This window comes from Camarhynchus parvulus, chromosome 5 (genome assembly GCF_901933205.1).
Source record: "Camarhynchus parvulus chromosome 5, STF_HiC, whole genome shotgun sequence".
NCBI lineage: Eukaryota > Metazoa > Chordata > Aves > Passeriformes > Thraupidae > Camarhynchus > Camarhynchus parvulus.
The window spans coordinates 1181612-1469969 of record NC_044575.1 but is presented as its reverse complement, the minus strand read 5'-3'; the positions used below and the strand labels follow the sequence as shown (position 1 = coordinate 1469969).

Genomic DNA, 288358 nt, shown 5'->3' with positions numbered 1-288358 from the left:
CTGAAACACAAGGGGACAGGGGCCGGACAGGGCTGAGGGACGGGGCAGGGCTGAGGGGCATCGCTACCCAACGGTGGGAAGTGGGCACTGGAGGCTTTTCTGACGGAGTTCGTTTCCAGTTTATGTCCAGGCCCACTCGCTTTACTTTTTCCAAACTCCTACAAGTTTTGATGGGTCGTGGTAAAGATGAACCAGGGCATGGGGATTAGCTGCGTTTATCTGAGGACAGGCTTTGCCTTTAGGTGCTGGCGAACATCTCCACGATCTTGTCCTTAATATGTTGTAGTCTCGAGTTCATATATTTCAGTGGCCTCTTCCTGGCTTGTTTGTTGTGTTTTGAAGGCCTCCGCCAGACTTTGCCGAGTTGTTCCCAAGTGCACAAATACAGCTTGTCTCCTAGGTGGGCACGTGTTTAAAATTACCTATATTCTGTGGTCGGAGCCAGCCCCGGTGAGCTGTTTCATTCCCTCGGGAGCTGAAGGAGCGCTTCCCAGGGCTGTGGAAGTGCAGGGGGCGCCATGGACACGGGCAGGCGCGCAGCAGCTCTGCTGGCCGAGCAGTAAAGGTTTTATGGTTTAATGTCTCCTGCGTTGAAGTCTTCTTGGACAGAGAACAATATACTCGTGTCTTAATATATGGCTGCACTAAAGCTTCAATGACTCTGGTTTATTTCAAATGTGAGTTCATTTGCCCCTTTGTATACAGTGACATAGACAGCAACTGCGTTCATTTCTCAGGTGTTGTTTTTTGGGGGTAGCAAGGCTGCAGGGCACAGATGGGCTGAGACACTGGTTGTGGGTTGGAATATTTGTGCATCAAGTATTACTGAAATACTACTTTTCAGAGGAAGTGGACTCCTTTGAAGTGACTGTGCCTTTTTGTGTGTGTGATTTTTTTTTTCATTTTTGTTTTTTCCTCAGCCTCCCCCCCCCCCCACCCCTACAACTGATGTGAGCCTTTTCTTAAAATGATGCATTTAGGGTAGGGTATGGCTCTGTCACAGTCAGCAAACACAGCACAAGTTTATGCCTTTAGGGCTTAAAGACTGATTGCAAGACAGGTTGCTCAGGCAGACATTCTCTATTTACAAGATACTCAAGGACTCCATTTTCTTAATGTGTTTTCTCTTTTCTCAACCTGCTACAGGAAGCAGTCTGCAATTTGTGTCCTATGAGTGCTCTCCATCGAGTCAGGCGTGATCTGGGCTTTGACATAGAGTTTCTAGTGAACTGAACATATGTAAATATATGTATGGCTATATTGTTTTGCCTTGCTGAAGGTGACAGTAGGTATTCTCAAGTTGCTCTGTATTCAGTGTAATGAGACCTTTCTTCTCTCTCTTTGCCTCTCAGGCACACCAGAGCTATTAACCAGGGGGAAATTATATCACTACCATGTGATTTCTTTAAAAATCATCCAGCCAAGGAAGTCACTCTTCTTATGGTAACAAGAAATGAGTACGTCATCTGATGTTCTTTTCCTAAGCCTAATTTAACTGCTTGAGGGGAGATAGGCTGCTTTAAAAACAACTACTTTAATTAGCATTAAATGGTTGGAATTGAAGTGTTTTGGGGGGAGAACTTTGTTGGTAATGAGATAAATTTTAGATTGACCATATAAACACACCTTGCATGTGCTTAAGCTTTCTGTTTCTCATGTGTTTAGTCCGTTTTCACATACACAAACTCTGGATCAGATGAGCTACTGAAACAGAGCACAGCTGTGCTGTCAAGAAAAGAGCTGTGCCCACGTGTGCCAGCTGAATGTGTGTCCCCTCTGTGGTCACACTTACTTGTGATTTATTTTTAAGTAGAGAATGGGATGGCGTCTCAGTCAGATACAGGATTTATAGTCAGAAATGAAAGTTTTTATTTCTGCCCTGGTCTTGGCTTCTTGAGCAACCTGGAGCAAACACATAATTCCCTTACTCTTTGTCTATAAATTGAGTATTATTAAGTTTAAATCAGTGATGCATAGAAATGGGATAAATACCTAGATTAGTTGGCCTGCAGTGTCAGTCAGAGTGTGAAAATAAATACCTTTTAAAGCTGTGAGCCAGCTCCTCAGCCAGGTTAAGTTGAAGTGGTTTCCCTAACCCCTGGAGGTATCAGGGTAGGTTCATATGATCTGAAGGCCTGATCCATGTGCCTCTTGGGAGGTCTTCTGAAGTCCAGCCTTTGCAAAAATACCAGGTTTTGCATATTGGAGATGCTGTAAAGGCTGGAAGGAATCTGTAAATGTTACTTATTAATGGTCTCTATTATTAGAAGGAAAAAGGCTCGTGTTAAATTTTTCAAATTGGCAGTGCGTTTAAAGCTGAAGCAAATTTGATTCTGCTGGCTGCACAGAAGTGAAATAGGTCACCATCACTACTATGGTGGGCTTTTTTCCTTCTTTGCTTTGACAACACTTTACAAAGCTTGAGGAGAAAAATTATACACAGCTGTAGTATACTTACTTTAATTAAAGAAAAATCTATGTCTGTATAATCTAAGGGAAGGAAATAATAAAGCTGAGGAAACACAAAAATATCTGCAGGCTACTTGGCTTTGGTAAAATGACTTTGTATTGAAAATATATACTGTACTTGCTCAATAGAATGTAAAATATTATTTATTTACTCTGTGATGAGGGCTGACCCTCTTATTTCTGTCCCATATTAAAGGGTGAGGGGCATGAACACTATCTCCAGGTTAATACTTCACTGTTCTCCAAGTCTTTTTGTCCTTGTCAAATATTCCACAGCTTCTGTGTATGGCTGAGCTTTTCTTGCTAGATGTGGTTAGGAGAGAAAATTAGTTTTGGTCCACGCCATGTAGACCTCCAAAAGAAAAAGCCTGAGGGGGAGATTTTATTTAGTAACCCTTTGCACCCCTGCACAGCAATCAAGTGCCTCAGCAGAGCCCCAAATGCCTTTGTGTAGCTGTGGAAGGCACTGGTTGGTGTGCAGAGGGCAGCTCAGCTCCACGGTGCCCACAGCAGCACATCCCTCTAGCCCTGGGCTGGCAGGGTCACTGCAGAGTCTGTGCAGCACTTCTGTGTGGGGTTTGTGAGGGTCCCCAGGAGATGAGAATCTGACTCCCATGTTCTCAGAAGGCTGATTTATTATTTTATGATATTATATTATATTATATTATATTAAACAATGCTATACTAAAACTATACTAAAGAAAGAGAAAGGATACATCAGAAGGCTTGGCAAGAATGAGAATGAAAGTTCATGACTGACTCCTCAGAGTCCGACACAGCTGATGGTGATTGGTCATTAATTAAAAACAATTCACGTGGAACCGATCAAAAATTCACCTGTTGGTAAACAATGTCCAGACCACATTCCAAAGCAGCAAACACAGGAGCAGCAATCAGATAATGATTGTTTTTCTCTGAGGCTTCTCAGCTTCCCAGGAGAAAATGCTGGGCAAAGAGGATTTTTCAGAAAATATCATGATAACACCTGCTCTGGGGCTGTGCTCTAATCACACCCTGCAGTGTCTGCATGCCACTCTGGGCTCTGGGTGTCACACACGTACCCAGCTCAGGGTAACCAGCTGCTGGTTTATAATCCATAAAGAAATTGATGGGGGTAGAGTATGGATGCCAAGCAGCAGAGCACTCCATATCCAGCTTCAAGCTCTGGATGTGCACAGAACATCTGTCTTCTACTTCCTAGGCTACTTACATCCTCTGCTAATTCTTTATATGGCATGGGTCCATTTCTTTTCAGTCCCTCTGACCAGCAAAGGGTGTCTGGGTGACAGAGTAATGGAGTGCAGTTGTTTCACAGAAATGTGTTGCCTCTTACCAGCACAGGTCCTGATGCTGGGAACATCAGGATGTTAAGGGTGAATAATAAAAGAGAATGGATGCACTCCATTTTCGTGCAGACTGGTAGGTAGGCAGTCCTTAGCTTTAGGACATCAGTGTTGGGATACACGTAGGAAGATGTTGCTCCCAGACATCTTGTCTCTAGGCAGATATCCACATTAAATAAGGAAAGACCAGGAGGGAGAGTAAGGTGGGAACTGCAAGTCTATGCCAGGCAATAAAAGCATGTAAACTATGCTATTTGATACTTGGAGAGAATCCGATTTGGTTTTCCCCCTTTGTACTGAAGGTGATGAGAAGTGGTGAGCCTGGTTCTGTTCCCCCACTGCAAAGTTTAAGATAAATATCTCCACACAGCTTGGCTCCAGGGGCAGGTTTTCTGTCCCTACTTTGTTCTCTATGTTTAGGCTATTTGCGACTCTCTGACATTTTGCTAGAACTTCTATGGCTTTTCTTTCATCAGTATATATTTTTAAATTACAGTGTTCTCCTTTTCCTCTTCTACATCCACCAGAGACATAAGCATTTGTGTTTTGCTAGACCTTTTGCTATATGGTGGTTCCCTTCTGTCACAGGAGAACATTGGTTGAAAAGAATACTACTGCTTTGTCCCTGTGCTTTCTCCTCTGTTGTGTCATTTTGTTCTGCTAGACAAACTGTCTTTGATTTAGTGGGGTTGAAGTATGAGTGCATAATAGATTATCTGTCACTGGACCAAATCCATCATGGTTAACAGTGTATTGACAGGGCATATAGCAACTATCCTTGACCTGAGGTTTAAAGTACCTGTTGTCAACATCATGAGGCTCTTGCTCCTGCTTGGCATGAACTTTGATGCAGAATATTCTTTATCAGCTCTTTTATTATTATATATGTACTACTTTTGTCTCTAACCTTTTTTTTTTCTTTTTAATTAATATAGGCCTCCCTTTTCATTTGTGTAGCAGAGAAGAACCTGGCCAGACAGCGCTCAGAGTTTTAAAAATAAAGAGAGAGAACCTCTTTTGATTTAAATAGAAGCCAGCCTTTGAACACTGAGATAACTCTGAGATGTTCCTTGTAGTTAGGCTGCCATTTAATTACCCAGGCCAGGATGTTTTACATATTTATTTGTGGTACCTGTTTTTGGAGGGCAAGTATGGAATTATTTCCATCCATTGTGGCAGTTCCTTTGCTCCATTACTTACTTTAGGCATTTATGCTTCAGCATTTCTTTCCCACAGCCCTATGCACTTGTAACAGCATCATTGAATGTTATAGCCAAATGTTCCTGCTGTTTGCTGTGTAGCAGCAGAGCTGCAGTAGTTTCTGTGGGAGAAGGAGTCCTTTTCCTCCCCAGAGAGGGTAGGAGGGTGTTTTGGTGTTTGCCCCATGCTCCTGGTGACGGGGCCTGACAGAATGGCTCTTCTGGGCTGTGATGGACAGGTGAGGTAGTGCTCTTGTTCCCAGTGCTAATGGTGCTTGTCTGAATTCAGAGATCCCACGGCTGATTTGAGCATTTGAACATCCCTGCTGGACTCACTGGTACTTCAGTTTGTGCTTAAGTGCTGTGCTGAAGTAGGAGCTTATTTTGGGTCTCCATGCATCTTTACAAAGATGAAATAGTGATGTGGAGTAAGTAAAGTAATTACTGCCAAGTGAAAAGTAAAAGACTTGGAGGAATGTTATTGATGTACTTTCAGGAGAAATGTATTTGGTCAGCTTCCAGGCAAGCAGTGTCTTTGCTGTAGTTTGGCTTGTGGTTTATGGACAAATGAAAATAAATTTTGCCTACAAACAGTGGTACTAAACCTTCATCATACTGATTGGAACATCCATATATTCACTCAAGAATGACCCAGCTTCTACCAGAATGGATTTTTCCTCATTGTTCCTTGTTTTATGGAAATGGGAGGTGCTTAGCCTGGGGAAAAGGAGGCTGAGAGGACACCTTATCATTCCGTTGTAGAACTGCCTGAAAGGAGGTTGTGAGGATGTGGGTGTTGGTCTCTTCTCACAGGTAACAAGTGATATGATGAGAGGAGATGGCCTCAAGTTGTACCTGGGGAGGTTTAGATTGGGTGTAGGAAAAATTTCTTCACAGAAAGGGATGTAGAATATTGGAATAGACTTCCCAGGGAAGTGGAGGAGTCACTATCATTGGAGGTGTTAAAAAATCATGTAGATATGTCAGCTGAGGGCATGGTTTCATGGTGGAGAGGATGGTGGTACTGGGTTGATGGTTTTCTCTTAAAGGTCTTTTCCAACATGAGGGATTCTACAATTCTATCCAAATGCTTTCTTGCATTGTCTCCTAGTCCAGACACCTAAATGCCTTCTGTTTGCATAATTAATGATATGTTAATATCTTTTCTGCTCCTTATCTCCCAAACAGGAGGTTTCTCGAAGAGGAAGGAGAAATGTTTTCCTCTGTGGGCCAGCCTGGAAATACATGCTGTTGGCAAGGACGAGGTGGCAGTTTGCTTCCTGTTTGGGTCAGAAGTGAGGAGGTTTATGGTGAATCTTAGCTCCTGCTCTTCTGTACATGTTCCTGTCATGGTTTGACACTGGCACAGTGCCAGTGCCCCATGAAAATATACTTCCCTGGTGTTTGCTGTGAGATGTGACCAGGAAATAAGCAAAGCAGGCCTCTACCTTAGAAAAAAAAGTTTATTAACTAAACTACAAAAGGAAAAAAAACCACACACATACACACGCACACACACACCTGGAAAATGAAAACTCCACAAAAAGCATTCCTCCTCCCCCCACCACATTTCCAATACATCTTCCAAATTTCAAGTCTCCATCCATCACCCTGTAAATACTCAATTCCAGTCCATCAAGAGGAGAGGAGTCCTTCTTGGGACCATGGTGACCTCTTCCTTGCATGCCCAGCGCTCTCACCACTGGACATGGAACAGAGCTGCTTCAAGGGTTATCCTTTTAAGGGTGCTTTGACCAGTTCCAAAAAAAGCACAGTTTTCTCTCATCTCGGGACCTCTTGTCCCCCCCATACTTGTCTACCCCCTGGGGCCGGGGGGTCTCCAAAACTGAACCCTCTCAGTTCTGAGCCATCGCCTCCCCCCTGCATGCAGCCTCTGTGTCACGAGGAAGCACGGTTCTGTCCATGGCTGTACCAAAAAGAGTCCAGCAACCAGCTACTCCATCATCCCTTTCCGGCCTCTTCTTTACTCTCCCAGCCTCACTCACTGCTCCAACTGTCATTCTCTTGCCCATTTCCTCTTTATCATCCACTCCATCTCCCCTCCGGGAAAGGTCCAAATGCTCTGTGAGGTCTTCATTGTCCAGGAAGGGGTTAACAAACTTCTGCACGCGGCCAGGCTCCTTCCCTGCTGCACTCCCCCCTTCCCCCTCCTTCTTCACAGGCCGATATCACTTCAAGGCCACAGGCCCGTACCAGCTTTCTCTCTCTCATCTTCTAGCTGGGGAGGGGGGGTGCTGCCCAAATCTTCTCGGGGCCTCTCTCTCTCCCTCTGTCTCTCCTTTTGGGGGGGGGGTGCCCAACACCTCCTGGTGCCCCCCACCACCCTTCCATCTTGAGGGGTCAGGCCTACCTCTGCCGGGCCGCCGGTTTTCTCCTCCCCCGCCCAGCTCTAAGCCAGGCAGGGGAGGCCTTGCCTCTTTGCTGGCCGGAAATCAAAGAGTGCCCAAGGGAGTGCTCTGCTTCTAACCCCTGTGTTCTCAGAGGCGCATCCACCCTCAGTGGCCAAGCCTGGTGTCAGTTTAGAATCTGAACACCTATTGGCCTCTGGCCACTCCATTCCCAGAAAACCTGCTTCCTGTAAACCCACGACAGTTCCTTTTTCCTGTTTGATCCATGTAAGAAGCTCAAAGTGGGATCATGGTTCTCACTGCAAGCTGCCTGTGAGAAAATAAAATTGTGATCCCTAGTGGCTAATCAGTTTAATCCTCACAGCAGAGGCACAGGAGGGTTGATCTCTACCATTTCTGGTGCTCCTGTTGGCAGTCACACCGTGCCACTGTGCCCTGGGGGACACTGCCCTGGGGGTGGGGGAGTGCCTGGCTGCTGAGTGACCACATCATGGTGTGCATCTGGAGCCCCACAGGATGTTTCAGATGGCCAGGGCCCAGCCTCCTACTGCTGTGAAAACAGGTGGAAACTGAGCCTTTCTCACAGCTTGAAAACGTGGAGATGTGAAATACACTTTGTACCCACAGGTATTGCTGATTTGCTGGTTTTTGTGAGGCTTCTTGCAGGCATGCAAAAGGGTAATTATGTGAGTCATATTCCTAGAAAAGCTTCAGACATAATTCTTAGGGGAAACAATATCAGGCGCTATCAGTTGATTTGTGTGTAGACATCTAAACAATAGATCATGTTTTAAGAGGATCATGTATTGCAAAACTGCAGGGTTCCAGCAGATTTATTTCTTGGGACAAAGCTGTGGAATTAAGTAATTCTGTGTCCTCCTCTGTTTTTCATTATATAAGTGCTTAGCTTCCGCAGACAAAACTTTAAGGAACTTTGAGCATCATCATACAAAGACTTCAGACTATCCTTTTGCCAAAAACTCCTAGTGAATGAACAAATTTAAAAGAAAATATCATTCATCATGATAACCTGTAGTCAAGCACAGAGGAGTTGAACTGAAAACACAGGCAGACAAACTGCATCTTACACACTTTATATTCTTCTCATGGTGAGAATTTGAAGATACCCATCTGTTTGATTCTTTTTTTCCCTTAGCTAGATTGTGATACCCATATATTCCTCATGTCCAGTCCAGCAGAACTGAAATATAGACCTGGCTCTGTGTGAGAGCTGTGATGGATTTTATAACTATGTTCCAAAGTTTCGCATTTCTGCGTGCCAGACCAGGGAACTGCATCTCCATTTCAGAAAAAAAATGAGCTCACAGTGTGCCTGCTGTGTGATTTGTGTGCCACTCACACCTCTCGTCACCGTGTTCAGCACACAGGCAATGCACTCCTGTGGTTTGCTTGGCTCAAGTCTGTGGAAAGCCAGGTTACAAGAAAGCGTTTAAAGTTTTTATTAATGCATTTATTGTGGTGCAGCATTGGATTGTCACCTGCAGAAGACCAAATATGAAAACAGTTTTGTGACATCCGCGTAGTACAGCAACAGCATAGTGATGGAGCTCAAGAGGAGATCCTTGTTTATAGTAAATATGAAACAAATAAACAGCTATTGGAGGAAAAACAGGTGATATTGTCAGGAATAGTACTGACCTTTGTTTTGTTTTGGACAAAATAATGAAGTCCTTATTTCCTTACATCTGTATGAAACAAAGACAGAATAGATATAAAATATGCAGGTCTGACCTCACTACTTCTTTACAGTGACATAACCTGGTACTTTTTATCCTCTATTCCTTTAGCTAAGGTGGTTATGGTATTGATACAAGTAAACTACTGTAAAACCAGAGACTGATGCAGATGAAAACCTATTTTAAATGATTCCTCTTCTGTGCCCAAAGAACTGTTCACAATAATCATTATTCTTCTTTGCATGATACCTGACTGAGCGAGGCATTACTGTTGTTAGATGTTTATTACTGGTTTTATTATTATTGATATTATTAGATGTTTATCTATTATTAGACATTTACTGATAGATATTTACTGTTATCAGACATTTATCCAGTATTAGATGTTTATTTACTATTAGATATTTATCTGTTATTAGATGTTTATTATTAGATGTTTATATTGATAGTTGTTTGCTATTGTTAGATACTTATCTGTAATTAAATACGTATTATTAGTAAATATTTAGAATAACCACTCAGCAAGGTAAAGGCCTTGTTGAGCCTCTAAAGGGAGGAAATGATGCCTCAGGTTTAGCTTTTCTATTTTTCACATTCTGTGCTTCTTTAGTGTCTGGGTCTCAACTTCACATGAGGGAATGGTGAGCTCTGTGCACAGAGCAGGGAGACAAAACAATTCCTGCTCCAGCTGGGCACCAAGGACAAATGATCCAAATCTCAGCCCCAGAGCACAAACCCCGTGGGCTGCAGAGAGAAAAACAAGCAGGGTGGGACTGCAGGGGCTAAAGCTGGAATGGGACAATGAAGTGCAAGATGCAAATGGAGCAGAACTGATCCCAGGGAGAGACCCCGGGAGCGCTCGTGCATTTTGGGGCCATTTTGGTTCATCCTGGGTGCAGCCCTGGCTGGGCTCTTGTGCTGCCCAAGGTGGATCCATGGAGGAGATGCTTGGAATCAATCCCTGCTTTATTCATTAGCTCTGTCCAGCCTCTGCTCTAGGGCAGCCTGCACAAGGCATCAAGGTAGATGCAGGATGTTTTAAATTTTCAGAGAAAATGTTTTTAATGTTACTTTTTAATGTAACAGTCAAACGGCTGCTTCTTCTCATTGCTATGAAGGGAAATGAGAGCCTGGTGGAGGTTTCAGGAGAGAGAAAGAAGTGGATGCTTTGTATAAGTAATGCCATTGGCTGGGGGGAGGACAAAAATGGTGGAAGTACACACAGAGAGAGTTACAGAAAGGCATGAGCAAAAGACAAAAAGCAAGTGTTTCCAGAAATCACAATTTTTTGTTACAGGATTTTTTTAGATGCTGTCAGAAGTTTTGGCACCAGTTACTGTTATAAAGAGGGGATGGTGTGTTAGGTCTCAGATTTAACACAGAATTCATCTATTTCTTTTAATACTGGAGATATATAAGAACTGAAGTATAGGCTGTTTTTAAATTTATTTGCATTTCAGGATTTCCTTGTCATGTGTCACTGGTGACCTGTTCTACTGTTGGTTCCCTTGTTGTCCATTCACCAATAATCTTAGAAGAGACCTCAACCTCGTTTTCTAAGTGAATTCCTTGATTGCTGAACTTCATCTATGAGTGAAATACGAATGCATCTCCTTCCCTTACTCCAACTCCTTGGACATTTCCTTGTTCCTTCAATGACATTCATTGTCACACCGCCTCTTCCAGCCACCAGCACAAAAATTCTCAGCACAAGAGCACTCTCACCAGCTCCTGTCTCAGGACTTGGGTGTGACCATGTGCTCCTTTCCCAAGAGCTTTCCTGCAGGCTTGTGTTTCCATACAGTCCCTTTTGGTCATTCCAGATCTTTGAGAATGGTACCATTGCTGAAATGGAACGTTCAGCAGCATCAAAGTTAGTTAAACTTTGCTCAGTTGAAATGCTTGTTGAGCACAAAAGAAGTGACATGGTCAAAGACGCAAACAAATACTTATCCTTCTCAGATTTAGGGAACTACTGAAATGCTGCTCCTTTATCATCCTTGGGGTTTGGGGGAAGATGTTTGGATTGTTGGGGGATTTTGGGCTTTGGGGGTATTATTGTATTTGCAGGGTGCCCCGTGGCAGGAAGGAATGATGAATGTGACTCCATGTTCTCAGAAGGCTAATTTATTATTTTATGATACTATATTATATTAAAGAATACTAAACTGAGAAATATGCACGAGAAGAATACACACAAGAAGAATACTATACTACTAAAAATACTATACTAAAGCATACAGAAAGGAAACTTACAGAATGCTAAAAAGATAATAATGAAAACTCGTGAATCTTTCCAGAACCCCGACACAGCTTAGCACTGATTGGCCAAAGAGTCAAAACAATTCACATGAAACCAATCAAACAATCACCTGTTGGATAAACAATCTCCAAACATATTCCAAAGGAGCAAAACACAGGAGAAGTGGATCAGATAATTATTGTTTTCCTTTTTTTTCCTGAGGCTTCTCAGCTTTCCAGGAGACAAATCCTGGGCAAAGGGATTTTTCAGAAAATGTGAATGTGACAGGGGTATGGTGATACTCTGCTAGTCCTGAAGGAGCAACCAGCTGATGTTCCCAGGTTTTCTTTCTGGTTTCTGACCCAGAAAGGCAATTCCTGTATTGAGCAGATGTGCATGGGACAGGGAGAACTGCAATGAACGTGGAGAGCAGAAGGAACTGAAGCACTGTAAGTGAAGAGTCAGGGGAGCTGATCTGGGGGGACCTCGCTGTACATCTGTGAGTGCATGGCCTTGCTGCCTGCTAAGGAACTGCCTCGGAGGCCAGGGAAGCTCATGGGAGACCCTCATTGCTCAGTTGTCCCATTGTTTCAAGGACCTGTGATGGGCTTGAGGGTTTTGGTTTGTGTTACTCAATGCTGCTGTTCTTTGTGATTAATATTCTTTGTGATTAACACCTGCTCAAGTTTCCCGAGCATGGTGGTTTTCCAAGCTGGTTACATAGAAGCAATCTGGCCTGCTGCACTTCCTGGCATAAGATCTACTAGTGGAGAGATGTCAGAAGATGAGAGAAGGCTTTGGGGTCTTTCCTTTTCCTGTGGTGGTTAAATGCCAAGGCTTTCAATAACTTCAGTTCCAGCTGGGTCGTTGGGATTCTGAGCTATGTACTTCAGCATAGCTTATGGATTTTAAACCTGTCACATTGTACTTTTATTATAGATATGGTCTTGCACTTGCAAGCTGTTTTCTTGATCTTTTGCCAGCAAGGCTTTTGTAGCAGTCCTTGGAAGATGCACTGTAGCAGCTCCCTTTTATAATATCTATCATTAACAGCTCTTTGGCATCTTGAAGCATTTCTTCTTTGCTGGAGATTGGAGCAGTTGATTAAGCAGCCTTTTGCTGTCCTCAGGCAATTTCTCAGCTTTCCACCTTGTTTCAAATCTACTTTTCTAGCAAAGGTCCTGAAAAAAGGTTGTGGCAGGGCAACTGCAGCCCTTACCTTCATGGTAATAATAAACTGTTTGAAAAATTTCAATCAGGCCAAAGCAGAGAGACAGCTTTAATGAGGATTTGTAGTGACCTTCTGTTTCATAGTAGGTGGATTCTGGCACATTGTCAATTTTAATTCGTACTGATCTTCCTGTGGCTTTTGATAGCAGAGATCATAAGTTTCTCTTAAAATACCTGTAGAAGCTCCTGAGCCCTGTGGGCTCTGTTCTGACATTGCTTCATTAGTATTTGCCTCAGTGGTGCCAGTTTGTCACTGTAAATATCTCATCTTCTGATATTGCCCCTGTGAACTGCCAGGTTCCCCAGGGCTATGAATTGGGCGGGTCCCTGGGATTCCTCTATGTATATGTGAACTACAGCTTGCATTCTCAAAACTTGTACACATTCTAATGACCTGCAGAGAGGGCTTGGACATGTTTATTTCTTACAACTATTTCTGTGTATATGACAACAGATCTTGCCTGCCAAAGTGCAGACTGTAAAATGTTGCGAAAGTAAATGCAAACAAAAATAAGCTTCTGGTTGTCTGTTATTTTTGATTGAATCACATTGTTTTGGTTTTGATTGGTTTTCTAAAATTACAGTAGTAGTCTAGGTATGGGGGTGAGATTTAGTTTCTGGTTAGTCATGTAGTGCTGGGGAGGTGTTTCTGGGTGCCAATAGGCAGCAGGGGCTGGCTGCTGTTACTGGTTTGGGTGATGATAAGACTTGCTGATGGAAAATCAGCAGCTTACTACTAAATCATCAGTTTTTCTTGTCTAGCAGAACTTTACTTAAGGACCATGTGGTAGAGAAATCTGCCGAATCCTTTAGAAAAATTAAAAATTGAAGATGTGACACCTTTATTTCATGTATAGAGGGAACTTTTTTAATAGTTAATCTGATATTTATTCTTTTTTTTTTCTTGACTCCTAGTTATTTTTCTAGTGACTTGAGGTAGAGTTAATCTCATATTGAATGTATGTCTAGATAAACAGCTACCACTGGGCTAGATATCATGACTGGGGATTTTTATTGGTGGAGAGACAGAATATACCTGTGCCATGATTAATTTACCCTAAGAAGGCTTCTACAGATTTAACTATAGTTTGGAGGCTGTGAGTCCATACAAGGTTATGGTCTAAAGAGACATAGTCTTGGGAAGGAAAAGCACAAAAAAGCAAAATGTCAAGAAAGCCACAGCCTGTGTGGGCAATGCTTGGTGTCACAGACCTTTGAGCAGCACTGCTGGTGGTCATCTTGCCCAGCCAGAGAATTGGGCACAGAGTTTGTGGTGATTGGGGCCCAGCCTCATCCCTAATTGGCTCCAGCTGTGCAGGACAGGTGAATGCTGTTGAAGGTGAGGAGCCATGGAGAGCCCAGGGGTGCTGGGCAATCACACAGGGAGCAGAGGGCACACAGGGGCAGGGCATCGACAGGAGGGCATAAAAGGCTGGGCTGAGGGACAAACAAAGCAGCCACTTGGCAGCTTTCTCGTGGGATGTGCTGTTATTCTGTATGGGCAGATGCCTGAAGCCTTCTGATGAGGTAAGGTGTTACTGTGTTTGAGTGAATGCTTAAAGCCTTCTGAAATTGTGTGGTGACACTTTGTGTACTGTGGCCATCTTGGCTGCCATGGATGCTGTGACATATGCTGCAACAAGAGAGTGCAGCACATCTGTGGGAGGCTCCTTTTGAAGTCTGGGTTGATAAAGTGGTTGGACTCGCTTCCTTTGGGGAGATACTTTTGAGGGTGAGGGAAGAGATATAGGGGAATCGGTTCCCTGAAGGGCTGCAGTGTTGCGCTGCAGAATGTCCAGAATGTGAGAGGAGCTCTGCTGTGATTTCTTTTTGCCCATGCCACACCAGCAGTGCTTTCATAACAGGGTATGTCTGAGCTCCTGGTTCATGGTATCCATTCAACTAAAGCAGCCCTCTTAGGAGCAGAGCTTGTTAGTAATTTACCTTCTGACTCAGTGTCTATATCCTCAAACTGTACTCGCCTGTTTGCATCACATCTCACTTTGAAATGATTTCTAAGTTCTTTTATACACAACCGCTGTGGATTTAGCTGTGGGAGCTAAATCTGACAGGGATTATGAATTGGAGTCCACCATCACAACAGTTCACAGTCCAGGGTATTAAAGTGACCTGAAATCAATAGTGGTTTACATTATAACGTGCCTGCCTCTGAACTGGAAACTGAAGAATGGACACATCACCTGCATGTGCCCCTGCAGCTTTCAGCAGAGGGTGAGGTGGCAAAAAACAAGAAAGTTGAACTTTACTTAATAGGATTTGGAACATCTCACAGGGAAATGCTCTTTTTTGAGAGCTTGCATGATTGTTTTCTATTCTATGTGCTTTGATTTATATTTGATGCACGTTAAGTTTGTATGTATTTCTAACTTGTGTAGTTCCTTCAAATTTTGTAATTTCATGTGGTTTTGCCACTTATCTCAAATTGCTATCAGCTGTAATTATCACACTGTTTTCTGAAGTACAAATGAAAATGCAAACTAAAACCAAGACAACAACCCTGCTATTCCACATGAGACAATTTCTGTGTTTAATACCTTGCTTCTAGTCAGTTATTATACAGCTCTTACCTGTGTAATTCACTGTTCTGTCTCCACCACTGGTCAGAAAAGACAAGGCAGCGGCTTACTTAAATGCACATCTAGAAATTGTTTCTAATTACTTTGTTTCTCGTTTTATCTAGCTGGCTGTTAATTCCTAATTGCCTAATTAAACCCAAAGAAATGGTAGTATCTGATGCTTTTGTTTAAAAAAAAAAAGTTATATTTGCTAGTAGAACATTATCAGAGTCAAAGAATGGTTTAGTAATTTCATTAGATTTGCAATGGACTCTGTAAACCAGTGCTGCTTCTTCTGAGTTCTCCTAAAGGGTGAATGTTGTAAATGTTCATAACATAAATTATTAGAAACGTGCTAGTGTTTCTGCTTCTGCCAAACAACGTTGTGCATGTTTGGTTTGGGATTTTTTTTTTTAGTTTCTCAGCCCTCCCCCAGCTGACTGAGTTTCCAAAACCCTGTGAGTGCTGTGACAGGTGGCAGGGAATTCCCTCTCAGCCCTGCGGTGTGGCTGCCTGAACCAACAGGTATGCTTTGTTTTCAAGGGCTGCCTTCCTGCTCCTTTCTGTCGTTGTTTTTTGATGAATCTGAGGCGCTGTGACCATCAGATAGCATTGCTGAGCTGTAATGTTTAGGTCCTGTTTGTTTCCCCGAAGCAGAAAGACAGCATCAAACCTTATCGCCTAACTTACATATTCCCAGCACCGCTGCCCTCCCCCCGGCGCTGCGCTGCCTTTGTGTTAAATAGCATATTGATTACAAGATTACAGCATTTTGTACCTAGAAAGTGAACGGTCATGGGCTTTTACATTTCAATTGCCTGTTTATCTCTGTGGAAAATTGTACACGTTCGCAGAGGAGCTGCTTGGGGTGGTTCAGCACAGCGTGGGGGGAATGACTGGGACAAAGAAGCAGATCCTTGCTCTTTGGGATCCTTGTACCTCTGTGTATGAACATCAGTGGCTGCAGAAAAGGTGTCAAGGCTTTGCCTGTGTTGTCACCCTTGCAAATCTTATTTCATGTTTAACTATTAGTTAACGCAGCAAGATCTGATATTTATTTTGGTGTTTTAAATCCCTGTCTTATGCATTTCAAACACGTGGGGTTAGATTTGTAATGATACCTTAATTATTTGGTGTTGTGTTTATTAAATACATTGTTTTGTGGCATTGTACAACATTTTGTTCTCCTTTTTATCTGTTATTGGGCTTTTTTGCCATCTGATCATATTGTTTTAGACTTATTCTGAATATACACCCAAGCAGTGCACAGCATTGTTGAATCTGTTCTGTTCTCCTGATTCTGGATTGATTTTTCTCTGATTCTGGATTTGTTTTTTGTGTTTTTTTTTTTTTTTTCCCTGAGGATTCCCTCTCCTCCTCTGTCCTTTGATGTGGGAAACACGCAGGGTTTCTCAGTCCAGGATGCTGTAAGTGCAGTTGTGAAGCATTGCTGCTGTCCTGTGCAGGGCAAGTGGCACTGTCTCTCCAGGGGCTGCAGCCATTTCCTAGGACGAAAAACCATGCCAGGGGTTCAGGTCAGCTCTAGCACAGCATGTTCTATCATGAACTGCATGGAGGAATTTCCCACAGGCTGATTGCCAGGTGGATCACTCACTCCTGGGGGTGTCTGCTCAGGATCACTGCAGAGCCTTTTGGAGCACCACTCCAAACTGCAGTATCAGAATAGGAAAGGGAAATTACTGCTCAGATGATATCCACTGGGTTAGTTCCTTCAAATGAAATTTAGGAGCCCAACTATGTGTGTAATTAGTCTGCAGAATTGATTTCCAGTATTTGATATCCTGGTATCAACACGGGGGATTGTTAAAAAACAATTGCTGGTCTTTGATGCAGCTCTAGAGTTTTATTTGCATTATAGCAGCAGTGCCTCTCTAGAGAAAGACAGCAAAGTCACTAGCTATTGACATACTAGAAAGAAAAGCTTCATTGAGGTATTTTGTGAGTGAGAGAAATTCAAAGAATGTCCCAATATCATCCATCTCACCATTACTGCTTTGCCACAGCTAGAAATCTGGAGAATGTAGAATTAATTGAGTCTGAGCTAGGACTTTGGGCAAAGTCAAAAAGAGAATTGGGCACATTAGAATCCTGATGCTGACCTTACTTAGGAAGTCAACCTGCTCAGTCCACACTACCTCAGCACTGAAAAGCTGAGCTTCTTCATTATGCAAAATTTCTTTTAATTCTCCTCAAATTTTACATACACAGCGATTATATAAAATAAAACAATAAGTGCATCTCCTAGGTAATGCTCAAAATAAAAATATCTATTTATAATGTTTTGAAATATCTGAAATTCATAACAATGCATCTCTCCAGACATCATCTGCTGATTTACAGAGCAATATTAGTAACAGAATATTTTTAAATATCTCAGATTACCAGTTCAAGTCAGACCAAATGAGAAGCAGGTACTTGACAATATTATATCAAGAGTCAGATGTGAAGTTATCAAAGTAAGGGAACTTGAATTTCCTTGACAGATGCTGTACTAAAATCTTGATTAGTTTTCATGCACATAATGCCAAAAAAAAAGGCTGATTAAAAAACAAAATAGCTGAAAGTTGTACCATTATTGTGGGTTTACATGCATAATCCATGTCGTCAGGTAACTTGGGCAGAAATCAAGGCAGAGGCAAAGGAAGTTTTACAGAACCATTAAGGGAAACAGCTGCGTTCTGATTGCACTGAATTACCTGGATGGCAGCATGTGAAGATTTGGGGTGTTTTTAAATACAGTGTGTTAAACCAGATGGAATCCTTTTGCTGCTGCAAGGTGGCTAAGGGTATTTTATTTTGGAAGGACTCCTCAGAGTAATTATTACCCGGTTCTGTAGCTGTTCTAGAATGTAGGAAACTCTGAGAAAATAATAATTAAAATTTTAAATTTGTGGGTTTTGGGAGGGTTATTTTTCTTCCCTCTGAGAAAATGCAGTTGTTCAAATGCCTGCTAATTAGACTAGGGATGGTCTATATTAGATTACCTTATCCCCCTTTCTGATGTATTTGGAGAGTATGTTTCAAATTATTTACAGTCTTGAATTGGTGAGATATTCCCAAATGTTTCTCTGACTTTTTTTTTCCTGCTGTTGCTTCAGATTTAATATAATTAGTTCTCCCGTTTTCATTAGGTCACTCAGGCTGATGCATATACCCTGAATGAAATCTTATTTCATATTTAACTATTAGTTAACCCAGCAAGATCTGATATTTATTTTGGTGTTTTAAGTCCCCATCTTATGCATTTCAAACACGTGGGGTTAGATTTGTAATGATACCTTAATTATTTGGTGTTGTGTTTATTAAATACATTGTTTTGTGGCATTGTACAACATTTTGTTCTCCTTTTTAGCAGTTGTTGGCCTTTTTTTGCCATCTGATCATGTTGTTTTAGGTTTATTCTGAATATACACCCAAGCAGTGCACAGCACGGTTGAATCTGTTCTGTTCTCCTGATTCTGCATTTGTGGTTTTTTTTCCTGAGGATTCCCTCTCCTCCTCTGTCCTTTGTCAGTCTGGTCCCTCTCACACCTTATGGGGAGTAGGAAATAATCCTACCATTAAGATCAGGATATACAATCTATTATTTTTCCTCCCATGATCACAGCAGTCTCCCTTAGTAACTAAATGTTTTGTCCTGTCAAGTCTTTTGCAGATCAGGTTATTAAGGAGTAGAATATTGATTATTTAGGATGAGATTTTTAAAGCTTGCCTAGAGGGTTGCGGTGTCCAATTAGAAATTAATGACTTAGAGGCAGCTTTGAAAATCCCACCTGTAGAGTTGAAGCTTTCAAATGAGTCTGAAGTTAAGGGCCATAATGAGTGCACAAATTGTGTGATATTTTCCTGTGACTGGAAGAAGTGTTAAATAGCAGCTCTCTATCTTCGTGTCAAACAATTAAGGAAGTTAACAGAAGTAGACTTCTGATGAGTAAACTGCTCCTATTTTCCTTGGAGCAGGCTAACAGGCTGTTATTTAAAAATACCAAGGCACAGTGCAGCCCTGGTAATGACAAGTTTTGTCTAGAAAGTCATGTTATATTTGTTTGCTAAAATAGCTAATCACAAACTTTGACATAAGCCTAGAGCAAGAATAAAACCAGGGAACGTAGATGTAGATGGAGAAAGTGAAAAAATAATTTTAAGTTATTTTTAGGATGTAAAATAATAGTACATCAGCCATAAGAATAAAACTAAAGTACGGTTCTGTGTGCCAAAGACTTTTTTTTCTTTTTTTAATGATTCCAAGGGTATGGCAGGTGAATCCATTTAGCAGGTCTAATGACTGGAAAGTGGAATGTTTTTCAAATAGCATGGATGAAACGATCTGTAGCCCATCAGCCTGCAGCTGGAATGATGTCATACATGGTTATGCTTTAATTCTTCCTGCATTGCTGAAGGGGGAATGGGGTCTGTAATATCCCCTGACTGCCTTGTTGAATGCAAATCCTTGAGCTGGAAATGGAGAGTGTTCTCTTTCTCCACATGACTAATGTTAATTTCTTTAGCAGAAAAAAATTTAATAAGTCTCTCTAATGGTAAATTACCATTTATTGTAAGTGTGCCACATAAAGGAAGTAATAAGTCATTACTATTGACCTATTACTGGTCTTTCTGTTTTACCTCTAATTAAATAAAAATGTGCACTTTGAATTATATGCTTTTTGTTTGAATATCCTTTTTTCAGTCCAGAAGTGGAAATGATACTCCAGCACACTGTAGTAATCACAACTTCCTCTTAGATTTTGCTTAAGTTTTCTCTTTAGCTGCTCTTTAATTGGATCCCCTCCACCACATTTCTCTCTTTTGGAGACTTCTACTCCCAATATTTTATTGGACTCTTCCAAGCACTTGTTTGCTCCTGAAGCACAAATGTGGGAGCTCTTCCTGTGGGAAGATAATGCCCTACAGAGATTCCAGCTTCAAACTGATAACTTCAAATGTGTTAGTGCTGGAAAGAATGGGTTAGAATATACCAAACTAAGAGGAATTCTGAAGGAAAACCAGAAATGCGCAGGGTGTGAGTGAATGTTCTGGTGTGACTGGTGGAACAGCTGAATGACTGAGGTGGTGGAGCAGTGTGTGTCATGCAGTGTGAGAAAGGAGCCTCAGTTCTCTGGGTTTGGCACGCCTGTGCATGTACAGAGAACTGCCAGGAGGGTAGGAGCTACCCCAGAATAGGCTCAGGGGCTGACATCAACATCTGGGAACCCAGAGGCAAATTATTCTCAAAAAGTCAATAAAACCAGCTATGATTCTTTCTTGTGTTTGGGTTGGTTTGGCTTTTTTCCCCTCTGAGGTCAGAATTTCTTTCTGCATGACAGGACAGGGCTAGCAGGAAGAATCACAGGAAGTGCTGTGTCATTTGATACACAGCCTGGGGGAAAGGAGCTGGAAAAATTGGACTTGAGCCTTGTTAGGTAAGGCTAGCATTGAACGTGACCTCTTACACCCTCAGCAAAGGTGTGAGAGCCGTGGTTGAAGGTGAGCAGTGTAATCACCACATCAGTCATCTTTAGCAAACCCTGTGTCAGACCACATTAGCCTGCCTGAAGAAGGAGGTGCAGAACTCTGTGTGCCAGAACTTGTCTGCCGCTCTGAGTAAATGTTTTCAGTCCAGCATTTAAGGTGCTCTCTCGGTGTGCTTAGGTTTTTACTTCAAGTACATTACTTGTTTTGAATCCTGCTGTGAAATGTCCGGTTCCTCCATGCATTTCAGGCACCAGAAATCTGAATTCCCTCCTTGGGATCAGAAGCCTAGGAGTTAAATGTCATTGCCTGTTCTTTGTAGAGCCCTGTGTCTTTTATTGGCCATCCCTAATCCCAAGTGAGTAGTCAGAGTGCAAAGGCAATGTGTTGCTTGTGTCTCTTCAATGATCCTGGTGCAGTAATTGTCACTAGGGATACTCCAGGGTCACCCTTGTTCAACCAAACAACACTGTAATGAAAGTGGGGGCAAATCTTTGCCTTGTAGCTCTGCTAACTCCAATTTAAATATGCTGGTGTGAAATAACTGCACCAAATTTATTGTAGTGTGATGGAAAGGTACCCACTGAAAATTGATCTTCAGCTAATTATAATGAATATGTTAATAGGTGTTGATACTTTTTAAGTAAAAATTTAAAAGTGAGGCCAGTCTTTGTTCTTCAATGGACATGACTAACTCCACTAAACTTGACTCAGTAGTAGCTCTCTAGTTCATTGGGCTTTTTTTTGAAAATAGATATTATGTTGAGGAAGTCAGAAAACACTGCTGTTCTTCAAAGAGCATTGCTAAAGGGCATTGCAGCCCAAGGCCTGAAAATCCTCCCAGGCTGCTGAGATCCAGGCAGGGATGGCAGGCTGGGGATGTTGCTGAAGGAGTAACCAAACCTGTTGAACCACCTGTCATTAGGGATTTCTCCTGGCATGTAGATATTCTTCTGAGCTAACAAGCGTCATGAAGTGCAGAACTTGTTTAAATGTTGTTTCCAAACACCTCTGACCTTGACCTCCTTTCCCTGAGTTCAGCCTCTTCCTTCCACCAGTCCTCTGGTGCCCTTTATTCTGTGCTTCTCTTCTTACCTCCTTTTACTCTACCTGGACTTCATGTGAGGAACACAGCTAGCTGAGGCCAGATGGTCATGGAATAATGCAATTTAGCTAATTGCCTCTATCCAAGAGGAAAAAAACCAAAAAACCCTATCCATTCTGGCAGGAGTGGCATTGCCTCATAGCAGGAATTCTTAGAAGATAAGGAAAATTTCCTAGAATTCCTAAATGGCTGATCTATTTAGCTCAAACTTGTGATGACTTTTGCTCAAATCCCTGGTGACCCTATTGCTAGTCTTCAACAATGATCCGTAATAAGATGGAGAAAAAATAGGAAGTCTAATTTCTCTTTTAATGCTCTTTGTAGAAGAGTTCTGATGTAGAAAATCAATACTACTATTCAAAGGAAATCTATTGAAACAAATAATATTACTGGTTGGCAGGCTCAGCAGGCTTTTTGCTTTGATTACATTCTTGCTGACAGTACTGCACTGGTGTTTAGAAAATCCAAAAAAACCCCAACTTTTAAATGCTTTTGCTATGAAACAATTTAAGCAGTTTAGTGTTTGAGATATAATTGAAATAAACTTCAAAAGCAAAGGAAAATACGTTATTTGTGCTAAAAAATATTTGTATTAATGAACAAATAAATTCTGTATGTCAACTCAAGGACAGCTGCAGTCCCACATTTTGGGACCCCTTGTTTTAGTTGTTCATGTTTGGAATTCTTTTGAAGTTTGTACTTCACTGAATTCTTAAGATAAAAATGTAATACTTAGAATTTTCTAAAGTTACCTTTTAGCCCATATTCAATCAGAGGCACTTTCCTTGTTATATCTGGAACACAGATTACTCAACGGTCTTTCTTTGTCTGTGCCAGCTCATATAATTCACATTTTTATTACCCTGATCAATTGAAACATTTTATTAAAGGTCAAAAGAAAAGAAAAATTGTAAAATTAGATATGGAAATGGATTTGATTAATGATTGAAAGGAAATATGGGAGCAAATGATCCAATTTATTACCTTTTTTCTATTTGATAAGCATCTTTGATTCTAGCTCTGTGTTTTACTCCGGCTGCTTTGACTATACAACTATCTGTTCCTTTTCTCCCCAGCCATGTACAAACATGGGAGGAACTCAAGCTGTAAGTGGGTAAAATGGGGGGGTAACAGGGGCATATGTCACAGTATTAAACTTGGGCATGTAAACTCTGCCTGCTGGAGGCTTTTCCCTGAGACGCAGATTAGGGCCAGGAATTGGCCTTGATGATCCTGATGGGTCCCTTGTAACTCAGCATATCCTATGATTCTGTCTGAGGGCAAAAAAGTTATTCAGGTGATTTTTAGGATGGCATGGAGCATCCATGGCAGCTGAGGAGGTTGTGCAGCTTCTAGATCAGCTTACCTACCAACATGTGTGTGCTCCTGGTCTCTTGCAAACAAAACTTTTTTTTTCCCCCAGCAGCCAGAGTGGGTGTTCCTTTAGCTACAGCTCATTTCCCACACCCCCAAAGGACTCCACCACATACAGTGAATGGGTGAGGCAAGAGACTTGTTTGTCACCATCATATTTTCTGAAAAATCCTCTTTGCCCAGGATTTCTCTCCTGGGAAGCTGATAAAAAGGAAAACAATATTATCTCATTTGCTTCTCTTGTGTTTTGTGGCTTTGGAATGTGGTTGGAGATTGTTTAACCAGCATGTGAATTGCTTTTACTTAATGACCAATCAGTGCCAAGCTGTGTCAGACTCTGAGGAGAGAGTCACGGGTTTTTCATTAGTATCTTGTTAAGCCTTCTGTAAGTATCCTTTCAGTATTCTTTAGTCTAGTATTCTTTAATATAATATCATAAAATAATAAATCAGCCTTCTAAGAACATGGAGTCAGAGTCATCATTTCCTTCCTGCCACGGGGGACCCCAAAAATACCACACTTGTTAAAACATCACTGCAGCCTGTTTTGTACGTGTTGCATCGTTCCATGCAGGGGAGCGAATGGAATTGCATGGTCAGCCCTGGTTTGAGAAATCTCAGGTGTGGAATTCTGGATGTTTGCTAGCTCCATTGTAACAGATTGGAACACAAGGAGGGGTTTTTTGTGTGCAGTTATACAATACTCCAAATATGTTAACATGCAGTGCTTGAGAAGATGGATGGATTCTAAATATATCAGCAGGGAATTATTGAGGGTGTCTCAAGGGGTTATTTTAGAGACAAACAAGACAGCTATTTTGAGCAACAGTCATGCAACTCCTTTACATGGACAACTCTTCAAGACAGGTCTGATTCACTGATAATTAAAATTATAAATGAGTCTTGTTTGGCCTGAGTGATTAAGTTCATGCTCCAGTGACCATGGCCTCTAAGTACTAAGGCATATAATTAGACCCTTCTTTGACCTTTCAATATCATGTTGACCATATCTAGGCTCTAACAGATCCACAGCCCAGAGAGTTGTTCAGGGCCAGATGGTGTTTTCATGCAAAATTAGTGCAGGAGTTTGCTTCCAGGCTCCTTGCTCCATGCACAGCAGCAGAATAGATGATTGAAGCAGGGGCTCTGGTGGGGTATGATAAACTGTAACTGAGCTTCCTGAGGGTGGGCTCCTCCTGTGCATCATCCTCCTCCCTGTCCAGCATGCTCCATGCCATTCTAGGTGCTTTCACTTGGAATTTTTGTAACATTTCCCTCTCAGCTCAGCAGCAAGATGAAGGTTTTAATCTGGCACTAGGAATAATGAATATATTTTACCAGTAACAAATTTTAATGTATTTAGCTAAGTAAGACAATACTGCTTATGACAATTTGCATGAAACATCTATGTACTTCATACACAGAAGGCATTACCTTCCCAAACAGCAAGAAGGACAGAAGCTTTTCATTCACAATTAATTGGATAGTGTGGGAGACTTTCATATATAAAATCCAATTAGTAATTCCTTTTCCTGAAATTTCAGTTTGGCTGTTTCCACTTTAGGTGTTTTAGATGTTGGTGATTTTTGTAGTATAAAGGGTCACACTAAGGGAGATGACAAAAGACAGATGACAAGAAGTCTGTCAGAAACTGATGAGAATTTCACCAAAATTGAAGAAGTCAGTCAGGATAAACATTCCCTTGAAATATCCTGATGAGCCTGAACTTTCAAAAAGTCATGAATGTTCAGTGTATGAGCACAGCATTTCTTTCAGGTACCCATGAATACAAATACTCATTATGAGAATTATAATAATTATGTAAATTATATAATCATTATGGAAATAAGATTAATAAATAGGATCTAGGGAAAGGTTCCTATCAGCTCCACATTTTGACTGCAGCTGTTACTTAACCTTGCCTACTTAGTAATTCATCAAGAAATAATTAAAGAATCTCTTAATATTCCATGCAGTCCTTAAATCTGTGCATAGGAAGGGATGAGACACAAAAGTTCTATACATTCATTGATTCCATGCTAGCAAGTTGACAAGACACTGGACTAAACTGTACCCTAGTGTACCTTTAGCACTGCTTTACAGAGAATTGCTATTGCCTGGGGTTTTTTCCCAAAGTCAGCTGTGAGGATTTCTCTGCATTTTCCCTTTAATGCACTCAGGCAGACTTTGGGAATGAAGTCCAGCAGTAACATTTTCTGGCAGTGCCTCCATTTTCCACAGGTTCGTTTAAATGATTTACATCATCTCCTGCCCTGAGCCCAGACAAAGTCTGCGTTCTGTACCTAGTGCTGCAGGCGAGAGGCCCAAGATGTATCAAGATGTATTTGGAAGCCCAGAGGAGGAATTATTGAATTTACATGCTTTGTATATGAGGAATGCAAAAGTCATATAAAATAATTATCTGATGTCAACAATGTAAAGGAGTTTAATACTTTCCTACTATTGATTTGGAACTAGTCTTTTGGTAAACATGTTTCCTTCTGAAGTTCCTGGCTTTTAACGGTGAAAGGAATTGATGTGGATTTTAGTTTGGGCTTTTTGTCTTTCTAGTTGGGTTAAATTGGGCTGCTGCATATGATGTTACACAGTGGCAAATGAAAAGGTTTTATCTCTTCTTTTTTGTTGGCTTTACATATAAGTGGGAGAAAGCCACTAACGTAATAGATTTGTAATAGCTTTGTGTGGTTATAAAACAGATGAAGGTTTGTGCTCTCTGTTAAGTGTCATTCAGTTTTGTGGGGTGTAATTACATAAATACTTATTATGAGGTCTGACTTATTCAGAATGATGTGACTCTTCATGGCATGGAATTGTTTCATCAGTCCTGTTCCTCTTGTGCTGTGATGATTGCTCTGCCAGAAAAGTACTTGCAGGCTAAGGAAGCACTAAAAAGGGCTGAATATACTGTAAATCTTCATTTCTGGGGCTTCAGGCACTGGAAAGTATGATCTGATTTAGGATCCTATTTTAATTACTATGAAAGATTGCTCCCTGTTGTTGCTTAATGACACCTTTCATTCCAGGCCAATGACAGGTTGTGTCACCCACTGCTGAAATGAATTTAATGCTTGTGTTTAAGCTGTGCTAGCAGCAAGAAAAGGAAGTTGGTAGGAGACTGTTAAGTTATTTATTGACCCAGAGATGGGGCAACTGAGAGGTGTTTTAAAAATTTTATTCCATTTTTAGTCTCATGTGAAGGGTGAGACAATACAGATGTTACAAGTCACACCATCACAATCAAAAGGCAACTATTTCCTAATTACAATACACTATAAATGTTTCTTGGCCTATCAGCGTTTGCCATACCATGCTGTAGATGCCTTAAAGCCAATTATCTAAAATTACCCCTCATGGGTCCCAGTACAATGCATCTTTCATAGCTCTGTTTCTCCAAAGGATCCAGTCTTATTTGTAAGGCCATCCTTTGGAACTTGTTTCGTGTTCAGTTTCTCTCTCAGCAATGTCTGTCCTATTCCATGGCATTTCTAAATCACCATCTCTTATCTCGAAGTTTACATACAGATACACACTGTGTGGACCTTCTGTCAAGCTTTGAGATTTCTCTACAAATGCATTTCCTACAGCAGAGCAGCAGATAGTTGACCCTTTATGTACCTGGGTCTTCTTCTTTTGGGGATCAGCCTTCCTAGGAAAGATGTGATGGGCAAAGGATGGATGGAGTTTCAAAAGCAAATGTGTTATCTGTGTGTTCCTGAGGAGCTGTGGCATTCTGGGGAGCTTCTGGAGCTGAAGGTTCAGGGAGCAGGGTGTTAAAGATTTGGGCTAGAGTGGCTCAGAGAACGCTGAACCTGGCAGTGAGCACCCGGGGAGCTGTTCAGGGTTTGGGGTCTGACCCCATTCCTAAAGGATGGGTTTAATCCTCATGTGTTTCTGGTTCCCTTTCTGTCACCTCTCATGACTCCAGTCAGCTTGCCTGGCTTTTACTTGGAAAGGGACAATTCCCATTTATTCTGCTGTTGCTCAGGGAAGAGATGTGGCTCAACATGCTAGCCCAGGAAATTTTCAAGCCACTCTGAGAAACAGAAGATCCAGTACAGGAGTCTTTAAGAAACCTGAGTAGGACAACTTCAAATATCTTAAGATTTTTTTTTTAACCAATGAAGAACCTGCTTTAACTACCATGTAGTTTCTGTTATACTATTTCATCCAGTTGTACAGTTGTACTGTCATTCAGTTTTTCCAAGTATGAATATTCCCTTTCTGTTGCAAAAAGAGGATTATAAAAAGATGCTGCACAAGTAGAGAGTGCACACTTGCTGTGTTAAGGTCTTGCTGTCTTTGTAGTTACTTGGGAGAAACAACCCCTCTTTCAAGGCAAGCATATCATGAGCATGTCCTTTCAATTGGTTGTATTTTAACTATTAACTATGAAATCCTGATTTAAATATGAATAGATTTTTTTTTTGCTGAAGTTAATTTTTTTTTTTTTTTTTTTTATTTGGTCTTTGCTTATGTATTCTCATTTTCTAAGGCAACTGCTTAGGCTTATGAAACACCAGATAACGCTGACTGAAGCTCCCATATTTGTTTGCATTATGCTTTTGTTTCACTCTGCAGCTCCAAACCATAGGTTGCAGTAAGTGTTCAATTTCCTGATGAGGCCTAAAAGAACTTTGGCTCTCCAATGCCTCAGCACACGACTCCTGTTTTACCATGATAAGAAAGTATTTGCCTTTAGGGAAAAGGAAAATGATTGAATGCATGTGTTTTACATTACTTGAACCATGATCATTTTACTGAAACAGGCCAAGACATTAACAAGGGTTTGGCCACGAGGGAATTAAGAGTCAGCTGTGTATCTTACATCCTAGTCAGATGCACTTTATTTTAGCAAAATGAATTCACAGAAGAAAATACCACTTTAGCATTTACATTGTGGTCAGAAGTAATGAAGAATGAGATGCGATCATACCAAATTCAGTGCTATTATTCATACAGATTTGAATTTAAATCAAAGGCGTGTAAAATGCATATGTGAAACTCTGTTCTTTGTCATGTATTTATTGTGTCATAATTCCTGGGTGATTATTTTAGCCTCCATTTAGATCTGAGATTTTTCAGACCTTAGATCACATCCCTTCAGTAGCTGTCAAAATTCTAAAATTTTGGGCTTTATCTCTGAGGTGTGCCCTGGCCTGTGTCTGTTGCTTATCAGCCTTCGAGAATCCATGTGTCACTCTGTTCCCTGAAAGGTTGCGAAGCCCTTTGGTTGGCAGTTCAGATGTTAATCTTGATGTTGCAGCATGATCCTCTGTGCTGGATCAGATGGTCATCCATCCACTCGCCTTCAAACAGCGCCTGAAATGATGCCCTCTCTTGCAGCACAATGCAAGGGGCAGGGTCTGCACCCTTTGCTGATATTTTGTGAAAGGATGAGAATTGTTTGCAGCACTACTTCATAACCAAGCTGCTTCCATAGGCTAAACCATGCCCGTGGAAAATCCTGAAGTCTTCCTACCAGAAAAAGAATGGCACAATTCACAGTTGTGAATTGTATATTGTTTATAACAATACAAAATAAAAACGAGATGATAAATTACAAAAATGAGTCTTCAGGAGATGCAATTCAGTCTTTCTCCTGAAGCTGGTAGGGCACTAATGGTTTATCATAGAATCATTTAGGTTGAAAAAGACCCTTAAGATGGAGTCCAACGATTAAGCCAGCGCTGCCAAGTCTGCTGTAAATTGGGAATTGTTGCCTCATTGTTTAGAGAATGGTCCTGCAGCCTCCGTGCAGAGTCCTGTGTTCCTGGACATCTCTTGGCTTAAGCCCTGGGCCAAGCCCTGTTTCAGCATGGATACTGCTGAGACACAGGGAGAAAATGGGTTTTTTAAGAGCTGAAACGCTTGCAGCCTGTGTGTTTACATTCATTACCTGCATGGAGCAGAGCTTTTGGCTATTTATATCAGTCTGTGCTGACCTTGCATTTCTGTATGGGTCTGTTGGAGGATTTCATGTTCATTTTGAATGAAAATTTTGTCTCTCTAATGAGAGACCCTATGGGACCACAGCTCTTGGGATGTTCCCTCGTACATGCCCACAGTTCCACACGTACCTAAAAGAGAAACTGTTTAAAACTCCAGCCAGGCTTTGGAGAAACTGTTTAAAACTCCAGCCAGGCTTTCTGGTGGTGGATTTTGGAAATTTCCAAGGCCTGTCATTTTCCCTGTGGTGTCAGGGTTTCCTGGCAGGGACACAGGAACTTTGGGCCTCACAGAACATGCAGCATTAACCTGTGAAATCGAGATTTTCACTGCAACGTAAGCTGTCACCCAGGAAAACAGTGTACAATGCATTTGTGAAATGTATGAAAAGAAGTTCAGGAATTCAGTTAATTAACCACATCAGTTTCTTAACGTGATCAATTTTAATTAAACTGAATTTTAATAGAGATCTGTGTAGTCTGTAGAGAGCAATTGCTAATTCTACAAAGCATGTGCTGCTTTTCACTTCAGATTTGCTCCCATCTAATTAATATGGATAGGGCATTAAGCCTTTTTGGACTCTGGTGGTTTTCATTTCATGACTATTAATGATTTTAATGAACTAGACTAATTCAGTAGTTTTCATCCTAGTGTTTCAGAGCTTTGTTCATCACAAATTTCAGGTTTATAATTGGTTTCCAGGTCTTAACAGTGGTCATTGATCAGCTTCAGCAGTTTCTTTTACAACCCTCTAGGAACATAAGAAAAGGTTTTAACCCTTTGCTAGCACAAGGGCACTTCAAGACTGCCTCAGTATCAGAGAAAGAAGATGGGATCTGGGAGTTCACTGAACATTTTGTGTCTGAGTGCAAGTTGTGCAGGAATGTTGCCATTTGAGGTGTGAAATGAATCTGAACACATCATTATGTCACACAGTTTACAAGCTAGAGGACCTGATTCTGGCCTTGTGGCAGATTTTGTACCAACACAGAACCATCTCAGGGCACATCTGTTCTAACCCATGTGATACATGTGTGGCTGGGAAAAGTGTGGAGACTGCCTGTTCATTCAAAACTTCATCAAAAGACCTTTTTAACTTGTTAGGTACCTTGTTGTGTAGCTCAGAAACCCGTCAGATGTTCACCTCTCTGACTGGCCCAAAGTGTCCTGCTCTCAGTAAATGCCTTTGGTGTGCTATGTGCTATTGCTAATAACAAAACCTTCTTTCTGTAGGATATAACTCTGCTGTTGACAGACGTAAAAATGCATATGTGTTACTTTTGCCTTGAAAAAGAAAATTTTCGGTAGGGTTTGAGCAAAATACCTTGTACTTGTCACACAGGTTTTAATGATTCCTACATAAAGCGTTTCTGCTGGCAGTTCTCATTCAACAAGCAAAGCCCCTGGTTTTATTCATTCTTTTGGCTACCTGCACTGCCTTTGTGGCCCCTGAGAACTTTAGGACAACCAGTTCTGAGGAAGAAAATGATATCAGGGCTCAGTTTTGAGGCAGCTGGTGGTCTTAGGCTTGGGAAAGTGTTTTTTTAAAAAGTGCAGTTTTGTTTCAGATGAAACACTTTACCAGCTGCGTGGAATGCTTTACTCCTGGCTGCAGACACTGTGCTGAGCCATGGAAATAAGCAGCAGCCACAGTGTGCTGGTGTCATGGTGATGGTATTGATGTTTTGTTTTTTGAACATGCTGCTCACTGCCCAAGACTGAGTGTACAAGGCAGGAGAATGTGGTGAGGCTGCTGCAGAGCGTGCTCAGCCATCCCCTGGCCATGTGTGGACTTTCCCTCAAATGAGCCAGGTAGAAATTGTGCTCTGTGAGTCTCTTGTGCATTTGAATGGCAACATTTTAATTTCTCTTTCTCGTGGGCCACGCACATTTGGAGTCCGTGAAGATGAAACATTTCACACCAGCAGTTTCCTAAGGTTTATATACAATTCTAGTCTTCAGTGATGTGATTTCTGAGTGTTAATGACAGCTTGGAATAACTGGCAGTGATAAATACTGGCAGTGTGAAGAAAAAAAAAAAAGGTGTACATCTTTTCTAGAAGTAGATCAGACACCCCAAACATGAATCTGCAGTAAAGCCTCCACCCAGCAGGCCGTGAATTAAGGCTGATAAATAAAGTGTGCTGGGGGTTTTGGCATCCTCATTTGAATTCACCAGAAGAAATGATAGCAATGTTGATGTAATACTAGAGATATGTTTTGTGTGCTCAGTGCAGAATGGAGCTGGATTTGTGCTGCTTCATCACTCTGGGGTGGTACCATTTGCCCATCACCTACAAGTGCACACTGGATAATTGTGTTCAAGTTCTGAATGGATAAGAGCAAGTTACAGGAGAGACAGGCTTATTATATTCAGAAGATTAAACAATGATCATAACTATTCCTACTGGCCCTATAATCTCTGCAGGCATTAGCATAGGGTTCCCATCCCTTCAGAAAGTCACTTTGCTCTCTGGCAGAAGGATCTCCTTCCTGTTGCTGCCAGCTGTAATCTCTGTGCTTGTACCTCAGATGAGAAGATTCTTATCCAACTGCACAGTGGTGTGGAAATGTCTGTTCCAGCACTGATGTGTGAGACTCTATCAGCTGCACTAAAGATCAATGGTGCTCTCCAGCTGCTAACCCTGCTTCAGTCTTTGACAGCATTTGGTTCTTAGCTGCCCTCAGACTGTGTCACTTTTTAAAAATATGACAAGAATATAATGTATGGATGTATAAGACCAAATTGTCGGATTGTTAGGCAATAATGGTGAAAAAAATGCTAATAACTTCCATTATTCTCTGAAACAATGCTCTTTTTTACTTGTTTTATTCATTCACCCAGCACTTTTAGCATTTTTAACATGTCTAAAACAGTGCTGTCACAATTAGAGCCAAGAAACTTGCAAGTACCAGGCTCTAGTGAGTAAGGTAGTGAAAGATGGTGAATGGCATTTGGCATTTAATAGCTCAGTATTTTCACTGAAAAGTGAACAGAAACTCTCACTTTATTTACTTGCTCTTGGTGAGGTTTGAGCTTATCTGTAGCCCAGCAATCTTCTGTTTCAAAATGCTCAGATGATTCCTTGAAGGTGAGGGGGAGTTTTACCCACAGGCTTATTAAATTTCAAGGAAGTGGAGTTATCCTCGGGTTTCCACTGAATAGATTTGAAGACCACTGTAAAAAATGCATAAGAAAACGCTTGTGGACAGAATTAACCAAGCAGATTCCAGCTCTCGGTGCCTTTGCCTATTTCTCTCTGTCTGTCTGTCTGTCTGTCTGTCTGTCTGCCCTCCAGGACAGGCTCCTGGGAGGTGAGGAGCATTCTGACTTTGTGGTGACCTGCATCGAGGTTTGCATGACACTATCTCTGTGTGTGTGTGTGTGTGCCTCAGGCAGGATTTATTCATTCCATGTGCTGCAGTGGCTCTGTAAAGTCAGGAATCCTTCTAAACTGGGAGGATTAACAGCTGGAAGAAATACAGACATGTAACCATGGTTTATAATCTATTAATTCCCTTTCAGTGATGAGTGTATATGTTAATGTGCTGACATAAAACACATTCACACTGAGGCACCACTAAAGATATATATATGGGCAGTGTATATATATATATATATAATGTAATATATATTATATATAATAAATATGTAGTATATATATTATAATATAGCTAAATTTTCAATCTTATGAATTGACAGAAAGGTGAAAGAAGAGTGTAAATAAGGATATGAAATATTTTTATTAGAAAGAGTTTTAACCATCATCATTGGTTGGCTGTTGCCAAGTCAGCAGAGCAAAATTATGTTTAAAGAAACAGATTCCAATTTCTTTCAATTAAGTCAAAAGCACCTCTTTCAGCTTGCAGGCTCTCCCTTTGATATAATGGGAGTGCTGCTTAACACAGTAGAACAAAAGGGACAGCATGATGGGGACGTATAGAAAATATTTTATACTCTTTTATAATATTTTAAAATATTTTTTTATTTTATTATTTCTATTTTTTTTAATTCAACAAACTGCAGTCTGCTATATTTAGGGACTTGGCATTGGGATCAGAGGGGAGGAAAAATGTTAAAAATGGTATCAGAAATGGACAGAACTATGTTAGAACTATGTTATATATAGATATAAAATATATAGTAAAAAATAAAAAATATATTTATAAATATATTCATAGTACTATAAAATATGTAGTAATATAGCTTTATGTGCATAATATATATATTAGCTATACATATATAGCTAATACAGTTCTGAACACAGTGTTGCTGCAACAGAAAAAGCAGCTGTGATTTAGAAAATGGTCACGTTTGAAATGTCTAGATCCCAGTTTTCTTTTTTCTTTTATCATTGCAGTCAACATAGTCACAAAAAATAGCTCTCATGATGTCATAAACTTAACCGAAGAAAGCAGTGTCTTTCTTGAATTATTTATTTTGCATAAAACATTTATAAAGTGCTACTAGACAACATGGGAGAGCAGTACAGTAAAATCAATAAGCATTAAAATCAGAATGAATTTGGGCACCTCATACATTCTGTGGGATCATTCTTCAACTGTGCCTTATATGTGATTACAAAACACCTTTGTTGCAACCCTTGATCCCGTGGCCGCTCTGGGGAGGCTCCCAGCCCCTGAACGATGCTGCTGGGCTGTCCTCAGCCAGCTCCCAGCTATGGCCAAGGGGCTGCTTCCCACCTGGGAGCTGCAGGCTGTGGTTTGTGCTGCCTTTGCTGAGCTCCCCTCTGGCCCCCAGTGCCTTTCCCGTGCTGCTGAGCACTGGGATTCCTGCAGAAGCTGGGAGTGTGGCACAGGGTGGGCTGGCGCTGTCCCCATGGCTGGGCATCCCCCAGCTGCTGCTGCAGCAGAGCTTTAGGTCCCTAAACTCCCTTGGAACAGCAGAGGAAGGATCCTGGAAATGACCCATTGCAATGAGCAGTGGTTGCTGATGTCAGGTTTGGAAAGATGATAAAATTCTCAGTGTAAGAAATAAACAGCAGCTAAGGAGTTGAAATGATGTGGAAACGAGGTTATGTCGTTTTAGTTCTGGCAGGGTAAATCAAATTCCTCTGCAGTTATCTGAAGTAATGACATCACACAAATAAGGGATTTCTATCAAATAACAAGTGCTCACAGATGACATCACTGTTGAAAAGCTGAGGATCTGTGTGTACAGGACAGAGGCACTGGATGTGAAACCCACAGTTTGGCAAGTGAAATGAGAGATGGTGTTACACACAGAAAAACCCTGCGGTGTCACTCTGGTGTCACTGATGCCTTGTGCAGGCTGCCCTGGAGCAGAGGCTGGACAGAGCTACAGAATAAAGCAGGGATTGATTCCAAGCATCTCCTCCATGGATCCACCTTGGGCAGCACCAGAGCCCAGCCAGGGCTGCACCCAAGAGGAACCAAAATGGCCCCAAAATGCACGAGCGCTCCGGGTCTCTCCTGGGATCAGTTCTGCTCCATTTGCATCTTGCACTTCATTGTCCCATTCCAGCTTTAGCCCCTGCAGTCCCACCCTGCTTGTTTTTCTCTCTGCAGCCCACGGGGTTTGTGCTCTGGGGCTGAGATTTGGATCATTTGTCCTTGGTGCCCAGCTGGAGCAGGAATTGTTTTGTCTCCCTGCTCTGTGCACAGAGCTCACCATCCCTGAATGTGGAGCCCATGCACTAAAGCAATACAGAATCTGAAACATAGAAAAGCTAAACCTGAGGCATCATCTCCCCTCTGAGGCATCATCACAGTTCTGTCATTTTTTAAATTGCTGAGTGGTTGTTTTGCTACAAGGTGCTGCCAAATTCCTCTTGGAGAGTGCTCCTTGTCCCTTCACAGCTCTCAGGTGCTTCTCTTCACTTCCCACCTCTGCTGAGCTGTGTGCCCTGGTGAGGTTTTTGTTCCACCAGCTCTTGCTGTGTGCAGCATTTCCTCTGCCCTGCTTTGTTTCAGGCTGATGTCGCTGGGGTTCCTCACTCAGCCCAGTTCCCCAGAGGCACTACTGGGAATGCTGTCAAGAGGCTTCCCAATCATCACCTGGCCCAAATCCTCACCTCTCCCACTAATGCCCCGACAGATGGGATGTTCTCATGGGTGGCATTTATTGGCATGTGATTTGTTGGTGGGGTACAACTCTTCCCTCCTAGTGTCTGGACTATCAGCCCTCTTCTTCTTGGTAAATCCTGTTGGCTCCAGATTGCAATCACAATTAAGCATCTGAAAATAACTTCTTTATTAGGCTCTTCAGGTCAGCTGCCAAGGGGAAAAAAATGCTAGTAAATACCTTACTTTCATTTGGAGCAGATCTTAACTATTTATTGTCTTGTCTCATCTCAATGGAAAAGGAAATTTGAACAAATCATACGAGCACAAAAAGGAGACTGCTTGCTGCTTCACTACTTTTCCCATATAAATTTGAGCTTGGATCTCTGAGAAAATTGACTCTAAGACTAGGCAATAGACTCATTTTCTTTCTGACAATGGAGGTTTTCTTTTGGCTTGGTTTGGTCTCACTAAATATTTCTATATTTTGTTCTAACTGAAGGAGCATCGACAGCAGAAACTGAGAGCACACAGGCAGCGAGTTGGGTTTGTGGAGTGAGAAATGAAGGTTCAGGTTTCCCTAAGCAGAGAAATGTATTGAAATGTATTGGCCTTGCACTGCAGTTACTGGAAAATTCTGCTGGTAACTGACAAGTAAGAATTTTCGCCTTCAAAAATGGTTTTTCCCTCCCTAAGACTGTTTTGATGGGTTTCTCACAAATTCCCTATTAGATTTGTCCATGAAGTCTTGGATGACCCAGATTAAACCTCCTGGTAATTTTGGTAATTATTTCAATTTTGCATGTGTGTCCTTGCTTTGTTGGTATGATGTTTGTTTTCAGAGAGCATTCTCTGTAGGACAGTCCTCTCCAGCAACAGGCGAAAATGTGGAATTCAAGTGATGTCTTGCCTGATTTTGCAGTTTGTGAGTGTATTGAAGTCTCAACAGATAAAAATTTTTAATTGTGGAGGAGGTGTTTGCTTTTAGAATTGCAAGGGTTTTTCCCCCTTCTTGGAGAGTCATGGGTTTGTGTCAAGCATTCTGGGACCCAAAACTGGTACCTGAGTTTGTGAAGAAAAAAAGAAAAAGAAGAAAAAGAAACCCAGAAATTTCATCATTTTTTTTTAAAAATAACTCTTTTCTTTTAGAGTTTGTCTTGTATTCTGATTGCTGTGCTGTTTCTGGACACATTAGCCTGTTGTGTGAGAGTGAAAAGGTGAAGAGTGGTATTAACTTGTAGAGCAAATGGAACAGTTTGTTGTTATTTTAGGGTATTTGCTCTAAATAACATCGTGTTATTTTTAGAATTTGTTCTTTCCCAGGTTCTCTGGTTTAGTTATAGCCTGCTGACTGGTTGCAAGACAAATACTTGGAAATTTACTGAAATAATAACTAGAACAAGGAAACCAATTTGTGGACTCTGCAGAGTTTATTGTCTGAGTTTGGTTTGAGTTTTGTTGATTTTTTTTATTGTTATTTTTAAACTAAGCATGTCTGTCCTCTGAAATGAATACACAGTATAGCTTTATTATCTAATTAAAGGAATAATCTGGCTAAATGTTATATATATATGTATATAAAAGCAAATATATAGATATAAGCAAATATTTATGTAAGATTTGCTTTTGGGAGCAGAATAAAGGTGATGGTTTGTGCCTGAAAATACACAGAAACTGTGGATTCTGCCTTCTCAAGGTGGCAAAATCTGTTTTTGCATGTGCTGTGTGGAGCCAACCACATGATGATAGTTCAGATTTAAATTTAGTGACTCAGGGGGAATGTGGAGGTGATAACTTGGAAAGAAGTGATCACGAGTGATTCAGTTTAAACGATGTGGAAGAGGGTGCATGAAGATCAAAGTGATGTCAGAAGGGAAGAATTCAGAAATGTATCAGTTAAGGGTGGATCAATGAGATGAACTGCTCTGAAGAGTTTAGGGAATTGTGTCCATGGAATTGAGAAGTGCTCTGGAACTTCAGTTTAAGGAAATTCCAATGAAACGTGCAGTCAAGTACCCAATCACAGAGCATTGGCCAGAGTTACAACAGAGATCATTTAGGGCCAAAATTAAGGGATGCAACCCATAAACAATCATATTCACTGCCTACCCCAAAACAATAATTAAGCTAATGGAGGTCTGATGGGAGAACAAATGGGCATAGTTTTGCATTGAATAAATTCAGGTTGAAAACTAGTTATTGAGCATCTGGCACAGCTCTCAAGAAGAAGCACCAGGAGACAGAACACTTGAGTGGAGTCCAAGGTTCTTTTCAAAAGTCTCACCTAAAAAGAGGGGGCAAGCTGAGGCTGTACACCAGATATGGACTGTATGCTGCCTCTGGTATTTTTCTGCACAGTTCTGTATCATGCAGTGTATCTAAAATATGAAGTATGAAGGTGTGCTGGAGCTTTTCAAGGTGTGCCCTCAAAAAGTGTTTGCTTCAAACCTGCTGTGCTTTTCCAGTTGACCACAGCCAGACTTTGAATTCTGTACCAAAGCAGCAAGTGGGGTTTATTTTGACCTCAGCTGAAGGTGCTCCTTATTTTCCATTTCTTGCATGGTAAAGCCAAGGAGGAAGCCAAGTCTGATTACCAATATTTTACAATAAATAAACCAAATATTTTTACAAAAAATCTTTATTTCAGCTGAAGCTGGGACCACAATGTGAAAACCAGTCCCAAAGTGGACAGCTCAGCCCTAGCTGGGGCTGTGTGTGCAGGGGAGACAGGGAAAGGAATTTAGATGAAATGAATAATAATTTTAAAATGTGCCCATTATTTTATGTGAAAATAAGCCAAGTCTAGAAGTGCATAGTCCTATATTGGGGCATTTTTATTTTAAAAGCTGCTTCATCCTAAAAAAGAAATCCAATGCAATAAGCAGCAAGAGTCGTTGATTTAAGTTAAATAATTTGTTTAGTTGATGTATAGAAATGCCCAGTACTTAGAAAATCAACGTAATAGATCCAGCATGCCTTCATGTTTTATATTTTGGGAAGCCAAGGGTTGTATATTTTTTTAAACATATTTGAAATCAATAGTAACAAAGCTACTATAGAGCATATAACACATAAAAGAGAAAATACTGTCTCCTGTAGTACCCAAAATATTTTTGCTAGGTACATGAGAACTTTGAAATTCACTCTAAGGGCTGTGTGGTTAAACACTGTTTAAATGTGCTGCTTAATTTTTCCTCACATTGTAATTCATTGTTGGCCTTTTCTGCAGTGAATTGTTGGGATTAACCAATAAATCAGCAGAAAAGACATGCCAATTTCCTCAACAGTTGACAAATTACAGTGTGGGCAAAGTACTGTATGTATTATTTATTTTTTTTAAATTTATTTCATGAGGAAGGCTAGCATTCAGATGCCCCAAACCCATGCTTGTTTTATTTGTTAATATTGCATTTAATTTAATTATGTTCCACTTTTTCTCAGGTAGCATTTGTAAATGTTTTGCTAATAGTCATTATCAATATTAAAGTAATACAGGTAATACGTTTGTGGATATTTACTTAAAAATAGTGTTATTTGGGAATAGAAGATTTGTAATTACAAGATTTTTCTTCCTAGAACTTAATTTTAATAGAAGACCTTTGAATTGGGTGTATTTTTTCGGAACACATAAAGCCAAATTTTCGGTTTGAATACTGTAGTTCTGAATTATTTAAATACTTGCATTCTGGTTTCCACACATTTATTATTTCCTAGTGCTCTGGGATTGTAGCCCTGCAGCCAAACTGAGCAGGGTATCTGCTGTGCACAAATCCTGTATCTGTATTTACAAATAGGTATTTAGCAGGCCATTCGTAAGTAGCACTTGATATGTGTGAGAGATAGTGACAAATAATCATGCAAATTAGCCCCTTAATTGTGCATTACCTTGGATTTCTCGATTCTTAACTCTCGTTGCCTGCAAAGGTTAAAACAATAAACACAATCCCTCAGGATTGTGGGCTGTTTGGTCTTTATCATAACAAATCTATTGTTTAAAGCAAGCTTTTGTGAAGTGCTCAGAAAGTGTGAGTGCAGAGAAAATGTCCCTGACCTTGGCCATGTAGTACAGCTCCTGGAATTGTGTTAGCTTTTATACTCATGATGTATGAGCAGCCTTCCGAGGAGGCTGGAGGCTGAAAAATAACCATTCCTGCCACCCCTTCCATGGCTGAAAAATAACCATTCCTGCCACCCCTTCCATGGCTGAAAAATAACCATTCCTGCCACCCCTTCCATGGCTGAGCTCAGGTGATGTCCTGGGAATTCTGCCCTAGAGCAGGGGCTGGACAGAGCTACAGAATAAAGCAGGGATTGATTCCAAGCATCTCCTCCATGGATCCACCTTGGGCAGCACCAGAGCCCAGCCAGGGCTGCACCCAAGAGGAACCAAAATGGCCCCAAAATGCACGAGCGCTCCCGGGGTCTCTCCCTGGGATCAGTTCTGCTCCATTTGCATCTTGCACTTCATTGTCCCATTCCAGCTTTAGCCCATCCAGTCCCACCCTGCTTGTTTATCTCTCTGCAGCCCACGGGGTTTGTGCTCTGGGGCTGAGTTTTGGGTCATTTGTCCTTGGTGCCCAGCTGGAGCAGGAATTGTTTTGTCTCCCTGCTCTGTGCACAGAGCTCACCATCCCTGAATGTGGACCCCAGACTCACACACTAAAGCAGCACAGAATGTGAAAATATAAAAGCTGAACCTGAAGCATCACAGGGAACTCCCAGAACTTTGGGTTTGTAAGCCAAAGCTTAGAATTAAACACAGGATTTGATCTGAGATCTTAGAAAAGGCTTCCAAACCCAGGTGCTAGGAGCGAGAATGTGAATTCATATTTTAAAGCAGAAAATATAAACCTGAAAATATAAAAGCTGAAACCTGAGGCATCACAGGCACATCGAAAAGGTGGCAATGCTGGAGCCTATTGCAACATTGGAGACTTCTCACAGCTCCAAAGCTGCAGGCTCTGCCTGGGGAGCTCCTCTGGGGCCGCGAAGTTCCTGCACAGCTGCTGCCTTGTAGGTGCTATTATAGATTTATATTATAATATTGGCTTTCTGCAAACGTTTAAGGGGATGCTATATGTATAATGTTAAAGTAACTTTGCTGTAGCTTTTTGCTGGATTAAGCCCTTTTCTGACCCAGAGATACGGTAACTGAGAGGTGTTTTAAAAACTTTTATTCCATTTTCAGTCTCACAACACAGATGATATAAGTCACACCATCACAATCAGAAGCCAACTATTTCCTCATTACAATACACTATAAGTGTTTCTTGGCCTATCAGCTTTTGCAACACCATGCTGTAGATGCCTGAAAGTTAATAATCTAAAATTACCCCTCATGGGTCCCACTACAATGCATCTTTCATAGTTCTATTTCTCCAAAGTATCCAGTCTTATTTGCAAAACCATCCTTTGAAACTTGTTTGTATTTCCACTTCTCTCTCAGCAATGTCTGTCCTATTCCATGGCATTTCTAAATCACCATTTCTTATCTCTGAGTTTGCATACACATGCACACTATGGGAGCCTTCTGTCAGGCTTTGAGCATTCTCTACAAATCCATTTCCCACATTTCCCCCTCCCTCTTGAATGGAAAATACTTTTTTGATGGTTTTGTTTATTGTTTGTGGTGTACAGTGAAGTACATAAGGTATTATTACTAACATTGTTACCATAACAGTCAGTGCATATAAACTGATTTTGTAAAGTTTATTCTGCTAACTAAACTCAGACATAGTAGTGAAACAGCTGATGTTAAGTATACTTGTGTTAAACTCCCTGCTTGGTTGGGATAACATTCCATGAACACAGGATGAGGTCCATGATATTGATGTGCCAATCATCAGAACTCACTGTTGGTAGAAAGTATGGACCAAAGCCCAAAATCTGGAGGTGATGAGGATGGACTAAAACCACAGCCAAGAAATAGGCATGCTCTGAAAAGGTGGAATCGAGGAGGAGCCATGCTGAACAGTTCTTGGAACATGTCAGCTAGTTTGGGGGAAAAGTTTAAAAATGCATCATTGTTTATGAATATGCAACAGGCTGATGCCATAGAAATGATATCTCAAGGAAATTATCTTTCCAAAATGGAAATATTGGAAAAGATATTTCCAAAATAGCAGGTGTGCTCTTGGTGGAATGCCAAGAAGCCCCTTGGCTGTAAATCTTTGTTTTATTGGCTTTGTTGTCCTGTTGTCCTTTACCAAACTTTTAAATTTTCCCAGGAGCGTGAACCTTGTTTTTCACAATGCCATGGAGATTCTCCTTCCCTGAGATGGAGATCACAATGCCATGGAGATTCTCCTTCCCAAAATACCCTAATTTCTCTGTGGTGGTGTGTTAAAGTCTCAGCCTTCTTCTGGACAGGGGAAGTTCTGGGAAGGGCAGAGGCCCTGTGGGAGCCAAAATGGAGATGGAGCCATGGGGAAGTACTTAGAGCAGCCTAAAACATTTTTTTCCCTCTTTTTCTGTTTTCTGTTTACTCATTTAAAGTCCTTTAGAGAATGTGGTTAGGTAGGTATTACTTTGAAACTCTCTGTTTATTTAGCTGTGACAGATATGCTCTGGATTTAAAACCAAACTGCACTTCCTCCTACATGGAGGGGTATTTTTACTTGGTGCCTAAAAAAGCTGGCTCCAAGTAAAAATACCCCCCCTAGGTGGGAGGAAGAGGAGCTAATGAGAGCTTTGTTGACTGTGGGAAGGTGGCTGGTTTGCTTCTGAAGCTGGAAAATCTTTGTGGACACACTCATGTGGATAGCAAACAAATCCTTGGGGGATGGATTCATCTGCCGCGCTGGCATTAATTATAGCTGTGGGTAGGACAGTGTGAATTACCAGCCCTTGGGCTTTACATCCCAACTGCAAGTGATCAGCTCACCTCTGCTGTGAGGAGCTGGAGCTGCGTTTCTGTGACAATATCAGGGTGTTTGGAACTTGGCTGGATGTGTCTGTGACACCTTTTAAAAGTTGGGTTGCGCCAGTCAGACTTTACATTATAACCTCTGCAACCTGTAAGGCTTTAGTTCCTCTGCCACTCCTGCCCTGACTCATGTGTTTGCCATTGAATTAAATTTCTAAAAATTGAGATAATAAATGATTTTAAAATTTACATGTTATTTTAAAATGTAGATATTCAATTATTTTAAAATGTAGATATTCAATTATTTTAAAATTTATATGTTCAATTTATAAAAGCCTTTTCTTTGTTCAATACGACAGTATTTGAACAGCTAACTGTTCCTTTCTGGTTTTCCCCAAAGTTTCAAAAACAAGCTTCAGAAAACTGTTAGGGAAAAGGAAGTTTGCTTTTTCTGTGTCTGTTTCTGTGGGCACTCTATCTCCTTCATAACAGAAGTATTATTTACCTGCCTTAAGGAGATTTTAAGGGAGAGCCTGACAAATTAGTATTTAAATATATATTGCAAAAAAATACTTCTTTAACTTTAGTTTTGGTGGCAATTTACAGAAATTGCCAATATTCAAATATTTCTGAATACAGATATTGTATACAATTGCAAATATTGTATACAATTGCAAATACAAATATACAATAAAAACATTTCTGAAATCACAATTTTGGCAACACTTCTTTCTTCTGTAAACCAAAAAAAAAAGCATCACCCCAAGAAAATATAGGAATATGCAATAGGCATTTTGTCTTTTGCACCACTAGTAATACATTATGAAGAATGCAGTTTGTATAAACAGTCACAGATGGAGCTTCAGTTTTGCTATTAGGATCTCTCATAAAGCACTAATTACTTGGCTTAAAGGAAAGCACTAGGGGGAAAAAAAATGGGCTTTGTGGATCAGAAAGCTGGAATCTGATTTGAAGTTTCTGTTTCATAATTAACCTGCACCTTTATTTTGGTTTGGGTCATGCCATGACCCAAAAGCCTCTGAAAATAAAGGGTTCCATTTACAGACTTCAAAAGCTGCATCTGACTTTATCTGACTTAATCTAAACTTACAGGAGGCAATAATTTAAATAACCTGCCAATTTCAACGCAGCATTTGAATGTTTTTCTTACTGTGAATATTACTGCCAGAAAAGAGATGGGAAACAAGGGGCAAGAAAACCATCAGGCACGTGTCAGAAATGAGCTCCTGACCAAAATAAAACAGAGGGCTGTGTCCCCAAAAGTGTGCATGTTAGGGTAGGGCCCAGGTTTGTGCCCATGATGGGTGAACTCAAAGATGCAGCTGCATTTTCTGTGCTTTTGGAAGTCAGCAGCCTTTTAAGAATTTAGAACTAGGGTGATAAAACTTAAGTCTCCGATTGTGGAAGTTTTTTTCTCTAATAAATTTGTCCACTGATGGTACCAGCAGTCTTTTCAGTGTCTGAAAAAGGACACACAAAGCCTGCAAGTCATTGCTGTGATTAAATCACATTACAGAGTGGGCCACCCTAAAAAACCTCAAGCATTTTGCATTTCAGTTTTCAAGTTGGGCATCCTTAGTTGCAGGTGGCAGGAGAAAGTTTCAGACGTTTTTCAAGGCTCGGTTGTGTTTTCTCTGCCTGCTGAAGTTTGGATACCAAGCCTTAGAGTTCCAAAAGTTCAACCTGCTTCTGGGCTTTGTCCTTTTGTGCTTTCAATTGCCAATTGTGTGACTCTCTCCATTAGAATGATTTCATACATCTGTGTGCTAATAATTTATTATTAGGGATTAATAATTGCTATGGAGGTTCATCTAGGAATAATGATGATTGGAAAAAAACATTAATTAAAGTCAGGTTGAGAGCGCTGGCTTAGCAGCATTTGATTTCCAGGCCTTTGATTTCATGTGCTTTGCTTCTGTGGGTCTACATTTTTCTGCATCTGTCTCTAATCAGATTTTCCCTAATTTTTAACCCTCTGGTTTTAAAATTCCATGGTCTTGTTCAGTGTATTAAATAAAGGTTGCCTTCCATTTACAAATGGATACCGAAGAAAATTTAATATAGTGCTTAGAATTAAGTGAATGTTGCAATTTTAGGGTATTAAATTAATACCTGAGCACTTGAAACAATATTCTGAATTGAATGGGGTTTGCTGATGAGTTTATTTTTTTTTTTTATTATGTCCTTCTTCTCCTAAGTGGAAAAAGGCTTTTTGTTCTTAGACCAACATTTGTCTGAAGAGTAAGAGTAATGAGCATCTGAGAGTAGAATGTGGGTGAAATAATGTGACATACCAATGACATTTTCATTTAAAAATATTTTAATGAGAACAGGAAACAAAAGAGGGAGGAAAAAGCCTGTGGGCTCTGATGCATTGTTCGTTACCAGAAAGTACAAATATTTGATATGGCTCTATCTAACCTATCTAATATATCTATCTATCTCTCTATCTGTCTGTTTTCCCAAAGCAATCTTTAAAGAGGTGGATAATTTTATTTTTTTTAATGGGATATAAGCAGCACAGAACATAAAGTAAGCCTTTGACTTAAGTGATATGAGCTGCTCCTGTTCTTTGTTCTGCTGGAGACTCAATAGTAGCAGTTTTTAGGCCATTTTGACAGTTTGTTGACATACTGTGCCATTGAAAGGCGCTGGGAAATGAAATGTGCTGCATTTCAATATGCATTTGTATCACCTTTTTGTTTACAGCAGCAAAAGCTGTGTCATTAGAATGACAATAAAAAGACAAAAAAATAAGTCAGCAAGGAGCAGGCATTGGTTGATCTATACTGAGGGGAGTTTCTGCACTCTGCATGTTGGTTTGACATCAGTCAAAATGTTCTGTAAGCTTCTGCAAAGTCATCTTAGCTAACAAGAGCCTGAGAGGGTCATTCAAACCAGGGCATATTTGTTGTACATCTCAGAGCACTCACACAATTAATCATTCCCTGAAAAATGTTTTGAATTTTTGCCAGTGCTTATATTGGTGCAGAGCCAGTGTAGAAATAATCTAAGGGTCCTGATGTGTAAAAATTGGAGTGTGTAATAGAATGTGGGAGTCAGGGAAAGGTCTGGGTTTACATTCAAGTGATATCATCCCAGAGCCAGATAAGAAGGGGGGGGACAGGCTGGAACAAGGCTGGAAACAATCTCTCCTCCCTCTTTCTCTTTTCAGCTGCCACCACGACGGCTCCAACCCTTCTCTTCCTTCACACTGTAACTGAAATCTGAAACCATTCATGTTCCAGTCTGTAAAAGCAGCAAAGAATGAGATGTGGAAGTGCCTTGTGTGGGGATGTGTTTAACCAAAAAGCACTTGATCTTTGGCTCGCACTCTGATAGTCCAGTTGGGTAAGGACTGAGTGAAACTCAGGGCTCCTGAGGTTCTAGCAAATATCAAAAACCCCACTGGAATCTGTCCCTGACAGCAACAAACAATTTAAAATAAGCGAGACCTTCATGAATCACCTGAAGCAGCACCCACCGAGGCAAGTTTCAGACTCCTCTCTGTGTGCTGCCTCAGCTTCCTCTGCCAGCTCAGTGCCTTGGTGTGCTCCTGACTTTTGCTGTAGAGTCCCCTAAAACGGAGCCCAACAGCATCACACCAAAATGTGTTAGGCAAAAGAAAAAATAAAAAATAAAAAAACCCAAAAAACTAGGGCATGGAGAATTTCAGCCCAGAATAATTTTGATTTCTGGTTTTTGGTGACTATATAAGAATAAAATTATTTTAGAAGAATTACAGAAGAATATACAGAGTTATTACAGAAGGATAACCTCATAAAATCCTGACTGAGCAATATATTGCTTGCTTATTTTGAAAGAAAGCCCAAATTACATTTTATCTACAGAGAAAGACAGACGAGAATAGAAAGGGTTTTAATGTCCTTAGTCCAGAATTTAGAGTTCTGTTGGTTTTAATACTTTTTTAACTCAGAAGTATATTTAAATAAAAATCCATTAGCTAGACCAATATTCCTTAATTACATGTTTTCTTCTGTGTCTGACCACACAAGTTGTGCCACAGGGAGAATTTACCTTTTTAAATTCACCAAGTATTTCTGTGCAGTGAACTAGCTGTTCATAAGGGCTGAAGTTCCTAAAACATAATTGTAGTGGAAGAGTTAAAGGCAACTTATTTTATCTTCTTGGCAAGTAAGCCCCAGACTTTATTAAGCATACGTGGTGCAGGGACAATGCTCCGCATATGGAGGAAATGACATTTATCCTGCAGATGCAGGAGATGCATCCTGCACCCTCCTCAAGCACTGAAGTTCACTGCTTAGCAATTAAAACTGTAAAACCAGGAACTGTAGGACAAGGTGCCATGGCATTACTCAAAAGAGAGGGGAAAAGACAAAAAAAGAGTAAAAATAGAAGAGTTTCTCTCTGTGTGTAGAGGGTTTAAAAAAAACCACCAAAAGCAAACTAAATTTACTATATAGGGTTTTATATATCATGTGGTGTTAGGGAAAGGTTCACAGTACTAAAGAATTGGAGTTTCTTGATCCTTAAGTCTTGGACATGTCAGGAGAGTCTTGGCTTATGTCAGGACAATCACTTTGTTACCACCTCGACATTTAGGTTGGCTGAAATCTTCAGTATCCAAAGGCCAAATTTCAGGCTTATGTTGCTTCAGTTCAAAGCAGCAACATGCCGTTGAGCTTGGGGTGAATTTCTGCTCTGTGGTTGAGCTTGGGGTGAATTTCTGCTTTGCTGTTGCTTCTTTTGCACGGAGTCAATGTTTTCTCCAGAGGTCGCTCCAAAAAGTTCTTACAGTTGAGGGAGGAGAGCTTTGTTTGTTAGTTTGTTACGGTTGAAAGCAGTTTCTGCATCATGAGTGATTAAATTAGGGTATTTTAGAACGAATTCTTCTAGAATCCGAATATTTTACTGACATTTCCCAGTTACACATATCAGCTGAGTTTTGATTTGCAATATAGATTTGATATTGCAGTATTGACAGTGCTGCAGTGATGATCTTCTAGCAGACAAGCAAATCACTCCAGTGGAAATCAAATAACCTTGGAGCTTGCAGGCCTGGGCACCAAAAGTGTCCCTGGGCTGTCCAGGAGATGAGATTGCAGCTATGCCAGGCAATTGATGCTTTCCAGCAGAAGGCTTTAATGGTTTTATCAAAGGCTTCAAAGGGGAAAGATGAAAAAACCGAGAAGATGAGATGGAAAAAAAATGCTTTGGTGCTGCAGTCTTGCTGTCATGTGGGAACTGCAGCAGTGTGCTGCTCTGGATTGAGATCAGAGAGTGGCTGGAGACTGTCTGATTACAGCCTGGATACCTGGTTTAACTACCTGGGTCTAGAAACCCGTTCAGATCTATAAACCACATCAGGCTAAATTGATTTAAGTTTCTCTTAAACTGATTTAAGATAGACTGCACCACGGACTGGCACAGATTTAACTAAATCTGTTTCTAAACCACCTGAGTTAACTCAGTGCTCAGACTGATATAAATCAACCTTTGAATGCAGAAGTTAAAAGGTCCATATTTTATGGTTGTTTGACTCACCTAGGCACAAATGTCCACTGTACACAACTATTTCATTAACAGTGAGCAGAATGAAACAGGAGTCATCATTTTCTTTTCTTTAAATTGAACTAACATTTGAACAAGGAGATATTGGAGATGCATATGACAGTGCTTTCTGCTGAAAGCCTGAGAAGGCTGAAAAGACACTGGATGATAATGAAATTGTATTTGGAGCTTTTTTCCATAAAATGAAGTAGTCATTCTAGTGTGCGAAGTGCTATAATTATAAAGCAATTTGCCACCCTTAATGGGAGGACTTTTATTTCATAAAATATTAACAAAATATAATATCAGTGCAATAGGTTAGGAACAGTCTTATTTTCCTCCATAAAAAGTCAATTTGTAACCACTGCAGACTGTCTTTCTCTGAATGACTATATTAGGGTAACTGATCCTTTTATAGAAGTATCGAAAGATAAGCATTAAAATAATCACAACAGCTATCTCATTTACCTTTCTACTTTGTAATCAAATCTTTTTCACTGTCTGCCTCCCTAATTTACAGGCTGCTGTTGTTTCTGCAGATGATCAGCCAAGGGAAGCAGCATTTAAACGGTGCCTAAGAAAGGTAAAAACATTTGAGGCAAAACTACATTTTAGGAAGGGTTATCAGCCAGACAACATGGCCCCATTTCCTGGCTTGCTTAAAAAAGCATTTGTATTCAGCAATCAAGTAAGGAAAAATTAACCTTCTTTTTCCACAGTAAAGGGAGAGGGAAGAAAGTCAGGGAGCTTCTGTAATTATGGAATAATCAGGATTTCAGCTCTGATCTAGGCAGCTGCAAAGCATATCTATCATGTGAAGAAGAAAGGACTGGAGATGGCAGAATTCACCAAGCCTTAATGGATTCACTTTCATTTCCTCTCTTTGTTACTATTTTTAATTAAGCAGAAGATTTCATTTTTTTCTTTCTTTTTCCTTTTTTATTTTTTCCTTTGCTGCTGTTACTTGCACCATTCCAGTGTCTACTCAAGCAGCACATGATCAACTCTTAGGGAAGTTGTTAATTGTGTTAATTTTGATGGTGCTTCAAGAAATGGAGCTCTTTAAATAGTTGAGACAAATCTCACTTGAGGAGGAAATGACTTGAGCTGAATAAGCAACAAAATTTTCTCCCAAAATAAAAGTCTCTTTAATGTGTTTTCATGTGTTAGGTAGGGAAATGTCCCAGGAGAAACAGAACAGGTTGGCAAAGGAGGGTCAGAAATTAAATGTGAGCCACATCTGCAGTATTTTATTCTGGAAATAATGGCTATAAATTAGCTGTTCTCTGAGGTCAGTGACTATATATTAATAGTTTCCCTCTGTATTTAACAACCAGTCAGAAAAAACCATAGGCTATCATTGGTAGGAGCTGTAGAGCTGTGTCCATGAGAGAACTTTCACCAAACTCTGTTTTCAAAGTGCAGCCCCAAATCTGTTTGACAGAATATGTTTGTAAACTTTACTAAATGGAGTACATCTCTGTTTTGGTGATGATTGTTGTGTGTTTGCATTTTAAAACTAAAGCCAAAGCAAAAAAAGGGACAGCATCACAACAACCATGTGTTCTTTCTAACTGAAAATGTTTTCTTTCTAACTGAATTTGGAGAGTTTGTTTTCTGAATAGCACAAAAACACCTTAAGGAAATTGCACTTTTCTGATTGAGGATCCAATATAGATAAATAAAATACTGAAATACCAATGAAGATCATTGGTATTTCAGTCATGCCAAGGCTGTCAGGTCCTGTTTTAGTGTCCTTTATGCAGCAGAGCTTCCACTGATGCCACGTGGGCTCACCTGGGACATCAGCTGGGGTTCAAACCAGAGGATGGGATCCCAGCAGGGCACTCAGCAAACATGTTTGGCCCCTCAGAATTCAGTGTACAGCGTGATTATTAGCTAACAAATCACTGTGAGCTGGGTGTGGAGTCAGTCTGACGGAGCTGCTAGCTGGAAAATCTGCATCCAGAGAAGCTGCTCACACTGGAAACCTGTGGTGTATCTGTTGTGGGCAGGAAGGGTGGAAGCAATCTTGCAGTGTATGTTCACAGCTGTCTGCCAGCCAGGGGTGGTGCAAACACACAAGAAGCATTGCCTAAACTACTTGCTTGTGGGTTGCAAATGCAGGGTGTTGCTATTTATCCCTGTCAGCAGCAGGCCCTATTAACTATTTTTAATGAATCACCACTGCTTTTACTTTTGCCATCAGCCATGACCTTCACCATTTAGAAACACATGGTCTCTCATAAATGATAGTCCGTGGCATATAAACTTGAGAAGGATTCTATCAGGGCTCAAACTACAATATCTATCATTAAAACAAACTGCTCATTCCAGCTGAAGAGACATTCATATATATCATGGAACCAGCATTCCATATTTTGAAATTTACTGCCCTGCATTGGTGCTTCTTTTTCTTGGCTTTTTTTTTTTCTCTCTCCTTTTTTTTTTTTTTTAAGGAGGCCATGCAACCTTGCTCACTTAATACTTTTGATAAACTTCTGCTGACAAGGAACTTGATTAATGATGGTTAAAGGAATTGAATCAAGAGTAGGAAAGACAGGGCCAAAAAAGCAGACTGCTGGCCTGATGGAAAGGAACGTCTCTACAGAAATATATGATGGACCCTCCTTTTTGCCATGCCAAGTAATTACTTGCACAGGCCTGTTGTAATAATTCCTATTACAGCCAAAACGGAAAAGTCAGTAACTCACAGCCCTGGGACAAGGTGAAGGCAAGGCCAGAGTAGTGTGGATCAATATTTCATTTACTCACTTAGGTTAGCTTCTATCCCTGTATCAAATTCTTTTACAGAAAGCCATGAAAGAAATGAGGTTTGCTGAAAAACACCAACACGGGGCCCTCATTTCCTTGGGGGTGCTCGTAGAGAACACGGAGCAACAAAACCTCTCAGCAAAACAATATGCACTCAAGGTCACTCATTACTTGCTACTGTTGGAAAATAAAGTGCCATTAGCCTGATATGAGTAATGTACATCAATCAACTGCAGACCAGCAGAAGTATGTTTTCAGCATGGTATTGCAGCTGAAAATGAATGAACCGTGTTAACGCTTTCCGAGCGCTTGACAACAGTGAGGAATTTTTCCTTTGGCATTATCATTTATTTCAGAGTTTCACTGCAGCTCATCCTCGTGAAATCCAGCCAGGGCACCTCAGTTAGTTGCTGCACTTTGCTACAATTGAGTTAATTCTCGCAAAGTAAACATCCCAGCTTTGAGGGGGGACAGGTGGGTGCTGTCCAGAAAGGTCCTGTGAGTACCTGACAGGACCCTCAGCCTAAGGGTGGAAACCCAGATGTAACAAGAAATAATCTGTTGGGTTAGTAAAATGATTTAAACAATACTTGTGAGCCACCTCTGCAGCATTTTATTCTGGAAGTAATGACTATAAATTAGTTGTTCTCTAAAGTCAGTGACTATATATTACTAGTTTCCCTCTGTATTTAACAACCAGTCAGAAAAAAAACATAGGCTATCATTGGTAGGAACTGTGGAGTTGTGTCCATGAGTTATTTGCTACACTTTACTACAATTGAATTAATTCTCAAGAAGTAAACATCCCAGTTTTGAGGGGGGACAGTTGGATGCTGTCCAAAAATGTTCTGAGAGTGCCTGACAGGACCCTCAGCCTAAGGGTGGAAACCCACATGTAACAAATAGTCTTACTAAATCATTTTAATAACAATAATCTTACTTAATCATTTTACTAAATTGGGTAAGTAAAATGATTTAAATACTTGCTTAGAATACAAGATGACATCAAAGTACACATACTTCTACTTGGCTGCATCCTCAACTATTTCCTTCCATACGGAAGTTTTGAGGAAAGGTTTTGAGGAATGATTCATTCATGGCTTGCACAGTGCTGATCTGAATGGCAAATGTACCATGTGCTTCTGCAATGGCTGATGTACACTGTGGTGTGTTTTTCTTTCTGTTTCCTCTCACAGGGCTCTGGAAAAAAAGTGTTTGGTGGGTTGTTTGTGAATGCTCATACAGTTGATGAAGTTTTAGACCTTTCCAAAGCTTCTTGATTGCCATCTTGGCAGAAAGATATTTTCTGCTAGCAGAATTCAGAATTCTCTGGTCTTACCTGCACCATTGAAATATTTATATAATGGTCATGAAGCAGTACCTTCCCAAAAACTTCCATGTTATCCTGTTCAAAAATAAAAGCATTATGTCGGCATAAAATAAACTGTCACAGAGTAGGGAGAACTACTGTGGGAAAAGCACACTTCTTTTTCCTACTAGAAAGTCAATTTTCTCTGCCTCTTTTTTTCTTTAGCAGTATTCTCTTTGTTTTTCTTGAGCATTTTGAAATCACTCTACTAAAGAGTAATGTTAAGTCTTTGTTCCAGAATAATACCCCGAAGACTGACTGAGGCATGCAAAAACAGTTGAAGTGTTTAGGATTTTTCACTCTTACTGTGTTTGGTAGTGGTGAAAACGAGTTATTTTCTCTTCTAGCCCCATCTCCTGAGATCAGGCTTCCAACCATGGTGAGTGTTGAGCTCCTTGTAGCACTGGGCTCATTTAACCAATATTACTTCCATGCAACTGTGAAGTGTAAGTTAACACAGCCCAGAAATTCTGGGCCAGGAGGAAAATGGGCCAGGCTCTTCAGTTTTCTGCATCTGTGATATTTTTTATTTTCATTTACAAATCTGAAGTATTGGCAGGTGAGCAGCTCTAGTCTTAATTCCATGCAGGCCATGCTGGTTCCATTCCAGAAAATCAGCTGAAACTCTGCTAAATAGGAGCTTGATGATATTTTGGATTGTTTGGGTTGATTTTTTTCCTATGGATTTCCTTATTTAAAGCTGAATTTTATAGTAACTGTAGCACTGCAGAATACTTCCTGTTGCTCTTCCTGTGTGCTGCTGCTTTCTAATGATTTAATGGAAAATGATGTCCAGAGTATGAGTCCTGAGAGTGCTGCTTCCCTCATGTCTGCAAGCAGGGAAGAGGGATGAGCATTTGGAGCTGCCCATCCAACCAAACAGACCAGTTTGAGGAGAGTCTGTCTTGCTGGTCACGTTGAGAGGCTCTCCTGGATTACAAGGGTCCACTCCATTTGATTTGTTCTGTGCTTTAGATGTGCATTCAACTTTTAGGGTGCAGTTCAGTCATATAAAGTCTAATAATTCCTTAAAGAGATTCTTTGAAAGGCACTGAGCTGAATTAGAGAACCTGTCTCCTCTATTCCTTAGAATCACAATTTCCTTTTTTTTTTTTAATTCCCAAATCCTGTTCTTGTGATTAAATTACTTTTCAAAATCTCATTCACTGCAGGTAGTCAGGCTGCTCCATGCCTGTGATTGAAGATTGAGTCCCAAGTCCTAAAAATTGTTTAGGTGACCATGTATAATTTGAAGTGACTCAGTGATGTTAGTAGTTTATTCTCATTAACCATCTTTGAAGCAGGGAGACTGTATTACCATCAAGTACTGGGAGGAGGAGGGGTGCTAAGGCAGAATTCAGTGTAAAGGCATTTTGGTGTCCAGTTAAACCAGCAGAAAATGAGCACTTAAATACCTGTGGGAGGTCTAGGTATCACTGACTACAGGGAGAATCAGCACACAGGTATTGTAAATCTCTGGAGGTTTCCTGTGCTTCTGGTTGCAGTGAAAAAATCTTTCAAGTGTGCCTCCAGCAGGGCAGGAGGGTCTTGTGATGGGATGGTGAACAGCTCTGTGTCTTCTAAGACAAGATGAAATCACTCCTTTTCCCTTAATTTTCTCTGGTATAAAGGAATCAAAGGTTATTTTTTTTTTCTGTTTGCAGACTGCAACTCTGATTTTTGGGTTTGCTTTTTTTCCTGGTTTGCATTTTGAAAATACCCTGGTGGTTCTTGGTGTCTCTGAGAACTTGGAGTCATTACCTTGTGTGGGTGAGTGTTGTGGTGTAGCTTTCATCCCCAAAAAAGCTGCATGCAGCAGGATTACTCTTTGAACCAGAGTGTTAACGGAGAGATTTGGGTCACATCCCTCACCCAAACGTGAGGCAGTCTGCTTGCACTTAGAATCAAGAACAAATGTTTGGTCTGGAGGTCAGTATTTTTGGATTCATAGTGCACTTAGTTGGATCAAGGTCTCATCTGGGGTTAAAATCAATATTGCAAATTGCAGCTTAAATGGCAAAGAATATGTTTCCATCCATGTAATATTTTAGGTACAGTAGTCTTAACGTATAACTAGGTCAGCTCCATTAAGATGTAATTTCATTAAGGGACCATAACTGCAACTGGAATTTGGCCACTAGATGATTTTTTTTTGTCTAAAACAACTGTTCAGACATGCATCACTCCAGGATGCTGCTCACTTGTGCTTGAGCACAGCAGCCCAGTGATCAGGCAGTGCACTCTGCCAGCAGGTCTGAAGGAAATCAGGAAAAAATATTTGTCTGGAGGGAATGCTTCTGGTTTTCAGCTGTCACAAGAATGAATACCTGTCAAAGCAGTGCAGCAAAGCACTTGAACATTTAACTTGGAGACCTTCAGTTTAATGCACTTGTACAGGTACATATGCAAGTGGCATGTTCAGCAGCAGAGCCTTCAGGCTCTCTTTCAAACAGGATGTGAGACAAAGCATCTGACTTTGAGGAGCTTTGCTTCACTTTTAACGTGGCAAATCTAAGCAGAGTTGACCATAAAAGACTTTTAAAAATCTTGGAATAAGGAGATGAAAGCATTGTTCAGGAGAAGGCACTTTTTCTGCATTCCTGCTGCCTAAGGAACACGTCAGTCCCCAAGCATGGTGCACATAGTAATCTCAAAGTCTTGAAAAAGGAGGAAGACTGTGGGATGGCTTTCATGTAATCCTCTGTGAGGATTAATTTCTCGTGCACAACAGCCACACTGAGCTTTGTAGCTGAGCGTGGTGCTGTTCACAAAGTGTCTCTCTGTCTGCTGGGCCTGCGCTGTGGCTTCAGTCCTCTGCCTCTCCTCACTGCTGAGCCACAAGGGGCTGTGCACAAACTGGGAGAGTTTATTTTGTCTTTCACCCCCGAGGGCATCACCCAGCACTTCCATGCTGCACAGAGCACAATCTGCTTCTCTCCACTCGCAGCACAGAGCTGGGGAGGACAAACAGCCAGAGCTGGAGGCAAGGAAAGAGCTCCAGCCCTCTCTTGGCTGTGGGGGCCTTAAAAAGCCCCAGCTGGCCAACAAGGATCTGCTCTATGTTTGTGGAGGAAGTCTGGGGAGAGAGGAGATCATAACTGGGCAGCAGCTGCTCTGGATGACTTGCTTCCCTGGAAACCTGGCGGCTCTCCAAGTCCAAATGTGAACAGGAGTTAAACTGCTGGGAGCATTCATTCCCCTCGCAGCCACCAGCCTGCTCTTCCCTCCCTGCTCCCAGCAGAAGGGAAGGATTCCCTGCCCAGGCAGCTCTGGAGGGTTCCTATTGCTGGCCGGGGTCTGGGTACGAATCACAAACAGGGTGGGACTGCTAGGAACACATCTCTGTTTGTTTTCCAGCATCAGTCTCATTCCATGGTGATGGCAATGGGAAGATGCCACCAGCTCACATCCCAGGCAGCAGACCAAGAACTTAATGCTACCACTCACTTTAAAAGTTTTTTGACCAATCAGACAAAGCAAAAGCACACTTGACAGTAGTTCCATCCAACCACTGTAAGCACACGTACCTTTGGTTAAAACAATGCTTGCTTATTTTAAATACAATATCTGCTTGTAAACCTTAAATCAGATACTGTATTTGACTTGTACTTGCACAGAGCTCCATTATTAAGCTTACAACTTCCTAATATCTCACTAGATAAACTTTTCTGTAGCTTAGGGAGTTATTCCAGCCAAGCTTTCATGCACAGACCATTGTTTTAGCTGTTCTTACTTTCTACATCTTACATTATTTTCCTGCTGACCAATCTCATGGCTGATGCTTAGCTCCAATCTCAGTTCTGCTGTCTCTGAGCCCTGCCTTTTGCAGCTTTCCCAAACCCCTCTGATTTTAAGGATTCCCACAGAGGTTCCTGCTGGCAGCAGAGGCAGGGCACACACCCAGGACCTGCTGCTGGTGGCAGCAAACGGGGACCAGGATTTTGGGAACAGCTCTCCCGTCTCCCGCGTGCCCTGCCACTGCACACAGCCTGACCCAGTCAGGAGCTTAGCGCTGCTTTTAGAGCTTTTTTTTTGGCGGCTGTATTGATATTTGGGGATTCCTGTTTACATGGGAGGCTTTCCTGTGAATTTCCAGCCATGTGTAAGCATGCTAGGGCAGCCTTCTGCTGCCTCTGGGTGGCTTGGATAGCCTCCCCTCCCTCTGCCCCTGGTTTTCCACACGATCACAATGTTCTTGGCAGCTTTTCAGGACTCCCCAGGTCATTATTGGGTCCTCTTGAAGCTGGAAAAATCAGTTTTATGTCCCTTGAATATTTATACACAGAATGTTTTAAATCTTCCTCTTTTAATAATGATTTAATCTGGGAAGTTTTTTTAAGTACCTTTTTAAATTGTCCTGTTTACGTCTTGCTGCTTTTTGTAACATTTGTGTTTTCACTTAATGTACAACATATATATTCCATACTACTGCAAAGAGGAAAAAATAAAATTTCTACCTGTTGGCAAGTGAAGAGGGTTAACCTGGATATGCATCAATATCTGCTGAAGAGATGCTGATGTTTATTTTGTCAAGATGCATAAAAAGGCAGCCTAAAATGAAACGAGAGTGAATCACAGAGCTGCTCTGTGCTTACAGGTTTTCTGCCTATGGGGGCAGCCACCACAGCAGCCCAGCCAGGTTTTTGAGGGTTTTCCTGCTCATCTGGGCCCTCTCTCTATTTTTGATTATCTACCAAAGCTTGTGGATAGTGCCAAATCAAACAGTGCAGCATCTCCATAAGTGTGCTCTTGGAAGCTAAGGAATTCAGCAGTGCAATGCCAGATATGAAAGAAGCAATTACAGTGGCCTTCCAGGAGTTTGGGTTTCATAACTTTAATCTTTGTGTAATGTATATTTTGAGGCTTCTTTTAGAGCTGTGCTTCTGCTTTATGTATGCCTTATCCACAAAATTTTAATCTATATGATCTTGCAAAAAACATGGGGTTTTTACTTGTTCTCTCCCTTTTTTTTGTTATTTTTCTTTTTTGGTGTTTGTTTGTTTGGGGCTTGTATGTTTGCTTTTAGTGTATTTTTGTTTGTTTGTTTGGGGTTTTTTTGTATTTTTTTTTTGGTTCTCAAGTGCCATACAAAGTTGGAATCCTGTTTCTGTGCACACAGGCTCTGGTAACTGAAGCTCAGTGTTGGGTGGTGAGGGGGAACCTCTGCAGAAGGAACCATAGCAGTGATTTTGAGTACAGAACACCAACTTTGCAAATATTGCTCACCCTGCTCAAGTGTTCAGTCCTTCTCAGCCAGTAACAACTAAAAAAATATCTGATGTGAAACCCTACAGGTTTTCATGCTTTAGACAATGAAATAAATTGATGGGGCAATGGCATTGCTTAGAATGAAAGTAAAAAAACCTTGGATTTCTCTCATTAATTGCACAATTGTGGGCACAATTTGAAATACAATTCATCTCACAGTGATCAGCCGTGGGGAACCTGCTCTCCATTTAATGTTCAGGGGCACAAAAAGGAGCTTTGCCCCAAATGAAGCTATTTTTAGATACACATTAGTGAACAGCCACACTCTCTCGGGGTCTAGAAAGCCAGAGTCCATTTGCAGTGATTTTACATGCTGCCTGCTTAAATTCCAGGTGAGGGGGGCAGGGAAAATCTAACTTGAAACTCAATTACAGCATGACAAGATTAGGGAAATAAATGAGCAAAATTGATTTTGCATTTACTGATCTTCCTTGTAAAGTTTACCCTTTTAACTTTTGTTATTTTCTCATTATTCTTAATTTTATTATTGTTCATTCTTCATTTTATTAGTTTTTTTAATTACTATTTCTTTTTTATTTACTGTTTCTTTATTCACTATTTACTATTTATTTTTATTTACTATTTCTTTTTATTTGCTATTTTTGTTTACTATTTATTTTTATTTATTATTTATTTTTATTTACTATTTATTTTTATTTACTATTTCATTTTTATTTATTATTTATTTTTATTTACTATTTATTTTTATTAACTATTTATTTTTAATTTACTGTCTCTTTTTATTTAGTACTTATTTTTTATTTATTATTTCTTTTTTAAATTTACTATTGCTTTTTATTACTATTTCTTTCTGTTACTATTTATTTTTTATTATTTTGTTTTTATTCTAAATTATTCTTGTTATTTTTAATTTTTAAGTCTAATTTTTAAAAAAAAATTCTAATTATTTTCTAATATTTTCTTATTTCTTATTATTTTTTCTTGATAAAGAAGCTATGGTTTATTGATGCCCAGATGCCCTAGACCTTCCCCACTGTGCCTGTTTGTTACATTTGTCACACCACTGCGTGCAGGAGGGGAAATCTTTTCTTTGAGTAGCTTTAATAAGATAAAACTTCTGTCTGTCTTCTGTGTTGCTTCTTGGAAAGAAACAACATTTTATACCTTGTGCCTTGGAATTTTGTACATTTGTACGCCGCAGTACTTGACTATCATGATAAATGCAAAAATGGTTGAAGATTTCCAGTTTTATGTGAAATTTACTGAAGTAGCTTTTGATGGCAGCGAGTGGTAAGAGCCACTAATTCAACCCCAAAAAATCCTTTTTTTAAATGGTACAGGGATTTTTTTCCCCTTGTTATTTCACTGTGCAGGCTCAAGTCTTCACTAGAGTAGATCAATAAAGAACTTGTTTGCATTAACAGGGCTGACATCACACTTGATGTAGGTGCCTGCCTCTATACAGAGGTCACTTGCACTGGAAATTCATGAAAGAAATCAAATATTTCACTGGCTTTGGTTGAATCTAGGGACAGCTTCAATGTGTAAAAAATTCCTCCTTTTCCCTCCAGGGACTTAGTTCTTAATTGTAGCTACAGCTCTGTTTTTTATAGTCCCTGTGAGGTTTGTAGGAATAACAACAACAACAATAATAATTATTATGATGATGATGTAATAATAAATAGTAAAATAATAATGTTTTTTAAATCCTACATTTCAGTTTATTTTTAGGCTTACTGCAAAAAGTCAGTCTATTTGTCTTGGCAGTTTTGCTTCACATCAGGACAGCCACATTTATTTCCCAGCTGTCCATTCAGAAGTGTAGGAGAGGAGGGGAAGGAACTGTTCAGCTCCTGAGATGCTGTCAGATGAAAGCTCAAGAGCACAGATCATATTTGGGGTAGCATTATTTTTTAACATCTCATTTTGCAATGAATTGTTAGGGTAGAATGAATTTTTAACATTTCATTTTGCAAGGATCACTTAAACATTTAAAAACCAGTATTCTGAGGAATCTTTATAGTTCTGTAGAAACCCAGTATATTTTTTACTCAGGTACTTCTAACAGGTGGGAGAGGTTTCTTTCATTTAATAAATTTATGTTTTAACTTGCAGTTTTGCTGAAAAATAAAATCTACCCACATGCACACATGGGCTGTGAACCAGGTGATATTTTCTAGTCTTTTCCAGACATTTTCTCTCTGTCCTGGAGAACTGGGATATAAAAGAGAAGTAAAAGTAAAATAATTCTACTTTGCTTTGGAAAGCAACCTTTTGTAATGTGCAATGCTATGTTACCACTTCCTTGGGAAAAAAAAAGCAAGCTATCTTTTACCTAAAATAAACTTTCTGAAATAACTCTCACCATTTGGGAAGCTTTCAACACATTGTGGGACAGAGTTTTTCTTTTTCTCTTCCAATAGTGCTTTGCACCATGCTGTGACTTGAACTTTATTTTCACATGTTGTGGGAGCATCTGAAATCCCTTGCCAATCCACCTTTCTCTCCAAATCCTTGGAACAAAATTGGCAGAAAAGCAGAATGTCCATAAAAGTGTCTGTCCTGGTGCCCAGCTCGGCTTAGACCCATGGCAGTGGGTTAAAATACATTTATACAGTAATTTTATATTTATGCAATGATTTTATATTTATATAAAATATATTTATACAGTAATTAGGGTACAATAATGGTAGGTGGCAAGAGAGGACAGGCTGCAAATGGAGTTTTTTGATATCATTTCCATGACAGAAATGCTGATTTTTTTACATCAGGTTTACAAGAAAATGGTGGAACTTCTGGTGGTGGAGGGACAGATCAATTACATTTTATGCTATAAAATATTTTGTCGGGTTTGGGTTTTTTTTAATTGCAAACTGGGTAGGAACTATGTAGGGGAAAATGCTTAGGAATGGAAGGAGAATGTAGAATCCAGGCATAACCATAAGCTGTGTGTGGTGAGGATGTTTGATCCCCAGTCTAGGAGTGGAAAAAATCTGTTGGGTTTAATCTGATTTGTGATAAATGCTAATGGTTCTCAACATTGTGCAGTTGTTTCTGCTGAAGCAGTTTAGGTCTAAGTGTGCAAAATCCTGAGCCCAGTGTTTGTGAATTCAGCAGTTCATGTGAGTAATCCAAAATAAGCTTACTCAATGGAGATGTTGTTATGGATTTTTTTCCCCTGAAATGTGAGTTCCTATTAACCCTAATTATGTTCAAAGATGGAAAAATAAATAAAAAATAAAAGCCTGGTCCTACAGTTCCAATTTCTTTGAATCAAGAACTTCATGGTTTGGTCTTGATATAGCAACAGTTAATGTTATAGGTTCTTGCATTCACCTTGAGCAATTATATGGTTTAATGTTTATGCAGCAAATTATTAGGTTTGGCAGTGACTCAGTCGTCAAGATTAGTTTTACACCAAATTGCTTGCAGATACCAAATGACAGGTTTTGTAATGAAAGGTTGCAATTATTTCTAATTTCCTCAATAGTAGTCACAAATCACTGATGCTGATGCTGCTGTTTGTACGTGGCTTTCTAGAATAAGATCCTGGTGTGTCTGCCTTACCAGTCTTCTGTTCTTTTTACAAAATTGAATAAATCAGGTGGAGTTATGAGTGTGCAGGAGAAAACTTCAGAGAAATTATTGCTGCATGATCAGGGTGGGCGTTTTGGGGTTGGTTCTTTGCAGCTTATTTAGTTCTTATTATCTGTTTTCCCTTGCTTGTTGATGATGTTTGTTGTTCTACATGCACCCCCTGTTCTGAATGATTGAAGTGAGCTGCAGAAATGAGTAATTAGCCATGGGACAGTGCTGCCCTGGTGTGAGCACTCTGCCCCTGGTTCTCAGGGCTCTGTGCATTCTGTGCTGCTCAGTGCAGCAAAAGCCAGTCTTCCCAAGCTGCTGAAATTATTCAATCCACAGAGGCTTATCACTTTGCCAAGCTCAAATAATCTCCTTATCGCAGTCAGTCTCACACAAGTAACACCATGACTTATCCTTACACTGTCCTGGCCAATATTAATGCATTCTTTCCAAAGAAAACAGCTTCTAATTGCCTAAGCTGAGTGTGAGCTATTGAGCACTAGGTACCACTGCCATTGCAAGTATTTAATGCCTTTCTAATACCCATGAGCATGGAAAAGGAAAAAAACCAAAACCACATAAAAGCCCCTTTGGTTTATTTTGGGTTTGAACAATTTACTGCACCAGCAGTGTCTGCAGTAATGCTAACTGGGATTGCAATGCAACTTTCTGATCATTGCTTTTGTTTAAGGTGCACGTCCAACTGCTTTTTCCCAGGGACAAAACTGCTGCCAGAGAAAGCACCTAAAAATCACACAAACTGCTCTTTTCACTAAATACTTGTTTCATCTTATCTAAAGGTTCTGGTCAAAGCTGTGTTAGCTGCTTACACCTGCGCAGGTGGATGGTGAGGCTCTTCTGGATTGTAGGAGCTTGTGATAAATCTTCAGTATGATCTGCCCGGAGCAGGGCACAAAGATGCTGAGAGGGCTGGAGCACCTCCAGAATTGGGGTTATTCAGTCTGGAGAGGAGAAGGCTCTGGGAGGAACCTTCCAGCAGCTTTGCAGTGCCTGAAGGGCTTACAGGGGAGCTGGAGAGGGACTGGGACAAGGGCATGGAGTGACAGGACAAGGGGGAGAGGCTGCACACTGACAGAGGGCAGGGTTAGGTTAGATTTTGGGAAGAAATTCCTCCCTGTGAGGGTGGGGATGCCCTGGCACAGGCTGCCCCTGGATCCCTGGAAATGTTCCAGGCCAGGCTGGATGGGGCTCTGAGGAACGTGGTGCTGTGCAAGGTGGCCCTGGCCATGGCAGGGGAATTGGAACTGGATGATCTTTAGGAAGGAAAAGTAGAAATTAAGACTGCTGCAAAAGTCTTCTAAGTCCTGCTCTATCATTCTTGCAATACGTATCAACATATTAAGAAAAATTTCTATTTTCCTCAAAAATTTGTCAGTGAAAAATGACAAGAGTATTATCCTTGTATAGATCATAGCAATTCTCTTGGGGTCAAGCTTCTTTAACTTTCAAACAATTCTCAGATGAAGAATAATAGAAAACAAGGTGACAACAGTAAATGTTCAATAAAAAAGCTGACTGTCCTCAATCAGTTTGGGTTTCTTTGTGCTCAGCTTTTATATTTGCAAATATGGCCAATGTTGATATTATTTGGTTGAAATAATTTGAAAATACTTTTATTTTAAGCAGTGCTTTTTAGTTTATTTTTACATGTGCACCAAGCATTTCCTCAGAAATTCACAGTTTTTTCTGTTGAGAGGAAAATTGTTTATATCCTTAAGTAAAGGGCTCGTCGAGTAGAGAAGCTGAAGATAGGTGTGACATTTCCCTGGGATGCAGTTTTTCTCTCAGATTTGGGATCCTCAGAGGGGAAGGTGAGACAGCCAATTCCTTCCCATCTGTGACCATCACTTATAAGCAAGAATAAACTTATCAACTTTGGTGTCTGCAGTGCAGTGCTGCTACACTGGAGTAGCATGGTCAGAAAATCTGTCAGTACCCTGGAAGTGACAGTGGTAGGCACTGATGACCAGACTACAGCAATTAGTTATTATCCTCTATTATTCTCTATTGTCTGATATTATTGTAATTATTATTGTTATCAGATTATTATTTATAACAATTATTATAATAATAATTATCTATTCTGAGCTATAACAAAGCCAGCAGTATGTATGTGCTAAACATGGTAGTGTAAGCAGTCTGGCTCTTTAGCACAACAGGATGAATTTTAGGAATGCATTAGAGAACCTGCCTCTTCCTGATGGAACAATAATCCCTTATTTCTCCCTGGGAAGGGAGAGAACAGCAAAGCATTTAACAGAATATTTTGGGGAGGAAGCAACTTTATTTCTTCAGCATATTTTATTTGCCCCAGGCTTGCAGTGGCAGCTCCACTCCAAGGCACCTTGGTGCTGTGCAGCTGATGTGAGACAAGACATTAAACATAAAATAGGTATAAATATATACATAAAATAAATCTAAAATAGGCAGGAAGGCTTGCAGCTGCTTGCAGGTGGGCTACATCTCCATGTAGGACCACTCTGAGTCAGTATTACCAGGTTTTTACAAGCATTTCAGGCCCTTTGGTGTTTTAATTTTTTTTTTTCCACTGTTGCCAGCTGGTTTCTGCTCCTACCTGCATTTACATGTGCAGTGCTCTAGCAGGCAGCCTCTGCTGAGGGTCAGGATTGAGTGTATTTGTCATTGTACTGCAAAGGGGGCAGTTTTACTCTCAGGTTTTTGCAATGTGGATTAGGTATAAAGCTGTCCAGAGCTATATTCTTTCTGTATTACTGTAATTTCATTTTTGGGCGAGTACTTTCCCCACTTCTCTCTGCAGTTTCAGTCAGCTGTTTATAAAACAATTTCACTTATAAGTCAATATCACCAGTGGGTGAGATGACATCTGTATGATTTTGAAAGTGTATATAGTAATCAACAGATATTTAATTATCCTGAATTTAATTCTCATTTTAATTACTTCTCAAATGCTATCTCAATTTTTGCCAGCTTCTCTTTGATATCTGCTTGGGCCAGGCAGAAATAGGGAGGTATCAGAAGGGAACAAAGCAGGATGCTGACTTTGGCCTTCCCATCACTTTGCTGTGTGCAGGTTTTGTTGCTGAGGATGAACACCTGTCACACAGCAGAGCTGCAAATACTGCAGAATTTTCTCTCTTAAAGCTGCATGGTTTCAATTATATTATTTTGTTTGAGATACTCAGTGACAAGAGGACTATGTCCTTCTAATGAGACTTCCTTTTAACAACTTTGCTCATCTCCAGAAGCACTAATTCCAAAGTATCAGACTTGTCTTAATCCAGAGATAAAAAGCTTTCTGAAAGGCAGCCTGCAGTTAAATTTTTTCTTTACTTTTATATTTTTGTAGTAGAATCAAACTTTCTAACATACTTTTGACAGCCTGAGTCATTTGATGGGGTCCTTCAAGGTAAAAGGGGCATGAAACATCACAGAAAAAGACTTCTTCAAAAACCCTAAACCTTAACCTTTGCTGGAACTATACTTCTTTTACTTCCCAAGAAGAAACATGTGCTTCAAAATGAAATATTTCTATCATGTTGTAATAAACTATTGTCAAATAGGGAAGAGGTGTAAATTGCTCAACAAGTCTGTTGTTTTTTAAAGTCTGCATTGGGGAAGGTCCATAACACAAATGTTAGTTGTTTTTGGTTTTGTTTTTTTTTTCTGTACTCTATTCTTTGATCCAGTTTGTTCCCAAATCTCTCCTCTATAAGAAATACTACTCAGGGCTTGTGTTTAAGTCATAAATTATGAAGAGAATTCGTAAAGGTGGCTTGAATTATGCAATTATCGGGGTCCACCATCTGACAATTAAACTCACACTAATGTGTTTGATTTCAAACACCAAACCTGGCAGCAGATCCCAAAGCTTCACTGCAGCTCTGGCAGGAATTAAATCTTGATCCCATTGCTGTGAGTGGGGATTGGCTGCATTGATGTCACTGCTCAGACTCTGAGCTAATCATTATCAGCCATAGCATCTGCTGCCTTTTCAAGCAGAAGAGCGACAATTACAGAAGTTCTTTTAATAAAAGGGAAATTATGTGAAGAAAATCTCTACGACAACTGTGGCAGCTCACCTGAGTGTGCTAATATGCATATCAAGAACTATTGATGACTGTGTGAAATAACATTGCCCTTAAATGGAAACTAAGGAGATGAGAAGTGTACTAATCTATCATTAAAGGAAAATGAAACTTCAGAAGAATTTATGACAGCTCCCCTAGCTCAGTGTAGCCTTGTGGCACTTGTTAGGAGAATTAATCAGGAGAGGCGTAGGGGAGGTGACAACAATTATCAGGTGTGGGGCAAGGTCGTTGAGAAAAATGTCTAATTCAATTAGAGAGCTGGCAGGTGACACGAGGAACTTGAGAAGGGTTTAGGGACACAGCTGGCATGGACTGGGCACCAGGCACTGCAGCCTGCTGGGCAGCAGGGTGGGCAGGCAGCAGTGGGCTCTGGAACCCTCTAGAAGGGTGTGAGCTGTAGGAAATGCTGAAAACAAGTGTGAGAGGGGACTCTCTGTGCTCACCAGCCTGTGAGGTGACACAAAATGACAGAGTGGCTAAAACAAGGGGTTTGGGACTCAAATGCCTCACTGTTAGCTCAACAATGATGGAGGAGCGTGTTTGGAGGCTTTTTGTCAGGAGCAGGATGGGACTGCTGGGGTGCATTCCTTGAAATTCATTGCAGCATCAGCCTCATCACATGGCTGAGACAACAGAAAGATGGCAAAACTCACAGACAGCCAGCAGCAGCCAAAGATTTCTGTGTTACAGAGCATTTTAAAAACATTCTAGCCAGTGGCACATTGCTAAAGCTTACAGACAGTTGTTCTAGCCAGTCCCCAAAAGCACAGGTGCACCTGCTGCACACAGTGCTGGCTTGTCTGCCTTCTATTAACAGTAAAATATACCATTCTTATTACCATTACCATTATTCTACTATTATTACCATTACCATTATTCTACTATTATTACCATTACCATTGTTCTATTATTGTTACCATTACCATTGTTCTATTATTGTTACCATTACCATTATTCTATTATTGTTACCATTACCATTGTTATATCATTATTACCATTACCATTATTATATTATTATTATGCACAATACTCCATTATTAAGCTTAAAACCTTCTACTATCTTGCTAAGCACATTTTCCTGCAGTCTTAAGGTCTGTCTAAGCCAAGCCTAAAACTCAAGCTGTTGTTCCATGTCCTTGCTTGCTGTGCCATTGTAACGTTTTCTGCTTTCAGACTTTGCAGCTAGCACTCTGCTCTTTCTGTCTCTAGGGCCTGCTTTCCCAGCTTTCTAAAAATCTTCTTATTTTTACCATTTCCCCCAGAAGAGTATCAGCAGCGAGCTGTGTGCCACCAGGCTGAGAGTTGGTTGGGCAGGAAATAAACCTGTTACATGGTCTGACAGAGCACTGTGAGAATTGGGTGGTGGTGCAGAGATTTAATGTTCCACAAAAAAATGGGTGAAAAATGGAGAAATTGGTGGTAGGGCCCAATTTTAATTCAGTGTGAGAGTGCTGGTTTTCTTTAGCAAGTTGCTACAGAAGGAATAAAAGGCAAACTTCTGCTCTGGTAAGCTGTGAGTACATAATAAGGAGCTGCTCACAGAGGAAACTGCTCCTTGGTTCATCCTTTGATTAATTTCAAATTAAAGAGAAATATATCTCAGACTGGTTTTGAAGAAATGATTTAAAGACATCAAAGTAAAGAGCTATTCATTGGAGTCACTTGGCCTGTAAAACTCAGAAACCTCTCTACTTTTGGTCTAAAAAATGTTTGAAATTTGCATCTTGAGCCAGAGGGTACAAACTTGTAAGGGAGGTTTTGAGGCCCACTTTTGTGGTGTTAATCTGGGCAGTGATCTGAAGGATTTTGAAGGATAAAAAGCCACTAGAATTTAGGAAAGAAGCCAATGAACAGAGGAAGAGGTCTGGTGTGGGTAGGAAAATTGTCTGGTAGGTGTGATGTGACAAGTGCCAAAGTCAAGAGAGAAAAAAACCCAGTGTCAATCAATGGTAAATAGTGCCTTTTCTATTTTTTTAAAGAAAAGGAGTTGCTTGAGAGAAATGGGACTTGTGTTTAATTTAAATGACATAGAAATCAAGGTTAATCTAGTTTTGGCCAAACCCAGTTGGAGTTGGGTGATTGGTGGTGGGGGTGTCAAGGAAGCAACACATTTCTCAATGAGAATAGAAAGTATGAAAATATAATCTGAGGAAAGCCAAAATGAAATGAAAACTTGGAAAGTACAATATGAAAAGTTGGCAGGGAGAAAGAAGGGAAAAGAAAAACCTGAATAAGTCTTTAAAAAGGGGGCATGTGAAACTGTGGTTCCTGTAGTTCCCTTTTATTTTTATAGACTGGTAAAATTGCATATGGTGCCAAAAGCCAAAAAGTTAAAGTTTTGTGTAAGAAGTGCACAAAACTTTATGGAGGTGAAGATTTGCCTAGGGAACTGTTTCTTTTTCAAGATTTAGCAATCAGGAGGTAAGGAAGATATTTAGAAGAAACAAAAACTTCTGGAAATTTAAAATTTGATAGCACACACTGAATTTACCAAAAATAAATGATGCCACATCTCTCTGATGAATTAGATTATTCATGTAAATTATTTTTATTTATACCTAGCTTCAGTAAAGGAAGGAATAGAGGTAAATAGGAGAAATCATGTAAAGTAGCTGAAGAATTCTATAATGTTCTAAAAGTAGAAACTTTGATTGGAAATTTCTTTAAAGGCCACCCATGAATCACTGTTATAATAACACTGGGGAACAAAAAAAGCAGGTACAGCACAATTAAATTATGAAGTCATTGTTATTAAGAGATTGGCTTCATAAAGAACAAACTTGATTGAGGATAATGGGAATGGGAAGTCATTTGATGCCACAAAGCATGATGCTATGCTTTTAAAAGTAGTCATAAGGATTTCTTTTGCAAGGTCTGAGCTGATCAGTTGAACAAAACAAAAAGAAAAGGATCCCAGGGCAAGGGGGAGCTGAAGGGAAGCAGGAGTTGGGTGTAGCTGCAGAATTGTTTCTAAAAGAAGCTGTAGGAGAGCAGGTGAGCTCTTTACCAGTTAAAGAAGTGAACACCTGGCAAAACAAAACCCTTTTCCTGCTTAAGAGAAGGGGAAATATTGCCACAAAGGCAAGTTGTGTATCACCTGGCCTTAGATGCAGGTATTTGGGCTGGAAATCCCTGAGGAGATCTCTATCCTTGGAGGAGGGAGATGCCAGAAATGCTGTTTGATGAGAGAAAAGGGAGAAAGATGCCAAGGTGCTATTAAAATGAAAATTATTAATTTATAAACCAGATTGGATGATGATGTGACTCAAGCTGAGACTCAAGCCTGGCTTAAAACTGGTCTCAGGATGTGCTCCTGATTCATTTCTGCAGCTTTCTGCTGGGAAGCCTTCAGTTTTTCTGCAGTCACTGGGCAAGCATTAATTCACCCTGCTGCTGTGCATTAGCAAGCAGTGGCTGCATCCCTGTGCTGAAATGTTTTAGTGCTTTTCTGTGATTATGAATGAGGGTACATTTATACATAAACTGAAAAAAAAAATAGAAGTGAATATATATTACAAAACCGACAACTAATATTTTTTTACTGCATTTAGTAAATTAAAAGTGTGTATGCTGGTGGTAGGGAATTAACACACATGCTTCATCCTCAAGGGGGAAAAAAAATGCAAAAATGAGCTATGAAGAATAACCTGGGGTGTTTTGGGGGTATGTTTTAGGAGGCTGAATATTTATCATGAGAATTGGATCTCCAGTGGGATTTATGAGTGGGGTAAGAGTTAGGAATTGCCTGTGAAACCCCATGCAGCTGGACTGTTTGTCAGTGTATCTTTGTAAGAAATCTTTAAAACAAGGAGCCCATCTACCAGAAAGTCTTTTCACGTTTCTTTGCACGGAATTGTCACGAAGCTTTGACTCTAGATAAGGGAATTATAATGAAATAAAGGAAACATTGTTTAGATGTCAAAACGGATTTGAAGTGTGACACGTGTGGGAAGAAAGAAACCACAGAAAACTGGGTGTTGGCTCCTTGAAATTTACCTATGTAATGTGATGACTGTGGATTGTCTAGGAGAATCCATCCCTTTATGGCTGCTGCAATCAACTGTTTTATTGACCTTTCTAACTTTCTGTTTTAAAGAGTATTAATATTAATGGCACATAAACAAATAGTGCAAAAAGAAAAAGAAAAAGCTTAGGAGGTATTTATTTGTAATTAAGTTGATATTCACTCTTTCTGCTTTTTATTACCATTCTTGCTCAAATTTCCTATTAAGTGTAAGAGTAGATATGGAAATATTTTAGAGCACCCATGAAATAAAACACTTTTTACATTATTAACACAATATCTAGTTTACTTAGGTGATTAAGATTTGCTTTGATACAAATAAGAACTTGTCCCACACTGTGTCTGTGACTCAATACTGAAATATTTTGGTGTGACAACATTTAATGATATTTCTCCTAGTTACTGGCCCATAAACAGAAATACATCCTCTGTCTCTTACACACAGATTTGTGTATGAAAAGAGTTAAATGATGAATAAGCATGTTGTAAAATACAGGTACAAATTTAAGGCATTGTGCTTATCTTCTAATATAGCCAAGCATTTGCATAATCAGGATCATATCAGCTTCACAAGCAATTAATCAGAATGGTATCAACTTCAGAGGGAATGTATGGAATCCTGATGTCAGCTCTGACAGCTGCAGAACTGGCTCAATCTTTTGGGTTTGATGTGCCTTTGTGGAGAATTCCAGAGTGTGATAATGACAGTGAAAATCAGCTCCTGTAACTCCACTTGTTCTCTCAATAATCTTGTTCAGTTCTGTATAAGCTATCAGTAATTTTTTAAGTTTTTTTTTTCTAACTCTCCAAAGCCTTTATAAAATGGTTTAGGAGTAGCAGATGTATAAAGTGGTTTAGGAGTGTGCACACATGTTTGTGCTGACAAGGCTGAGAATCTGAAGTGGGGCAGATGAGGGTCTGTGTTACCACAGCCATGGCACTGCAAAGCCAAGCCTTTATTTGGTCCTTTTGGTTTTTTTGCCATTTTATGCTCAAAAATTATTCCTCAAAATCAGGATCAGCATTATCTTCTTTCACAGACATTACCCAGAAGCAAAATTTTCTTTTTCCAAGAGGATTCCCAGGGACAATGTGCCAATACTGAGTGATCACAGCGTGGGCATGGCCTGCCTGCTTGGTGACAGCAATGTGTCACCACTTAGAGCCTCTGCAAGCTGGCACTGACTGAGGGAGCCATTCTCTGACAGCTGACAGTTGTATAAACCAAGTTCATGCTTTGCTCAGCCCCTGACAAGCGCCTGGAATTCCAGAAGCCACTGTGGTGGTTATCACCGACTGAAATGCTTCTGTGGGTAATCTTGCACTGAAACTCAAGAATGAGCGAACTATAAGGGCTTAGCTATCCCTTTGCTGCTACAGTTGTAATTGCCCTGCTCTCTGCAGCTGAAGGCACCCCAAATGGATTGATAAAGACTCGTGGAATTCCAGCTTTAGCTCTGTTAGACTCATGGGAGTGTCTCTCCCTTTATGATTCTTTGTCTTGAGTTTTTTTAGTGTGAGCTCGCTGGCCAGAGGGAGACCCTCATGAGGCTCCATGGTGATGCAGGAGCAGACCCTGAGTGAGCTGTGGGTCAGGATGGGAGAAGGATTTGCCTCCAGGCATAGTCTGAGGGAGAAAAATCTTTCCCTCTGCTGTGCTCGCTTGTGAGAGGAAATAATCCTCCTTAGCAGAGGACCCACCATTATAGGACCCACACACACACACACTCTTCCGACACTATGAGGTGACTGAAATGTTAAAGGAAAGCTTAAATTCATTTCTTTCACTCAGCCCTGGGCCTTATCTTTGTGAGGAAATGTGAAAGGGCAGCTCTAATCCCCTCTCTCCAGGTGTGCATTGCCATGGAATGAAATGATGCCACGCAAGAGCATGGCCTCTGTGGGGACACCCAGGGAGCCCACCCCACAAAAACCCCAGGGCTCTTGCAGGAATGGCACAGAGCTCACACCAGCAGCGTGGGAAACCTCCCAGCAGCAGCAAGAGTTGTGCTTAAACAGCAATATTTGTTCTTAAACAGCAGTATTTGCATTTAAACAGCAGTTTACAAAGTCAGCTCCTGCAAGTCAGAACTCCGAAAGGAAGGGCTCAGTAAAGACGTGGGTTTTGATCAAAGGAATAATAATTTGAGATGGTTGTAAATAATTTGGAGCAGAATGTGCTGTCAGTGAGCCAAGCCTGCTCAGGAAGAGCTATGGTTGCACTTCGAGGGTGATTCCCCACAAGCCCTGTGTCCTGGTTCAGAGCAAATTTGGGAGAAATCCTGTCAGCCCCAGGACCCGCTGTCACACAGCCCAGGTCTTTTTGCCTTCCCTGTGCCTGGCTGCGGCAGGGATTCAGCCCAGGCTGTGGGGCCCTGCCTCTGCCCTCCCTAAGAGCTAAAGTAGCTCCGTGTACTTTAATGGTGTCAATCCTGATTTACTGTGTCACAGCTGAGCTTGTAATCTGCCTCTGAAATAATAACTTGATGCAGACTTGAGTGAAAAAAAGGTCTTGTGTAAAATCAGGGACATGCTTTTGGTAAAGAAGAACTGTGAGAAAATTTTTTTTTTTGTTAGTTTTTATTTTGTTTTTTTTTAAGTCTCTGGTTAAAAAAAACCAGGGGTTTCATTTGTCAGATGGGTTTGTCACATCAGAGTAAAGTGGAAAGAAAAAGCCAGTAAATAATACTTTGGGCATTGTGGAACTAAATGTAAACAGTGTATTGTTTGTACCAGTGAAATGCGTGGCTTTTTCAGCATCAGGCCACTTCTGATACACTTGTGTTGGTATCATTATCCTGGGGTAGGAAGTAGTCATTTTTTTATTCCCTTTTGGCATCCATGGGATTTAGAGATGAGCCATTGCCCTTCTGGATACCTAATCCAATTCTGCAGCTTTTGGTTTTTCCAGTAAAACATCAATAATTTTATATGTTTCTATTGTCTAAAGCGGTTTTGTCTTGATGAAAGACATTTTAAGTGGGCAGTGTTTCAGAACGAGACCTCTCATATGTAGCTTGTCATTACGTGTACAATACGTAAGTAAATCTTATCTATTAAATTAATGAGAATGTGGGGAGAAGGAAATATTTTTGATCAGTGGTAACCAAACTCTGAGAATGGGGACGAAAAAAAAAGATGTGCAAAGAGCTTCAAAATACAGCACGGCATTGTTTGCAAAAAGCCTGCTGTTTCCTTTATGTCTGACTGATCCGTGCCAGAAGCCCTCTTGAATTTCTACAAGAATAGAGCTTCAGATCATCTGCATTCAGTGCCAGAGTCATGGCCCTGGAACCGATAATTGCCTCTGACAGGATTTAATTACCTTCTGCAGGACCTTTTCTCTGTTTGATTGGAGACCACCCCCCGCTCCGATCAAACCAGACAGTAATAACACGCCGTGGCGCCGGAGCCAATCCCGCCAGCGGCCGCCGCCGTGACCTTGGCGAGCCCGCGGCGAGGGGCGGCCACCGCGGCCAGCGGAACGGGGCTGGGGCTGTCACCGTCACCGCAACGGGGCTGGGGATGGGGATGTCACCGGAACGGGGCTGGGGCTGTGACCGTCACCGAAACGGGGCTGGGGCTGTGACCGTCACCGCAACGGGGCTGGGGATGGGGATGTCACCGAAACGGGGCTGGGGCTGTGACCGTCACCGAAACGGGGCTGGGGATGGGGATGTCACCGCAACGGGGCTGGGGCTGTGACCGTCACCGCAACGGGGCTGGGGCTGTGACCGTCACCGCAACGGGGCTGGGGATGGGGCTGTCACCGAAACGGGGCTGGGGCTGTCACCGTCACCGCAACGGGGCTGGGGCTGTCACCGAAACGGGGCTGGGGCTGTCACCGTCACCGCAACGGGGCTGGGAATGGGGATGTCACCGCAACGGGGCTGGGGCTGTCACCGTCACCGAAACGGGGCTGGGGCTGTGACCGTCACCGAAACGGGGCTGGGGCTGTCACCGTCACCGAAACGGGGCTGGGGCTGGGGCTGGGGCTGTCACCGAAACGGGGCTGGGGCTGTCACCGTCACCGCAACGGGGCTGGGGCTGTGACCGTCACCGAAACGGGGCTGGGGCTGGGGCTGTCACCGCAACGGGGCTGGGGCTGGGGCTGTCACCGTCACCGCAACGGGGCTGGGGCTGTGACCGTCACCGAAACGGGGCCGGGGCTGGGGCTGTCACCGTCACCGCAACGGGGCTGTCACCGTCACCGTCACCGCAACGGGGCTGGGGCTGGGGATGTCACCGTCACTGAAACGGGGCTGTCACCGAAACGGTGCTGCCACCACCAAAACGGGGCTAGGGCTGTGACCGTCACCGAAACGGGCTAGGGCTGGGGCTGTCGCCGTCACCGAACGGGCCTGGGGCTGTCACCGAAACGGGGCAGTCACCGAACGGGGCTGGGGCTGTCACAGAAACGGGGCTGTCACCACCAAAACGGGGCTGCCACCGGAACGGGCCTGGGGCTATCGCCACCACCAAAACGGGGCTGTCACCGAAACGGTGTGGCCACCGAAACGGGGCTGGGGCTGCTACCGAGGCCGGTGGGATTGTCACCGAAATGGGGCTGCCACCGAGCCGGGGCTGGGACTGCCACCAAGCCGGGGCTGCCATCGCAGATCAGGGGTTGTCACCGAGCCGGGACTGCCACCACGGAGCCAGGGCTGTCTCCGCGGGGCTGGGGCCGTCACTGCTCCGGGGCTGTCAGCACCGAGCCCAGGGCATCCAGCCCTGTGTCCCTTGGTGTCCCTCCAGGGTGGCACGGCAGGCTCAGGGGACCCTCCCGGGCTGCCCCTCTGGAACCCACCCGGGTTGTGCGAGCTTGTGGGACAGCCTGGCTGCTTGGTCTGCATCGAGCTGGCCCTGTTTGGGGTATTAACTTAATGCCTGCAGTCTCTAGATTATTTAGATTTAATACAGGGTCTAAATGTACGTTTCTATATTATTTAGATTTAATATAGAGCCAAAAAAGTGTACTCTATTCTTCAGGAAAGAAAACCCAGCAGTGGGCTCTTGGAGACCTTTGGAGTTGAAATAGCTGCAGGACTTAAGAGAGTGGTAGTTTTTAGCAAGTGTTTTCTCCTTCTCAGAAATGAAGCAGTTTTGCCTGTCTCTCATTCAGCAGCTGAATGTCTTGAGAGCGTGAGTGCTTGGAGAGTTTAAGCTGGCCCATCAGGTGTGCAGAGCAGCCACAGCCCTTGGCCTTGGTGCAGGTAAAGGCTGGGCCCTGCTCCGGGGATAGGTCCGGCCTAACTTAGCGCTGTATCTGCTGCTTTCTCCATCTTCAACGCCAGGCAGCAGGATGGAAGGCGGGGGTGCTTCGGTGTCATGGCAACTTGCCCAGCTCTGGCGGGGCTGTGCACGAAAGGCAGGGCCGGAGGAACTGCATCTCGCACACATCATCGCCCCCGGCAGCAGCGGGGGTGCTGCTGCGGGCCCGCGCCCCCAGCATGCGCTGGGAAGAGCAGCATCGCTCTGCCCGGCATCCCAGCATCGCCCCTCGCAGTCTGAAAAGGAGAAACAGGGAAAGGGAAGGCTGACAGAGCTGCAGGAGCGGCGTTAGTTGAACAAACAAAAGCACAGCGGTGGGGGGAGCTTGTACAGTTCTTGTACAGTTCTGCACCCCTTTGTGCAAATGCCTTGTCTTCATTTTGCTGCTTACCCCGTTTTACCCTTTTCCTAGGCTGCCATATAACTGATGTTCCTAGATGTTTCCATATGCTCTCAACAGGAATTATGGTGTTGTGAGGCTTTCCTTATCTCCAGACTCATAAACTTCCATAGGAAGGCACTGTTTGGTGAAAATAAGTAAATAAGTGTTTTTACAAGGCAGCATGTGTGTGGGACTGGTCTAACCAAAGGCCAGTTTAACTGAGAGTGGTTTCAGCTTTCTGTGGATGGTCTGGCAACAGAGCAGCCTCTGAGGCGAAGAGACATTAGAAAGAGAAATGTGAATGTGTGACTTTTAAAAATTTTCTTCCAAACCCCTGCTAGCATCTAGCAAAGCCTGCAGGCTGCTTGCTTAGCCGGAGATGGCAGAAATGCTCCCAGCTGCAGTGCCAAAGCTCTTCCCCGTTCCCAAAGCAAAGCTCTGAGAGGATCAAACAGACAGTGATCTGAGCACAGGTCCCCACAGAAACACGAGGGAATATCCACTAACCCCAACTCTGGAAAATTTTTAATTTCCAGAATGGACAAAAATAGTAAGAGAATAAACCAGAGCGAGAGTGTGGGTGTTGGAGGAGGGTGGATGGAATCTGAGGCAAGTTGCATTTTTTTTTTTTTTTCATTTGCCCAGAGAGATTCCACTGTGAGCATGTAATGGTTTTCACTGAGGCACTGTATTATTTTAAGGTAAATCTGCTGACTTCAGAATGCATAATCAGTTTCATGATCGTAATAAATTATATCACGGTCATCTCTGGTGGGAAAATGGAAGGAAACACACAAACCAAGGGTGCCAGGACAGCTAGCTGGTTAGGATGCTAGCTTGGAAACCATGTCTTTCTTGCTTTTTAAGGAAATAATTTCAAAAGCATCTGGGTCAATTAAAAGCTCATTCTGAAAGCTTTGTAGGCATCCACAATTTAAATCTGTCTGAAAGATACTTCTGAAATTGTTGTTGCAGTTCAGATCTACAGCTGGAAAATTGGGCACTGCAGTACTTCTTGCGAAGGTGATGTGTGAATAAAATACATTTGAAAGCAACTGAAGCCAAATAGAAGCTCTCTGAGGAACTGGGATAGACAGCCAGCCAGCCAGCCTACACAGGCTGTGGCACTGGGAACATTTATTCACCAGCAGCCACAGCTTAGGCGGTTCAGGCATCTACCCCCTTCCTGGCAGGTTGTTCCCAGCTCTCGCATGTGCTGCCACAACTGTTTGCACAGCAGTGCAGAGAGCTTGATCAAGGAACAGATCCAGCTGGTAAAAGATAAAATACATGCTGACTGCATGGCAACACAAACGACTGTGCCAGCCAAAACACTGCTTGGCACGTGGAGCCCAAGGAGGGAGGATGGGAGCTGCTTCAGCAACCTGCTGCCAAATGCAAAATCTCAGTCCCTTTTTATTTTTCAGGCACCTTAAATGTTGATCTAGAACGGTAAAAGTCGTGTTCTAATGTGCAAAAAGAGCATGGTCTGATGAGACACCTGGAAGATTTTTGTTAGTGATTTCTATATGAGGAAAGCTGGCTCTGTGATTTATGCATTAAAAAACAGAAACAAAATGAAACTAAAGTTTTTTTAACAAGGGAAATAGCTCACAAAAAATATTACTTAGAAGTCATACTGTTATATTTTGATTGGGGACTGTCGCCTTTAAAAAAGGCAGCTATAATTTTTTTATAGCTTTCCTTAGAAACTTGTGTTATGTGTCTTTTCCAGCATTACTTTTTAATTACCCCTGCCCAATTGTGAGATAAATCATGGTTGCATTACCCTTTTCTATTTGAGATAGAGATCCTCATACTGTAGGTTTGTCTTTCCAGGCTTCAGTGGCGGTACGCTAAAAATGAATTTCATCTACTCCATGTGGCACAGGTTGTTTAACAGGAAAATGTTTTTATTAGAAGAACTGGGTTAAGGGTCCATCTGGAACCAATTGAATCCTCTAATGGCCTAACCCTCTATTTCTAGAGGGAGAGAGGAGAAAAAGCAGAGAGCAAATCCAGGCTAACAGTGTAGTTCTGCAGTGTGAATTTAAGAACTTTCCCCTTTGCTCCCCCCAGCCTCTCATTCCAGCTCTCTAGCTGTAATTTGCCACGTCTTCAGCTTTGTGCATACAGCTATTTTCATGACTTGCTGTAAATTACACTCTTCAAATAACTGCTGTTAAAAGTCATCATCAAAAAAAGGATGGGGGGGGGGGCACTTAAATGGGGCAAGTGAGGGAAGAGTGAATTGTGCTGGGAGAAAGGAAATGGGTCTGAGGGAAGCCCAGGGCTGCCTCAAGCCCCTGTCACTTGAAGCAGCCAGCCCATGTGCCATTTAATTACAGGCTCAGCCACGGGCTTGGGTGCTCAGCAGCCCTCTTCACATAATCCAAGTAGCCCTGCACCTCCCAGGCCAGCATGCATTGGATATCTATGGATATATTCATCCATATTTGAAGCACTGGAAAAATGGAAGGCCTCGTGTTGCAGCTGGGTTCAATGTCCAGTGAGGATCCCAGATGTATTTCTGTTATTCCAAGTGGCTTTGACTGAGCTAAAAAAGAAAAAAAAAAAAAACTAAAAGGAAAACATTTGCAATAACATTTCTTTAAAAGGAGTTCATATTAAAAAAAGGCATTGAGGCAGCAATTGTCCTGATGTTACGTTGTTTATAAACCCAGAATTTAGGCTTATTTATTTTCATCTTCTGGCACAATGTTAAGCAATTTCTTTCTCAAGTGCAGAATGGCCTTTTAGACATCAAATGCTTGCTACTTGTCCAGGACAAAAAGGGCTGCAGCACATACATTAATGTATGTCCTGGGATTCTCCATGCTTCTGATCATATTACTTCTTGAGTTTCCTAGCAGAAAGCAAGAGTCATTCTGGATATATATCACCCTACTTGTCTTGGCCAAAAACACCTTAAATGTTTGTTAGTGATAGAGAAAAAGTGATATAGAAAAAAAATTCTCCCAAAGGAAAATAATTTTCCTTTCTGAAGCTGGCCATTGAAAACATTTTATTTCCAAGGTTGCGTTATTAACTCGTATCAGTTTGGACTGATAGCAAAATGTAGAAAAATAATATTATGTTTCTAATAGCAAAAAAAACCAGCTAGGAAGTCTGAAGCTGTGAATTTCGTGTGGCTCAGGTTCCTTAGCACCACATCTCTGGCAGAAACAATATAGGGTAGAGCACAGTGAGAGGAAATGAACACAAAAAGTGTTGATTGTGTAATATTAGTGGATGCATTCATGTGTGTGTTTGGGGAGGAGATAACTGTGCAGTTCACTGCTAACCTCCTCTGCCTAAATTCACCGTGCGGTTATTTGAAATACCTTATGGAAAAGATAAAATCCTAAGTGCAAAGAGCCTAAAAAGGCATCCACAGTGAGAAACTGTACCCAGTTGATTATTCAGCTGGCAAAATGGGAATTTCAAGTTGCATAGACAGCTAATTGTGGCCTGCCTGTGGAATGACAGGTCTATAATTTTTAGTTTTGTGCACATTCAAAGCCAGTCACCTTGACACTTAACAGTCCATTATCTGCTGGCCACCAACCATATGATGATATTCAAAGAGTGACAGGTCTTTTCCATTACAGAATGATAAAATGCACTTTGCTTTATTTGGATAAAGCTGTCTTCAGAGACAGCACAAACTAAGTGCTTATCTGATCCTTGCATGCAACAATGACACTGAGACACCTTTTACTCCACAGGGCTAACCTGGTTTTTGTTGGATTTTATTTTGTTGTTGTTGTTGTTGTTTTTCTTTTGGGATAAAGATGAGTGAAATTGGTATTCCCAGTATTGTTTTCTAGGAGAACAGACAAGCTGGCATTCATATCTATGATTTCGTTCAGTATTAAATGAGACAGATTGCAGGAAGCATTGGGACACAGGTCATGCAACTACATGATTCATAATCTAAAGAGAAACGTTTGGGGTTTTATAAAGAGTCTGTTTTCAGCACGAATACAGAGAGAGGTCAAAAAACACGTCCCAGGATACTTTGCTATCAAATAACAAAAAAACCCCAACAAATCAGGCTGAGACTTGGCATTTGATTGCAGCTCAGCCAAGGGGCTGGATCCCATAGCCAGGGGCTCTGGGGGAGGTGAAGGTGTCTGTGCCTCTGTCCCTTGAGGCTGGGGGCTGCAGGAAAAGCACAGCTGGGAGGGCAGGCAGGGCTTGGAGCGTGTTCCTCAGCTCAGGGGTGATGCAGGGAGGGCAGGGAAGTGTTGCAATTCAGGACATCCCTCTGGCTGTCCTGGATTGCCAGGACCCCTGCCAGGGGGCTCAGAGACCCTGGCACAGAGCCCAAGATGCCCCTGTGGGTTTGATTATGACTCATGGAAAAAATTACCAACCTTACATGAGGATCTGCAAGCCACAAAAGTATAAGTAGAATAATAGTTAGTTTGTCACAGGGTGAGAAATAGATTTTTGGGGGTTTTTAGAATGGGGGTTCAGGGGGCAAGATGGAGGAATCTGGGTGTGTCCAGCCTTTCTCCTTCTTCTTCTTGGCCTCCATCTTCTGCTGTGATGTTGGCACTTTTAGATTAGTTTAAGGTAGAAGCTCACTGTCTAACATAGGTGGTGGTATTTGTGAACCCAGGGTTCCTCTGGTGCCCTGGAGGGTCCCCGGCTCAGGTTGGCAAAACCCTTTTTTTTTTCCTTCTTGTTTCCTTTTCTCCTTCTTTCATCTTCTGCTGTATGGTGGACTTTCGTTGTTTGGTCTCACTTCTAACATAGGTGATAGGTATTGGGAAGTTATTGTAAATAATGCACACGTAGTTTTTAGTACAAAAAGAAACTGCCCTGGGGGGGGGCAAAGGCCTCTGACTGTCCTGCTGAATGGACCTCGGCTGGACAGGAGAAAGAATTTTATAGATAAGGTACAATAAACAACCTTGAGAATGAGAATTGAAGAGCTCTGACTCCTTCTTCAACTGCCTGCCTGGGACAAGAGACTTTCTGACACATCTCAGGGTCACTCTGAGCAGCTACAGCCCCGAGAGGGAAGCTGTGCAAAAGCCACAGTGGGCAGGGGAAGCCTCTTCCTGCTGTCCCACTGGACAGGAAAAGCCATTCCTTCAATTGGAGCATATATGTTGACAATTTGAGCATATTTATACGAGTGTATCACAGACAGTTTGAGCACAGGAGCTTGCAGCTCTCCAGAAGCTCACGGGAGATGGGCCCACAGCAGCCACGAGCTTGGTTTTGGCCTCAGCACCAGTTTCTGCGCCAAACCCTTCTCCCCGAGTTTCACTGATTTATTGCTGAATGTCAGTTCTTAGCTGTGAATTCTGAATGTGCCTTTTGAATAGCTGTTCTTAAACTGTTCTTGGAGTTTCAGCAGAGAGTCAGGATTGTTTTTCTTAGCCAGCAGGGCCTGCCCCAGCTCCCAGGGACATTAGTGGAGAGATGCTGACTGATTCATTATGTGCTGCAGCAGGGTCCGTAGGAGGAACCGCGCAGAGATGGGCTTTTCCAAGACATAACTTTTATCAGCACTTCATTTTGTAGTGACCTTAAAAATGATAAAGATCCTGCAAATTACGAATTTACAGAGCACTTTTCTTGAGCATTTGGAGTGAGCAACAGTGACTTTTGCCGCTGGAAAAAATGATTTGTGGGTTTTCCAAATGACACACGACTGTCATTTCAGTGTTAAACACTACATATTTATATAAACCCTTACAAATATTATATATATATTTTATATTTATAAACTATATAAATAAATAAATTATGAATCTTATTTATTTTTATATTATATATTTTATATTTACTATATATAGTAAATATATATTTCTATACTATAGTATATATAATAAATATATACATATATATCATAGATACATAAAATATATTTATATATACTATAATATATAATTTTAATATATTAAATATATTTTATATAAATATTGTAATATTTTAAAATTATATATTATTTATAGTATTATATATAGTATTTATAGATACTATACTTATTACAATATATAAAATATATAATATATAATGTATTTATATATACTGTATTATAAATATATATAAAATGTATAATGTATGTATACTATACTATAGTATAAATATATATGTTTATAATATAGTTTATATTATATATATAAAATATGCATTACGTATATTATAATATATATTATATTTATAATAAAATACATATAATAAATATATTTCTATATTCTATATAAATACTAATTTTTTAGGTCCTTGCTTACTCAGAAGCGAGCGATGATAAAACTACAATTTTTTTATGATTTTTTTCCCACAAAAATATACTTTGCATGCAAACTTTGAGTCTCCTGTGTTCTCAAATAGGCGTAAGATATACTATAATATATATTATATTTATAATATCTGTAATAAATATATTTTATATACCATCTAAATACCACTTTTTTAGGTCCTTGCTTACTCAGAAGCGAGCGATGATAAAACTACAATATTTTTATTTTTTTCCCCCACAAAAATATATTTTGCATGCCAGCTTTGAGTCTCCTGTGTTCTCATATGTCCAGTGCACTGCAAATATCTCTGCACAGCTGTGGAGGGAAGGCTGATGAGCACAGCACAGCCTGAGGAGAGCAGTCAGGAGCCTTCATTTGTTCCCTACATGCTGCAATAATACTAATTCACCTTTTATTCTGCAGAATGCCTTGGACTTGGGGAATTGTGCTTTCATCCAATTTTCTTGCAAATAATGAACGAGTTTCTCCAGGTTTATTGGCGCTACCCTGTGCACAATTTTTTTTTTTTGGTGTAAATTATTTATTCTGTTAATTTAACAGCAAACAGTGCTGGCTAGTGAGCTTAGTGAGGCAATTTCATACATATTGGTTGTAGGTTAATTATTTAGGGATTGAGATATCTCTGGTAATGCCAAATAAGTACAGGCTTCATCAGAGAGAGCAATTGAATGTGTCCAGCTTTTCCAAATCTCAGATCATGCAACTATTATTTGATGGTCATTAAGTTTGGTGTTTTATTGCAAAAGAACACGAATGTGGTTTTTTGAGGTTGCACACAACTTAACCCTTGTAGCTCCTTTCCCAAGTGCTTTTTTTTCCCCTCCCCAGGAGCTCCAAATCAACTTTCTGATCCCTTTGAGCCAGCTGAGCAGAATGTTCCAATCCACACATTCTGTTGTGGAAATGGAGGCTGTTAAGGATATTTTTGGATATGTGTCTTGTGGGATAGCTTGATGCTTTGGAGGCTTTAGAGACATGAATGCTGAGGAGGCCGCAGATAAATCACATTTAGGGCCACAATAAACACCCTCTGCTGCTTTTTCTCTAAGGTGGTGTGCAGACACACAGTGGGGCTGGCCTCACTGTGTGTCTGCAATTGTCACTGTTTTTAGGGAGAGATTTTGATGCCAATGATTTGCAAAGCATGAAATATCTCATGTCCTGTAGCATCACTATCCAGTTTAATGGGTGTTGTGTAATTTCTTTAATTCAATGAGGAAAACATTATTCTCATGAGGACTTTTCAGCTGACATGCCGTAACTGGGTGATTCATTTGAGGGAGTAGAGCCTGGGAAGACAATGTCAGAAAAGCAGAGTGAGGGAGAAGGCTGTGAGCAGGGCTTGGTGTGGATGACATGTTGAGGCATGGTTGTTTCTATTCTGCCATCTTTATTTCTGCAGCAAAATTACTGCTGTGTGCTGTGCTGTGCTTGGCTCCTTAAAAAGCACTCAAGAAAGCCCTGCAGAAGGGCAAGAAACTCTCGTGTTCAGGTTCTAACATCTCTTCAGTAGCAGCTGGAGGTGTTTTATTTTTTAAGATGGGGTAATCTGCTCTGTAGGCTGGTTTCTGGCGGGCAGTGGGTGTTTGGGGTTTGTTTTTCCTTCTCTTAATGCTTTATTTGGGGTTTTGTTTGTGTTCAATGAAGGTGTGGATTCGTTTATCATTTTAAATTTAAAGCAAGTTGCAGGTGGTGGGGAAGATTTGAGACGCTCCTTTTCTTTTCCTAAGGCAGTTCCTCCTGCAGTTGTAGGTCAGCCTTCACAGAAGTGCTGGCTCCCTTGGAGATGAGCTGAGAGATGCCCTCGAGAATGGGTTTGTTGAGCTCTGCCCAGGGTTCCAGGTGGCTGTGGGGTGGAATGAAGAGGTGCTTTGTGCAGGAACTGCTGTTGTGTTTGGGATGCCGCTCTCCAGCAGAGTGCAGAGCAGGTGGGGCACAATTCCCAAGCTGCATTACCAACTCCCACTTTACTCCCCGTTGTACCTGGTGGCATGGGGACAAAGCTCACAGCCCATCTGCCTGGAAAGGAGGGCACAGGGCCGGTTTGGATGCACTCAAACTGATCAGGGAAGCTTGAAATAAGGACACCTGACAGATTCAGGGGTTTCTGGGTGGGAATGTAATCCTTTAAAAGCCCCAAGAGAATAGCACATGGTCTTTCAGTGACATGTCTTTCAATGAGTTCCCTCATTTTCACATTGTTCTTTGGTATGAAAAGTTTAACAGAGATTCCACCTGCCTGTTCCACAAGTAGGTCAGCATTTGATAACTGCATTAAAATTGTAGTTTCCTAAATCCTCTCTCTCGCTGTAATCCTGGCCTGTCCCTCTCAATTTTCCTGTGTTCTAACACGCCGTTATGGAGAAAATGTGGAGTCTTTTTTTGAATTATTTCTGAGCTGTCACCCACAATGAAGCTGTTTTGTTTTAGGTTTGGGTCACATCTCTTCCCCAAAAGCCTCTCAAGACAGACATCACAGATATGATGCCACATAGGAAAGGTTTTGTCATGTAAAAGGCCATGGCTTTTTGTATTGTTCTGGGAAAAAACCCACCAAGTGTTTGGGCCGGAGAAAATGTCTTAAAGAATATATTTGGAACATTTAAATAGATTTGGTAATTTAACTCTTCAGCCTGACATTCAGCTCATTTTCAATGTAGCCCATCACTTCTGGTGTGACATTACTGAAAACCTCCTGATTAAAGCCAGCTCTCTTATGCATACTTTACCTCTGTGACCTATGAGTAGCTTGAAACCATTTGAACTCTGTCTAAATTGGATCCCCCTGGTTGTAAGTGTTACTGCATGTCAGTTCTGTGTCAGTTGGATGGAAATCTTGCTGCAGAGGATGAAAGTTCACAGCTCAGTATTAATCTACTGGGCAAACTACATCTAATGCCTTCAGTTTTCTTGAAATATAGCTCCTGATGACCTCTGACAGGTAAAATACAATGCAGGATATTCTAATATTCATTTTCAGTGTAGCTATTTAAAATAAGGCATGTATCATCCTTCTGTACCAAATAAATGCTGTGAGAGACAAAATTAAGAACAGTGACAAGTGGATTATTGGACGTGGAGACTTTGGTTAATAAAATATGTTAGGTCCATTACTCCACAATTGTCTTGGAATAGGAAATGCAAATCCTGGCTGTGCTAGAGGAGGGTGTGTAGGGATAAGCTGCTGGCTGGGATTCCCTTGGTATCTCTTGGATGAGACTTGCAAGCTGCTGTGTGAGCTTGAAAGAAAAAATAAATAAATTCCTGAAGCTGCATGGCTTCTGGAGCAGGCAGCATAAATCACTGAGTGCTGGTGGAGTCTGCCTCCAGCTCACAGCCAGGAACTTTGGATTTAGCACCAGCTACTGTTTTAAAAGAGAATCTGTGCAGGTTTGTGCAGCTTGGATGACACCATCATCAACACCCTGTGCTGCTATAGAGTGACAACAGTGACACCTCTGCTCTTGTCATTGTTAGGGAGAATTCCAAGTACATTACATTTGGGTTTGCTTCTGAAGGGGCTTTCTTGGGCTCAAAATCCAAGCCTAAAAAAGGAAAGATGTCTGATAGGTGCAGGTTTGTAAGTCTGCAACTTCCTCTCACTTCTGTTTAGACTCACAGCAGAACTCATATCTCTTTCATGGCAGCAAGTTTGACTTCTAAATATTTATTTAGAGTCTGAAAGGAAATTCTGCATTCCTTGAAAATCCCAAACTGTCTCTAAAAAGAGTGGGATTTGGTGGGAAGAAAGAAATCCAGCCCTGAGCTCTGCTTTGCAGGGCGATGCTGCTGGTGCTGGGAGGGAGGGATGCTCTTCAGGCACCAGGCAGGAATCCAATCAATTTTTCTCAAAGCCCTGCTGCAGCCCCACTGAGAACTGACCAAGTGTGCTGTGCTGGGCCTGGAAGGAGCCTTGGGCTCTGCAAGAAGCCTGGGTTTAAGCCTTGTGTTTAAAGAGAAATTTCAGTTTATTGAGAGTGTACCTACTCAACAGCAGCTTTGGAGCCCTCCCAGCTCCTCTGGTTCTGGAGCCACAGTTTGTCTTTCCAAACGGATAAGTCAGATAAAATATCCCATCTGATGACTCTCATCCTATCACTCCTCTCAGGGAAGCACAAAACAATGGCAATAAACCAGCACTGCTATGGCCAGAGGTACTTTAAGACAGTGGCAGTCAGATCAGTTCTTGGACAGTTCAGGAGCATATTTTCCTCTTGTTTCTATTTTTAAACCCAGGCTTCTAAAATCCTGACAGCCTGGCTCTTTTTCCTGTGACTCACACAAAGAAATAAATTTTTGATTACAACACGTGCAAGGGCCCAGAGCCCCAAAACTTTCAAGTTATCTTCTGTCAGGGGCTCTGAGGCCTGGAATTGAAGGATGGATATCAGGTGTTGGAGGAGCTCCCTGTGGGTGCAGAGCTGGGGTCACACTCGTGTCTGGGAGACCAGAGCTCACCCAGAGGCAATGCCACAGGATTTTTCTCTGAGTTCCTGCACACTTTCTGCCATAAATATAGAATTGGAGCACAGGGACTCTTACAACAGTGTAACCAGAACAAAGTATTTGAAGAAATGGAAATGAAGCAGCTTGCAGACTATGGCAATCTGGTGGCTGGTGGGCTTTAATCATTGATTTTTTGCTGTGTTAATTTGGCAGTATTGAACGTTCAGACCCGACAAATAGGTGGAAAAGAGCGCTCTAATGAAAATCCATCAGAAAATAAGGGAATGCTTCAAAGTACCAGGAGGGTGTGCAGGTGGATTCTGGGCTGGAGGAATCAAAGCAGGGGCTGACAGCAGTGATCTCTTCCCTTGCTGTTCATTGGCTCACACTCTCCGTTTTCATAGAGACCCCCAGATATGGAGGAGTAATTTTCCCTTTGTAGAACTCCCATATGGGGGAAATTTTCTTCCTAAGCTTACACAGAGGGCTTTATGACAGGCCAAACTTGAAAGAGTAGAAGGAAGCCAACAACAGTGAATAAAATACTATGGTTTCATGGGTTTTGCATATGAAACAGCTGGCTAAAAAAATCACATATACTTAAAGTTTTTTACATCCACAGCTAATGTCTAATCTCAAAAATAGGAGCTTGATCTCAAGGCAGGGCAGAATGTGTGCTCTTTTCAATTTTATCAATTTAACTAGAAGTGAAGCCAGGGATTTCAGTGGCATGAATATGATCCTGTATTGTCTGCTCAACATCAAGTACAGCCACTCAGCCTGAAGCTTGGACAGAAGCTTAAGTATACATTTTATTCTAGATTTGTCCTTCTTAGGCTAGCAGTTTGTTCTAAATGGGAAAAAGTCACTGTCAGGTGATTAGCTTGTCCTGCTGGTGGGTAGAGCCACAAGCTGATCTGGAGAAGTTTTGTGGCTGGATTTGTTTTAAGAGCTGGAGTGTTTTGTAGGTTTGGCCCTGCACTGGATATGGGCTTGTGGAAAGCTGGAACTGAACCCCCCTACTTTTTCCTTTGTCTTTTGCATTGCCATATTTGTGGTTTTAATGTTTTCCTTTTGCCTTCTCCCAGCCCGAGGTGGGACATGCCAGTGGGTGGGTCGCTGTGACAAGGGGGGTGGCACAGACAGAGCCCCTGCCCAAGGCTGTGCAGGTCTGAATGCACAGCAGGAATCCACAGGAACCCTCCCTGGGGGCACACCAGGGTACCCTGGTTAAATTCTAACTGAGACTTGGAGCTGATTCTGTGAACTGGTTTTCTCCGAGAAGGCAATTTTCTGAGCGTGGTCCCAGTTTGGGATGGATCACACAAGTCACAAAAGATGGAATTCTGTTCAGTGGGTCTGAGGGGGCAAAGAAACACTGAAAAATTCCTCACCTGCATGGTCTGGGTTAGCTGGCAGAGAAAATGACTTTTTAACACAAAGGTTTTGAGGTCACCTCATGGGGAAAGAGATCAGGACCCGCACCTAGATTAGCTTAGAAACCTGAATGTATTTCCAGAAAGTCCTCTCAGGATTCCACTTAGCATTTTCCTGCTATCTGTATATTCCCCAGTAGAAAGGAATCTTCTAGATAATATCTTCTAGATATTAGATATTATTAGATATCAGCCTTCTAATTAGGCTTATTGGTAATTAATAGGCATAAATCCATATGCAGAAACGTCTCAATACAATTCTTTCAAAACATGGCACAGGACATGCAAGAGATGTTTGTGTCTGCTCATTTCCCATTTCATGGTTTCTGCCATCCCTGTGTCATGGTGGGGTTGAAGGTACAGTTTAGTTAAATTTTCAAATTTTAGAAGTTCCTGCTTGGTTTCCACTGCTTGATGCTGATATTGTCTTTTGCACATGAAAATGTTGATGACTGTAATGAGGGATACATATTTTAATTGAGTAGTAACACTGTTTCTATAATTTCTGTGTTTTGTTGTTTATTTGTGTGGGGTTTTGAGGATTTTTGTGTTTGGTTGTTGGGGTTTTTTTTTTGTTACTTGCCAGTCTTTGCTCAGCTCTGCAAGCACACTGAGATGTGTCAGGAGGAATAACATATAGCTTGCAGTCCATCATCTGCGTTCCCTTTGCATTAGGTGTAACACTGGCATAAAAATCAGAGCCCCTGCTCCAATTTTTCCAGCTGTCTCTGTCTCCCTGTGATCTTTTTGTACAAATTTTCTGGCAAGTCTACAAATGTGCACGCTTATATCCCTTTCTTGGGCATACATACACATTTTTCTGTCTCAAAACATGGGTAGAACTAAATAGAATAATTCATTTTTTTTCCCCAGTAATATAAGTGTGTGTTTACTGATGTAGGTAAACATCAGTAAACAAAACATACATCTAATATACAAAATTTACAATATCTTCTTTCTTTGTCCTCTTGCTCTCAGATCTCTATGTAAGTTTGTTTTGTTTTCATTCAAAATGTATGAATAAAGCAATATCAGGATCTTTTCACTGCCATCATCAGGTCTTATTTATACTTTTACAGCTTCAGGAATTGTTAACTTTTAGGCAATAAATGTCATCTTACTTCTGAGGTCATATTTATTTTATTCCCCTCAGTAATATTATTGCTTTAAAACTGTAACATGTTTTCTATTTTGGTGTTTTCCTGTTGCCCCCAGGGACTTGAGCTCTAACTAGGGTTGGCCACGGTGCTGTTCTTATTCTGCACATGGCTCTGGGTAGGCAGGAGAGAGTGCCAGGGCTGAACATGATATTCCATTGGAGCAGCTCCTGACGAGGTTTTGGGCTTGAACAATTTGGAGGAGACGTGATGTCACTGTCTCCATCGAAGTTGTACTGTATATTTGTTTCAAAAATAACAATTAACATAATTTCTTGTGGGTTTCCCTAATTTTTTTGTATCTGCTCTCTGGTTTCACAGCCTTTGCACGGCGTTGCTTGTGTCCTGGTGGTATTTCTGGTTCATTATTTTTCAAGCAGAGTTTGATGACACTGATTTAGCAGTTTCTCACAGTTCACTGCTCCAGTTTCCATCAAATTATACTTGTAGTCATACTAGACACTTTCACCATCAATTTCCATATGCCTCAAAGACATGCAGGGCCCGGTTTGCCAACACTGAACTCAAATTCCAGACAATAACTGGAATACAGGATTTCTGTTCCGAGGGTGCCTGAAACAAAGAGTGTAACATCCCTCAGTTCTTAGCAAGTGTTTTCAGCCTGGATGCCTTCAAAATCCAGACAATAACTGGTAAGGAATATTGATTTTTTTTTTTAATGCCAAATCAAGGGATAAAAATGAGCACTGACCAGAGCTGATACCGTAGGGCCTTCACCATTCCTTCCCAAAAAGCTGGCTTACATTAGAGCACTGCCTGTGGATTTAAGGTTTGCTCTTTCCCCACAGAATGGGAGGATTCCTAAGCAACATGAGCTGTATTTTCTGTACAGCAGAGTCTGATAATGATGATAAGTAGCACACGGTAAAGATTTTGGCTTCAGGCTCTTAGGTTTATGTGTACCTTCAGATCAGCAGTGTCACCAGGACATTTAAAGTGAAAAGGCTCCTGAGAAAGTCTTTTCCTTCATTTAGGGAGCTCAGATTGGAAAAGATGTCCATGTAGGAACACGTGAAACCTTTAAAGGCTTTCTGTTATGGTCATCCTACAATTTTTTGTCAGGGCACCACAGTTCTGATCCAGAGGGAATCTGGATGAACCAGAACTAGCTGTAGATTTGCTGGTTCTTCATGTCTGTCAAAAACATAAAGTTAATTATGCAAGGCATGAAGTGAAGCTCTATTTGTTTAGATGTAAAGAGGTTAACTCTGAGTAGCCGTTGACAATAGTCATCATCATCATCAGATTAATTTGCCAGCAAATCTGTAGCCTTCAAAAAAAATATGTCTTGAAGATGGCACAGGAGTAATACTCTCTCCTCTGCAATACCATGTAAAATGCTTTTCTTGCACTGAGAAATAAGATCAATTTCAGGTCTGCAATTTGCCTTCCATGTGGCATTTTGACTGATTTGGAGAATTTCATACATAACTTTCCATGCAATAGGAGAGAATAGCAATATTCTCTCAGGAATAGTGAGAAGATTTTTTTTTTCTATCTGCAGGAATTTTGGTTTGTGGAACCTGGCATTTGAAACATGCAAAGGAAAACCCCTTGACAGAATTTTCTGTCTACAGTCAGAGGGACAGGGGTAGAGTTAGAGTGTGGACAGGAGGGCATCTGCCATCAGTGTGACTCCTCAGAGCCATGGGGACACAGTTCATGTTAGCCCAGGAGCAGAAGCAGTGTGTGAGCAGGGTTTGCCACAGCTGAGATAATCTCTGTGATGAACAGGTCAGGGAGTTAAATAAGTTAAAGGTCAAGGAGAGGAGAGGTGTGTAAGACACTCTTCTGTAGTAGCAATGCCTGTTTTCTGACACACCATCAGATTTTGGTACAAAATTGGCTTTGAGTGCCTGAGCTGCACAGGTGAGTTAAACTGAAGGTTTTCCCACGCCATGGCTTTGACTCAGTGAATAATTGAGTCAAATAATAAGCTAATTAAATGATAAAACCATCGCTTGGGGATAAAAGGCATCCACCTTCTAAACAGGCAAATTGCAATGCAATAAATAGGATGTTAAAACACCCACTGGTGTGTATTCCCTGCCACAGCTCCCTGACCAGAGTGTGACCCCCAAAACCTTTCCCTGAAGTGTGCCCTGAGCCTCCAGCACCTGGGAGTTCCTGCAGTGATGCCTGTGCAGGAACTGCTCTCCATCAAACAACACTTGCATCGTTCTGTACATACACAACTGGAGTCACTGCCTTCTCTGTTGTGAAGAAATAAATCACCCATGGATCCTTCTTAATTCTGAAAAAAAGAATGTTCAGGGGGAAAAAATTATTAATATTTATAATATATAATATTATTATATTATAAATATAATATATATTATATATTATATATTATATATAAAATATATTATATATTATATATGAATATATAGAAAATATATATTATATTATATTATATTATATTATATTATATTATATTATATTATATTATATTATATTATATTATATTATATTATATTATATTATATTATATTATATTATATTATATGTATTATGCATATAATAAATATATAATATATGAAATATATTCTATATTATATTATATAAAATATATTATGTACATAATAAATATATGTAATATATAAAATATATTATACTTTATATTATTAATATTATATAATATATACTAATATATAACATTAATAATATTGGTATTATATAATATATAATATTAATAATATGAATATTTTTATTTCTTTTCCAGGTACCACGACTATCAGTTACACTGGGAGTTCTTAGAAGGACAGACACGTCTCCTCCAGCTGGGTTTTTTTGCATCACTTTATTTTTACAGAGGGTAAGTAGGAAAATACCAATCAAATATTTAATTTTATTGCATTTATAGGGGCAAGGCAGCAGAGAAGCATTATCCTGTGACAAAGTTCTGGCCCATCAAATGGAAAAAGACTGTCCAGAGGGCAGCTGGTGATATTTCCTTCAGTAATCTTCCCTGATGCTCTATCAGCAGAATAATGACATGCTCTTCTGTATCTGCAGGTTCTGACAGAAGGCTCCAATTTCAGTTCCTTTTGGCAATTGTCATTTTCCTCCCAAAGCTGGCGTGTTTCTATGGAAAGGCTGTGGGTTCTTCCTGAGGTGTTTGCTGGAGTATTGAACAGTTTATAGGCCTGTTTGTGCGGGGGAAAAGTCAGATAAAATTTATAATGGAACAGGCTGTGAAAGTCCAAAGCCATGAGGTTCGGGGGGGTTTCTCAGCTCTTAGGATTCAATTAGCTGCTAGTTCCAGCCTGCAGTTTTGTTAAGAAGCCCTAAGAGCTAAAAAACTCAACTTGCAAAATTGGAATCCTGTTATTTTGGAATTTTTTTTTTCCTGTTTGTTTGTTGTTTGTAAGTAATGCTCTGTTTTTCTGTTGTTCTCACATTGTTGGCCAGCCTGCACACCCAATGCCCTGTGACTTATGGCCTGCAAGTGAAAGAACAGAGCAAGGGAGAATCTGCCCAAACGTATTCGGCAAATTTGGAACCTTATGGGGCTCAGCGGGGCATGAAGCCCAAACTAATGCAGTTTTCTTCTGTTGTCTTCTGTTCCACAGTTAGGGAAGAATTTCTGCTTGAATGGGGGGAATGAGCCTGTTAAGATACAGTTTTTGGTAGAATTGCACTGGTCTGTGCTGACATATGGTAAATCCAGTGATTTTGGTGAAGATTGCTACCAGTGGCCATCCACTGGACCAAAATGTACTTTCTTAAAATGTCAGGGAAATGAAAATATCTTAGGAAATTAAAATATGCATTGTCTGGTACTGAACCAGTGTCCCAGTCTCTGCAGGCTGAAACTGAATTGTCTGTGAGTGCAAATGAGCACCCTTGGTGCTCTGGTCTTAAAATGGCTAAAAAAAGTCCAGGAAATTGAAACGAACAACCCAAACCCCTCTGGTACTGTGCCTAAAGGAAAAATAGTGTGAAACCCTGGCCTGGCTCTTTCAGGAGGTGCAGCACACGCTGTGCCAGCCTTGGTCCTGCGCTGCTTTGTGCCAGCACAAGAATTCATGACACTGCTGTGGTTCTGCCTCAAAACCCCTTCTGCCCTTTTGGTAGGAGCCTTTTCAAAATCTGAATTTTTTTTCTTCATTTTTTTCTGTGGTTTGCATGTGTTTGAAAAGGTTTTTTTTTTTGGTTTGGTTTGGTTTGAATTTCTCTCTTTGCAAAAGATCTCTCAAAAAATCTGATTATTTAAGGAATGAGTGCTTAGAGCTGGGCTTGAAGTTATACTTTCTTGTAGTGTTTCACAGATACTTGGGAAATTTTTTTCCTGAAGTAAAGAGCAAAAATAGGTAGGTGTCTGTGGTTGAGGGTGTCTGAAGTACCCTGTGTGTGTCTCATAAGCTGTTAGCTCTGAACTGTGCTTGGCAGAGACTGGAGGCAGTGATACCTGTGAAATGTATTAAAGATGACATAATAGGTTGTGAAGAATGGGTGTGCTTTTCTGGATTCTATAGTGTTTTATAATTTTGAACATGCATCTCCTCAATCTGTGCATTTGATGATAATCGCTTTGGATTTGTACGCGTGAAAAAAAACAACATCCAGTGCCAGCTCTGAACAGAACTAAAGTTCCATGTATAACATGCCTTTCACTATCATTAATAGGCAGCATTAAGGTAAAGAAAAGCTGTTTGTTCACTGTTTTGAATTTCACCCAGCTAGAAAAATCACTCCTGTGACACTCAAACACCACATTTACTTTTTAGGTTTCTGAATTTACCTCTGAAATCCTCTTGTCATGTGTTTGTTAACAAATACATGTTCCAGCCACAATATAGATACTTTATTTTTGTGTGCTTGCATTTTGATGCTGCTCTTGTGAATTAGTGAAGAAAGGCAGCAGGGTTCTACTGCTTCCCTCAGAAAACCTCTTCACCCAGAAAAACACTACTCCTTCCCTTTACTTAGCGTAAGTAAAACATTTTTTCCTTCCTATAGCAACTCTGGGGCCAGCATGCTTCTCAGGTGAGTACCTCTTTGGAAAGCATGCTGAAAACAAGCAGTTTGTAAAAGGGAAAAGTTCTGCTGGGTGCCCTTAGCAGAAAATGTTTCAGAGTTTGTTAAGTCGTGTATGAACAAAAACGCTCCTGATGACTGTGTTACATCTTGCTGCTGCTGCTGAGCAGGTATTATTGTGAAAAAGGTGTGAGCTTAGAAGCAGGTCTCAGTCTGGATTCACACAAGCAAAACCCAAATACCAGGAACTTTTAGGCCACAGGGCTTGCTGTGTGTAAGGACTAGTGAGGCAGGGAAGTGCTCACCTCAGTGCCAGGGCAGTCTCTGTGCTAGAGGAGAATCCCACAAGGTCTGTGAGCTTCCTAATTCCAATCCCCTACCCAGTTTATTCCCTATTTCTCTGTCCTAGGAGCTCTTTTTGTAGTGCCAGGGGCTCCAGATGTGTAAAGACAGAACAGGAGAAGCCCTGGTGCTGTGAGTGTGGAGAAGGGATGCAGCAGGTTCAGGGTCAAACCTGCTCCCTGTCACCTCCCCCTTGGTGTTCCTGGGACCAGGGGAGCTCTCCTGGTCTCTTTCTGCCCTCAGCTGCTCACCTCTCTCCCTGTGCAGCCCCAGCAGGAGAATTTGTGAAGTGGCCTGGGCGAGGAGGCTGACCCACACCAGAGCAGAAGGTTTTTCCTGGTGCTGAGTGGATCAGTTTCCCTGTTCCCACCAGAGTGCAGGGACACGGGTGGGATGCTGGATCGCTGGTTTTACAGCTGGGTCACAGGAAGCCAGCTAAAAATACTTGTGCAGACTCCATCCCAGGAAAAGTTTCCCTGGAAGTGTTGCTCTGATTTGGTCAGGAGGACAACTCGTCTGTGGGCCTTTTTGTCTGAAACAGGAATTTTCCTGTGGTGGTTCTCAGAGCTCACTTCTTTCAAAAGTTATAATGACAGCTGTAAAAAAAAAAAAAAAGAATGAAAGGGTAAATTTGGGGAAAAGGTCTTATGCCATTTAGTCTTTTTCAGGCTGATTTTTCTTAGTTTGCCATGTTTCTAAACAGGACAGTCCATCCCAGTGGATTTCTGCCTGGCAATACAGAAGACCCTTCTCATGGCTTTCAGCAACAAAGGAAAACCTGCCTGCTTGCCACGCATATCTGAAGGTTGGCTAGAGTCAAAATTACTTATTTAAAATATATAGGTCACTTATACTCACTATTAGAGGCCTGCTATTTATTTTCTGTCTGCTCAACTATTCAAAAATATTTGGGCTTGCTCTTTCTTACCTTCTGTCTTTCTTTCCTTCTGTCTTTCTTTCCTTCTGTCTTTCTCCTCATTGTAATATATTTTTGGAAGTCTCCCCTTTCCATTTGCTGTCTTGAAGGTGAAAGAACAAACACGTCAAATCTTTGTTACTGTTGTGGCTGTTGACACAATTGCTGTGATTTTGGCGGGGGTGGGAGAGGGGAGGAAAAAAGGAAAAAAAAAAAAAAAAAAGACAACAGCCACATCCCTGATTTTATTTTTCCATAGGAAAACCCCAGTTACCCTAAGACAATGCTCGGCCTGACAGGCGAACCCTGGTGTTTCTGGTCGTTGAGGTGAGCTTACCTACAAAGGAGCAGGGCACCGCATCAACAACCGCTGACGAAAGGTGCGGCGGAAGATGCGAAAACCCGTTCGGAGGATTTGGGGGTTTTTAATTGTTATTATTTATTTATTTTGCCATCTGGGTGGGCAGCGCACGGAGCCGCTCGGCGATGCGTGCTGCGGGGCCGGCCGTGTCCGGGCGGGTCGGGGGTCCCGGGGGGCTCCGGCTCTGTGACCCCGGCAGGGAGGCGCAGCGCGGGGAGCCTTGTGCGGCACTTGGGAAATGCAGCAGCGCTCGCTCGCTCGCTCCCTCCCTGCCCGGGGGGGCGAAGTGCGAGGCAGCGGGAGGAGCCGTGCGTGTCTCTCTGTGTGTCTGTGTGTGTGTGTGTGTGTGTGTGTGTGAGCGAGCAGCGCCGTGGCCGCCGTGTTTCCTGGTGCCTGCTCCCTGACCCCAGTGGCAGCCCCGCTCACTGCACCGCGCCCGCCCTCGCCGCCGCCCCGCTGCCGCTCCCGCAGCCGGAGCCCGGCCGGACCCGGAGCCGGAGCCGAGCCAGGGCCGCCGCCGCTGCCGCCGCCGGGCGCCGCCGCGGGGTCGGGCGCAGGCTCTGCCCCGGCCGCGCCCCCGCAGCCCCATGGAGCGGCCCCGCTGCCCGCGCTGAAGGCGTCCCCGACCCGCCCGCAGCGGCAGCCGGCGGAGCGAAGGAAGGTGAGCGGCCCCGGGCCGGTGTCGGGAGCAGCGGGGCACGGCGGGGGCAGCGGCGCACAAAGCGGCGGGTTAGAGGTGCCGTGTCATGGGCGGCAGCGGGGGGGGCGGGCGGCAGCTCCGGCGGCGGCGCCGGTCCAGCCTCCCGCGAACAATGCTGGGGATGATCGCGGCCGCCCGCGCCCCCGCCGTGACCGCCCGAGCCCGCCGGGTCGGGTCGGGTCGGGTCGGTGCGGCGGCAGCGGCGCTTCCCCGCAGCCCAGGCGGCGATGTCGGCGGCGCTGAGCGAGGCTGCCCTGCCCTGCTCCGCTACCCAGGCCGTGCCCCCGCTGCCCTCCGCCGCTGCCCGGCCGGGCGCGGGGGCGGCGGCTCGGGGGCGGCCCGGGGGCGGCGGCGGCGTGCGGGGCCGGCGTGCGGGGTCGGGGCGGGGGTTGCGGCGGCGGGGGCCGGGAGGGTAGGCCGGGGAGCTTTGTGCTGGCTGGGGCCAGCGGGCGGGCGGCAGCCGGCGGGCGCGGGGACGGGGCTGCGGGCGCGGAGGGAGCCGGGGATGGGGGCGAGGGAGGCGGGGGGGACACGCCGCAAAAGTAAGGAGGGAAAGGCGGGTTGGCTCGGCGTTCCCCAGCGGAGTTACCCCTCGCCCTTTCGCCGGCAGAGAAGCCGCTCTGAAACCCTGATCCCGGAGGCCTCAGACACTTGGAGCCTTCGGAGGGGTTGGGGCCGCGGTGCGGAGCTCGGCACGGCCGCAGTAAAAAGCGGCGGGCATCACCCCCCGGCCGGCCCCGGCGCGCTCGCCCGCGGCTGCTGAGGAGTTCATGGCATCCCTCCCCCGAGCCGAGCCGAGCCGAGCATCCTCCCCCCGCAGCCCTGTGGCTGCGTGGCACCGCGGGGACGGGGGCCACGCGAACTTTGTGCGGCGCGGCACGTAGGGCGCAGCCGGGGCAGCGATGCCCCCCGGTGCCGCGGGGCGGGGGCGGGGCGCGGGGCGCGGGGCGGGGGCTGCGGCGGCACACGCCGGGACGGGGCCGCGCCGGAGCCATTGGCCACCCGGAGCCATCAATCACCGGGGGGCGAGCCCGGCGCCCCGCGGGGCCGCGGCCGGGGCGGCCCGGCAGCCGGAGGTGGGGAGCGGCCGGGGGCCCAGGTACCGGCGGGACGGAGCGGGGGAAAGCCGGGGTCCGGCCCCGCGGTGCCTCCGCAGGGCTCGGTGGGCAGCGGGAGCGCGGAGTTGTGGGCAAACTGCAGCGCAGCATCTCGGGGAGCCGGGAGCGCTCCGGGGGCTCCGGGGGCCGAGGGTGCAGCGTGCCGTGTCGGTGGAACAGCGCCGGGATAGCGCACGGAGCACCAGAAGGTGTTGACACGGGGTTAACCCTTCCCGGCTCCTGCCTTTCAGCGTTTTCTGCTACAGCCCGAGCCCAGCTAGAGGCGAATTTTTGAAATTCAGATGAGGAAGGCGTAAATATTTTATCTGGGGAAATGGTTTTTTTCGCGTGCCTTCGTGTGCACAGGCAGGGCTCGTGTGAGTGGCTCTCTGTGCGATGTAAGGCTGCATTGAAATTGACTTAGCTGGGCAGATTTCGTGGCAGTTTTTTGACAGGGTTTACGATGAACTGAGCCCACGTTTGGGCCAGCCCTGTTCCGAAAAAGCGCCGGTTTATACCTGTAAGGCTGGGCAGAGTGTACAATGGCACATCTCCTGTCTTGCTACAAATACACGCTGCGAAAGGATAACAGCCTGTAGCTGAGAAAAGGCAACATGCTGAAAAGGCATCATTTGGGTTTTTAATGTAGGCATTCTTACTTAAAACTGCCTCGAAAGGCGCAGAAGATATTACGCGTTGCTTTTTCCTTGATAGATGGGAAGATAATCCAACTTTTATTTTTTCTTACTCATCTCCCGTGTGTAACCTCCAAGTAGTGCTCATAGTTGGAGAAAGAAGAATGGTAGTGATTCGAAGAAGTCTCTTTTAATTCCTTTTTTTTAAAAATTTGGGCCTAAGATACGTTTGTTTTAAAGTTTTGAAGTGTTCAGCTTCTTTCTTCTATTTTCTTCAGAGACGTTCACAGTAAAGAAGGTAATAATTAGATACTTGTGATAGTTGAGCTGTAGTACTCTATGGAGTATTAAATGGAAATTAAGAGAATTGACACAGAAGCCAGCTTCAAATTATAATTTTTTTTACCCTCAGTCTGGCATTTGTTGTTGAATTTCATTTTAAAAGGATGCTTTGTTCAGCTTTGTCTCAATTTAAGTACAGATTTATTTTTAAGATTAAAGATTAGAACAATGGGAAGCAATTGCAGCTTATACACTTATAATCTGAGAGTCAACTTAAAAGTATTTAATGCAGCTTTTTAAGTGTCCTCTTGTCATTTGTTTTATGCCAGTTAGTTGTAATGTCTTTCTGTAACATGGACTGTTACAAACATTGTAAAAAATGCCTATTATCTTTATGTATAATTCATTCTCATGAACAAATTAGATTTTTCTTCCATGAGTGAACTATAATATGAAATTTAATGTTCTGACCTTTCTTATGCTGGGTTGTTGAAAACAGTGTCATTTAGCTTTTTTGAAAGCCCAAGCATATTTTTGTTGTTGGTTTAATGCATTGTTTTATATTGTTGCTTTTAATTGCAGAAAAAAATAACATTATGCATGTAATTTTCACACTACTTCTTAACATATGAAAGCTCCAAAGTTCTTGCAGTGTAAAAGAAAAACTCTGTATTTTTTTTTTTCTGGGAGCTGTGATGGCCTGTCTTGTTAATGACAGTCATTTCTCTGGCAGGAAGATGTTTTCATTTGTATTTACTTCTCAGTGCAGGGCAATTATACTGCTCTGCTGTTGCTCACTCTTCCTAGTTTCTATCTCAAAAGAACTGCAGCGCTTGGAACAGGACCGCAGTTTGAAGCAGGTGTTGTGTTTTACTGTTATGCAAAACAACACTGAAATATAATTGTAGAGGAAATTCAGGAAACAGCTGCAAACTTGGTAACCACTACGTTGTGTGAGCAGTTCTTGCAGCATCTTCCATCGCATCTAGCACGGCAAAGATGTGTTCCAGCAAAGCTCACCCTTGCTGGCTTTTGCTGCTGAAACCTTGTTCTCATGAGAGAGGTCCACTAGGTCTCACGGGGAGGACCAGGCTGTGACCACAGTTACAGTGCTCTACCATCTCTACTGACAGTTTTGAAATCACTGCTTTTCCTTTTCATCTTCATCATATTTTTTTTTTCCTTTTAATTTTTTCCTTTTGCTTTTTTTTTATCCTTCCAATGCTAAAGAAGATGAAGGTTAGAATCCGGTTACTAGAATGAAGGTTGCAGAATGTCTCAACCCAACCAACATATGGAAGCCTACGTAGGCCTGAGGTGGTAAAATAGTAAAATAAATGGCCTATGGCAGGCCATCTGCCATTTGCAGAGCGTTTTCATCGTGCCTCTTGCCAAACTGGAAATTAGTCTTTGTATTAAAAATATATTTTGAATACAAATCAAAGATTTCAAATGCTCAGCGTTACACATGGCAAGCACATTTCTATCTGGGAGCTAGAGGAGCCCAGGGAAATTGCACTGGAAAAATATTGCTTGGTTGGATGCTCGGGGCTCTTCTCTTTCCCCTCTCTTTGTCTTCCCAGTAAGCAAGGATTTACTTTTGTGAAATGCTCTCCAGACAGGGGAAGTCCACTCTTGCACGGGGCAGCTGAAGGGAGGAATTTCAGAGAGTGGTGATTTCACCAAAGTCCTTGCAGCTGGCACAGCGTCTCCCAGCTGAGGACCTGCCTCTAAACGGGGCTTTTACAGAGCTGCTCATCTTGAAAGTATCCTTCGACCATGGGCTGATCCATTTCCACAGATGCCCTCAGAAAAAAAGGCAGCTTTTTTATATAATAACCTGAGGTGTCCTCAGTTATCGACCGCAGAAATCCAGGCTCGGATTTTGCGCAGGAAGCTCAGCGGAGCGTGTTTGGGAGGTTCTGGCTCTTGGGTTGTGCTGATACCACAGCACACATCCAGGCCTAGCTCAAAGTGTGTTTAAGAGCACTCTGAAGAAGCCAAAGACAGGGATGCAGAGAGAGGGAAGAGCCTGTTTCTTTCATTTTAGGCAGAAATGTTTATGCGTGAAATCGCGCTAAAGTCAGATAAATCATTGCTGTCTGCTAACAGTGAGTCCAAACCAGTTTCAATGCTATAATACAAATATTTTGTTAACATTGCCTCGATGCTCACCTTTCTCTGGGCACTCAGACACCTCCGTTCAAAGGTATTTGGGTGTGCCTTTGGCTGTGCAATTGTAACATGTTCTTTACATCAGTTTCTTGTAAGTTTCTCAGCTGTTAGTGTTCCAAAGCCACAGCAGCGGCTGGAAAACAAGTGTGCATATTTGTGGAAAGTCTTTTGTCCTTCAGGAAGCCGGGTCCACTTGCGAGTTTTTCGTGGTTGCAATTAGCACGAGATGTTATTTAAAATCAAGGGTAAGAAATGGGGAGTATTTAACTGGAGCTTTCAACACAGATATTTTATTCCCCCTTCCCCCACCCCCTGAAGATAAACCCTTACTTTAAAGCATTCATCCTTTGGATGTGTCTAATGATGATGGAGTTGGATGATGAGGTAATTAAAAAAAAAAAACCAAAGTGAATAGTAATGCGTGGAGAGGGGTGATGGGTGCATCAGGAATACAGAAGAAATCTCAAATCTGCATGGAAGTCGGGCGAGCATGGAGCAGTAGGTCAGTGTGTGTTTACATCTCGTGGCTCACAGCAGCGTGCGCTGTCTGTCTCTCCTGGCAGAGGTCACGGAGTTGATGCGGAGCTGCTGGGAGTCGGGATCTGCCCGGAGCACAATGCCCTGCCCTGCCCCTGGCCTTGGGAAGCTGTGAGCTGCTCATGTCCATAAGGAGGAAGGATGGCTCATGGAATTCCTTCACAAGGCAAAGTTACCATAACGGTGGATGAGTACAGCTCCAACCCAACGCAGGCGTTCACGCACTACAACATCAACCAGAGCCGCTTCCAGCCTCCCCACGTGCACATGTGAGTATCCCTGCCTGGCACCGGCACTGCTGCTCCACCAGGGGCTGCAAAACTGGGAAATTGCCTTGGGAGCTCAGAGGCAGAATGGTTAGCGGGTTTTGGACCCGCTGTGTGCGAGGGCTGAGGAGCCGCGCTCCATCCTCTCCTGGATGGAGGTGCCACCACCTCGGTGGGACTCGAGCTTGTCCCTTCGCTGATGTGGCTTTCACTCGCCTGAGGGACCCGTTGCTGTAAGATTTAAGCTCCCTTCCCCCAGCGCTTACACTCAGCTGCGAAATAGGCCTAATTGGGACTAATTGTCCCCCTTCGATCAGTGAATCCTTTGTCCTGGCGGTTGCGAGCGCGGAACGTGTGCCGCATTCCACATTCCACCCGCAACCTGCCGCACAAAGGAGCCGGGGCTGCCCCGCGGCTCCTCCGGGGAGCTGCAAACCCTTCCAGCACCTCCCTGCAAAGTCCGGCCCTGGCCCGAGCCCCGGGAACACGGTGGAGAGCGGGGAGATGGAGGTTCCTCCTTCCCTCACCTCCTTACTGCTGGCTGCTGTGGCACCCAGGGTCGGCACCTGGGCACAAAGGGCGGCTCGCTCGGCAGAGCACCGCTTCCAACCCTGAATTTCCTTCCCATTGTTTAGTGGGGTTTTGATCTTTATCGGTTATTTATGCGAAGGTTCTTTTTCTCTTAGCATTAATAGACTGAAAAGCACGTGAAGCTAAAACAAAGCCGACATCCCTGGACATCCTGCGAGCCATTGTTAGGCAGGATTTTGAACCATGTCACACTATTGAATTTGATAAGGATTTTGCATAATAAGGGGGGAAAGTTGTATGGTACTTCATTGCATTTTTGTTATGTAGAAGCCTGCCGGAAGAGTCACAATGTAGGAGTTCAGCACCTTCTAATAGGATTTTGTGTGGTTACAATGTTCCTAAAGGCAACTTTAGGAAGGATGCTGACGAGTGTCTGCCGTGCATTCACTTTTCAAGGTGGAAAACTTCCCATTAATTACATTTGATTTGTTACTACCACGATGATGGTGTAACTTTGATTTTTAGAAACATTTCCGCGTCTCGATTCACTTTTCAGACCTTTTGCCAGCAAATTTCTGTTGCGTGTTTTGCACCCCAGGCTGGGCTTCTGACTGACGTTAAGTACAAATCTTATTTAGAGAACGAATTCAAAGCCAACAAAATCAGAAAGCAGTTTTAAAGAACCCCTTCTTATGGCTATTGACTTCAGCGGGAGCTGAATTTAGGGCTAAGTGTGGTGTTCAACACTGTAAAAATGGCTCATGCTTTGTTTAAAAACCTCACAAACATCCAGGCACTCCTCTAAGGGATAGTGTAAAATGATATTAACTTGATGTATGTCGTAAAAGGTACTTGTTTGGAAAAACCCTGTAGTTGAAATGTACATTGAAACTTCAAAGTACCGACAGAATTTTAAATAATTTTAAACTTAAATATTACAACTTCCTTAAAATCAGGAATTCTGCTTCAGCAGAGGGTGTGGCGCATGAAAGGGAGATCAAAATTTTGAAAAATTGGCAATGAATTAGTCTCAGATTGCCAGTGGAAGCAGAGACAGGAAATGTCCCAGTGCAGGGGCTGAGTTAGGTGCAGGTCTGGATAGCAAATGACAGATTTTAGACAACTTGTTGAGAAAGGAGAGAGGGGATCCTGCACCAGGTGGGCAGAGGGCAGCAAGGAAGGGAAGATCTGGGTGTGCTGAGGGTTTGTGGGATGTGAGCAACAGAATTATTGCTGGGGGGGGAGACTGGATTATGTGGTAGCCTCAGATGGAGCCTTTATTTGGCTTCTTAATGTATTGTAAAGGAAGTTTTGTGTGTTCATCTGGACGAGGTTGTCATCAAGTGAGAGATCTTAACAGAAAATTGGTAAAAGCAGTATTAACAAAGAAACCATGATCTTTTTACCCTGTTCTGGCTCTGTTAGTGCTACATTGCTGCAGCTGCCAGGATTGATTTGATTTGGTTTTACAGTCTGCTTTTCTTTGTTGCTGTCTTTTAAAGTAATGCATCTGTGTGGTTTGCTGGTTTCTTTTTCTTGGGTTTTTTTTTTTTTTTCCTGTCAGAGGGAGTTTGAAGAGGCTTTATTCTCTAGTGAAAAATTTATTTTAAAAATCATGGGATGAAGAGAAATGAGTGGAGCAACATGGGGGCTGAGTTTTGTGCCATGTATGTGAACAGCAGGGCAATCTATTGCTGCAGGACATAAATCAGGAGCTGGGTGCAGCTTAAGGACAGTGTTCTTTGCTAAAGGAAATATTGCTTTTAGAAATAATTTCTTTGTGGATATGCATTGCAAAGGTGAGAACTGGTTTCTTGGCCTACCCTGAGCCATTTACAAGGTCCTGTATCCTCTGGGCCTAAATCTGATTTTACAGAGAGTAGAGGAGAACCCACGGAATATCACCAGCATCAATCTGGTGAGTAAGGCACTACTTTGCCACTTCACATGTCCTGGGCTCCTTCTCCCACTTTTATTTTGTGCCTTTTATGTAGTTCAGTCAGCTGGGATAGAGTTCTCTTATCTTTATATGTATTTTTTATACTCCTTAGTCAATTTGTTTAAGCACAGTGTCAGTTAAAACCAGAGTATTTATTACAGCTCCCTTTGCTTGGGCTGGCAGCAACAGCAGTTTTGTCTGTGTAACTTTTGAATCACTTTGTCCAACCATTTGATTTCATTAAATTTCCTTTCATTTCTCTACTAATTAATGTTTGAACAGGTATTCTAAAGGCAATTTTTGCTGCACAATTGTTTTGCGGAGAGGGATGTAACCTTAAATATTATTCTGCCATCTTGAAGCGATGCTCCCGCGCACAGGTTTCCGTTCCTCAGTTACAGTTAGACTGTAACTTACATTTTAGACTGTAACTCTTAGTTACTTACACTGTTACAAAGTGCTTGCATTTGATTGCTTTGTCCATTTAGCGTTTACTTTCAGTTAGGTTTAATTAACAGCATCACTTCAGCTCCCTGCTTTCAAGGGCATCTGCAAAATAATAAATAACTACAATGCAGTTATTAATATTGTAACACCTATAAGATGCTTCTCTGTGCTTCGTGTTGGTTATTATTCTTTTGAAAGTTTTCATACTTTTAAATTTTTTGGCAAGCCTTGTGATTTAAAGAGGGAAGTGCTTCTTGCTCCTTAGGTGTATAATAGTACGTTTGAGGGGGTTTTTGGGTGTTTGTTTCTTTATTTTTTAAACTAAACCAGCTTTTAAGCCCATTTAGACTTTTTAAATATTCTGTATGAGGCTGCTAGCAGTGGTACCTACAATACCAGGATGCAGCCTGAGGGCAAATCCAAGTGAAAAACTCCTTCCTTAATTTTTAACCAGACAGGAAAATCTTCCTGTTTAGGTACAACACCCCGTTTACTTTCAGGGAAAAAAAAAAAAAAAAAAAAAGAAGAGTGAAATAAACCTGGTGTTTCTATTATGGAAAATGCACCTTTGGACAGGCCTGTCTGCTGAGGATGAGGGAGTTTTGTGAAGATAAAATAATAAAATAATAAAATAGCTGTAGGCTGAGCCTTTTGGAGTAGTGGTGGCTTCTTTTTTTAGTGTACTTTGACTGCATGTTCACATTTGTAATGGTTTAAATTCAATAATAGGAGAGTGAGAAAAATAGGGGTTTCTGTGCCAGAGCAAAAGTCCTCTAAATAAGTTTATTCATACCTGGAGATACATTTTTCAGTCTGTAACTATATAATTTTACTGCCTTTTCTGCACTAGAGCAATCCCCCATGTGAATATTCTTATTTTAAAGAGTATAAGCATAGTTTTATATTGGTAGAAATATATGTCTGGTTGAATAAAGCACGTAAATGTCTGTGTGTAAATATATAGATATAAAAAAATTATAAATATCTATATATAAATAAGAGATAAATAAATAGAGATAAATATGTATACATATATATATGTATATATCTATACATATAGATGTATATATATTTATACTTACATATATATATATATATATATATATATATATATATATATATATATATATACATACATATATATATAGATATATATATACATATTTATGTATATATAAAACTGAAACTTCCAAGTGGGGTACAGTGACAGAATTTTAAATAATTTTAAACTTAAATACTGCAACTTCTTTAAAATCAGAAATTAGGTTAAAAATTTTGCTTTAAAACCAGAATATAATAATGAAAATAAATAAAACCACAGCTGTTTGATCATAGAAGGAAAAACTTTCAGCTGTGCTGAAACCTTACATTGTTAGACTCTTTTTAGACTACTAACCTTGACAAGAGAGGATCTTGGTTTGTTGGTTTTTTTTTTAAATTTTTTCTTTTCTTGAGGAAACCATCCTGCATTTAATGGGCTTTATAAACTCCCCCTGAGATGAGTGGGAAATCATGGACTTGATTTGCAGCAGCCTGGTTTTTTTGTTTCATGTAAGGTGTGTGATATTTGGCATTAGCAAAATATGAGCTCATTTGACATTTACAGAGAAGTGGAGCTGGTACATGTAATGTTATTGGATGAGAGAAAAAGAGATTCAGTCTTTCCTCTGTGTCTGACTGGGCAGGGCTGTTTCAGCTGCTACTGATGGGTGTAGTTTTGCTGGAAATTGTTGGTCTGGCCATTAATAACACTATATGTATATTTTATATATATGAAATATATGTAAGATATAGACTATATATTTTATAGATTTAAAATATATATAAGATATATATAATATATTTAGTATATTATATATATGTATTTTATATGTGTATAATATATGTGTTTATATATATTTATATATAATATATATTTTTATATATCTATATATATGTAAAATATATATATATGATATATATTTTACATATATATATATAAAAATATATATTTTTTTTTTTTACAAATACATACACAGCTTATAACCATTCAGGTTTCTTTTCACTACTGATTTTCCCAAATAAATAAATATTGATTTATTCTTAAGTAAATAAATATGGAATTACGTCTTTATTATAAAAAGGTCTCATATAAAAATTTGTCATTATAAAATTTAATATTTAATATTGTTTATTAGAAATATATTTAGTTATATTATTATATAGGATACGTATATAATATATATTATAGCAAGTATATATTTATTATAAGTATATAAAAAAAAGTCTCTGAAACAATCAAGTGACATTTAAGTTGTGGAAACAGGAGTGCTTTGAATGAGTGCATTAAACCAGGGATTTTTTCCTGGGGTCCTGGCTCATGCTCAGCTTACCTTGGTGCAGGTTTAATCATTAAGAAAACTCTCTTACTGGTGCCTGTGCACATCTGTGTGGGTGAAGATCTCTGCCATCTCACTGATTTTTACACTGCTCAGAGTTACTTGTGCAAAAATCTGAGCGGTTCTAAACTTAAATACTAGGTGTACAATGAAAAGAAATTTTAAAGGTACTGCACTTATTTGGGATGCTGGAGTGTGGAGCATGCTGCAAGTGTTCATACAGTGGTGGTGTAAGGCTCAGTTTTGTAATTAAAATTCAAATTTAAGCTCCTTGTATTGAGTATATACAGTGCAGTCGTCATGTGCTAAGCGCTCTTGAAAAATTGATTAAATTTCTGACCTTTCTTTTTGTCATTGTAAAAAAGAGTAATACCAACCTACCTTTAAAAAAATGCCCTGACGTCCCTGGAAGGCTAATGCTGTAAAAGTGCCAATATTATTATTATTATTATAATATACGTAGGACAAGTTTAAAATAATTAATTTTTGTCACCATTGCCCTGTTATTACTGTCTTGGCACATCACCCTGGCCTAAGACAGAAGGCAGGAGTGGTTTCAGGTGGGGATTAACCCCTCTTGTGCTGGGGGACCAGGCTGTCAGAGCAGTTTGTGCCCATCCAAACCAATCCATCAGTCCCTGGAGGTACTCAGGGGGGAGATCCCTGCCACAAGGAGAGGCTTCAGGGCTGGACCTGCTGCTCCTGCCTGCCCCTGGAGAGCTGGCAGAGCCTTTTGGGGGCTGCAGGATGGACGCTGAGACAGTCTGTCAGAACCCAGGAGATTCCTCTGGCTGCCCTGGAAGGCTCCAGCCCCTGCCCAGGGGGCTCAGAGACCCTGGCACAGAGCCCAAGACCCCTGTGCCTCTGATTTTGACCCATTTTAAAAATTACCAACCTTATATGAGGATTTACAAGCCACAAAAGTTTAAGTAGAATGATAGTTAGTTTGTCACAGAGTGAAGAGTAGAATTTTGGGGTTTTTAGACTGGGGGCTCGTAGTCCCAAGATGGAAGAATTTGGGTGTGCCTTGTCCTTCTCTCTCCTTCTTCCTAACTTCCATCTTCTGAGTGATGGTGGCACTTTTAGATTAGTTTAAAGTAGAGAGAAACTGTCTAACATAAGTGATAAGTATTGGAAAATAATTGTAAATAAAGTACACATAGTTTTTAGTATAAAAAGACAACACCACCCAGAAAGCAAGCAGTGTGCCACTGACTGACCTGCTGGACAAAACAGAGAACGAATGTTCTAGATAACAAAAAATAAGCAACCTTGAGAACCAGAACAGACGAATCCTGACTCCTGCTTCAGTTGCAGAGCTGAAAAAAGAGACTCTGACACATCTCGGGGTCATCCTGACCACAGAGACCCCTGAGAACAGTCCAGGGTTCAAATGTCCTTCTAGAGGGGTGGGGTTTTTGGTTGAGTTGGATTTTTGTTTTGTTTTTGTTTTTTTTTTTCCAATGAGCTACTTCCAGTGATCGCTGTCCTGCTGTAGCCAAACCAGTGGAGGGTCACAGGGGCAGCCAGCACAAGGAGCTGGCTTAGTGTCATCTTAACTTGCTGGATTTTTTTTTTTTTAATATCTTTAGCATTTAACATAATGGTTTATATTGTGGTGGGCCTGGCAGTGCTAGGTTAATGGCTGGAGTTGAACATCCAGCCTCAACAAATGCATAATTCAGTCACAGCTTCTTCCTAATTAAGAACAACCACACAAAACTTCAGCTGCAGCACACCACCTGAAAACTGCAACCTTCATGGCCCACATCAAAACTGAAAATAAATGGGTAGGGCTTGAATTTCCAAACCCCAGCAAACAAGCTGTTTGTATCTGCTGAAATACCTGCCATGAAGAATGTGCCTATGGATCCACCAGTGGGCAGGGAGAGAAGGAAGCGGGTATTTGTTCACCTTTGGTGCAGAAATAAGACTGAGGAAGATTTTCCTTGATGAAAATGTGCTGTTAAAACACCTTGTGGAGTCACAGAATCACAGAATTTCCAGGTTGGAAGAGACCTTCAAGATCATCGAGTCCAACCCGTGTTCCAACGCCTCAACTAGATCATGGCACCAAGTGCCAGATCCAGTCTTTTTTTAAACACATCAAGGGATGGTGACTCCACCACCTCCCTGGGTAGATGATTCCAGTATTTGATCACTCTTTCTGTGAAAAATTTCCTCCTTAATTCTAGCCTGTATCTCCCTTGGCACAGCTTGAGGCTGTGTCCTCTTGTTCTGTATGTTGTTGCCTGGAGAAAGAGACTGACCCCAGCTCAGCACAGCCGCCCTTCAGGAAGCTGAAGAGAGTGATAAGGTCACCTCTGAGTCTCCTTTTCTCCAGGCTGAACAGCCCCAGCTCCCTCAGTCGTTCTTCTTGTGTTCCAAACCCCTCACAGCCTCGTTGCTCTTCTTTGGACGCGCTCAAGCATCTCAACGTCCCTCCTAAACTGAGGGGCCCAGAATTGAACACAATACTCAAGGTGTGGCCTCACCAGTCAGCCTGGCTGCTGTTTCTAAACCCTGAGAAGGAGGGAAGAGAATTTTTTTGTGTTCATGTGTGTGTTGGTGTCCTTTCGTGCTGCATTAATCCTGCAGAGAAGCCTTCGGGTCGCAAACACTTTATCTGCGAGGCCCCACTCAGTAGCTGAGCACTAAAAAAGGAGATTTTCATTACGTGATCTGACTCTGTGGTGTTGACTGTAGGGCTCATTTGGTGGTCAGTCACACTGAGACACAGCTGAGTTGCACTTCCAGGTTTATGTACAGCACACAAATGTGTGTGTGTCTGTGACCGTGCTCACAGGGGTTTCGGATTGGGGAAGAGATGAGGATCTGACTCCGTGTTTCGGAAGGCTTGATTTATTATTTTATGATATATATTACATTAAAACTATACTAAAAGAATAAAAGAAAGGATTTCATCAGAAGGCTAGGCTAAGCTAAGAATAGAATAGCCAAGAATGGTAACAAAGGTTTGTGGCTCGGCTCTCTGTCCGAGCCAGCTGGGCTGTGATTGGCCATTAATTACAAACATCTAACATGGGCCAATCACAGATGCACCTGTTGCATTCCACAGCAGCAGATAATCAATGTTTGCATTTTGTTCCTGAGGCCTCTCAGCTTCTCAGGAGGAAAAATCCTAAGGAAAGGATTTTTTCATAAAAGATGTCTGGGACATGTGTCTCCCAAAAACCTTTTGGGAGAAGTGTGATGGGATGTGGGCAGGAATGCTTTGTGCAGCAGGGGCTCCTGCCACAGTACCTTGTGCTCACCCAGGAAACTCTGCTGTGAAGCAGTTTGACAAAAAAGATGGAAATATGTTGCAATCAGGATGTTGTGCTGTCCCTGGAAACTTGTGAATTTCTTTTTTTTTCAAAATACCGGGGCAGTAGGGATATTGTTGTGGAATTATTCTTGCAGAATTGGAGCAGATCCTTGCTTTTATTTAGTGCTTGATGGGTGAGGCACAATCTGTCCTGTGAAACAACTTCTAGGGAGTGGATTTCCAAACAGAGAGTTAACAACTAAGTCTGCAGGCCCCGCACTGCAAATCCCACTGGAGAAATTTTGGCTCCTGGTTTTCTCCCAGTGGCAGGATGAGGCTGCTCTTGCCTGGCAGCAGAGCTGAGGGAGCCTGCTCCCTTTGCTGTATTCCAAACAAAGTGCTGCAGCTGCCTACCTGTCACACATCTGACTCTTTTCTTTTGCAAACCCTTGCTGGAATCCTTTCCTTGGGCAAATAAGCAGAAGGAAAGCCCTGGAAACAACGTGAGTTTAGATGTCTGTGTTATATGTTACATTTTTATATGCAGCTTGCTTATGTTTGATGCAAGAAGTTTAGTGGTGCAAGGAGTTTGTTTCAGAAGTGATCAGGTGTTGGTTGTGGATGTTGATTTTTTTGGTACTCAGTGTTGACATGGTAATTTTTCGAGTTTACATTTCTGATCTTGAGCTCCCAGAGGTGGCTTAATTTTGGAGTCAGTTGCCTAACATCATGGAAAAATTCAGAAATGGAGGGCTAGCCTGTCTCCCTGTCAAAGGAACACTTGAACATCTTGCTCTTGAGTTCGGTAACATGCCACGATGCAACTTGAGAAAATAAATGCTTTTAGGCCCAGCAGAAGTACAGTGGGGCAGGGACATGCCTTTAAAACATCTCTGAATGTCTGCAGAGCATCTCTGGGCAGTGAGCTTGTGAAGCTGCTGCTGGGAAGGCAGAGCCCAGCCTGGTGTTGGGTGGGCAGTCCCCCTGTCCTGCATGGGGAAATCAATCCCTGCATAATTCACAATTTCCTGAGCCCGTAGCAGTGGATTTTCCAGCAAGCTGTGAGTTCTGCTCCTTGGAGCAATGACTCCTTGTTTCCAGTGGTTTGACTCATACTTGGCACGTGCAGCCGCAGTTTTATGGCCTTGAGGAGGTTGCTGCTGCTTGCAGAGGGCCTGAGAGTGGCTCTGAGCTCTTCCCTGTGGTGTGGGAGAGCATCAAAGCAGTGCACGAGGGGCTGCATGCACATGTGCATGCACATCCTTCATGGCCGCTCCTTCAGAACATACAGCTGGTTTGCTGGGCTTTGGAAATTCAAGTCTGACCCATTTCCTTTCAGTTTTGGTGTGGGCCATGAAGGTTGCACTTTTTAGGCGGTGTGCTGCAGCTGAAGTTTTGGTTTTGTTCTGGTTTTTTTCCAATGAGCTGCTTCCAGTGATCTCTCTCCTGGTGTAGCCTCACCAGTGGAGGGTCACTTGTGTGGTTGTGTGGTTGTTTTTAATTAGGATTAATTAGGAGGAAGCTGTGACTGAATTATTAATTTGTTTATGCTGGATTATCAACTTCAGCCATTAATCTAGCACTGCCAGGTCCACTACAATATAAAGCAACGTGTTAACTAAAAAGAGAAAAAATATAAAAAAAATAAATTTAAATGTTAAATTTTTTTTAACCAATATGTTAAAAAAATCCAGCAAGTTAAGATGACATAAAATAAAACAGCAAACGTGTGCATTTAAAATACTGAAGTCAAACCAATTCTGTCCTGTGGTAAATGAGACTAGACCCCATTTAATGCTTTTATTTTGCTGCCCTTTTCAGACAAAAAGTTCGGTAGGATAATCTTGCACCAAGTAATGTTCCTGGAGCAGTACCAAGTGGTTGGAGCAGAAAACAGCAAGTTTGAGTTCCAAACAATAAAGTTGAGGTACCTGGCATTGCAGTCATTTTATTTATCTCCTGAAGAGTTGGCCATAAAGCCTGGTCAGAACCTCGATAAAGCTGGAGGTTCCCCCAGCCCTGGGAGCTTGTGTTGATCTGTTGGAAGGAAGGAGGGCTCTGCAAGAAACTTAGATAAGTTGGATGGATGGGTAGAGTCCAACGGGATGAAGTTTAATCAGTCCAAGTGCCCAGTTCTACATTTTGGCCACAAAAATCCCCTACAACATTCCAAGCTGGGGACAGTGTGTCTGGACAGTGCCCAGGCACAAAGGGACCTGGGGGTGCTGGTGACAGCCGGTTGAACATGAGCCAGCAGTGTGTCCTGGTGGCCAAGAAGGCCAATGGCTCCTGGCCTGGGTCAGGAATGGTGTGGCCAGCAGGAGCAGGGAGGTCATTCTGCCCCTGTGCTCAGTGCTGGTGAGGGCACCCCTGGAGTGCTGTGTCCAGCTCTGGGCCCTCAGCTTGGGAGGGACCTTGGGCACATCCAGAGGGGGCAACGAGGCTGGAGAGGGGCTGGGAACACAAACCCTGAGAGGAACGTTTGAAGGAGCTGGGGCTGTTTAGCCTGGAGAAGAGGAGGCTTGGAGGTGCCCTTATTGCTCTCTGCACCTTCCTGCAGGGAGGCTGCAGACAGGTGGGGTCGGTCTCTGACAGAGCCAGAGGACACAGTCTCCAGCTAAGGCAGGGAAGGTACAGGTTGGATATTAGGAAGAAATTCTTCACCAAAAGAATAATAAAGCACTGGAATGCTCTTCCCAGGGAGGTGGGAGAATCACCATCTCTGGATGCGTTTAAAAAAAGCCTGGACATGGCGCTGGGTGCTACAGTCTAGGTGAGGTATCAGGGCACAGGTTGGACTTAGTGATCTTAGAGGTCTCTTCCAACCTCATCATTCTGTGATTCTGTGTATGCTGCAGGATCTGCTGCTGCTGCTGGCACCCAGGGCTGGACCATGACAGTGCTGCAGCTTTCTGAGTGGGGCAGAGGATGGCTACAGAGCAGCTCATCATCCAGAATTCATCATCCCCAACTACAGTTGTCCTCTTCATAGCAGATAGATCAGGCCCTTTTTATTTCTGCTGCCAGCCAAGTTCACCTGTGTTCTCCACTGACAGAGAGATTCTTGCCCTTATTTTTATATGCCCTATTTTATAGTGGGCTTATTTTCTAAATTTAAATCATTATGTGGAGGGGAGTGACAAAATCCCAACTGTCTCCTGTTTTCCCTAAAACATTATTTGAATTACTGTGCAGTGTAGTATCTTTCGAGGTTTGCTTTTGTCACAGGTTGTGAATTTCATATTCCCAGACCCTCTCTCCCTTGCACCCTGGCTGACATTAGGGCTACAGAGGATTCTGCTGGATGTTGACAGGGAAAAATCCAGCACCAGAGGCTTCCTTGCAGCAGAGTCTCCACTTACAGCAGTGGGCACTAACTTATATCCAGCACATTAGACTTAAAAGCACACAGCCATTAAGGGGAGCTCTGCCTTCCCAGGGGGGCAGCAGATGGAGAGAGGCTGGGGGAGGGCAGGGGGGAGGAAGGAGGGTGTGAGATGGAGGGGCTGGCTCTGATGGAGCTGTAAGCCAGCAAACTTGCTGTTTGCCACGTTTACAATTTCCCTGGGATAAGGGATTGGGTGTAGTGGCTGTGGGCAGGAAGGTCAGCACATCATTCCTCAGTGTTTGGCTACTGCATCATTTGATGGGAAGGAAAAGGTGCCAGTCCAGTCCATCTTCCCTCCTGCTCCTCTCATACAGGGAGCACAAAGAGAAAAAAAAAGTCATTACTTTTTAATTATTCCAGGCTTCCTCCTTTCTTAAAGCCACTTCTGGCCAGCAGTGAGCATTAGCAATGGGTTATTTGCTTTCCTGTGATTGGTGAGGTAGTAGTTTTGGGGAAAATAATGTTCAGAATTAAAATTTCATGTCAGCCAGCATATTTAATAAATAGGAGCCTTGTCCTATACTTGTGAAATGCAGTGATTAGTGACATTATTGCTTCCAATGGGACAGGACCTGCCACTTAAACATACCAGATTAAGCAGCTCCCTCACTTTTAAGCAATGATTCTTTCAAGGACTTATTTTCTCTGGCTGTTAGCAGTGTGCATATAAGATTATGGTAATTGACAGATATTAAGGAAGAGGGAAATTTTGTCTTTGTGGTGTGTTTATTTTGTAAATTTAAAGTCATCCAGGCATTCACTTTTCCACTTTGTGCAAAGCAGTGAATAAATTCAAACTAAATAAATACACAATCATATATGAAGAAAAAATTATATATAACCTGGGTGTTATCTTTGAATTACTTGAAAATTTATATATATATATATATAAAAATATAAAATTATTTATATATATAAATATATATTTGTAATAATATTTATATATATTTACATATATATTTATATATATTTACATATATATTTATATATATTTACATTATATTTTGATATATTATCAAAATAATTATTATATATAAAAATAATATATATAAATAATATATATAAAAATTATATATATAATAATTATTTTGATAATATCTCTCTTGACATTAGTTTGATTTTTTTTATCACTTTGTTTGTTAAATGGGGATGTTTACAAGCATTAATTTTGTTCTGCTCTCGATACTATTCTGTACCTCGAAAGTTTCCCCCTATGGGAACTCTTTGCGTTTTTAAGAGGGAGTTATGATTCATATTGTGACTTGTTAGGTGTTTTGGAGGTTAATTTAATTGTTTTTATCAAGTTCTGAGGACAATTTCTCTCCTACAAATGCATAGTGAGACTGCGCAGATCAAATGCTGAAGCAGGAATTTCAGACACCCTCAGAGAATTAAAATGCTGATGGTAATGCCAGGGGTGGTGTATGATTTTTCCCCCCTTTTATCGTCTCCACTGTGACCTTTGGGGGTGTTCTGCTCAGCTGCTCTGCATGGCTGCTGCCTTGATGGCAGGATCACACACACACTGCTCCTCTCAGGACCTGGCACATCACTGGCACAAACCACAGATTTTAATCCAAGGACTTTTCATTTCTTGTTGGTAATCTGTCACCACCACCTCTGTGCCTTGGAGAAGACAGGTTGGTTTAAAAATGTGTGTATGTAGAATGAAGGCTTCACTTTCTTTGAGTGAGGACAGAAAGGAAATCCCTGGTCTCAAGGAATTACACTGGTCTGAATTTGGGAGGGATTTTGTTTTGCCTTCTGGCTCATTGATTTTAGATACCATTATTACAGAGCTTATTTTCCTGAAAAGAATCCTTGCATCCGGTCTAGATTGTCAAGAGAAAAATACTAATTGAGGTTGAAAATGAATTTTGGATCACCTGGCTTCCTTGAGAGTCTGTTCATACCATCATTTCATGCTGTCAGTACTTTCAGTGAGAGCTCCTCTCAGCAGCTTTTACAGATGTCATTCCAGGGCATGAGAAAACCTCTTGTGAATCATTCATTCAGTGGAGAGTTAAAAGGTATGAACTGAAACTCCTGGAGCCAGGAAGCTGGCAGAGGGGTTTTTTTATTAATTAGTTCAAATTAAATTATTAGTGCTTATTAATTAGTTCAGATTAAATGGGGTCCTGTAGAAGATTTGGAATAGACATGGCAATTTTCTGTATATCTGTCTATAAAGAGACAGTGCCATTTCTTTGGGTCCAGACACATAATAAAATACAGGAGGAATGTACTGGAGATGACTGATAAATGGAAGTAGAGAAATGTATAAATGATCTCAAATACCCAGAAATAGCCTGAGATAAGCTGTTGGCCTGAGGTGAGACTCTTATCACACCTTGGACATATAGCCATATTTATTTACTACAATTTTACTGTCTGCATATGAGTATAAAGACTTTCCTGCCCCAGCATGAAGTGCAGAAGTGTAAGATATATATATATATATATATATATATATATATATATATATATATATGGAATCTGTCTTTTCTGTCTTTGTATGTGTTTCACTATTTTCCTAGCAAAAAGGCTTTTTAGATTTTGAACTTCCAGGCTTATGCCTTGTTGTTGTTTGCATAGAGGCGTGGTCATGCTGACCAAGAGAGTGTTTATAGGAATTAAAGAAGAATATTTTCTTGTGTTCTCTTGGTTTTTGTGGGGTTGTTTTTGGTTTTTTTGAAGGCACCAAACGGCTGTCAGTGGGGTAGAATTTCTGTTTGTTTAGTGTGTTATTAAATAATGAGCTCTAAATGAAAAATCAAGCATCCTGCTAACTGTCCTCTGAGTCCTCTAATCCTAAACAGCACGCTCTGCATTCATAGAGCACAGACAGTGCTGACAGGTGTGCTCCAAGAATTTTGGGATCTTTGTTTTCTCCCCTATTTTCCAAACAGAAAAAGGCAGAAATTTAAGAATTTAAATGTCGATTCTCTGATGGTATAACCAAAGTAAAATATAACACATAACATATAGCATAACATAACAGTAATATAATATAATATAACAGTAATATAATATAATATAATATAATATAATATAATATAATATAATATAATATAACATAATATAATATAATATAATATAATATAATATAATATAATATAATATAATATAATGTATAATACATAAACACATTATAATATTTATATAATATAATAAAACATCTATAAAATCTAATATAAAAGATAATATAAATAATATATACTATAATATAATATAATATAATATAATATAATACAATATAATATGTAATTTTAAAATAGGTATTATAACATTCTGATTTTAGCATCCTCCCAAAAGCTGTAGGAGAAACATTGAATGGAGCATGGAAAAGTTTCTTGAACTGCCTTAGTTTGCACTTAGTTTACTTGAACATTTGGACCTGAGGCAGTGATAATCAAGAAGCCAGGCATATGGATGGCTCTGCCTCAGAGAGCTAGGGAAGAGAGAGTAAAATTTAGGCTGTCACAGGTGGGTGGAGCAGTGACCACACAGGGCACAGCAGAAACCTTTTCCTACTTGCCTTACTGCAGTGCTTTTTGGTTTGTTAATTTAAGATTTCTTTAATTTTGAGATTTTTTAACTCACATGCTGATGAGTGTGGTGGATTTTAGTGTTGGTTAATTACTTAGGTACTTATTTTTTGTTGTGAGGTAGGATGACAGGATTAAGAGGAAGGTAAAGTAGGCTTAACATTTTAAAAGGGGATAAAGAAAATTTTATTAGATGACCAATAAATGGAAGTAGAGAAATGTATAAATTATCTCAAATACCCAGAAATAACCTGAGATAAGCTGTTGATAACTAAAAGAAGAAAAAGTAGTAAGAATTAAAACAAATTTTTAGAATCCTTTTCTTCTTGTTGCAACTTTTTATTTTTACTGATAATGTAAAGGAACAAACCCTAAAATTTATATTTAGTTTGCTGCATTTAAAATAGTCTTTCTTTAGTTTACTTAGGGAGAGAAGTCTCTCATGTTAAGGTTATGGAGATTTCTCTACAAGATGAAAAAAATATAAGTTTTTTGTGGTTCTTTTAGGAAAACTGTAGCTGCTGGGTGAAATAGGTTTTTGTGAAGTTTTTCACAAAGTGCTGCTGCCTGTGTGTTTGAGATCCAGTGCAGAGCTGCGCCTGTGTTTTCTCAGGGGAGCCTTGTGCCTGTGGTTTGGGTGTGCCCTCTGCCATGTGTGCTCCAGCTGCCAATTGACCTGGCAGCTCCCTCAGCTCCGGAGGGCAGCGGTGCAGGGGAATCAAAACCACCTTCATTAACCCTGAGCATCTCCTGCTCCTTAGCGAAGGTGGGCTGGGTAATTACAGCAAAGGCTTGGAGCTGAGAGGACACATTTTAGGAGGTATTTCCCCCACTGTGAGATGGCACAGGGAGGGGACAGCAGTGCACGTGTGCAATTTAAATAGCTCTGGATTCTGCATCATAAATATGCACCGGATGCAGGGGAGGGAAGAGAAAAAAAAACCCCAGCACGTTCTCTCAGGATGCTGTTAGGGCCAAGCAGCATCTCATTAGGGACAACTTCAAAGATCAGTTCCTCGTGTCCATAAAAACAAGTGTAAATTATCTTCTGTGAGCCTGCTGTTAGCAGTTGCACTGTTACATTATGCATGTAGCCTAGACTGCACGTGGTATCAACAAACTGCGCTGGCTTTCATTAGCGTTTCATTTTTATGCAAGGCTGTTGATTAACTTTGCTGTTTATTTGTTGCACTTTTGGCTAATACAGTATTTGCCTTAAAATTTAGCTGTTAGTGGTGACACAGTGCCTGGAAAGGTCTCTGAGGGTTCCACAGTGCCTGTGTTTTCAGAGAGGAATGGCACACAGGCAGTTATTCCCTCTATTGACAGCTTCACTTGCCCTCCCATTCTTCTGCTTCCTGCACTCAGTGAGAGGGTGCCTGGTCCTGACCCCTCTTGGAATGGAACTTGAGGGAGCTTTCAGTGATGAAATTCTTGGAATTTCATTCTTGGAATGAAACTTGAGGGAGCTTTCAGTGATGCTGCCTCTGCAGCACCTGACTTAAATGCTTATGGAAATGGTGAAGAGGGTAGGACTTCAGTGCTGTGTGCTCTCACTGCCCCATCACACTCATTTGGAAGGCCAGCTGGGGAAATGTTTTCAAGTGGTGAAATGCAGCTTCTGGGCATGGTAGTTGTGTGACAATTTCCTGTGGGATCAAGATTTTTGAGACGGTGTTCACTGTCCTTGCAGAAACAGTAAGATGCCATGAAATAATCTCCTGAACTGTAGTGCTGAAAAAAGGAAAAAAAAAAATTTTGTTTTTTTTCTTTTCCTGTGGTACTTTTGCCTTTTTTGTAAGGCCTGATCACTGATGAAAGGAAGCATTCACTCGCACACCTAGTCAAGGCTTGGGTGTGATGTTGAACTCTGGCCCAGCAATCTGATCTGCACGGGGATTCCACAAAGATCTGCACCTTGGGGCTTGCCTTCGAGTTGTCTTGTGACGCCCAGCGTGGCTTGAGTGCTTCCAGCATTGTTGTTGCACTCACAGTGCCAAGAGGTGTGTGGAGAGAGGTTTTAGGAGATCCCTTTTGCCCTGCTTGCTTGGGGGTGGTGGTGCTGCCAGCTGGAGCAGCCCACGTGCCTGTACTGCACAGCAAAGTTGGGAATTCAGAGGAATCCCTGGAGTCTGGTGCCCAGTTCGGCTCTCCAGCCCTGGTCACTGTCTGTGCCTGTGCTGGCACAGCAGCCTGCAGGAGGAGCTGGGCACAGCAAGAGGGGACTGGCAGCTGCAGGGGTTGGCCCTGTTGGTGGAAGAGGAGGTTATTGATCTGTATCCCTGCACAGATTAGGGATTCCCTGCGTTTAATGTGTGCCTGAGGGTTTGCAAAAATGCTTCCTTCATGAGACACAGCTATGAAATGGCTGGGTTGTGTTGTCCTGTGGTTGTGGTGCTTCAAAGGTGCTTCCTTCATGAGACACAGCTATGCAGTTGCTGTTTTGTGCTGTCCTGTGGTGGTGTCAGCTGGTGCAGAGTTCACCCACACTTCACTGTGTCCAAGGGTGGAATGAACCCACACGAGACTTCTGTGTGATTTCCCAGCAGGACATGAAGAACTTCCCAACCTTGCTCAAGGTTATCTCCTTTAATATGAGATAATTTCTACATCCTGGAGGGCCTGGGTGCACCTGTGGGGGCATCAGTGAGAGTCTTGAGTTTGTGCAGTGCTGTTGGAGCGTGCAGAGCGCTGAGCTGCCAGGTGTTGCCGCAGTGGTGATGGTGCAGGGGTCGGTGCAGGAATGCAGAGGTGCCAGTGCATTTTGCACTGTGGACAGTGTCTGTAGAGCCCAGGTGTCTCAAACACCCATGGTCAGGTGGCTGGGGAGCCATCCAAGGGTTGTTGGTAATAACACACTGTGAGAAGGAACAGGATGTGGCTGGAGACAGGGGCCACGTGGAGGTAGGCAGCACTTTTCTGGGACAAACACCCTCGTTCTAGTGCCTGGAGATAAGCACAGCACAAATGCACAAGTGAGATTCAGAATGGGCATGGGCTGTAGGGGGGGAACAGGACCAGCAGACACCCCCAAAGCCCTTCAGCCCATTGCCAGAAAGGTCTGGAAGAGCAGACTGACCATGATAAATTAATTTGCATAGACAGTGAAAGACTTGTCTCCAGGATGAAAAAAATCTACAGAAATCTATAATCCAAATAAATATCTCATTTATAGAATCTATAAGATCGAACCCCCCACAAAGCCCCACAGGGGCTCTGGAGCTTGCCTGTGCTGAGGCCTTGGTGGAGCTGTGGCCATGGCTGTGGGATCACATCCACAGGGAGATGGGCACCTCCTGGATGAACCAGCCTGACCTGTGGGATCACATCCACAGGGAGATGGGCACCTCCTGGATGAACCAGCCTGACCTGTGGGATCACATCCACAGGGAGATGGACGTGCCCTGGATGAACCAGCCTGACCCTCTGGAACTAAAGAACCAGGTCATTTTCATGGATAAAAAAGCTGATGCTGTAAGAAGAAAGAAGCAGCAGGAAAGCTGTTAACAGACAGAGGGTGTCAACCCCAGTGAAATGACACTTACAGCATCTACCAGTTAGATTAATAAAAAGATGCCTGCTTTCCTCATGGACAAAGCAGAGCTACCAATCAAACAATGCATGACAAGGTAAGAAGTAAATATAAACAACGTTTAGAGGCACAACAAACAGCTTTTGCTTGATTGATATTGAATCCTTTGAGAGTCCTTTGTCTCCTGCCCCTCACGTGGTCCCACTGCAGGTGGAATGAACGGGGACTTGGACAGGATGGGATGTCTTCCACCCTTGGAAACCCTAAGTCTCCATTTAGAACTTCCACCAGGGCAGTTAATCTGAGCAGAGGCCAGATGTGCACTTCAGTGCAGCTGGTGTACTCCTGATGTTCATCATATCACCAGATCTGCCCAGGAATGACACAGATTGTGTTGGTAAAGCTTATAGTCTTGGTGGGAAGCAGCCTGATGGAGGCAAAAGTCTTGCTGCTTCCTAGGTTTAGGGTTTTTGTTTTGTTTCATGTTTATTGTGGTTTGTTTACTCTTATAAAAACATTGAAAAACTTATTTTCTCTAACAAGCATCAAATTCTAGTGCAGAGTTGTCTGAATTTTAATGGAATTAAAAAATACCAGCTCCTTCCCTTTGGAAAAGTTGCTGCTGCTTCAGCTGTGCTTTAAAGTCTTAAGGAGCTAAAATGCCTCCTTTAATTTTTTTTTTTTTTTTGTTTTAAACAGAGAAGAATTTGACTGAGGAATCCAAACATCCCCGTGCTGTATATTTGTTATTTATTTCCATGTGTCTGTGTGTGTTCAGGTACATATAACTGGTGCCCAGAGATGAATGTTTGCATGCACTGAGAGCTTTGCTGGTTTTTTTGGAAGCCTGCTTCCTATTTGCATTCTCTTGAGCTGGATTTTAAAGCCCTTAAACCCCCAGCAGGGCTTGTTATCTTGCTGAGGAGCGATCAGTTTGATCAGAAGTTCAAGACTGTGTAGGGAGGAAGCCTTCACTTAACATCATTGTTTAGGTCTGGCTCCCTGTCTGCCCCTGGCAGGCAATGCTGGAGCAGATAAGATAAGAAGTGGCAGTGATAGCCATGCTGCAGGGTTACTGGAAGGGCACCAAACAGCCTGGCCAGGGGGCTCGAGAGGTCTGATCCGTGGTTATAATGGGTGATTGAGATGTTCTTCTCATGGGGCTGGCAGTTAATGTGGCATTCGTGTCGCCCTGTCCCTCGGGAAAAACGAGGCGGTTGCAGGAAGGCAAAGGAAAAGCGGAGTCTCTGGAACTGGGCACAGCATCATTTGGTTTTTCGTGTATAGCATGGTCACTTGCTGCTTTTGCTGCTTCAGGAGCTACATGAGACCATGTGAGGATACAGTTTTGGCCAAGGAAGATATAGAAAGAGTGAAGTGACAGAAAACCCTGCATGGTCAGGGCTGAGATGGTGTGGCTGGAAGGTGTGAAGAAAGTTGTGAAATACAGCCCCTTAGAACAATTAGGAAACTGCAGCCAGGACTCTTACTATCTCTAATATATTAAAAATACTTGCTTTACTTTTTTTCTTCCTTCATTTGTTTTGTTTGCTTTTAATTTTCCTGCTGTTTTCCACCCAAACCTAACACCATCTCTGACAGGAGTCACCCGCAAGTTGAACATGCAGAGCAAGATCAAACTGTGTCTGCAGATAGAGAAAACTCTCATTAGACCAAGGAGCTCCTCATTTTTTGCCTTAAGAGGAAAAAAACACCACCCCACATAACACTTGGGAGAATGGCTGTGCTGATGCAGTGTGCAGCAGAAAGGAGGCGGCTGTGCCCTGCTGCTCCTGTGCTTCACTTGTGCTCAGACCCAGCTGATCTGGTGAGCTGAACCCAGTCCTGGAGGGGCCAGGCAGCTTCCAGGGCCAGTCCAAGTCAGCGGCCAGCCCATGGGGAGCGGCAGGTGGAGCACAGGAGAGCAGGGATCTAGGTCTGCCTGGCTCTTGTGGGAATCCTCCTCTCCGGTGATGTGCAAGTCCTGACTCTCAGTCAGTGGAGCAGCTGCTCTGTGAGTGAGTGGGGCTGGGAGGAGGTTTGAATGAGCACGGGAGGAGGTTTGAATGAGCACGGGAGGAGGTTTGAATGAGCATGGGAGGAGGTTTGAATGACCACATGCCTGCTCTTGGGAGGATGTGAGCTCCAGGTGTAGGTTCTGGCTTAGGGGGAGAAGAAGAAGAAGGAAAAGTGGCCTTTTTACCTGAGAATGGAATGGGTGTTAAAGGCATTTAACCCTTGATAGGCTTCCTAATGTATTATCTCCCCTGGGTCAGAGCTTGCTCAGACATTCATAAAAGAGAGAATCACACGCTAAGGATGATCAGGGAAAAAATCCAGGGCACAACAGGTCCTCAAAGTGGCTAACACTTGGGTCTGTTTTGCTTGGCAGTGTGAAAAATGACAGCAGGGTTTGAGTTCAGCAGCACTTCCCGTGCTTGCTCCTGGCTGTGAAAGTGGCTGTGCATTGTCTGAGCCCCAGAGTGCAGCTCTGACACCTGGCACACTGGTGGCAGTGAAGTCTCAGTGTGACGGTGGTCACAAGGGTTTTTGGCATGAAAAAAGAGACGTAGATCTGACTCTATTACAGAAGGCTTGATTTATTATGTTATGATGTATACATATACTATACTATACTAAAAAGAAAAAAAAAAAGAGAGTTTCTAGAAGCTGCTAGCTACCTAATAGAAAGTAAAACAATGAATAACAAACCAGCTCTCTCGGACTGTGTCCGAGAGATCTCAGCTCTGGATTGGTCATTAATTATAAACATGCAAGTTGGGCCAATCCAGACAGACTTGTTGCATTCCACAGCAGCAGATAATCTATTGTTTATGTCTTGTTGCTGAACTTCTCAGCTTCAGCAGGAAAAATCCTGAAAGAGGATTTTTCATAAAAGAAATGTCTGTGACATCTCAGGGCTGAATTCTCTTTGTCCCACACTCCCTCCACACATTCCCATCGGGCTTGGACTGGAATCCCATTTTTGCTTGGACTGGAATCCCATTTTTGCCATCAGGCTGGGAACTGAAAAAGCGAGTGGCACATGGCACCTTGTGAAATTCCTGTGAGGTTGGGTTCCCTTCAGACAGCTGCTGGCCTGAGCTGAGCCCAGCAAAGCGCTGCTCCCTGACCATGGCTTGGTGCACACACCTGGCAGGTTGCCTCAAGCTGTGGTTCAAAGGCACATCTGTAACTCAGGCTGTTCTCTGGGGCTGCTTGCCTAGCAAAGGTCAAGGGCAGAGCCATTGACTGGCTCATGTTTGCTGGGAGGGGTGCACAGCGTGGCTTGTAAGGACAGGTATGGTGACACAGTGATCTAAGTGAAGTGATTTTGCTGTTTTTGCAGAAAATAAGCGCCTGTGCTTGTTGAACTGAGCTGTATTTGCTGCTCTCTGGGTGACACTGTAAAGGGTAGGCAGCTCTCAAGCCACAGTAACAGCAAAGTGTTGCTTTGGTGAGGAAGGGTCTTTGGGGAGATGGTGATGTTTCAGACAGGAAAATGTCATTTGTGTGGGTGAGATGAGCACAGCTCTTTGGAGCTGCATGGGATTCTCTTCATCACTTGGAGGTGATTGTTGTTTTAAAAAATCTGTCATGTTATTTGACAAGGAGAGGAATAGATGTGGTTCTTGTTGCTGTAGGTAACAACAGTGGGGGAAATGAAGTGCTAGAGATGGGTTCTGAGGCAAAAGGAGTCCCTAGTGGAAAGCCTCTGAGCGTGGCACCTTTCATTTTCTACAGCAACATGCAGGCAAAGCCCTTCCTGAGGAAAGATTTAGACCTGAGTTGATCTTCCAGGAGGTGGAGCGACCAGAGCATTTCAATTCTAGAAAGACATGGTTTTGGCCTTTAGGGGTGTGGTTAGTCTCAAGTCTTCACAATCTGCAGAAGATGAAGGATGTCAGGATTTTATAGGCTGGAGTAAACCAGTAGAGTAGAACTAGATGGAATAATGAATTGCAGAAGGGATTTCTGGAACAGACTGCAGTATCTTGCCAGTTTTACCCTTAAGGACTGTATTCATTATGAAATAGTCCCTAAGCCTGCTCTTGATTGCCAAAACGTTTGGAGGGAGGAAGGAGGAGAAAGGTTGCAGGAAATTACTCATTTCAGTCACAGAACTGAGACTCTTAACTGCTAATTTTGTGCAATGTAGGTGACTGTAAGAGTATTGATGTGAACAGAGTGGTTTCACCCAGCTCACATTCCTGTCCTGTTATGGTCACTGTGAACTTTGACTTTATTGACTGCAGCGAGCACCAGCGCAGGCAGCCCTGGTGCTGGGCAACTGGGGATGTCACTGGCACTGCCAGAGTGCAGAATGTACAGGAAAATTACAGCCCAGTGCATCCAGATGTAAAGAAAGAAATGGTTAGGACAGCTGTTCCCAGGCTTTAAGTTCCATGCTTTTTCAAGTTTTCTTTTTCTCTTTTTGTCTCCTTAAGCAACTTAGCGAATTAGCTTGTTTCCCTAAAAACTACCCTAATGGTTTTTTTCCTTAAAAACTACCCTAATTTCCTTAAAAGCTACCATGTATCTTTTTACAGAATGTTCAGCAATGATTTTTGACTGCAAGCTCATAGAAACATTCTTTTTCTTTTTTTCCTTCGCACTTCCCCATAGCCTTGCAGAGCTGTGGAATTCTGCTGTAGTCTGTCCCTGGAAGGTACCTTTTCCTGCTCCTTAATGGATAAAATCAAAAGAACTAGGATTTCCTTTACATTTATTGAGAAATATGACTGTGGATGGGTAGGTGGGTGCAATTTTACATGTATTCTTAGTCAAAGCAAAAGTGGTTTTGATTGTTAAACTGAAAGCAACACACCCAAATTAGTATAGCTGAGTGCCCTGATATTCCATCTATTTGTGTGTTTTGGTTTTGTCAGTGTCAGTTTTATTGCTAATTTTCAAGAAGCTGAAGCTTTTCTGCAGTTTCTATTATTGGACTACCTATTAAAAACATATAATTTTCTTCTCCTTTTAAGTACTGAGAGGAGTATGAGGCTGGAAATCAATGCTGTGTATCCATATAGGGGAACTGATTCAAGACAGTTCCTACAGAAAAAGGCTGTTCTGCAGCTGTTACTCGAAAATTCCTCTCGCTGTGGACAGTGATATTCTCTAGGAAAAGTGCTTCAGCTAAATCAGAAAACAGCCCTGTGCCTAATAAATGGATTCCCTGGGGAGCCATATAGGGAGAGCAATGGTACTCTTAATTCACACAGCCTGCCTGACTTCAGAGTAACTGCCTGTTTTCAAGCTTTGAGAAACCAGAAGATAAATAAAAACTGGAAAAGACTCTTGCATAAAAAATAGGTCTGCAGTTTTGGGGTGGTTTTTTTTTTAGTGGTGTTTTGTTTTGTTGGGGAAGACACTGGTTTGGGGGGACGACTTTTGTTGTCGTTTGGGGTTTTTTTGCCTCATGTCATGCGGGTTCTGAGGTATCCTTAGCTCATTTATGACAAATGTGGTGGAATTAATCTCTGTGAGTGTCTGTAGCACAGACTGTGTGAGCTTAAAGGCTGCACAATTCAGTTTATGCCTCCCCAGCACCCACCACCACAGAACGCATTTCACCCACCTTGGTTATTCCCATCTACATGGGAAATGCTGGTTTCTATTTGTTCTGCTGCAGATAGGATGTTTTGTGATTCTTGCATGTCTAATTGCACTGGCTGAAGTAATGAAATTCCCTCTTTTGTTTTGGAGCATAATCAGCGAGATTGCATTTGCATTGCTTATAAATGAATCACGTAAGTGAAATTGCATTGCCCACATCTCATTTTGTATCGTAAAATGTTATGTGCTGCAGCTTGTTTTCCTCCTTCCCAGGGCTTCTCCTTGTGATGTTCCTTCTCTAAATCTCAAACTGCAACTCTTTGCCTTTTGTGCTTGACACAGGAATCGCTTTCTGCAGTGTGCTCCTACATCTGTCATGCCAGCTCAAATCCTGGTAGTGCTCAGCACAAGAACTGGAAAGCAGCGAGTTTTCAAAGATTTCAAGGGCAGCACTGAAAGCAATATTCTGTTGCATATTCAGCATTATTCATTCGGTCTGTACAATTAGCAGCAAGCTCTGAGTCATAGGTGGCAATGCCTTCCTACCCTTCACAGATGGAAGCTGGATATTGAGAGGTTGTGGTTTTGGAATTTTCTTGTAGGAAACACTGAAATCAAAATGATTCTGTTGTTCTTCCCCCTTTTCTCTTGTCTTTGTTGCTGGCACAGAGGCAAAAGTAAATGTGTTTTTAAATTGAGTTTTCTAAAAGTATCCCTGAGGTAAATTTCTATCTTGACTATAATTCATTCTTGGATTTATTTGATTTTTGGGGATACATCTTTGGAAATGAACGGTTTAATGCAATAAGAATAATTGCTTACTGCAGAAGCCAGTAACAGTTCTGATAAATATGAATGTCCTAGATACTCCCACTGAGGACTTTGAAGTCATTAATTTTTATTATAGAAGTCTAAGCAAAGCACAAATGTTCTGAGATAACCTGTGGCACTGTGGCTGCCCACAAACACTCTGCCTATTAACTACATTATTGATAAAACCTCCTGATCCTGTGTGCAGCACTGCTTCTCATAATATTGTATAAACGTGATGTGTGTCAAATAAATGCCACAGTCAAGTTAAAGTGATGGCACAACTGAAACAGTCAGTGCTGGCTTTTATCCATGAGATATTTTGTATTTTCCATGAGAAGATGGTGGTCTGGATTTCAGCAGCCTCTGTCACATAGAAGTACTCATGGAAAATGAATGAGAGCGCCAAGTAATAAGAGAGATTTGAAAAAAAAAATTAAAAAGGGGGAGAAAGCAAATCAGAATGAATTGTGCATTTCCAAGGAGGATCACCAGCTGGAGTTACCTTTGTGCAGCTTTCTGCTAGTGAAAACATGAGATTTTTTTCTGTCCCACAGCTTTATTCACCAAGCTTTTTCTCACTTGAACTAATGTTTGCATCTTGAATTATTGTGGAATGTGTACTGTTTGACCTGAGGTTTCCTGGTCATAAGTTATTTAACAGCGGAGAGAAAGAGAGAGAGAAAAGCTGGGGAGAGCTATCAGGTAGAATCTTTTTAGCTGGGGATGTACTTGGCCCAGAGTTTTACAAAGAACCTGCTTTCAGTGCCTGAGGTCCAGCCCACTGCAGCCCCTCCAATCCTGCCACCAAGGAATTGCAGTTTTGGGATTGAATCCAGTTCTGCCTGGGACTGGGTTTCACGTTAGCTGTAATGAAGACAATTGCACTGGAAACATAAAGGATAGAAAGATTCAAGTGCTAAATTCTCTCCAGCAGAATTTTCAACCCAAAGTTGTCTCTTACCTTTCTGTGTCTCCAGCAAAGTTCCTGTGAAAGGTTGAGAGCATATCTTAAGAGGGTTTTGGTAGTTAGGTGGTTTTTTTTTTCCCTGGTTTTGTTTTGTTTCATTGGGTTTTATTTTTGTTTCCTCCTCTGCAACAAAATTTTATGAGATAAGTATATATTTTTCTATACACCCTGGGACTTTTTCAGATCTCTCACTAGTCCAGATCTAGAGTTCAAGTTGAGCTTAAGGCAACTGGTGTCAAAAATTTTTGCAGTGGAATTTCTAGGAGTACACAAATATTAGGTCAACTATATGACTCCTAGGGCATGAAAGCGTACCTAATTCCAGTTTTTAATGTGGTACTGAGCTTTTTGTTACCCTGGATGCTGGGTAGAGACCTGTGTTTGGTGCTGGTAACAGGCAGTCCATAATCTCCTCTCTGTTCCTGTTAGACACAAGGGCTTAACTTGGCAGGGAGAGCTAAATGGTGTCTGAATATTATCATCTTCCCTGTGGAAAGCTCCTTAAACCTTAGGAGGCAGACAAATGCAAAGACGCCTTTGACAAGGGCTGAAATGGCTCCTATAGATGAGACTGAGTGCCTTTTAGGACAGCAGGGCTGTTCTGCAGGGTTTTATTTAGTAGGAACACAGTGTTAAGTGCTCGTGGTTTGATGGGAAGCATTTTATGGCTAACACCTTGTTAGAGCTCAGGTGCATCCTGACAGAGACAGGTTTTGGTACTGGTTTGTGGATGCTGGGAACTGGTCAGAGAAAAAAGCCAGATAAACTTTAGCAGGCATTCCTCTGGGAAGTTTTGAGAAAGCTCAGAGGAAGAATTAAAGCACTCCTGCACCTTGTGTTTTGAACTCCTTGTTAATTGTAAAGTGTTGACAAAAAAATAGTGTTATTCCTAGTTACCCAATAGTGCAAAGAGTATTAATTAGAATTAAAACAATCATACACCTAGTGTTTTGAATTTATTGTTAATTGCAAAGTGTTGCCAAAAAGAATGTTATTCCTAATTAACCAGTGTAAAGAGTATTAATTAACGACCAATCAAGTCCACTTTTATCATAGCTATAAAAAATGTGTAGTTTCTAATAAGCTCAACATTTTACCTTCTAAAACCTTAGAGTCTGTATGTCACTGTGTTCACCCATCCTCAGTACAACAGCCACACTGGCTCACATGCACAAATTCATACTGCAGGTAACACATGATATCTGGCAATTTACTTTACAGTAGTATGTCATGTTTAAAACAGTATGTCATGCTGCCCAGCTGCTAGGACATTGCTTTTTGACTTCTCCAGTCTGTTTGTTCCTCCTAACATCAGTGACAATCCCACAGGCATGCTGCTGGCATTCTGTGCCTTCAGTAACTCAGAAATGGTGTTTGGTGGCGTTCTGTGCCTTCAGTAACTCACAAGTGGTGTTTGGTGGCATTGTGTGCCTTCAGTAACTCAGAAATGGTGTTTGGTGGCGTTCTGTGCCTTCAGTCACTCAGAAATGGTGTTTGGTGGCGTTCTGTGCTTTCAGTCCCTCAGAAATGGTGTTTGGTGGCATTCTGTGCCTTCAGTCACTCAGAAGTGGTGTTTGGTGGCGTTCTGTGCCTTCAGTAACTCAGAAATGGTGTTTGGTGGCGTTTGTGCCTTCATACCTTTTGTGCCTTCAGTCACTCAGGAGTGGTGTTTGGTGGCATTCTGTGCCTGTAGTAACTCAGAAGTGGTGTTTGGTGGCATTCTGTGCCTGTAGTAACTCAGAAGTGGTGTTTGGTGGCATTCTGTGCTTTCAGTCACTCAGAAGTGGTGTTTGGTGGCATTCTGTGCCTTCAGTCACTCAGAAGTGGTGTTTGGTGGCATTCTGTGCTTTCAGTCACTCAGAAGTGGTGTTTGGTGGCATTGTGTGCCTTCAGTCACTCAGAAGTGGTGTTTGGTGGCATTCTGTGCTTTCAGTCACTCAGGAGTGGTGTTTGGTGGCATTGTGTGCCTTCAGTCACTCAGGAGTGGTGTTTGGTGGCATTCTGTGCCTTCAGTCACTCAGAAGTGGTGTTTGGTGGCATTCTGTGCCTTCAGTCACTCAGGAGTGGTGTTTGGTGGCATTGTGTGCCTTCAGTCACTCAGAAGTGGTGTTTGGTGGCATTGTGTGCCTTCAGTCACTCAGGAGTGGTGTTTGGTGGCATTCTGTGCTTTCAGTCACTCAGAAGTGGTGTTTGGTGGCATTCTGTGCTTTCAGTCACTCAGAAGTGGTGTTTGGTGGCATTGTGTGCCTTCAGTCACTCAGAAGTGGTGTTTGGTGGCATTGTGTGCCTTCAGTCACTCAGGAGTGGTGGCCTTCAGTCACTCACAAGTGGTGTTTGCCCAGTGGAGTCGCCTCTCCTTTGAGCAGAGCTTTTGTGTGTTCCATCAGCCCTGTGGAAGCCAAGGCAGGAGGGAGAGCAGCGGAGAGGCCAGTGGTTAGCAGTGTGTGATGGAATTTCATCCCATCCCTCGGAGAGGATGTTACCTGCAGGTCAGGGAGCAGAATGGCTGAGCAGGCTGAGCAGAGAGGTTCTGCCTTGCACTGTGTCCTTAACTCGTGCCTTAAAGAAGAACACTTGTGTTTCTGGAGCTGAAATTTCAAGTAGCCACTGTGCCTTAGACCAAATATGTGCTGGGTGGAAAAGAATCAGAACCAGCCTCAAGTGGTTCTTTGCAAACCCTCTGGGCTTAATCCTTTGGGTATCTAAACAATGAGTATTTGTTTCTGAAACATGAAGAATAGTTTTTAGATTTAAATTCCAAAGAGAATGAGTTCTTGAAATTTTATGCACCTTCAGGTCCACTTGCCCAGTTTCCCTATTACATAAGAGTTATTGTCTATTTGGAGAATTTATCATCTCCAAGGAAATATGATGAATTATGCAGATGAATTCTGTACATTTCATGGCATTCCAGATATAATTCTTAATATAAAGGAGCATCAGCAATGGATATACCTGCTGCAGTATGTGCTTGTTCAGTTCTGTTTTGGCAGAACCGTGTGACCGTGGTGCCTCTGATCAGAATTGCCCTAATTTCTGAGGAGGATGGCATGTCAAGTTACAGCAGTGTAATCTGTCCTGGAGATCTGCCTCTGCTTCTTTTGGGGTGCCTTTTTTTCCACTGCATTTTGGAAAAACTGATTTACTCTTGAAAGAAGGGCTCTGTGGTTTCCATCCTAGAAGTAAATCCAGCACATTTTGTGATTCCTGCAGTTGGAATGAAATGATTGGAGGAATACCACACATTAATTTAGCCTTGTTAAATATATCAAAATGTGCCGTTTTCAAACCTCATGGTCCTTAAATTAAAATTGGATCTAAACTTGGAGTGCCAGGTTGTACTTTCTGAGTGTATTTCATCAGTTGGTGTTTGGATAGCTTATAGTAGGGAAACAATAAAAATCTTTCAGTGTAGAGAGCTTACTGACTTACCCTCCTAGTAGGTGCAGTTTTGCCAGCAAATAAGTTCTGTCAGGGTGGGAGATAGATAATTTACAGCAGTCCCCCAACAACAGCAGCAAAAGAATAGGGGGAAAGTGCTTCTTGATGAATTTGAATTGCAACCACACCAGCATAAGAATGGTGAACTATTTTATTTAAAGGAAACTTCTGTCTGGGCCTTAGAGTGATGCTGACACTGGTATTGAAACTCTTTTTTTCAGTTCTGCTTTACTTCCCTAACCTTTGGAAAGCCACTGATAGCTAAATTTAAGAAGGTATCTTGTTGACTTAAAAGAAATTTTTTCTGCCAAGGGATAATTAGTAGGATTTTCAAAAATGCTCAAGCAATTCTGTCTCTGAATTCCCATTAGTATCAAAGGCAGAGGTCAGGTACTTCAGAAAAGGCCAGCTGTCTGTTTGCCCCTCAAAGAACACCATGGCAAATCTGGATTTTAGCTCTTTCTGCTTTTATTACTGACCAGAATCTGGGTTTATCAGAGTTTGGAGTCTTTAATTAGTTAAGGTTTAAATCGGGCTGAGAAGATATATTATTATAAAATCCTTGTAAAGGAGAGTTTTCTTAAATTTGCCCAGATGATGACAGTGGGTAATATAGGTCTTTTCTGTTTAATCTCATAAATCTCCCTGGAAGTAAAACAGCTCCAGAACCTGTAATAAAAAGATCCATCATTTCCCTGCAGCTATAATTGTTGGAAGCGTTGGCAGTAAGCTGCTGAGCGCTGCATTGAATCCTCCTGTGGCTTTGGAAATGTAATTTATTTTTTTTTCCCCCCACATTGCACCAAGACACAATTAATGCCATTTCTGTAATAAATATCAGACCTCTGTTTTACAGCTCTCCAGACCCCTCTGAGGCTTTGGTGGGTGACACATGTACATGGAGGTTTCCAGAAGAGGTGGGGCTTTCCAGCAGGTTTGGGGGAGTCTGTTCTTAGATATGTGTGTGTGCTTGCACAAATCAAATCTGCCAGGGAGAGTGTGGAAAGGTATTTGCATCCCTTTGTTTTCAGTCAGACCAGAAACCAGATGTTGGCCTGGTGTTTGAGCACACTGGAAGACAGATCAAGTTAACAAAAGCATTAATATGTATGACTTAAACAGTTAATGGCTGACAGTGGCCAACTAAAGCAATGCTATATTTGGGCATTAATTTAGTGTATTGAGAGGAAATTAGTGTTTGGCTTTGTGTCTTCAGCATGTGTTGTATCACAGAATCAGCTATGGGCATGTAAATGTTTTTCTGATGGGAGAACGTAAATGACATTTGTGTTCATGTTTTGAAGGTTTGGAAATTAGGATATTAAATTTTTCTTTCAAAATGTAGACACGTTTACAGTTTGATATAGTCCTTCTAGTCTGTGGCCTTAAAAACTCAGTGGAGAATGGTGAAGTTGGCCTAATAGCATTGAGGTTTGGTTAGTTTGTTTGTTTTAAATAAGAACAATTACACATCTGTTACTTCCATTCCATTTCTTGGATGCTGCCGGGCATGCAGGTGCATTTCATGTGTTTTTCCTTCAGCTGAGAGACTTACTGATAAATTTTAACAGAAATTAATTAAGCCACAAGTTTCACATGATTGCACTATTCCAGGACTTGGGACTGGCTCTAAGAGCAGTAACAAATATCACAACATAACAAAGCTGTGAGGTTTGGATTCAGAAACACAGCAGTTTTCACAGAAAAACCCATTCTTTTCTCCTGAATTTTCCATGCCAGAGGGAGCATGTGTAGAGACAGAGGTATGAATTCAAAGAAACAAAAACCTGAAGATATAGAAAACATATTGCTTTTGTTTTCCCATTTCAAAAAAAATTTCTTCCATTGACTTAGCTGAGGAGGAGGAACTAACAGCACTAAGAAACAAGCTTTTAAAAGTGGGATTTTTTTCAGAAAATATTTGTATTTTAATCCTAATATAAACACACCAAGCTGATTGGCTCTTTGAAGAAGTATTTTGTTTGCAAATTTTGAAAATAGGAGTAGCAAGAGAAGTATGAAATGATACGAGAGGAAACGAAACTGTAAATAAATACAGTGATGACCATTCACAGGAAGCATGAGTGGGATGCTTTTTAAAAGCTAGTTATATAGATGTGTTTAAATGAGGATGTCTCCAAATGACTCCCAAAACACAGTAAGTGCAGCAACACACGTGGATTTGATGTGGCACACAGAGGTGAAGCCTGTGCTTCAATGGATGCATAATGAATACTTATTTAGATGTCATAAAGAATAAACCCACAAATCCAGTCACAGATATACCCAGTGGAGTAATTAGTGAGATGAAAAGGCAGCATGTGATGTGGCACAGGCTGGGAAGGACGTGGGCCTGTGTGCCATGGGACTGTTCATGCATCTGGAGAGCCTGGGGACAGGAAAATGTCCTGATTTGCTGCTCACCTGTAGCAGAGCCAGCCTGCAAAGGGGTGGGCTGTGAGCAGGAATGATGCTGGTTTGGGTTGTGGGGCTGCAGGAGGAGTTTGCAGCATCTGGTCATGTTTTGTCCATTGTGGGTGCTGTGTGAGTGATTTACTCCGTGGCAGGAACTGGAAACTTTCCTGGCTCAATGTTTAAGGTTTTTATTCCATCTTCAAGGATGAATTGGTTTCTTGGGAATCCCTCTGTGAGAGGGGATTTGGAGTCTGCATATCTCAAAAGCTGAGAGAGCAGGGCAGTGAACAGTCTGTGGGGTTGGGCTCTCCAGCCACAGGCATTGCCAGGCTAACCCACCCCTGTTAGATCAAGTTTTTTCTAACTCAGAAATACAATAACTAAAAAACATTTAAAAAACTTTTGTTCTATTTTCAATCTCACGTAAAAAATACAAATGTTATAATTTACACTATTACAATCAAAAACTATTTCTTAATTACAATACATTGTGTTTCTTAACTTATTGATTTAAATCACACTATGCTCTAAGTGTTTTAAAACTAATCATCTAAAATTACCCAAGTCTTATTACAATACATCTTTCATAGTTCTATTTCTCTAAAATATCTAGTCTTATTTACTGAAGCAACCTTTAGAACTTATTTCTGGTTCTATTTCTCTCTCAACAATATCTGTCTTATTCCATAGTATTTCTAGATCAACATTTCTTATCTCAAAGTTTGTACACAAATGCATAATATATAAACTTTCTATTAAACTTTAAAAATTCTCTACAAATTCATTTCCCACATAGCCCAAGACCCTTATTTTCAGCATTTGAGCTCACCCATGCAGAATTATCCTTTACCATCAAAACTGACTCCTTTCAGGAAGGTGGTGCTTGTGTGTTTGCTGAGTTTTATTTTGCAGCAGGGTCCCAGTGTGGCTGCAGCTGTGTCTGTAGGAGGGCTGCACTGCCCTGCCTGTCTCAGAGGAGCTTTTCAGCCCTGCTGATTTATAAGACATCCTTATGAGTAACTCTGGGGTAGGCTTGGGCTGAAATGCACAGTTAACATGTCTCCTCTGTGGCAAGGCATCCTAAATCACGTCCTTTGCCCCTGTGTTGCTGTTGCATAAGGGATGGCTGAATAAAATGACACAGATTTTTATGCTGTTAAAAGGTAAACGTGAAGTTTATTATACATCACATTCTTTTTAATAGGCAGCTCTGAGAAGGTCGGGCCTGATTGGTCCTCAATTAACACTTCTCACATTATTGGCTAATTAGGAGCAGCACTCTTCTTGTACACATCTTACAAGCAAAGAAGTGCAACGACACACATGGATTTGATGTGGCACACAGACTTGAAGCCTGTGCTTCAATGGGTGTATAATGAATACTTACTTAGACGTCATAAAAAATGAACCCACAAATTGAGTCACGGATGTACCAGTGGGGTGTAGGCTAATGGGAACAACACCCCTCTCGTGCACATATAGTGTACTTTGAGTGGGTAATAACAACAACACTCTAGTGCACATATAGTGTACTTTGAGTGGGCAATAACAACAACACTCTCGTGCACATATAGTGTACTTTGAGTGGGCAATAAGAAAAACACTCTCCTTGTGCACATCTTGCAAGTAAACAATGAGTATAAAACACCAGTTGTAAAGGTTAAGGATGCTTTTAATTCTTTCTCTGAGCTTTCTCAGAACTCCCCAGAACAATGCTTGGGGAAGTTGATGTGACTTTCTCTCTGGCCAGGCTGTCAGCATCTACACCCCTGTGCATGTGCAAGGCCCAAGGTGCTCCTCTCTTGTGAGTTCCTGCATTCAGCCCCCACTCCCTTGCTGCTCAGACCCCCCTGGTGTGGGGTGTGTTGCTCATTCTTGCTTGTTTCATCTGTCACTTTGAAAGCCAGGCTGGGGTTTGCTGGCTGGTGGCTGAGGAGAGGGTGCAGGCCCAGGATGGAGCAGTGCCTGGGCTGCTGTGTGCACAGCTGGCCGGGCAAGGGGCAGCACTCAGCCCCTGATCCACCCTGGAGGTGCTGTGGGTCTGGGAAAGGGACTATATATATATTTATATATATATACACACACACATATAATAATGTAATATAATATATATAATATCTAAAATTTCATACCCTTGCTGAGTGCCACCTGAGCAAGCCAAATCAGAGCCTGCATAATGCTGTCCTTTCAGGCAGGGTGGGAGGAAATGCATATTTTGCAGGAACCCCCATATTTTGCGAATCTGATGGACTCTTAGACTCTTGGTGAGAACCACTGGTGCTAAGGGCAGGTTAGTAAAGTATTAATCTGATAAACAAGGTTCTTGTAGAAGTGTATGAAGGTTACATTGTCCCCTCTGGTTGCTGGACCCTTGTCATAAATGCATTAAATGTGACAGGTCTTACATTACTGTGGTGATCTCACACAGCAGTCATTGCTCAGCTGCCTTACGGGATTTTGTTCTGGGTCTTACATGAGCTTTTTAAAAACCAGCCAAGTGCCTGGTTTTCGAAGGTGCAGCATATCTTATGTTGTCTCCTCTATCCTGATTTCTGCATTAATCCTAATATATGAACATTTAAATTATTCTGAAATATCTCTTACTGCATCTTTCTGTGAGCATGCTGCCCCAAATGGAGTAATCAAATAGTCTGTGAAGTGTTTCAGTCTGCCATGTCAAAAAGACTGAAAAAAACCAAATTGTTGGTGGTGATGGAGAGTGTCAGAGTTAGCTGGATGCATTGTGTTTTCAGCAAAGGTAAAGAACAAGTTGAATTAGGTATGTGCTCTGATTCGGCAGAATGGTGGTGGACATAAATAATTTGGATTAATTATAATTATTGTTATGACTAATTATAATTATTAGAGCCAAAATAATTATTTTATTTTCTTATTTATTATTTTATCTGCAGGAAGGGTCAGGTGCAGAACTGTCCCAGAAATTTCAGCAATGCCAGTGTGCAGCCCCCAGCTGCTGGGCTGTGAGTGGATCAGAAGGAAGGGTGAAAGTAGAAAAGGAAGAAGGTAGATCAGCAGGAAGGGTGATGCTCCCAGCCCGGGGTGTCACCAGAGCTGTGACAGGGCAGTGCCTTGCCTTCAGAGCCCAATCCTCTTAGAATGCAGGGGGAAATGAGGCTCTCCTATTGCTGTTTGCCATGCTGCAGCCGTGGGGGAAAGGAAAACTTGAGCCTTTAGGGCTGGCAATAACACCACTTTTATTAAGTTTCTATTGAAGGACTGCTTGGAGTATGGTAAATGGACGGACTGAACACAATCACCTGCAGTATCTCTCTTGGAAATACTTAGTAGAGAAATACTGAATGAGAGAAGGAAGCTAAGATGTGGAGAAAAGGTTACTTGGCAACATCACAGTGTTTGTAAAGGAGAGAAAGAAGGGTCAGGGACTTAATGAATTTTGATGATAGACTTTTCTGTAAGGCATGGCACAAATGGAAAAATCCTAAACCAGGGTTCAGTGCCATGCTCTAATGCAGAGCAGGGTTTGTTTGGATGCTGCAGGGAAGAGCAAAGCCTGCCTGCTGTGTACAAACAAAATTGGGCTCCCCAGGGCAGGCAGCGCTGGTTTAGCTCCAGCAGAGGTGCTCTGAACAAGTTCTGTGCTGATGATGGAAGCTGGTGTTCATTTTTTGTGCTGAATGGAGTAAACATGCTGGGAAGCAGGGAAATGTTGATTTGGGGAGCCCCATATTTTGGAAGGAAGACACCATGTAGGAAAGCACTGTGACTGCAGTTCTGCCCAGCTTGCCAGTGCAATTTCAGAAATTGCCTGGTGCAATTTCAATGGGTAAATTAATTTTTCTCTGGAATAATAACTTTGTTAATTTCAGACCCTTGCTGAGAAAATGAAGTCTATTGATTGTTGGATTTTTCTCCCGGGTTTCTGCAGTGGTAACAGTTTCATGGCTCAGGTAATTGTACCTGCTGCTTTGGGTGGAACAGGAGGTACAATACCAAACCCCAGGAAGAGACATCCTCCAAATTCTCTGCTCTCCAGCCCAGCTGGCAGTAGAATCTGTTTTTAAAGTAAGCATCATCTTGGAGAGCCCTCTGAATTTTGCAAATTAATTCAGTGCCCTGTGTCAACAAGGTATGGTACTTGGATGGTAAATACAGCTTGATTGGAAAGACCTAATTATGGTACCTAGGAAAAGGTAGTCTATCAAATATCTCCCCCCTACTGCTTCCCCCACTAAGATTTTTGCTGTGAATAGCCTAATCAATAGAATAAAAAAATAATATTTATATATAGAGTATAAATTAATGTAATATAATTGATATAATATCTAACAAATATGATAATTAATATATAATAATATTTACAAATTACAATAAAATTAAATTCTAACTCAGTGAGATCTCGTTAGTAAGTGCATTCCCAGGGGCAGTTTTCCACTGGAGACCAGCACATATCCATATGGAGTCTGATTTCTGGAGCCACTCTCAAACTTCCCAGGGCAGGGAACTGATTTGCACCCTGGAGGATGCTTCTGGTCTTTCTCACCTATGCAGGGAGCTGAAATTCAAGGCACTGGTAGAAGTTTCCACACAGTTCAGTGTACAGTAAAAATTAAGTGCTAATTTAGTTTACAGTTCAGTAAACAAAAGCAATACTCCGAAAGTCAGTAATTTCTCAAGTTTTGTGCTTTATTTTCTATTACTGACCATACATCTCATCACAACTGTGGGGATTTAGGACAAACAAATTCACAGTGATGTCTACTGGTGTTTGTTTTCAGTGTGGAGAGCACAACTAATAAAACCTGTTTAATTTTATTTTTACTTTCAGGCACCAATTTTTGAATGCCTATTGTGCCAGTTTGCCCAAATAAATCTTAGAACAGCATTATTCTGGGATGCTTTAAAGTAGCTGGAGCTTGGTTTCACAAGCTTGATAATTTGAGATGTAAGTGGAGTATTATTCTGACATAACTCCTAAATACCTCGACATTTCTAGCTGAAGCTAAGCTCTAACCATGATCAAAGTGGCACATCAACGGAATGAGCTGAAGTTTTGTGGAATTGGGATGGGATTTTCTGTGGCACTAATCCAGATGCTGTGCTATTCAAGTGTTGAGCAAATCAAATTATGGCAACTCTGCAGAGAAATAATTGCTATTCCAAAGTAGGCAATGGGTTGCCTTTTGTATTTAAGTTTTTCTGCTACAAATTAGAGCTTCTAACCACTAAGTATGCATAAAGCATTTTGATTACCTATTTTTTTTCCTCTATTGTTCTTAAAAAAAAAAGTCACCAAAAACCAAATGACCAGACTTCCATGATGGGTCACATGTAGTTGATAAGATCAAATTACCAAATACAGCTTGCAAATAACCAATTGAACTAAATTTCTGGCATTGTTTGCTATAGAAAAAAAAAAGTTTTATATGTGTGATAGCACATCAGCCCTGACTTTATAGATTCTGGGATGCTGAGTTCAGGATTTTGTTTGAGTTTAGGAAGCTGCCACTAGGCTTGGTTCTGCAGTTTCCAGCCTCCATCAAAGCACTCCTGAGTGTACCTTACTGTGTGTAAACAAGTGCTCTGTGCTGGGATCTGTAGGAGAACCTGTGCCCCTGAACAAAATCAGCTGCTGATTATTGGATTTGCTGGGAGTGGCAGGGAGGAATGATGAATTTGACTCCATGTTCTCAGAAGGCTGATTTATTATTTTATGATACTATTTTATATTAAAGGATGCTATACTAAACTATACTAGAGAATACAGAAAGGATACAGACAGAGGGCTAAAGAGATAATAATGAAAACTCATTACTCTTTCCAGAGTCCTGACACAACTTGGCACTGATTGGCCAAAGAGTGAAAACAATTCACATCAAACCGATGAAACAATCACCTGTTGGATAAACAATCTCCAAACACATTCCAAAGGAGCAAAACACAGGAGAAGCAAATCAGATAATTATTGTTTTTATTTTCTCTGAGGTTTCTCAGCTTCCCAGGAGAAAAATCCTGGGCAAAGGAATTTTTCAGAAAATATGAATGTGACAGCTGAGCTCAGGTGAGAGCCCATTCCTGGCCCACCTGGGATACTTGTTATACCATGGTTATCCCCCTGTACCTGTCCATGTACAAGCACAGGACGTAAAACATCCCAATTCAAAGCCTCCTAAATCCATTTCCCCCCTGTTTAAGCACACTTTAGTACCACAGAGTGGCCATATTTGTGTATATTTATTCTTCCTTTCCTCACCAGGTAAGTTTTTAGCAGCACTGGGTTTTTGGCAGCGCGCGGCGCGTGGCTGCTTTCCTGGAGGGAGCAGCGTGCTGCTATCTGCAGTAATGGATGTGAGGCTTTGAACCTTGTGACTGTTGTGGGATCTTTGTGTCTGCTCTAGGGTCGACCCCATCCCATATGACACTCCAAAGCCAGCGGGCCACACGCGCTTTGTCTGCGTCTCAGACACGCACTCCAGAACAGATGGCATCCAGATGCCCTACGGGGACATCCTGCTCCACACAGGCGACTTCACCGAGCTGGGACTGCCCTCCGAGGTTAAGAAGTTTAATGACTGGTTAGGTAAGGAATTACTGCCTTTTGGTGACCCCAATTAACCCCTCCTGTCCCGGTGACACTCACTGCCTGCTAATTGAATTAGGGCGCTCGGGTAATCTCCCCCCGCTGCCCTCGCTCCGCTTGTCTGAGTGTCATGTGCTGCTTCTAGCCTCATTTGTCAATAATCATAATAAAAGATAATAATAATACATTATTATTATTATTATTATTATTATTATTATTATTATTATTATTATTATTATTATTATTATTATTATTATTATTATTATTTCTGTTAATTAAGACAAATTCAGAGACTTTGCTGCATTTCTGCATTACCTCGGGGAAAAGATTCATTGCAGCCCCCCAGGAGTGCTGAGGAGGGAGTGGCACCTTATGCAAAGGATGCAGAGGATGCAGTTTGTCCCCTTAGTTGGTGCTGGGGGGGATTTTGTGTCCACTCCAAAAACTGCTGCTCTTTGTGTTTTGGGTTTGTTGTAGCTTACAGCAGAGCTGGAAGTTACAGTGTATTGGAAATGATCAAAGTCCTTCTTCCCATGTGGCAGAATCAATAATACTGTTTGGAAGAGTATCGATTTAAATATATAATAATAATAACAATATTTTTATATATATCAAAAATAATGTCTATATCTATAATATTATAGATATATAATAATACTCTCTATATAATGTTAATATATAATAATACTATCTATATAGTATATATTATGTAATTATATATTATATAGATTATAATGCATACTATATAATATATAATAGATAAAATGTATGAAATATATACAATATGTGTAATATATATTATTTTATATAGAAAAATATATATTATATTTTTATATATAGAAAATTATATATACAATATATAGATATACATAAAATATATTTTATATATATTATATTTGGAGAATTTTTTAAGGGGGGTGATATTCCCGTGCTTGCTCCTTTGATTTGGAGTACAGGCATTTTATCTTTGATCATGGGCTGTCAGCTTCTCTTTGGTAGAATACTGTCTTTAGGGAGACAGAAAAAAAGAGCTCTATTCCCAGAGATAAAGGTAATTTTAAAGATAGATAATGAAAACCTTTGCCTTTAAACAACTCACCTTTAAAAAAGTACCCCATAAGTTAACATAGCCCATTAAGACAACTGTAAAAAATACTTATAAGAAATAGAAGAAATTTCACAATTACGAATTTCCACAAGCAGCTACTATTCATAAAAGGAAACACAAAAACCTATTTTCTTATAGAGAAGTCTCCATAACATTAACCAAAAAGACTTGTCTCCCTAAGTAAACTAAAGAAAGATTATTCTAAAAGTAGTAAACTAACTAAAATTTTAGGATTTGTTTCTTTACATTATCAGTGAGAACAAAAAGGTTATAGAAAGGTTAGAAGTTTCCTAAAAGTTTTGTTTGAATTTTTATTGTTTTTTTCTTTTAGTTACTATTAAGAAATTTCTCTTTATACCCTTTCAAAGTTTTAAGCCTGCTTTACCTTTCCCCTAGTCCTACCTCACAACCAGAAATAAGAGAGTGCATCCTAGTGTGATTAGCCAGCACTAAACCCACCACACTCATTAGTACATTAACCCAAAAAAACCCTCAAATTAACAAACCAAACCCACTACAACCACCTTTAATATTCTGCTGCATTTGACAGCAGTGCCCTGACAGTATGTTGCTGGAACTGAGGGCAATTAAACAGCAAGAGCAGAGAACCAAAAGGAAGGAGGGGAGCTTGTTTGGGAGGCTCCTGTTGTTGGCAATGCAACTGGCAGGCTGGTTGTGCACTGCCAGCTCACCCCTTGCTCTAGAAATACCCAGGGCTGAGGGTGACTTGAGCAGCTGACTTTCAAAAAACATCCGAATGGATTTTAAAATATATTTTTACTGTATAAAAGATATTTTGAAGCAAAGCTCTGTCATCAGGTTTTACTGCACTCTCTCTTGCCTGCTGTGTGATGGCAGCACCTCTGCATATTTTATCTTATGTGCATCTTACCTATTTTATCATATGTAGCATCTCTACATAATTTTATTGCATTGGCTGACCCTTCAAGAGATATGTAAGGGACATTTGGTTTTACAAAAAGAATTTTTAAATAGAAGGACTCCTACATGGTCTGTCTTGTCACCCTTCTTTGCATTTTCTTCATACTCTTCTTTTTACCTGACCTCCTGATTTCCAAAACCCTATTTGAATGAGTGTTTTTCCTTTTTTGTTGCTGTGCACGTGGGAGTGGGGCTCTCTAACCACACCACTGCAACTTAGCTGCATTGTTCTCATTTCCAGAAGGAAATAGAAATTTCTAGAACTGCTTTATATAAAAGATATTTCGAAGTAAAGCTCTGTCATCAGGTTTTACTGTACTCTCCCTTGCCTGCTGTGTGATGGCAGCATCTCTGGGTATTTTATCTTATGTGTATCTTACCTATTTTAGCATATCTCTCTCAGCATCTCTACATAATTTTATTGCATTGGAGTTCCTTGGCTGACCCTTGAAGAGATATGTAAGGGACATTTGGTTTTACAAAAAGAATTTTTAAATAGAAGGACTCCTACATGGTCTGTCTTGTCACCCTTCTTTGCATTTTCTTCATACTCTTCTTTTTACCTGACCTCCTCTGATTTCCAAAACCCTATTTGAATTTGAATTTTTTATTGCTGTGCACGTGGGAGTGGGGCTCTCTAACCACACCAGTGCAACTTAGCTGCATTGCTCTTATTTCTGGAAGGAAATAGAAATTTCTAGAAGGTGATACTAAATTTGATAGGCTCAAAACTGTCCTTTTTCTGTGTGCAATGGCAGCTCCAGAGGAGGAATTGCCTCTTGGAGAGCACAGATCTCCCTGAGTGCCTTGCTGAGAGCAGTGTCTGGCCACCTGAGTTCCTCTTTGGCCCCTGAGTAATTTCACAAATTTCACAAATGCTCTGTAGGTACAGCCAGAGCCTGTGGCCAGTGCTTGGCATTTGAAAACGCTCAGGGCTGCAGAAAGCCAGCCCAAATATTCTGCCAGGGTGCTTTCACCCTTCCCTGGGCAATCCTGCAGTGCTGGCAGCCTCTTGGCATTCCTTGCATCTCACAGGAGGGTTCATGAGGATATTATTTTAGCACATAGGTCCTTGGTTTAACATTCCCAACAGAAGAATTAGAACCCTTTGGATAGGTTGTGTTCCAGCCTCAATAATTTACCAGGGGGCTTTCTTAGCATATATGCATGGTTTCTTGTAGAAGACAGTGTAGTGTTTATCTGAAAAAGCAGATTTTGCAGGGAGTTTCACTGAAACTGGGAGCTCTGAGTGTTGGAGGGCCTGCTGGCTTTGGCCTCAGGCTTTCATAGTTCAGGTACAAAGAAAATCTTTTCTTACATGCTGAGAGTTCACTTGCATTTTCTCATGTACATATAGACACACACATATATATGTGTGTGTATATATATATGAGTATATATGTATATATAAAAATATAAAAAATGTATATTGTGTATCTATACATATAAATGTATAGATACACACACATATATACACATATATACCTATATAAGTATATATCTACATATATAATGTATATGTATGTGTGTATCTATATAGTATGTGTATATATGTAAAATATATTATATATATGACAATACCAGTTTTTATATACATATATGTGTATGTATATATATATAAAATATATTATATATATGACAATACCATTTATATATATATATATGCATATATGTATATATATGTGTATGTATATATATGTGTATATCTCTGTAATATAGTATATATATATATGACAATACCAGTTTTTTTATATATATGTATATGTGTGTGTATATATATATAAAATATATATATATATATATATATATATATATATATGAAACATATTATACATATGACAAAACCAGTTATTCGGATCCTTAGCACAGGGCAAGCCCAGAAAATTGCTTCACCTGTGGAAATGTTGGTGAATACTTGCATCAGTGCAAATATTCCTCACCAGGAATCAAAAACACCAAAGCCAGCCATGTCCTCTTTGCCTCTCTCTTTTGGAGACTCCTGTGTCCAAAATGTGTTAATTGTGTTTTACCCTTTATTATGTTCTTATTTACTGTGTGTGTTGTGAATATTAAATGCCTTGAAGGATGTGAGGTGATGATGTGCTGTCGTTAAAAAAAATACATACCAGGAGCAAACAGGATTCCTTTTGCTTCCTCAGTAGCACCTTTTTGCACCATAGTTGGTAGGAACCTTGTTCCAGGGCTACACACTGAGAATCAAGTGCATCAAATACAAGGTGGTCCTTACAGAAAAATGTTTTTCTGTCTTTCCTGGCCCTGGTTTTCTCCCCTGGCAGTTGTGTTGTGAAGCTGCAATGAAGACAAGGCGTCTTTGTCATTTATGTCATGAGGGAGAGAAGCCAGATCAAAGTTGGCTTTCATTCTGCAGCTCATCTTACCCACTCTGTGGTAAAAACCAGGTCTTGCCTCCATTAGAATTATATCATGGCATGACTAAAACACAATGACTGTCCACAATTTTTGCTGGCAGTAAAGCCAAGGGGAAAGTTGAGAGATGATTATTCTGAGCTTCTGCCTTGCTTGTCCTTCTCTGGGCCTTACATATCCCAGTTTTACAGGGCTGAGAGCACTGTCTAAAACCCTGCTGGTTTATATCTTTTTAGTCTTGCATCCCTCTGCCACAATTGGGTCTTTCACCTGGGAAAAATGTTCAGTTTTTGCCTGTCCATTCCACCCACACTCATCCTTGCCTCCACAGCCAAGGCAAGGAGCTTGCTTTCCACCCTCCCTTTCCCATTCTCCCCAGTTCTCAGCCCTTGCAGCAACTTTTGCTAGTTAAATGCTTTTTCCCGCTGGCTGTTACATTTTCATTATTGGTTTTGCGTGGAAGTCAGCTGGGCTTATACATTGAATAACCTCTGTGGTCACTTAGTGATTGCAGACACTGGCTGAGGTAATTTATTCACTTTGTTTTGGTGTGAACACGTCCCTTGGGTCTTGTAACTGCTGTAATCACTTGACCTTAGGGACTGTTAAATGCTTTAAACACAGTTATTTTAAATTTATAATTGTTTTCATTAAAAATCTCTTCTGCTAACTTAACTAATTTTGCAGTAAACACAGCATTACTGTGCTGAGGAAGAATTGAGATGTTATTCTGTGCCAAATGAATTTTTTACTGAATGTTTCAACTTGCCATTATTATCTCTGTTCATATTTTCCCCATCCATTCTCATTCAGTCATATATGTGAAATGAAATAGAAGAATATCTAATTATAGCTGTGTCTTCATAGTGCAATATTTCCTTTTCTGGGTGATGGGAAGTGATTGAATAACCCATAAGAAGTGAAGAGAAAGCAAAGATAAATCCAGGCAGATAGATCTTGAATGAGTTGATATGTTTATTTTGCTCAGTTACTGTGGGCCTGATTGTGCATATGTGTGAATAATTTGAATTCAGTTCAGAATTTTTTCTCGAATAGCCCATTTTGTACTTTTTTCTTTAGTGTTTATATCACACTGTGCTCATTCTTTTGGTTCTGGTTTGTTTGTTTTTCCCCCCTGCAAGGTTTCTCTTATAAAGAATATTACTGCAGGAGCTTCCAAAATCTTGCAGTGGTAGACTTGGATAAATTCAGTAGGTGATCTTACTCCTGGTTATTGTCTGTGGGGCTGAAAGTTGAATTTAGCTAGCTTTTTCCTGAGTTGTTCTAGGATTTAGCAACTTGACTCTTTCATGTGTTTTAAGTCTTGCTTTTGTTCTGAATGTTTATTTCTTTAAATTTCTTTGGGATGATGACTGTAAAAACTTTGTGGATAGTTTAGTGGCGAAATACATATGGGTTTGTACTGGAACAAATATTTCTTTATATGTAATATGGGCTTGCCTCTAGTTTTTTGCTAGAGCTAAAAAAAAAAATCAGCTTTATTTTTCTGTGCTGTAGTTCCTTGATCATGTTACTTGAAGTGAGAAGAAAAGAATGATTATATAATTTTAATGCAGAGTTTTTCTTGTTACCTCTGCATATGTGGATGTGGTCCTCAGCAAAGTATTGCCAATTATTTTAAAGTTCATTTTTGTGTGACTATTAGTAATTGAAAATAGCAGCATCACCTTGGACCTGCTGGTTGTTACATGGAATTGATGACAAAATGTAAATGTGGTGTTGCTCTCAGAACCGTGGACAGACACTTGGTTCCAGTCCACAGTTAAATTTATGTATTAGTGCTGTGGAAATTTGAAATTATATTCAAAACTGTTAAGCCAGACACCTGCCAGAATGTGTTTGATATTGAAGATAGCATAATTCAATTTGAAAAAAAAATTAAAAATGAACTGTACCGGAATAGTATAATAGTAAGATCAAGCCCTTTTCTTATCACTGTTTAAAAATGCAGGGTCACATTCCACTTTTATCCTTTCTCAGTCTCTCTGGTCTGGCTGAGTTATCTGGCTTCATCTCCTCTCCAGGCGTGGCTCATTCAGGGTTTAGAGTGAGTGTGTGCCTTTTACTAATGTACACTGAGGACAGCTCCAGTGTGATCAAGTGTTTGTTCCTGAGGGCTTTTGCTCCCTGAAAGTATATTTCTGATTATTTTGGCATCTGATATCACACTATTTCATATTTAAAAAAACCACAACCAGTAAGTTCTAAATTTCTCCCGATTCAGAGGGGTATGAGCTCAAAGTATTCTGGGGTAATTTAGAACCAGAAGGAAGCCTGTGAATATTTTAAAGTTAAATTATGGCAATAAAAACAAATCCCTTCCTTTTTTATAAATTGATTTATTTCTGATTTGTGTTTTTACCATCTGGAGCATATTTTGAACTCTATATTGCTCTGCTTGTTACACCAGAATGAATAATTGACTAAACATAAAATACCATTTTGATGAACAAAACTCTGAGCACTTGAAAAAAAAAAATTGCATTCATTGCAAGTGAAAGAAAATGCTGAGGTGGCTTTAATCCCATAAGTATGTGTGAGTTTGGCACAGCTGTTCTGGGAAAGAGGGAAGCAGCTCCCTGGAAAATCTGTTAATCCAGTTTTGCAAACAGCTCTGTCTTCCACGATGGCCCTGGTGAGCAGCTTCAGACACTGGGGTGGGATGGAGATATTTTATTTACAGGTTGAGCTGCTGCTGAGGGCTTGTGGGTTTTTTAGTGATTTAGTAGTTCTATGGGTTATGTATCTCACTCTGTCCTTACCATAAAGTTTTAGAAACTTCTTCCTAGTTCATTTAGGGTTTATTGCTATATTACTGCTTAAGAATATTTCCTTTGCTTTTGTTCTGACTCAAACTGTGTTTAATGTCATGTTTAAAGTCCCATTTGTACTTAGTTTTCTATTCCCATATGGCTTGCCTGAATTAATAATAGCTGCTCAGTTTTTATTAGCATATACCTTTTCATGATCTATTATTACTAATTTTTATCTTTGTTTTTTCTTCTCAAAATAATACAAAAATACAAATGCAAAAAATAATTTGAATGTTTCATTTTATTATATTTATAAAGTGGTGGGAAAACACAACCATATTGATTTCTGGTAATAGGCTGAATAATTTTTCTTGATGTAGCAAGGTGTAGTGCAGTGTGAAAACAAAGGTAGGAGAAAGTGCAAAATTCTCCTTTTGCACCAGGGTTATAGCTGCTTCTTCATATTTATCCTTTGCTCTGGGTCAGATGTGAGATGTTTTGTGGCAAACAGAACCCCAGAAGTACAACTTAGAAGGTAAAATAGAAGCCATTGGATAAAATGGATGTTGAGGTAGTAAAATTTCCACTGACTGAGATGGAATTTATGCCTGAGAAGCAGTGTAAGATCATTCATATCTGATCAGTTCTTTCTTGTTCTGCTCTCGTTACTCCTGGCAATTCTTCATAAAGAGATTGCACAAAAAATCCATTTTTGCTATCCCCTAATGGTCTCTAGAGAAACAGAGGGTTTTAAAACTGTGTTTCCTGCTAAAGTGTAAAATTCTCTTTACGAATTGCCACGGTCAGTCAAAGCAAATATAGAGGTGTTATTTGACAGCCATTAGAAAACTTGGCTCAGGTAAAATGTGCTTTCAAAGAGAATAATGTTCTGCAGTGAGTGGCTCTTTATAAGTTTAAACTAATATATTCATTTGGTAATTTTCAATGAAAGGAAGGAGCCAGTGAGCACTGCAAAGTACTGCACAATTCTTGAATGCATTTTCAATCACAATAATTGCTCGGTCATTTCTTGGATCTGCTTCCCTGGGCTGCTAATGTTGTCTTAGAAGGGGGAAGGGGGTGATCAGGTTTCTTATAACGAGCTGTAATCAAACCAAATGTATTAAAAAACCCCAAATAATTCTTCCATTCCATTCCCCCTTTCCTACAAATCCACTTTGAAACAGAAAAGACATTTATGCCTGTTGTATTGAGCAGGCATGGGACAACCAGTGCCCCTCAAATAGAAACTTTTTCATCAGATTCTTCCTCCAGTGCTGCTGCCACATATTGAAATGAGAATGATTTCAGTGGAGAACAGTCGAGGGATTGATTCTTTGTGCACCATCAGTTAATTCCTTCACTTGCAAATTTAATGTTGCATCAAAAATACAAAGTGCAAAAGTACTTCTCCCTACGTTTTCACCCTGTGCACGCCATATTAACAATAGCTAATTAAAAGGAGCCTTTCTGTTAGCAGAGCATCACGTTGCAGGCTGGGAAGAACAATGGTTTAGGGGTGGAGGAGTTGCTTTGAGCAGAGAGGGGTTGGGGCTGGGGAGAAAGCACTGCGGATTTTAGTACAATGTGAAGTGTTCAAAGGAATTTTATTTCATCATAAAGATTAGCAGGCTGTGTAATTCAATTTAAAGCTGGTTGGCAGTGTTCTGTCTATTACAAAGCCTTTTTCTTTTCTTTTTTTTTTTTATTGCCACTATTTTTTTATGTTGTATATGACTACAAAACCTCGTAGACAGCAGGAATGATCTTAGGGGTTTTGTACTTCCCACCTGCTTTCCTCTTGTCCGTTCTGCATGTCAGGAAATATGTGAGGTTACCCTAAACTGAGCTACAAAACAGTCTATCAGTGGAACACCATCCTGGATTTTTTTTTGGCTTGTATAAAATAATTATTTTTGTGGCCCAACAGCCACTGAAAGTGAAGACCTGTTAAAAATGTTCGATCGAGAGGACTGAATTGAGCTTAAAACTCAAATGTTAGCATTTATTCACACTGGTTGTGGACATTACTGTGCTGTAGAAAAGCAACATGCAGCAATTTATGGTAATGCAAGACTGGCAGACCTTTCTCTTACAGTAATTGCCTATACTAGGGGGTTAATAAATGTTCCAAGAATTACTGACTCCTTTTTTTTTTCTTGAAGAAAAACAGAGAGCTGCTTATTGCTGGCTATAACCAGCCTGCATAGCTGGTTCATTAACCCTCTTGTTGCAGGGGGCTGAGTGCTTGAGCTTGGGCAAGTCCTGCATGGGAAGGATGTGTCTTGGCACACAGGGGCTGTGGAACAAAGTCCTGTCTCCCTTCCACCCCTGTCAGGTCTGCTAGGAGACTTTCAAACCTTCATTGCCTGTATTTAGGGAGCAGATTGGTTTTGGAGAGTGGGTGTTAACTTTGTGGGCACCAACTGCTGGTAAGGAGAAAAAGGAGAAGCACTTTTCCCAGAGCTAAAGGAACTTTTGTATTCCTTGTCCTGCTCTTTGCTGGGCATGGCAGGGAATGATGGCATCTGCTCTGGAGGGTGGCTCCAAGACCCACAGGAGACACCTTCACCCCTGGGAGTGATGCCCTGTGCAGGCTGCCCTAGAGCAGAGGCTGGACAGAGCTAAAGAATAAAGCAGGGATTCTGATCCATAAAAACCATCCACCTTGGGCAAGCCCAAGTTTTTAGAGACTACCAGCCAGCAGGCTGAAAACATACACCAAGAATGGAACCAAAAACAATTAGAGACCCAAAAATAAGCAGGAATGCCTCCGGGGCTCTCCTGGGATCAGTTCTGCTCCATTTGCATCTTGCACTTCATTGTCCCATTCCAGCTTTAGCCCCTGCAGTCCCACCCTGCTTGTTTTTCTCTCTGCAGCCCACGGGGTTTGTGCTCTGGGGCTGAGATTTGGGTCATTTGTCCTTGGTGCCCAGCTGGAGCAGGAATTGTTTTGTCTCCCTGCTCTGTGCACAGAGCTCACCACCCCTGAATGTGGAGCTCAGACCCACCCACTAAAGCAGCACAGAATGTGAAAAATAGAAAAGCTGAAACCTGAGGCATCACTAGAGGACTCTCAGTGCTCCTCAGCCTGTGACACCTCGGGAGGGCTGGATTGTGGTGGCCCTGCCGCAGCTTTGGGAGTGTTTGGGATGTTTTTCAGGAGTTGTGGTGGCTCTAGGGCTCAGGTCAGGTCAGTGCCTCACTTCACTGAGCTGTTCTGGTCTCTTTGCTTGTCCTGCGCCCCAGCTGAGAGGTGACAATCACCAAACCCTCTCTGGCCACTGGTGGTGCCTTTGGTGGAGAAGGAACAAAGCAGCACACCAGGGAACAGCAGTGCAAGGAGAGAGGCCGTGGAAAGCCAACACAGGGAGAACAAAATAACATCAAACTGGGGGTGGGGTGGAGACTACAAAGAAGAGGGAGACAAATGAGAGCACAGGGACATGAAGTACTGGACCTGCTCTTCTTCACTTGCTTTTTCCAGACCTTCATCTCTTCTTGAGTTAATAAAATTAGGATATGAGAGCTCAGGAGCAGTCTGTACTTTGAATTTCCTGTAATTTTTGCTAAGTGAACCATAAAGACCTCAGAATTATGTGCATCTTTTCTAAAGAACCAGAAACTTTCACGTCACAGGGCAGGTTGGGTATCAGAGTGCAGGAGCTCCTTTTCTCCCGAGTGTTGCCATTACATTTTTTTTTTTTTTATGTAACCAGCCGACACTAAGGGTTCTAAGTTTAAAACAGAGTTTCAAATGATAAAGAATTACCCACCTGTCCCTTCTTTTCCCTGAGCTGCTCTCTCCCATATGTTACTCTGAAGGCTCCCTGCTCCCTCAGCAGCACTTGGCATTTGCCTTCACTCCTGAGAGATGAGCAGAGGAGCTGCAGGGCAGGCACGGATTTGCTGCAGCTTTGTGCAGGAGATGTCTCCTGAGCGTGGCAGGGAAGGAATTTGCTCCTTCTCCTCTCCTCTGCCCCAGGTTTCAGTGGTTGCTGGGAATAGAATGATGCAGCTGTAGCCAGACAGGCTGAGAGTAAAGGTCCTGGATTGCTGTCCCCTCTAAAACCCCATGAGGCTGGTGAGGGGCTTGGAACAGCTGTGAGGGAGCTGGGGGAGCAAAGGAGACTCAAGGGTGACCTCATCACTCCCCACAGCTCCCTGAAAGGTGCCTGTGCTCAGCTGGGGCTGGGCTCTTTCTCTCGGAACTGACAGAACCAAAGGACGCAGCATTAAGCTGTGCCAAGAGAAATTTAGGTTGGAAATTAGGAAAAAAAGGTTTTCACACAAAGAGTGAGAAGGTTCTGGAATGGCTACCTGGGGAGGTGGTGGAGTCCCCATCCCTGGGTGTGTTTAACAAAAGCCTGGATGTGGCACTGGGTGCCAGGGCTTGGTTGGGGTGCTGGGGCTGGGTTGGGCTCCATGGTCTTGAAGGTCTCTTCCAACCATGTGAATTCTGGAATTCTGTGAATTCTGTAACCCACACTGTACAGAAATCCACTCCCTGTTTGCTGTAAATGCCAATCCTGTGCCATTAGCTGGAGTGGGAAGGGCAGGAGGGGATGCCCTGCTGTGGTGGGCACAGGGACAGGGGCAGGAAGCAGACACCTCTGCTCTGGGGGTGGAAGGGCTCTGGCGCTGCAGTGAGGTGCCAGAGTGTGTCCAGCCAGAGGGGAAGCAATACAGCTATTCATAAACAGCTGCTTCCCTGAGGCCAGCTGTGAAAACAGTGATGCTTGCCTGCGAGGTGAGAGGGCAAAACCTGGGCAGAAAGGAGAATAAATAAGGAATAAATTGTTACCTTTGCCTTAAGTGACTGAAGTAGCTGCTCTCTGGATGCTTTGTGCTAATGACCAGCTCTGATTAACTGTAGTTGCTGTGTTATTCAGCAGAACTTTGCCTGCATATCATGGCTTTTTACAGCAGGTTTCTCATCCCATTTTTTTGTTTTAAAGGCTAGGAAAGATGGCTAAAATGGGTAAGTCAAGAGAGATCCCACTCTGCAGAAAGCACACGAGGTGAAAAATTTCATGCTCCAACAATTAACCATAGCATTTAATTGCAGAGAAATATTTATTGGTGGACCAGAATTACCAGTGTCCTTCTCTGCACTAGGGTACAGATGCTGCATCATACAGATTTTCAAGCACCTTGTGAAAACGTTGCTTGAACATTTTCAAATTCTCAGCAATAAGTGCCATACATCTCAAACATTCATTTTAAAACATTTCACTCCTAGGTTAGAGGCTCACAATTATCCTTATTGGGGAGCAGAGGTGGCAGCAGCAGAGAGCCTTGTAACAGGGGCAGGAAAGATCAAGAGTTTCACCTGAATTCTGTCACAAACAAAAGCGTGCAAACTCTCTGTTGCAGAATGGGGTTTGCATTTCATACACTGTTTTTCATTTTTTCTGTTTTGTCCTGCCTTTGGAAGGAGAATTAGGAGGTGTTTGAGTTTTCTGCAATGAAACTCAAAGATCTGGATTCTTAAAAAAAACCTTCAGTGTGAATTTGACCAGTCTGCTGTGAGATCCTGGGATGCTGCAGCACAAATTACAGCCAATAAACTGGAAACTGAAATTCTGCAGAGCCAGTAGAAAAGAGGAGGTGGCAAGAAACAGTAGCCAGGGGTGAGACAGAGAACTGAGAAATCACTGGTGCCGATGTCCACAGTTGCCACTCCAGACCTTTATCAGGCTTCAAGCTTCCCTCTCACTCTCTGTTTAGTGTTTGTGCTTAAACCCACAAGGAAGGGATCTGGGCCCTCCTGCTCAGGGAATTCTGGAACTCCCTCCTGCTCAGAGAATTCTGCATGGCCAGGAAGAAAACCTGCTCAAGAGGAGTTCAGCTCCTTGCAGTAACATGATGTAGCTGGAGTGATTTGGTTGAATCTCTCAGTAGCTGAGGAGCCTCTCTGTGAGCTGGATTCCTCAAAAGGAATTTCCTTAGGGGGCTCAGGAGATTCCTGGCATCCTAGTTCATCTTGGAAGACTGTAATGGAATGTGTAGCTTTATTTGGAATAATAAATTTAAACAGGGGGTTCAGAAGATAGTGCTGGAGGTTCCTGAAGACCTGCCTGGACATCTGAGCTGACTGTAATTTCTGTTTGCATTCTCTGTGCACCTTCCCTTTGTGTTCTGTCCTCCACAAACAGCTCAGAAAAGGCCCTTGGAGGTGGTTCTGGAGCACAGATATCCCTGCTGGATATTGCACTCTAGAAGTGGAGTTTGGGCTCAAGCTTTTGATTTCTGCCCTTCCAACTTAGAAAAGGAAGGAACAATTAGAAAAGGAAGGAACAATTAGAAAAGGAAGGAAGAGAAGGAAGAGAAGGAAGGGAAGGAAGAGAAGGAAAGGAAAGGAAAGGAAAGGAAAGGAAAGGAAAGGAAAGGAAAGGAAAGGAAAGGAAAGGAAAGGAAAGGAAAGGAAAGGAAAGGAAAGGAAAGGAAAGGAAAGGAAAGGAAAGGAAAGGAAAGGAAAGGAAAGGAAAGGAAAGGAAAGGAAAGGAAAGGGAGGAAGGGTTCCCAAGAAGAGTCAGTATTACCACATGAAAATATGTTTAAAACTACCTTGGAATATCAAACTTGCTTCTTATACTTCAGTGTTCACAAATAAAAGCACAAGCCTTGGTCACAGGGTAAAATCTCAAGAGCAGCTGATTGCTTTAGCACACTGGAGAATGTTACATTCTCTGAGTTATTAAAAAGCTGTAGTCCTGCTTTTAGGCAGTACTTCCTGCTTTTAAAGCCTCTGGGATATTAAAATAAAAAATTATCTTATTTCTTCTCTTTAACTTTATTTTCCTTGTGATTATTCTTGCTATCCCTGCTTTTATCTTTCCTCTTATCATTATGGATATTTATCCACATAACACTGGTACTGATAGCTGGATAATTATGAACCCCAGTATGTTTTGTAGTTTCCCAACAATATGCTCAAAAATAATAATTTTGGAGGAAGGGTTTCCGTTCCAGGTATAAAATCAAGAAGTTATGTAGGATATAATGTATCATATAAAGAAAATAGTTTTTGGGAGCTTCTTGTTTGTGTATTTTTGAGATTTTTCTCTTTGTAAGAAATGCTCTGGATGCCTTCCTGGGATACAGAAAAAAGGAGATATTTGAAGGGAATTTTTTTCAGAAATACTGACTGGGCTCTGCCAAGCCAGAAGACAGAGGAAGGTGATTTCCTTTGTGCATTTGTAAGTCTCAGAGATTTTCTTCTAAAAATGAGAAAACAAATGATGGGAACTAGCTCAAAGACTTGGGAAACAGGAAGATGTTTTGGAGATCATGTGTTTCCCTGGTTGGTGCATTTATTAGTTCATATTTAGATGGGTGGGCAGGTACTGGGAGGATCCTGATGGGGGCTGTGTGTTGGGCAGTCCTGTGGGCAGAAAGGGAAGTTCTGCTGCTTGTTTCAAGGTCTCTGTCAGTAAGATAGAAGAATTTGGGGCAGAATCTAGATCTGGCTCCTGCACTTCTAATTCTCATTTCCTTCACTAAGTAGTGAAGAAATGATATCAAACCTTGTTTCTTTTTTTGAATAAACTTTTTTTCTGGAAAATCTCGTCCTTTTAGCTTTCCCTGGCCTTTTGCAGTGTGAAAATCCATGTACATTAAAATAGCAAGACATTGTCTGTGATAATTATGATTAGCTTAATTACTTTCTGTATAATTGTTTCTCAAGATGACCTCCTTTTTGGTGGCTTTATTCATTTATTTTAGGGGAAAAAAAAAAGACTTAATTGGAATTGTAGATGACAGAGATAGAGGGTATGTTCTGGGAAATTGGTCCAGATCTGTTTGTGTCAGGCAGTGGAAGCTGGTTTTTATATTCTTAAGATTCATGGAGAAAAATAATTTAAATTGATACAGTACGTTTGCGCACAAGGTAATATCAACAACCAATATATTATTTCGAAATCTGGTGAATTTCTTCATGGAGGATTAGGTTATATAGTGTGGTGGGCTCTGAAAAGAAAATAGAATTGTGTGTTGATGCCTTTAGAAATATTATTTGAGGGCAATAAAATGTTCTCTGGAATTCCCTCCTGAGTGGAGAAAATGGAGTTTGTTTGCAGTAATTGCATTTTCTAGCATTTGCTTTCGTGCTTTCCAATATGAGTTAAGCCAATTGGAACCTGTGATTTTGTTTTGCTTATTGGCAAAAGCACCATGTAAATTGATCCGTGATGCATTTATAGAGAATGCTTTGAAAGTTTTGAGAGAGAGATGCCTTTCTCTTATTAGATTTAGATAGTATTAGGGTTCATTTTTACATTTTAGCCTAATGCAATAGTAACCAAAAATGTTTCTTTTCAATTAAGTCTAAATTAAGTCCAAGAAGGACATTTCTGCTTAGCCCTACTGGCACTGTGAAGGCAGAGCTTAAGTTCCAGCCTTAGTATTTGGAGTTCAAGGTCAGAGGCATTTGAAACCACGCGAGGTGCTGAAATTGGTCTAAAATTGGTCAGCCCTGGTACATTAGGATCTCGATTGCAGGAGAAAAATCTAAAGTTCTGTTGGACAAAATGGATTTATTTCTCTGTATGCACAGTGCACACACAGACCCTGAACTGCGGGGGCTTGATGCAGGTGGCTCTGCCACTGTGAATACAGGGAAATTCTGTTTAGGGAAGCACCCTTCAGCTCTGCCAGACAAAAGGCGTTCTGGCCTGAAAACCTCTGATGGTTTTCAGGGTGAGCACCATTTCCCTTAAAGGATCCCTTGGCAGGGGCACGTGGCACAGACCTGGGAGTCCTTCAGGTATTATCAATTTGCTGGGGCAAAGAGGAGAGGAGCAGGAGCTCCCATGAATGCAGGAAGCACTTGTGAAAATGAAAAGGGACAGACAAGGCTATTGTGATTTCCAGGTAGGGTGGTCTCTCAGAATTGGCCAAATTTAAAGAGAGATTTCACAGCTGCCAGCTCCTTTGATTTTAAGTTATGTGATTTTTAATTTTTTTTTTCCTCTTGAAAGCTCTATCTTTTAGGTTGCATAATTAAATGCCTGAAAAGAGAGACTTTCCAGGGACTAGCAAGCAATCTGTGCTGCTTGCGTTTCAGATTTCTTAATTTTAAAGTCAATTTGGGGGGACTTTTTACACCTAAAGTTGGCAGTGCTGTGAGCTGCAAAATCTGGAGGTTTTTTTTTTCTTTTTCCCTTTTGCTTTTGAGGTTAGGCTGAACAAAACCTTCAGATTCTGTTTCAAAACAAAGAAACATCACATATTAATTGTTAAAACTTTAGTGAAGATTTCCGTGTTTCAATAGCAGCAGCCCGGTGAAGTTCGAAACAAGCTTGGAGATCAAAAAACAGGACAAGTTATGTCAGAATAACGCAAAGGAAGCCGTGCAACCCTGAAGGGAAACAAAAGCTTGTCACTTACCTAGTGCTGCATTCCTCATTTCAGCAGACAGGAGGGAGATATTAATCACAAACAGTTACATTAGAATAATGTTATGGTTGAGACATAAAAACATCAAAGCAAGGAATGGTGACCAAGTGCCAGAGCGTGGTTAGACCAGACCTGTGGCCGAGCGCGTTCTGCAGCGCACGTGGGGATGTTTTGGCCTTGTGTTGTGCAAAATTCACTAGCTTTTCTTGTGGAAGAGAGAGAATGAGTGGAAACTGGGTGTTAAACACCAGTGATGGTGCACATCAGAGCTGTTTGCAGCGCCTGCACAGGTGGAGCAGCGCCTGTGCTCCCTGGGCACCGCTCGGCCGAGCTCCACATCCACCCAGCGCTTCCTTGCTTTCATGGGTTTATGGCTCAACCCCGGCATTATTGTAACGTAGTTTTTTGTGTTTAATGTTCCTTAGACTTGGTTTTCCATTGCCAGCATGGAGGAAATCCTAATGCATGAGTTTGAGAGGAGAAGGCAGCAGACTCTGAACCTGCTGTGTGGCTCGATCCGCAAGCGTGAGTATTAACGCTGGAGCTGTCAGGCCTTGTGGAAATTAATGAAGCCTGACGGCTACAGAGGGAAAGGTCACAGGCAGAGCTTGCACTCACCTAACATTTCTGTTTTGTTGTGTCTAACAGTGCTCTCAACAAAGGGGAGCTTTAATGTACAAGCGTTGGATTTATCGCAGGGATTCCAGGGTCTCAGCCTTTGCTTCTCCCTGTGCTGCCATGCGATGTTTTCTTTGCATAAAGGCAAAACACTTACACGTTCATTCATCCTCTCTTCTTGCTCTGTTGCCCATGTGTGTTTTGCCTTTATTTTTTTCTTCTCCAAAACTGGAGGGGAGAAGAAAAAAAAAAAGAAAAAAGAGGCATCAGAACTGATGGTGGAATACTTTTCACTGGGAAGACTTTGAGAGATCTTGTGCTTCAGTTCTTTGTACTGTTTTAGAAGCATGCTCTGGTTTTGTGCATGTTCTGTTTCCTATTTGCTGCCTTTTTTTTTTTTTTTTTTGGTTTTTAATGGTTTCATTGTGTAGGTTTCTACAGACACAGGGAGCTCAGCTGCATAGAAGTTCACGAGCTATGTTTTCAGCCAGTGTGTTGGTTGATACCAGTTTGAGCTGTTCTGGTGAGGACTTTTTGTGAAGGCTGACTCGATTAAAACAGCCAAAATATTTTCATAGTCAGTCGGTCAGTCTCATCTTAGAAAAGGTGTTTTTCTTGCCCAGTTTTGGATCTCAGTACCTGAAGTGGGCTGTTGGTGGGATAGGCCCGGCTTATCCTGTGGAAGCTCAAGTCTGTATAAATGTACTTAATGCAGTCAAACTCACTTATTGCTGCTGAAGGAGAAATAGCAGCCTTTGAGCCTTTCTGCCTTTGTTTTAAAAAGCTGAAAGGAGCTTCTGTGTTTTGGGACTGCACTGTAAATGAGGGGAAGAGAGAGTGACCATGGCCCTGTGATGCCAAGGGCTTTCCATGAGAAACCTCTCAGGAAGAAGTTGCAGAGCTGCTGACCAGGGCTGGGCTCTGCTGGTTGCCCTCAGCAGCTGCAGCTGTGGGCACTGAAGTCTGCAGGAGCAGCACCAAATCTGCTCCTTCTGTGTTTACCCCTGGATGTGCATGGTGCTGGTTATAGGGGAAATGCTCCATGACCAGTTTTGCACTTTTGGGGCATGCACGAATTACCAGAAATTTGAGATGATTCACTTGCATACACACCTCTCTCTTGTGCGGTTTTGCCTCTTCTTAAGATTTATACTTCAAGACTTCTCAGGCTGTTTCTCAGCATATGGCCAAAGGGTTTATGAGGCTATGAAACAGGCATGAAAAAAGCTCCACGTTTCATGGAAGTGCTGTATGGTTTGAATAGTTAATGCATGCGTATGCATATTCAGAGCTTTGCATCAAAACCACTTGCATATCATTTGTGTGTAAATACAGGTTTCCACCACTACACAGACAGCTAGTATCACATTATTTCTCATTCCCCTACTTCCCTGTGGGGTTTGCAGGTAACAGTAGTAGAAAAATAATGTGATTTTCTATTTTTATAGGGGCTCAGCAGTTAACGTTCACTGCCAGGCACACTCCTTTTCATGTCTGGCAGCTCTGCAGAACTTGGGTTGTGTGACTAAACTGTACTCATATGAAGCATGCTATTAAAACGGGAATGGCTGTTCAACAGATTAAGGCTTCCTAGGCTCCAAGTGCTTAAGGTGAATTTAAAGAAAGCCACTAAAACAACTCCTTAGGTAGGTTAAAAACCCCATAGCCCTCTGGCCCGCAAGCTTGCCCCCTTGTCCCATGTAATATAGATGTTTGAAAGTCAGTCTGTTGTTCAGCTGACACTTGCAGTGGTGTAAGTGGCTGCAGCCAGCAACAGAAGTTCTGCCTTAGCAGCATTCAGACCCCCACTCCTTTTTTGCCACATTATTTTTCATCTTTTCCTCATTTTTCATTTTCATCTGATGCACTCTGCTCTGTGCCCACCTAATCCTTGTGTTGGCAGGAAGGTGTCATGGCACAGGAGTAAAGATGAACCTCCTGGGGACAAAGGTAGCTCTGGGGGACAAAGGATTATAGCTTGAGGGTTGATTTGTTAGACCAGTCACAGGAGTTTTCTGAGACTCCCAGATTAATGCATTTATTGTAAACAATTCAATTTTCCCAAGGCATTCAGAGATAACCATTGTTGCCTTTATTTGAGCAAGAGCAGTATTGACCTTTTGGCTTCCAGAAGAGAACAACTTGTTTAATTGCAGTATTTTCTTGATCAATGATTACATTGTGCCCTTGCTTGTACTGTTGAGAGTTGCTGAAAAACATCTGAACCAAAATAATAGATATATTTTGAAGATCCACATGTGCACACCCTGTGTATGTGTGTGTACATACACATAGATGTGGGTTTCAAGTACTCCAGTATGAGAGACTCTGCTTCACAGACTTAGTGCCCTAGTTGTTTATGGTAGCTGTAATTTTAGCCTTTTAATCTCACCTGTTAAGCATTTAAGTATTTTAAATAAACTCAGTTATTATGCTGGGAGTTCATAATGGGGGTTTCTGAAGTGCTCAGCCCTGCAAACAGATCCCACTTTTTCTAGTTTGGAAAAGGATTCTTCTAACTGTTTTCCAGAGTCACAGTATAAATTTAGAATGGGTAATGTTGCTGATGCATAATGGAAGATTTGATAGTTAGGAAATCAGACTAATAAAGACCAAATGTAGCTAACAAAGATTTAGTGAAGGAAAATGAGGAAAAGCCTTCCAACCTCTGTGTTGTGCTGTACAGGCAGCACTGATGCAGAGACACAGAGATTAATCTGCTCAAGATAAAACTAAATTACCATGGAGTAGGAGATTTTTGAAGATGACTTTCTATTTCCATATTAAACACAAGGTCAACAGATTATAGACAAAGGGCAGGTCTGCCAAAAGAAAGCAAAATATTTCACAAATTATATCAGAGAGAGTGGATGTTGTGCAATGCCATGGGGCCTTTCAAGAAGGAAAAACCAGGATGTGATGAATAAATAGCTGATCTGACTGCAGGTAACTTATTACTGTGATTAGTGCTATATAGTCCTTTTCCTCAAGGGAGAGAGAAGAATTGAATGAGACTTTCTCTTGCTGCTGCCCTGGCTTTTGATGTGTCTTAGTCCTAAAAATACCAACAGCTGTCTTCACACCAATTGCAAGAAATACTGTCTGGGTTCCCCCTACAGATCTCAGGTGCTTATGTAACATGTACAATGCTACATTTATGTGTTTTAATCATTACTGATGTCACCCTTAGTTTGCCTTTGCACGTCCTGTGTGCCTCCAAAGTAAGCCCTTATTTTTAAAATGTCAAGATAAAAAAAATACTGGGCAGAAACGCTCCAGGCTTAATTGGGCATAATATCAGCAAAACGTGCTGGTTTTCAAGTTTATCAAAATAAATGGAAGTGTAAAGCTTGGACATGTATCAGGTAAGATGAAGGGTTTTCTGTGTTAAAACAGGCAAATGTTGATAACTTAGCTGAAACCTGAATTGAACTCCTCCATCCCACTTCTCTGAGAATATTATCACACCTAGCTTGTTTTGGGGGATTGATGGTTATGACAAGAGTATCAAATTTCATGCTGGTGATATCTTTTATGTTTCCTGGGAGAAGAGAAAATAGCAGTTTTATCTTGTGCCCAGGAGTCACAGAGAGCAGGAATTGTAGGTACGTGCCACACAGAGTTTTCAAATAAAAATGCATTGCAGAGTAAAGATGGGCAAGGGGAGGAAAGTGGGAAAGGAGTGAGTCAAAAACTGTAGAGGAGCATTTATTGCATCTCCCCAGCTTTTATTCTAATGCAGCACCACCACAGAGAGTTATGAATATGTATTTTGTTCAGACCTGAGGTGTCTATGGAAAACATAGTCTGCTTGGTTTTTTCAAGGGATTTGTAGCTTTCTGGTTTTCCATCCAGAATTCACTAATTTTGCAGAGATGATGTCTCGTGTAATTCCTGTTTCTATGCTGCAAATGCTGCAAAAGCAGAGGGTTCTGACTTGTTCCCCTGTAAGTCCTGTTTAGGGGAAAAGTTAATCTTGTTGTATATACTTATAGCTTTACTCTGAAGCTCACTTTTAAAAAGAACCCAAACCAAACAGTTTCAAAAGTTGAATGTTTAAACCAGCAAAGCCACTTCTGTTTAGGAGCACTGTACTCACAAGGAATGTGTAGCATCTGATTCTGTCTTCCCTGCGACAGATGTTGTGAGTCCCACACCTGGAACACAAACCCACAGATTTCTATTTCATTTTGTCGCCTTTATGAAAAAAAAAAAAAAAAACCCAAAAACCAAAGTGCACAGAAATCCCCATAACAAACCCAACCATTTCTAAATGGTTCTTAGTAATAAACACCAAATGAAGGATAAGGTATGAGGGTAAGAAATCAGGCTTGTGGGGAAGGCGGGAGCAGTTAGCTTTGATGCAATCCTACGTGGGATTTTTGGCAAGTCACAGTGGGACAGATTTTGTAAGAGAGCCGAACTTCTGTGAAGACACCACGGTATGGGACTGCATTTTTAAGGGAGCTCAGCACCCAGTATGTTTATTTGGAAGATCTGGCACTGATTGCTGCTACCAAGTGCTTGAAAATCTGTTCTGAGCTCCAAAAATCTGGCTCTGTGAGCATGATCCATGCCTCCTTCCAAACAATGGTATTAGTTCTCCTGAACTGAGGGGAGCAAACATGTGATTCTTTACTTCTGGCCCTGATGGTAAATGAATTAATCAGATTTTCCTCTTTCCTAGTTTGGCTTATGTGGCCGAGTTTCATGGTTGCTTCTACTTGTGTGCTTTTTACAAGAAATGAGATACTGCCATAAACATAATAAACATAATGAACATAATGAACATAATAAACATAATAAACATAATAAACATAAACATAATATTAATAACAACAATAATAATAACAATAACAATAATAATAATAATAATAATAATAATAATAATAATAATAATAATAATAATAAAAAAAGGATGTTGCAAATGAATTGAAACTTTGGGGAATAGGCTAGGTCTTGAATAAATGTGGATTCTTTGCTTCTTTTTTGCCAAGGTCAGGATTAAATGTGCGAGAAGGTATTTTTTGTTCAGACTCAGATGTTTGTTAGTTCTTATCTGTTTTACAGTCTCACAAACCCTGAGTTCTGCAGCACTTCACTCTAACAACCTAAAAATGGAGCTGCATGTCCCTCTCTGGAAGGCCTTTTAAGGATAAACTGTCCAATTATGAAATGACACCTAAATTCTTTTTACTTTTAACCCAATAACCAACCACTTGTGCCCACAATGGGAACTTTTTTCCCCAATTACACAAAACCACCCAAACCCATGGAGATGAAGGTGAAGAAGAAGGACCAGCCTCCATCCTAAAACCTCCATCTTGCTTTATGTATATTGCTATGTTCTAAACCCTTAAACTCTGAGTTTTCCCCCTGTGATATCACACACTTCTATTCAAACTCCACACCCTTTATCCCAATTCTATCACTCAATTTTGGAAGCCTTCTCCACAGCCTCAGGTCAAATGCAGTGTTCTCTTGGGAGTCAGTGCCTGCCAGCACAGAAAGTCTGAAATTCTCAGCATCCAGGGTTCCAACAAATAAATGCCACTGGAATACAGATGAATCCAAATAAAGCCATAATTTAAAAACCAGCAGCCCCAGCTCTCAGGACATGGCTGGCAGGCATCCTGCACTCCCTGCTCACCTGCCAGGCTCCTCACTGCAGGCCGCTGCTGGGACTGACCTGCATTAAAGCCTGGTGGGCACATCCAGGTGAATAACCCAGCAGTGCTGTTTCATGCCCCCTTTGGAGCTGGTTTGACTGCCAGCAGCTGTGGTGCTGAGCCCTGCAGCAGGGGCTCTGTGCTGTGCCATGGCTTTGTGTGCCATTCTGTGCCTTTTGACCCTGCTCCACTGGGTGCAGGAGGAGCAGCATCCATCCATGTGCTGTGCCATGGCTTTGTGTGCCATTCTGTGCATTTTGACCCTGCTCCACTGGGTGCAGGAGGAGCAGCATCCCCCCGTGTGCTGTGCCCAGCACGGAGATGCTCCCAGGCCTCGGGTGTTCCCCTCTGTCACTGCTGGCTGGCTGCTTGTTGTGGGAGGAAATGTGCTAATGAAGTCCTCTTTTTTGTTATTTCAGGAAACCTACCATATGAATATAAAATAGTGATTGCTGGGAATCATGAACTGACATTTGATAAGGAATTCATGGCAGACCTTGTTAAACAAGATTACTACCGCTTTCCCTCTGTGTCCAAATTGAAACCAGAGGACTTTGACAATGTTCAGTCACTCCTGACAAATAGTATTTACTTACAAGATTCAGAGGTAACAGTTAAAGGATTCCGAATATATGGTGCCCCATGGTAAGTCTCAATTTCAACTTTCTTTGCTGTTTATTGCTTGAACCCCAGCAGGAATCATTCCTGCTGAACCTGCATGAAGCTGCTTTGTTGCATTGCCCTGCAGAACCGAGTCAGACCTAGCTGGAACCATTCTGACACAGTTGCTTTTCTTTTTAAATTTTTTTTCCTTTTCTTTTTTGGGTAGATAATTTCTATTTAGCCATGTGTGTGAAATCAGACAAAAGGAACTTGTAACTGTTTCTGTTCTGCCTGCTGAATGCACCAAAACTGTGGAGTCAATACTGACTCTGTGCTTGTGGATGAGCTGTGGTGGCATTTTGGGATGCATTAGGGAAACTCCATTACATTCTATACTGCTGAGCTATTTATATCTGCTGTGCTAATTGATTGGTGTGGTGGCATTTAACACCCACACAGCACAAGGGCACAAGGCAGCAGGTGCTTTAAGCCTTATTTTTGAGCAGTTCTGGGCATTGTTTTCTTTTGCTTGTAAAGCTGTGATAGCAGAATTTCAACCCACTTTTGGTCTCATTCCACCCATGTGCCAAGCATGTCATGCAGGAAAGATTGCTGCCCAGTTTTGTGCTAAGGAGATCCTGCCTTGTTTTTTTTACATGTCATTTAATTGTGATGCCTGACATCTTTCTCTGGAGCCTTGGGTAGCACTTGTTCTAAATTCTCATGCTGAGAACAGCCACAGTCCTCTCAGGCTTTACCAGAGACCTGAACTTGAGTGATGGTGATAATCACTCTGCTGCTTGGAATTCTCAATTGTCAGCAGAAGCAGCGAGATGCTAATTTATGCACACCTATAAGCAGGGCTTGTTATGAGCTTATAACTTATTTTTGATGTCAGGTTTGCTTTAAAGGTGAAAGCAGGAGAGGGGCTGAACCAGGAAATGGGACAAACCTATAAATGCATTAGAAATTTTCCCCTTCAGCTCATCATTGTTGCCTTGGCCTGCATTCCTTGGTGGTTGGTGTGGCACCACACACGTTGATGCTTCTGATAATGCTTTCTCCTGGTCCTGTTGTGTGCATCAGTGCTGGCTGGAAAGCTGTGATCTAGCTCTGTATCTCACATTCTTGACTTGAGCTGCTAATCTTTTAATTTAAGTCATAGCCTTTAGCTACTAGTTTAAATCAGCCTGACATTGCTTAGCTAAAAAAAGAGTAATGCTCCAAATCCTTGCAATATCAGCAAATTGGGAAAGATGGTCTTAATTCAGGTTAGGAATCATCTCCTGGAGACGTTTCAAAGTAATTTTTTTGTAATAGCAGCACGGAAGGCCTTGGGCAGTGAGGTGGGTTTGAGGCTTGCTGCAGGGTGAGGAGCTGAGGAAGATGTGCTGCTGAGGTTGGGGTGGTGTTCAGCTGCTTTTGTGTGTGTGCATCACACTTGGAGGGCCTCTCCAGTGATTAGGGAGTGCAGGCATGTTTCCAAATTTATTTGGATCAGATTTAATGAACTCAGCTTCCTGCAGCACTGCTGGAGAGGCCTGGAGAGCACAGGAGAGAACTGTGTGATGCACCTTTACATTTATATGTACTGGCAACTCATCATGTTCCTTTTTCTTCTCTTTTCCTTCCCAAATCTGTAATGGAAATCTGTCATCCTTTTGTCCCCAGCTGCATTTAGGAGTTCTTTCAATTTGCAGGTGTGCACATGGATTTAGAATGTTTGCTCTGGAATATTAAGGGACATCACATTGAGGCCCTGAGTTGTCCTAACTGTAAAAAGTGAGTGGCATGTGTCTCCTGATCTAGCCATGGAAGACAAACCTGAATTAATCTTTCCTATAATAGCTGGATTCTTCCCATTAGTGATGCATGATAAATGATAAATGAAAAATGATAAATGAAGCTAGGTTGTTACAAATGGACACTGAGCCCTCACCAAGTGAGGACTTCTCTCTCTTGATCTTCATTTGTGTTTAGCTGCCAAACATTGTTGTTAAATCATGTCTTGAGCAGTGTTGGTGTGGAGTTGAGGTTACCATTTTCAATTCAGCTTTTTAGATCAATCAGCCAGTCCATGTTGAGAGCAGAAATGTGGTATTGTTCATGCATTTTTTCTCTCTCTTTTTAATAATGACAGTTTTTAGAAAATGTGAACATTTACTAGGGTTTTTTTTTTTGTGTTTTAGCCAGTCTTTCAGAGGAAGGAAAAGTCCCATCAGATATTAGTAAAATCTGCTCTAATTTTGTTCTGTGCCTGGAAACTGAGACAGAATGATCAGACAAGCATTTTACCACTTCTTAAATTTTTATACTCTCTCCCCTCCAATCACGTCTTGCTCTATTCCTCTAAATCTTCAGATTACCCCAAAGGAGAAGAATTTGTGGGATTTTGTGTGTATTTACAGCCTCCTTACCCCAATTAATTCTGTCACACAAATGGGGCACTGGTCATTAACCCAGAAGATGTGCCAACCCTAACAAGAGATAAGTTGGCATGTTCAATTTATGTGCAGTTTTGTAAGTATTTCCAGAGGGGGGGAAAAAATTTTCTCATTTGCTGATAAAGCTATTGGTTTTAATTTAAAAAAGAGGGATCAAACCAAGAATAACAGATGTGATTCTGGAGGTTTGAGCCTGTCAGGGGTTTCTAAGAAGTAATTGCCAGAGTACTGGGAAGGCTGGCTATAATTCATCTATCTAGAAAATGTAAATTGCCAACTCAGTGTAAATACAGAGAGGAAATATCAGTTCATATTCATTACATGCTATTACTCAGGGTACATCTAAAAGCTTTCTAAAGACCTAAGAGAATTCAAGTAGTGCCTCCTAACTTACAATTTAGCAGGATTTGTGAGTAAAAAATAACTTACAATACATGGGAGCATTGGTGTGTGTTTGCAATTGGAATGTGCCGTGGTGCATAACAACAGCCTCTGAGGAGCAGAAAATTTGAATTTAGCCTGATAGTTCTGAGAGCATTAAATGGCATTAGCTGGAGGGAAGTTGAAAAGAAGAGTCTCAGCTCCTAAAAGAGAAAAGTGCAAGGGTGGGACATAAATCACATTCAGAGCTCTGCTCATTTTCTGAGGTGAAGAATGTAAGTGACATTTTCACACCTTAAATAGGAGATTCTTTGATGTACCTTGAAGGAACAAAATGGCTGAAGATTTTCCATTTGGTCTATAGATAACAATCCACAAAAACATTCCCCTCCTTTATCTTCCTTCCGACTTTGCCCTATGAACCTGCCTTGTTTGCTGGGAAAATAATTGATAGTTTATGCAGTAAAAAATTCTGTAAGATTCCAGGGAAAACGCTTCCTCCTTGGGAAATTCGAGATTGAGGTTTGCTATTAAACAGGATGGAAAATAAAACCAGTGATGGATTTATGAATTTTTAAATTTTCAAACTCCCTCTGTGAAGTAAACATGAGCATAACTCATGCTGATGTATCTGTGAAAGGGTAAGGAGACACAGTCTGTTTTTACTGCAGCTTTGAGTGCTGAATATGCATAAATGAATTAGTGTAAGTTTTACTTATATTCAAATGTTATTTTAAAATACATGTTGTTTTTTTTAAAATTATATTTGAAATGGTTCATCCGTGCTGAGGGCTGAATTTACCACAGTGTGCTGTAGACATTTGGATACAAATATTCTCACAGTGTGTGTTTTCTAATGAAGCTTTAAAAGCACTCAAACCACCAGAGAACTGCAGTTAACTGGGGACAGAATTTGTTTAAACCACATTTTGACAGAAACAATTGTTCAGGGAGAGTATTTTTTGCTGTTTTATTTCATTCTGCTGATCAGCTCTGTAACTTTTGTATGTTTTTGCCTATTTGAAAGAGAAAAGTAGTTGAAAAGAAAAAAATGTTCCGATGTACTTTGTGTGCATTGAAATTTGTGATTCTTACCATTATGAAGAAGGAGGCAATAGGCTTATTTATGGATTTTAAATTGTGTTCTGCATAAGAATTTCACAGAAAATGCCAAAAGCTGTAAGTGTAAAATAATCTAACAAAACAATCCTTTACATGATTTTTAGCTATGAAAGAGTGCGAGTAAATTCCACTCACAGAATGAGAAGTAAAGCTGGAGGTGTGGAACTTTCAGCCTATATATTGGTTTCGATAACTAGAGATAGATTATCTTTTTGAAGGAAGAAATGTGTAGTGTAAATAGATATAAATATATAAATATCTACAATATTTATATATTATATATATATATATATAATAAATAATAAATATACATTTCTTTAGATAACTGGAGATATAGGTGTCTTTTTGAAGGAAGAAATGTGTAGAGTAAATCTATAGATATATAAAATATATATTATATATATAATATTAATATATATTTCTATATAAAAATATTTATAAAAATTTTTAGACTTTCAGCCAATATATTTGTTTAGATAACTGGAGATATAGATGTTTTTTTGAAGGAAGAAATGTGCAGTGTAAATATATAAAAATAAAAAAATAAATATACAATACAATATAATATATGGAATATATATTATTACATATATATAAACATATATAAATAATACATATATAGACTTTCAGCCTGTATATTTCTTTAGATAACTGGAGAGATATGTATCTTTTTGAAGGAAGAAATGTGTAGTGTAAATATATAAATAGATATAAAATGTATACAATATTATATATATAACATATCTATCTATATATAAATATATGTAAATATATAAAAATTGATAGACTTTCAGCCTATATATTTGTTTAGATAACTGGAGAGAGATGTTTGTTTTTGAAGGAAGAAAGGTGTAGTGTAAATATATGAATATATATATTATATAATATTATATATTATATAATATTATATATATAACATATATATCTATATCTATAAATATATATAAATATATAAAAATTGATAGACTTTCAGCCTATATATTTGTTTAGATAAGATGTGTGTCTTTTTGAAGGAAGAAAGGTGCAGTGTAAAGATATATAAATATATATATTATATATAAATATATATAAAATATATATAAACAATAACTATATAGAGACTTTCAGTCTTTACATTTTTTTAGATAACTGGAGATAGATGTATCTTTTGAAGGAAGAAATGTGTAGTGTAAAACCTAATTCCGTATAAATCAATGGATGTCAATGGTTAACAGAGTCAGCTTGCTGTCAATAACTGAAAAGCACCACAAACATAAAAGAGGGCAATCAATTATTTCAATAATGCCTGAAATCAGTGATTTGCATGATTGTGAGGAACATGAATTCCCCCTGAGCGCAGGTGGGAGTGCAGCTCTCCCTCCTGCAGGAGCAGCAGCGTTGTTCAGCAATATCCTGCACCTTTGGCAGGCTGCAGCTTGTTCAGGTCTCGAGAACAGAAGCACAAAGCTGGCCTCCCAGTTGCTTTTAATGAATCCTAGTGGGTTTTTCCTATGTCCAAGAATTTGATCTGGAGGGTGATCCAGAGGTCAGGAACAAACGGCTCACTATCACTCACGTCTGCACAGCCAAGGCTTTCATTTGCTTTTTTTAGTAACTCCAGAGGAAGTGCCTTAACTCTTTTCTCAGAAGCAAAGTTTTAATTGGCATAGATAATGCAACCTTAAGAAAGCAGAGGCAGGATCAGCCATCTCCTTGAAAAATAATGTTTTGTGCAATCTTTTCTTTTCAGCCCTGTGTAAAATCTGGGGTTTCATCAAATGATTTTACATCAGTTAAAATGATTTCTCGGACTCGGTTTCTTTCTCTGCTTCATTTGCAATGATATTTTAGTACAAGCAGCTCTAAGTTAGTACTTCTGCCTTGTTCTGATCAGTGTTTTCAGACTCTCTGTTTATCCTGTCAGAGAGGTGTCAGAGGGGTTTTTTTTTTCCCCCTTTCCAATTATAAGTTTTGTAATGCATCATGGGTTTTGCTGACAGTCTTCAAGTTCTTGAAATAGCAAGCAAATTAACAGCAGATATTGAGCGTGAGGACTGGAAAACCAATTGGCAGCTCACATGATGGGATTCAGATACACTGATGGGTTGGAATGGATCTCATTTCTTTTATTTTCATGGTCTTAGCTGGCAATTAGCTCCTGTCTAAAAAAAGGAGGGATAGAAATTGGGCTATTCAGCAATAAAGTTCTTTGCTGTTTAGTGGTGAGGAAACCAGGGGAGAGTGGACAAGGCTGTGTGTGTTGCACCAGTTTTTCAGGAATTCTGGTGTTTATGCAGTAGAAGTCAGCAACTGAGAGAATTATTGGCAAAGACTGAAGTCTCCTGTCTGTATGTTAAACAAACACAGCACCACTGCAGCGTGGCTGTGTTTAAAGGTGCAGGCTTCTGTTTCGTTTTTCTTGGCATTTCTCCTCCAGGTCTCTCAGTTTAGAATGGAAGAATGAATTCCCCCTGGTCTAGAATTTGAGAGGTTTGTTTACATTTTTTGCCTTGTTGGGAATGTGGCTGGTTTTTCTTTGGTCTCCTTGATATCAGATTCACTTCCAAGTAAAAAATTGTCCTGATTACTTTGTAAAGTTTTCTTTCTTTTTTTCTTTCTTTTTTTATTTTTTAAATAAAGAGTGGGATGTTTGGCATTTTAAATACACTCACTCATAAGTAATTTTTAATCCTGTGGCACAAACCTGCCCTATTTTGTTTAATTCTTTGGACAGCTCTGCATCCTGGCACTGGGGCAGATCATGAAGTCTTGATCTTTTCTTCAGTCTTGACTTCAGCAGGAATAAGAGCTTTTGAGTATTCTTTACTAGTGTTAACAAATAAACTGTGCCTATTTGTGAGTGAAATTAATTATGGCCAGTTAAACCAGACTTAAAATGATAGCTCTCATAAATCTTTCCTGGTGTGGAAACAGGGATTTGAATTCTTCCACAGCAGTGCAGACAAATGATTGTGGAAGTCTGCTCTGAGTCTCCAATTCTTGCTCCATTTTCCTGGAGTCCAGGAAAAAAGCAAGAGAGGCAGAAGGAGCCAGAGTGAGCTGTGGTGAGCTCATTATTCATGGTGCCCTCCTCATTTGTAGGTTGAAGTATGGTTTGCTCAACAAGGAGGACATTTTGACAGACAAACTGTGCTTATACTTGTAGTTTTGCTTTGGCTGGTGTGTTTTTAGTTGCCAGAATCAAGCAATTTGCTTTCCTTTAGCTGAGCCCCGGAATAACACAGTGGTCACTGTGCAAGGAGCAGGCTGAAATTATTCACAGCCAGCGAGGAGTTACCAAGAGATGGAAACAGAATGCTGCAAAACTCCTGGCATTTTTAACTCTGGAGCATCAGGCTTTGTCTTGGGAAGGGGTTTGAGGCCCCTTAAAGAATGGGAGCTGGGAAGGAGGAGTTGTTAAGCCAAATCTGGAGATAGGCTGTTCTGTACAGGGCAGGACTCCTTGCAGTGTGTTGATGCTTGCTTGAATAAATTCTCCTGCACTTCAGGACTCCTGCTTTTCCATTTCCTTTCACCTGCACGTGCCACACACCTCTTTGTGGTGGTCTGGTACAGAAAGGAAGGCAGACAAAGCTGAGAACACCGTGCTGTTCAGGATAACTGGAAAATTACCTCTCTCTAGGACAGCCACCTTCATGGCAGCAGAGTGGAGAAGCAAGAGAGGGGCTGCAGCTCTGACAAGCTGACACCAGGATGGATTTTGCATTGCGTGGTGCTCTTCAAGCCTCATTACTCTCATTGCTTCATTTCCCCTCTGCCCTGAGCAAGAAGGATTAGGGAGCAGGTGGATGCTCTGAGTGACAGGCAGAGGAGCCTGTTGGAGGATGTGTTGGGTCTGGCTGAGCTGGAGTTTGTTCCTCAGAGCACCATCCCAGAGCTGTGCTCTGCCCTGGGGGCTGGAAGGCTGCTAATAACACACCTGTGTTTGGCTACAGCATCAGCACTGCTTTCTCCAACACCCCTCCATCAGGAGGCTGGGCAAGATTTTGGAAATGAACACAGCTGGGACACTGACCACAGGAATATTCCATAGCACATGATGTCAGCTCAGATAGAAAAGCTAAGGAAAGTGGGGGGATGGTGTTTGATATTTGCAGTGTTTGCCTTCTGGAGCAAGCACTCCATGTGATGGAGCCTGGCTTCCTGGGGAGTGAAATGAATGAAATTAGGATGGAGGAGGTGACAGGGAGGAAGGTGGTTGGGTATGGGAAACAGATGCAATCTACAAGTGGTTTGTTTCACAGTTCATCTATTCAGGACAAACAGGAAAAATGTGGGAGAATGTACATTGCAGGTAGAGTTGACAATAAAGCTGACGTGATGTGATGGGGATAAAATGCAATGGAAATGGAGAAGCAATTATTATTTTTTTTTTAATTCCAAAAGCAAGTGACTAGATTCTGTTAGCTCCCAGTGAAGGATAAGATCTCTCATGACTGTCTTTCAGATGATTTGGGTCACATTTATCTAATGCTTATTGATCACAATGCTAACTTTACCCGGACATGTGTATAAAATGCTTAAAGTAATTCTCAGAAGCTATGAAATAGAGCAAAAATTGCACATGCACTTTAAATGAGAGACCAGTGATTGTGAATCTGAGCAGAGGCATAAAGGTCAAGAGTGACAACTGCATTCATCAGATTTTCCTGAGAATCTGTTCAGCAGAATAGATCTGGCACCTCATTTCAGAAGTGGTCAACACTCATGGATTCAGTTGAAAATCAATGAGACCTGTGGGTATTTATAACCACGGGGGTTATTATATAAATATATAACATGCATAATACATAATTTATGTAATATAAATATATCATTTATATGCTATATAAATATATAATTTATATAATAACCCACGGGGGTTATGATATAAATTATATAAATACCGTGAGTATTTATAACAATAAATGAGACCCGTGGGTATTTATAACCACCCCTACAAGGTTTAGGTGCTGGTCTGGATTATGGTTTGTGTACCTGTAAAATGTGAGGATTGCTGACATTTCTAACACAGCCACCTTGACAAAGGGAATAATGTGGCGGTTGGCACAAGGGATTTTGGGATGAAGGAAGAGACGAGATCTTTGACTCTATTACAGAAGGCTTGATTTATTAAGTTATGATATATACATCTATTATAACTATACTAAAAAGAAAAAGAAAGGAGAGTTTCTAGAAGCTGCTAAGCTAAGAAAAGTAAAGAATGATGACAAACTAGCTCTCTCGGACTGTGTCCGAGAGATCTCAGTTCTGGATTGGCCATTAATTATAAACATGCAATTGGGCCAATCCAGACAGACTTGTTGCATTCCACAGCAGCAGATAATCCATTGTTTATGTCTTGTTGCTGAACCTCTCAGCTTCAGCAGGAAAAATCCTGAAAGAGGATTTTTCATGAAAGAAATGTCTGTGACAGAATAATACTTGCCAGGAAGTGATCTCGTGATGATTTGAAATCATCTGACACCTCTGCCATCGTGTTTGTTTTGCAAGTAGTGCAAGCACTTGAGTTTTGTGTGTGCAGATGTGCCAGCCTGCCTGTCCTCTGCTTCTGGAGAACTCTAACCTCCAGGTTTGCTCCTTCAGCAGCATTTGTAGGATGGGTAGAGCTTGCAGGAAGGCTCTGGTCCTTCAGAAAGCCAGTTTATTTTTGTGCACATGTGAATCAGTGTGAATCACTGACAAAAGCTGATATTTGCTGCTGCTAACTGTATTAATCTCTTGAGTCAGGTTTGTTGTTATTTATAGTCATGTATCGCCTCCAGTTTTACATAAAGTGAGCTTTATGTAAGAGAGAAGGCTGTCTTTCAGTCTCCTTCTCCTGGCACAGACTTTAATGCATCTTGTTTTCAAAACTGGGAATGCAATAAATTTCAAGAAAGGTGTTCTCTTTAACACTTCCCTTGGTGTTCCATCTGGGCTGCTTGGGACACTTCCATGGCCTGCACTGCAAGAAAAAGGAGAAAGGCAACCTGAGGTGCTAGTCTGAAAGCTCTAAGTGTTCCCATTTTTAATATGGGATGCCCTAAAACACTGTAATCTCAAGTTATGGCTCCCTGAATTTGGTTTTTCAGTTTTTAGCAAGCTTGGCTCCTTCTTCTGTTGATGAATATAACATAAGTTTCATGTTTCTTGAGAAACCTGCAAAGTGCCATTTTTAGGAATATTGTCTTCCACTGCCTAACCTGCAAATCTTTTTTTATAAACTCCTGGATTTATAGGGTTCAAGAGCTGACATTGTGGCATGTATAGAGGTGGAACTTTTGGAAAATGACAGAGTATACCAAGTATGGATCACTCTGCACAGCTCTTGCAGGGCCAGGTGGGCTATGAGGCATCTCTGCTGGGCTGCAGCATCTGCTCCCATATTGCAGGGCTTGTGTAACAGTTCCTCACGTGCCAGGATTGTATTTCTGACCCACAGATGCACAGCTGAAAAGTGTAGCTGCTGCCAGCTTCATTCACCTCATATCAGCCTAGAAATCCAAGTGACCTGAAAGAGTGAGGTGAAGGTGTGATTTGTTTCAGAGAAACAAACAGAACAAGCACCTATTCTGTCATTGTTTTGTGGATTTTGGGGACAGAATAAATAAATAAATAAATAAATAAATAAATAAATAAATAAATAAATGTATAGGGACATATTACAATTTTTATATATATAATTATTAATCATATATGTAATATATTTTAATTATTTATATATATCTTATTTATGTTTTATCTATTTACTGATATCTATCTATCTATCTATCTATCTATCTATCTATCTATCTATCTAGATAATATATATATTTAATTAATTATATATCATATATATTTATTATATATAAAATAATTGTATTTTAATAGATATTATTATATATTATGCATGTCATATAATATATTATTTGTAATATACATATTTATATATTTATATTTAATAATTACATATCTATTATACATAATTATATAGAATTATTACTATAGGTTATATACATATATACATATACAGATATATAGATAATATTTAAAATATATTTATACCTATATCTATATATTATATATATTATATATTTAATAATTATATATTATATATAATTATATATTATTGTTGCCATGATATATTAAATACATGTATTATATACATAGATATGGATGATATAGATTAGATATAGATATAGATGATGTATTTGGGGACATTCACAGACTGATGGTTCATCTGGAAATGAGCTGTGCTAGCACACAGCAGCAAGACCTTGCTGTAAGGATGAGCTGATAATTACTAGCAGTCAATCTGCCTCGAATGTACACCTTCTCTTATTTATATTCCAGTCCTGTAACCTCCCCTATTCTCTTGTGCTTTTGTCCTATTAATCTACAAAACAGGGCTTGACTTGTGATTAGTCCTCAGAGGTTGTTTCTATTAATCAGGCTGCAAAACAAGTCTGCTTGGATGTTCTGTTGCAAGTGCTTAATGTGCTTTCCTCATCAGCCCAGAGCACAGAGCTGCTGGGCCTGTCTCAAATGGCACTGAAATCAGGGAGGTGTCTGCTGCACTTTCTTTGTGTTTACATCTTGATTGTGTGGCTGCAGGAGGGGGAAAACAGAGGGAAATAATTGCAGTCCTACGGAAAATGGCATAAATCAGTGACATTTGTGGCGACGTGGTGCAGGACAGGTCCTGTCACAGCAGAGCCGCTGCTTTACCTGTGTTTTGGATGTGAGTTATAAGTGTGAGGATTAAAATTCAGACTTTGCTCACAGGTGGGACTAAGCTTTAAACTCTTGGTAGAATTTGAGGGACAAGTCTATCCCCATAACATTCAGTGGGTCATTTAAGAGAATGTGTATTTGTCTGCAATAGGTAGAAAGCCAGAGAGATGTTTTGTGAAAGAGACATATATTTTTAAATATATTTGTTTATACATATAAAAATACATATATTATATATATGATATAATATACATAACAAGTTTTGTTATATATATTTACATAGATATATGTATATGTATGTATATATATGTGTGTGTGTGTGTGTGTGTGTATTATATATATGTATATATGTAACAAAAGAGTAGTCTAAGAGCTGGTTTAATACCAAAAAAACCCCCCAAAAAACAACCTCAAACTGAACTGTTTGTAACACTGAAATTATTAGAACTTACCATAAAACTTGAACAATAAACAGCATGTAAAGTGAGAAACTAATCAGGTTTCATTGTAGAAGAAACTGCTAACTATAAAAACGTAATGATTTATTCTTCTAATTAAATGCAGTGTTTCTTGCCTCTAGGAGGAAAGCACATATTTTAAAATGTACCAAAAGAAACAAACCAGATTGCTAGTTCTTTTTTTTTTTCCTGTTTTTCTTCCTTTGGCTTTATTCAGTTCTTTTTTAAGTTTTTGTGATGTTGATGATGTACCCCTTAGCCAGCTCAATAATGTTCCAAAAGGAGATTGTCACAGCAGGGCAGGAGAAAGGTTCCCAAAGGAATTTTTTCAGAGCAGGGCAGAAAAAAGAGTTCCCAAAGAAGATTTTCCACAGCAGGGCAGGAGAAGGGGCTCCCAAACCACATTTTTTACAGCAGGGTAGAAGAAGGGGTTCCCAAAGCAGATTGTCACAGCAGGGCAGGAGAAAGGTTCCCAAAGGAATTTTTTCAGAGCAGGGCAGGAGAAGGGGTTCCCAAAGGAGATTTTCCACAGCAGGGCAGGAGAAGGGGCTCCTAAACCAGGTTTTTTTCCCAGCAGGGCAGGAAAAGAGTTCCCAAAGGAGATTTTCCACAGCAGGGCAGGAGTAAGCGGCTCCCAAACCACATTTTTTACAGCAGGGCTGAAGAAGGGGTTCCCACAGCAATTTTTTCACAGCAGGGCAGGAGAAGGGACTCCCAAACCACTTTTTCAGAGCAGGGCAGGAGAAGGGACACCCACATGAGCTGTGCCTTGTGAACTCCTCCTGGCCAGTCTTTGCTGGGGGGTGGAGCTGGCATTTTGGTGTGCCACCCCCTTCTTTTTCCCTGTGGCAAGCCCCAGGTGCTGCAGAGGGCTGCCCTCCCCAAGGGGACACAGAGCAAAGCCATTTTTCAGAGGTTTTAGTCACCTGAAGCAGTAAATTGGAGAGTTTGTACTGCCCAAGGTGACTCACCCCAATTCTAGCCATGGTTAAATAAGACTTTTTCAAAGCCACCGCTGTGAAATTTTACATATACTGTTCTTATCAGGAATAGAGAAGAAATAGGTGTTCTAACATGGTTTTCTGTAGTCAAATTCCTTTTGGTAATTTCATTTTCACCAGCTATTTCTACCTTTTTTTTTTTTTTCTCCCTCCTTACTTCTTTTTTCCCTCCCTCCTTACCATTTCCCCAGTTATCAGAGAAATCAGTCTTCCTGCATTGATTCATTTCAGCCAGAGTCTGCAAGGCACAGGGAATCAAATTAACTAATATTTTACTTTTGCATGTGATTAATGCTAATGCTTACAGAGAAGAAAATACTTTGCTGTGATTTAATTTTCATTCTCCAGTTGAATCCCAGTGATTTAATTTTGCTGAGGGTTGTCTCTCTGCTTATTGTCTCTTAAGGAATCATGGAAGTTAGGGATGGAGAAGACCTATTCAATCATCCTGCTTTTGCAGGATTGTCTCCTACACTGTATTTTTGAATATTATGCCCAGTTTTAATCAATGAAGAAAAGCAGTTTCAGTTAATTCTTTTTGAGGTTGTACCTCAGCGCACTGAAGATGTTACTAATGGGAACTAATATTCTGCTTATACGTTTTCTAGCTTTATTTTATTTAAAAAAATAAAACTGTGCCATGTTTGAAGAGGAGCCTAAAGATTTCTTGTACCCTCCATGATGTTACTTTTCTAGCCTTGTGTCATTTATTTTATACCCTCAGCCTTCATAATCCTTTCAGATTTTTCTCTTTTCCTCTTTGTTATTTCTGGCGAGGTGCCTGATATTCTGGGGTACTTGGTTCATTGATTGTCTGGGCTGTTTTTTTCTTTTTTTCCCCCAAATTTCCACAAGGCTCAGACCCAAACTGCAGAATTCTGTCACTGCTGTATGATGAGGGGATCCTTGGAACCCTGCTGAAGGATGGTGACTGTGTTTTTCCTCTGCTTCTGCAGGAGGTCCAGGCTTGCATCAGGCTCTGATGTGGTGGTACAGCCACGTGTGTAGCCCAGATCATTTTATTCTTTTCCCCATTCATGTTGCAAGCCCATGCATAATTTGCTGTCAGCTGCTGTCCCTGAGCCTTTTAGTTTAGCTTAACAGGTTTGGGTTTCTTCCTCTCACCGATTCTTTGTGCTTTTCAATTCTCTTCAGATGCACTAGCCTGCATTTTTTCCACAAGGAATCCCCTTTTCTTACTTATCTCAGTGTTTCTAACCTCCTTTGGCATCATTGCTTCCCCCACTGTCATGTTTATAACACTTCTTGCTATATTGAAATCTGTGAATTTAATTAATGCGCTGTTTACCCCTTCTTCCAGATCATTAATAAAGATGTTAAATAAAACTGATCCTGATACCAATCCCTGTGGCAATGTGCTAGCACCTCCCTTGTGCTGCTGCAATCTATTTATTTATAGCCCTTTAGCCACTATTCAGTCCTCACAAGCAAGCCAATTTTAGGGTTTTTGAAAACGGATTGTGTCACATTTTTGCCAAAGTCTGGGCTGATACAATCTACTCTATTATTTTAATCTACTGACTTGGCTGAATTTAATATATGTACAAAAATTAAATGTGATGAAACAGAGCTGTGGTTTTGGAGTGTTTTGAGATCTTGGCAGCTGAGTAGCTATAATTCTGCTTTCTTAGAGCAATTACACCTCCTCCACCCCCCACCCACCCCCCACCCCAGTTACACCAGCATTTCATTCTGGGCTCAATTTAGATTTACTAGGAGAGGATTCTCAGCATTGCTCTGTAGTTCAGAGTGTGCTGAGCAGTGCCATGCTCCTCACTGCTTCTCCAGGGCTGGATTTTAAATACCCAGCTACTATGGATGGAATGGTTCTATTGGTATTTCAGTTGTCTAGTGGCAATTTGAATTGTCTGCTGCTTGGTTGGCTGCAGTCATCATTTTGTGGTTTTTATACACATATAAAATATATATGTCTATATCTATATATAATAGATAATACAAGTTCAAAATTATATAGAATTATAAATATAATTGACTAAATAGAATATAATTAAATTAATTATAAATTAAATTATTAATTAAATACAAATATAGTTAATTATATATAAGTATACACGTGTCTCTTTGAAATTTTATTTTTATGTGTTTGCAAAAGCAATAGTAAACTCTTGTCTTAATTTTAAGTGCACACTTTCATCCTTGTGAAAGTTTTGAGATTTATCTGTTTGCTTAAGTTCAATGTTGGTGTAAGTGCTTTCTTGCTGTGCAGTCTGTAGAATTTGTTTAATAGCACACTGATTTGTATTTCCTTTAAATTCAAAGGTATTCAAACTGGAATAGGAAAAATTTTGTGCTTCACAACTTCATTGTGTGCATCAGTACAAACTGGAATGATGAGTTGTGCCATTGTGAGATTTCACTTTCTCTTACCGTGTTTGGCTTGATTTTACAAGCTCTGTGCAAAACCCCCATTTTTCCTGTATAAATTGTGATGTGGAAAACTCGCTTATCCCACCTTGGTTGGAATGACACGCCCTGCAAAACACCACTGAATCACCAAATCTGGGCTAAGAAGAGGTGTTAAAAATCTGGCTGACAGGCTGATTTAGGTCTGTGCTAATGCAGAGCTCTAGAGGAGCACAAAAGCAGAGCAACCTGGTATAAAATAAATGACACAAGGCTAGAAAAGTAACATCATGGAGGGTGCAAGAAATCTGTAGGCTTCTCATCAAACATGGCACAGTTTGGAGGTTTTTTTTTTAAATAAAATCAACCTAGGAAATGTATAAGCAGAATATTAGCTCCCATTAGTAACATCTGCAGTGCACTGAGGTACAGCCTCAAAAAGAATTAACTGAAACTGCTTTTCTTCACTGATTAAAACTGGGCATAATATTCAGCCCTGCTGGTTGGGGCTGGGCAGCTCTGGGGCTGTGCCCAGGAGCACTTGGAGCCAGGATTTCTCCCTCTTCCCCCAGCACTGAGATGCTGCATTCAGTGCCTTTAAACACAGTGATTTAAAGCATTTAAACCCCACTGGAACTGGGGAGAGGAGGGTAGGTTGGAACAGGGCTTAATCTCAGTTCCCACTCTTAGTCTGAGCTCTGCCATATTAACCCTTAACACTTCCTCCAAGTCAGTTTGGGGGGAAGCTCTGTTCTCTTCTCCAGAGTGCACTTAGGAAGCGTGTGCTCCAGATTTTGGAGTGGCCAGGTTTACACTGGGTCAGTACTGGGCTGCAGTGCCTTGGTTTGGGGTTCAGGGGCTTGGCAGAGTTCTAGTGTCAGGTCCACCAAAATAGGATTTACTGTCTTGTTGGATGATGGCTTCAGAGCAGAATTAGTACTTCAGTAAGGCCTGCATTAGCAGGGATTGGTATTAGGATCAGTTTTATTTAACATCTTTATTAACGATCTGGAAGGAGAGGTAAACAGTGCATTAATTAAATTCACAGATTTCAATCTAGTGAGAAGTGTTATAAACATGACAGTGGGGGAAGCAATGATGCCAAAGGAGGTTAGAAACACTGAGATAAGTAAGAAGAGGGGATTCCTTGTGGAAAAAATGCAGGCTAGTGCATCTGAAGAGTATTGAAAAGCACAAAGAATCGGTGAGAGGAAGAAACCCAAACCTGTTAAGCTGAAATAAAAGGCTCAGGGACAGCAGCTGACAGCAAATGATGAGATCACTAGCAAGTGATGGCCCATGGAGTGCGGTGAAACATTGGCACAGGCTGCCCAGAGATGTGGCACATGCCCCATCTCTGGAAATACCCAAAGCCAGCCTGAATGGGGCCCTGAGCAACCTGGTGAAGGTGTCCCTGCTCATGGCAGGGGGGTTGGACTGATTTCAGTGTGTGATGTGCATTAATGTGGTAAGGGGTGGTGGAACTGCGTTTTTAAATCTGTTTGCAGACTGCTGTGAGTGTGCCTTCAGTGAGGAGAAACATGTGGGTGCCAGGAGGGTGGAGAATGTGGATGAGGGAGCAGGGAAGGGGAATCCCAACTTTTTGTCTAATTTCTCTATCTACTAAACAAGTAACCGTTATATGGCTGCCATTTAAATACAAATTTCAGCGCACAAAAACACCTGGAAAGTGCCAAGTATTGCTGTTAACTTATTTTTAGCCAGGTGATCCAGCAAGGTCCTGAGCAAATTCAAGCCTTTCTTCCTTGTTTTCAGAGGTGATCCAGCAAGGAATCACCTCTGAAATTCAACCTCCTTGGTTTCAGAGTTGATCCAGCAAGGAATCACCTCTGAAATTCAATCTCCTTGGTTTCAGAGGTGATCCAGCAGGGAATCACCACTGAAATTCAACCTCCTTGGTTTCAGAGGTGATCCAGCAGGGAATCACCATTGAAACTCAACCTCCTTGTTTTTAGAGGTGATCCAGCAGGGAATCACCTCTGAAATTCAACCTCCTTGGTTTCAGAGGTTGATCCAGCAAGGAATCACCTCTGAAATTCAACCTCCTTGGTTTCAGAGGTGATCCAGCAGGGAATCACCACTGAAATTCAACCTCCTTGGTTTCAGAGGTGATCCAGCAGGGAATCACCATTGAAACTCAACCTCCTTGTTTTTAGAGGTGATCCAGCAGGGAATCACCTCTGAAATTCAACCTCCTTGGTTTCAGAGGTGATCCAGCAAGGAATCACCTCTGAAATTCAACCTCCTTGGTTTCAGAGGTGATCCAGCAGGGAATCACCTCTGAAATTCAACCTCCTTGGTTTCAGAGGTGATCCAGCAAGGATTAAACCAACTTTTTTTTTAAAAGGTAATCCCAGGAATCACCTCTGAAATTCAACCTCCTTGGTTTCAGAGGTGATCCAGCAGGGAATCACCTCTGAAATTCAACCTCCTTGGTTTCAGAGGTGATCCAGCAGGGAATCACCTCTGAAATTCAACCTCCTTGGTTTCAGAGGTGATCCAGCAAGGAATCACCTCTGAAATTCAACCTCCTTGGTTTCAGAGGTGATCCAGCAGGGAATCACCTCTGAAATTCAACCTCCTTGGTTTCAGAGGTGATCCAGCAGGGAATCACCTCTTAAATTCACAGGAATTTCAAGCACACGAAAACACCTGGAAAGTGCCAAGTATTGTTGTTAACTTATTTTTAGCCAGGTGATCAAGCAAGATCCTGAGCATATTCAAGCCTTTCCTCCTGGAATGGTTTCAGAGGAGCCAGAGGGAGGTTCTTTTTGCCCCTGGGAGTCTGTGTGCTTGCAGGGGCTCTTGGCTGGATCATTGCACTGCAGAGCTAAGGAGGTGTCTGGATTTTGCAGGATAAGAAGGGGCGTTCTTGAGATCCTGTTGAAGTGGAATAGATAGCTGTGTTACTTGAAGTGGGAGCTGATAACGTGTGATTTCAGGACACTTGAAGCCCTCTTCTCCAAAAGAAGAAGGTTAATAAATAAAAACTGCAGTGCTCTGAGTTTACTTCCTGGAATTTCTGCTTCGGGTGGTAAATGCATTGTTCATTAAGAACTGGGTTATTAGGAAGGATTGGAAGAATGCAGAGAGGCTGCAGAGGGGATGGGGTCAGGGAGAGCCATCTGGCACAGAAATCTGCTCTCTCCTCTGCTGTCCAGCCCAGCAAAGCTGGGCTCCTGCAGAAACTGTTCCTGGGCTCAGCCTGGGCCTGGCTCACTGCTGAGAACTTCTCCTCCCGAGGCGCAGATGAGTTGGACAATCCCAGCCTTCCCAAACCCCAATTCCAGCCCATTTTTTCCCCCCACACTGCTGTTTTGGTGCTGTGTATTTCTAAAATACACCCACCTTGGCACTGCTTATCCGTGGGGAAGATATGGAGACTTCAAAGGAATGAAGGGTGGGCCACACGTGAGCACCTGTGGGAAGAAATGCACCTTTGTGCCTCACAAAATAATACAAATATTCATTCCCACCTCCTAATAACCACCTCCTGCTCTTTATTTAAAGGCAGACTAAGGGTAGAAGATTCAATCTCCAAGGAAAGGCACTTAGCAGGTATTTGAGCAAAGAGTCCTGCAGTCCAGGCAGTGAAAACTGACACTGCTTCTTACCTTCCATCAAAAGCCCTGTTGAAATGTGGGGCCTGTTATTGTATATTTATTCAGGCATCAATCACAATCAAGCCTCCTGCTAGTTCATCTGTAAGGGCATTGTAATCCTATTTTTATCAGTTCCTTCCTGTACAAGAGACAGTTAAAATAGCACGAGTGGGGCTCACAAATATCTTAATGGCTTCGGTTCCCAGAGATATCAGTGAGCAGAGGAAGAGTTTTGCCCAAATTTCTTCCTGAGCTGATAAGGGGGATAAGCAGGGCTGAGGTGCAGGGCGAGGGCAGTGGGAAGTGCAGCCTGGGATGGAGGTGCACAAAGAGCAGGCAGCGCTGCTTAGGGAAAAACCTCGGGGGCAGATGGAAGGAAGGGCTCCTGTTTGGGTGAAGGGTTCTTTCTGTTCTGCAGGGTGGGCTGGGTCAAGTGATTTTTGTGATTTATTTTAATTATTTGTTAAAATTTATTTTGTAATTTATTTTTTTATTCTCAAAATTCTCGTTTATTTATTATTTATTTATTATTTTAAATGTCTTTTGTAATTTATTCCATTTTTAAAATTCTCATTTATTTCTTATTTATTTCTTAATTTCACATAAATTTATTTATTTATTTATTTATTAGATCATTATATACTTTATTTATTTTTGATTAATTAGTTAATTTTATTTCCTTATTATTTAATTCATTATCTAATCTCACTCAATTCCAATTAATTATTTATTCAATTTGTCTGATCGATCATTATACATTCAATTCATTATTTTATTTCATTTATTTCTTTTTACTTTGATTATTTATTTATTATTTAATTTATTATTTAATTTTATCTAATTTAAATTTATTATTTAATTTAAATTTATTATTTATTTAATTCATTATTTTGATTTTGATTTTGATTATTTTTTATCTGTTTGGTAATTTATTGTAATTTTTAAATTTTTTTGGTCATTTTTCCTGTCTGTTTTTGCTATTTCACTTCTTAAGAATCTGCAAGCAATTATTTAAGTGAAGTAAATTGAGTGTCAATAATTGGCAGCATGTCATTTTTTTAAACTTGGGACAGTATGCTGCTGACTCTTTAAGTAGCAGCATAAAAATGTAATACATTAATATCTTTGCTCTTCTTTTTCTACATATACTTAAATATTTGCTTATTATAAAGTGATGAATTATGCTTTCTAATATCTTCTTTCATGAATTCCAGCTGTCTTTTGATGCAAATTTTTAGAAATAATTTATAAATTAACACAGAGAATGTTTTAAAATGCATTCTCTTACCAGAATGAAACTAGCTTAGGACTGTGAATGCATAAGGGAAAAGTTCATTGCAGCAAATTTTATCTTATAAGACAAAATATTGCCTTTGTCTCAGCTTTTTCAACTAATCTATTGTTCCTGGTCAAGCCAGTCTTTCAAGATTTCAGAGATAAGGGGCATCGTGTTTTAGACTTAGTTTTTATTCATAAATCGTAGGTGGTACTTTTCCCAGGTTTTTGGGGATTTTTCCTTTTCATTTTAACCAAGCATTAGCATGTACTACTTATATGAACTAAAACAAACAAATTATTATTTTCTAGAAAAGCAGAAATGAATCCTGTAACAATTTTTCCAGCAAACTGTAATTCTAAGAGTTTATTCAGAGACTTCTTTCAGTTAAATGGTTAACCTTTAATTTTAGGAACAAGTAAATATTGCTTACTTTTTGGGGTATTAATAATTTTATGATATTATTCTAAGTGTAGACTTTGTGCGGGTGGTTGCATCTTTAGGGTAAATGTTAAAAACAATTAGCTGTCCAAAGCAGTAATAATGTACTTCATACAAACCAGAATTTGCTACGTAAAAACTCAAAAATCCACGTGAATTCAATCAGAAATATGAGTTTGTCTCGCTACCACCCTTTGTTTTTTGAATCTCAGTTTCTGCTGCAAGAGAAGCCACATGCCAGGCTATTTTCTCCTTCCTGAGGGTCTTTTGTCCCCCTTTTGTTCCAGGGGTGGCAGCTGCTGGTGACACTTGGGTTTATGTTTAGCTACACAATGTGAGGAGGTTGCACCAAAAACGTGCTGAAGATTTCAAATGTGGCCCCACCTTATTTTTATTTTTTTTTAATTTTAGCTGTTAATCATTCCAATTGTGCATTCCAAAATACCCTTTTCCATGGAAACTTATTTAAAATAATTTGTGCAGGAAATCAACCAGTCAGTAGAGTCTGAAATATTTTTGGAGACCTTTTGCTAGAGATAAAAGAGGCATCAGTGTTCTTCCACCATGAAAACAGGCAACAAATAATAACGAGGCATCCCACTCGCTGCAAACAGAAATTCAGCACACACAGCAAGCTGGAATTCAGTGTTGCTCTGCTCCTGGAGCTCTGTTTTGGCTAAAGCCAGCAGAGATTGACACCAGGGGCAGCCTGTGGGAAGCTGCAGTGCTCCTGGTGGTGCTGGAGCTGATGGGTTCTGTCCATGGGGCAGGCACTGCAGGTCAGCCTTCCTTCCCCAGGCATTGATTTCCCACCGATTCTCTCCTTTGCCTCTTTTGTTTCTGTCATGGAAGGTGCCTGTGTTTTTCAGCCTAACTTGAGCTCCCCCAGGGGAATGTTAGGCTGGGTATTAGGGAGAAATTCTTGACAGTGCCGTGGTCTGGGTGACAAGGTGGTGTTAGGGCAGAGCTTGGGCTCAGTGAGCTCAAAGGTCTCTTCCAATCTAGTTAATTCTGTGGTTCTGTCACAGAAGCATCATGCTGAATTGTGCACTGAAAAGCTTAGATAATCAGAATTTTGTAGCAGCTGACCTTACAACATGGTCAATTAAATCTTTCCATGTGAGGTTAGGTCAAGAAGAAATTGTGCCCATTTACAGTAATCTAGGTTTTCCTTTTGTTGCTGTTCTTAACTCTCCTTTCAAGAAGAATTAATCACTTCTGGAGGTGTGGCATGTAAGTTAATTTAAAAGTTGGTCTGACTTTTCTTTCTCTTCAAGTGACAAGAAGGTGAATATGAGCAAAGCTGTTATTCTAGTTGGAATAAATAGAGGGGGTGGAGGGGGTTGTGACTTTCACATCACAGCTTTCACTTTGGTCCTAATAATATTGCACTTTCTTCTCACCTCACTCTGGTGGTTATATTTCAGGTGAAGTCATTTTTACTTCAGCAGAAGCTGACAAGAAAGGGCAAACTTTGCCAGGGAGCAGGAACTGCTCATCTTGATATTCTGTCCCAGCAGCTGGGTTGGTTTTTTTCATCAGGGTGGTGATTCCTTCAAGGCACAGGGCCCTGAGCACAGATGCTGCTGCTCCTGGACACACACACTGACCATGGGGAGCTGTGCAGGGGGGGAAAGGCTGCTGGTAAAGCCCCAAGTGAAGTCTGCACACTGTGGTGGTCTCTGTGCTTGATTTCTCAAATATGGGATGGGGTGGCTGAAAGTAGGGGAATGAGCCCATCCTGCAAATTGTGGTGTGAAAAATGTCACTTGTTAAAGCAGCTCCCCTGAGTGAGTGCCAGCAATTGTGTGTTTGTGGCAACGTGGTCTCCTTCCTCTCCCTTGCTGTATTTTCACTACTCTTATGTACTCTCTTACATTTTTTATGGGGATTTTATGTAAATAATAGGTAGCATGCCACTAACCCTTTGTGTAAAATTTTACCAACTCTAAAGAAGGTGTTGCTTTGTAAGCAAAGTGAGGTCCTGAGCTTCTTTCCATTGACTTCCACGAGCGTTTTGTCCTTCGGATTCCACCTTCATGGATTTCCAATGCTTTAGTATCATTGTCATTAATGAAATGTGTTTTGCAATAACTCTGCAGTAAATGCCTTGCCAATACTCACCTCAATTAAATCTTGATCCACTTCAAATCCTTGGGCAGATCTCTCATTGCCCATTTCAGTGGGAGGTGAAGCCTCAGTGTCTGTCAGGGACTGTCAGACCTGGGATGAGAAGACAGAGGAACATTGTTCGCCCCCTCCATCCCAAGATAAACAGGGAGACTGTTTTGACATATCTTGCAGTCAAGCAGAAGTTCAAACCTTGCACAAACCTTGCCTTGTGTGCCTGGAGCTCTCCAGCTAAAGAAAGCCATTGTGCCTGTGGAGGTTTTGGTGAGCACATGCTTCAAGGTTAAAGGAGGGATTATAAAACACGGGGAATGGCAAAGTTTTTTTAAGGATAAATTTGTTTAATTAAGAAATGGCACCTAAATTGTTTTTACTTTTAACTTAATAATTAACCACTTGTGGCCCACAATGCAGAATTTTTTTATATAATTTCACAAAACCACCCAAACCCATGAAGCAGAAAGTGAAGAAGGACCAGCCTCTACTCTAAAACCTCTATCTTGCTTTATATATATTACTGTAGTCTAAAACCTTAAACTCTTTTTTACTATGTGATATTACACACTTTTATTTAAACTACACACCCATAATCCCAATTTTATCATTCAATTTTAGAAACCTTTCCTACAGCCTCAAGTCAAATGTAATATTCTCTTAGAAGTCAGTGCCTGTCAGCACAAAGAGTCTAAAATTCTCAATAACCAGTATTCTAACAGCTATGAAGTAGTATCTGATTTTGGTATCATGCTATAAAACATGGCACTTATTATAAATAAATGTACTGTTCATCATAATGAACTACCAAATAATTACCCTGTGTGAACTGCTTTTCATAATTTAGTTTCTTTAAATATGCTAAAAAGTATATCTGCTCCCATGAATACTGGGAGCAGAAGGCCCTGATAATTAAGTCATTTTCTCTTTGGGAAGAATAGAATTACCATCTAAAATATTTATAGGAAATATTTCAGTGACTGTACCAAGTTCACTTTGAAACCACCATTTCCTATAGCTTGAGTTGAACAGCAGTTAAAATATCTTTGTGTAACACCAGAAGAAGTTAAAAGTGTTATTGGTCTCTATTTTATCATTAATTCTGTTGTCAGTGATAAAATTCCCGAATGTACCAACTAGAGAAGAGAAGCAGAGCAGAAAAGAGACATTTGATTATTGATTATTGAATGTGAGATTTTTGAATAAAGAAAATGTCTGATTAGTAAAGTTTGGGATTGAAAAGTCGAGATAAAAAATGAAGATGACCAGAAATTTTGGTGCTGGGCTACAAAATTGGCCTAGAACGCGCTAGATGCATTTTCCAGCCCTAGGAAACTTTCTGACTCTGCTCCTCTGAGTCTCATCCAAAGCTCCTTGAAGCCAATAGGATTTTCCCACTGATCTCTCAGTAGGCTTTAAATCATGTGTTTGATCCTGGGGTTCTTAGACAACAGATGAGGAAAACATTTAAAATCCTGTACTTGGAATTGTGGCTGACTCAGGACTGCAGATTTGCACTGTGAAACACGGCATGCAGGCTCAGCCATGTCTGCATCTTGCTGCCAGCTTGGGCATCTAAACAGCTCAGAAAAACATCGTGGAGTCTCCAGGCCTGTAAGAATTTGGAAAAGGCTTTTTCTTTTATGCCTTCATTGCAGCTGGAGTTCGAAAAGTCATGTGACTGCTGTGTTTTCTGTGGTTTTTCACTATTTCAGTGTATTATTTAAAGAACTTCCTTACACTGAGCAGGTTATCAGATTCATTATGCAGATGAAAAATAAAAGATTAGGGATGAATGTCAGCTCTCTCTGAAATCAGTAGCATTTGCTCCTCAGTTCTGTAAAGAAAGGATGGAATTTCAAAAGTTACTTTGGAAGACAAATTCTTCCCAATAAAGGCATGGGCAGAAAAGTTTCATACTGGAGGACTAAAATTAATAGAGTACCCTTCTAATTCTGACTGCTTTTCAGCCCTACAGTTACTTGTTGGAGATGTAAACACAACTATTTGAAACAGTATGTGAAATGCCTCTGAGTTTCTTAAAAACTATCAAAGCATTCAAGAAATTATTTTAACTCAAAAAGAAATTGTTTTTCAGTTTCTGCTTGTGCTTGTGCTGCAGCCCAGTACAATCATGCTTTGGGAAAGATAAGGGAAACACCTGATCCACACACCACCTTCAGAATAAACATATTTGTAATGTGGGTTGAAGAAGAGAGCTTTTTAAGTTAAATTGTGTGGACTTGAAAGCATCAATGCTGAATATTTTATGTGAAGCTTGTCAAGGGCCCTTACTAAAATAGCTTAAAAGCAGTATCACAGTTGCCTTCTTAGAAGCATTGCACACAAGAGGCATGTTGAAGGGTTTTCAATATTGCCAGAAGTTGATATATATATTTTTTTAGGTGTCAGATTTTATGTGCTGTATATATACGTGCATGCTCGTGTGAACAAACACCTATCTCACCACATTTCTGCAGGAACTTTATTTTATATAACGCATCATGTCCCCTAAGGTACAGTAAATCTGGGGTTGGAGCCTTGATATTGTTTTTTTTATTTTATTTTATTTAAAAGTTGCAGTGTGAAACTAAGCAAGAGTTCCTCAGCTCCCTATTTTCATGGAAGGAGACTGAAAGCAGCACTTGCAATCCATCCCAGCTGATTTGCACATTGTACCCTTTGCCAAAAGGGCTTTTTTCTCTCTCTGTTGCCCATAAGGGAGCCAAGGAAACTGCCTTGCACCAAATATTTGCCTTCTGAGCAGCTGAATTTAGCTGCAGTGTTAATAGGCTTGCATGCACTGTAGCTAATGAAAACAGGTCATGTTTGGTCCTGATGCCTTGTCAGAAATAAAGTTACCTCTGTAAGGGTGTCATGAAAGTCATTGAAGCACTGCAAAACGTTAAATGCAGTGGAAAAATGACTGAGAGCCATTGCTTGTGTTTTAAACACTTGGCTAATTCATCTGGCCAAATACACCTTGCAATGAAGCAACTGGGCAGAGGCACAACAGTGAACAATTGTTCTCCCCTTTATCAGTTCTATAAATGTTGTAAATGAATTTATAATTTATAAATTAATATAAATCTATAATAGATATGAATCTATAATTTCTAATAATAACATGAATCTATAATTTCTAAAACTATAGAGAAATATTTACATTATTTATAAATATAAACATCGATGATATATAATGATATATAATATGTTATAATAATATATTATAAATATAAATATTTATATTCTTTATAGATATAAAAATAAATTTATAAATAATAATTGATAATAGAATGTCTAAATTATAGAGAAATATATACAATTTATAAATAGAAATATTTATTCTATATAATGATATACAATATGTAATGTATTATTATATTATAAATATAACTATATTATTTACAAATATAAAAATAATTTTATTAATTATAATTGATAATAGAAACTTTCATAATAGAAATTAAATAGAATTATAAATTTATCATTGATAGTACAAATTTCAGGCAGAAATCGAGCTGCTCTAACAATCTGTTGAACAAAGTTTGGTAGGGCTTGTAGGTTTTGATGTGCAAAGTGTGCCAAACTCCTTCAACATGCCAAATCCTTGTGCTGGGATGTTTCCTGGCTTGGTTGCAGCCTCTTGCCGTTTTGTGTGTAGAGGTAGATATGAGCAAATAGATGGAGTGTGCTGCATGTAAGGATAATAATGTTCCATGTAAGTGTGATAGAGGCACTGTGTTTCTGCATGTGTGCACAGGGGTACTGGCCTTGTGTGCAGGACATGTTGAGGCTGTTTCTCTAGTTTTCTCTTTGGTTTTTAAGGAGTTTTTTTGTTCATACCTCCTGAATTGAGCCTTCTGAGGAAGCTTTTTTTTCACCGCTTGTATTGGTTAAAGCACAGGTTGGAGTAAAATGTTATATACATGTTAAATATACAGGTGAAAATATTACTGGAGTACTGTATGGGCTGAATTCACCATCCCAGCAGTCTTCCCTTTCCCTTTTCCTCTCGGGTGTGGCAAGGGAAGCTAAGCTAAGGAGAAAGCCAAGTTTAAATTGCTGTACGCTGAGGAAATGGCTGTGGGTGTGAGGGGGCCACGTGTGATCTCCTGCATCCCTGGGAGAGGAAGCTTTCAGGTGCATCCCACCGTGCCCTGAAAATATACCCCCAAAATATGGTGTGCCTCATTTGTGGCATCTCAGCCATGGGGAATTCTGGCCAGCTGGGGCCTGGGTTTTGTACTTTGAAAGCAAAGAGTTGTGCAGATGAACCTCTTCAGGGGAATGTAGCAAAAAACACGGTGCAGGGCTTGAATTTTACTCTGCCTTCCACTAAAAAGCTTGTTTCCTAATGCTTATAAAAGACATCATGGTGGCCTCTGGGCTTTGTTGTGCCAGTCAAAATGATTTCTTATGATGATAAAGGCAGGGGAAGGCTGAGCACCAGCTTGTGTTGGGGAATGGAAGGCAGCAGGGCCTTACAGGGAGGGTAGGATGCAGTTTTTAAGGGGATGCTGCTAACAGAAATGCACCTTCTCATGTCTTCTGTGCTCTCAGAAGCAAAGCAATACCAAAGAGCAGGACAGCAAGAGATGAACTTATTGAAAAATAAATCATGGGTGAAATTTCCAGCCCTGGCTTGGGTGAGAGCAGCATTTCACACACTGGGGGAGGGTGCTGCATTCCATGCCCATGCTCCCTGCTCCTGTCAGCACCAGGCAGGAGGAGCCACTGCAGAGGGCAGGCAGACAGGAGGGGCAGAGTGAGCAGTGCCTCAAGTGGGACAGGGAAGCAATATCCAGGTGAGAATTGCTAATAGAACCCCATCTGTTTTCCTCCCACTGCTTATCAGCTCTATGGCATGAGCAAGCCTATAGAAAGGAGTTACCTCTAGAAAGGAGCTGCCTTTTAGAGGCAGAAGATTGTTGTTTCACTAGAGCAGGATTTAGCAAAGAGAAACCCCAGCTCACAGTTTGGTCCTGAAGTTGCCCACTGTAGTTGACAGGAATTTGTAAGTTAAGGCAGTAAGAAATGTTCCTGTGCTCTCCTCCCTGCTGCCCCTGAAGGGATGCCTGTAGGTTCTGAAATCCCTGTGAGCAGGAGGCATCATCTCCTACAGAAATGTTTGCTGGAGGGGGTTTAGTTCTTCACCACTACCATCTAGGTCTCAGTCTGTTAATCCACATAAAATGTGGATTATGGCCACATGACTTAATCTCCTGTATCCCAGGGTGTTTGTTGCTCTCGGGATCTGATAACCTGTGGTAAGAAAGCAAAAAAAATATTTGCAAGATTTCACCTTTAGTGGTGTTTTTAAATAACTATTTATATGAGTATTTAAATGAGTATATTTATATACATACATACAAAGTTTTCTTACCTCATGCTCTATATTTCAACCTGTGTGAAGTCACATTACTGAGCTTCCCCCTGTTGCCATCAATACCTGGGAGTGCGCCAGGAGCCAGGGGCAGAAGTGAATTTTCACCTTTGCCAGGCATGGTTCATTGGAGAAAGCAGCTCTGTTGTTTTCCTGTGCCTTTGCTCATCTGTCATTGTGGCAATGCATAGTGACATTTCAAACTGCTAGCATGGAAATAAGATAAAAAGTGTTTGGGACAACTGGGAAATTTCATTTAGACAGAATGTCAGACCCTGGTCTCCAGTGAAAATACTGTAGGTTTACCATGTCCAGCTTTGAGATATCATTTGATGTGAAATTAAATCAGAGGCCAGCCAGGAACAGGAAAGCTTTTGAGCCTGCTCACTTTTGGTTTATTGTACAGTTCTGGTGCTCCTGATGCCTTGCAGGAGTAAGTTACAGTGGATAACCATTTACTGAGGTGTTTTGAAAGCACGATTCCCACAGAAATATCTTTTAAATTCCTCACCTGGCAGTTTGAAAAGTTTGTTAAATCTCCAGAGTGCTGATTGTGGCCCTCATGGTTGCCCTGGATGGAGCTGGTGCTGGCTCACAGTGACGTGGCTTTGCACAGTAACCTGACACTGATATTCAGGACAAACAGGCACCAGCCTGGCTCCTGAATGGGTGGCTCACACGTATTCATAAGCTGTGCCATTCATTTCTCCGACATGGAAAAAAGGGTAGGGCTGCTTTCATCCTCCTGCCAGCCCTTTTATCTCCAAAGAATCAAATTTCAGGAAACCTTTCTGCCTAGGTCACAATTTCAAAGGGGCCTGTGATATTTTCAAAGTTTAACATCTTAATTCTCGTAATTTGAATTTCTTTTCCCACTGAGAAGGCAAAACAAAGAAGCCCCCCCAAAACAAACGAGAAACCAATGAAAAAAACCTAAAGCAAAACACAGGTTTAGAGACGTGGGGCTTAGTAAAAATGTGTTTAGTGGTACTTCACTTCCTACTATTGAGGACAGCACATTGTTAGAGCTGGTGCAGTGTTTATACACTTTGTGGTTATGGCGGCAGTCAGGGCTATTGTTGAAGGATGTTATACAGACATTTGTCATGGTATGTCAGCAAACCCAATGTAAAAATGTCCTGGTAGTTTAATGAGGCTTAGATTTAATGAGGCTGGAAGAAAGGGCCATTTTTTAATCATACTGTAAATAAGGTTCCTGTAGCAATGTCGTTGGGATTAACGTGCAGGTTTTCTCTTGTTTCAAAATGAGAGCAAGATCTCCAGGAGGTTAGGCAGGCATTTTAGGAATACACTCTTGCAAAGCTTTTGCAGCAGGAGGTTTGTGCTCATACTTGGACTACACAATGTTTCTAGATGAAGGTGTGACATTACAAAAAATTCAGACCTCCCCTCCTGTAAGTTTTATAAGTTAATTGTAAGTATTGTAAGTTTATAATACTATTATAAGTTTATATACTAATACTATTATAAGTTTATATACTATACTTATAATACTTTTTAATAATACTCTTTATAAGTTTATTTAGTTTATAAGTACTATTTATATAGTTTATTATACTATTTATAAGTTATTAGTACAGTATAAGTAATTGTACTAACACTAACAGAATATTGTGGTCATGGCTAATTAATGACAGAAAACCCTCTTCAGTACTTTTTTAAAAGATGCTCAGCATGGTTCCAAATTTCTGTACTGTTGCATTTGCTAACAGTGAACTGACTTTAATGTTTTTAACACCACTGTCGCTGAGAAATATAAAGATGCAGCTCAGAACCATTAAGATTTTACACATCAACATTTCTATTTCTTGTAGCTGTGAAAGCAGCCATCTAAAGATTTCAAAGAGAGTTATTTTAACAGTCTTTTCACTTTCTGCATTTGTTTTCAATCTAATGTATTTTCTGTGCAGTACAGGTGCTGTGCCTTATGTTTAAATTAAAAAAGTATGAAAGTGTAAGGGAAAATATGATTTTTGCCATTCAAAAGGGCATTGCCAACAGAAGATTAGGACAGGAAGAGTGTCTTTATTGTTCTTCTTCTATTTCTTTTGCAGCAGGAGTGCATTGTTCTATTCCAGGCTGTAGTTTGGTGCTAAGGCTGTGAGTTGCAGCCCCTGCCCTGAACAGCCAGTCCTGAGCCCAGTGCCCTCATTGTCCAGTCCCACATTTGGGCTGGTTGAAGTTTTGAACGCTGTAAAACCAAACAGCCAAAAAGTTCTTCCCATTTTTGTCGACAAGGGTGCTCTCAGTGGCCTCACCTCGGGCTCATCAGGGAAAGAGAGCAGTGCCTGTGGCAGGGGGAGGCTCAGCAGAGGAGCAGAGTGTTTTGTTAACAGAGAAAAGCACCTTTCTGCAGCCTCTGGAGATGGAATTGTGCCTGTCCACTGGCAGGGGGCTATTATTGATGCCTTAATGAAGGGATGGGACTGTTTTTGGGCTAAAAAACCATTTACTGCTCAGATAAACATCAGCCTCAGAGGCTGTGAGATTTTAGAGGAACAAGAACTCAGCCATAGCTCAGAGCAGTCACAAGTTTTTCCATTACAAGACAATATAGAACTTCCTAATCCAATGGAAAGCTGCCACAAAGTTTATTTTGTTTTTCTGACCTATCACCTTTACTTCATTCTGCTGCACTGTGGATACTTTTATCCCATGGGCTGCTGTCGCATGTACACACACATGTGCTTCTATTATAACACCTGAGCTCTTACACAATTACATTACTGCACTAAAACCCTTCACAACCTTACCCAATACAGTTTCTCACTTACTGAAGGCATATTCTTACTTACAACTATAGAAACATAAGTTTATGATTTTTCTGCTTTATGTCTGTGTACTTTTATTTTTACATCAACCCAGGGCTGCAAATCAAACCCTGCAGTGTCTGTGGAAGTTTCTGTCTTTCCATTTCCTGCAGGGGCAGCTGTTCCCAGAGGGAAGGCAGGGCCACCCCAGGCTCCTGAGTCACCCCAGTCAGGGAGAACTTGGTTCTGAATCACCTCATTCCAACTCTGGTGCTGCTGCCTTCAAAAGGAAAACCCAGACAATGGAGAAAAGGAAAAGATAATTCAGGATGAGGATATTTTGAGCAGCCAAGACCACATTAGCTTTCCTTTTCCACCAAGAAAAATTTTGACTCAGCTGGGGACTTGCATGCCCTGTTAGTGCCCGAGGTTTCCCTTTGACAACATATTTCCTTTCAGCTGCATTGCTGGGGTAGTGATTGCAAGTGCTTCATCCTACAAGAGCAGATTCCTGCAGCTCTCTATTTAGAAGGCTGTTTATGTTAGCTCTCTATTCATTTGGAAATAACGGTGTTGGGTGGGGGGAAATAATTAAAATGGCTTCAAAAAGTAGTTAATTATAAAGCCTGCAGTATAAAATACATTGCAGTCTGAGAAATCACGTAGGGGAGCATTACTAAAATAATTAATTTTAAATTTTACATCTGTCACCCACACAGCAAATGCCTTGGCTGCTGCTAAAATGAGTCCAGTGCCCTTCAAAAACTGAGCATCTCTTCTATCTCCCACTCACTCCCTTTTAGATATCCTGGTTTGCTTCTTTGCTCTGGGGAAGCAATTTGTGTTAAGAACATCAGTTTTGGAGAAAGGCTTTGGGCAAGAAATGAAATGCTCTCTGTGTTGATTTTAGCATTATTTTAGCACTGTGTTTTGTGGGGCCAGGGCTGAACTCTTGGGGTGCCTGATGGACAGAGCCCTGACTGCTCCTGCCTGGCTCTGGCTCAGCTGAGCCCAGCTCTGGTGCTGGCCTGGGAACATTTCCAGTCCTGGCAGCTCTCGGAGGGCATCAGAGCTGGGCTGGCCTCCCACCAAGGCCATCCTTCTTAAATCCAGCACCAAATTTAGGGGTACCAAGGCAATCATTTAAATCCAGCACCAAATTTAGGGGTACCAAGGCAATCCTTTAAATCCAGCACCAAATTTGGGGTACCAAGGCAATCATTTAAATCCAGCACCAAATTTGGGGTACCAAGGCAATCCTTTAAATCCAGCACCAAATTTAGGGGTACCAAGGCAATCCTTTAAATCCAGCACCAAACTTAGGGGTACCAAGGCCATCCTATAAATCCAGCACCAAATTGAGGGGTACCAAGGCCATCCTTTAAATCCAGCACCAAATTGAGGGGTTTTTCTGAGCCTCTGTGTGTGCCTAGCAGGGGAGCCAGGCAGGCATTGAATATTGCAAAGGCTCACCTCCAAGTGCAGGAGAAAAGCTGCTGGCTTTTGGTATTTTAGGGGTGAGGGGTGGCTTTTTTGGCTTTAGTTTTGTTTGTTTGGGGCTTTTTTAATTTGGTTTTTTGTTTGGCTTTTTGGGTTTTTTTGTGTTTGTTCTTTGGGGTTTTTCATGTGGTTGGTTTTTTTTTTTTGGTTTTGGGGGCTGTTTTGTAGGGTTTTTTTGTTTGTTTTTTGGTTTTTATATTTTGGTTTTTTTTTTGTTTTTGGTTTTTGTTGTTTTTTGTTTGTTTTTTGGTTTTTTTGTGTTTTTGTTTGTTTGGGGTTTTTTTGTTTCTTTGTTTTTTAGGGTTTTTTGGGGTTTTTTTTGTTTCTTTTTTGTTTGTTTGGTTTTTGGTTTTTGGTGTGTTTTTTTGTTTTGGGGTTTTTTGTTTGTTTGTTTTTTAGGTTTTTGAGTTTTTTCCCGTTTCTTTTTTGTTTGTTTGTTTTTGGTGTTTTTTTTTTTTAATTATTTTTGGTGGTTTTTTGTTTGTTTGTTGTTGATGTTGTTTTGGAGGATGTTTGGAGTTCTTTTTCGCTTTTGGTTTGGGGTTTTTTGTTGTTGTTTTTGTTTTTGGTTTTTGGTTTTGTGGGGGGAATTTTTTGGTGGTGTTTTTTTGGTGGTTTTTGGGTTTTGCTTTTTGTTTTTCTGTAGGGTTTTTGTTGGGTTTCGGGGTTTTTTTTTTTTTTTTTTTTTTTTTTTTGCTTTTTGGTTTGGTTTTTTGTTGGTTTTGGGGTTTTTTGTTGGTTTTTTGGTTTTTTTTTTTGGTTTTTGTTTTGTTTGATGTTTTTGTTTTGTTTTTTGTTGGTTTTTGGGTTTTGTTTTTTGTTTTTCTGTTAGGTTTTTGTTGGGTTTGGGTTTTTTTTACTTTTTTTTTTTTTTGATGTTTTTTGTTTTGGTTTGGTTTGGTTTTGAGGATTTTGGGGGTTCTTTTTCACTTTTTGTTTGGAGTTTTTTGTTGTTGTTTTGGTTTTGGTTTTTGGGGGGATTTTTGTTTTGTTTTGTTTTTTGTTGGTTTTTGAGCTTTGGTTTTTGTTTTTCTGTTGGGTTTTTGTTGGGTTTTGGGGTTTTTTTTTTTTTTTTTTTTCTTTTTTTTTTTTTGTTTTGGTTTGTTTTTTTGTTGGTTTTGGGGTTTTTTGTTGGTTTTTGGTTGTTTTTTTCGTTTTTGTTTTGTTTGATGTTTTTGTTTTGTTTTTTGTTGGTTTTTGGTTTTGTTTTCTTGTTTTTCTGTTGGGTCTTTGTTGGGTTTTGGGTTTTTTATTTTTTATTCTTTGATTTTTTTGTTTTATTTTGGTTTGGTTTGGTTTTGAGGATTTTGGGGGCTTCTTTTTCGCTTTTTGTTTGGGGTTTTTTGTTGTTTTTGTTTTGGTATTTTTGGGGGATTTTTTTTGTTTGTTTGTTTTGTTTTTTGTTGGGTTTTGTTTTTGTTTTTCTGTTGGGTTTTTGTTGGTTTTGGGTTTTTTTTTTTTTTTTTTTTTTTTTTTATTGTCTCGTTTTTGATTGTTTTTTGGTGTTTTTTGGGTTTTTTGGGGTGTTTTTTGTTGGGTTTTTTGGGGTTTTGTTGGGGTTTTTTTTGGTTTTGTTTTTTTTGGTTGGTTTTTTGTTTGTTTTATGTTTTTCTCCCTTTTGTCGTTCTTGTTGGTTTATTTGTTTTTAACGTACTTTTGAAGCCCGAGCGCGTGTCCCGTGCAGGCTCAGGCTCCGTGCTCACAGCCAGCCCCCCCTGTGCTCGGTGGCTGCCCCTCTCTGTCACCCTGTGCTGCCTCCTGCCCCTCGTGTGCCTGATTTGTGCCTGCTGCAGCCTCTGGCACCCAGGGCTTTATCAAACCCTGCCTCCTTGGCACCTCTTGGGCCTGATCCCAGCGTTGCTAATAAACAGCAACATCAAGGCCATATTTTCTGGTTCCTGTCAGAGCCCTGCTTTCCTGGGTGAAATAAAAGTCCCATTAACATGCTCCTCCTCACGGGCTCTGACAGTTTGATTAATTGGGCCCCCTCTTTAGATGACCCCTGCACTGACACGACAAGGAGGTGAATAGAAAATGAATCGTTTGCCCACATAATGGCCTGCTGCAACTTTCAGATTTTTATCAGATCAGCCCCAAGTCCAGGGCCTGTGCTAAAACCCCCAGTGAGCAGCAATATATGGCTGTGGGTTATGAACTGCAGGCTTTACAGCATGCTTAAGGAATTAAAACCAAACCAATCCTAGCCATCCTGATATATTGACTTCTTCTCTAAGAATTAATCTTTCCTTTACTCTCTTGGCCGTACAGTACAGATCTAATTCATTTACATTATCAAATAAAATGACCTTTTGTTTTCAAAGGGTTTTTTATTGCCAGAAAATACAGTATGTTAACTCTGTGGTTATTCAGCCTCCCATAAAATACTAATGTAAAGCCATTATTCTAGTGCCACTCTATTTAAATGTCAGTCTGCCTTTCTGTTATAAACCACCAGTTCATAGGCTGGGAACTCATCAGTAAAAAATTTACTTCAGCTGGGAACTTGTAATACGAGCTCACAACTTTTCTTTGAATGCAGCTTTAAAAAAAAAATATGAGCATATAATATCCCAAAGGGTGAATATGTAATTGTGACACTACAGCTTGGCTGGAGCACCTCTCCTGCAGAGAGAGGCTGAGAGGCTTGGGCTTGTTCAGCCTGGAGAAGACAAGGCTCCAGGGTGATCTTCCAGCTTTCAGTGCCTAAAGGGGTTACAGGAGAACTGGAGAGGGACTTGGACAAGGGCATGGAGTGACAGGACAAGGGGCAGTGGCTCCAAACCACAGAAGGTAGGGTTAAATGAGATACTGGGAAGAAATTCTTTACTGTGAGGGTGGGGATGCCCTGGCACAGGGAGCTCAGAGAAGCTGTGGCTGCCCCTGGATCCCTGGAAATGTTCCAGGCCAGGCTGGATGGAGCTTGGAGCAGCCTGGGACAGTGGAAGGTGTCCCTGCCCATAAGGGTCATAAAGAAAAAAGCTGAAAAGACTGGAGAGAGCGTTCGGCCTCACAGAGGCAAAGAGAGCATTGAAAAGGATCTGTTTAAGCAATGGGTCACTCCTTTTTGTGGCCTTCAGGATTAAACAAGGAACTCTGATGACAGCTGGGTCATTTACACAACATTTCATTTTAAGGCCCCCCCACCTTGGTGTTGTCCTCCTGACACCTTGTGCAGGCTGCCCTAGAGCAGGGGCTGGACAGAGCTACAGAATAAAGCAGGGATTGATTCCAAGCATCTCCTCCATGGATCCACCTTGGGCAGCACCAGAGCCCAGCCAGGGCTGCACCCAAGAGGAACCAAAATGGCCCCAAAATGCACGAGCGCTCCCGGGGTCTCTCCCTGGGATCAGTTCTGCTCCATTTGCATCTTGCACTTCATTGTCCCATTCCAGCTTTAGCCCCTGCAGTCCCACCCTGCTTGTTTTTCTCTCTGCAGCCCACGGGGTTTGTGCTCTGGGGCTGAGATTTGGGTCATTTGTCCTTGGTGCCCAGCTGGAGCAGGAATTGTTTTGTCTCCCTGCTCTGTGCACAGAGCTCAGCATCCCTGAATGTGGAGCTCAGACCCACCCACTAAAGCAGCACAGAATGTGAAAAATAGAAAAGCTGAACCCTGAGGCATCACTTCCAATGAGGTTTGTGGGAGATGGGAATTACCACGGACTGAAGGAGAGTTAATTTGACTCTTCTGGTGCAAAAACTAGTAATAATAGAATAACTTTTGTAACAATGCCCATGGCAGAGAGGTGGAACTAGGTAGGTTGGAAGGTCCCTTCCAGCCCAAACCATTCTGTGGGTTGTAGCACCAGGAGCAGCAGTCCTTGCCCTCTGGCTGGAGCTGCTGCTCCATGGCTCCAGGAGGAGCAGTTTCATCAGCCTTAGGAAAACCAGTGCAATCCTCTAGGAGGTGTGACCGTGCTCACAGGGGTTCTTGGATGAGGGAAGAGATGAGGATCTGACTCCATGTTTCAGAAGGCTGATTTATTATTTTATGATATACATTACATTAAAACTACACTAAAAGAATAGAAGGAAGGATTTCATCAGAAGGCTAGCTAAGAATAGAATAGCCAAGAATGATAACAAAGGCTTGTGGCTCGGCTCTCTGTCCGAGCCAGCTGGGCTGTGATTGGCCATTAATTACAAACATCCAACATGGGCCAATCATAGATGCACCTGTTGCATTCCACAGCAGCAGATAATCAATGTTTGCATTTTGTTCCTGAGGCCTCTCAGCTTCTCAGGAGGAAAAATCCTAAGGAAAGGATTTTTCATAAAAGATGTCTGTGACAGGAGGCACCTCAGGCTTCTAACAAAATCTGGAATTTTGGCTGGTGGTCCCTGAGAAAGGCATCTTCCCTGCATCCTTGCTCTCCTGTTTGCTTCTACTTAATTATTTTCCACACACACACTCTTGAGAGGAGTTAGGTGTGGCCTCAGAGAGATGTGGGGGCCACATCTTCTGTCCCTCAAGGTGAGAACTGGGTCAAACATGAATAATATTTTGTTGGTCAAGTAACTGACACAGATGCAAAAGTTCTGCTACATTGGTTTCTAATCATTCTGTTATTAGAAATATTATTCTATTATTGTTTGGTTTTTTTTCACCAGAAGAGTCAAATTAACTCTCCTTCAGCCTGTGGTAATTCCCATCTCCCACAAACCTTGTTGGAAGGACAACACCAAGGTGGGGGGGCCTTAAAATGAAATGTTGTGTAAATGACCCAGCTGTCATCAGAGTTCCTTGTTTAATCCTGAAGGCCACAAAAAGGAGTGACCCATTGCTTAAACAGATCCTTTTCAATTTAAATAATTCTCTCTGTGCCTCTCTCTTTGCTGAATGCTCTCTCCAGTCTTTCCAGCTGCTTTTTTTTAATGGCCCTTACGTTTTTCCCTCAATCTCCCCTTTGTGTTCATCTGTTGATCAAGTAGCTGCATTACTTTAATTGATTTGCTGAATTGGCTCATACATGAGACAGCTCCTCCAGGTAATAACCTGGAAATGTTTGCTCACATTCCTGTGGCCATGCTTGAGTGCTGCAGCACTTGGAGCTCTCGTTGCTTTGGGAGTGCACTGAGCCATTTCTTCTGCAAGCTGTTTTTCAGTTCCCCTGATACAAGCAGAGCAGCAGGGAATGAATGTTTATTTATATTATACGTATATAGAAATATATCCACGCCCAAGTGCACATGTTGTATGCACCAGGTGTACATCAGGTGTGGGATTTTCTGTTTGTGGTGGACTTTGTTTGCAGTTGAGTCTCCTGAGGGTTCCTGGGCTGGGAAGGAGGTGTGATGTGCATTTTGAGACCCATGAGCATCCCTTTCCCCAGATGGCTTTACAGAGAAAGTTTGTTGGGAGGCAGAATTTGGCAGATGAGGTAGCAGTGGTTTTTGATGGAGACTGGACGGGAGCTTTAACTTTCCCTTCCTGCAGACTCCAAGGCTGGATCACATTTTTCAGCAAAGGTGGGATTTTGAGTATGCCAGGTGTTACATTTCTGCATGAAGCAAGGTCTGTAATAACTGAAGAAAATGAACCAACCTGCATAGCTTTCACATGAGTGACACTTCCTAAAACTTACAACCGAACAGTAAACCAGGAAATGATGGCTTAAAACCAAGCCATGGCATTTTGTACTGTACCTAAATGCCAACTAAGCGTGTTTTGTGACGCTGGGAACTCAGTTTTCATCTGGTTAGTGAGGATAAGAGACTTTACATCAAGAATAAGCTGGAACGGAAGGTAGCACAGACCTCAGACAAACAAGAAATGCTGGGAGTATCCTGTGACCTAATTATAACTAAGTGTTTCCATTCTTTCCTGTAAATATTTAGAAGATTACGTTACAAGTTCCTACAATTAAATATTGTGGGCTGTGTGTGTTTGGAGGACTTAATGCACGTGAGCCTTGTTTGGTTTTCCTAGCAGGAATTCTGGAAAGTTTCAGTTTCTTATTGAGGAATGCTGGCCAGCATTTGGAGCAAAACATAAATGAAAATAGTGGTGGTATTTATAGATAAACAGCACCATCTGGCAATAAGCAATCTCAGTGTCTTATTTTAGGTCATTGGAGTAGTTAAGAATAATTAAATTATTGGTAAAGACTAATGGTGAAAGCCATGGAGGGCAGAATTCTGTGTCTGCTGTCTGATTGAATTTATGCAAGTTACTTAGGCATGTACTCTGGCAAATTTATTCTTGGGTTAGCCAGCCTAGTTCTGCACCTCTGTAACCAGTGGCTGACCAGACTGTTCTGAGCCTCAATTATTTACTGCTTGTGAAGCACCTGAAAGAGTTTTTGAAAGCCTTCCAGTTCCTGTGATTGTGATGGAGGTTTGTGCTTCTGTTGTTCCTTTGGGCTGGTTTTGGTTCATGTATTTTTTCAGAAACACCAGAGTGGTTTGATAACTCTGGGAATTAGAATGGGAAAAGCACAGGCAGCTAAGACATGCGGACCCAAACCTTTCTCTTTGTGATGTTATGTGCTAGGGCTCCTCGGTATAAAAAAGACACACCTTTCCTGTAGGTGTCATGAAGTGTTGTGTACATTAGGAGCAGCACAGGCTGCAGATATAAACATATAAAAAGGTGCTGAAACACTGCATAAAAATATGTCTGGAATTTGTCTGGTCTGGGGCATTAATTAATGAACAAGCTATCACATCTGCTGACCCTCAGAGCCTTTTGGAGGAACTACAGAGACTTTATCAATGCTAAAGAATTCTGTTTCAAGGAGCATTGCAAATAATTAAATATCTAGAGGTTGTTTCTTAGGAGCAAGAACCAATTTCACTAATAGGGCAGGTTGACATAACTACTTTGGAGTGTTTTATTTGTTACACTAACTTACATCTGGCAACATTTCTTTCATAATTCACTGAAATGTAGCTTATTTGTTTTAAAGGCTGATGTGTTTCTGTTAATATTTTCCAAATGCTGCTTTTACAAGTATATAAAATATTCAACTACTGGATGTAATTAGACCAGTATTTCAGATTTTGTTCAGAAAATCTGTTCAGATTTTGCTGTATTACATGTCAAGCACACAGACTACCCCAGTGGGTTGAAGATCTGTACTATTAAGTGTGTCTTGGGGGAGAGCTCTTTACTTTTTTTTTTTCTTTTTTGCTCTACTTTAATGTGTGCTGTCATCACAGAAGCAGCACTGCTAGTAAAAGCCTCTCCCAGACTGACCTGGGGTGGAAGCTTTGTCAATTTACATTTCCTGCACAGATAATGAGAGGAATGTAGGAAATTAATTTAAGATGTGGTACAACAGCATGTTATGATCACGCTTACTCTGAGAAATCAAGCATCATTCTCAAACATGAACAGTTGTTGAGCAAAATTGAATCAAAATTTTAGACAGCTGGTTTGTTCTTTTTTTTCTTTTGTTTCCCCTTTCCCTTGGCATGTCCCTGGGAGCAGATTTGATTTATGTTGTGGTGAGCTTCAGGAGCAGAGAGCTCCTTCCTCTAGACAGATATTTGAAGGTTCTCTGTGTTTTTACGAAGACCACAACATTTTGCCATAAGAACTTGAGTTATTTCAGTTCTTTTCCGTGCTGCAGCATCCTCTGATGATTCAAGGGCACGTGTGCCCTGCACTGGGATGCAGTGTGGCATTGAAGGAGTAAAAAGGCTCACTCCACAATGAGAAGCAGTTCTAAAAGTCAGTCCAGAGTGTACTCTGTGGGTCTGAGCTCTGCCACAGTGCAGCACCACTGTGCTTAATGTCTGGATCCATCTGAGTCTGCTCCTAACTTAAGCCAGGTCTGTCCTTCCAGCCAGCCCCAACTATACAGAGCAGATGTGTAAGGTCTGGTACTTGATTCTGTTCATGGGCCTTTGTAATTCTGTGCTTTTTAAAAGTAGAATGAAATTAGCCCTTGAGTCAAGTTTGAATTATTTTCAATTTTTGGGGGGGATATTAAAGTATCTCCCAGATCTCATTAAGTAAAGCTCTAAATAAAATAATTGCAATGCAGTTAGGGATTGGGAAGCCCCAGAAGGTTTGGAGGAAATTTCCTCTTTGATGAGCAATTCGGATACTTAAACAAAGGTTGCCTGGATCATAAACTTGAGAAATTCACCTAGTCCCTTCCTCTCCTTTCCAGGGGTGGTGTCCACTGCTGTGCCTCATTGTGTTCTTTATTACTGCTGTGTCCTGCTGTCCTCAGTGTCTCTGTGACATTTCTGGGCTTCCAACCTCCTGCCTGCCTGCTCCTTTGCTCTCAAGTCTCTTAAACCCCGGTGTATTTTTATTTGTTTCTTAACTCAATTTCTTTGTTTTTCTTTTGAGTAAAACACATCTTCCCCACAGACGAGTTTTCATAAAAACTGTGGTGTTCTGGTATTGTTAACATGAATGGACAGTCCTTGGCCAAAAGGGTCACTAACCATTGCAGACACAGGGTGGGAGATGTCAGTGTGTCAGTGGCTGGGCTGGACCATCAGAGAGGAGAAATGAGTGAAAGGTACCCACAGAGGCAGTGCATTTGGCTGTAGATTTGGGCACCAGAGCTCAGTTCCCTGTCAATAACAGCTGGAGCAGCCTGGAGGCAGAGATGTGCAGACACTGAGAGGAGGGAGATGCAGGAGGGAATTCTTTCCATGTTCCATTTGTATGGATGGCTAAAGCTGCACTTGCTGCTGTCCTGTCACTGTTTGATGTGATAATCTGGTCCAGATCAGCACAGGCATGGAACAGGATGTATGGCAGCAGTAAAAGTCCTGGGTTTTTCACAGCTCTCACAGATCCAGGCCTGAATCTGTGTCTGACAGGAGTTTAAACTCAAACCTCCACTGGCCAGTTGGTACAGTCAGAAATTGAGAATTGCCTGGTGCAAGGAGGATGCCAGGTCATGCTGGCTGCTGAGGGGATCCTGCAGCTTCTCATTCCCTGCTCCCAGGGAAAAGGCACTGCAGGGCTCCTTCCCTCCAAAGTCAGTGCAGGACGGGGGTCCTGCTCCTCAAATGCTTTGTCATTTAGATAACCAGAGGTTAGAGGCTGTAAGTTAGAGAAAAAAACCTGCAAGGCAGAACCAATCAAAACAACCAGCAGGTTGTTGGGGTTTCAGGTTTTTCTGACCTTGTGAAAATAGCTGAACTATGTTTTAGAGACTTCCTGAGTGAAGTGCAGGCTGGTAATGAGAAGGTACACGGCTAACATAATTGCAGCACTGATGATTCACTTCTGTGAGAGCTTCAGCTGTTTAAAGATGCAGGGTAAGCAAAATGCCAAGGAACCAGTGCTCCTTTCCGCTCTGGGTGATTATTCTCACTTTCTAAATGGGACACTGAGGCACAGCAGGTGAGTGCTGGTGGGAATGGCATCCAGCTGGAGCCCCCAGGCTGTGCCTCTCACCCGTGTCACAGCACTGCATATAATGAGCACATTTAGGGAACAATTTAGCCTTTACCATTTCCTGCTGGTTGTTACATTATGAAAAAGCATTTGAATCTTCACTATAAAAAGGAGCTTCACCCAAAAAAGTACATTAGTGGCACTGAAAGCAGGTTTCAGTGGCTTTACAGAAGCTGCTGTAAAACGTGCTTCCTCAGTGTGATGCCCTGGGGAGGCTGCCCTGGAGCAGGGGCTGGACAGAGCTAAAGAATAAAGCAGGGATTGATTCCAAGCATCTCCTCCATGGATCCACCTTGGGCAGCACCAGAGCCCAGCCAGGGCTGCACCCAAGAGGAACCAAAATGGCCCCAAAATGCACGAGCGCTCCCGGGGTCTCTCCCTGGGATCAGTTCTGCTCCATTTGCATCTTGCACTTCATTGTCCCATTCCAGCTTTAGCCCCTGCAGTCCCACCCTGCTTGTTTTTCTCTCTGCAGCCCACGGGGTTTGTGCTCTGGGGCTGAGATTTGGATCATTTGTCCTTGGTGCCCAGCTGGAGCAGGAATTGTTTTGTCTCCCTGCTCTGTGCACAGAGCTCAACATCCCTGAATGTGGAGCTCAGACCCACATACTAAAGCAGCACAGAATGTGAAAAATAGAAAAGCCAAAATCTGAGGTTCAAATGCATTGTGCACTTGCCCTGCTCAGTGTTTTGTCTGGATGATGCCCCAGGCTCTCCCCTCCTGCCCTTATCCCTGTTCCTGTGTGTGCATTCCCATGGGACAGTGTGTGCTGCTGGCCCTGGCAAACCCTGTGTGTGTGCCCTCGGGGCCAGAGGGCACTGAAACCTTCTCCTTCCCTTCTCCTTCTCCTTCTCCTTCTCCTTCTCCTTCTCCTTCTCCTTCTCCTTCTCCTTCTTTCTCCTCCTTCTTCTCCTTCTCCTTCTCCCTGCACAAAGTCACTGCTGGTGGCTGTTTTGTCACTTTGTCTCAGGTTTCTGTGGTTGAGATGACTCCGAGGTATTAGAAAGTCTTTTTTTCACAGCCCCGCAACCATAGAAGAAGTCAGGATTCCTCAGCTCTGCTTTTCAGGGTTGCTTATTTTCTCTTTTCTGTTACATTCTTTCTCTGACCGCCCTTGGGGCAGTGTTAACTAAGAACTACATGTACTTTATGTACAATAATTTTCCAATACCTATCACCTATGTTAGACAGTCTGTCTCTAAACCAATCCAAAAGTGCCACCATCCCAGCAGAAGATGGAGGCCAAGAAGAAAGACAGGACATGCCCAGATTCCTCCATCTTGCCTCTTGAACCCCCATTCTAAATCCCCAAAATTCTACTTTTCCACCCTGTGACAAATTCACTATCATTCTATTCAAACCCTTGTGGCTTGTAACTCTTCACACAAAGTTGGTAATTGTTTCCATGGCTGAAATCAAAGGCACAGGTGTTTGTGACTCTGTGCCAAGGTCTCTGAGCCCCCTGCCAGGGTCTGCAATCACCCAGGGCAGCCAGAGGAATGTCCTGGGTTCTGACAACTTTGCTGCCCTGCAGCCTTGGCCCAGGAGTGGAGTGGGTGCTTTGGGGATGTGTCTGTAGGGTGGTCCCAGGGGTCCAGGGCTGCACATCCCTGTCCTGTCCCCCCAGTTCTGTTCTGCTCCTGGAGCTGCCTCCCCCATCGTGAGCCAGGGCTGTGTGCTCCCTTTGAATGCTGATAAAAATAGAGAGCATTCTGTTGTTGTTATTGGTGGTGTGGAAGTGCTTCCCACTGTCATGCCTTTTAGATGCTCCCTCAGCTGTTATCCTGTGCAAGGAGACAGAATGGGATTTTTGCCTCCTGTGCACTTTACTCATTGGATTAAAGATAAAATTGAAGCTTTCCTAAAAGACTGTGCATCCTTAAAAATGAATGAATACCTGGCATTAAAGACCTATGAGATCATTCAGTTTTCTAATCCTGTTTAGAAGTAACTATTGAAATAAATGGATTTGCTGGTGGAGTTAAGAGGAAAATGTGAATCTAGAAGGTCTCACTGTACATTTACCTTTTGAGTTGTTGAGCTCTGAGGATCAGGTAATTGAATTCATGAGTCAGAGAAGAGATGAAAGTAGGTTGTAGGAGTTGCCACCCTTCAAAAGCTTTAAAGTTGTCATTTCTGTGCTACCTGGGTGAACGTGGCTGTGGCTTTGTGTCCCCTTTCCTCATGTGGGAGTGTTGGTTCTGAGGGGAATGCACCAAGGAGCAGCTGTGATCTTCTGTGCCATGAAATCATGCTCCGTGGCTGTGCTTTTGTTGCAGGTTTGTTTGGGGTGTTTTTTAATGTATTAGTAAAATAATAAAGCTGTACAGTGCTCACCTGGGAGAAGGGAGATCTGGTCACCTGCTGAAGCTGCAGCTCCCTGCTGCTGGAAGCAGATGGATTTGTGTGTCCTGCCCAGGGCTTCTCCCAGTGCACCTGGAAAAATTTCTTAATTTGTTAAGAAACAAATTAAAAATTACAAGGAGGATGAGCCTTGTTGGGAAGTTCAGCATTCCCTCCCTCCTGCCACGATGCCCAGCAGTGTCTGCATCTCTTGCAGCACGAGGTGTGAAGATAATTTGCAGCCTCCTCCTTCGAACTGCAGAAAAGGCAGCTTCCAAAAGGCCAGGTGGAGGGGGACCTGTGGGGACTCCTGTGCAGGAATGGGGAGCTGAGGAGAGCAGGGATGGGCCAGGTGTCTGCCCCTCATGAGGACATTCCCTGTGCCACAGCTGGTGCCAGCACAGCCTCTCTCCCAAGTGATGAGGGAGCTCTGCACTCAGGGAGGGATGAGCTGCCAGGTGAGCTCCTGGGCAGCAGGAATTCCTGGGGGGGATTGCTGGCATGTAGGGGAAGCTGTGAGCTGTGGTTCTGAGCAGCACAGCCTCAGTTAGGTTCCTCTGCACATGGGCTGTGTTCTGGTCCATCAAACCTAAAATGACAAAATCATTTGTAATCTCTCATTACCAGTCCCTGTGGGTTTTCCATCCACGCCTCCCTTGTGGCATTATTCAGCATCATATTATCCATAAAAAAAAAACCTTGATTTTTTTTTTTTTTATTAAATTCAATAACTTCCTGCTGTTGCCAGCTATACTTAAAAAATGAAGTTTTAGGAATTAGCTGAACTATTTAACTCAGAGATCCATAGGAAAAAAGAATTAGGTCAGATCTGAAATATTGCTGCTAATGACTAAGTAGTCTTTATTACTTACTTGTGCTTGATTGCCACAAGTGGGTATATGTGCTTTTACCCCTCTGATTCTCTCTCCCACCCCATGGGAGGTAAGGAAAAGGGCTGTGGGGTTAAACCCTGACAGTGCAGCCAAAATTCATCATCTACATTTCTTCCTAGTCAGGAAGTGGTTTCTCACAGTAAACAATCAGCTTCAAAATACATTGCAGAAGGCACCTAACTCTGTGCACAGTTCTTTTTTTCCAAGTTATTTAGACATTGAGAGTGACTCTATTTGACTCTTGTGCATGCAAAAAAAGGCACCAGCAGCAGTAAAATCTCCCTCTGTGATCCACAGAGCAGGCTTTGTGTTTCCTGCAGGTATTTGGAGTTTGCTGGGGTGACCAGCCACTCCCAGGGCTCACAGCACACCGACCCCATCCCATGCTCGCTGCAGCGCAGCCAACATCAGGTCACCTTCCCTGTGTCCCTGAGCTTGTGCCACGCAGCTCTTTGGCTTCTTGGTGCTGTTCTGAGCACATCCTTGGCTTTCTGTCCTGAAACCCCCTGCAAAACTGGGACCCTCAGTTTGCCTGGCCAGCCTGCAGTGCTGTCAGGAATTATGCCCTGTTTCATGTTTTAAAAGCCTGAAGCCTAAATCTGTAATCCAGGTGTTCTTCAGTCGTGCCTGCTCTTCTCTTTGATTTACCCCTTTTGTATAAAAATCTTTAGTATATTAAATAAGTACTTGACCATCTTTTTTTGGTGTGCATAATGAGGAAGGTTTCTCAAAAGTTTTCTTCCCATGTGGTGCCTGTTAGTCACAGCTAATTACAGAGGTTGGTGAATGAGGAATATATCTGAGCTCACGTTCCCCTCCTCCTCCTTCCACAGTGCTTCAGAAGAAAATAACATAAAAATCCTGCAGACAAACCCAGGTTCTTTTTCTGTGGTCCTGGTCTCCAAAGAGTTCCAGAGAAATCACAGACGTGGTTTCACATTTCAGCTTTAACTATGTTGTAATAACTACAGTCTTATCTGCAGGAGAAATGCAAGTGGGGAAAGAATCATTAATTGACAGTGAAAAGTTTGACCCCAGCTCTGTGTGTTTGTTTGTTTTAAGCAGCTGAATGTTCGGCCAAACGATATTTTAACTTCTGATATTTTAATCTCCATAGGTTAAAATCAAGGAATGTTAGAGGAAGGGATATTTTAACTTCTGCCTGCAGCCCTGAAGGTTACAATAATCTCCATGGGTTAAAATGCAGGAATGTTATAGGAAGGGGAACTTAGATAGGTGTTTCAGGAAAGCAGAAATTCTTGTGCTTTAGCTAAAGCCAAGACACAGCCTTCATTTTCAATCCAGCTGCACACAAACCTTGGTGGGAGCTTGCTTTAAACACAGGAGGGGTTTTTGGGTGTTTTGGTGGGTGCAGAGCAAGGCAGCTGTGAGAGGTGAAGCCTCTCCTGTGGCTGAGCACACGAGGAGCCCGCAGCTCACACGAAATGTTTGGCTAACATCTCATTTTCCTATCTTTTGTCAGTGTTCATTCAGGAAGTCTGCTGGCCTGAATGAGTTCCTGTGTGTGTGTAGTATGAGCATAATGCAGCAGGACTACATGGGATATATCTATTATTTGTCACAAAGGCACCAGTGACCTTCCTGCCCCTATATTAGCAGTGCCTGCTGGTTTTCCATCCTGCCAGTTGTCAGGAATGCAGATCATCCACAGAGCTGGATACAGTCCTCATTGCTCAAACTGATGTCTCAGCAAAACAAAATGCTTCCATTATAAAAAAAAAATAAAAATTAGAGATGTCGTCTCAGCAGGACATTCCCACTCAAATGCACATTTGAGGCTGGAAAAATGAATAATTTAGAGGGCAGGGGAGGCAGAGTACATAATGAAATTACACAGGACTCGAATGATCTCTGTTTTAACAGGTATGGCTGTTTTCAAGGTTGGTTTGTGGTTGTTCTTTGCCCCCAGTTTTTGTTTTCTGTTTTCAGAACTGCAGCACACAGAAGACTTCAGGAGTGGCCTGAACTTTCAGAAATATGGGCTAGGACAGGAGAATCCTACCTAGAACTTTCTGAAATATGGGCTAGGACAGGAGAATCCTACCTAGAACTTTCTGAAATATGGGCTAGGACAGGAGAATCCTACCTAGAAATCAAAGTCTAAACCTGTTGCCTGAGCTCTAGGAAACACACACACAGATGGAAACTCCTGAAATTAGTACAATACTAACAAAGGTTATTGGTAACAAATCTAAATAGTCCTGTATTTCATCAGAGCAATTGTGTATTTGTTTGATAGGGAAAGGCTTTATTATGATAGATCTGTGTCAAAATTATGTGTTGAAAAAGTTGTATGTTAAAAAATTATGTTAAAAAGCTACTAGAAAATGTGCTTTTCATTGCTACATGCTTGGGTTGGTGGATAAAGTGTCTCAGAACAACTCTGTGCTCTGCTGGAGAACACAGAGGGTGTCAGTTTTCCTTGAGAAATACTAAATGAATTTTAAATTATAAGATGCCTTTTAAAAGCCACCGTAAGGCTAAACATTGTGTGAATGTTTATTTCTTTCATTATTTCTATTACGCTTTTCCTGTATGTCTAGGAGGCTCAGGGGTTCAAACCTCAGTTTTGTGACAGTGCTCTGGTAACAAAAGTGCTGAAAGGAGCAAGGTTGAGCTTAGTGAGGTGGCACAGTGGCACAGATGTTTGGGTTATTCTGGTGGTTAGCATAGGGAAGGAGTTGTTATGTTTGAACATTCCCAAACTCTGATAAAAAGCTTGAGATTTAGACTTTGTTATTTTAGTGTTTTTCCCTTTCTCTCTAGTGAGTAAATGCCCCACAGGGCTGAATGCACTCAAGGTACAAAAACAACATCAGACATTAATCTAAATTCAAATGTACATTTTATCATATGCATGTCTTTAAATCAGTGTGTGTTAGAGGCATCCCCTTCAAAAAAGGCTGTCTGCAGGTAATCTCTGAAGCACAGAAATTGTTTTAATTCAGAAGAAAAAAATTAGAGAAGGGAAGAGATTTTTTTTTATTTTACACTGATGCAGTTTGTCTTATTTTCCCCAAAGGACACCATGGTTTAATGGATGGGGCTTTAATCTACCCAGAGGTCAGTCTTTGCTAGACAAGTGGAACCTTATTCCTGAGGGAATTGATATACTAATGACACATGGACCTCCCCTTGGTAAGTGAAACAAAAGTTCTGTGTGATTTTTTTTTTTTTTTTGCATGAGAATTTTACTTTCAAAGTGAGCAAAGTTGATAGTGCTGTAAGATATACTGTAATTGCACCCAGTGTAAAAACTGTGCATTGAAAAAGTTTCTGAAAGAAGTGGAAAATTATGATTAGGCTTAGCTGATCTGTTGAGTTTCCATAAAAATAACTTGAATTTTTTTATTAAATTCAAGCTAGGGAAGATCAAATATCTGACACCATAACCATTATAGTATGACATTTTATTTAAGAGTAGTATTCATCTGACAACCAGTTTTCAATCCCTTATGACTTTTTAGAGATTGATTAAAACTTTTGAAACCTTTTCTCACTACCGTGTCGTGTCATTTTAAGGTTTGAGAGTAGCAGTCAAGAGTTTGGAACTATGTAGTCACATATTCTCCTTGATAATGCCCTTGTAAACTTAGAATATGTAAGAATAGTTTTAAAGGTATTAATTGGCTCATAAAAATTTGTGAAGGAATAAAATTACGTTCTTAGATAATTGTTCCTAACTTGATCTAATGACAGGTGAGCACCAGCCTCTGAATGCATAATTTGTTTCTTCATTAGGCAACTAAAGCTTCTCATTTAATTGAGTTTTGCTTGTCGGCATGAGTCATTGGCTGGGCTCAGGTTTAAGATTTAAACTAAGCCCTGCTAGCCCCAGAAGGACCCCAGGACACTGACCCAGCAGAGGCAGCAGGGCTCAGCTTTGGCATATCCAAATCCTTGGAGCCCTCACTAAACCCTTTTGGGAAGTCCTGCTCTCCTGTCTCCACCCCACGAGGCAGAATAATGAATTTTTGGCTGCCTTTCCTCCAGACACACGTGGCAGGCAGCCTGGGACTGCGGCTTCACTGTCTCTGCTGGGTTTACAGCACCTGAGCCTCTTACAAATGTCACTTATCACCATGAGCAAATGTGGCAGTGGCTTCGTTGCCCTTACTGTGAGAAGAGTGATTTTTGTCGAGGTTTTAGGATTTTTGTTGAGGTTTTAGGGTTTTTGTCAGGGTTTTAGGGTTTTTGTCAGGGTTTTAGGAAGTTCTTGCAACCCAAGGGGGTCGCACAGTCACAGGAAGGGGCCAAATCACGGTCACTTACTACATTTGTGGGGGTGAATATGTAAAATCTTCTCAGACTGGCATGGGGCATTTTAATAAAATAAACCAGCATTTTAAGTGCTTCCAAGGCTGGCTCAGTGTTCTTTTAGAGCTTCTTGGTGACTGTGGAGCCAGGAATTAATGCATGCTTAAAAAAACACTTAGCTGTGTTTTTTTACCACAATTAAGTTGAGAGTCAGCAATCCAAGCTAAGGGGAAAAAAGAAAAGTCCAGAAAAAGTTTTTGACCAATGTAATTACTGCTCCTTTTATATTCTGGTTAGTTTTTTACTGCTACTTAGAGAATGTTGGAAGAAGATCAGCAAATTCCCTTTAACCTTGCTGGAGCTGCCAGTGGCTGCACACCAGGGCCTTGAACAGCACTCTCTTAATCACTTCATTTTCCCAAAGAAGCAAAAAAAACCCAAACCCCAGGTGTGCTTATAATGTTTCATGGGTGCTGGTTTATATGGGTTGCTCATCCCCCTGCTCTGAACTGGGTTCACAGAGAAATACTGTGATGCTGCAGACACCAGTGAGTGCTGTCATTGAACAAACCTGCTTAAATTTTGTGCTTGAAGGAGATAATGAAGCTCAGTTTCAAAAGGTTGGCACTGTGTCTTAACTCCAGACACAGATTAGGTGTCAGTACTGTCCCTAAAATGAGGGGCTCTTGGTCTCAATGATAACATTGATAAAATACTGGTTTTTAAATAAGTGTTTACTTTTTAATGTTAAGTGAATATTAAGGGAGGTAGAGCTGTAACTGGACTCTTTGGTCACTCTAAAATTTAGCCAAGCTCATGTTTTTACTGAAGTCAGTAGAATGGTGCTACAGCTGGACGTGGCTCCTGATTTCTCTTTCATTGCTCCCCATTCCCTTGTCCTGCTGATGTTTTCCATGCCAGCCCAGGCAGCAGGCTCCTGCAGGGACTGATGGCAGCTTTTTACATTTTTCTGTACTGTCCAGAAGACCAAGTGGCAGTGTGGTCAATTAGCACTGGCTTGTTGGGAGCTGCTTTGCAATTTTTGCACAGTGATGAGGGCTCGGAAGTGGTCTGGTGCCTGCTGACCACATCCTCCAGAAGCTGTGGGAATCTGTATTTTAAATCTTTGGGATTGTGTATTTTAAATCTTTGGGATTGAGAGGTGGCTCAGCTCATCTTCCTGAGCTGCTTCATTTCTGGAGTAACCACAGAGCTGACTGCTGTAAGAGCCAGGGGAAAGGGCAGAAAAATCTGCAGCAGTGCCAGGAAAAATCTGCAGCAGTGCCTGGGGTTTCAAGGTGGAAGAAACCTATAGTTCAAAACAACAAATCACATCCAGGAAAAATATTAATGCAGATGGAGGGAGGAAATCTTAAGCAAGACAAAGTGACAGTGAAAAACATTTCTTAAAAGCCATTGTGTGCTTTAATGGGGAGGTTATGACTGGAGATAATGGAATCAACCCTGTGTGAATGATGACTTCCTGAAAGACTAGGTGAAACCTCACCTGAATAGGGGAAATTGATGCACTGATTGCTTTTTGCCTCCAGGTTTTCGGGACTGGGTTCCCAAGGAGCTGCAGAGAGTGGGCTGTGTGGAGCTGCTGAACACAGTGCAGAGGAGGGTCAGGCCCAAGCTGCATGTCTTTGGTGGGATTCATGAAGGTAAGCAGCAGAGCTGTTCCCTGCTTCATCTGGCATTTCCAGAGGCACATTTTGATGGTGTATTGCAGTGGGTAATGGCAGATTGCATTAAAGTAGGGAGGGAGTTCAGGGAAGTGATTGCCTGAGTGGCACTTTGTAAATTTATTCCAGAATTAAAGCAGACTCTTTCAGGAATGTGTGCTACATTTAGCCACCTACATCTTTCACTGTGCTGCAAAGGTTGTTCCATGCAGGTTATTTGAAAGCAATTCAAGTTTTGACAAACTCAGTTAGAGAAACAGATGAGATTCCCCACACTCGCGAGCCAAAATGAAAACGATCCCCATTACTCCGAGCACAGGAGCTAAGAAAGATGCTGGAGGAGAAAAGGAAATGTGCAGACAAATTGCTGCCTCTGCTCACCTCCCTCAGGGTATGAGGGGAAGCAGAAAGGAGGGGATGTGGAGTCAGGCATCAGTCTCATGTTTGAGGGGAGATATTCCCCCTCTGTGATTGCCAGCACAGGCAGTGTGAGCATTGTGTCAGCCTCCGAAACAACCAGCTCAGTTTGTGGCACTGAGAGATTAAATACATTCTGGAGATACTTAAATATTTAATACAATTTTGTGGCTTTCATGTGGCTGAGAGACAAACACTAGGAGTTCTGCCTGAGAGAGAGTGGAAGACTTCATGACCCCAGAACTCAAAATTACACATTAAATGTTTTATATTCTCCCCCCTGGAGGTTTCTCCATTGTCTCTAACTAGGTTCTCCATAGGCCTAAAGATTTCAGGACTTCATAAAAGCAAAATAAAAAGAGGACAGCTCTCTCTGCCAGTGGTGTTGGTTTTTCTGAAGCCCTTGTGACTTCATACCATGATTTCCATGCCTGGCATCTGTAAATAAAGAGTTTGTACTGGGAATACTGACATGACCCTCTGCACAGAGGCATAAATAACAGTCCCTCAATGCACCCATTAAAAAGATTGGGTATTTTGTACAAATATTAGTCCTCACATATTAAAAATAGATGAACATGGCAAGACTCCCAGCTGAAATGTGTAAATTGTAAATTTGGGTGGTGAAACTTGTGGTTGTAATAGTGCTAAGGGTGGGAGAGGAGGGTGTCTGAATGTACAGGACCATCATTATGAGAAAGCAGCATGTTTAAATCTCCTGGGAAAAGTGGCAGGACATATTAAAAGTGAGCATTCAAATAAATTCTTGTAAAAATACCAGCAAAAAATTAAAATCATTTCTATTCCTTACACAGAAGAACATAAGAATGGCTTGTTTGAGTACAGGAAGAAATAGCAAAGTGTTAAGAGCATTATCTCAGGGTGCAATTAACTTTTATCCAGCCTCAGCTGAGATGAATATGCACCACATTCCCTTGAACCAACAGAGGCCATCCACACATTTTGGTGATGCAGGTTTTTTCCCGTTTGATAAGCAAAACAGCCACAAACAAGGTTTTTCCCACCATGAGATGATCTAAATCAAAATTGCCAGTCTAAATAAATAAAGTGATACAGGTGGACAGGGAAGCAATTCTGAAGTGATTATTCTTTCTGATAGGCACTGTGGGTAGCTGTATTTATCTGAGCTTTCAGACAGCAGTGATCTGTACTCTATCATAATGGTTTAAAAGAAAAAACCTTTTTCCTCTGTGGGTTTGCAATGGGAAGCTTTCTTCCTCCATGATACTCTGGGGTTTTTTTCAATTATTTTTTTTTAAGTGCATTTGGGCCAAATACATCCTGGGTGTTTTCAAGCTTCTTTGTTAGCTTTTTGTGGATGTCAGCTGAAAACACGCACACTTTTATAAAATTCTTTTGAAATACATATATAAATTAAATAATGGAGCCATAGAATGGTTTGGATTGGAAGGGACTTTAAGGATCATCTCATTCCAAGCCCTCTGCCATGTACAGGGATACTTGCCACTATCCCAGGATGCTCTGAGCCCTGTCCAGCCTGGCTTTGAACACTTTGGGGTTGGGGCAGACACAGCTTCTCTGGGCAGCCTGAGGATGTGAATGTGTGTGTTTTTAACCTGCTGAGGAGCTCCTGAGGCCTCAGAAGCTGATGCCTCAGGTTTCAGCTTTTCTATTTTTCACATTCTGTGCTGCTTTAGTGTGTGGGTCTGAGCTTCACATGAGGGGAGGGTGAGCCCTGTGCATAGAGATTCCAGGGATCTCCTCCATGGATCTCCTCCATGGATCCACCTTGGGCAGCACCAGAGCCCAGCCAGGGCTGCACCCAAGAGGAACCAAAATGGCCCCAAAATGCACGAGCGCTCCCGGGGTCTCTCCCTGGGATCAGTTCTGCTCCATTTGCATCTTGCACTTCATTGTCCCATTCCAGCTTTAGCCCCTGCAGTCCCACCCTGCTTGTTTTTCTCTCTGCAGCCCACGGGGTTTGTGCTCTGGGGCTGAGATTTGGGTCATTTGTCCTTGGTGCCCAGCTGGAGCAGGAATTGTTTTGTCTCCCTGCTCTGTGCACAGAGCTCACCATCCCTGAATATGGAGCTCAGACCCACACACTAAAGCAGCACAGAATGTGAAAAATAGAAAAGATAAACCCTGAGGCATCCCAGTGAGTTTTCCCCTTGTCCCCACAGGTTATGGGATCATGACAGATGGCTACACCACCTACATCAACGCCTCCACGTGCACAGTCAGCTTCCAGCCCACCAACCCTCCCATCATCTTTGACCTTCCCACCCCTCAAGGATCCTGAAGCACTACTGGGGAAGGTCTATAAACTGCCATTTTCTAATTAAAAACTTACATTCATGTTTATTTCAAAATAGGGGCTAGGGGGGATTTTGGGGGAGCCGTGGGGGGTTTTTGTTTTGGGGTGGGGTTTGGGGTTTTTTGGTTTTTGGGGTTTTTTTTAAATTTTATTTGTAAATTGCTGGTGCAAAAGAAACAAGAAGAGAAGTTAGAGGTTGTGCTTTTTGGAAATGCAGCATTCATTTTAAATTGATAAAGCATTGTGAATTTGTAAAATGAATTTTGTTTTTCAATAAATTTGCCATTGTAAATTGTTATAGTGTTCTCAAAAGGACAGCCAAGCTTTCTTTTAATAAGTGAGAGACCTTATTTTAATATTATATTATAAGCTAAAAAATAGGCAGCATTTAAATACACCCAAATTTGCACAACTTTTGTTGTTGTCGGGGTTTTTTTAAGTGTCTTCTTTTTCCCTAGGTTTAAATGTTAGCTTTTTATCTGAATTTATATCAATTTTTTAAGTAGCACAAACAATGTTTTGGGGTCCATTTACCTCTTGACATGTGTGCATGTACTTTAACTTGTTTCTATTCATGGTAGAATGCAGCAAGGGGAGAATAGACTTCTCAGTTGTTTGTCTCCACCTGCTTTATAAAGACTGATCTTGATAGCCACAGCCTGTATGTGATATCTACCTTCTGTTGTTTCTTTTTTTAAATTATTTTAGCTTTAAAAGACTGGGGGTGAAAGCTGCAAAGAGCAGGTATTTCATGCAGTAAAAAAAAAAAAAAAAAAATTGTAAATGTGGACTCCTTTTAAATATGAATTTATATATATATGTATTTTTTGTGCATTATAACTAAGCTAGGATTTAATATTGCCAGTATAGCATCTGCAAAATTATGCTGTACAGCACATCTAAATTATGAAGGATGTGACATGTTTTTCCAAGTGCTCAAGGCCTTCAAGAGCCCGAGTTAAATCTTTGTTGTAGTTCAGGCATGTATAGAGTCAAATGGATACAATCAAGCCTAAATAAAATAAGGCTTAGTTGTCCTTTATATTTAAATATTCTTCTTGTCTTTTTTATTTTCTTTTTTCTTATTTTGCACTGTGTGTAAATGCAATCTCACTAGCACAAAATATTGTTGCAGATAGTTATTTCTGTTCCACCACTGTAAATGCTATTGAGCTTCGTCCTGTTTTATGTTACCATGTTAATGGAATTTAGAAAAGCAGTTGTTTCTTTAAATTTATTGTGATATTATATCTAGCGGCCTTTATATGCAAATAAAATTGCAAGATTTTTAAATACGTGGTTCAAGGGAGTTCTGTGTTTTTTTTGTGGCATGGACAATTTTGGGGAGCGATGATAAGGGTAAGTAAGAAATTTTCTATTTCTCAACATATTTCTATTGCAGCCCATCCATCAGATGCCAGCTGGGTCAGTGGAGCACTCAGAATGTCCCTTCTGTTTCTGTGCCCTCCATCTCTCCTTCCTTTTGAGATTTGCAGTTGTATCTTTAAATTTATTGTGATATTATATCTAGCAGCCTTTATATGCAAATAAAGTTGCAAGATTTTTAAATACGTGGTTCAGGGGAATTCTGTGGTATGGTTTTTTTGGGGCATGGACAGTTTTGGGGAGTGATGATAAGGGTAAATAAGAAGTTTGCTATTTCTCAACAAATTTATATTGAATATATTTATATTAATTCGATGCCAGCTGGGTCAGTGGAGCATTCAGAGTTTCCCTTCTGTTTCTGTGCCATCCATCTCTCATTCCTTTCAGGCAGAAGGGATTTTGTCTTTAGGTGTTGTGTGACCAAGTTGAAGCCTTGTGGGACCTTCCTCCAGGTGACACCAGGAAGAACTGATCAGGCCATAACCTTTTTGCTGCTTTACTTGGTCATTGGCACCAAGCTGCAGGTGTCTCATGCTCTCACCCACTCTGGGTTAAAAAATTAATAGTCAGTAGGTGAAACACATCAGTTTTTCTGTGCATCTCCTGTCAGTTTTGTGGCTGCAGCAGGATCCAGCACTGGCAGGGCAGGGGGGTTCTGGCCATGCCAGGGGGATGACAAACACTGCAGGAGCTGCTGGTGATGCTGCATACAGGTGTATAGAGAATAACAGAGTCTTCTTCCAAACCAGGAGCTATGGCTGCAAAAATCTGCTTTTAGACATGAGAAAATGAGGTGCAGTTTGCATGAATCTCCTCAGTAGCAACATCCTCATCCTCAGTAACAGCAACACCTGGAGAGAGACAGAGCATCCCCATTTATCTTAACAGGTTGGTAACTTTGGACATTATTTTGATACAAAGGTTAGAAAAATTAGACAAACAAAATAGGCAAAACAAATCCAATGCAGAGAGTACAGCTTAGAGGGCCACTGTCTGTATTTTGATGCAACATGCATGTCACAGATCTTGGCCAAAACCTTCAGATTTATAAGGCTGCTGTACCAAAGTCTTTTTGGGGGAAGAAGCTGCTGTATCTCTTAAATCTAGTTCTTGTTCTGTATGTGGAATTCCTTGTCAGGTTTCCTTAGGAAACAGACAGGTACCTTCACTCCTTAATGATATCTGCCTCACTTTGCTTGCAGCGCTGCTTGTTTTATCAACTGAGCCAAAGGAAGAAAGGTCACCAAATATTAGTCCTTACTTTTGGGTGTAGAAGCAGGGTCTGTCTAGTGGGTTGTTTTTTTCATCTAGCAGTGAGAACACAAGGAAATTGGTTTTGACAACCACAGCTGTCTGCTGGCAAAGAGCTTTTGAGATGGCTGTCCTTGGAAGAAAAGCAATTTTTGGAGCACATAGAAATTATGTGTGTAGCACACCTTGGATTATTCTGTCTCACTGATCTCCTGCTCGTTGTCACTGCATAAGGAGGAAGTCCCAGGTGCTCTGCAGTGCCATGAAATTTCAGGTGTGCAGAGAATAACCATTGCTGCTGTCCAGCCTTCTGGAGAGCCTGGCACCTCTTCATTAGCTACAGCAGGAGGCCCATGGCACCAGGCTGTCATGACTCTGCCTCTTCACAGAAACTGAGTTATTGCAAAAGCAAAAATCCCAAGCCAGCAGCTTTGTTCCAGCATTTGAGCAGACTTCTGGCAGCAAAAGGAGGGGAAGCTCATCCAGGAGCGTGGCTTGGGTGAGACTGGTGGTGAGGACAGACCAGAAAGCAAAGCTGTGAGGGAGCAGATCTTTAGCAGCCTCTGGGATAACCTCTAAGCTGGTGCCTGTAGCCATGGGTGTCCCTAAAGGGGTGAGTCTTGCTTTCAGCTCTTTGCCACATGGGTTTTTGGCTGTGTGGTGCAGCAGGTGTGTTACTAAAGGGTTCTGCACTGGGATACAAGGGCCTGCATTTGTCCCAGCAGGCTAAGGCTTCCTCCTGCCATTTAGACTCATCAAGGACAGTCACTGCTGTGTCATCACTTGGTGCTGGTGCTAAATGCAGCTTTCATTTACAGAGGTAGGTCTTCAGGGGTACTTCCTAACCCTCTGGTTTCTCCTGGTATTTTTCTCTCAGGCTCTCTCAGCTTCACCTTGCTGGTGGTTCAGCACTGAGCTCATTCTCCTCCATGCCAGGGTATTTTAAATTTTACTCCCTCAGTTTTCTTCTGTCCTTTCAGGAATTGATCTAGTTTTCCTCTTCTGAGGAAGCTCTCATTTTGGCGAGCAGCAATTACAAAAAAACGCCAGGAAAATATTACCACTTTGGCTTTTTTTCCTTGTGCTGCTTGGAGATTTTGAAATGTCTCTAGGTGTCTGTGTGTGCTGTCACAGGCAGGTAATTCTCCTTTGCTGGATGTCAGCCATATCTGACAATCAGGGTGACTGGGACACAGCATGGCTTGTAGGAGTTGGATTTCACAGGGAGGCAAAAGTGTGTGATGAATCTGCTGCTTTTCAAGGATCTACTGAAAGTAGCTTGATGCATGTATGCAGAACAAACCTTGGGTAATAAGTCTTTCTTTGGGGTCTGGTCCAAGCCCAGTGAACTCACCAGGAGTCTTTCTATTGACTTCAGCTGGCTCTGGATCAGACACCTGCCATCTCTCTGGACTCTGCTCCTGCCTATTACTCATCCTTCCAGCTGGAGGAGATGGTGCTTGGTTAAGATGCAGGAATCTCTTGGTGGGAGGAGAGCCCTACCTATTGTAAATGCTGACCCTCCCAGGTGATTGATTAACAGCAGTGCAGTCGATTAACCTTTCCTCCTGTGAGAGCAGCTCCCATCTCCTCATCTCCACGAGGCTGAGAGCAGTCAAGGCCTTCAGCAGGGGAGGGCTGAGGAGCAGGATGCTCCCCAGAGGTGACTGCTTCCCAATTCTCCCTGCACAGTGGATTTAGTGAATTCAGCAGACCTTGGGGTCAAGCATTTATTAGGCTAAGAGACTGTCAAATCAATCTGCTCTACTCCAGGCAAGATCTACCAGGAGAATGGGTTTTGCCAAGACTCTGTCTCAGCAATAGATTGATGACTGGCTCCTGGTTGAGGCTGCCTTTCTCTTTTCCATTTTCTGTGGATCAGTTTTTCCCCTCACTGACACCGATATTTTCTCCTTAGACCAATTTCCTTAAGGAAACTCTTGGAAACTATCTGGAATTTAAGTCAGAGGGAGTGACTTAAAGTCTAAACTCTGCAGTCCTTCCATTCCGTGTTATATTGACCCCAGGGCCTTTCTTGAGAGGTTGCTTTTTGACTACAGGTATTTGAGTTACATTTCTGGAATTTTCTTTTCACCCCTTCTCTCCCTCGCCCTCCCATGTCTTTTTTTCAACTTAATACTCTCTAGCAGTTACAGGCAGGCAGGGATTCTGATTTTTCTCTGCCTAACATCATAGCTTCTTAATGGAAAGAGAAATGCATGGTAAAAGCAGCTGTATTTCCTTTCCTTTATACCAAATCCTAACTTCTTGCAGGTTCTTCATTTGCTGTGACCAGGCTGTTGAGCACCATCACCAGCTAATTTACCTGAGCTACCCAAATGAAACTGTGTTGTGATCAGGCTTGGCCAGGGATGTCAGCAGCCAGAGGACACTCTCTGCAGCCCTGTGGGCAGGTTCCAGCTGCCAGGGCTCTGCAGAAATGCAGGAAAAGGGAGTCCAGCACAGGAGTGCAGCCTAAGTGCAGCATGGAAGACTAAAGTCACGTTGGAACATTTTCACCCCCACTTCCTGCCAGCCTAACCAAGGGAAAATGCAAGAGAAGTCTGAGTGAGTTCAGTGCTCTAAATCAGTTTTCAGTGATCCATATTGATTTGTTTCTTCCCTGTGCAGTTATCCCTTTCCTGCCTGCACCTCTGCAGGAGCCAGCAGTGCTGCAGTGATTCCATTAGCATGTGGCTATGTGGATACATCTCATTTTGTTTTCCCTCTTGTTTTCCTCAGGCTCAATTTGCTTTCTTGATTGATTATAGAATAGAATCAGAGGAGCCCTTCATTTCCTCTGTAATTCTTACCACACAGCTCAGTCACTTATTTTGTGAAGGTTTGCATTCACAAAAGGGGGTGTGACAAAAACCTGAGTTAGGATGACTGAGTGAACAACCCACCTTCATCTCTTCCCCAGACAATGGGTACTTCTTTAGGTAGGTGTCAGTGGTACAATAGGGCTCGTCAGATTTATGGACTCAGGAGCTGGGACTGCACAAAGTCCAAGGAGTTCAGATAAATGGCAACATATTAAAAAAATGGGCTAGAAAGCATACGCTTAAAAGTATAAAAGGAATTGCATTAAGATGTATTTTTTTATTACCATTACTGTTGAAGTGGCTCAGAAGTGTCAGTCTGTTGGGCCCTCAGTTACTAAAGGAACAGCACCACAAACATGAGGGGTTTTGCATGCTGTGCTCCAGCATTTTCAACATGCACTCTTGTGCAAGGACCATAGCAAAATATTTTATTTTCTGGTGACTTGCTGCAATTGCAGGAAGAATATGAACTTTTTTATGAGCACTATCATAGATTGTTTAAGAGGTCTGAAGCAGGTAGAAAATCTGCATTATTGTGAGGCACAAACTGCAGCTCCATCAGTAACACCACGCTGTTATTGGATTTGTGTTAGGAGGTATCTGGAGAATTTTGAAGGCTCTGATTGAGCATCATATTGACACTACAAGGCTGAAGCCCAGCTCTGGCTGGGAGAGGGGCAGTTCCTAAGAGGAGCTAAATTGTATTGATTAAGGTCTCCTAATCAACAGAATGACTTCTTGCACAAAGTGCTATTGAATTTTCTGCAGACTTGAAACTCCAAAATACATAGACTTATTCATAATCAATTACATTCAGTACAGAACTTTGAAACCCAAGAGCTGCATCAGTTTAAAATGAAATTCAGGTGGCTTGTTGTTATTAGTGATTTGCATTTCTGTTACCAAATTGAGGCCAGATTTTTATATATGTTTAGGTTGCCAGGAACATGTTACTCTTGAATACCCCATCACTTGTTGTATCTGGAAATATGTTTAAAAAATCCTGGTTTTTTGGCACGTCTAGAAAAAAATTCTTACCTGTTGTTCTAAGATTTTTCTGCAGGTGCTGTAGGTACCAGTCAGACTTTAGCACTGTGGATAGTCAGATAATAAAATTTACTTTTCTTAGTATAATGCCCTGCAGCAAACTATGAGCTGTGTGAATAAAAGCTGGAGCTCTCAGCAGCACTCCAGCAGCACAAAGACTTCCCTGACTTGGTGTTCCTTGTCAAACATGGTCAGAGGGTCCCTTCACTGTGAAGCCTGAGTCAAACAAGAATCAGAGAAAAGCAAAAAGCCAATAACTGTGCTATTTTTACTGTTAGAGCAGCTGTGGGAGGAAAATCAAACTGATCAGCCACAGTTACACCAGTGGCCTGTAGCCAAACTGAGGATGGAATCCTTATTTTCTGATTTTTGCTGCTGTTTAGTTCCTCACAACTTTTTATTTAGAAAGATCACGCGATGAGAATGAATCAGCTTTCTTATCCTCATTTGGAGAAACAAAATAATTTGAAAGCCCACAAAAGATTTCACATGAAAACTAACATTTGAGCCAAAGATAACCAATAGATAACAGAAAAGGCATTTGAGAGACCAACTGGATTTCCAGGCTAGAGTACACAGGTTGTAGTTTTGGCAAATGTTGGACAAACAGTACTTTATGGCTTGTTTACTGGAATCCTCCTTCTTAAGGGGGTGTGTGTGCCAAAATCCCAGGGCAGGAACAAATCCAGGGCCATGCCACCCCAGATTTTGCTTTTGTTTGGAGAGGGGAGGGGGAGATTTGGAGGGTTTTGTGTGTGTATGTGTGTGTGTGTGTGTGTGTGGAGTAGTTCCCAAGGCACTATTCCTTAGTAGGAAGTGCTCTTTGTTGAAACCTTAATCCCAGTTTACTTTTGTTCAGACCAGCCAGTTGCACTTGTACGTGTCACACAGTGCATTTTTTCCCCCCTGAAGCTGCATTTTGATGGATTTTGTTCCCAGCTTAAAGCCAAGGCTGAACAATGGGGGCAGGTACACGGCGTGGCTGCACTGATGATTTAGAGTTTGCTGCCTTTTATTTGGAACAAGAGGAAAGCTGCTCTGGTGTCAGCAGTCATTACCTTCTGCCTGTGATGTGCTTTCCCCACACTGTGGCACTTGAGAGGCTGCTTTGTGACAACAGACTTTTCCAAGGAACAAATTATCCATCCCCAGTGCAGTAACCATATGCAGACAGCCCCAGCTGTAGCTCTGGCTTCCACCAGGATCATTTACAGACCTGGATATTTGTAGAAATGCCAGTAAAGCTGTGGTAGCACTACTTGTCACAGAAAGCTTGGCCTTATAATAAAAATACTTCAGTTTCTGTTGCCAGACAATTTGAAGAGAGCTTCTGCTGCAGTAAATCAGATGCTGATTACCTGATATAATCATATATATTATATATATAAAATATATGTTATATATACTATATATATTATATATGTGTTTATATATTAATATATTTTATATTATTATTTATATATACTATATATTAATTTATATTATATATTATAATTATATATAATTATATAGTATATATTTTATATATAACATAGATAATGTATAACTTTTTATGTACTATGTATAATATATAATATATTCTATATTATATATCATTGCACCTTATATAATTTTTGTATTATGATATATATAATATTTTCTGTTATTCTTATTATCTATTATATGTTTTATATTAATACATATTAATAATATTTAATATATTTATATATTTGATAACAAGAATAACAAGAATAACAAGAATAACAAGAATAACAATAATAATAATCCCTGCGTGGTTACAGAATGGTAGAGTGAAGTTTCAGCATTTCTGGGGATCTGATTTGGTGAAGTTGGTGATGCTGCTCGTGTGTGTCAGGGGTGCAGGGCTGGCTGCTGTGAAACCACACAAAAAGCAGTGAGACCTGGCACGTTGTAGGAAGATATAAAAGTTGTTGGAAGAAGTTGTTGTAGAAAGATAATAAAGTTGTTGTAGGAAGATAATAAAGTTGTGGTCCTCTTCTGTCAGACAGAGCAGTCCTCAAGCCCAAGAATAGGGCAATGGGAGAAATCCTGGAAGTGTGTCTAATGGATGTTTTGGCAGCTGGGAAAAAAATTACAGATTTCAAGGGTTTTCCACAAGGTTTACTCCCTCCTCCAAGCATACATTCAAGCAAGAGCATCTTGCCTGAGGTAAGTGTGACCCTCAGCAATCACAGCACTGATTTTAGCAATGACTGGGAAGCACAATGCACGTGCCTATGAACCATCTGAATGTTGACTCGTGTGTTTAGTCACTGAAATAGCTGTGTACACTTCCCTTGCCTCTAAAAAGCAGTCTGTGTGTGTGCTGTGGGGTGTTTGTCACTCCACACGTGGGCTGGCAGGGTGCTGGGACAGAGTTCCTGACCTGCCATCCAGCTCAGCTGCTGCTTTTCCCTTTGAGAAAAGGCAGAAGCTCCTCATGGCAAATGAAGCCCCTCTGATCTTCAGCCCTGTCCATGTGCACGTGAGTAAATAGGTTAAACTGTTTAAATGAGAGAATCATTTGAGGAGTGGCACAGAGCGGCAGCAGCAAAACTGAAAAGCAGCCCATTGTGTTTTGCTCTGGGCTGTACCTGCCAGTGTACTGAGGATGAGCACAGTTTTTGATTGCAATCAAGTTAATGAGCACAGGGAAATATGGTTGTTCAGAGAGCTTGGCTCTCTTTCTTCCTCCCAGGGGCACAAGTGCTCTCAGGATGGCCCTGCTGAGCTCAGTGCAGCCACTCTCTGCTTTCCTGCCCCAGTGGCAGTGGCCAAAAGGAGCAGAAATGTGCCCAACACACCAGAACTGTCTCTGCATATGAGGGCAGAGAGTTCCATGACATTAGTTTTCATTTCCCTGCCTTCTGCTTGGTGCTCTGGCTAGCCCAGCATCCTTGCTATCACCCAGCACCTTTCCTCCTCTGCGCAGGTTCCCCCTGCCAGCACCAGAACCCCACAGGATTTCCCTCCCTGAGACAGGCAGGAAAGAGAACAGTATGAAAATAAAGAGTGCAAACAACAGCAATACGTTCTACAGGGTGCTTGCATGCACAGCCTTCCTCCAGGATACAAATAAATGTGGAAGAAAGTCAGAATTACAGCAATGATCACCTCAGCTAGGCAGTTTCCCAAGTCCTTCCCCACCCCTCACTCTCTAGAAAGTTGCAGTGATCCTGCAATGATCAGTGGATGTTATTTTTTCACAGTTTGTCCAATACAATTCAGCCCTGGTGGACTTACAGCTCATCCCTGCTGTCATAGGTCACCATATGCTCCACATCTGGCCCCACAAAAGGAGCCATATTACACACATGATGACAACTGGTTTAGGGCACAGTCTCCAGAGACTGATAACTGTGGCCAGCAGTCTTGACAATTTAGCAGTTTCATTCATCAGCATTAAAATCTCATTTTACTATTACAGGCATAATTACTACAAATCCAAATGCTGGCTGAAAGAAGTAATTTCACGAGTTGTGTTATTTACCAAGCTGATATAGACATTTTTTTCCTAAAATGCAGGCATTTAATAAAAAGCTAACAGCAAGTCCACTGCAGTGTCTCGTCAAAAATTGCTGGACCAAACTGACCTCAGCAGTGATGATAGAGCAGAAGTGTATTTAATCAGAACACAAGCAAAGGTTGTAGACTATATATATGTTTTTCAGAATTCAGACCTTTCATTTGTCACAGGAGAAAGTGCTGCTTTAAAACTGCCTGCAATATCTGAATATTTGCTGTCAGGTGAGTATTTCAGTTTACATTTGGGATCTGACTCTGGTTTTTATTGGTGAGGGGGAGGGAAAAGAAAAAGAAGCCAGTTTCCAGACAGCTATATGCAGGGAAATTATGTCTCCTCTTGCCTCACACAACATATCCTGGAACCCACTGGTACTTAAAGTTTGGAATATTTATTTTCTATATGTTTGCTATAGGGGATTGAAGCTTGATGGGAATTCTTTTCTTGAAATACTTGAAGTCTTCCTAAGAGGATAAAACACAGGAGCCTGGGTTATTTGCCAGATTAAGCTTTAAGAATTTTCTACAAATTCATTTCTGTGTACGATTCCATGTTTGGGGTTCTTCTGCAATGTCTGGACAGCCTTTTCCTAACGTCCCATCCTCCAAAACATGAACCAGGGGAGGCTCTGCCATGTGGGCAGGCACATTTTAACTTTCACTGGTTCATACTGTGGGACAGCTGCCCGCAGAAAGCCAGCCTGGAAAACTGAGGAAAATGCCTTTAAAACAGGGCCAGGGAAAAAAATTAATTTGCTTCTCTTCTTCTTTTCTGATCAAAATCCCTCCTGTGTGTGTGCCACTGCTGTGTGGGTTGGAAAAGAGAAACTGCATTTTCTTCAAGTCAAACACTTTCTTCTTGAAAAAGGAAGGGTTGCTTTCTATTGAATTTACTGAAAATTTGCACCCCAGATTCATTGTAGCAGCAAGGTACATCCACCTCTTTAAACTTCTGCAGGACCAGGGCTAATTTGCCATGATGATTACTTTGCAGGTGGTTTGTTATAACAGGACATGCTCCAGAAGGGCTCTGGACCTGCAGACCTGCCTCACTCTGTGTGTGTCCTGTGGGCACCTCTTCCAGAACACACAATTCCTGCAGCACTTGCAGCTGGAATTTTCCCTTTCCCGGCAGAGGGGCAGGGGATTGTTTCATTCTCCCAATGACTAAATGCATTTTTAATGACCAGCTTTTAGGTCCAGGTATGATGAGCCCATTTTAAATTCATTTTGTTACAGCTACAAAGCAAGGAAAGGTATTTATCCCAAGCACTGCAATGAAATTGGGTTTTCTGTAAATCCCACCTTTCAGTGAGGTAGCTGTTGGGGTAAGTGAGCAGGGATGCTGGCCTGGAGCTGTCCCATGAGGTTCCCTTCAAGGCCACCTCCTGTCTCTCCTGGCTGACTCTCTGCCAGGTTAGGCACTGGAAATCCCTTGAAAACTCTCATTTTTTCCAGCTGCCAAGAACTGTGGTGCTCTTCAAGGAAAATACAGGTGAGGTACTGGATTCCTCACACGAGCAGCTCTCCAGAGCTGGAACTTATTTTAAGCTTTGCTTATTTTTAGGGCAGTTCTTGCTGTTGTTGTCAGGCCCATGCTAAAGCAATTACTGCCTGTGAGGGTCACCTGGAGTTCAGTGTCACTGAGAAACTTGGAGCAGGGCAGGGAATGGCATGAACTGCTCAGCAGAGGGGCTGACACAGGCTCCCTCCCTTAAAGAAACAGAGCAGCTCCCTCCCTGCCTCCCTGCTTTATTATTTTTTTCCAAATGAGAAGCAGGTTGAAGCCCTTTTCTTTCATGGCATCAAGCCATGCTGCCAAAAAACCCCTCCCCTGCTCCAAGCAGCCAAGTGCCCCCCAAAATGCAAACCCTGGCATGTGCTGGGGGCAGCTCCAGCCTCTTGTGCCTGGCCCCTCGGGGGGATGGAAGCAGCCAAGGCATCCCTGGGTGTCAGAGCAATCCACCCAGACGAGATGTGCTTTGACACACCGTCCAAAAGGGATGGGCAGAGATGTGACAAAGAGCAAATGAGAGCCAAAGCAGGGAATAAACATGGCCATCCATGCAAGGGAACTCCTCCAATCTGCTTTCCTCCCCTCCTGGATCAGCTGCTCCTTCCCTGTCACTGCTGCAGGAGAGTGAGAGGAATGGTGGATTTGTCTTTCCAGACAAGCTGTGGGTCTGCTGGTAGATAAAACCAGCACTGGGAGAGGAAAAAAACAATGGGAAGAATTCCACTGATTGATGAATGGAAAAAGGTATTTGCTTTACAAATAAACTTTAGGCATTGAAAGATGAAAGAAACAATGGGGAAGAAAAACCTCTGAATTCTGTAAGAATTAAAAATTAAAAGGGAGGGTTATTAATTAGAAGGCAATTTTTGGTATCACATGTATCAGGAAGTTTGTCTCTTTCAAGTACCTCAGCTAAAGGGGAAAGAGAGAAGGGAAATGTGGTCAGGAAGTTGGGATAAAAAGGAGGCTGTGTCCTCCAAAAATGTGAGAGATCCCAGGGGAATGCCCCATGGCCTCTCCCTTTATTCAAATAAAGTAAAAGGACACCTCTGTCTCCTTTTTAGACATAAACCTCTGATGTTGGTAAATTAAATTTCCTAATAAGAGGAAACCTCTGCTGCCTCCTTGCAGCTTCAGTTCCATTTTCATGTTTGCTAACTTTCCTCCAGGAACACAACTTTTACATATAGATGGTTTAAGAGGCTGATTTTTCTGCTCAGTCCCTTGGCTGGAGAAGCAGTGTGTAATGCAAGGCATTCCATGGGTGATCCAGGCTTCAGAGCACCTTCTGTCCACTCTCTGTTTGTAGTTGCTCAAGTCTGGTTTCAGTTGGCTGGGTTTTGTCTCCACTCACATTTTCTTCAGAGGAGAGAAATGAAATGTTGGGCATTAAAGGGGAAAAATCCTGGATTTGTGGGCAAAGGTAAGAACAGAAATCTAACCTCTGGTGGTGTTCACAGGGGTCCCAGGAAGAGGGAAGAGAAGAGGATCTGACGCCATGTTTCAGAAGGCTAATTTATTATTTTATTATATATATATATTATATTAGAACTATACTAAAAGAATAGAAGAAGGGATTTAATCAGAAGGGTGGCAAGGAAAAGAACTAAATGATAACAAAATCTTGTGACTGACCAGAGAGTCTGAGCCAGCTGGACTGTGATTGGCCATTAATTAGAAACAACCACACGAGACCAATCACAGATGCACCTGTTGCATTCCACAGCAGCAGATAATCATTGTTTACACTTTGTTTCTGAGGCCTCTCAGCTTCTCAGGAGAAAAAATCCTAAGGAAAGGATTTTTCATAAAATGTGCCTGCGACACGTACCCTCTAGATTGATCTTGATATTCATAAATGAAATGTTGGGCGTTAAAAGGGAAAGATCCTGGATTTGTGTGCAGAGGTAAGAACAGAAATCTAACCCTCTAGATTGATCTTTGATATTCATAACATTTAGACTTGGGTAATTCTACTGCCTGGGCCTGTCCTGTCATGGTTTAACCCTAACCAGCAGCTGTTCCTGCGCCTGAAAGCTTTGAGAGAAAGAGATTTCTGCAGAGGGAAAGCTGCTCTGGGGAGGGGTGGGCTGGACACAGCAGGGATGCTGGGCTGGCTGCTCACAGGAACCTCAAGGACCATTCCAGGAGGCTGTGTCAGAGGCCTGTCCACATCTTCTCCACCCCAGGAGGACTGCCTCTCGGGGCTGTAGCTGCTCAGAGTGAGCCTGAGATGCTTTAGAAAGTCTCTTTTCCCAGGCAGGCAGTTGAAGAAGGAGTCAGAACTCTTCAGTTCTCATTCTCAAGGTTGTTTATTGTATCTTATCTATAAAATTCTTTCTCCTGTCCAGCCGAGGTCCATTCAGCAGGACAGTCAGAGGCACTCTGGCCACTCCCAGGGCAGCGTTATCTTTTTGTACTAAAAACTACGTGTGCATTATTTACAATAACTTCCCAATACATATCACCTATGTTAGACAGTGAGCTTCTACTCCAAACCAATCCAAAAGTGCCACCATCACAGCAGAAGATGGAGGCCAAGAAGGAGAAGGAGAAAGGCTGGACAAGCCCAGATTCCCCCATCTTGCCTCCTGAAGCCCCCTTCTAAAAACCCCAAAAATCTATTTTTCACCCTGTGATAAATTTACTATCATTCTACTTAAACTTTCATGGCCTGTCATTCTTCATACAAGGTTGGTGATTGTTTTTTCCAAGGGCTCAATCAAAGGCACAGGGGTCTTGGGCTCTGTGCCAAGGTCTCTGAGCCCCCTGGGCAGGGGCTGGAGCTCTCCAGGGCAGCCAGAGGAATCTCCTGGGTTCCAACACTGCCCAGCCCAGGTGAGTGCTACATTCCTGCTGGGAAAGCCACAGGCATTGCTTTTCTCCCTGCCACAGAAAAGCAGCACTCATGTGGGGCTGTCCCAAAATGTGTTCTATTTTAACAGCTGTGTTGCAGAGAAAAGTAGGATGGATGTAGCTGTTGTTTGAGGTTGGGGGGAGGAAAGTAAAGGGGAAAAAAAATTAATCAGAAAATTGCCTTCTCTTTTTTTGCCTTTTCACTTTTTGGTGGGCTGAGGAGCTGCACTGCTCCATTTACAGCAGCTGCGAGTGGAGGGTTCCTTTACACCTGTGTATTTCTATATGTGTGTATAAATGCACCACATCTTATTTTCACTTTTGTGCGTGTGTGTGTGTACACGCAGCACAAATGCAAACCTGCTGGTGTTGTGTGCATTGACAAACATCCTCAGGTTCTGTGGGATACCCACAAACACACACACACACACACTTTGAGGATGCTTTCATTGTACCCAGCCACGAGGGGTTTTCATGACAGAACTCCAGAAGCTGCAAGAGATTAATTTTTCAGCCTCTCTGTCACTCATGAGAACACCTGCTCACAGATAAATCTGTTTTATTAAATCACAGTGGTGATTACAGGCAGACCTCTTAGACATGACAAAAATGCTGCACTTTTCATCACAAATGGATTTAATAAGTCCTGTGCAAGTGCAAATGAGCAGGGAGAGCTCTGATCCTCCACCCAGGAGAGCCAAAAGTTCTGCTGTTAACCTCCAAAGTGCAGGTGAGCTGCTGCTGCTGCTACTGGGTTTTATTTGGTGAGAACAGAACCAAAACAAGAGTTTTGATACCACTTTTGGTGGAAATAGAATACATTTTGTTCTCTGATCGTTATCATATTTAATAATGAGAAGTAAGTATACTTAATAATTAATATAAGTATATTTAGTAATACATATAGTAAATATATTTAATAATGAGAAGTGCATCAGGTAAGCACAGCAGGATTAAAATAATTCCCTGATGAAGAGAGGCCTTCAGGAAAGGGCCAGGCTTTATTGTCTGTGAGGCTGCTGTCAGCATAAAAAATTATCATGAACTTCAACTTCAGGCAATCAAACTTCATCATATTGAAGGAGCCCCATTAAATGCCCAGATTGCTCTTCATTTGATCAATTCCTGAGGGAAGGAGAGGCTGCAGAAATCAATAGGGCATGGCTGAGGAAGCCCGGGTGTCTTGGTGGTGACTGCCAGAGGGAGTGGAGCTGCCCAAGGAGGGAGCTTGTGTCACCCTGCTGGGACACCAAAAGCCCAGGAGCCCTGGGATGGTTTGGAGCAGACAAGGACTTCCAAAGACAGCTGAGCTGGGAGAAATCAGGCTCAAATTCTTTTTTCTAGAGCTGTGTTCAGCTCCTCCCTTGGGTTTCACTGCTCCCCAGGCAGGCTGAGGGTGGCATCTGCTGTGCCATGGGGATGCTGGTGCAGCACATCCCTCACTCAGGGCAGCTGGGCTGCTCACTGCTGCCTTCTGCCTTCAGAGTCACCCAGAGAGTGATCCAGCCTTCAGAGCACCTTGTGTTCCCTCTCTCTTTGTAGTTTCTCAAGTCAAAGTACGCTGCTGGTTTCAGTTTGCTGGGTTTTGTGTCTCCATTCACATTTTCTTCAGAGGAGAGAAATGAAATGTTGGGCATTAAAGGGGAAAGATCCTGGATTTGTGTGCAAAGGTAAGAACAGAAATCTAACCCTCTAGATTGATCTTTGATATTCATAACATTTAGACTTGGGTAACTGTACTGCCTGGGCCTGTCCTGTCATGGTTTAACCCCAACCAGCAGCTGAACCCAGCAGCTGCTGTGTCCTGGGGTGACTTTTTAGTGCTCTTTAATATTATTCACTTTTTGTGCTGGTGAATGCTTTACCTGTTAAATAAACAGGTTTTTCCCCCTTTTTTCCAAGGAAATCTTTGCTTTCTAGAGCAAATTCTAAACCCCTTTAGAGGTTTTCTCCCAAATTTGCCCTAAACCAGGACACACACACTCCCTCCCTCCAGATGGGAATGGAGGAGAGAATGGGCAGGGTGGAGGTGAGAAAATCCTGGACTGAGATAAAGACAGTTTAACAGTGAAAGCAGAAGCCATAGGTGCAAGCAAAGCAAAGCCAAGCCAGGGGTTCATTCCCCACTGCCAGGGCAGGCAGGTGCTCAGCATCCCCAGGAGAGCAGGGCTCCATCACATGGAGGGTGACCTGGGAAGAAAAACACCATCATCCCCTTCCCTCTTTCTTCCCCCAGCTCTCCATGGGAGGATGATGGTCTGGAACACCCCTGGGGGCAGCTGTCCTGTGTGTGTCCCCTCCCAGCTGCCCAAAAAGGGCCTTGACACTCTGCTCAGCAGGAAGGAAAGCATCCCTGTATGACCAACTTTGTTTCCAAAACACAATCTCATACCAGCTCCCATGGGGGAAATTATCCCAAAAACCATCCCATCCCTAAATCAGCCCCTTTCACCCTGAGCTTCTCTTCCACTTCTGTAATAACAGAGAGCCCAGCAAAGTTAAAACAATTGGCACAAATTTTTGTCAGAATTGCTTTCATGTCTCATGATTTAAAAATCACCCTGTCACTTTGTAGTTATTCTGTTAATCAATGTGCTCACATTGAAATATTTCTAAATAAAAAAAAAGTTTGTGATGAGCAGATTATTTTTCCCCTCATATTTTGATCACAGAACTGTGGGAAAAAACTTAACTTGAAAAGCACCCTGAAAAATAAATAAGGACAAGGCCATTTACAAAGTAAAATGCCTTTTCTTTTGAAATCTCTCTGTTCCTCCCCGTTTACAAGGGTGAGCCTTACACTGAGCTTTTTGGATCCAATTGTTTCACTAAAAGGAGAATATGAGATGCTTCTTCTGAGTTCTGCCTCAGATAACTGAATGTGTTTTATGTCAGAATTGCTGCAGAAGACACAGATAAAGGCTTTACAAACAGATGTGTTTTAGGTCAGAAATGCTACAGAGGACACAGATAAAGGCTTTACAAACAGATTTTGTGGCTTTTCCCTTTCTGATTGCTGGTTGAATATTGGGAACCTCGACCTGATTCAGAGCAGGGATAACATGGCCTACTCTTTTCAAGTGGGCTTCAGGGCACAAAGAAGCCTTGCTCCAGTCCTTGGAGGTAAAGAAAGCAGGCTTTCAGATCCTGTTAGCCTTTTCCCCCCAGCAGGTTCAGAGTGCAGCCTTAAACCTGCAGAGAAAGGGTGCCCAGCTTCCCCTGGCCTTTTCAAAACAAACCAACACAGCTTCCAGCCTGCTGCTCCCATCTTTTGGCGGTGGTTGGTGACAATCCTGCATGCCCACTGATTGTTGGCACTCCCCAAGCCTATTCTCCAGGGCAATGACCTTGGAGATGAAGGGGTTCTGCAGATGAGGGGGTTCTGCATGTTTGTGCTGCTCTCCGCAAAGCTGATCTCCCAGCATGGCAGCTGCTGCGTTGCACCCTTCCCATCGTGTAGGGAAGCCACAGAGGCCGCTGGGAAGGCACCAAGGCAGGCCCTGGCCACCAGCTGGGAATTTCAACTGGCCCCAGGCTCCAGCTGGGAGCAGGGAATTGCCAGCAGCTGCCAGCTGGCAACTGCACCCTGCACCTTGCCCAGCAAAGCACTGGCATCAGTGCCAGGATCCTGCCACATCCAGAGCCCACTTGTGGCCCCACTCCCCTTCCTGCTGGCTTGGATTGGGCTTTGATATCCTCTGGCTTTGCTGCCATGGTGTGAATCTGCAGCTGAAACCACCTCCTCCTCCTCCTCCTCCTCCTCCTCCTCCTCCTCCTCCTGGTCTCTGGCGCTGGCCCCTGTGTGCTGGGGTTAACTCTGCCTCGTGCCTGCTGCTCTCAGGTTGTGTGTTTGCTGAAATGGCTCCTGAGGTATTAGAAAGTTTTTTTTTCTTTCCCAGCCCTGTGACCAAAGAAGAAGTTGAGATTCCTCAGTTCTGCTCTTCAAGGTTGTTTATTTTCTCTTTTCTGTTACATTCTTTCTCTGACCTGCTGAGGTCTGTCTGGCAGGTTGGTTTGTGGCACACTGACTGCCTTTGGGGTGGTGTTGGCTTTTTATACGACAAACTACGTGTACTTTATTTACAATAATTTTCCAATACCTATCACCTATGTTAGACAGTCTGTCTCTACTCTAAACCAATCCAAAAGTGCCACCATCACAACAGAAGATGGAGGACAAGAAGAAGAAGGAGAAGGACAGGACATGCCCAGATTCCTCCATCTTGCCTCCTGAACCCCCATTTTAAATCCCCAAAATTCTACATTTTCACGCTGTGACAAATCCACTGTCATTCTACTCAAACTCTTGTGGCTTGTAACTCTTCACACAAAGTTGGTTATTGTTTCCATGGGATAAATCAAAGGCACAGGTGTTTGTGACTCTGTGCCAAGGTCTCTGAGCCCCCTGCCAGGGTCTGCAATCACCCAGGGCAGCCAGAGGAATGTCCTGGGTCCCAACAGACTGCTTAGGAAGTGGTGTCAATAACATAGAAAAGTTTCAAAAATAGTTTAACTAATAATACAGAAAAGCCTAACTGGTGCTGAGCTGGGCTCACATGGAACCGAGGCCTTTCCTCCTCTCGGCCCAGCCAGGGCCTCAGGGGGCACAAGGTGCTGGCAGGGGACAGAGCCAGGCCGACCGAGCCCAGCGCACCAGGGCACAGCCCAGGCCACAGGGCCTCATGCTCAGCACGTACAGCTGGGCAAGGAGGAGGAGAGGACACGTTCAGGGCCGGCATTTGTCTCCCCAAGGCGCCATTATGGGAGCAGGACCCTGGGGATGGCTGAGCTCCTGCCTGCCCAAGGGAACTGGGGAGGGAATTCCTGCTTTGCTTTGCTTTGCTCTGCTCTGCTTTGCTTGCACATGTGGCTTTTGCTTCCTCTATTAAACTGTCTCTACCTCTGTCTTTACCTGGAAAACCCTTTACCAGGGTTCTCCTCGCTTCCACCCTTGCCATTCTCTCCCCCATCCCTCCAGGGGGGGAATAAGTGAGGGGCTGTGTGGGGCTTAGCTGCCAGCTGGGGTTAAACCTTGACACCTTGGGGAAAATGTTAAATATCTGTGGTGGGAAGTGCTCAAATGAAACTGCCAGCTATTCATCACAGAGAATTTATGGATGTCTCCCCCTTCACATCTTAAACCTTGCATTCACTGAAGGCCACAACACTCAGATATTATTGCCATGTATCTTACACAAACAGGGACTCAACTAATCTGGGGTCAGGGAGTGGGGGAGCATGGAGAAGCTGTCACCGCGCCCTCCTCCCTTTTTTTTTCCCTCTGGAAGTATTCTAGATGCATTTTAATAAGTAGGAGCTGTCAGTGTAACACCTTGCCTTCCTCACATCCTATGTGGGAACATTAAAATGACATTAATAATAAGTTATAATTGATTATATATTAGTTATATTAGTTACAATAATTATTAATTAATTGTATTATTGTATAGTTAATATAATTAATTATTAATAAGCAATTATTAAGAATTAATTCTTGATTAATTAATACTTAAAATAAGCATTTCATTTTTGATCCAAAGATCTTGGAGGGTTTTTTGAGGGACTGGAGGAGCAGGACAAAGACAAGCCCTGCACTGTGGATGGACTGTGCTGGAGTGAGCACAGCTCCTAGAGGAGCTTATCAGACCCCTGTCCTCAGCATTTGTCAGGCTACATCACAACTGATACTGTGACATCTGGGCTCCCTCATGCAAGGGAGGAGAAGAAACTCTGCAGGAACTCTTTTATCTCTTTTATCACCATCCAATTCTGCCACAGGAGAATTATACAGAATACTGTCCTCCCTGCAATGGGGGCAGTACAATAATAGCACATCAACCCCAAAATCCCTGCCCTGCATTCAAGGCCCTTGGGATCAGACCTTGCCACATCTTACAGCTTCAAAATCAAGACTAGAGCTGGCAGTTTTCATCTTTGGGGATACCATTGCCTTCGATTAGCAGGTAAGACCACCCCTAACTGAGAAATTGAGGAGTCTTTGTGACTCACCTAGCAAAGGCAGAATAAACTGTCCTAAGGTTTGAGAGCAGCTTCAAATAGCACTTATTTCCACCCCAATTTGTCTTCAAATTGGCTCCAGAAAAGCAGCACATCAAAGATCAATAGACTTCAGGGAAAGTGTGGGAGGCAGGGAAGAAGAGTGATGGTGAGATGATTCCCATGTTACTTGGAGGCACATTAATATTTCTTTGGCCACAAAGCACAGATCACAGGTGAGCTGAGCTCCAGAACAAGGTAGGCTTTGCTGTGAGATGCATAACACTTGTATGAGCTGGGAGCCCTGCAGGTGTCTTTAGTGGGTACCAAACATTTAGTGAGAAAACAGGAAGAAAAAGTGGTAATTTAGGACCAAAGCAGTTGGTAGAGGCTCAGTATATAACACAGCAATGCACTGTGACAAATGTAGGCAATAATGTGTATCGCTCTGCAGAGTCAGAGCCAGAGACTGTAAAGGCCAGGTAAGAATTAACCAAATACCAGCAAAAAAAATCCCCAACCCCCCCCCAAAAAACAACAACAAACAAACAAATAAAGAAAACCAAACCAAAAAACAGCAACAACAACAACAAAAACCAAACAAAAATCAAAACCAAAGAGGATATTATCCTTCAGTAACTCGTTTTTGGGAAAGGACTGGCTGGTGCGCCCAGGGCTTGAGACCAGGGCACAGTGTGGTGGCAGTGCCACAGTTCACGCTTCTGTAAGAGGCTTTATCATCAGGCAACAGCACTTAATTTTGCTCTTAATAAAAAATGTCAGGAGATTAAGACCAAGCTGAAGATTCCTACTGCCATCCTAGGATTTCGAGGTTATGCTGAAATCATTAATACAACCACTATTTGAACTCTTTTGATCACCAAGTATTAAATTCATCCCTAAGTACATAAATCCTAGGAAGCAGGAAAGCAGAGCTACCAGCATTGCTGGTCCTTTTTCATCTGCTTTTCTCATCATTGCCAGTGCTTGTAATGTCCCTCAATCACCTCCTGAACTGCGTAAAGAACCCACAGTCCCTCCCCATAAAAAGCTCTCCTAAATTATCCTAGACAATCTGTTTGTTTTTGTGGGTTTTTGTTTTTTTAATTTCAGACTCTCAGAGCATCCATGAAAATCCCAGGAGGGGTTTGTTCCCTCCCTGGGGCTCCTGCTGATGATTTGTGCTGGCCCAGAGAAGCAGGCTTGGCCCTGGCCCTGCTCCTTCCAGCAAGCAGGTATTTCTCAGAGCCAAGAGCCTTGGTGCATTTGCAGCACCCCCAGCTGTGGCAGTGCAGTGCTGGCAGAGGGTGAGACACATTTTATTATTTTTTATGCTATTATTATTTTTTTTTCTGCTCAGCCTTATCCCTGTGCTGTGGTGATAAAGAAGAATGTTGTTTTGTTTTGATTTTGGGTTTTTTTTTTCCCCTTGGGTAAAATGAGTGCCTAATATAAAACCTGCCCTCTAAAGCCAGAAGACCTCAAGCCTTTATTTATTAAACTAAAATCTCCATTGCAAGTAGATGAGCCAGCACAGTAGTCAGGGAACCCCAACAGCAATTCTTGTTGTTGTTTTAGAAGTTCTTAACAGATATTTCTGAGCCAGACAAAGGATCATGCTAATGAGCCTGCTGAGCTGACACTGCCTTTCCACAACTTTTTAAGACAATGGCCACATTTTCTTCTAAAACCAGCTCTCTCATTAACAGGAAAGCTCCAGAACACATTCTGCTTCTCACAGAGAAATAATTCCTCTAATTGCATTTTCTATTTGACTTCAAGCAGCATTTGAACAAAACTGTCACTCCAAAATATTATGGCATTGTTTCACAGCCTTTCTTTTGACATCCTTTTCCACCCTTAAAATGAAGATTCACGTGGAACCTCTACCTGCTCTTGCAGCAAGCTGTTGTTCTGTGTGTTGGGTGTCTTTAAGTGCCCCTCACCACAGCTCAGGTGAGATGGTAGGATCTCTTAGGAGCTGGAATGGGCTTAGCCAGGCTTTAGGCTTTCATTACTCAGCCAGAATGGGGAGTCCATCAATCCCCCCTGCATTGACACGCTGCTGAATTCATTGGCACGTTTGACAAGGACAGCTATTACCCCATGTTCTTCTGACAGCTGCTCTTGAGATCAGGAATTTGTCAACTTCCCTTCACATCAGCTGCTGCAGGAACAGTTGAATAGATCAGGTGAGGACATTGCAAGATTTCTCCCCATCCCCCAATACAATCTCAACATCTGGTGATAACCTGAACCCTAAGTAAAATTATTACCCTAAGTAAAATTATGGACTTCATGACATCAATAAGCAAGCAGCAACGCCAGAGCTGTGCTGTAAACCATCTCCTGACTGGGCTGACAAAGCATTCAAGGAGTCAGAAAACGAATTCATTATCAGGAAAGTTAGCACCTTTCAGCAGTGACTTTCTATGTGTCCTTCAAGTGATGCTTATTGGGGGGGAGTATTTCAGGTTTGTCTGAGTCTGGGGACTGGTGTTTACACAAGTGTTGATCACTCGAACTTCACCTCTCTTAAGATCAGGACCAAGCTTGAGTTACAGTAGGATGTGAATAGTTCTGGGCATGGAACACTGTGCTGGGAGCCTGTGCTGCTCCCTGGCCACCACTATCCCATTTTGAGACAGTTCCTAGAGCCTTGTTCTTCATTTCCCATGGCTGCTCTCAAGAGCTTTTTCTGGCCTTTTAAGACCAGATTAGAAAGGGATGTGGCATTTTATAGAGAACAGCATGCAAGTATGCTCCTGCCCAGAGCTGGCAGAGGTTCACTGGCCTGACAGTCCTACAGGCTTCTTCCTCTAGTGATGCCTCAGGTTTCAGCTTTTATATTTTTCACATTCTGTACTACTTTGGTGTGTAGTTCTGAGCTTCACATTCAGGGATGGTGAGCTCTGTGCACAGAGCAGGGAGACAAAACAATTCCTGCTCCAGCTGGGCACCAAGGACAAATGATCCAAATCTCAGCCCCAGAGCACAAACCCCGTGGGCTGCAGAGAGAAAAACAAGCAGGGTGGGACTGCAGGGGCTAAAGCTGGAATGGGACAATGAAGTGCAAGATGCAAATGGAGCAGAACTGATCCCAGGGAGAGACCCCGGGAGCGCTCGTGCATTTTGGGGCCATTTTGGTTCCTCTTGGGTGCAGTCCTGGCTGGGCTCTTGGTGCTGCCCAAGGTGGATCCATGGAGGAGATGCTTGGAATCAATCCCTGCTTTATTCTGTAGCTCTGTCCAGCCTCTGCTCCAGGGCAGCCTGCACAAGGCATCACAAGAGGGAGATGCCTGAGCCAGTCCCCAGCTTAGTGAGAGATCTTCCTTTTGTCCCTGAAGAGCAAAAGCCAAGCTGTGCCTCTGCCCCCTCTGCTCCTCTTGATGCCTTAGGATTTTAGCTTTTATAGTTTTGAAATCCTCTACTGCATTAGTGCATAACTCCAAACTCCATACAGAGTGTGGTTAACTCTTCACATTTTGGTCAGACAGAACAATCCCTCTGAGCCTGTAAACCAAAGACACCCTACAGCCTCAGGCCCTGAGAAGTATAAACAGAAGTGAATTGGGGGGTGGGGCGAACAGGGGCAATATGACTTCATTACCTGAAAGTTTAATTGGAGGATTAACCCCTGATATGTTATTGGACCAAACTTATAATTGTCTGAAAACCTTGTGACCATTATCCATCTTGGGTGTAGCCTCAGAAGCTTTTGACTATGCTGTTTGAAAGCCTTTAATAAATACCCACTTTATTCTCTTAATCTCATCTGGCCTCTGTTCTAGGCAGCCACTCCCAGGCATCACTCTCTGCTGGGCACAGAGAGGGAGAAATGCCCTTGTCAGGAGATCTCCCCAAGCCTGACAGGAGGGCAGTGGAAATAGACTCATCCTCACAGCCTAAAGTGCTCAGAAGCAAATCCTGGGACACAGAACTCCATTAGGTCTAGAATTTAGCATCAGTCAGGCTTAAAAGTTAGTTTGTAAACAATTAGGATACGCTAGAGCTGTTAGAAAGTAAAGGCTTACCACAATTCTGTAAAAAGGAAAAAAGGAAGACATGCCAAACTTCCAAATTCCCCAGCTCAGCAAACAGGTACCAGCTATTTGGCTTTCCCAAGACCACAAGGTAAATTCTGGAGGGATATGCCTTGGGGCAGCCCTTTGGCCACAAAGCAAGTCTCTTTTCCCTTTAAATAAAATGACTTTTTTTTTTTTAATCCGAAGGGCTGGCTATCAGCATCCATTACCCTAAGAATGGACATGGACAGACCACCAGGTGTGTCACTGTCATATCTTCTGAAAAATCCCTTTGCTGGGATTTCTTCTCCTGGGAAGCAGAGAAGCCTCAGAGAAGGATGAAAACAATAATTACCTGATTTGCTTCTCCTGTGTTTTGCTGCTTTGGAATGCGGTTGGAGATTGTTTATCCAACAGGTGGTGGTTTCATTGGTTTCATGTGAATTGTTTTGACTTAATGGCCAATCACCATCAGCTGTGTCAGGACTCTGAGGGGTCAGTCACGAGTTTTTAAATGAGTATCTTGTTAAGCCTTCTGTAAGTATCCTTTCTCTATTCTTTGGTGTAATTTAGTATAGCATTCTTTTATATAATATAATATAATATAATATAATATAATATAATATAATATAATATAATATAATATAATATAATATAATATAATATAATATAATATAATAATATAATATAATTAATATAATATAATATAATATAATATAATATAATATAATATAATATAATATAATATAATATAATATAATATAATATAATATAATATAATATAATATAATATAATATAATATAATATAATATATTTTAGCCTTGTAAGAACATGGAGTCAGATTCTCAATTCCTCCTTCATCCTGAGGACCCCCAAAATACCCCACAGATGGCTCTGGAAGGGACTGGATGCACAGGAGTTGGGGCTGGCTGGCTGGTGGCCATGTGAAGGCAGAGTCCAGGCCTGACCTCTGGCCTCTCTGGGCATGTAAAGCATGGCTCTCCATGCAGGTGATCCTCACAAACCCTTGATCCTACAGCTGTGCCTTCATTCCCTGAGAAAACACAGCAAAGAGGAGCTGCTGCCCTTCACCCATCAGCCCTGGGTTAACTGTGGGCCCTGAGACCATGCTAGAATAACTTGTGGAGATTACTGCTCTTTCAAAGACAGTGATGCAGCCAGGTTTTCATTTGCACCTTACTGGTTTTGCTGGCAAGTGGTGCACAGTACAGATTCCATCACGCAAGGCTTGCTGAAAAGACACAGAAAAAACACAATTATGCTGCTTATGACTCTCGAGGGGAAATAGCTGGGACCAGCTCATTTATTTTCTTTGACCAGGTCATTTGCTTGTGGCCAGCAAAACCATTTTATTCAGCACATGGACATGTGGCTACCACCAAACTCCTTTAGCAGGTAGTCCAAGAAAAGTAAAATTAAGAAGGTTTTACAACACAAAAAAAACAAACAGTAGAAAGCAATCTGGCTAGCTCAGTCCCATGGATCCTTGTAGGAAAAAATTGCCCTGTGGTAGTCAGCTGTTCTACTTTCACAGCCAGGGGCTGCTCACCTGGACAAGGTGATGCCTGCCCTGCTCAGACCACAAAAAATGGATTCCCGCACTCTTGTTCTGCCTTTCATCCCAAATAAGATTCCCTAAGCTGGGGGAAGGATGCAAGGGGAGCAGCTTTCTTATTGCTGCTACCTCTGGCTGCAAAGCTGGTAAGGGATAAACTGCAAAAAACTGGAAATGTGCAATGGACAGAATGTACCCCAGTTTTTGCAGGTATCTGGTGATATCACCTCCATTTTAAAGGGATATTTTTAACAGATGATTCAATCAGCAAGCAGAGAAAGTTGCAAAATTAAGTGCAGTTTAATGGTGAAGTATTTCCATTTCTGAGGCACTAGCTTGAATTATGCAGCAGTGCATCACACTAACTTTCAAGTCAAAGTGACCTTTGGTCAAAGTATATTGAAATAATCTTACTTTATAAAATATGGGTTAGGGGAAAACCCCCCAGCACCTGGCACACATAGATTTTGCCATTTCAGAAACTTGTCTTGCCAAATGAAAAAATACAGCCTTGTAGGTGTTCATTAGCAGCAGGAGTAGCATGGGGATCCATACTTACAGTTAGTGTGATCAAAATGAAATGTTAAATTACCTAAGCAAGAACTGCGCCGGTAGATTTCTCTTAGAAAGAAAAAAAAAAAAGGATGGTCAAGTAGGCATAGGCAGTAAGATTACCTTTAAAATGTTTTACTGTAGACCTAAAATAGCTTCTCAGCTTTGTTAAAAAAAAATTGAAAAAATAAAGGAGAGAGAAGGGGAGGGGGGAAAGAGAGAGAACATAATTTCCAAACCCTTAGCTTATTTTTAATTTATAGTCCTTGGAAAAAAAATAAGTGGATAGCCCAATCATTTATGTGCCTGGGCAAAAGCAATACATCTATATAAAAGTGCAGTGATATATTTCTGTTGCTGGTTTAATGTGCTGCTCTGTGCCCTGTGTGTTCTGATTCATTGGAGAGCAGCAATCATGTCGACAGGAGCTGTTCTTCAGCTCCCATCAGCGACAACTAAAGGCCAATTCAAGGTTGTGGTGGGGTCATGAATCTAACACATTCACTGATGGAACAATTTTCCTCCTGCATGACACTGTTGGTGGGACACAGAGGGAATGCACAGCAGGTTTGTCTTGTTTCCTCATCCTTCCTCCCCTCTCCCCACCCCATTCCTCTTTTTATTTTTTTTTGTGTTTAATTTTTGGCAGTGATGTGTGCTGTTAACAAGCAGCCTCTGGGGAACACAGAGTCAGCAGCATGGGAAATAAGAGGAGAGGAAATTTCTAAGCCTTTAGGAAGCCAGCATAGTCCTGGCCTCTGTGCAGGGCAGCTCAGCTGGCTGTGAAAGCTGGCTCCACCCCGGGACAGCACGGGCTGCAGACATCAATGAAGGAGAGAGGTGCTGGGCCAAACTCCACAGTGTCTTCACCCCTGCTCCACCACCCTTTGAGTCAAATAAAGAGGCATTTTTATCCAGCTGTAACTGCACCTGAGCTGCTGTCCTCCTGTGGTATGGAAATAAGAGCTGAATTTTGCCTGGCAATATTATTTTCACACATTGGAGCTTGTAGGTGTGAACTTCCACTGAACTTGGCACAAGGTTTGCCCAAGCTGAAAACAAAAAAACCAACTCCCATTATTATTTCTTCTGTGTGTGCTGCTGAGCGAGCTGATCTTGGAACTGGTGAGGGTTATTTCATTCTCGTGCCATTACCTGTCACCACAGGGCTGCTCTGGTCTAAAACAGCCCTCAAGGCCAAGGTGAATGCTTATACTCAATGCTCTGTGTTTCCCATGCCTGGAAAGCCAAAATCCCAGCTGAGAGCTGCAGTGGATGGGGACAGCTCCAAGCTTTTCTGTCCATCACATTTCCTCCCCTGTGTGTGACACTCGTGGGCACCTGGGGCCAGGCCAGGTGTGCACCAGGAGCTGCTCAGGTGTGAGCTGGAGCTCAGTGGGGCTGAACAAGCCCAGCTGGAAGAGGGGTGGCCTCTCCTGATGCCAGGGATTGTGGTCACCAATTGTTGTGGTGTTGTGAGGGTCCCCAGGACAAGGTGAGAGATGAGAATTGACTCCAAGTTCTCAGAAGGTTGATTTATTATTATATAATATTATATTATATTATATTATATTATATTATATTATATTATATTACATTATATTACATTATACTATATTATATTATATTATATTATATTATATTATATTATATATATTATATTATATTATATTATATTACATATATATACATTATATTATATTACATTATATTATATTACATTATATATATTATATATATATATTATATATATAAAAAAAATATATATATTATATATATTATATATATATATACATTATATATATATATATATTACATTATATTACATTATACTATATTATATTATATTATATTACATTATATTATGCTATACTAAAACTGTACTAAAGAATAGAGAAAGGATACTTACAGAAGGCTTAACAAGAATACTCATTAAAAACTCGTGACTGACTCCTCAGAGTCCCGACACAACTGGACTGTGATTGGTCATTAATTAAAAACAATTCACATGGAACCAACCAAAGATGCACCTGTTGGTAAGAAACCTCCAAACCACCTTCCAAGCAATCAGATCATTATTGTGTACATTTCTTTTCTGAGGCTTCTCAGCTTCTCAGGAGAAAAATCCTGGTGAAGGGATTTTTCATGAAATATCATAGTGACAAGGGATATCGCAGGGCTTGGTGGCAGGTCCTGCTCACCAGAGCTCCCTTCTGCTGCAAACACAGTGGGTACCACGAGCAGGGAAGGGACAGGAGATGCTGGAACCCAGCACATTCCTCTGGCTGCCCTGGGTGATTGCAGACCCTGGCAGGGGGCTCAGAGACCTTGGCACAGAGTCACAAACACCTGTGCCTTTGGTTTATCCCATGGAAACAATTACCAACTTTGTATGAAGAGTTACAAGCCACAAGGGTTTGAGTAGCATGATAGTGAATTTGTCACAGGGTGGAAAAGTAGAATTTTGGGGATTTAGAATGGGGGTTCAAGAGGCAAGATAGAGGAATCTGGGCGTGTCCTGTCTTTCTCCCTCTCCTTCTTGTCCTCCATCTTCTGCTGTGATGGATTTCTGGATTGGTTTAGAGTAGAGATAGACTATCTAACATAGGTGATAGGTATTGGAAAATTATTGTAAATAAAGTACACGTAGTTCTTAGTATAAAAAGCCAACACCACCCCAAGGGCAGTCAGTGTGCCACAAACCAACCTGCCAGACAGACCTCAGCAGGTCAGAGAAAGAATGTAACAGAAAAGAGAAAATAACCTTGAGAACGAGAGCTGAGGAATCTCGACTTCTTCCTCGATTGTGGGGCTGGGAAAAAGAGACTTTCTAACACCTCAGGAGCCATTTCAGCAACACAAAATCCGAGAAGGAGCTGCAGCCCTGCAAGCATCCTGAGAGCAGATCTGCTCCTTTGAGGGATCTCCCTAGCTTTCTAGGGGATCTCCTTCAAAGATCAGGGGGTTTCCCTCCTTGTTTTGAGCAGCTTCAAAGCCAGGTGAGACCCAGTCTGCCATCTCCCTTTGGTGTCCAAGAAGAATTCCATGGTAATTCACATGGAGCCATTTACAGGAGGAGAGGAGCGAGTGTTTCTGTGCTGCTGTGGCCTTTCAGCCTCACCAGAGCATTGGCAGGCTTCCCCAAGAGCATCAGCTCTCGCTCCTGGCTCTCAGGCCCTGCAGCTGTACACAACTGTGTCTAAGTATCTGATTTTTAATTGTTTTCTTTAGAGTGCTCTAGTTGCCCCTGATCCAGCTGACTGCAGACAAGAGCCCAGCATGTGCTGAACTCAGGAGCACAAGCTGCTGCCACCATCCTCTTCCATGGTGTCACCATCCTCTTCTGTCCCACCACAGGTGGAGAAAATGAAGAGTATAAAACCTCCCAAACCCCAGCCTTTAGCTCTTCTTTGGGCAGAATGTTTGACCATATTGATTTCATTTGCATTAAAAATGCTTCTCTGGAAATGAAAGACTTGCATCTGTCTCATTATTTCAGATCTGAGCTGGCAACTGAGTTAATATTAAAATGACACATGCACACAAATCACATTTCCTATGTTACAAATAACAGGAGCAAGGCGAATATACCAACATTAATAATTTACCTTTTGAGCTTAGCCCTTCTTTATTTTTCTGAAACCTCTACAAGCAGATTGCCATTTCCTCCAATTTATTCATTATTCAAATTCAGCCAACAGTTTAAAAGAACATGTTTACCTAACAGATAGCTAGCATTTTGCTCCCATTTTCACTGCTCAGTATTTGTAACCAAGTGTGAGTCACAATCGTGTAATTAAATCACATAATACAATTCCTTTTCCTCAGCTAAATCAAAATGTAATACTTCTGGGGGAAAAGTACTGCCAATGTGTCTATAAAAACCAAACTCCTACAAATAGCTTTGTCTATGTCTGAATTTCATCTACATTCATTCTGACTAACAACTCAGCTGCTCGGATGTTTAGCAAATAGTCATTAAAACAGGCAGAGCAGCTTTATTTCCCTGCTTCTCATAAAGAATGAAGGAAAAATATCCATTTGCTTTCCTTGAGCCATCTTTAGCTCCTTGTGCCGCCCAGCCACTGCTTTCCCCTGGTCCTGCAGGTGACATTAACAGCAACAAAAAAGGCCACTGACAGCAGCTGCCTTTCAGCTGCCTTTTATTCCCTTTTGAGCAGCAGCCTTTTGGGGGAAGTGAAAGCCCAGAGTAAACTAAAGAAACATCAGGAGAAGAACAATAAATCTTTCACACCTCCTCTCAATTCTCCTTTAGCTTTCATTTTTCTCACCCAAAAGAAAAACGAGGGTTTTTTTCCCTCCTGTTTTAGTTATTTTTTGTTAAGTTCAAATAACATTCCTCAGTTATTTCAGGGCTAACCAGACATGAAGCCTGCATATATAAAAGCTTAAAAACACACCTAGCAGTCCTTTTGCAGATCTGATTTTTAGCTGAGCTCCTGGCCCTCAGAAGTCTCTGCTGCCATGGTAGGATGCAATGAAAGGCAGCATCCCACTACAGCCTGGCCTTGGACACCTCCAGGGGTGGGACAGCCACGAGTTCTCTGTGTTAGGGCCTTACCACCCTCACAGAAAAAGAAATCGTAGCAGTTATATTTGATTCAAACATGTGAGACTCTAATTTTTCTCATTTTCTCCGATTCCTGAGATGCAGCTGAATGAGCGTACAATTTAACACCAGTTTGCACGTGTACAGCTCTTGGAAAAAAAACAAAGCTTTTCAGAAAAAAAAAAAAGGAGTTGCAGGGGATGTCTTCTTGTAAACCCATTCTGACTTCAAGCAGCAGCACTCTGCATTTTTGGAGGAGACAGAATAGATTTAGAAAGTGGCTGCCTATCGATTTATTGTCTTTATGCTGGACATAGGTTTTTATTAAAGAAAGCAGATGCTCAATAATGTTAACTAGTAATGGGAATTGACTTTTCACTAATTGCACAGAACCTGGCATTAATACACTTTAATAGAAAATAGGCTTGTGCACTCCAGATCAATCCAAAAGTTTTTCCTGAGTACGCTGCAGACAAAGGGCTCCAACAACAGCACAGCTAAATAAGACATTGTATTTATTCACTTATTATTCCTCCAGTCATTGAGACAGGGAAATACCTCCAGGGAATGAGGGAAATGCTTGACCTCAGCTGCTTTTCCACTCTCTGTTTGCTCCATAGGGCTCAGTATTTCCTGGTCTGCTGTTCTGCCCCATTTACCCAGTTTGTAAACAGAGGAGCTATTTTGTCTGCCTCAGGTACTGTGGGAGGCAGGCAAAATAAATGTTTTGGAGGTATGACATGAGAAATAAAATAATTTATCACTTAATAGAAATATGTTATCATTACTATAATTATTATCACCACTATTATAATTCATATCGTTATTAATATTATTATATTTGTTTAAAATGTCAATGTTATAAACCAAATTCTCTGTATGTTTAGTTTCACCATCTGGCTTCTCATTCGGGGATCACAAGGGGATTAACAGCACCAGGGTTATCTGGGGTGTGTATCTCTGTGGGGCTCAGCTGCCACCCAAGACAACCTCATGAAACCCTTTTTCTGGGGCCTGGCAGGGCAAAGCCAGCGGGCACAGCCAAAACCAGTGCATTTTCACCCAAGCGGTTGGGAACATTCACTGATGTGAGGCTTGCTCCCATGGGGCAGTTAAGAGGTCCTTTGCATTGCCTGCCAGACGCCTCCAGGAAAAAGATGAAGACAAATGAAGCAGGATCAAGCCTCCGTCCCTGTCCCTCTGAAACCCTTGCAGGAAATGAGGCCACGTGCTCTCACAGCAAACAGTGGTTCCAAGTGGAGCAAATTGGAGTCCCAACCCTTTTTAGGCACTATTACCAGTCCAATAAAGCAGCTAATAATAAAGGATTGCTGCTTTATTTCCTACACTTAAAGAGAAGAGATTGGCAAAACCTTGTTAATCATTTCTGACGCTGAAGCGCTATAGCAGCAGACAGGCTGCTGGTGAAAGGCAGGACTTGACAGGAGGTTTGGACTTCTGAAGGGTGGGACTCCATGACTTCGTCTGAATGAAGTTTGAAGCACCCTGACCTCTATAACCACACCTCCCACAGCTCTCAGCCATTTCAGATCCTCTTTAGCTTTCTCTGAGGCAGCTGAAGGAAAAAGCCCCATTGCCCAGGGTCCTGGCAGTGACACATGGGCTGACAATACTTTGTGCTTGTTATAAAAGTATGCTTGTGCCACAGGAAGGTCGTTTTTAGTTCCGTGCTGTGGGTGGGTGGCACAGCTGGCACAGCTGGCACAGCTGGACCTCTGCCATGGCTGGATAAGCTGGGGGTAGAGCACAGCTGTGCTGCTCCCCAGGAGGGGGAATCAGCTCTGGAAGAGGAACTTCTCACTTCTGAGAACTTCTGGCTCACCTCAACACTCCTGTCAGGAGACAGCCAAAGCCCAGAGGGAGAGCCCCTCCATGGGAGAGGGGATCCCCCAGTTCCCCCTGGGCTGTCCCTATGGCTCCATCACTGCCATGGGGTGATACCTTGGAGCTAGAGCAGAGGCTGGACAGAGCTACAGAATAAAGCAGGGATTGATTCCAAGCATCTCCTCCATGGATCCACCTTGGGCAGCACAAGAGCCCAGCCAGGGCTGCACCCAAGAGGAACCAAAATGGCCCCAAAATGCACGAGCGCTCCCGGGGTCTCTCCCTGGGATCAGTTCTGCTCCATTTGCATCTTGCACTTCATTGTCCCATTCCAGCTTTAGCCCCTGCAGTCCCACCCTGCTTGTTTTTCTCTCTGCAGCCCACGGTGTTTGTGCTCTGGGGCTGAGATTTGGATCATTTGTCCTTGGTGCCCAGCTGGAGCAGGAATTGTTTTGTCTCCCTGCTCTGTGCACAGAGCTCAGCATCCCTGAATGTGGAGCTCAGACCCACTCACTAAAGCAGCACAGAATGTGAAAAATAGAAAAGATAAACCCTGAGGAATCAGTTGGGTGCAGGAGGACGCAGGAAGGTGGGAGGTCCCTCTGGCAGTGTTGCAGGCTGAGGTCCTTTGCCATTTGGAAGGACAGGGGATGTGTTCCTGCAGGCAGCTGAAGGCCCCTCAGGGTGCAGCACACGTGTGTTGGTTTGGTTCAGTTTTGGTCTGGGACCAAAAGAGGATGAACAGCCAGAGCCACATCACCAGTGCCAGCCTGTTTGGGCCCCTGGACCTGCCTGCAGCAACAGGAGGGCACCACAGCTGCTGTGGGCTGAGGGTTTTGCTCTGCAGCTCCTCCACCCACCTGATTCCCCCCTGGGGAACAGCAGCCCCTGGGATGAACTGCTCAGAACACTGGAATTGCCTTTTTGCTTCGTTATCTTGCTGCTGGTTGTTTATCAAAGCAATGGCAGCTCAAACTAAGCTCACTGCTGAGGAAATATGACTAGTTTACCATCATTGCTATTTTAAAGTGTGTTAAGACGCTGCTTATTCAAAACTACCAATGTATAATTAATTAATATCCTATCCTGAAGTGAACTTGTACCACTAACAATCAGTGATAAAGCCACTTATATTGTCCCCTCTCCTAAAGTGGTAGTTCATACTGGAAAAGCCCCTCTACTTGTAGCGCCAGACATGTTGCTTCTGGATACCTGCAGAAATGCAGAGTAACTTGCCCCACAGGAATGTTTTATATAGTCAGACAGCCCTCTGAAGTGAAAGGGTGACCATTTCTGATCATAACCTGGGCTTTGCACTTCTAGTAATTATCCTTTAATTGCATTACCCTATTTGAAATAGATTCGGAACTGGGAAAAACCAATTCGATGTTCCCTGATGCCTACTCTGACATGCATTATTTGCTTTTTTTATTCAAATCTAAATGTTGTCTGCAGTTCCATCAAAGAAAAGAGAAAAATAAAGTTGAAATGTAGCCATTTTGGTCATGTGAGAAGCACCAGCAATCAGTGCTGGGTGGGAAAAATAATATTGTGATAATATAATAATAATAATTAGTGGTGTCAGTGGAAAGAAGAGATGTGGAAGGGGAAAGGGCTCCAGCTCTGCTCCTCCAGAAGCTCTGTTGCACATGGTGGTGTCTGACTATTAAATAATTACTGAGGTCAATACAATGGAGTGCAGGTCCCCTTTCCTCATAGCCTGTGGGACAGAACACACTCTCAGGCAGAAAAGTGCTTTTACTTCTTCCTTCTTGGGCAGATCAAACTAATCCAGATCAGCGGCAACTTGGACCCATGCCACTTGTACCTGGTATTTCTGAGAGAGGAGATGCACTCAGTTTGGCTGCATTAACTGCACATTACAGCCCTACAAGCACATGTGAACACACACACACACACACACACACACACACACACACATCACTGAGATGTGACCCAGCCCTGCATCATTTGGAGCACTGTGCAGACAGAAATGAAATAAATTACACCTACAATGTTAGTGAGGTGGGTTCTGCCACTCTGCAGCAGAACTAGAACTTCCAGCCAAGGAGGCAGGATGTGCTCAGAGGGTGGACAAGGAAAACCATGGCTGGGTCAGAGGTGCCTGGTGGGATGGAGTGTGCACCCAGAGCTGGGTGCTGCAGCCACTCCCAGCACAGAAGGAATTGCAGACGTTTTCTGCAGCAGCTCCTGTGACAGATGTCCTGTGACAGCAGCCCTGCATCCTCATCTGCTCCAAAGCACTGCCAGCCCAATCTGTACTTCAAGTCAGCAGCTCACAGACAAAAAATTAACCCAGGGGAGTCATAAAGCAGAGAGGTTAGGCTGGATAAATTTGGCCTTTCTGGGGTTTTTGATAAAAGCAAAACCCAACCCTCAAACCCAATAGGAAGAAATAAAATCTTCTCTTGTGAAAAATAAAATTCTGTTTTTTTCTGGAGATATAACCAACTTTCATTAGTACAGTTTGTTTATACTGACCACATCCAACAGAAAGCAGAAGCAGAGTCATCTGTTCTGCTTGTGCCTGTCTGGCTGCCCTGTCCCCATCTCCAAGCCTCATCCTGAGGGAAACATAAGTACTGAAGCTCAGATGCAGGCATTTGGCACTTCAGGCTTCTGTGGATCTTTAGGGAACAATCCTGCAAAGGTTACCCAGCATGTTATTTTGGGAATCCCACAGCAGAAGGCAATTTTATTTTAGGTGTACACTCCGTAGCTGCTTTCCATGGTGGCTGCTTAGGATCACAAGATCTTGGGCACAATGTCTCCTCCTGTTTCACACATAAGCAGTGAGGGTGAGAGGTGATTTTGTCCAAACAGCTCTGTCAGTCCCAGCATTTCATCCTGATACATTTCACCTGGGCAGAACACAGCTCTTTGCTTGGCTTTCTTCACTGCTCTAAGCAATTCCACTCAAAGCCCCAGGGCTGTTATTTGGAGCTCACTGGTGAGACAGAGAACAGTGCAGCTGAGGTTTGGGGCTCCCTCAGCGCTCACAATTTAAGGAGCCTGCTGGAGGTTTGACATCCTGCACAGGTGTATTTAACAGAGAACTAGCTCTGATTTTTTTTTTTTTTTTTTTAGAGATTGAACTGAAACTCCCAGGAAGCAGCAAAAAGATAACAAATGAGAAACTAAGCCAAAAGATAATCACTCTAATTATAATGACTACTAAAAAGAGATGGTTAAGAGAGAACTTGCAGCAGCATTGAAGCCAGCTGTCAAGATCCAGCCCATCTGATTGAAAACTGGCAAGCAAGTCAGCTGAGAGTGCACTGCCATGTTATAAAACAGAAGGAGAGGAGCAGCTTGGAAGCTTGAGAGTGGGGTTTGCAGTTGTTTGTGGGTGGTTTTATTGTGTGCTAAAAACTCGCAACAGAAAATGGATGAAGTGAGAAGAAAACTCATTCTCACCTGGATTATAAGGTACTCTAATGCAGGATTGACTAGAAAAAGAAATGGTGAATTAAGAAAACTTATGTTACTGACATTTGCTAAAATCTTATTTTCTACCTTTAAGCCAAGTGGTTATGTTAAAAGGTTTCTCAGATGACTTGTGAGGCCTTAAAAGCTGTGAACGAAGTAGGATCTTTGAATTCCCAGTGATTTCTCTTTGAGAATTTAAGTTGTGATGGTGCTGTTAACCAGCTTACCCAGACTGCACAGCTGCTGCTGGGTGGTGTACACATACATATATGTATGTTCTTTTTAATATGTTCCTGTTTTCTACTTCATGGTTCTAATTCAGCAGCTAAAACAATCAATTTAAAAGTAGGTAGGGCTATCAGTTAAAATGCAAGGAAAACTGGAAGAATAACAAGGAGAAATTCAGAAGATGATAGAAGAGAATTGCTTTTACTTGAGTCTGCAGGCTGGAGCTCTGCGTGGAGCCACTCTCAGGAGGTTGCATTAGGTGATGCTGACATCTGTGGGTGAGATGGAGAGCTGAGCTTGTGATCCAAGTTGTTAATGCTGTCCTGACTAGAGCTCAGAAGGGCAAGTCACTTAGTGTGTGATCCCGATTTCATCTGCTGCTGAGGATATGCACAGGGCTGCTGAAGGGAAGGAGAGAAGAATTAGGGCAATTTTCTCATCACTTGGTCATGGTGGGAGAACCAGGGAAAGTCCCTCTCTTGTCTTTTCCCTACCCCAGCCTCAGGCTAGGCTGCTTATGGCTGCTGCTCTTGCTATCCTGGGAAAATGCTGTCCCTGTTTGTGTGGGAAAGTTTTCCATGTTTGTGTGGAAAGTTTTCCATGTTTGTGTGGAAAGTTTTCCATTTTATCAGGAGAGCAGGGCCCTGCTGTAAGTGCCTCCTTGGCTACCCAATACTGCATTTATGAGGCGATGTTCAGGCAGGAGATCCAAACCAAACTTTCACACTGGAAAGTAAATTTCAAATGTATCTATTAAAACGTGCTGTTCTCCTCTGGAAGAGCTAGCAGTCATCGAGGTGTTTGGGGATTGGCTGCAAAGCTCTTAGCAAGCCCAAAAAGAAAATCAATTTCTCTTAAGTGCAAATCTTGTGCCTGAGTCAGCTCTGCTGCAACCTCGCGGCTGTGGGTGACACTTTTCTCATCCTGTGCTCGGGTTTTGAATGCTCCCATGAATTCCTCTCTGAGGAGTCCCCCAGCTCTGGGGTCACATCTCTTGCAGGCGCAGCACAGAACTCGTGGACAGGTTTGCAGTAGGCTGATGCCCTCTGCTGGGTCTGAGAGACTAGAAACATGGAAATTCCCTATTTCAGAGTGGGAAACCGGCACAAAACTCCTTCCAGCAGTGAACTGGACAGTTTAATGGCAAGGCTTCACACCTCCCTACAATATTTTTTTAATACATGTTAAAGGGCAGCTGATGATTTGAGATCTAACTGGTGTCGATTTGATTTGAAATCTAATTACAGTAGTTCTAGTTACGGCTGCCACATTGGTGAATATTAGATGCAACTTATAATTAATGATCTTCGAATATATTAATTTCAATGAACTGCTCCTCTGCCATCAGCTGGATTTAAAAGAATGTATAATTTAGAGAGAAATGTCTGAAGGGGCTTTTAAATAAAGTAGCATTAGTGTGGTATTGGTTAGAAGCCAGTAGAAAGATGAACAAAGCTTTCAGAATGTTTGCTGAGGAGTTATTGGGGAAAAAGACCTGGATCTTGAGGGACAAGCTACCATATGTCAGCACACCCTGTATTCCACTGAGACATCAGCTGAGAAATGCTGGAACTGCATTTCTTGAGACACAAATATGACAAAAGAAAATTGGGAATTTTAGGGGAAAACAAAGCTGGAAATGGTGTGTTAGTGTTTTGCCATGAGACTGAGGACTCTTCAGGCCTCGATGCTGACTGCTGTAGGTGTTTCTGTCACGCACCAAGGGACAGATGTCCACTTAACCTCTCGGGAGCTCTGTCACCATGGGATTTCAGTGAGAGTTTGTGCAGTTGTCCATTCTGGCTAATATGAGTAATGCCTATGAGAAAAGGCTAAAAGGAACATTAAAACAGATCTAAAATAGGTACAAATTTGTCACCTTAACTTTCTTCTTTTCCTATAGAAGCTTTAATTCTGGATTTATAAAATTACAATTTTTGTGTAGGTCTGTCCACTTCCAGATCTTTCTCATGTATTGAATGGTAAGAGATTCAAAAGTTAGAGGTTGTCTAATGTTAGTTACCGAAGAAATTAATTTAACTGATTAAAAAAAAAACCAAAACCCAGATTCATGCTGTGTCTAAGGATAAGGCTATAACATCCTCCCAAAGATAAATGTCTTTTTGTATCATAATAGCTGAAAAAGTTAGTGTAAAGCTTCTCTGAGTTAATTACCTGACTGCTCTGTATTGTTGAGTATTTAACACAAAAAATCCCAAGGCATACTTAATTGGTTTTAAATGTTCAGCTTCACAAAGGGGCACATCCTATCTCTGGTCTGACCACAGGTTTGTGCAGCAATTCTCACAGGGTCAGCAGAAGAACCCTCACTGACTTTTGAAGGTGTTAAACTTGACCATTTTCTAAACATGAAGTTTGCTCTGTATGAGAAAGCAGAGTGTTAAGGACTGGCTTGGTTTCTTACACAATTCTGGAGCTTCTGCTCAATAATCCCAAACTGATTAATGGGATATTCATTCTTCATTAACCAGTCTTTTCTTGTCATTGATTTTTGTCCCTTGAATATGTAAACTTTGCCAAGACATAACTTTTTGCAATTAATAGCAAAAGGAAAGCTTTAATACAGCCACTGAGGTGCACCTGAATTTTGGATTTTATGGAAAGTAGTTGTTTCTTTTGGCTCTATTAAAATGATGTCCTGTTTAACAGGTTTAGTTGTGAGTAACTGGCAGATGGGGAAGTCCATGTGCTGCAGGGAGTCACATGCACTCACTTTAAATGATGACAAAATAGTTTGTGTGGTGTTTATAAAAACAGCAAAAAGAGAAATTCATACTGTAAGCAGGTTAAATCTAGCAAAGTTTGACTTGTAACAATGTCTTTTAAGACAAAAATGGTTGTGAGGCATGTGGAACCATATAAAAACATGCTACTGAACTTAGTGACACACTCCAGCCTAGCCATGTTAGGAAATGCAGCTAAATGGAAATGTCATAAATATGTTAGGAGGACATGTGAACAGCCAACACCAAAATGTCATTTTTTTTTACCAGAAAAAACCTAAACCCTAAGTGTCCTTGGGGACAGTACTCACTATTTGCATTGTTAGGAAACAAGTGTTTTATTTGGGAAAGTAATCCCCTGCTATGCAGCTGTAAAATGAGAGGCTGAATGTACTAACTGCACAGACTTAATGGAGGTGCAGAAATACAGTTTTAATAATGAGATGCTCTAGGCACCTGAAGTTACTGATAGTTAGTGAATCCAAAATCTGGCTGTGGACCTGAAGGGGCTGCACTCAGCACACACATGGAAGCCTGTTAAGTTTATTAACAGTGGGTACTGCCAACTCTGGTCTCATTAAAAAAAAATAATAAACACACGGAAATGACACGACTCAACCACTTTTCCCCTCTCACTCTCCTGGAAGTTACCTGTTTATATTTTCACCTGATTCAAAAGATTGCTTAAGAGATGAAACAGTGAGAGACATCCACTGCAACAGCTGCCAATGCTCTGACCAAAGAAAGAGTCTGATTTATTTTTAGAACAGATTTAATAAAAATGTAGCATCTCAGTGCTTATACTCCAGCAGGACCAGCAGATGTCAGCATAACTCAAAGCATAACTTTGGATTTTGCCAAGGCAACATTCATGACACTTACCAGAAAAGAAAAAGACCTGCTGAGCACATTGCAAGGTTATACAACTTTACCAAGTAAGTCTGCAAGAACTTAACAGTATTATTGAAAAAATGTGACCCAGCAAACCAAACCACCAAAAGATAGGAAATTTATACAAAACACAACAAAATACAAGAATAAAAATGTCACTAAGAGTTAATTTACAAAATCTTTTCAATAAGTTTTCTTATAGTGTAAAAGTTTAATATTATGAAGACAGATAATATATCAACCAAAGATACTTTCCATTCATCTGGGTTTTTTTGGCAACAGTCAAAAAAACTGTTTGGAAATCTTTGTTTGGAAACAAACACTCAAATTCATTTCAACTGCATATAAACCTTAAAAATCAGTAAAAAGACAAAACAGGGAGAGGGCTGTTGAAGTACTGGTTCAGTCCAATTACAGACTGATAACAGAGCAAAACTGTTTTAATTTTGTTCTACGGAAACCAACAAAGTAGTAAGTAATACTTTAACACAGTGCCTTGACAGGTTAATTTCAATATTTTAATATGAATTCATACCCTTATGAATTCATAAGGATAACTTGACCTCAAATCCCAGTAACTGGGATGAGATCTGAACACCTAAATGCTTTTGACTCCTTTTTAAGTGAACAGGATTGGATTTACCAGATGTAGCTTTAATACTCTATATAGGACACAGTATTCACTATTAATACTAGAAAGAGAGCACCTTTAACACTGCATGTGAATTCATTGAGAACTTTCACCTAAAACAGATTAAAACCCACGAGATCCTGAATTTGAGAAGGAGACATGAGGGATGCACAGAGATGGTACATTCTACAAACCAATGTATGAAAGAATAGCGAGTGGCTCAGGATAGATCACATTAGAATTCAGCACCTTGTAGCTGAATACAGCTGTTCAGTGAGATCCCACCTGCATGAGTAAGAAGCCTGACTACAGTGCAAAGACAGCAGCATGGTTATGTCCATGACCACACTGAAAACAACTGTGAAAGTGAGCGCATTCATCCCACGGGTCCTGACAAGTCCCAACAGATTACAGTAAACTAAACCCTGCATGTGCTGTGTTTACCCAAAGCATGGCCCATCCACTCGGGATGGAACAAGGGCCATGATGGCCCCTAGCCCACGTGCTTGTTCCTGATGATCTCCCCGCCCTCGATCTCGATCTGCTCGTAGAGCCACTTGCGGTCGCAGCGGCACTCGGTGCCGCACTTGTTGGAGCCGCACTTGGGGCAGGCGTAGAAGCAGCCCAGGCAATCCTCGTCCAGGCAGTCACACAGGTCCATCCCGCTGTACAGCAGCAGCCCCTGGCTGTCATACACCTTGCTCTTGGCTGGAATTACTTGCCTGTGCAATGAAAAACAAACAGCTATTTTTTCCATGTTAAAATCCCCTTACTGTTTTGATGCCAAGTTGCTGAGATTTTTTTAGGCCAGAAGGAAAAAAGGAACTTCTTGGAAAGAAGTTTTTCTTTTGTCTTTTACGTGTGTTTTTTCACAGAGGTGTGTACAGCCTTCTAGTGGCTAAAAGCTTAGCATCACTTCTGTGAATGCTTCCCATGCAAAACCAGGACAGGAGGGAAGTTTGCTTTCTTCAGGCGCTCACTTTAACACTGTTAATTTCAAAGATACCTTACTGTGTTTGGTAACATCTGCCAGTCCTAATTGTATCTCCAAAAAATTGTATCCCCACTCTGTGCCCAAACTAAGCAGGAGACACAGAGGGAGAGGGAAGGATGTGTAGTTGGTGAGCAGCACATTTAGTGTCTGTTTCTGTCTGGTACAGTTACACTTGATATGATACAACACACTAATGTGATTATTTCTTGTATATTTTGACAAATAGAATTTTTTTTTCTATTTTTTTTTTTTTTTGTAATCAGTCACATTAGAAGGTTGTAACTTGTTATCCAGTATTATCCAATCTGGATGTTAACTTTGTTTTTCAAAAGGAAGGTAAGGTCCTAACTTGCACACTTTTGTTTACCAAGTGTAACTACTGAGTTTACAGAAAGATGATGACCAATATTTAAAGTGTAGCCTATTTGATCTTACTGTATTCAAATTTATCTTATTATCAGAATTTTAGTTTATGCATGTATTAATAGCTACATCTATGGTCTATGTAGTATTGTGCCTCACAAACACCTTTTTGTGTTTGCCTGAAATATGAACTGTAAGCTAACGTTTTATCTTCTCTTTTATTTATCTCAGGAATGAGAGGGATCTTCAACATCCCTAAAACCAAGAACCCAATCCATACACACATAAACATCCACACAGCTAATGTTACAGCCTGACCATCAAGGCTACTTTATCTTCAAATGAAAGTTAATGTAAATAGAGCTAACAAATTACCTGTCTGAATTAAACACTGAGATTTTGGTTTGCCTTCTTTTTTCCCTTTTACTGGTCTCTGGAGTGAACTCAGTCTGTCGTCCTGGGTTAGCAAACTGGAGAGACTTTAAAGCCTTAGCTGTACGCCCCTAAAGGAAGAGAAAATGTCACTTCATCAGAAATACAGATCTTGAGAAAATATCTAGTCAAAGATATTGTAATAACCTAGATGAATTCTTGACCTATGATTCTATGATTTCCCAGGAGGAACAACTTAAAATCTTTATGCTGGACAACTATACCTGTCTCTGACCCCAGCAACACAAGCTTTGTAGTGGCAGTTTTAATCAATGCTATCAAATCTTCCTCCTAATCACACTGACACAGAAATGAAAAATACAGCAGGGGAGCAGCTCCTAGGATGCAACTCCTCTTAGCTCAGGGTGCAGATTCCCTGTGCCAGCCACATTCCAAGCTCAGCACCTGGAGAAGTGTCCTCCCACACCCGTTCATCAGTGTCCCTGACCAAATGCCACGGCCTTCACAGCCCAGACACCACAACAGGAGTACACTTAATGCACCTCACTGCAGGCTCATTTCATAATGAGCTGCAACACAAAATGCCTTCTTCTCTTTTTTAACTGAAGAGACATCTTTAGAAGCAACTTTTGCAGTGCTCAGGAGTTTGTTGTTTGCAAGGCTTGAATAACAGCTTAAAATACCAGCAGCAGTCTGGTATTCACATGAATTCATAAGTAGACACAATTTTTCAAAACTTAGAGGGCATATTATTTAATTAGAGAAGAAGATTTTAAGGTTCTCCAAACAAAGGTTTAAATGCAGTAAACCCCTGTACGTCTAAAAGACTACATCCTTTCTTATTTCTAGGTGAGAAAAATTAAATTTATGTAGTAGTTATAGGAAGTGTAATAGCTTGCAGAGTTCAGAGGGGATTGGGAAACTGATCCATATACATACATCTGGATCCAGCCTTCTCCTCTGGCGCTCCTCAGGTTCCACATCCACACTTCCATTGATGATCTGCATACACTTGGGACAAAGCTTCCAACCAGGAACAAACTGCCTTCCAAACTTGGCACTCAGAAAAGCCGCATCGTCCAAGTCAATGGCTCGCAAGTTTTTCTTTGATAGCTTTCTGTGGATGTTAAAGGGATCACAACAGGATTTTTGTAAGTCTTCAAACCTCTCAATGTAAATTTTGGCATGGTGGAAGCAGATTGTGTTGTTCTCTGACAGGGTTATCCCAGTCCTCAGCTGAAGCAGCAGGAGGTCAGATGAAGAGATATCTTGTTTGGTTTTGAGGCCAGTGTGACGGGTGTAATAGATCTTGTGGCACTCGTTGGTAGCCTGGAGCTGAACTCCAACTGAACAAGGATCCATTTTCCTTTATCAGAACAACTCAGCTCACTTATTTTGCCCAAAAGAAATCTTTGAAGCCTTTAGGAGTTTCTGCGAAGATCACCCTAGAGAAAGCATTAAAATCAATCAGATTTGTAGCGCAAACTTTTCTCCATAAGCCTGACATACTGGATTTAAGTAATTAAAAAACATGTAAAGAAATTATAGCCCTCTAGTCCAGATAAAACTAAAATTTATTCTGGAGCTAAACCACGCATTTTCTACCCCTTTCAGAGGCTTTTTTTTTTGGCTAAACTAAGTATCTATTCAAAATGTTTAGTGGCATGACTGTCTCAAAAGCAATCTGGGAGCAAAGTGGATGAACTGTTCACAGAGATCTGGTCGCTGGTTTTCCTGGGGACCCCCACTCCTGGGGCAATCCCTGCTAGCCAAGAGCCAGCTGCCCACAGAGAGGGACTGCTGATGGCTACACAATTCACCTAAGGAGTTTTTAAGGAGGAAAAAAGCTGCAGAAGGTGGCCTGGCTGGTGTCAGTTAGCAATTCCCATCCAGCAGCACTTTCCTGTATGTTCTTCGCACGTGCATCAGGTGCAGGTAAACACCCTGGATCAACCTGAGCCTTTCCAAGAGCCAGGCTGGGCTATGCACCAAGACTGGCAGTTCCAGATGTGCGCATTTTTGGGGTCATGTGGCTTTTGTGTGCAGCCCTCTGTTGGGCAGTTATTTCATAGCTATACACTAATACCAAATTAAATTACCAGATGCCAAGTGAGCCACTGCAGACTGATGTTGGAACCCTGGTTACTGAGAATTTCAGACTTTCTGTGCTGACAGGCACTGACCCCCAAGAGAACACTGCATTTCACCTGAGGCCGTGGAGAAGCTTCCAAAATGGAATGACAGAACTGGGATTGTGGGTGTGGAGTTTGAATAGAAGTGTGTGATATCACAGGGGGGGAAACTTAGAGCTTAAGGTTTCAGAATACAGTAATATATATAAAGCAAGATGGAGGTTTTAGGGTGGAGGCTGGTCCTTCTCCTTCACCTTCTTCTCCATGGGTTTGGCTGCTTTTGTGTAACTGGATAAAAAGTCCACATTGTGGGCACGGGTGGTTGGTTATTGGGTTAAAAGAAACAATAATTTAGGTCTCACACCCTGCCTGTTGCTAGCCCAGTGCTGGCCCCAACACACCAGAGCCGGAGCCCATCTTGCACTATTTTCCACCACAACGTAAAAAACAAACTTTTACCAAAAGAAAGGAATCACTTGCTTTCAAATCCTCTGAGAACCTTAATTACAATGAGTGTAGTTTAATTGGGATGCTTATGTTCACCTACACCCTGTTCTGCAAAGGCAAACCCCAGGAAAATGGAAAAGCAGTGTACTGGTTGTGTCTGGGAGGAATCAAATTCTTCACAATAGCTGGTGTGGTGTGTGAATGATTTTTTAATCTTTTTTAAAAGACCACCTAACAAACTTCACCATCTTAGTGAACCAGCTCTAATGACAATCTTTTATTATTAGCTGCACTAAGTTTGTGTTTCAAGCCAAGGTAACTGGAGCTGGTAATGACCAAAGTTCACTGCAGCTGAGTTAACATTTGAACAGCAGTTCAGGCAATACCAAATAACTTTATTCAAAGAAGTTTGTTGCATCCAGCCTGCTTCAAGTGCTAATGTGCACTTTGGACTGATTCCTGCTGTGGAAGGTGGGGTTCGTGTGTGTGGCTGAAATACACCATGTCAATATACAAGTGATACTCGGAATTTTCAACATTTCTAAGTCAGAACTCTTGGCAGATGTTCCTATTGAGAAACCAAATTTGTCTTCTAAGGGAAAAAAACCCAAACTAAATAACTATTACGATGTCTGGTATCTGTCCTATGCTATGTGATATTCCCTCTATGATATTAAACTGCACAAAAGCACAACAAGTCTGTCATCTCGCTTTGTTCAAACGACAGCACTGCTGACGGAACACGGGGATCTCATCCATTAATCCACAGCAATTCCTGGTGGGAGCTGCAGCGCGTTTCTCCTCCGCCTGGGAGGAGCACACGGCTGCTTCTGCTGGGAGTTCTCCTTGGCGGAAAGAGGAAAGCGCTGGAAACCCCAACCCGCGAGGTTTGTGTGTGCGATGTAACCCAGCGCTCCCCGCACAGCCGAGCTCCCTGCGGGGCAGCACGGCGGAGGAGGAGCCCGCCCCACGCCGGCCTGGCAACGTCCCGGGAAAGGAAGGCCCGGCCCTTCCGCTGCCTCCGGGCCGCCCCGCTCCCTCCCCGCCGTGCCGGTACCTGCCCGCGGTGCGCGTCCCGCCGTGTGGGCCGTGTCCCGCTCCGGCCGCGGGCTCGGTCCCTGCGCGCTGCCCGGCGGGCGGCGGCCATCAAGGGCGCCTCGCCACAGAGCCGGGGCGGCCGGAGCGGCGCTTCCGCCCGGCGGGCGGCCACAGCGACACCTGGCGGCGCGGAGGGGCGGCCCCGGCCTGAGGGGCCCGGCGTTCCCTGGTGATTCCTGATGTTCCCCGGTGATTCCCGTGTTTCCCGGTGTTTATTTCCCGGGGCCCGTGCTGAGCGAACGCCCCCGGGGCGGCCGGTGAGCGGAAGGCCGCGGCCCGGTGCAGGCTCCGCCGGGCTGCAGAGCGGCGGCGGCGGGGCTGAGGGGCACCGGCGCTGACCGGGGCCGGGGCCTCGCCGGGGCTTGGGAGTTGCCTGTGCTGTCCCGGGGTTCCCTGTGCTATCCTGGGAATGCCCCGTGCTGTCCTGGGAATGTCCTGTGCTATTCCGTGAATGCCCTGTGCTATGTCGGGATACCTTGTGCTATCTTAGAGTGCTCTGTGCTATCCCGGGAATGCCCTGTGCTATCCCGGGAATGCCCTGTGCTATCCCGGGAATGCTCTGTGCTGTCCTGGCAATGCCCTGTGCTATCCCGGGAATGCTCTGTGCTGTCCTGGAAATGCCCTCTGCTGTCCCAGATGTCACCTGTGCTCTCCCGGGATACTATGTGCTTCCACCCTCAGCCTGTATTTCTCGTCTCACCCCAACTCCAAAATTAGTTCTTACCAAAGCTGTTCTTTGTTTTAAATAAATAAATAAACAAAGCCAAACCCCCTCAAATCTGTCTCTTCATTTAGGGGAAAAACCCAACACGGCCTTTGGGTCACCAGAACATCCTTCAAAAGTCTGTCACTCTATTTTGGTCGCCAGAACGTCTCTCAAAAGTCTGTCACTTTTTTTGGCCACCAGAACGTTTCTCAAAAGTCTGTCACTCTTTTTTTGGTCACTAGAATATCCCTCAAAAGTTACTTTTTTTGAATGGTTGGGTTTGAGTTTTTTGGTTGGTTGGCCTTTTAAAATAAATTCTGCTGTGTGTTCAAGAGGTGTGTCGGTGGTGTGGTGGTTGTGCTGGGATGATCCTGAAGGTCTCTTCCATCCTTCAGGACAATAATGGACTTATCAGGGAGGAGATAGGAAAATTTCACCTGCCTTCACTTGGTCCACTTCTAAATAATGACAGCACACCCTGGTTATTCTTGGAGTTTTTAGTTTTTAGAACAAAGTTAGTTCTAGAGTTCAAAGAGCAAACAGAACACAGTTGCCCTGATAAGTGGCTTAAATTTCTAATGTTTCAAATTATGATGGCACTAGTGATATCTAAAATAAAGCCTCATATTACCTCTTAATGCCCATACAAAGGTTTTGTTGGTCTAACTAAATAACTGCTCTCCTACAGATCTCCAGTGGGTGTTAATAGTAAGGAAGCTGATTCTTAGGGCAAATACAGAAAGGCATGGCAAGAACCTAAAATAAAGAATTGTAGTGAGCCATAGGAACTGGTGTAAGCACCAGAACAGTGAATTCCATGGGGTTTCACAGCTGTGCTGACACTTAGTGCTAAAGAAATCATTTGGGACTGAGGCAGCAGTTTGCGTAATAGAAGCTCAGCTTTATTTACCCATAAATATTTGGGTATAGAGCTAGGTGCTCTCTTGAGACCTAGTGGTAGTTTTTTATCACTTTGGTATATTTTTGCTGTTTTTATATATTAGAAAATGGAGTACTGAACCCAGCTGGGCACATGGAGTAGAAACATCACAAAAGACCCAAAGCAGCAAAGTGGTTTTTGTTTGTTTTTTTAAAAAGTCTGTTATTTACAGTAGCTTTTGTCAGTACTAGGAAAGAGATTAGGGAGAGGGTATTTTCATATAGAAATATGACACTGAAATTGCCTTTAGAATGCAAGACTCTAAATCAGGATACCTTTTTACCTAAGCTTTTGAACAGTGTTGAAGAATTGGTGGGATTGTGGTCTGAAAATAATTAAAAGCCTGTGGAGAAATTATTTTATCCCTGCTTCAGGAGATAGCCAGGGTTCTAAAGCATGGGAATGTGAAGCTTTAATAAGTGTAACATCATGTAGGTTGTGGCATTTGCTGTTTCTCCATCTGACCACTAAAGAAAACCATTGTAAATTCCAGATATTAAATCATGCAGTGGGTCAGCAGAGAGACTGTGAAGTGCTGTCGTTCAAGAAAGCCTCAATGAGGCTGCTTCTGCTGACTTGTGTGGCTTAGGATGAAATATGTGGAGTTAATGGAGGGGAATAATTCATGAGGGGAGATATTTGAGCTACAGGTTGTGACATCAATTTGTATTACATAAGTCTAGGAAGGGCAGTGAGGTGTGTTCACTTTTTCACTGTTAGTGTCAATATGTGAGGCTGACTGGATGGGGCTGCTCCCAGGTTATTTGGGAATTAACAAATCTGCCAGCCATGGATTTAGGCTGGGTTTGGTTGATCACATTAGCTGTCCTCTGTGTAAATGGGATGGTGCTTTAATGAGGGAGAGCTTTGGGATTTAAAGGATCCTCAATAAGGATGAAGAAGTGGAACTGGGTGTGGTAGAAATATTCTCATATTCTGGTGATTCTGGGTGGGCATAGGCACAGAGTTTGTGGTGCCTGGGAGTGGGGCTGCAGCTGAGCCTGATCCCTAGTTGGCTCCAGCTGTGAAAAGCAGGTGAAGAATATTAAAGGTAAAAAGCCATGGGGTGCCCAGGGTGCCGAGCAATCACACAGGGAGCAGAGGGCACACAGGGGCAGTGCATGAGGGGTATAAAAGGCTGAAGGACAACAAGAGGAGGCATTTGCAGCCTTCTGAAGTGGTGCAGTGCTGTTCTCTGTGGGCTGAAACTCTCTGCACTTGGATGGTGGCACTCTGTGAGTTGTGGCTGTCTCAGCTGTGGCAGGGGGGAATTTAAATTTGTTTCTCTGCCAGTGTAGGTTGGCTCCATTTACCATTTTCACTCATAAGGGTATCTGAAAAATGTGAAAGCTCATGCTGCAAAGCAATATGCATGTCAAGGTAATTTTTGATGGCTTTTTGGTTGAGCAGTAGCACAAGTCCTACTCTCTCCAGTTTGTGTCTGCTCACTAAGTCAGTGATTTGTGTGTCCCTCAGTTCCCTCACGTGTAAAAACTGCATAAAGCAGTGTTGACATACATGATCACTTAAAAATTGCTGGTTTTCCATTGCCTTGATTTCCAGAGCTTAATGCAGTGACAGATTTGTTGCTGTCTGCAAAAAGCTTTGTGATAGACTCGGAAAAAAGCCATGTGTAACTGTATTCAATATAGTATAAACTCCAGGCAGCTCACTTCAAATTTCAAAGGTAATCAAGCAAAAATTTTTCATATCTATCATTTGACCACTGTTCAGCATTATTTTAAGATCTTACACCTTATTTTAAAAACCTCCTAGAGATTCTGTTCACCTGTATGATATCCAGTTAGTCTGGTCTAGAAATCAGCCTGGTCTAGAATAGTGGAAAGTGTCAGATTTAATTTCTCTTTCAGCCTAAGCAAGTTTGAGGATGCTGTTAAATTGGTTTTTCATTAAAATGAAACAGGCTAAGATATTCCACTAGTATAGGATCACTATCTCATTGAGTGGATTTTTTTTAAACTTTAGTGTCAAATAGAAATAAAACACCCACTTTATTTTATTTGGCATATTTGGGGAAAAAACAACCTGAATGTAGTTGTGGTTATATATTTTTGCTACCACCAGGGATCCTATTACTTTTCTTCAAGGCAAACATCTCTGGCTAGCTCCTACAAAATGTGCTGGAACACCAAGTAGGCATAGATATTGTTTGCTTTGAGTTTCTCTGTGATTTTCTTATGAAATATTGTTATCTACTCTTTCAGAAACACGAAGTCAGAGATATAGAGAGCAATTGTTGCAGGGAAAAAGGCAGAAAAAAGCTGATAGTTTTGGTAGAGAGCATTTAGACATAAATGGAAAAAGGGAAATAAATAGCCTACTTGAGTTTTCCTTGTAGATAATGTGATGCCAAGTGCTGTATTTTATCTAAAAGTCATCAAGTAATGTCACAAACAGAGCTGTTTATTTCACATCAAATCTTTAAGTCATTGAAAGTCTGGGTAACACCATAAAACTCATTTTAAAAAATCTTAAAAATTACCTTGGCATATTTTGTAGCATGCTAATAAGTTTTATTTTGTTAGCTATGGATATACTAGCATGCATGCAGTGTCTCAAATCGCTCTCTGGCCTAGTTGTTCTGTTTTTTGTTGTTTTTTTTTTTTAATTTTCATTTGGCAATGTTATAAAGACTTCTGATTATTTAAATTCGCATTTACATTTTGGCACACAACTGTTGAATATGTGGTTTCATATTATGTGGAGGTTTTGGGGTATCTAGAAATAGCAGAAATTCTGTCAGGCTGAAAAAATCCCTTAAAATCCCCCTCAACACTTTGAGTGTTGCTGTCTCACGAAGACAATCCTCTGCTTTACTGGCATGGACCTTGGGATGCCTCTTTGGGAATCTTCTGCCCTTTCCAGGCCGATTTCGTGACAGTCCTTATAAATTTATAGCCTGGAACATTCCCTGCTCGGTGAGATCGTTGTGTCGAGGAGGATTTTGGCTGCTGCTTCCAGCCTGCTCCTCTTGTCTGAGCAGCTTCACAGATGATGCAGCATCACCCTGCTGCTCTTCTGTGTTCCCTGCTTTGGGGCTGGAGGGAATGTGCTCAGAAACTTGGATTTGGTGCAGCCACTCTGTGCCAGTTTGGGACACAAACCCAATGTTTGGGAGTTTCTTTTACCCATCTCCAAAGGCATTGAATTTATTTCTGATTCAAAAAGCAGGGACATTGCTAAAAGCAATCTCATTCAGCCTCTTTCTAGTCACTTCCAGAGCATCCAATCCTTGCACAGCCCTAAGACAGTCAATGGTTACTCACTGGTAACAGGTTAGGGTGCTCAAGGAATTTAGGGTTTGTCCTTTCCTAAGAAAAATGTCCTCTCCATGCTTGGCTTGATGGCAAATGAAGGTTGTTAATCTGACAGCTGGTGAAGAATCAAATAGAGAAAACGACTATTTTTCCTTTTTTTTTGACTTGGTGCATGCTGAATCATTTGTCTGGGTGTTACTTCTCCCCAGTGCACCCTGATGTCCCAGGGAGCAAAGGTGTCATGAATAAATGATCTGTGAGTGGGCTTTATGTCAGTGTGAGTGTGGGTTTGTGGATCACACAGCACTCCAGGAAGCCTTCCACAGCTTTTTCCTGTTAAATAGTAGGGCTTGATTCATGGTTACTCAGCATTTCTTTGATGCTATTTGCCTTCAATTAATGCTGCCTTGATGGAGCACCAAAGCTGAGGAGAAGAAAGGAACAGATCAGCATTTAGGTCGAGAATGGTCAGTTCCGTGGCTGCCAGCAGCCAGTGCAAAGCACTCTAGTTAAGCCCTAGTTTTGGGAAACCCATCCAGCAAAATAACTATTTAATAATAATATTAGTGGGAAAAATAAATATATAACTAGCAGTGATTGATTATGAGCCAATTTTTGGAAACTCTTGTGTGTGATGTTGTCTGTAGAGGGAGAAATTTTCCTGTGATATTTTTATTCAAGGCAAACGTTTACTCTGTGACATGGCTATACTGGCATAGCACTGCTACTATGGGTAGCTGATGCACACTGTATTAATAAAAGGATATTTTCCAGGGCAAATCACATCTATCTTAACAATCACCAGTTGGTTATCTCATTGAGAAGGTCCCCAGCAATATTACTTAGAGAAGTTGAATGGCTTGCTGAAATCCTGGAGCAGAGCAGTAGCAAAGTAACAGCACCTCACGAGCCTCAGTGTGGACTTGAGGTCTCCTGTGCAATGTTTTGTTGCTGCAAAATTCACATGTGACACATGTTTTAGAGTGTTTTACCGCAAGAGGATGTTTGCTTGCGAAGTTTTCTGTTCCTGACTCATGGGTTCTGCCACGCTTCCCCAGTTCCACTCATGGAGCAGCAAGTCCTGAAATGTTTGTGGCAGGGAACGTCAGAAACTGACTCTGACATTTGACTATGAAGTGAGTTGCACGTATTTTTATCTTGATATTAAAATGGTCACTGCAGCTGAGTGTATGCACAAACCAAAGAAATGATTCTTGGAGCTTAGCTTTCTTTTTTTTTCAGTCGTCTTCTGCTGCAAGGATTGGGCTCTGCAAGAAATTCTGTGACTGTTCTTCAGTTCTGCAGTGCTCTGCTCCGTGACTCACTGTACATCAAAATTTTCTGTCAGCTGTAGCTATGGGAATTACCATGGTTCCTTGAAATCCTTTTAGAAATAAGACAGTTAGACCGTGAAACCTTTACTGAAATAAAGTTTATTTATATCTTTTGTGGTTTTACTTTTGAGAGTGATTTTTTTTTTCCTCAAGGCATGGGAGGCAGTTGCATTGTCCATCAGTTTTATGGCCTTCTGACAAATCACTGACCTAAAACCACACTGTTTGCCCCCCGATTTCATGCCTCATTAGGTATTTGGAGTGAAAATGCTCCATTTCTCTGCAACTGATAGGCCTGTTAGCAGCTTCCAGCAGCTACTGTAAATAGTCCCAGTCTCATCCTAGCAGTTTTTGACTTGCAGAAATGAATGTAAACCCATTACATATTGCATTAGGCTGTGCTTTTAAAAAGTGTTCAAACAATGAGGTTTTGGATGCTTTGTCCTCTGTCATTGTTTTTTGAAAGATAAACAGGGCGAGACTGACAAATGATGGAAGGAAAGTCAAGTGTTTCCCACCCCCATAAAAAGCACAGTAAAACCTGTTTAGCCTGACCCACTTTGTGGGTGTACTTTGGATATCAAAGCCAAACCAAGGGTCATGCATGGACTAAGCAGTGTATGAGTCAGGCTGCAAATTATCTAGTGTTGTTGAGTATATTAGGAGTTACAGCAACAGTTTCCTTTATAGATTTTAATGAATCCAAGTAACATAAGAGGACCCCTCAGCTTGCAGAGGAAATGGATGTAAGTTAATATCAGCAGGTGTGCAGACAAAAGAAAGTGTAACTAATCCTAAAGGCCGCCTAGAAAAAGTTTTAGTTTTGACAGTAATTATAACCTTTGGTTTTTCAAATTAAGAATTTTCATCTTATGCCTTTATTGAAAGCTGAGGTACAGGAAAGGTGTTACCGTGCAACACAGAATGAAAATTTCTTTGTGGAGGCAGTGACATTGAGACTTGCTGTTTCTCCGGGTTTTAGTGCCATTCCAGTGCCAACATGGTGGCTGAGGGCAAGGGGGATGTCCTGTGTGTCCCCAAAGTGTTGAAGGGGAGGCTCCACGTGTGTGTCCAGTGCCAGGAGCAGCTGGAGCCTGCTCCAGGCTCTGCAGTGAGCTGCTTTGAGAGCCCAGGGTGCTTTTTATTCTATAGCTGAACACCCTCTAGGATTTCTTCAAACAGCTTCTTGAGGCAGCTCATTCTATCAGCTGGCTTTACTCATGCATGTCATAACATTCTTCTCTTTCCAGCCAGCCTCAAATGTTCTTTTTAAGTTTTTCTCTGGCTGAATTGAGTACCAGCTTCACCATAATGACATGCTCTCATTTTATCTGTCATGGTTTTCCCATGTCTGTCTCTGAGGCAGTCACAGCATGTTAGTCTGCTGGCTTGATTCAGACATAATTCCACATTTCCTCAATAATATTTCTGATAAAAGCACTCCTTGTCCTCTAAGAAGCCTTTGTTGAATGATATGTCAAAGGTTTTGTTTCTTATGTCAGTAATGTGAATTTACTATGATCTAGAACCGCTCTTATAGTGGAAAAATAAATTATTCATTGTTTAAATAAATTTTTCTTTGGAAAGTCCATAGTTTTCCTGAGCTTTATAGTTAGCAAATTGTTGGGAGTTTTTACTTCTCTTTCTTGCTTTGGATCAGCTCAGTGTAATTCTCAGATAATTCAATTGCTTTGTCAGTATCAATTTTTCATTGTCAGGGCACTGTGTTGGTTCTCTGTTCATGTAGGACAATCAGTGTTGCTGTGTGACTGAGAACAGGATATGCTTTTATTTCTTTTAGTTAGTAGCAAGATTTTGACCTTTTTCTTTTCTTCTGGTTGAGACTTTTAAAAATTCCTTGAGATGTTTTTGTAGTTGCTGAGCCATCCAGCCTCCTCCAAATCTGCTCCTGTTAGGAGGCATCACAGGCTTTTGCACAGCTGATAAAAATGTGCTCAGTGCTGACTGAAATCCCCGAGAAATCATTTTTTCACCATGTGCGGTTAATTGTGGTTCTGAGATTTTCTTCAAGCAATCCTCAAGTGCAAACAACAGTTCTGTTATTGGGGGTGGTATCACTTTATCCAGATGCTCATTCCTTAGCAGGAACAAAAAGATTCCCATTGTCTGCTTGTCCAGCTGATGTCTAGACATGTGGACATGATTTCAGGTTTCCAGTTGTAAGACAATTGCTAACTGCTTTGAACATAACTCCTTGTACATTTCAGTTTTTATTTTCAAAGGAGGAACTGCCTTTTTTTCTTACATTTTTGGTATTTTAATTTTAGTTTTAAAGTATTCATAACTGTGTTGTGACACTTGTCTTTCAGATATTTGAAATTCAGAAAGTCCTTTCAGAACATGTTTTGTTTTTATGGTTTTATGTTTTGGGTTATTTTACAGTTTTATTGCCCTCCAGCTGTAGGAGACACATTTGGGCCACTTTTTATGTTGAATTCATGTTATTTTAAAAACATAAACATACCACTGCAACAAGTTTGTTAATTATTCACTTTAATAGACTGCAACCAAAACGTTGTTTTCCTTTTGTGTAATTTCCTTTTTTTTAATGTAATCTCAGTGTTTGTGGTGGTTTTTATTGCTTTTTTCCCCTTTATTTTCAAGCCTATGCATATTGCTTTCGTCCAACCTCTTTGCAGTATGATACTATAATGAATGGAAGAATTCTAAAATTTTAGAGTCTCCATGACTCTTACTGTTGATGATAAACATTCATTCACTAACTGTCCATGGATTTTGGAATATTAGGAAGTCCTTGGAGAAGTTCTTAGTGTCTAGAAATTGATTAGCTTTGTGTAAGTGTCTGATTGTCCTGTTTTGACAGCCAGAGCCACATTTATGGTCTGCCAATTGCATGTGTCAAGTGTTGCATAAAAAAAAAATACAGCAAACCAAAGAATTGAATTCTTCTATTGTTGGATTCTTCTATTAAGAAATCTGTCAACAAAACCGTTCGGCAAATTAATTCTGAGGATGTAGGCTGAGAAAATTTCTCTCCCAAAGGGCTGCTTCCTATTGTTAATATTTTATAGCCTCTTAGAAATTCTCAGCTGGAATCATTACAGTTTTGTAATGTATTGATCTGGTTGGAGAGATGTCTTAAATCTGGATTTTTACTTGGGTCTTCTCACAATACAGAGACACCTGAAAGTTCCTGATGTGCAGGCTCATCCTAAGGTCAGTGGCTTTTCAAGTGAGGGACACCCCAGAGAACTTTCAGTCTCAGGAGAAATGCTCTCATAACTTGATGTTTTGTGTATCCATCAGGTTTCTCAGATTGTAAGTGCTTTTTCTTTCACTCTCTGGGGTGGCACAGCACAGTGAAGTGCACAGAAGCATCTGCTTTGTTCTGGGCTTGTTCCCATGAGCTCACTTGTACTTTGCACAGTGGAACATTCTCCTGCTGAAGGAGGGGAGAGCTCATTCTGTGCAGTGAAATATGGTCCCTGTGTGCTGTGCTTGGATCGGGGGAGTGCTCTGCAGTCAGGTCACACTTGTATTCAATGGGTTGTGCACTGGTAGGTTTTTATTTGTTTGTCTGCTTGCTCTGTAATGATGGAGAGCATCCAAAAATAATGGCTCAGATATAAAAAAACAGAATAAAGATTTTGTGTTGGGGAATGGATAATTTATGGCAGCAAGCAGGATGGGTATGAATTGTTTTGACTTGTCTTTAGTCTCCAGATAGCACCAGGACTAACAGAAAAGAGGCAATGTGCTCTGTTACAGTCATTTGCATGGAAAAACTGTACAACCATCCAATCCTTTTCAGACTCTTGTCTCCCCAAGCACCAAGTGATGTCTGAATTATCGTTTTTCAAGCAGTAGCACAAGCAGGCTGATGCCTGTACAGTGCAACCCTGTGGGACAAGTTCTCGAGCTTTGCAAAATGTTTAGCTCTGAGAAGGCAAAGCAGATGTTAGTGCAGAAAGGATTTGTGCCAGAACTTAGTAGGATGAACAGAAGGGGGAAAAGTACCAGAGGAAAACAAAATGAGAGACTAGGGGACTGGGAATAGAAAAAATAGAGGACCACTGAGGACTGACTGGGAACCTAACTTAGGGGTGAACTGGGAATGCAAGTTAGCAGGAATCAAGGACTGGGAAAGGAAGGATTGAAGGAGAAAGATGAAAAGAAGCAAAATAAATGGAAGTAATGGAGGAGTCCAAAGCTCTGAGGTTACTGCAATTTTCCCCCCTCCAGGTAATTTCACTTGATAAAATTATAATGTATGAGAAATCTGGCTTTGATCCTTCTGGCAGTCTGGGTACACTTGTTTCTCATAATAGGAAAAATAGCTAGCCAGATAAGTTGTTTAATTGCACAGAGAGGCTGAGTCTCCCTTTTGGTCCCATGCTAATTTTCACTAGGGTATTTAAATGATACCCTTTTTGGGCCAGTCAGCTTGTGTGGAAAACATTTCGTCAGCTAGAGAATTGTATTTGGTAGGAATTGAATGAGCAGCAGTGGTCAGGATGGAATTGAATTAATTCTGCAGTGACAGTGAGCCTAGAGCTTGGAGTATCCTATTCATTCTCACCTGAAGTTTGTTTCTCTGTAAAATATCCCCTATGAAGTGAGAACTGTGGTGGTGCTCACAGGATGAGAGAAGAGATGAGAATCTTGATTCCATGTTCCAGAAGGCTGATTTATTATTTTATGATATATATTATGTTAAAAGAAAATGATATATTGGTACTATACTAAAAGAATAGAAGAAAGGATTTTATCAGAAGGCTTGAAAGGAATAGAAAGGAATGAAATGATAATAAAATCTTGTGACTGACCAGAGAGTCAGAGACAGCTGGACTGTGATTGGCCATTAATTAGAAACAATCACATGAGACCAATCACAGATGCACCTGTTGCATTCCACAGCAGCAGATAATTATTGTTTACATTTCGTTTCTGAGGCCTCTCTGCTTCTCAGGAGAAAAGATGCTAGCAAAAAGATTTTTCATAAAATATGTCTGGGAGGGAGTACCTTGTGTTTTCGAAAAGGAAAATTTGTAGTTTTTAATGTATTTTTATTGCCTGTGTGTGTTTTCTCATGTTGCTTCCAAGAACAGCAATAAGGATGTCAGCTTTCTGGATAAGTTTTCTGAGTGCTGCATCCTCCCACACCAAAGCAGGCAGGACAGGGAGTGTGCCAGTGTCTGTATTCCTCACCTGGGAATGCCATGCGCAATGCCATCTTGTGGAGCTGTGTTACACCCAGAGGAAAATGAGTAACAAGTTCTGTGGGTTTGCTGAGTGCTTTTCTTTTACCTCAGAGGGAGACCTGCATACTTATCTTTAATAAACCACAGAGCTCTCAGGCTTTATCAAGAAGAGTAAATAATTCATGGCTTCAGAATAACACAAAGGTACTTACAGATAGGTTGTGAGGGAGACAATTTAATATTCTTGATCAACGTGTTATCTCTTTTCATACAGCACAATATTCTTCTTATTGACATCATAGGAAAGAAGAATTTTAAGCAAGATACAAAAGAGAACCAGAAATTGCTTTTCTGGATGCGTCAGCTCTTGACTTGACAGAAAGTCTAGAGGTGCATGTCTAAAAGATGAACACAGAGATGATGGGAGCTGTCACTACAGCTTGATTGAAGGCCTCTGGATACTTGATGAGAGGTGATGGCTGGGAAGGATCAGTCATAATGAGCTTGAAATGTGATGGCAAATACCTTATGGTTAATGCCATGGAGAAGGGCTGGTCAGCAGAAGGTGGCAAAGATATATTTGGATGGGCAAGCCAGGCTGATGGTTTGTGCAGCAGCATTCTAAACCTGTCATCTATAAAAAGTGCAAAAGATTTTTACTTTTCTATGGTTTTTACTATTTGATGTTAACATAATCTCTGACAAAGGAGTGTTCTTTACCTTCGTTTTTTCCTTCTGTCAAATGTGTCACTAGAGCCCAGCATCACGTGAGGCATGGCACATTCTTCATTTTGCAGCTAAATTAGTGAGACACTCGTATGGCACAGAAGCTTGAAGTACTGTTAGCTGTAGAATATCTGGAACAGCAATTCTTAATTCTTCATTGGCTTTCTGCTGCTTTCCTGGCAAGCCACAACTGCATCGCTCACTCGAGCGAAAGCAGGCGAACCCACATTGTTTCTGTGGGTCTGAAATGCCCTCTTAGAGGTCGTGTGGGTGCTGTGGTATTTGTGAGGCCCCCAGGATGAAGGAGGAATTGAGAATCAGACTCCACGTTCTCAGAAGGCTGATTCATTATTTTATGATATTTTATTGTATTAAACAATGCTATACTAAAACTATACCAAAGAAAGAGAAAGGATACATCAGAAGGCTTGGCAAGAATGAGAATGAAAGTTCATGACTGACTCCTCAGAGTCTGCCACAGCTGATGGTGATTGGTCATTAAGGTAAAACAATTCACATGGAACCGATCAAACAATGACCAGTTGGATAAACAATCTCCAGACCATATTCCAAAGCAGCCAAACAAAAGAGAAGCAAACAGACAATTATTATTTACATTTTTCTCTGAGGCTTCTCAGCTTCCCAGGAGAAGAAATCCTGGTGAAGGGATTTTTCAGAAAATATGACAGTGGCAGGTGCCTGGCATGTGTTTGTCGTGCATGCTATTTGGCCAGTATTTGATGCTTACAAACTAGGAGAATCAACTTCTCTGTGTATACTTGATTTGGTTTTTTGAGTTGTTTTTTTTGGGTTTTTCCCCCCCACACTTCATGTGCTTCAGCTATGCTCTGCTGGTTTTAGCATCTTTTTAAAATAGCTGTGAGGAATTATTACTGCTAATTGTTCAAGGAGACTGACTTTCAGGTTTACGTGTGGGGATTATCATGCCTGGGAAACTTCATATCTATACCCATGCTTGGTGGTATGCCAAGGAGTCTTTGTAAGAGCTGACATTCTTCAGCTGAAAAAGGATGATGCTGCTTGGTTTGTGTGACTCACCATGACTGCTAAGACTGATAGGATTCCAAATATTGAGTTTTTACCACTTCCTTTGGAAATATTCCGAAGCAGTCTGGAGGTAAAATCACCAGATAAATCAGTTTCTAGAATTCTGTGAGCTGAGAAAGAAGTTATATTAATTTATTAATATCCTAGGCTTTATGTGCTGTTCCAAACACTACAAGATTATTTTCTGAATGCTGTATCTGTAAGTACTGATCCAGAGAGTAATAATGCTTCCAGATAAGGTCTATGAGAATTAAAAGGAAAACTCCCTCCACTCCAAAATCAGATGACATTTCAGTCTTTCTGTGTCTTTGGTCAGTGGTAGATTGCTAAGGTAAGATTCCTATCTACTGAAATAAAAGGAAATGAGCTCCTTACTGCCAGGGTACATTTTACAGTCAAAGAGAACATCTGTACCATATGAAAGAGACCCTTGCCATCCCAAATTAAAGAGTAGCTGTCTCCATTTCATCTCTTCTCAATTTCCTGGAAGGGACATAGCCCAGAGGTGCTCTTAAATTTCACTGGAGTTGAACTAATACTTAAAAAGATGATGCAAAGCCACCCATAAATGAGTTTTGAAATTTGGTGCAAATAAATGGTGTAGGTCGCTTGAAAGAATCTCTCTCAAAGATGTTAGCAAAACCAGATTTAATATAAATGTGCAGAAGCAACACTGTTAACAAAGTTCAGTGCAAGGCTCACTCCATTACATACTAGAGAGGTGAGGCTCACAAAGGGAAATCTGCCTGGAATCAGTTTAGAATAATTTATTTCTAAAGGATTTAGCAGCACTTCATCATTGACTAATTTAATATTTGCAAAACAATCCAGTAGGATTTATATGAGCTCAAGAGTAACTTTAACTGTGGAGCTGAGAAGGCAACATTTACTCTACACTTACGTACACGCAGATGCAAAGGACTGTGCAAAGGTGTTCAATTCCCCAGTGAAGTATGTTGGTTGGTTGCTTTTGCCTCACAGGGCAAAGGATTCAGCTTCCAGGAGGTGATGTCTTAACTTTTAGCTTTTCTATTTTTCACATTCTGTGCTGCTTTAGTGGGTGGGTCTGAGCTCCACATTCAGGGATGCTGAGCTCTGTGCACAGAGCAGGGAGACAAAACAATTCCTGCTCCAGCTGGGCACCAAGGACAAATGATCCAGATCTCAGCCCCAGAGCACAAACCCCGTGGGCTGCAGAGAGAAAAACAAGCAGGGTGGGACTGCAGGGGCTAAAGCTGGAATGGGACAATGAAGTGCAAGGTGCAAATGGAGCAGAACTGATCCCAGGGAGAGACCCCGGGAGCGCTCGTGCATTTTGGGGCCATTTTGGTTCCTCTTGGGTGCAGCCCTGGCTGGGCTCTGGTGCTGCCCAAGGTGGATCCATGGAGGAGATGCTTGGAATCAATCCCTGCTTTATTCTTTAGCTCTGTCCAGCCTCTGCTCCAGGGCAGCCTGCACAAGGTGTCAGAGGGGGGTGTCAGCCCTGTTGTCTCCTGGTGTTGATGGTCCTCTGAGCATCCCAAATTTGAGGGCTGGCAAATTCTGGACACTTCTCCTTCAGAGGGAGATGCTGGCACAGCCCCCAGGAAAGCTCAGAGGGTGTCACAGGGCTGCTGCTCATGGTTTGCCAATCCTTTGGCTTCAGTCCCCTGCCAGTCCCTGTCCTGGCCATAATCTGAGGTGGCCATTACTGGGATTTTCCTCAGAAGTCCTGTTCCATTAATATTTATTCACTCTGGCTGTGATTCTGGCAAATAATGTTTCAAGGCCTTGTTCTGTTAGACAACAGAAGTTCCTTGGGCAATAGAACTTTCTGGGAACAGACTGATGAGCTCAAGGGAGATTAATTGCCCAGAAACCATTATTCAAGGACTCCTTGAGAGTGTTGAGCAGCCTGAAGAAAGGGGAAGGAGAGGGGATGCACCACTAAAAACCTAAATATAAAACCTTTGGTTTGCATTAATTCCTTGCCACTCTTAATGCTCCATAGGCAAATGACAAAGGGTTCTTATGCTGAGAAGCCTGTTTGTGATTTAGAGTTTGTTTTATAAAAGAATTCTGCATTTAGGAAGTCTTACAAGTTAGATGGAATTTCAGAGCTGAATTCAGGCAACTCTTACTTGGACTGTGGCTTATTCTGCTACTGGGGACACATTTGTATGCTAAAGGCTAAATGAGATTTAGGAAACCTGACTTGTGGAGATTTTAATTTAGATAACTAAAGCTGAGTTCCTGAAAGTACTGCTCACAATGAATTACATGTAATTTGTTTTGGAAACTCAAGTGTTCACCGGGAAAATCTGTCTGCCCTTGGTTTCCCAATGAATTTTACCTAAGTGCAGGTACCACACAGAGGACATTCTCATTCAGGGAAAAAAAAACATTATTGGAAATCAAAACATTGAGCTCAATAAACACTTAAAGCTGACTGCGTTGAAGAGGTGAAAGGGGAAATAGTCTTTTGTTCTACATTGAAAGCATCCTTTGTGAGTGAGTTACTCACATGTTCAATTATGAGTTCACAATATCAATTTAATTTTTTTTTTATTATTTTTTTATCAAATAATGGTAAAATAGACTCAGTTTTGTGCTCAGCTAAAGCAACACTCAAAAATACCAGTGACAGCATTTTACAGACTTGACTGTACCTTTTTCTGAGTGGGAGGGACTTACTCCTATAACAGAGATTTTTCTAAAGAAAACCAGAGTTGTGGGTGGTTCAGAAGGTATTTCTGCCACCTTCTTCACTGCAGAATATGAGCATTTCATAATTATGTGGTGTAATTTTGTTGTATTTCCCTCAGCCTAGGGTTTCTGAAAAGGACGCGTGCTGTTGTGCAATTAGGTGCAAGGTATTTTCAAAACCATCCACTCACCATCTTAAGCAGAAGATAACTGATGATTGTTCCTGGTACTGAACAGCCATTTATCAATTGCTGACAACTTGAATTTCCAGCTTATATGTGGCATTATGAGCTCTTAAAAGTGAGAATGTGTCTTGTTAATATTAGTGCAAAACTACTGGGTAGATGCGATTGGATCCATTTCACCTGCACACTTGAGAAATGCCATGCATGCAGTTGGGAAAAGCAGGCAGGATTGAGGTGCTTGCATGTGAAAAGAATGAGAAGAGAATTCAAAACTGACCAGAATTGATCTTCAGAGGACTTCATGTGAAGCAGATGGGAGTTGCTAGCAATGCCATGGTCAGAAAGTGCAAGAATGCCTCTCTCTCTGCTGCTCAGTAGCCAGAAAATGTGATAAGGAAAAGGAAATCAGCTGGTTTATTAAAACTTAAAAATAGAAATTTAAAGTACCCCAGTAAATGGTTTGGTTGGGGGGGGTTTTTTGTTGGTTTTGGTTTGGAAGGGTTTGTTTTTTGGGGGGGTTGTTTGTTTGGGGGTTTGTTTGTTTTTGGTTTTTGAGTTTTTTGGTTTTGTTTTCTTGGGGTTTTTGTTGGTTTTTTGGGGGAGATTTGTTGTTTGGGGTTTTTTGGGAGGGGTTTGGCTTTTTTTTTTGGGGGTGGTTTTTTTTGGGGGTGTTTTCTTTTGGGGTGGCTTTTGGGGTGGTTTTTTAGTTGTGGTTTTTGGGGTGGTATTTTAGTTGTTGTTTTTGGGGTGGTTTTTGGAGTGTTTTTTTAGTTGTGGTTTTTGAGGTGGTTTTTTAGTTGTGGGGTTTTTTTGTTTGTTTTGGGGAATTTTTTGGTTTTTTTTGTTGTTGTTTTTGTTGGGTTTTATTGTTTGTTTGTTTGTTTGTTTCTGGGGGTTTTTTTGGCTTTTTTGTTTTTGGCTTTTTTTTTTGTTGTCATTGATCAGAAGTCTTAAAGAGAGTTACACAGCCTGAAATCCTGAGCATGAGTTAAGGCAGTGAAAGGGCAGTGAGATTTGCCTGATTGGTGCAGTGCAGCAATATTACTAATTTAAAATTGTGTTTTCATGTTTTGCTAGAGTGAGAAGCTGGGGGTCCTGAAATCTGTTATCCATGCCATATCCTTGGGCAGGCCACTTTTCCTGTTTGGAAGGCAATGGGTTGTAAGTCAAAAGCAAAGTTGCTTGTTTCTTTCATATGACATACTGAGTTCTAAAGAGGAGATCCTTTTTTTGTGCTAGGAGTATTGCCTAGTTAGAGATGGGGGAAATAACCTGAAATAAGATGGCAGAAATTAAGGTAAGGGTGACATTAAAGGGAAATTTTCTAATTTCAACTCTGACACTATTCCAGTCTTCAAAGTGTTTGTGAATATTTAATGGCTCAGATATCTACTGGAAGGATGCAGACTGAATTATTTAAGGACATCACAAGCCCTTGAATATTTAGCCCCTGAAGCACTGAAATTCATATTTAGGGGTTACTAATTATGATATGATGTTCATTTCCAGAATTCCTCTTGTTCTATTTTTAAAATTAATTTTATTATTAAAGCAACACAGTGCAAGCAAAATTAAATGGCTGTTCTAATCTTAAAATAAAACCATGTTAAATAGATGAAAAGAAATATTCTTTCAGTTCTTCTCATGAGTCTATAATACCACAACAGACAAACACGCTTTGCATTAATTACAGTGCTTGTTTTTAGGGGTGGTGTCTGGGGCTTGTGTGGGGCTGCACTGAATATTTGTCCAAGTACCACAGCTTCATTATCTCTGAATTTATTAGCTGGATATTGGAATTTGATAAGGGGATTTCCACACTCTGCTTAGAGAAATGCTCAATAAAATGGCAGCCCACGTGTTGTACTTGCTGAATAACAAATGCTGACTAACCAGACAGTAATTTGGTTAAGCTTTTACATTGTCCCTGAACTAAGCATCGCAGTATAAAGGGGTTTTGAGTTCCAGACATAATAATCCAAGTATATGATACATCTAGATACTTGTAGATCAGGATCTGCTTGTCTTAAGGCTAGACTGTGTACACAAAGCCAGGGAGGTGAAGTTTGTGTCTGTTCACACCCAGGTGCAGATCAGTCTCCTGTCTAAAGCAATAGCTCACTTTAGAATTCTCATCAAGATCAAGGTATTTCTCCAAAAGGAGAAATCATTTAGGAAAGAAATTTGATTTATTGGCCCAAAGGCATGCTGGGCAGGGCTGTCTTGGCTACTTTTTGGAGCTGGGATCAGGGTTAGTTTCAAGCTGGCTGTGTTATTTCTAGATCACTGGGCTGGATGAGGTGCATACCCCAGTTTGTGTTACCTAGCTATTGGTGATTGCAAATTCCTGGTTGGGGCATAGACCTTATCCATAACCCATTGCCTCACTGTGACATAAATTTTGAGAGTGTCTGATCCAAAAATTTTCTATCTACCTCCTGAAGATTTTTCTTTGTGATCATGTTCTTTTTACTGGGATTTTCCACAGCATTCACAAAAGCATAAAGTCTTGCCAGCATCGTGTAATGAAAGAAGGAGGTCATGACAGAGAGGATAATTTTTGAATGAAAATTTAAATGTAAACACATGAAGGAAAAGTGGATTGGTTAAGTTGTTCAAGGGTTTGTATACAAGCCATTGGCTAATGCTAGATTAAGTTATATGTCTTGAATATTGTCATTTTAAGAAGAACATAGTTTAGGGCTTGGGCTGAATAATGCATCTGTCTCTGGCATTATTTAATGAATGCATCTGCAGCTGAATGCAATCCAAACGGATTAGCTCCATAATTAGGTTTACTTTTTCACACAGAGCAATGTTTACATATAATGTCTGTTTCACACAGAATGACACAGTGCAAGAGGTACATCTGACCCAGCTGCCACGTTTGTTCAGTGAATTCAGAGCTCTGATGGTTCGTGGCTGGGAAGCACAGGGGGTTAATTCTTTGCCTTCCCCACCTACACAGAATGCAGCACTGACATTTGGTGTCTTGGGAGGGTGTCCTTTCCCCAGCCCTGCTGCAGTCTGGTTTGCTCTATTTCCCAGACTGTAGCCTTGTGAGCTGCTGTAGTGTCTATCAGCATAAGTCACGCTGACAGACCAAGGCTCTGAGAGCCCATGTTAATAACATAAATTGAAGAGAAACATGAGAAACCCAGAAAAATTTCGTAGATCCCATTGCCTGAGTGGTGGGGAGCCACTCATCTCAAGGCTGCCCTCTCCAAATGAATTTTTCAGATTAGCTGTTTAGCTGGTTTTTTCAGGTTTTTTTTGTTTGTTTTTTGTAGTTTCAACTAAGATTCCAGTTGTACTTTTTAAATGAAAATAAATTGTGTGGCTAAATATTGCACACTGACAAAACTGAATGGCCTTGCTGAGCTGGGAGGGTGGAAGAGGAGCATGGCATGGGAACACCAGGTTGAAGTGCCTTTCCCCTGGCCATTTCAATAGTCCCAGTTAAGTGCAGCCCCAAGCCAAGAGTGCTGCTGATTCTCCTTTCTGAGCAGACTTCTGGTCAAAAACATTCCTGTTTTCCTCCATTTGTGATTACCTCTGCTTCAGGCTGGATTTGTCTGAGGATTTGTGAGTGGCTGGTAAGTTCCTATTCATCAGCTGGGTTTATACAGGGAGAGGACATTTATCTTTCTTGCTTCTGGCAAAAAATGCAGTCTGGTGAAATAAGCAAAAACCACCAAATAAGCAAAAAAAAAAAAAAAGCAAAAATAAGCAAAAAAATAGAGCCCAGTTATATGGGCTGTATTTATATATATATAATATAAATTAATATGCTCATTTCATGTTGTATTTCATGTTGTATTTCACGTTGTATTTCACATTGTAGAAAATATCTATAATGTGATGTATATGTATAATATATATATATTTCATATGTATATGATATAAAATATAAATTAAAAAAAAGCAAGTGCAAGCCTGTTTTAAGCTAGGAGGAATGGTTTATCTAGGCTGGCAATAGCAGCTGAGCACTGACACGAGTGTGGTGATGCTAATTACATCGATGCTTTATTAATGCCCTCAAGGCGAGGAATGTGTGTTTCCTTGCCTGCCTGTGAAACCAGGCTGTGCTTTGCACACCAAAAGGCACTGGGATTAACTGGTCATTTCCTTGGGAGGGCTCTGAATGCTGCTGCACTCTGTGTTCCCAGCCTGACATCTGGAGGGCTCCCAGTGCAGCTGGCACAGCCCCCCTAAGATCAAGGTCAGGCTGGGTGCATAAGGAATGGCACAGAACATTAATTTGCCCCCAGATGAGCACTCTGCCTGCACTTTAACCACACATCTGGGCACTCTTTCACTGCAGCACAGAGAATCCTGCATGCAGTGGCCCTCAGTCCACCACTGTGCATTGCCTCTGCGCTCTTTGCCTTCACCAGGGGGTATAAATTCAAGTTTTCCAGGTTTGCTTCTTCCAGGCTCATGCAAGAAAAGAGATAGTTTTGCTTGAATACAAGTAATTCAGCCCATTTTAGCTTTTACTGCTTCTAACATTAGATTTTGCAGGCTGGTGGCTGAAGTCTGGCGTATTTCAAGGTCTTTTTGCAGAGCCTGGCATTAAAAATGGAATTAATATGCAGTTGTGGAAAAGTTTATTGTTGGCAGAGTGGTTCTGTTCATGTTGGAAAATATTTTGCCTATTGATTTCAATGAAAAGTGTTAGGCCCATGGTAGGAGTTCTTAAAAATCTACTTCTAACTGTATTAGAAACATTCCTAAAAGCTTATCCACCGATTTGCTTTTTCGAGTAGCATGCTGAGGCTTTCACCTTTTGACAGAGCTCCCATTTATTTATCTTGACAGACCTAGACAACAAGCACAGAAATGACCCCTTAAATATTTTACTTAAATAGTAAAAAGGAGATTTGGATGTCATACTGTACTGATATTCATGGCTCGTGTGTGCCTTCACTGAAGCTTTGCAGAAACACTGATGTAAAAGTAAGTTTAATGAAATTACTGGGCATTCAATGGAAACTGAACTTTTGAAAAGGTAAAGTTTGTCTTACAAAGTACCAAATGTAGACTGAAATATCTACAAGTCTGACCAGCCTTCTTTAAGGGGTTTTGAATAGTTTTGTTTGCAAAAGGAAAATGTGTGGTGCATTTGTGTGGTGGATGAAATGAGACCTGTAGGATTTTTGGTTTTGCATGCAATCTAATTTGTGACAGCTGTGGACACAGCTCTGGACAGGTTCTAATGTCTATAATCTAAATAAAATATTAATGATTATCATTATTGGTACCCACACTACTCTTATATTGCAACTATGTAATATTTCATGATCATATTACTGGAGCAGGCTAAAATATTTGATGTGTCTTATTTGGTGTGATTGGCCATATAATGCATACATGGCTCTGGTGGCTGTGCTGGTTACATGGGAAAAATTATGAGAGGAAGAAAAAACATGCAATTTAAAGCACAACAAGGTTGGCAGGTGGACTCTTAAGGCTTATTAAGACTCAAAACAGAAGTGGAATAAAATTATTTTTATTATTTGAAAATACACGAGAGACAATACAGATCTATTTTGAAAACATACTTTTTTACATATTTTTTTAACATACTTTTTTACTACAAGCTACTTTGTTTTGCAATTGTAATTCAAAATTCTCTCATTTAGAATGGAATAATTCCTGATATTAATAATATGCTTAGTTTTAACTGAAATTGACTAATTTTTAAAACTGAAATGAGTGAGGCCCAATGTGATTTATCCAGTACTTTGCCACTTCTAAAGCTTCACTAGACCAAAGAAAATGTCCATGCTCAAAAATCTTAGAAATAAAATCAAGAGAACTAATACCTCTTAGTAAAAAAGCTAAGTTAAAATACCTTTTATCTATTACAAGACAGATTCAGAGTGACAGGCAAGTCCTCCTTGAATAAACACATCTGTTGGGGTCTCAGAGCAGACCTGCCAGGTAACTCTTCCTGCCTTGCCCTGCCTGGTGCTGAATGAGCTCTGCCTGGCATTCCCGACAGGTTCCAGGTGTTCTGGAGCCCTGTGCTGCTCACTGACCCACAGACCCCACACCCTTCCTTCTCCCAGCTTATTGCACTGGCTGCAGCTTTCAGGAGATTTGCTGGTGCCGGCTCTGAATCTTGCATCACTTGTTCTGCTCTCTTTGGACACGGAGAGCTGACTGCTCTTCTCTGTCTGGCAGCCTTCAAGCACATGAAACGTTCTGCTGATGTTCCCCCTATGTGTTCCCTCCCCTAAGCAAAACAACCACGTTTATTTAAATAATCACTTTCTCCTAAGATGCTTTTATTTTTAGGTCTCTGTCCATTCTTATTCTCCTTGTGTGAGCTTTCTCTGGTTTTCCATTGCTCTGAAGTTCTGTCGGAAGGAAGCGCTCAGCCGTGCCATGCAGAGCTGAGTGCTGGAGGTAGCTTGTGTCTTGTAGGCTCTGCTCCTTGCACCCCCACTTTCCTGCAGCTCTGGCCTGCTGCTGGATGCTCTTGACACCCCAAAGCCTGCAGTGCCAGGCTGCTGCAGAATCCACTGTTGCCATCCTGTGCCTGTGCAGGGGATGCTCCTGGTGAAGAATCTTCATTTTCCCCCTAGGATCTCATTCTGTAGGCTTCATAGAATTTTCTCAATAACGTGAGGTAATTTCCCATGCTGGTTCAGTCAGTCCTCCAGCTCACTTCCAGACCCAGCTCCATCCTGATATTTGCAGGGCTCTGTGAATTTCCATTCTCTGAAGGGACTCCTGTGAATGGCTCTCTAGGCACCATGTTTGCAGTCAGGTGCCTCTGGATCTGTCCCTAAACAATTTTAGAGACTCCTGTGTGAAATGATGCTAAACATTTCTCTTTGTTGCATCCTGCACTCAGGTGAGAACAGGGAGCTGATGATTTCTTCAAGTTAGCCAGGTACGAAGCAGAGTTCGTGTTACTTGTGCTGCAGCCAGGCTGAGCTAACAAGCCTGACTGAGAGAGTACAAGAATTCAGGTGGCATTCAACATTTGAACGTAGATTTTTGGCTCTTAAATATGCATGCTGTTATTATTGGCAGAGCATGATGACTATATGGAACACAATGCGAAGAAAAATGAGTCAGGATCTCAGCTGAGGGAGGTTTACAGTCCAGCTAACAGAAGCACAACCAGCAGCAAGGCTTTGAAGAATAAGTGTGCTCTTAAGAGAGATGAAAAGCAGGAGATTCCAAAGACTTGAAACTTGGGAAGTTTTTGAAAGCACAGAATAGCATAGAGTAATCTCCGTGAACCAGGCAGTAGAAATACAGCAATATAAATAACAAAGTTGTGATAAAGAGGGGAGGGAAAGGCAGAAGAGATTGGAAGCAGCATTTTTGATAGACCTATGGAAATGATTTTAAGGCAAATGATGATAGGTTAAGTAAGGAAGGCATGAAGAGGAGTTTAGTCAGTAGCTCTATCTTTTTGGCCTTAAAAATCTTTGTTTCAGTCTTGGTAGTTTCTAAATACCAAGCCTGTTACCTTCCACTGAAACCTGAACAGGACCTTCACCTAGCAGGGAACCCTGCAAGCCAAACTGCTGTCCCCAGTGCCCCTCACTGGTTACTTCCATTGTGGCTGAAGGAGCAGTAGGCTGGCCCCAGGCCCCTGACAGTGCAGTCAGTGGTGTCGGTGTCACAGCTGTCACAGTGGCACTCTGTGGCCACTGGGTAGGAGTAAAAAGCTTCAGGGTGGTCACCACAGCCAGGGATCTTCACTGTTTCATACACAACCTCTTTGAAGGTGCAGGTCTGCTGAGCAGTTGATACTGGAGGATATTTATATACTGGATCCTGAAATTAGAGGGAAATAGCCGTTTTAAAATTTGTTATGGGCTAGGTTTCAGAGTTTTTATAAAATGGGAAAATCCTGCTGACATCAAAAGCATTTGGGTCTGACTCATCTAATTTCATTTATATCTTTAAATTGCCCCTTTCAGGAGGACTGAAACAGCAAATTTGTGTCATCCCATCACCAGACAATCTTTCAGGTCAATTGTTTGAGTCTTTAAATTATTTGAAAGAGCAGAGGAATCTACACAGGGATGGCTGCTTTACTGTATCTGCTTGCAAGCACAAATTGATCAAAAAGCAGAGATCCAGATTGTAACTCTTCTAACTGTGGTCATACACTATGAACATAATATATGCAGCCAGGTAATTAACTGCATTTTGTGATGGTATTTCACCCTTCTGTCTGTGCTTTAGATTGCCTGTGCATCTACTCTTGTGTTACTCAGTTATTCAGCCTGTTTTTCACAAGGCTCATCCTGTCTGTGTTTGCTACGGACTGCAGGAGTGGGGTATCCATCCATCACTTGAAATGTTCAATTCTGGTGCCTGAAATGAAGAGTCTCACCCTGGTGAAGCAGTATCCTGAGCACCACGTGGCATTCACTGTGATACAGAATTCACATTCTTCCCTTTCCACAGCAATGGTGATGTTGGTGAGCTGGCAGCTGTTGCAGCAAATTGCTTTCCAGCAAAGGAGCAGCACGTAGCAATTAAGTGTCTTCATCCTGTCTGTAAAGCAAAAAGTAGAGCTCAGCTGGAGCAACATGTAGAGTTATTTCCAATAGTTAGAGAAGCAGGGAGAAATTGAGTCTCTGCTTTATCCCCAAGTGGCTCTACAGCAGCAAGAGTTCAGAATCATCAGCGAGAACAGAGACATGAGATAGATCTTCCTCATGTTTACTGCTCAAGGAGTTTGGTTCTCCTAAGCAATGGAAATGGCATGGCAGCAATCTCTGCAGAATGGTAATAATAACAGAATACCATACCACTTCCAAGGAAAAAATTTATCTAAGTTTCTGGAGGGAGAACGTATCCTGTCTGTAAGGACAAAGAATAAGAAGCAAGAGAGAGAAAGAGCCAAGTATAATGTATTTTCCAGAAGCAATTAATTACTTTAAGAGTTTGCAATATGGAAAAAAAAAGAGATTTCTCCATCAGGATCTGATGAAAACTTACCTGTATTCTACTTGCCTTCCTAGAAGCACCAGCTGTAGTGAGAAGAAAGCCCCGTGCTTTCCTTTTATACTGAATTGGGCGTAATTGATACCTTGAGGATTTGCAGTGTCTTAATGCAGCAGGCATTAGCTTGGGACTTGGTGAAAGAGGATTAATGTTCAGCCAGACAGGGAGATTAAGCCTTGTTGAGAGGAAAAAAGAAAAGCCAAACACACTCAGGAAGGGATGGTGAAGGTTACTGTCACACTGTCTCTCCCCACATGTCACTGGGTTTGATTCAGTGGCATTTAGAAATAGCTGAGCCATTTCACAGTCTGAAAAAAGGTTGAGAAGCCTATTTTTGGAAATGAAATGTTCAGTCGGGTGTTTAAACTGCTCTGTCAGCCCCCAGAGTGATGGCTTGGGGTGCAAGCTGGTCCTCTGGCAGTGGAGGACCCCTCACAGTGGGGACACTGCTGTAGTGTTTCTTAGCTAATGATTATTTTCTTGGGTTTTTTTCAGAGAAATTTTCAATCTTAATTGGTGTTCTCTGAGCTAGGTCTTACCCAGTGAGCTGCATATGTATTTATTCATCGATGCAGTAAAGCTAGGAATGTGAATTTTGTCAAAGCACGAAGAACTCCTCTTCCCTTTGCCATTCTTTTCTAGCCCAGTATATGCAGTCCTGGTTCCTGTCATGATCACATTTTTGACTTATGTGAGGGATTTTTGTGTTGTGGAAAGGGACTGTTAGGATGTCAGAATGAGGCTCCAGATTTGTGGTTTTATGTCTGTGATCTCAGATAAAAATATTTTCGTGTTCCAGGGAAAATTCTGATGTTTTTAGCTGACAACCATGCAAACCCAGCTTGAATGAATTCCTTGGTTT

General features: G+C 41.7%; 4 protein-coding genes across 9 annotated transcripts; 2 read left to right on the top strand and 2 right to left on the bottom strand.

The window, feature by feature from the left end:
* The first annotated feature begins 94187 nt into the window (after positions 1 to 94187).
* On the top strand, positions 94188 to 216152 carry MPPED2 (metallophosphoesterase domain containing 2). 6 transcript variants are annotated; one of them, XM_030950565.1, is made up of 8 exons: positions 95958 to 95991; positions 96903 to 96922; positions 99645 to 99887; positions 138491 to 138672; positions 161993 to 162218; positions 210431 to 210546; positions 213216 to 213329; positions 215933 to 216152. In XM_030950565.1, exons 3-8 carry the CDS (start codon positions 99760 to 99762, stop codon positions 216049 to 216051), a joined length of 885 nt encoding a protein of 294 aa, XP_030806425.1. In that variant the 5' UTR covers positions 95958 to 95991; positions 96903 to 96922; positions 99645 to 99759; the 3' UTR covers positions 216052 to 216152. The 6 variants fall into 6 exon arrangements, with proteins under 6 accessions (XP_030806426.1, XP_030806421.1, XP_030806427.1 ...); XM_030950566.1 differs by lacking the exons at positions 95958 to 95991; positions 96903 to 96922 and adding an exon at positions 94188 to 94211; XM_030950561.1 differs by lacking the exons at positions 95958 to 95991; positions 96903 to 96922 and adding an exon at positions 94733 to 94853.
* LOC115903946 (translation initiation factor IF-2-like) lies at positions 94318 to 95135 on the top strand. Its single transcript, XM_030948900.1, has 2 exons — positions 94318 to 94414; positions 94552 to 95135. Exons 1-2 carry the CDS (start codon positions 94318 to 94320, stop codon positions 95133 to 95135), a joined length of 681 nt encoding a protein of 226 aa, XP_030804760.1.
* A 40041-nt stretch (positions 216153 to 256193) lies between the features above and the next one.
* ARL14EP (ADP ribosylation factor like GTPase 14 effector protein) lies at positions 256194 to 262488 on the bottom strand. The gene is made up of 4 exons (XM_030949436.1): positions 262366 to 262488; positions 259669 to 260174; positions 258712 to 258839; positions 256194 to 257701 (listed from the first exon to the last, which is right to left on the bottom strand). Exons 2-4 carry the CDS (start codon positions 260089 to 260091, stop codon positions 257473 to 257475), a joined length of 780 nt encoding a protein of 259 aa, XP_030805296.1. The 5' UTR covers positions 260092 to 260174; positions 262366 to 262488; the 3' UTR covers positions 256194 to 257472.
* A 23589-nt stretch (positions 262489 to 286077) lies between these two features.
* On the bottom strand, positions 286078 to 287038 carry FSHB (follicle stimulating hormone subunit beta). Its single transcript, XM_030949896.1, has 2 exons — positions 286880 to 287038; positions 286078 to 286314 (listed from the first exon to the last, which is right to left on the bottom strand). The coding sequence occupies exons 1-2, from the start codon at positions 287036 to 287038 to the stop codon at positions 286078 to 286080; spliced, it is 396 nt and encodes a 131-aa protein (XP_030805756.1).
* Between the last annotated feature and the right edge of the window lie 1320 nt (positions 287039 to 288358).

Coding starts and splice junctions, on each gene's coding strand:
- LOC115903946 (XM_030948900.1), top strand. CDS start 94,318: ATGCGTGCTGCGGGGCCGGCCGTGTCCGGGCGGGTCGGGGGTCCCGGG. Junction 94,415..94,551: donor GGCGCAGCGCGGGGAGCCTT/GTGCGGCACTTG, acceptor TGTGTGTGTGAG/CGAGCAGCGCCGTGGCCGCC.
- MPPED2 (XM_030950566.1), top strand. CDS start 99,760: ATGGCTCATGGAATTCCTTCACAAGGCAAAGTTACCATAACGGTGGAT. Junction 138,673..161,992: donor GAAGTTTAATGACTGGTTAG/GTAAGGAATTAC, acceptor TTGTTATTTCAG/GAAACCTACCATATGAATAT. Junction 162,219..210,430: donor CGAATATATGGTGCCCCATG/GTAAGTCTCAAT, acceptor TTTTCCCCAAAG/GACACCATGGTTTAATGGAT.
- ARL14EP (XM_030949436.1), bottom strand. CDS start 260,091: ATGGATCCTTGTTCAGTTGGAGTTCAGCTCCAGGCTACCAACGAGTGC. Junction 258,840..259,668: donor GGAGAAGGCTGGATCCAGAT/GTATGTATATGG, acceptor CTCTTCCTTTAG/GGGCGTACAGCTAAGGCTTT. Junction 257,702..258,711: donor TCAGTGTTTAATTCAGACAG/GTAATTTGTTAG, acceptor TTCATTGCACAG/GCAAGTAATTCCAGCCAAGA.
- FSHB (XM_030949896.1), bottom strand. CDS start 287,038: ATGAAGACACTTAATTGCTACGTGCTGCTCCTTTGCTGGAAAGCAATT. Junction 286,315..286,879: donor CAGGATACTGCTTCACCAGG/GTGAGACTCTTC, acceptor CTCTAATTTCAG/GATCCAGTATATAAATATCC.